At 36.4% G+C, this 288,358-nt stretch overlaps 3 protein-coding genes across 7 annotated transcripts; 2 read left to right on the top strand and 1 right to left on the bottom strand.

Annotated features, from left to right (window-relative positions):
• The first annotated feature begins 18,278 nt into the window (after positions 1-18,278).
• Positions 18,279-34,301, top strand: LOC131155223 (phytochrome-interacting ankyrin-repeat protein 2-like). 2 transcript variants are annotated; one of them, XM_058108210.1, is made up of 4 exons: positions 18,279-18,825; positions 18,907-19,071; positions 33,376-33,547; positions 33,742-34,301. In XM_058108210.1, the coding sequence occupies exons 2-4, from the start codon at positions 18,940-18,942 to the stop codon at positions 33,957-33,959; spliced, it is 522 nt and encodes a 173-aa protein (XP_057964193.1). In that variant the 5' UTR covers positions 18,279-18,825; positions 18,907-18,939; the 3' UTR covers positions 33,960-34,301. The 2 variants fall into 2 exon arrangements, with proteins under 2 accessions (XP_057964193.1, XP_057964192.1); XM_058108209.1 differs by having other exon boundaries at positions 18,279-19,071.
• A 17,330-nt stretch (positions 34,302-51,631) lies between these two features.
• LOC131155329 (F-box/kelch-repeat protein SKIP25) lies at positions 51,632-53,081 on the bottom strand. Its single transcript, XM_058108381.1, has one exon. It carries the CDS (start codon positions 52,944-52,946, stop codon positions 51,819-51,821), a length of 1,128 nt encoding a protein of 375 aa, XP_057964364.1. The 5' UTR covers positions 52,947-53,081; the 3' UTR covers positions 51,632-51,818.
• A 46,284-nt stretch (positions 53,082-99,365) lies between these two features.
• Positions 99,366-240,401, top strand: LOC131156322 (ATP-dependent DNA helicase Q-like 2). 4 transcript variants are annotated; one of them, XM_058109912.1, is made up of 20 exons: positions 99,366-99,690; positions 110,283-110,503; positions 117,118-117,264; positions 117,352-117,573; positions 136,500-136,604; positions 136,711-136,815; positions 136,904-137,026; positions 153,508-153,596; positions 174,498-174,534; positions 174,617-174,650; positions 179,699-179,751; positions 179,824-179,901; positions 179,986-180,051; positions 205,851-205,917; positions 206,021-206,074; positions 222,120-222,227; positions 223,664-223,728; positions 229,342-229,420; positions 238,763-238,989; positions 239,800-240,401. In XM_058109912.1, exons 1-20 carry the CDS (start codon positions 99,627-99,629, stop codon positions 239,995-239,997), a joined length of 2,142 nt encoding a protein of 713 aa, XP_057965895.1. In that variant the 5' UTR covers positions 99,366-99,626; the 3' UTR covers positions 239,998-240,401. The 4 variants fall into 4 exon arrangements, with proteins under 4 accessions (XP_057965895.1, XP_057965896.1, XP_057965898.1 ...); XM_058109913.1 differs by lacking the exon at positions 136,904-137,026 and having other exon boundaries at positions 99,369-99,690; XM_058109915.1 differs by lacking the exon at positions 238,763-238,989 and having other exon boundaries at positions 99,369-99,690.
• The last annotated feature ends 47,957 nt before the right edge of the window (positions 240,402-288,358 follow it).

The following is a 288,358-nucleotide window of genomic DNA, read 5'->3' as shown; positions in this document are numbered from 1 at the left end:
TTGTATTTTGGTTTGAGCTTACGTAATAATAAATCATGAATGTGATGTGTGTGAGCTTATTACAAACCAGAGCCCTAATTACTATTACAGACCAATTTTCACAAATGAAATATATTACAATACTAAATATAAATTGGTCTTCATTCATCATTTTGCTTTGTGCTCATCTCGATCTTGACAATGTTAGTTCCTACACAAAACTTCAAATACCCATTAGATACAACGAGTATTTGTCATAATCAAAACCGGGAGTAACCTATAAGGTCAACATATATATATATACTTACGCTTATATGTAGACCAAATATCAAATTATGAACAAATGTTCACTAATTTTGTCAACATTATCGAACTATCAACATCTACTACTCGTAAATTAAACTTTTAGATGATAAATTTTGAAACTTATAAAACCAATGTCTTGCTTCTCTACTAATTACAAAAAAGTTAACTTAATTGTTAATGATTACCAAATTTATTATTTCATTTATTAATAGAAATTATATATGAAAAATATTAAATCAATTATTATATTACCAACTTATGAAATAAATTATAAAATTATAAGAAGGTTTTATGAGACGATTTTACTAGAGAGGCATAGAGAAGAACCATTAACTTAAGCCTAACTTGTGAAAAATAATTGATTATAATACATGATTTTTTTAACTTAAGTGCATATATATATATATTTGAAAGTTCATGCATTTTGAATTATGCAAGTAATGCAAATTCTTATGAATTTTTAAAAATTACAAAATTTCTATTTTCAAATTATTGAAAACTTATTTTTAATAAATATCTTAAGCTTCGTTCTTGAATGTTATTTTTTAATTTTATTTTATTTTTTTAAAAATTATTTTCATGCATAGTACGGGTTGCCGCTAGTGTGATGTATTTTAAGACATTATTTTTTCGTTCCTAAAGCACATATTAATTAGACAAAAATAAATTTGTTCCTAAATAGTTAAGAATAGTCCTTAAAAGATTTCGCTTTAAATTTTAATGGCGGCATTTTTTGTGCCAAATTTTTTATTACAAAAATTTCAACATATTTTTTAAAAAAATTAAATGTTGCTAATAGTGTAGATTCAAGGACAATTTAAAATTTTATCCCTAATAGCAATAATTTTTTGGGGCGAAATTACATTTGTGCCCTAAATCAGACACCTAAAACTAAATTTGCTGTAGTGCAGGATCCCTATTGGAAGAAGAAACATGGAGTCCAACTCACTCGCCTGTCAGACCTGCAGCCCATTAACCAATCAATTGGGCCAAGTGCCTCTTGATTTTGAGACCTATTAGGAAAAGTCCATGGGCCCAAATTTGAAGCTCAATTGTTCTCCATTGATACTCACTCTCCCATTCGGTGTGCAGCTCTCCTCTATTTCCATACCAAATAATATCCTATTAAAACCTTCTTGCACTTTGCTCAACCATCATCCTTCTAAAAGATTCTCTTGGTAACATTCAAAACCAAGGTCTCATAGAAACAACTCAGGGAGATTATTTAAATGGTCTAGTTTTGCAAGGGAGGAACTTAATTCTCAATGCACTTGCAATTTGGAGGTGGATTTTAGAAGTTATAAATTGTTCAGGGTAGAGAATCATATTTTCGGTTAAGGAGTGGTCTAGTCTATTTTAAAGCATTAAAAATCACAGAAATCGGCCTATTTAATTGAAGGTCTCTAATGTTTTTCAAAATTTTATCCTAAAATGTTAAAGGCTTAAATGACCATAAGAAAGGAGCTCCCATTAAAGCCTTTGTCGGCCCTAGTGTGCGTCTGGAGGACAATTATGATTGTTACAAAATAAAAACTTTGGCAAGAAGCAAGTGAAAATTATCACAATAAAAAACGAAGCAAACAATCACAACAAATAACAAGATGAGGGAGAGAGAAGCACAACATAGCGATTAAACGTGATTCGACTCCAAGCATACGTCCACGCCTTAGCACCAAGCGAAGGATTCCCAAATCCACTAAAGAATCTCCTATGAAGTCGGAGAAGCCTTTACAACAAGGGTACACAACCCAGCTGCTCACCAAGAGTTATACCGAGGCGTTCACCAAGAAGCACCTTTCAATGGCTCACAAAGAACCTCCAAATACAACAATTTAAAAGCAAGTAGGTACAATATAGAATGCTCTTAGTTGAGCTAATGATACAAGTGTAAACCTTACACTACTCTCTATTACAAAAGATGTGTAACTAAGAATAAGTAACTCTCCATTGCAAAAGATGTGTAACTAAGAATAAGTAACAAGAGAGCTTTGAGCAAGTAGAAGAATAGAATGAATGCTTTACTAATTTTCTCAACAACCAAATGCCTCAATTAATGTACTAAATGAATGCTAAAGGGTTATATTTATGGCCAAGGAGACGAACTAGTTGTTGGCTAGCCGTTGGGTTATATTGAGGCAAGAAAAATCAAAGACTATCCGTTTTAGCGCATTTATTACCGTCTGCCTCAATACAAAACCGTCGACCATTTTTCTGGGCCTCTCCCAGACCGTTGACGGTTTTCTATAGGCAAAGCCCTTTTTAGAAAACCATCTAAGCACTTGATTTCTTCCATACCTTTAGGTACTTAACCATTGTTTAAACAAAATGGAGACCAAGTGTTGACCTTATAGGTCACATCCGGTTTTGATAATGACAAATACTGGTAATTGATGGGTATCAAGTTTGTGTGCAGGTCTATATTCGCAAATACTTTGATGGCATATGAAGAAGAGCATGAAAACCCTAAAGATCATTTTGTGTTGTAATTCATTATTATTCAATTTGGGTCTGTAATAGTAATTAGGGAAAATGGTCTGTAATAATCAATGTTTTACCTGCATGGTAGGATAAATAAGCTCGAGAAGACCTAGACAGACCTTAGGTTCCCCATGCATGCATAAATGAATGCCCTATCAAATTTAAGTTAATCATTATATGAATAGGGTTAATGTATAAGGGGATTAGAACCGAAATGCATTAAAAATGCATGTTCGGTCGACTGAGCCAGAATGTATAAGAACATTCAGTCAACTGAATTGGTTAGAGGTCAACGATTTGACCACAGTACGGTCGACCAAACTTTGCCAAGTTCATACAGTTTGGTCGACCGAACTCCCACCGGGTCAACGGTTTGACTCCTCGATCGACCGACCAAAAGTGTGAACCAACTACCTGGTTGACCGAACCCCCACGTGGGAAATGCCAACTTCCCGGTCGACCGAACCTCATAGTTCAAAAAGACTCGGTCGACCAAACCGCGCGAATTTGAAAAATCGCTCTTGAACCCTGCATGTCCGGTCGACCAACCTTCTAGTTTAAATTTCTCCTAGTCAAGCGAACCCAGCGACTTGGTCAACCGAACATTAAGTTCGGTCGACTAGTGCTCTTGGGTTGGAAATTTTTTTACCAAGGTTAAAAAAATATTTAAACAGGGTTGCCTCTGTTAAATTGTTTTAAAATAATTCTAATAATTCCCTATAGGTCCCAAACGGTCAAAAATTCAGGGGTGTCTATATATACCACCTCATTTGCAAAAATTAAAGGGTTATTAGCAAAAGAATTAAAAAAAATTTTCTGATTTTCAAAAGCTCTATTTCTCACATTCAATGTTCATTTCTTGATTCTTACTCATCCTCATTGCAAACCTTGCTAAATAAGAGTGTTATTGTGAGTTTCTAGTTAAGCTTACACTTTCGTTAGTTCTAATTGATTGAGATATATTTTTATCCGAGAAAAAGTTTGAGTTTTTCTAGGAGACTTCATTAATAAGTCTTCCGTAGGAAAACTTCGTAGAACTTGTGAGTTTTGCATCATCATTGCAATACTCAAGAGTTTGTACTGCCTTTTGTTTATGAAATAATTTTTTACGAACCGTTTTCAAATATCCCGTGTGCTTATTTTTTAGAAAAATACTTTTGGGATATTTGCTTGTAAAGATCTTTGTTATTGTACCTTTTGATTGATAATATCATTTCGACACAAAGATCAAATAATTTTTACAAACCGATTTTAAATATCTTGTGTGGTTTATTTTGAGAAAAATATTTGTTGAAGGTATTTGAAAGTGTGCTTGAAGATAAACACTATTTTACAAATCATTTTTAAATATCTCTTGTGGTTTATATTGAGAAAAATATTTGTTGAGATATTTAAAGTATACTTGTGATCTTTGCTGGTGCATTGTGATTGAGAATATTATTTTGAAACAAAGATCCTATCACTTACACTCTCACGTACTAATTGCATTATTGGCATTAATCTTTAGAGTAGACACTAAGGCTATACTGAGTTTATCTTATCATATCATTCAGTAGTGTATTGATTACATTGATACATTATCTGCTTAGTTGAGAAGCATATTTGTTGTACGCAAATTTTATTGAGAAATCTATTGTATTCTAGGCGTGGCCTAAGGGGGCGATAATCCAACCCGGTAAGGATTGGTTATTAAAGGTTGAGGTCAACCCTGTGTTAATTTGATCTGGTTGTAAAGGTTGAGGTCAACCCTATGCTAATTGACCTGATTGTTTAGGTATCGCTCCACCCGTTAAGTGAGCTTATAGTGGTTATCCTTGTGCTTGTTAGCCAAGGCGGGGACGTAAGCAGTTTGCCAAACCTCGATAACATTTCTAGTGTCGTCTCCTTTACTGCTTTATTGTACATGCTTAGTTAAATTTCTATTGCAGTTTAAATTTCATTGTATATTTACATTGATTTATTTTACATGCATTAGATTGACCTTAGGCTTGTGTAATACTGTTGTTAGTGGATTGACCTAGGGGATAAAATTGTTTAAATATCAATTTACCCCCCTCTTGGGATTGCCCCAAAGCTAACACCAAGTTTGTGAGATATTAAAATATTAATCTTGTTTAAAAACTTGTCCTTATAAAAGTTTGTTTAAGCATAGGATATCTTGTAAAAGTATATTTGAAAACTTTTAAGTGTGTTAATGATATCCTATAAACTATCATGCAGATGCAATTGCTTAACTCTTGCTAAGTATTCTTACCAACATTATACCACAAGAGTTACTGGAATATTCTACCTCACTCACAACCCATTATACATATAAAACTTTATGTGGACTTCGGTTGGTTGTGCCTTGAGTATTCTTGGTGAATGCTTTTGCTCATTGCTTCATTAGAGTTCGTGTTATCCTTATGTTTGCTTTGGTATTGTCGTGTTTATCTAAACTAAACTTGAGGAAAAATATTAGCAAACTTAAGAACCACTAATAGGTTGTTATCATCAAAATAAGCTGGAATGAAGAACCTTAGCCACTAGGGCTAACATTCTCCCCCTTTTTGATGATGGCAAACCATTGGTGTTCTTTTGAAAGATTTTTCTTTAAAAAAAAAAATCCCTCTCAAAATATGCATACATGTTTGAAAAAAGTAATGTAACAAATCCCCCCCTTTAATGTATGCACTATATAACCATATATCATACTTTATTTTTGAAAAGTCTAACGAAATTTCAGCAGCACGTCGTATGTAAATAGAGTATTTTCCCATAAAAATCATACATACAAACCTGATTGATTTGAGCAGTTCAATATTCACAACATTTCAGTAGTATTCCTAATGTCAATTAATAGATCCAACACAAGCAGTTCAGTATGTCCAATACTTAAGTTATTCAGTATAACTTAACTAATTAGGCAATTAAGTATATTCAACAGTTCAGTAATATTTTCTAACAGCCAGTATTTTCAACAACCAAGCAAAATGAATATAACCAGTATATCTCAATAGCAAAAGAACTTCATCAAAAGTTAAACAGTTCAAAACAGTGCATCAAATCAACCAATGATGCAAACAACATGTTCTAATACAAAAAGAAACAAATAAGTGTCAATCACAAGACAATAGATTGAGTTAAATATCAGTAAGCGCGACAAAACACCAAACTTTCTATCCAAAAACACCAACCTTTTCTCCCCCTTTGCCATCATTAAAAAAAAAAAAAGATGATGGGATCCTACGTGGTGCGGCGGAGATGCTCAAGAAGGGCTGTGAGACTAGAGTCAACATGAACCATATAAGCCTCTTGAGCTTGTTGTAGGGAGTTAAGACGAGCATGGTGTTCTTGCCCACGGCTGCTAAAATGGAGTCCAGTGAGTCAAACCGAGCAAGATTTTCGAGTTCCATCCTGTTAAGATGCTGCATAATGGACTCATGTGCTGGGTCAAGATCCTCGGGTATGTCCATGAAAGCATTAGGGATCTCGACGGCTGCATCCTCCTCTGCCATGTCCTCTTCTTCCTTAATAAAAAACATTGTCTTGAATATTAAATCAATCAAAATCACAAAGTTTTCTTTCAAATATTCAATCACAACATGACCTTTGCAATATGCAAATATATATATGTATGTATGCCAAAGGTTAAAAATCAATGTGATATATTTCAGAAAATATCCTTCAACATTATATGTATTTAAGAACTCCAAGGATATCTAATCAAGTGGATTTGTACTATTAAAAGTATCGAGTCTTTGAATGGAAAAAGTTCACTTGAACCCAAAATATTTAATCAATAGCTAAAGCTCTTTTCAAGTGGTAATCTTATCAAAGTGATTTAATATATATATACATATATGCACACTCAAGATCAACCTCTCAATACTTAATCAAAAATAGATTTTGCAATGATAAGCTCTATGATATATATACACTCTTGAATCAAAAACCAATCAACCAATAGCAAAAAAAAAAAAAACTTTCTCAAGTAATGATCTTTTCAAAAGCAATTTTTATATGTATGTGCACACTCAAGATCAAACTTTTCTAACGATATTCAATAACAAGTGATGGGATGAGAAACTCTTGAAAATATTAACTTGAATAATTAAACCTCAATACTAGAATGAAAAACAAGATGAGTAAATAAGCTCCCTTCAAGATTCTGAGTTGATTTGCCGAAGGTTGATGAGTAGAAGTTAAAGTATAGGCAATCGTATAGCAATAAGAGCAAGTTTCTCAATATTTTTTCAATAAGATGTGTTCTTCTCTTCTTATATGTCTTAGCTATGTTCTAGGGTTTAGATATTTAGTATTTATACTGTCTTACCCTTAGGATTGATTTCAACCGTTGGATCAAAGAAAAAGCTCCCGAGTTCTATTAATAAAAATCTAATTTTTAAACTTTCCCGTGACTTCAAGCTACTAAAGTTGAAGTTCAGGCTCTTAAAGTGACTTTAGGCGACTAAAGTTCCAATTCAGGAAACCGAAGTACCTCGGCCAGATTCTGTTTTTTCCATTAATTCTTCAGGCTACCGAACTTAATCTTTAGGCTACTGAAGAAATTTTTCAGGCGACTGAAGTTGAGCTCAAGCTACCGAAGTACCCTTTTTCTCAATTTTTCTTTTCTAATTTAAAAATCTACTTTGCTCTCTTTCTTGGGTCTTTTATAAAACATATTTTTTCATGATTTTAAAAGTATTTCTAAGTCCATGAAAGTCCCCTAATGATATACATGAAATGCATGAATCCTGAAATCATTATAAGTTATGTTGAGCCTCAAATTAAATCATATGAAAATATAAGCACATGAGTTCTAAATACTCATTCCCAAGATGTTCTTGAACTTTGCTGCTTGCATCTTGATTCTCGTACTCTTTGAGTTCCATGGATTTTGCCAAGATTTGTAAGCTTTACTTGAAGGCTTCCATGACTCGTTATCTTTCCATGCATGCTTAATATAAATCATGTTCACAAACTCAATGCACAAATCAAATACCAAGTCATTTGTCATTATCAAAACCAGATTAGACTCATAGAGTCAACAATCTCCCCTTTTTTGATGATGACAAATACATGAGCAAAAAATATATATAATAGGTTATGCCTAACAAGGCTCCCCCTCAATTAATGCATCAAATGTTCAATGAATGACAATATGCTCATGTTCATACACAAAGTGTTTAGCCTAAATCCAAATGAAGTATGAAATATGCTAATGATGTTTCAATCCATGACATCAACAACAGTTTCTCCCCCTTTGTATATCTCACCCTTTGCATAACTTCAATAACAATTTTTGCTCCTGATTTTTCTTTGCTTCCGATTTTTGTGTGTTATTATTTTTGCTCCCGATTTTTCTCCCCCTTTTGACATCAACAAAAAGTTGTATAATAATAAAACATGAATGGACATACCTTTATGTTCTTCTCCCCTTTGAAATCTTAAGGTTTTAATCTTGTTCAACCATTAGATTTTTAATAGACTTTACTTCTCACCTTTTTACATCAACCATCCCCCTTGCTAATGCATAAGTTTCAATAATTATGTGAGGATACCAAATATTGATTGATGTGATACCAAATGTGGACTAATGTTATATCAAATGAGAACAAATGTTGATTGATTTGATACCAAGTGATTACATCTTAAGTGACGTTACTCCCCCTGAATTATGTCATCTAATATAATTCTAGGCAACTATATTCATTTTAGCTCAGAAACACTCTCCCCTGCTTTACTTATTTAAACTTATACACATTATAGATTATGCAATTTTAAAAAAATTTCTCCCCTTTTAGTTCTCATCATAAATTTACTCTGGTATATATCTCTCACCTTTTGGATCTTCAAAGCAAGTTTTGCTATAGATATTTGCTTTAAGTACATTCCAAAAGAATTGTAACCAGAAAGACTAACCATACAGATCCTCATTATATCAATGCATTTCAAAACAAGATCATATGGTTAACTCAGGCAATTTTGGCAAATCAATATATTTTTCATTTTGCATGTACAATAGAATCATCATAATTGAGTGCATGCCACAGAAAATTCACTGCACATTTAAGCACAAGACATATTGGTAAGCATAATAAGATAGGAAATCATTTTGAGATGCTCCCCCTACGAATTTTAATACTTGCGTAGATGAAATGAAATGCTTATGCTTATTGAAGATTTATGTCACTACTAGTTCAAAGCCATATAAGCAGTCATTGTAAAATATTTTGACCAACTATAGTGATCCTATGATGCACATGTTTTCTTTATGCTCTTTCTCTAGGAATGGAGCTCAGCTCCCCTAAATATTTTCAAGCAAACAACAAGCTTAGTTCAGTATAATTTTAACGCAACACTCATTTGGCTAACATGTTGTATCAAATATGCACACAAGAATTTTCATATACCTTTCATGATTTGATACCTGATGTAAACCCAAAATATGATACTAAATGTGCTTATGCTGATGTTTCAGAGCCATAGTATTTTCAAGTTAATTTGCTCCCCTTCAGTTATACTAGCATTATATACTTATGTTTTTTCCTTGTAATCATTCTTCATCAGTTTAGCTGAGTGTTCTAAGATTTTGAATGATTTATACTTGACTTTACCTACTTTAGCTTAGAAAACCAAAAAGTCATAAACCATTTCACTTTAGAGTCATAAGCCTATACTACTTCTTTTCTTATGAATCTCAATGCACAGGATTGCTAGTCATTTACATTATCATATAAATTAAAACCTAGAGCATATAGCTTAGCCACTTGACACATTCAAACTCTTTTAATAGATTTGAATTGAAGTTTGAGAGCTTGTGAAGTGAGATTTTGCAAATACTCTTAACAGTTTAATTATCATTAAGTTTAGAAAAATATTCATTGTGTGTGGACAATACTCAAAATATTTTTGTGGAAGTGAATATATCCAACTACATAGGACAAAGAGCAATTTGGAGAAAATTCATTCTTGAATATTGCTCTTTAGGTATTTTTAATTATCCAATTATTGGATCGTATCTTATAAGTATGTCTTCAATTTTAAGCAAGGGTACTTCCCTATAATGGATGAATCTTTATCGGATATGACCATGGTATGGTAAAGATTTCTTGTGGAGGATACTGCTTAACTTAGGATTTTAATATTTAAGCATGGGTTGAGCAATAAGAATTATTCATTGAACACCAATGCTTTAATCCATTTTTGGAAATGGATTTATTTTTCAATGTTATGATTTTTGTTGCTCATTGCAAGGATATTAGGTTCGTGATAGTCTAACAGTTAATCTCTCGACCTTCACCTTAAATACATCTAGATTTGCCTACTATTCAATGCTTTAACATTTCACCCAATCATTACGATATAAAAGCATTAGGTAATTAGATTGGATATCTTGCTTAAAGAATCATATTGATTTAACTTTCTTGTAGGATTCTTAGTATAATAGTAATGCATGAGATACACATACTAAGATTTACTTTCTAAGCATATACTAATCCCAAGCCTATTAGTCATCACAACCGTATAACTAGTCCTAAGAGCAAGGAAAGAATTAAATGGTCATGTGATTCCAATTTGAACTTTTCTTGATTACTCAAGTCATTTTCTTGTCTCTGTCTCGAACACCTCTAAGTGGACACTTATATCGGGTATGCCTTTTTATTTTACTAAACAAGCAAGCTTTGTATATTTGTGGGAAAGTATGCTTATTTCTTTTCTTCTTACTTAATGTGGCATAGCTATGGAATTTTTGAGATGCATCGGAACCCATTTTGGAAATATACTTTCTTTTAACTTCTAGGGGTTTATTTGAACTATCTTTAGCATGTTCATCTATTTTTCTATCTAAACATGTGATCTTCAGAATCTTCATGATTTTCTTCTTTTCTAGAATAGCATGATAATATTTTAATTCCTCTAATTGTTCAGCTATCCTTCCATTTTCATTTGTTAACCACATTTTCTCCTCAGATATCCTAGCTAGAAGCTTATGCATTTTGACTAAAGCATTTTCTAGATTTCCATATGAAGACATGCTTTCATTACATGATTCAAAACGTGATTCAACCCAAAATTTATCACAATAAACATCATATGACTCAGTCCATACTTTATAAACGGAATTATCAACAGACAATTCCACACATGTTTCATTGCAAGTATTGTCATAATGTCCATCATTTGAATTGTGGCATGCATCACTAGCAATATTGTCACAAGGGACACTGCAAGAATCATTATTAGAATTATCTGCATATGATTTAACACATGATTCATTGCATAATATAACGCAGGATTCATCGCATGATTTTTCATAAGATTTATAGCAAGATTTATCACAAAAATCATCACATAAATCAATAAATGAATCATTATATGAACTAGGTTGAGTTACATATACCTCCTCCTTGACTAACTCATTTTGTTTACAATTTGCCACCTCTTGATCATTTGAACTTGGCATTTCTAGAGTGGTGGTTTCTTTCTCCTAGATTTCTCCATACTTCCTATCAAGTTCTCCCTCCATATCTCTTGCATATGTACATGCCGTAAATTCATGAAGAATGTTAGAATCTAAAGCACGATAAAGCATATCCATGGCATTTGAATTTACATGCATTAAACTAGTATCATTTTCATTTATAGACACACAAATTCCTTTAACTATTACCAGTCAGGCCTTCCAGTCCATTGATTTTATAAAAACACTCATTTTTATTTTCCAAGCTGAAAAATTTTCACCGCAAAACATATCCATAGCTCGGCTCGTATGCCGGCAAATCATATACATAGCTCGCCCTGTACGCCGGCAAAACAAATCCATAGCTCGGCTCGTACGCCAGCAAAACATATCCATAGTTTGGCCCGTACGCCGGCAATACATATACATAATATTATCATGTTCCCAGAAAACAGTAATTTATCATAATTTCTACTCATGCCACACAAAATGGGTATTATATATGTCCAAAACATATTATCATTTTTAATAGTATTTTCCAACATAATGTATAATCATATATATATAAATCAAATACTATAAAATTATACTTATTTTTCATAAAACATCTAGCTTAATTTATCCCCTTACCTGATTCCTGAAAAGCCCCTAAAAAAATAGTTCTGCACCCGCAGGGTTCCCCGTTTAACACCCTGAAAATGATATTCCCCATAACCAAGCTTCAGTATTTCTACGCGTACTATGCTTTTTACATCTGTCAAGAAATCAAATACTGAGTAGAAAGCCTTACTCTGAATTTGGGATGAATTCTGAACTAGCCCCGCCAACAATCTATTCCGGCAGATATGCAGAGAACTTCCCTAGGAGTGTTATGGTGGCTTTAGATCATCGAACCGGCAGAAGATCGACCCGAAATCTTAGAGTGAAGTAAGGGAAAACAAAATGAGGAGAGAGAGAGACATTCCCACAGGTTTTTCGGCCATAAAATGAAGGTTAAACCTATTTATACACTTGCCTTCGTCGACGAGCCACGTCACCTCATCGACGAGGTCATGAAGACAACTTGTCGACGAACTCTTATCTCGTTAAAGAAATTCAGAATCACCCAAAACCCCCTCTTGGTATTTTCTTATTGACGAAGAGCACACTCATCGACGAGCCTAATATGCCACGTCATCGATGAACTCTTCGTGTTCGTCGAAGAGGACCTGCTGTGTCTCCCTTTTTAAATTTCATTTTCCTCCCTCTTTATTATTTAAATATTATAATTTCTCTAGGTCATTACATTATCTGTATGGTGAACAGTGCGAAATCTTCTCCGACCACAAGAGTTTAAAGTATTTTTTCACTTAGAAGGAACTGAATATGAGACAAAGAAGATGATTGGAGCTTATTAAAGATTTTGACTGCACTATCAGTTACCACCTAGGGAAGGCGAACGTGGTGGCTGATGCGTTGAGTAGGAAGTCTGTGGGACCAGCGTTGGCAGATATGGAGATTCAGTATCCGATTATAATGGATCTAAAGAAACTCGTCATAGAGTTGGTCGAGACTGGTTCTTAGGCTCGTATTGCTAGTCTAGTGGTGCAGCCTACGCTACAGGAAATGATTAAAGCTGCTCAGAAAGATGATCCAAAATTAGCAGAGGTATTAGTTAGAGTGCAGAATGGTTAAGGGGAGGAATTCTGTATTGCAAATGACGGAGCGTTACGATTCCGTTCCAAATTATGTGTTCCTATCGATGCTGACATTAGGAAGACCATCTTAGAGGAGGCTCACAGATCTTTGTATACAGTTAATCTCGGTAGTATGAAAATGTATAGAGATCTGCGAGAGTCTTATTGGTGAAGTGGTATGAAGAAAGAGATCGTTGAATATGTAGCACAGTATCTGAAGTGTCAACAAATAAAAGCTGAACACCAGAGGCTAGATGGTCAGTTGCAACCGCTATTTATTCCAGAGTGGAAGTGAGATCATATATCTATGGATTTTATTTCAAGGCTGCCGTCAGCATTGCGTGACCAAAACACAATTTGGGTGATTGTGGATCGTTTGACCAAGACCGCTTATTTTCTTCCCATCAAGATCAGCTACTCCATGGATAGACTGGTAGAGATATATATTCAAGAGATAGTTCATTCTCACGGTGTGCCAGTGTCTATAGTGTCAGACAGAGATGCACGTTTCACGTCATGATTTTGAAGGAGCTTGTAGGAGGCTCTAGGGTCTCAGTTATCTTTTAACATGGCGTTCCATCCTCAGTTAGACGGGTAGACTGAGAGGACAATTTAGATATTAGAAGATATGCTTCGAGCATGCATGCTAGATTTTGGGGGTAGTTGGACTCAGTTCATGCCGCTGGTGGAATTTGCATACAATAACAATTATCAAGCCAGCATTGGCATGACACCTTTTGAGGCGCTTTACGGTAGGAGATGTCGTTCTCCTTTTATTTTGGGATGAAGTGGGTGAGCGGCGAGTTGTGGGACTAAAGCTTGTTCAGCAAGTGCGTGATAAGGTTCAGCTCATCAGAGATAGAATCAGTGCAGCTCAGAGCCAACAGAAGAGTTATGCCGATAACTGCCGCAGGGAATTGGAGTTTGATGTCGGCAATCATGTATATTTGAAAATAGCTCCATTAAAAGGGGTTATGCGATTGGGGAAGAAAGGTAAACTCAGCCCTAGGTTCATTGGTCCGTTTGAGATTCTAGAGAAAGTGGGGCCGATTGCCTACATGCTAACTTTGCCACTTGTGTTGTCCAGGATCCACAACGTATTCCACGTTTCCATGTTCAGGAAATACATCCCAGACCCTTCTCACGTAATCAGTTATGGTGAATTAGAGTTCAGTGATTCATTAGTTTATGAGGAAGTACCAATACAAATTCTAAATAGGAAGGAACAAGAATTATGTAACTAGTCCTCTCGTGAAAGTCTTGTGGAAAAATCATGCAATAGAAGAAGCTTCTTGGGGGCTTGAGGAACTGATAAGGCAGAGATATCCACAGTTATTCAGGGAAGTGTAATAATAGGTAATGTTTCTTTTACGGGTACATGTAGTGGTTTAGTTAATAAGTAGTCTTTTAGTTTTGGGAGAATTTTATTTTATATATGTAATCTCCCAGAACTTTGTATATAACCACGGTATTCCTCCGCCATAAGTGAGGGTAAGTAATAAAATAAGTAGACTGTTTGCTTTAAGGGATGATGAATCGTATGGATAGCAAATTTCGAGGACGAAATTTTTATAAGGAGAGGAGAATGTAGTGACTCGAAGAATTATGGTATTTAAATAATAAATAGGGAGAAAAAGGAAATTAAAAGGGGGGCACATCAGTTCGCGTTCGTCGACGACGTGACATATTGGGCTCGTCGACGAGGGTGCGCTTCGTCGACGAGAAGATACCGAGATGCTATTTTTTTTCATCTCTGAATTTCGTCAACGAGAAACAAATGTTTGTCGACGAAAGACCTTCTTGACGTCGTTGACGAGGTGACGTGACTCGTTGACGAATGCCAGTGTATAAATATGCCTAAACTTCATTTTTGGCCAAAAATTTACGCGCAGACTTTCCTTTCTCTCTCCTCTTCAGTTTCCTACCCTTCTTTCTTAATTTATGGGTTCGTTCTTCGCCGGATTGACGATCTGAAGCCCCCACGACACTCCTAGGGAAGTTCTCTACAAATCTGCTGGAGTAGATCGATGGTGGGGCTAGTTTGATTTCCATCCCAAATTTAGGGTAAGACTTTGATTCAGTATTTGGCATTCCCTATAGTTGTAGAAAACCTAGTACACATAGAAATATTGAAATTCTGTTATGGGAAATGTTGTTTTCAAGGTGTTGAACGGGGAACCCTGCGGGTGCAGGACTGATATATTTTAGAGGTTTTTCAGGAATCAGGTAAGGGGATGAACTAAACTAGTTACTTTATGAAAATATATGTATAGTTTTACAGTATTTAATTTCAGAAAAATAAATATTTATATATTAACATTATGATTGGGAAAATACTGCTGTAAATGATGATATGTTTAAATATGTGAAATACCCATTTTGTGTGACATAAGTAGAATTTATTATGAATTTCTATTTTCTGAGAAAATGTTAAATGATACAAAGTTTTAAATGATATACCGGCGTACGGGCCGAGAGTTTTTATATGATATATCGGCGTATGGGCCGAGGATGTTTTAATATAATATGCTGGCGTACTAGCCGAGGATGTTCTCAAATGATATGCCGGCGTACGGGCCAAGTCATTTATATGATATGCCGGTGTACGAGCCGAGCCTCTTATTTGACATGTGATACGGCGTACGGGCTGTGATTGATAAAATACGAAATGTCGGTATAAAGGTCGATGATTTTCACGTTATATATGAAATGTGATATGATGATGTTGAATTGACAATTATTAATATGAAATAACAATATATCACAATTTGAAAATATGTTATATGTTATCAGAACCTAGTTGACTTGGTTTAGGCTTGCACGAGTACGATACCGTAGCTATGTGTTCATGATCATCATGATATTGTGTTATCGCTGTCGTACGGGGTAGCGTGAGGATGGATAGTCGATGTGGTTTATTGAAGTGTTGGTGCCCCTGGTGTACGGACCAGGTTTGGCAGACCCATCGTACTTACAAACATTTACTTTGACTTGGTAGTGGTTGGCCAGCCATTGTCAGGTCCCACCTTTGAGTCACACAACCCAGTCATGTGGAGATAAGACATGACACCAACCAACTAACCTTCCAGGGTTGTTTTTGTATTATTATCATCATATGAGATGAATTATGTTTATGGAAATCCATTATGTTCTGCCATACTATGAGTATATATGTTTTTCCCAGATATGATATAGATAGATTCATTAAATATGTTTATTTATGGTATTATGTATAACATAGAAATACTCATGTTGCCACATACTGGTATTAGTTTATTTCCCTTATTGAGAGGTGTCTCATCCCAAATTATATGAACATTTTAAGAGCCCCAGGTAGGAGAGCGGATAAAGTTCCGCAGCATTAGAGTTCCGTCGTTTTACCCTGTCTGAAGGGTAAGTCTTTCGCTAGGGTCAGATGAATTTTTGGGTGACAACCCTAGGGCTGGTTTTGATTATTTTGGGATATATACAATGAATGTAGTAAACTCTAGTATTTCGTTGAATGGTAATATGAGATGTATATGATTTTATGTTTCCTACTGTTTAGGCTCCTGTGTTGTAATTCTGATGTATCGTTGGTACCCACGGGTTCAGGCTGATTATAACCTGTTGGGTTTATTTTATTGGTTTTTATTATCATGGAAAAAAATGATAAAATAAGCAGGTCATTATACATAGTCCCATACAAGTTTCAATTTACTCACGTCACACTATTTAGTAGTAAAATTCATATATATGTATTCTCCCTAAAATAAGCCAACCTGCATTTACATTCATATACTCAAAATATACCTTTCTTATCTTACATAATTATTCTGAAAATATCTTCACTTTCATCAGTTCATTTTCGCATATACGTATCTAATAAACAACCCTAAACTCGGAAAACATAATTTAAATGGTTGGTATTTTAAACTCATACCGAAACATATACACGTATATATAATACAATATATTTTCCATTAAATTCATAAAAAATTTTGGTTTAATATATATTTTTCCCCATACCTGGATTCTTAAACTACGCCAATAGGGACTCCGAAAAGATACTTGCGGCGCTCACCCAAGTCCTGAAATAAAAATTATAGTTTAATTAAATCAACCCTAAATAAAATACTATTTTAATATTTCCTAAACCCATAAATTTCAAATAAATAATTATACCCTCAAATATAACCAATTTACTTAATTCTCCAAATCTCACTCTCGCTTTAGAGTGGAGTTTAGGAAATCCAAATTGGAAATTTACTCCGACTAAAATGACGACAATCGCGACTAGGACCCGATGGTGATGTCCAATTGTTGATTTAACGGTAGATTTACGAAAAAATTGAGAAAATAAGGAAATATTGTCTTATCCCAAGAATGGTGCTTACACCGCTTTTACGATAAATTCGCTCTAATAGAAATGTCAGTGATAGAGTTAAGAACCCAACGGTACCTTTCGTTTTCCGATCAATCGAATATCCACCGAGAAATTGAGAAGAGAAAGGAGAGAGAAGGAGGAGAGGACGTGAGAGAGTTACAGCGAGACGAATTCTTTCTTAAATCCATTCCTAAGGAAGATAAAGAAGATAACTTTTACTTTTAAATATATTATATTAATATTATATATATTTATATATATATCTACCTTACTTTATTCATATATATATATATATATCTATATATCCAATATTTATTTAATAAATTCAATTTAATAAAATTTATTTAATTTATTATATTATTTATTTAATTTTTTTAGGATCATTCCATTAATCTTATATAACTATTTTTGGGGTCGTTACAATATTAATATATTAATTCTTTATATTATATTATTTAATTAATAATAATTAATTACTTAATTAATTTAATTTTAATTTTATTTATTTATTTATTTTTTGAAACCACTACATATATATTTATATTTATCTGTATATAATATTAGTTTATTTTATTTTTTAACTAAATTAATTTTTTTTGAAAAGAATTCTAGACATTCTAAATATAATTTCATCTAATTTTAATTGAATTATTCTACAATATAGAAATTTATTTCTTTTAGAAATATATAGTCTTACTTTAAAATATGAAAATTTTTCCGCTGACAAAAAATTTAAGTAATTTTCATTTGTTTATATAGTATGAAAATTTATTTTTTTAAAAAATATTTAGCCTTTTTTTGTTAGTTGTAGGAGTTTTTATTCTTAATTTAAAAAAATAAGGGTGTTTTTGTCAATAAAATAATTTGTAGTATTCCCACTCGTATGCATAGTATATTTCTAAAATTCTAAAATATTCATTCAATTCTTTTGCCATTAAAAACAAAAAAAGAACAGAAATAAAATTTGAAAGATATGGAGGGCCCACGGCTAGTATAGTATTAATAAAAAAACAAAACCACTGAAAACACTGCTTTAAGGAGAGGAGCCCAATGCCTACGAGGATTCTTTCTCGAACCTTACTGTACCGTCTCATCCGTAAGACCTTCCTCGACAATTTTCCTGCAATCCAGGCCTAGGGTTTTTCCTTGCCCATCTCTCTCTCTCTCTCTCTCCGTGGCTTAAACCCTCCTCTATGGTCCCTCCAAACCCTTCCCAGTTCAAGCGAGGATTCGTCTAACCCATCTCATCGCAAATCCCCTTGTTTTCCTCTCGCTTCAAATCCAGGTGTTCCGAGTTCTTTCTCATCAATTATGAACATCTCATCCCCCTTACTCCGATTCTCGATCATTCACAACCTCCGCGTCTACGGCCCCGGCTTGAATCCCTTCGCACCCCACAACATGGCCAATCATTCCTCCTTCGGTTCTCGCTAATTCTTCTCTCCCCTCTGCTTTGATTTTTCGTCAAGGTTTTAGCATAATCATGTAAAAAAGACAACGGAGGGTCTTTATTTGTCTTCTTCGATCTTGTTTTTGCAACTTAAGGTCGCTGCGATTGCCTATTCGCGGGAAAGGTCAATCTTCCTGGCTTCATCATTTTTATTGTCGTCGAAATTTTTAGGGTTTTTTGGGTAATTATTGTTTTGGAATTTTAGTTCTTTGGTTGGGCGTAATAAGAGGAAGGAAGTATGACCCAAGAACAGTTGGGTTCGTACAAGCGGAGATTGTTGAGAAAACGTTCGTTTAGGTCGGTTGGCGATAGGGATGATAGAGGATGGACTCTGCTTCATATTGGTGCTCGGAAAGGTGACCTCAGAGAGGTAGGCTTTAATGTCATGATGTTGCCGTATTTGATCATTTGTTTTATTTGGTGACATTGATTGAAATTTTCTGTTCTCCAAGGCACTGGCATGGGGCTTCTTTACAAAGATGTCTCTTATTTATTTATTTTTAAAATTTTCTGGTTATTAAAGTACTAGAAAACAAGTCACAATTGCTTTCTGAAGTATGATCAGTAGTGGAAATCAATTATAATCTCAAGGGCATTCAGTCCATACCCTCCCACTTCTATTCTGTTTTTGGTAAGTATTTTCTTTTGATTGTTTTTATTCCCAAGAATGCAAGCAGGAATTTATATATTTAAATTTTAAAAAGCCTCAGAATACTGTGATAGGTTGGGAGTCTTGGGACTACAATCACTGATCATGGGTTTGAGTGTGCATTAAAGCATTATTTGAACTGTATGGAGTCCCAGGATTGTACATTCATGTCACTAAATACTTAGCATTCTCCCTCTGACTTATGGTGATTTTGGTCTACTGGAGCTGCAAAATTAATTAAGCCATACTTTGTTTAAGAATTAGAATATGTGTTTGTGTGTCTATACCTCAAATTATTGAAGGTGTAATCTTAACCAATTTTACATTAACCCTATATTTGAGAGCTTGGAGTTTGGACCTTGGATTTAGATTTGTATGGGTTTGAACAAAGTGTTATACAAAATTATATTTAGTTTCATCAAAATCCAAGGTCAAAAATCCCCTTCCAAATGCAGCCTAAGAGTAAACTGGATCCTACCTCATATGTGTGCACATACGCAGCATATGCATGTGCACATATGGGGCAGGATCAATTTACACCCAGTATAGAACTTCTTTTGATTACCCCTTTAAATATTTGGAACTGAAAAATTCATGACACTATTTTTTGTCTATATATGTGTTTTTCTTAGGTGGTTTTTGATGTTTGGTTCCATTCTTGTATGAAAACTCCATAATGTGGTATATTGATTTTTGACAATTAATACATTGTACTCCAACTTGGGAACAAAGTGTGGCCATACTGTCCTAGAGCTTTTCTATTATGGAATGTTGGGCGTGCAAAGTATGCTCTAGGATTTGGGTTTTAAGATTCACTCAGTCTATATGTATTGCTTGGTCTGCCTATTGTGACCATTTTATTAGAGAGAGAGAGAGAGAGAGAGAGAGAGAGAGATAGGGTAAAATGTAAACTTCCAAATTCAAATCCTTAAAAGCTGCTAAAAAAATTACCACTTATTAATACATAGGGGGGACTAAAATTAAGAACATTATAGACCAACTCCTAATTTAACATATTAAAAAAAAATCTCCACATGAGTGCAAGCTTGCTTATTAATTAAACCTAACACTTTGGGGTATAGAACCCAACAAACCCTTGACCCAATTATCTGGTCTTTGCAATTGCTTTTGAAACCTTACTCTTTTCCAAAATTTTTGGTCTAGAAGTTTTTTCAGTTAAACTTCAAAGTAACAAAGGAAGCATTAATGAATAAAAATTTACACTGTTGTTTCTTTGCTAGCATGGAAAGTAGATAGTTGGTGATAATATGGTTTTCCAAGTGATTTATGATCAAATTTTTATGGTTAAAAGTGAATTGTGATTGTAATTTTAGCTTTGGTTATTAAGAGAAGTTTGTATTTTTTGTAATGCAGCATTAGCAATATGAGTTAGTATTTGTTGATGCTCCAGCAAAATAAATTCAGCGTCATTTGAATAAACACAAGTGACGCAATATAAAGAAATTAGAGGATGGCCCTATTCGTCTCTATCTCTCTCTCCCCCCTCTCATGTGTTTGTTGTGATGAAGGTTGGTTTAGGTTATGATGAGCCAAGTGACTCAAGTCGAAGGAAAATTCTTCAATTGACTTTTGGACAAGGGTAAGGGGAGTTCATCTCTGCTTGTGGTTGAGAAGAACGTGACTTGCAATAGGTGGGTGAGGTTATTGGAAGGGGCTGTTTCGTGGTTTATCAAAGGGTTGTTGGTTTGTGGTTATATGGTGAGGGGTTTTTGAAGTTTCTGCAAGGGTATTGCAAAACTATTGGCTGTGTTGGGCTGGAACCATAGGAGGTTTTTTTTGTTCGTTCCTAGCGGCGCAAAAGTTAAGGGATGGCGAAGTTTCCTGAGTGTTTTCTGTGACCCGACGAAGGAGATATTGAAAGACTTGGGTGAAATAGTTGTAGAAGATCAGCCATATTTTATATAATGGAGGTAGTCTGTGTTGGAATTCGCGATCATCAAGCCCTCTCTGGAGCTCGAGTTATGGTGGTCGATAAGGAAGATAAGGTGCTGTAGGTGTGGCGTGTGGTTCAAATGGACAAAGTTGAGCTTCCGAAGTTAGTAGTAGTTGTTAATCAACTAGAAATCACAACTATTTGATCAGAGAAAAATGTCCACATAGTCTAGGTATCTAGGGTTTTGAAAGGAGCGTGGAAGCTATGAGAGGTGGCTATGGTTGTGCTTGGAGAAGACGAGACAAGGAATATTGGGCTGGGAGAAGGTTAGTTTTTGTCTTGGACCTATTCTAAAGGAGCAATTTTTTTTTTCCAAACTAAGTTGGGCCAACTTATTGAACAGGCTCTGTTCATAGTATCTGTAAAAACAAATTTGGCCATCCTTTGGAAACAAAAGACGTTTCTTTTGTGTTGGGTCGTTCTCAGATAGACCATTCATTTAAACATGCTCACTTTCTGAATAATGTAGACCAAGCCCAAGAGGCGGGTGTTAATGTTCAAGGAACTGTTCAGTTCTCAATTAGCGTCCAATGGAGTTTCTAAAGACCAAGGATGTTTGGGTGGGAGTGATGGATAAAAAAGAGAGCACTTGCATGTAGCGCGTACAGAAGGATCCTCTCAGCTAAAGCAGCAGTTATGATAAGAAGTTTCCTATAGGTCAAATCCAGAATTATTCCATTAATTGGTGTAGGTAGACAAGGGACGTAACAGGTATGCTGTCTTCCAAGCAGATTCCGAGTACAAACCATACCTTGCAATGTTCATTTTCAAAGAAGATTCTTGATGGCCAAGGGGGTTTGCCATATTCATAAAAATAGCAGCAATACTAAAAGTGTTAAAAGAGAAAGAAGCAATGGAGGAAAGTCTTGTTTCAAACAATTTTGGAGTTTTGGTTGATGATTTTGTTCTAGAGCAAGAGGATGCTGCAGCAAAGATTTTCAATGGAGGTGGTGTTTTGGGTAGGTTATTTGATGCCTCGAACCTTAAGGCGAAGGGATCTAAGGGTCCCAAGGTTTATAATCATTAGAAGATTGCATAGATGGGTGCGAATATGAAAAAAATTGTTCGAAGGAAAAAGGGAGCACTTTGCTGAACTAGTGCCAAAGATTTTAAAAAGGAATTTAGAAGGAGAGTTAGTTATTGTGGAAGACATAAATGCTAAGAAAAGGACAGGCTACTCTTGTGATGGGTTAACAAAGGAAAGGAAGCAATTAAGTGGGGGGATTTATCAGATAATTAAAGTGATCGTCTATGTGAGTTTGATTGTGGTGGGGGTTTACTATTGGATGAAATTAGGGAACAATATGGATATGTTTCAGACTCCAGTGACAATGTAGGAGACTTATCATATGTACACCCATCTCCTTTGAAAGGATTGGAGGGGTCCCTATATTTGAAAATGACTTGGTTAATGAGCTCCAATGCAAGGGTCAAAGGTACTTAGCTAACTTGAAGAGTTTGGTGAACTATGAAGGAAAAGGATTGAAGAGGGGTTCCTTGTTTAATTGTTAACTTTTTTTGTTTTTACTTTTTCATTTTATTTTATTTTTTTGGGATGGACTTCTTGTCCTTTTTCTTTGTAATTTCCCTTTCTCTATCTAATACCTTATTTTATTATAAAAATAAAAATAAAAATAAGTGACTCGATAAATGTTTAAAACGTTAACTAGAATAATGATGTGAATGAAAGATGCTGTTTTTGGAGGAGGTATTTAAGGGTAAATATGGACAGGAACATAATGGATGGATTGCTGAAGGATCTAACTGTGCTTACGGTGCAGAGGCATTGAAGAATATGAGGAAGACTGAGAATTCTTCGAACAAATAAATTTTTTAGTGGGAAGGGAAAACAGTTCTTGCAGGATTGCTGGTGTGAGAATTAAGGAAATACCTTTGATGAGGCAGCATCCTGCCCTTTCAATCTGGCCAGCAGCAAACGAGGTTTAGTTGTCTGTAATTTCACCCTTTCAGATGGTGGATTTGTTTGGAAATTATTTTGTGGATTCTGGTTGGTTTGGGAGAAGTGGAGAGAAGGAAGAGAAGAAATAGTTTCTCTTCACTTATTGTTTTTGGTTCACATATTGAGGGAAAAAAAGAGAAGTGGAAGAATGGGTAGAAAATGGCACTTTTTTCCTTCCCAAATTGGAGAGATCTGGAGAGAGAAAAAGCAAAACTAACTTATAATCTTGTAAAATGACAATTATGTCCCTTAAATAAAAAAATTCATAAAATCACAATATGATATATGCATTTTACATTTTACATGGTTTACTTATTTCTAAAAATAATATGACCAATGAAAACATTATGATCTTGGAGTTCATTGTGTGTATATGTTTGTTCTGCATTTAACGGAGTTTTGTGCAATTGGATTAGTCTAAAAAAGTTTGTATTTCAGTTTTCGAAGGTAAAAAAAAAAAAAAAAAACTTTTGAGGCCATTTGGTATCATTGTAAAAAATTATCAAAATGAAAACTAGAAACTAAAATTGAAACCAGAAACAAAAACTAAAACCCAAAAACCAGCATCATGTTTGGTTGATATTTCTAGAACTAAAACAAATTAAAAACTTGATTAAACAAATGATCATTTTTGTCATTGAAATAAATAAAAATTACAAAATATGTTTAAAATAATAAAAGTACAAAGTAATAAAATTTTTTAAAAAATACCATAATAAAAATAAAAATTATTATGAATATTTTGCTTAATTATTACATTTCAAAGTTCACTTTACAAGAACAATGTAATGATTTGTATTATATACGACAATTGAAGTATAATAAAAATATTTTGAAAATGGCTTTTTAATTATTTTTAATTTTTTAGAAAATTTATGGTTTTTTGTAATTTTAATTATATTTTAAATTCATATGATCATTTTGTTTTAATTTTAATTAAAAAGTGTGGATAAAATGAATGATTTGATCCAAAAAAATCAATTTTGGATACTAAATTATTCTAACGACAGGTTGCCAAAATAATTGAAGACCATAAAATTTTGTTTTCAGTTTTTTCGCAAACAGCTGAAAACCACCAATAGAATAAGAAAACAGGCAATGTAGACAAATGCATTTTCATGATCTGTTTATTCACTGTGCAGAAATGAAAGCAAAAAATGATACTGAACAGGCATTTTATTTTTTATATTATCATTCCCTATTATACTGCACTTTTCTTACGATGATAATATTGTCAAATGACCATTTAAAATTTCCTTTCCTTTTCCCTCCCAATAGTTGCAAGGAAAAAGTAGATTTCTTCTGGTTTCTCTCCTGTTGAATAAGAGATGCATACAGAAGAGAAAGTAGCCTTTGGCATTTATAATCATCTGAATTCAATGACTTCATATTTCTCTCCTTCATTATTTTTTTGATGGGTCTAGCTATATTGTTGGACTCTAATTGCCTAATCTAGTGGTAGATCCAGGTTGGTTAATTTCATTGGCCATGGAATAGCAACCAAAGATCATGGGCAGCACCAATTGGGTTCTACGTGCTATTTTCTAAACATATTTGTTTTTTTATTTTAGAGTTTTTGAATTTGATGTTGAAAAAAAGGAGGATTTTGTTGATTTGTTATGCATTTCGGATTTTCGGGACCAGTAATGTTAAAAGAAGAAAGTATCGAATGGTATTTTTGGGATGAGTAGTAGTTACTGTGTTGATGACAAATGAGAAATTGAGAATTAGCCACTTGTCCTAGTTTACCCCAGAAGTTTTCTTCGCCCTCCTTCGACAATTTCAAGCTCTTGACACTTGCTAGATATTCTATTTTTTTTCTTTTGTTTTACAAGCTTTAATTTACAGGAATTGAATGCGGTAAACTGAGAAAAAGGAATCAAGATTTTGGATCTTTATGGTAGATTTTCATTAATGAAGAAATCGAAAGAAAAATTTTTTATGTACAGGAAATGAATGAGCTAACTGGGATAAGGGTTAGAAAGGGAAAATTCACAAATTCAGATGTTTAGACAACTCAATGACCAAATATTATAAATGATTTAAAAGTGAATTAGTTTCTAAAGAATCTAAACTGGTTCATCAATTAATAACTGAATCAGTATTCAGTACTTAACACTTGATTTTATCAAAAAGCCCCTTTTAGCATATCCTTGTACTTTATGCCTTTTGTTTTTTTTTTTTGGGTTGGTGATGCTGAAGGCTTTGTACTTCAATTGAATTATTTCTTATTGCACACCATAGAATAACTTGTAGTAAATGGGGTAAAGAAATATTGTGTGTTGATAACGAATTCTGTATTTATTATGTTTAGATAGACTTCAAATTTGTTTTGAATCATTGATGCTTCGTGTATTTTCTTATAAAACCCTTTTCTATTTTATGTGTAGTGGACTCTGGATGATTATTTCCTCTTGTTCTTTTATTTGGGAAGATAGAATCTCTACAAATATAAGGGCTTGTGTGTGGTTCTAAATAAGACTAACACTAATTGTTTTTTGCAGATGAGATGGCCAAATAAGCCTCATCTCTAATGTTTGTGTCCTTTGTTTCCAAAACTTTGAGACTAATATTTGTAGTTTCATGCATTGTTCTTTCTCTAGGTCCATGTGTAGAAGGTTGTTTGACTTTTTTTTTTTTAATTTTAATTTTTCAGTTTTTATTTTTATGAGAGTTGAGTGTCTGTTCTCCTTCGAAGGGGTTCTTTTCTTCAGAAATGTGTGGATTTTTGTTGGAGTGAGGCTTTGGACGTGTGCTTTGTTGGTGGCAGTTATTTATTTGGCTAGAGCAGAATCTTAGGATTTTTGAAGGACAAAAGAATTCTCCTGAAATGGTCTGGGGCAGTATTGTTTTCTTGTTTCGTTTTGTTAATGGGTTTTAAGGAGTGTCTTTCAGATGATACCTGAAGAGATTGGAGGGCTTTGCTTCACTAATAAATAGCTTGATGCTCGTTGTTGATTGACGTTCTCTTACTCTCTTTCTTCATTAATAAATTTCTTCGTTTATCCCAAAAATATCACAGAAAACACCAAACCAGGGCACCAAGTACAATGGGATTGACATAAATTTTCAACTTGTATTTTTTACCAAAGCAAACCGCAATCTGAACCTATTCTACATGAAAACAACCCATGTGCCCTTCCACAGAAGCAAAACCTCTATCAATTGGCCTTAATCTTCGAACTTTAACAATGATATCATATATGTTAAATTTTACAGAGATGGAGAGAGAAGAGAGAGAGACATCATGTCCGAGTGATGAGGAGCATCTTCCTGTTTGTGAAAGACGAACTTTGTTTTCTTTAAATTTTTGAGCCTAGATTTGCACCTACTAGCTTTGTTGAAAAAGGGGAAAATGGCTTAGGCTAGATCGATCTCTATCCAAATGATAAGAGCTAGAGTGGAAGCCATGCTGAGAAGCAAAAAAAGAAAGTTGGAAATGGTGGTAGGAAACATGTTGATCATTTGAGATAGAATTGGGGATGAGGACAAGAAAGGGAAGAAGGAGATGAGCATTTTGGAGGCCAAAGAAAATTGTGTTTCCTACCATTTCATCCTATCTCTACTATTAGGAAGGAGATTCCCCTTTGTCTGGTTTTTAACATCTCCAAAATGTCCCTATAACTATCCATAAAAATTTCAAAAAAGTTCTTATAATCATCCATTAATATTTTAAAAATATTCCTATAACTACTCATAAATATTTAAAAATACTCCTAATCACCTCTAACTTTCCTAATTTTAAAAATATATTTATTAATTATTTTTTTAAAATTTATTTTGTTATAATTATCACTCAAAAGCCACGGAGCATGGGAGCATGCGCATCGTGCGTGCCCGCAGTTAGTTTTTCAGTAAGAATTATATGTTTATTTCAGTTTTTAAAATTATTAATTTACAAAACCTAACCACTGATAAACAATTTTTTTTTAGTGACTGGGCATAATTTCTTATGTTAACTAAACAGTATCATCAAGAACCCCTGCTTTGCTCAGTTTACTTGGTTTTACCAAATGCACACCCCTATTAGCAGATTATGGATTTATGTAGTCATTTTTAGAGAAAAATACTCATAAATTATTTGTTGCTCTCTATCTTTGCTATTGATTTTGTATATAATTATCTTTCTTGCTTCTGCATGTCTTTTCGTTTAAGTGCTTTAAAGGAATTTGTTTCTTGGACTTCAGCGGGATTAGGTTGCTAGCTTGATCTTCTTCTTGGATCGTTTTTATTGCATGTCTTATTTCTTCCCATTTTTCTTCTGTTTCCTAATAGAAGGATACCCTATTCTTCTTTTTGTAACTCTGTTGTTCTTGTCAATGATTTTTTTTATTCAACCTAGAAAACCAGAAACTACTCTAGTTGGTTAGTTTGGCAGTACTTCTAATGAGACTGTAGTGAATGATATTTCAAATATTGTAGCTGCTACTGTTCACACTATTCAGTAAATTAGCAGAGGTATTTTTCTCTTTTTTTATTTATTTTTATTTTTTATTTGTATGGAAGTCGTTCAGGTCTCTTTTGTTTATGTTTTGATCTACCGTGAGATTAGCTTTGTCCAATGCATAGTGATGGAGAACAACTAATGGAGAATGTTAGTTCTATTGTAACTATAGCTTTAGAAATTAGGATATTTGTTTTAGACTCTGAAAATTCAAGTTATTGTGGAAGTTCAGTTAATTTAGGTCTATTTTGTGTATCTTAAGTACTTTAGGGTTCTTCTTCTTCTTCTTCTTCTAGACTCTGAAAATTCAAGTTATTGTAGAAATTCAGTTAATTTAGGTGTATTTTGTGTATCTTAAGTACTTTAGGGTTCTTCTTCTTCTTCTTCTTCTATCTGTTAATTCTTTCTCTCTGTTCTTTACTACCATACATCCCTGTGACTGCTACTAAAACTCAGGAGCTGTCGCCCTGCAACAGTTTCTCTGTTAGTCTCTTCTTCCTTCCTTCATCTTCTCTTTTTCTATCTGTTAATTCTTTCATTCTGTTCTTTACTAGCATACATCCCTGTGACTGCTACTAAAACTCAGGAGCTATTCAAAATGTTGTCTATAAAAGATAACTGTTAGAAGATCCTTCATACTTCCACAAATTAGCACACCTTCATACTTCCACAAATTAGCACATGAGATCTACATGAAGGCACCTGCCATCCTGCATTGGACACTGCAAGATGACTGCATTCACTCCCCATTCTGGAATTAGATCTGAGTTCCTTCCGAGCAGGGTCAGAGTTACTCCTGATAATGACCAAATTTGATCCAGATCTTTGGCTAGGCCACCTGTTTGGAGGCCCAGCTGAAGTGTTATCATGAATTGCCGGGATCCAGACACATGCTTTTACTCGGTGTGTTGTATTAGACAATTATCACATTTTGAATTCAGAACTGATTTCTGTCCGTCTCTCTCAACCCTCTGCCTCTTCTTCTTATCTTCCTCATTTTCCTCTTTTTTTCTTCATTCTCTTTCTGTTCATCTCTGTTGTCTCTAGCTTCCTGTTCTGCCCTGCAAAAGTTTCTTTCTTCTTCACCGTCTTGTCTGTTTTTCCTCCTCCTGTTTCTATATCGCTCTGTTAGTTTCTCTCTTTCTTGTTCTTCGCTTTTCTACATCCCTGTGACTGCTACTAAAACTCATTCAAAACTTTGTCTATAAAAAAAAAACTGTTAGAAATCCTTTCATACTTCCACATATTAGCACTTGAGATCTACATGAAGTTGCCTGCCATCCTACACTGGACCCTGCCACCCTGTTGATATGTTCCCCCTGAATTTTTGGGCTATTCTGTCGTTTTCTTTCTTCTCAATAGTCAAAAAGATAAATAAGATGAACAGCATTAATAAAAGGAAAAACAATTTGTTACCTTCTTTATTATTATTATTATTATTTTCTTCTTTCCTTCAAATGTGTGTTCTTTCTTTGCAGTCTTCCTTTTTTTGTTTTGGGTACTTAGAATATACTATTTTGACATTTTTCTCCTTCTTTTCTATTATGCTCTAAATATTTTCAACTTAAACTATGATATAATTCAGTTCAAAGATGTGCCCTTCACCTCCTGCAGGAAGTGGAACTAGCATCTTTAGAGTGAGGAGGACCAAACTATAGAAGGGGGGAAGTAATTGGACATTAATTATGTGCCAACCATAAACTATTTCCAAGTTGTTATATTAAGAAGGATGGGATTGTTTTATTAAAGAAGTTTTAGGGATCCCCAACTCTAAAAAGTTTTCAAATTCTACATAGTTGTCTAAATAAAGAAGGGATTGTATTATTTACAATGTTTGAGGGGTCCCCAATAATAAAAATTTTCGAACTCTGATAAAGCTATGAGGGCCAGGATTATAATTTTCACAAATTTTGGTGGGGCATGGACACCATAGCTTACATGGAGCTCTACCCTTGCTTTGTGCATGCCTACTCTTGCATTTTGTGCCTTGCAGTAGGCGGCTACAAGGGCCTTGGCTTCTAACTACACCTGGTGCTTTCCAAAATACTGCTGCTCTGAGATAATAGAATGAAAGAGAGAAAGGAAGTGATAATATTATTATCGATTAACAAATAAAAATAAATTTTTTTTTAGTATTGCTAGCCTTGGGTATAGGATAATATTTTATTATTGCTATGAGGGTTATTGTTGTCATTAATAAAAAATATAAATAGCGGTGCAGCTGGTCTGTCCAGAGATGATTTCCCTTCTGGCTTAAAGTTCTCTCTTCTTTGTCTCTTTCTCTATTTCTTGCTGTAAGCCTGTAATGCTAATCTGCATATACTCTTTGGCTATCAATTCAGATTTCTCAGGTTTACAGCATAGTATCTATGTCTCTTTGACCTAAATGTAAGAATTCAAATCTTTGCTGTTATTCTTAAATTATGTTTTAGTACAAAATAAATTGATAGTTCTTTGCTTTATCCATGTTTTCAAGCACAATGCACTTAAAGGGGCATGATAGATACGAAAACCTATTTCTAGGGGCCTTCACCTGGGAGCTTAAGATTTTAGGTTTGAGTGGTTCTCTCTGTCCATGGTGAATCTGTTGTTAGTGGTACTCTGCATAGAACCTCTTATTATACTTTTGCATGATATATGGTTCAAATTACGTCATTTGTTACTGCTTAGGGGAAACAATTATTGGTCTATAAGCATTTGTAAGAAGGGAAATGACACCATGAGTTATCCAACCCTCTTTTGAGCCCAATATTGTGTTGGATTCTGGTGTGGGAGATCAGTTGATTAGAGCTGGATCTTACTGCCACTAACTGTAAAGGTGCATGACCTTGTCTTAAGTACTTGGTCACTTTCTGTTGTCAATTATGTTTCATTAATTCGTCTGCCTCCTGTCCTTTGATCATTTCCCTTACCTATTTCTTCATTTTTTATTCCTTTTTTACTGTTGAGCCCCTTGCTAGTTCTGACTGAGAGTATACCATGAATGTTAAAATGGAAGCCTCAACTTGAGGGAAATGGTAGCTGGTGGATCTTCCTCTTAGCTATCTGCAGCTATATATATATATATATATATATATATATATATATATCACACCTTGATAGTACCATTGAAAGATTGAAAACCTCATTGGTGGGCACGGGGTATGATCAAACATTTGAGTTGGATTATTTTGAAACATTCTCTCCTGTAGCTTGGTTGAACTGAATTTAGATGGGGTTTTTTTTTTTTTTTTTTTTTGGGGGGGGGGGGGGGGGTAACCAATTAGATGCTAAAAATGCATTATTTTACAGGTCCTTGCAGTGGAGGTCTACACTCGACATAGGGCAACCTCTAGGGTATGCAGCTCAGGGATAGTGGCAAGGTTTTTAAGTTGTGCATGGTCATTGATGGATATAAGGAGGGCCTAGCTTGACAAGTTTAGAAAGGTTGTCTCTCAAACTTGGTTTACAATGTTATTTTGGTGCCCTTTTTGTTAGGATGAAGGAGACAGGTGTGGGTTATTGATAATAACTTGTAAATACTAGATAGTGCCTCTTGAAGACTTTCAGATGCACACTGTTGGCTCCAGAGGCAGTTCCTAATCAAGAGTCAGAGCTCTTCAATATCCATGGGTGGGTGGTAATCTTGTCACCTGGTACTGCAGGAAACAAACTACTACTGCAAGAGCTAGTGTTTTTGTGAAGGGAGTTAATGTGGCCGATGGCTCTTAATTTTGTTTAATTTTTTGCAAAGCATAGGCATAAGATGAGGCATTTTTACCCTCAAGAGGTGAATCAGGTGATGCGTAAGCCTTGAGGCATTGAGGTGTAAAACTTTTGAGAATTTTTTTTAATATAAAAATACGTAAATTAAGTAGATGTATTTTTCAAATTAAGAAAATTGCAAAGCATATGTAAAAGGAAAAGATTGGAAATGTTGAGGTTCAAGAGTTATAGAAATCAACTCATATTATTGTATTCCATTCATATAAACATGTAGTTATATTTTTCTAGCAAAATCTAATGTGTGATTCAAACACTCAAAATATGTAAAGATTCAACTAAAAAGGTATGAATAAGCTCAGTTTGTAATGGCTGGGTCTTTTTAGGATTTAATTTTTTAGACTGAGTGGTTTGCTTTGATTTAGCCTTTCAAGATATTGATGAAAAAGCTGGAGATATTACTGTGATAAGAGTGCCATTGCAAGTGCAATTTTTCATGGGAGAACAAAGATTGCCATTTTGTGAGAAATGCTGTGCAAAGAAGATTGTGGGTACTCCATTTTATAGTTAAAGATAAAATATCACAAAGGCTCTGGCCTAGCAAAGAAAGAAAGGATTTACAAAGGCACTGATTAGATTTGCTTTGTATCATTATTGTAACAAATTGGGATTGGTAATATTTTTACCTATCCATAATAAAAGATTTACAGAGGCACAGGCCTAGCCAAAAAAAAAAAAAAGGATTTACAAAAGCACTGCTAGATTTGCTTTGTGTCATTATATTGTACCAAGTTGGGATTGGTAATATTTTTACCTATCCAGAGCTTGGGGGAAAAGTTCTAGTGACTTGCAGTGGACTAGTGACTTTTTATCAAGGATATTTTTGTCATGAGAAAAATTTAAATAGAGGTGCAGCTGGGTCAGTGGGGGAGATGATTCCCTTTTGGCTGAAATTTTTATATTTTCTCCCCTCCTATTTCTTGTCTAACCCTATTTCTGTTGTTCTTTGGCAAGTGATTCCGATCTCTCAGGTTCACTGTGCCTTACAAAGCAATTTCTGGATTTCCTTTTCTTTTCCCTTGGTTTTTTTCAGGATTCAAAAATGGGCATAGAGCTGTTACTTTTTGGGATTATATTGAGAGGCTTCAAAAGTGATGCAAATCAAGGTTTTACTAGTGGAGCTGGTTGCAAGATGGGTATTAGAAATTTCCCCCTTCCATAATCCCTGGTGGGTTCTACCACTGCTTTCTTAGTCCATGGCATCTGCTTAATTTCATCTCTTAAGATATTCCTTTTGAGACTCTGTTTTAGCTTAAATCTGATCTTTTAGAAAATAAAACCTTCGTGACTTCCCTTTCCTTCCTTTCTTCTTTTATCTTATTTTCCTCTTCCTTGTCTGCATAGGCCTTAATATAGCGAGAGTTGAGTTTTGACTGTGTAGTACCTCTGCTGGAGGAGTGCTTGCTTTAACAGGACTTCAATAGGTTAGCATCTATGCTTCTGTCGGAAGAAGGAAAGCAGCAAACTAAGCTAATCAGGCATCAAATTTGGATCTTCTCACTTGATAGAAGAGATGCAAAGACGTACATAAAGAATGACTCTCATTTGCCTTAGTGTGCGAACTCAATTAAGGGTTCCATTCTTTTTGAGTTTATACCCAGCAAGGGGGATATTCTTTCATTTAGGAGAGATCCCAGTCCAGTGGTATTAATTCAAGGTTATTGGGTAATGGCTGATCTGTGTTGCTTGTGCATTCACATGTTTTTCCTCTTCGCATTACTTGTGCGTATCTTTTTTTGTTGGCCATTGGTTGGTTTTTAGGCCACAAATCGTGTGCGCATTTTGCATGTGATAGTTGTTTGTTATGTGCATGCACGTATGCATACCTTAATCATCAAAAGTGCACATCATGTAATAATGATTGATCTGTGTTGCTGGGCAAATTCCAAATCTTCCTGTTGGCAGGTGAAGCGACTTCTTGATGAAGGAATGGATGTGAATGTTGCTGCATGGGGTCCCAAATCAAAAGGGGAGACTCCTCTCCATCTTGCTGCAGAAGGTGGGCACCTTAGAGTTATGGATGAATTGCTTGAGCGTGGTGCTAACATTGATGCACGTACCAAGGGTGCCTGTGGCTGTAAGTATATATTCCACCAGAGAGAGAGACCCATTTCCTAAACCCGCACGCTGCACATATTGTCAATGCTAGACACACTGAGCTGCATATACACATTGTACACATTCAATGCTAAACAGAGTTCCTGTCATTTATTCCCTATTCAGTTTTGGTATTTGATTTATTCCTTGTGTTTTTTTCCCTGTAAAATGCAGGGACTCCACTTCACAGTGCTGCCAAAGAACGGAGGAAGGAAGCTCTGAAATTCTTGATAGAGAATGGTGCTTTTTTGGCAGCTGATATAAATGATTGCAGATTTAACCCCCCGCTGCATTACTGCCCTGGTCTTGAATGGGCATATGAAGAGATGAAGCGTCTCCAACTGGAGGACTTCTCAGCAGGCGAGACTTGTTCTTGTAGCTCTGAAAGCTGATGATTCTCTCTGGTCCTCGCCACTACTCCCACTATATGTATGTTTGGGCTCGTGTGCGTTGCTTCTACATATTCAACAGTAGAAATAAGAACTATGTTCGGGCTCTTGTGTGCTTTGCTTCTACATATTCAACGGTCGAAATAAGAACATATGCTACATGTATTGGTTCATCGCCGCTCGAAGTCTCGCATAGTCATGTTCTGGATGTTGTGGCGTGAGAATTGTTTTTTTTTTGGTTTTGGGAACCTTTGTTAATATGTTTTATGCCAAGTACTAATAACTGTAATTTGAAGTTGGTATCCGCCAGTTTCATTTTTCTGAAGCCTCCTTTTCTTTTTAAAATTCTCATCTTCCTGAAGCCTTATTATGGTTTTGTTGTCCGCTTGCATTGGGAGAGGGAGAGATGGCGTGGATGAGACCAATGCGGATTATTGATTTTGACATGGATCTCATGACAGTCGAGCTCTATTTGTGGTTTTGTACCACAATAATAGTAATAATAATAGTGACCAATCTCCCTGGTATGCCCAACTGTGGTCACACGAGGAAAACCATATTTCTCTAAACCACTCTTAACTACCCTATGGGTTGTGTATTTACGATAATAATTCATTTTAAAGCTTAGTCATAGCTAGAAAGGATTTAATATTCATAAATTTGTCAAAAGGAATAGTTTATGATAGCATTAATTGACGAAAAATGATTTATATAGTCGATCACTGCGACTTAAAGTTTGGTTTTGTTGTTATCAAATATAAAAAATAATAAAAAAGGATATTCTTCAAAATGTCTACAAAAAATGGGAAATAATCTTTGGTAATTTTACATTGTTTGGAGCTAATTACTTTTCCTTGAAAAGTTGCTTTCTGCTACTATAAAAAATATCAATGTGAATTTGGGCATATGGATCCATGTGAATTTGGCTCAGAGAAAATCTGGATAGAAGGAACAAAGACTTGGTTGTGATGAACGTCATCATCAATGCCAATGGCTCTTAACTCTCGCCCACAATGCTGGAACAACATTTTCCATTTCTTCTTGAGTCGCAACTCCTCTGAACTTGACTTGTAAGGTCAATTCCTTGTTGGGCCGTGGACAAATTTTCTACCTTCTTTCATCGAATTTCATTTATGCATTCCCGGGGAGGCTGGAAACTGGAACATGGCCCCACACGGTTTACACCACAAACTACTTTTTTGTGTGGTGGTGAAGGGCTGAATCAGATTTGGTGTGTTTTTGACTTTGGGGAATTCTCAAATACTTGCAGCACTTTGGATTGGTGGTTGGATTTGATGGCTTTCGTGTTGTCCCTGTTCAAGCTCAACCTCTGTTCTTCAACAAAATTAAGTTGTTTGATTGTGAAAGTAGAATTGCTAGTTATGTTGAAGATTGCATTTGGACCTACTGCGGTTCATGTTTGAGTCAGCTATTTAATTGTTTATTGGGAGAGCATCATTATCGCGAGCTCCAAAAAATTTAAGAAAATAAGAAGAGTTCTACTTCTTTATGTTTGGATATGGAAGAAAGCGAAGAAAAAAATAAAAAATATGTCCCCAAATTAATAAAAAAATTTAATTTTATATATCCTTAACATTTAATTTTTCTTAATTTTTAATTATCTTACAACAATTCTTTACTGTAAATGGTATTTGATATAGAGAAAATGAATTTCCTCTTTATTTTCCTTCTCTTTCCTTTCTCTAGTAAAATTCTTAATCCAAAAATGGAATTTAAAGGAGTAGAATCACTTTATTTCTTTGTATTCCTTGTTTAAATTTTTGTTTTTCATTTCCTCTCCAGCCATTCCATTTCCCAAGCCAATTTGATGCAAAGGAATTTTATTTGCTTGCTTGTTTTTGGGCAAATGATAGCCTTTGCTGTGCAAGTGCAAGGCAGATTTTGAGGACTTCAAAAAAATGAAGAGGTCTTAGAGGCATTGAGGAGATCTATTGGACTAGGGTTTTATAAATTAATTTCAGTGCAAATTATGGGCCTATTCACTGAAAATGATTTCGAGGTGTTTTCAGATGCCACAAGAACACTAATATGGGGTATAAATTCATATTTTAGTAATAATGCAAAAAATGATTACTAATAACTATCATTATTTTATTAACAAATTATCACTTGAATCAACTTTAATAATAAAAAAGAATTTAACTTCTATGTTTTTGAGAACAATTTTGACAATAACTAAGGGGCCGTTTGGTATCATCGACAAAAAATAGAAAAATGAAAATTGAAAAGAAAAACCAAAAATCAAAAACAGGAACTAAAAACTAGAAACCAGCCAATTACTTGGTTAACATTTATAAAACTAATACAAATTAAAAAATGCTCATTTTCATCTTTTAATCAAATAATACTATAAAATTATGATTAAAATAATAAATTTTAAAATAATACACATTAAAAAATGTACTATAAGAAAAATAAAATTTATTAGAATTATTTTACTTTAATTGTTCAACTTTCAAACTTTACTTTACAATAAAAATGTTATTGAACATGACAATTGAAAAATAGTAAAAATATTTTGTAATTAACTTTATTACTTTTTTTTTTTGAAATTTATATATATATTTATTTTAATTTAAAAGTGTATAAGGTGAATAATTTAACCCCAAAAAAACTATTTTGGAATATTAAAATTTATGGTGACAGGTTGCCAAAACAACTAAAAAGTATAAAATCTGGTTTTTAGTTTTTTGGCAAACAGTTGAAAACCGACAATAGAAATAGAAAATTAACAACATAAATAGACACATTTTTATAACATGTTTCTTTACTATGGAGAAACAGAAATGGAAAACAAAAAACAACAACGATACTAAGTAGATATATTTTTTAGTGTAAATAATACATGATACAATTCCTTTTTTTGTTTTTTTTTTTTCATTTTCAACAACATTAGTACTCAGGAACTCCTTTCTTAATCCTTTTAACCTTGAAATTTATATTGGAGAAGAAGCATTTTTGAAAATTTGAGTTGGGTGAAGATTGATTGCACAGTGCAAATTGGTAATGGTCAAGAAAATGGGATGCCGGTGGTCCATGGATGCCATGCTCATATAAAGTCTGAGGTCCAACATTCATCCAAAACCTAATTACTACAAGTTTGGGCTTTACATAAAGTCTGAGGTCTAACATTCATCCAAAACCTAATTTCTACAAATTTGGTATGCAATAAATTAATGATGGAACCTAATCCAATTTATCATTTGATTTCGTCATGTTTCCATTCAAATTTTCATTTTATTCTTTTCCTATACCCATTCTATTCATCAACCAACCATGACATTACAGATGAAAGGTAGAAGAGTTGCCAATACCAGCAGTCCACTTGTGTATGTTTAGGAATATGACATTTTCAATCTTGAAAAAACTCTTGAAGGTAACTTAATGTTTGGGGACTTTGGGCACAAAGGGATTTTGTCATAGAGTGGCCCTTAGGTTTACTGTTGTGTAGGGACAAAAAAAAAAAAAAAACTTGAACTGGGTGTTCTTCAGAAAACAGTAAATTACAAATTTTGAATAACAATGGCATGATTATTATTCACTCTGCTTAAGCCATTTGAAGAAAAGGTAGTAAAAAAAGAGAGGGGAAAGTTTTAAAAAACACACAAAACAAAAAGAAGAACTCACTCCCACTGCATCTGTGCAGACTTCTTTTCTGAAAGGCTCTTACTGTTATCCTTCTCGTGCTGTAAGGAGACAGGAAGGCTGGTCCCCTAGGCCTAGCACAAACAATTTGAAACTACTGTGGCTTCCTCTCATATTGATTTTTAAGCATGTGACAAGGGCGTCCCCCCCACACCATTGATGGATGGATGAATCTACCCAGTGATTTCATAGTCAAGATTAAACCCAATTCGCAATAAATGAATCCAATTGACGTTGAACATGATGGGTCTTGTTAAAACAAATTCATAATAAATGAATTCAATTGTCTGTTTTCTATCTCTATGGACATCTCTCATTTATTAGTCTTTTGACCTATTTAGTTTTTAAAGTGAAAAGGGATACATAATAGGAGACTGTATAATGAAAATCAAAGTGCGCATCATTAAAATAATACTCATATTAGAGATTATCCTAAATAGCTAGAAATTGAGAAACATTTATAATGATGTTTTATGATAGGAATCAACATGCTTTAATTATTTCCTTTGCAGATATGTTGACACGTGAACGACCTCTGATGTCCACTATTGATCATAACTATTTTGTAGGTATACATGTGATTATTTGAAGACCACCTACTCTTTCGATGGAAGACTTTTGTTGAAGACTTTATAATTATGTTAATTTTATATTTTGCTTGGCTATGTTATTTCAAGTCTATTAGGTGCTTGATGGCCCAAAAGAAGTCTCCTTGAGCCTAAAATTGATAAAAAAGACAAGAAAGACAAGAAAAAGAAAGACTTGAAAGGGAAAGAGAAGGTTGGAAATTCACTGCACATTTTGGATAAATATCAATTTGAGAAAGAAAGCAAAGAAACACAAGTTGTCTATGTCGTGGTGGCTAAAGAGAATGAGTCCTCTATTCATGAACATGAGACGCCACCTGAGGTGTCACCCATACTTTATGAGTTTAAGGATTTTATTTCCGATCCTCTAAATGAATTGCCTCTTATGAGAGACATTCAGCATGTCATAGACCATGTTCTAGGAACATCTTTACCTAGTTTGCCTCATTATAAGATGAATCCTAAAGAACATAAAGAATTGAAAAGTGTTGACTTTATGAGTCCGATCCCATTTTGATAATGACAAATTACCTTGTATCTTACCTGTGCTCTAAGCTTTTGAACAAAATTATTCATAGCATGCATGGTTGATAAGGATACAGTGGATGCCATAAGGAATCAAATGCTCACATCACAGGATGACATTTGAAGAGCAAAAGGAATGAAGACCAAGTTTCTCACTTGTAATTGCAATTAAATCTTTGGGTCTATAATAATTCAATTGGCCTGTAATAATTGCATTACATGCGAGATAGAAATTAATGCTCAAAGATCATAAACTGACTTAAGGAACCCAAACATTTCATGAAAAATCCCTCAAGGTTAAATGCCTTTCTTATACAAATAGGGTTAAAGCTTACTAGGTCAAAGATAGGAAATACCTTGACTTTTCAAGAGCCTTGGTAGAGCATTCACTTGGCGTAATAAACTCCTTAGTCGACCGAACAGTCAGGAAATCAAATGTTTGACTTAGCTTAGCCGACTGAACACCTTTTGAACTAAACTTCCACAGTCGACCAACATTTAAAATTGACCTTTTCTACCTTCCCGGCTGACCAAACTTTTAGTTTAAAAACACTTTAGGCAACCAAACCTACGAAGGTTTGGAAAATCGCCTTGACTCGACCGACCAGCACCAGCCACAGCCAACTGAACCCTTAAATTAAAATAAAAAATCTCTGTGTGTTCGGTCGACAGATGGTATACCTCAGCCAATCGAACCTCTCAGGTTCAACCATTTTTAACCGTGTTAATCAGGGTTAATTTTTCAATTAAGCTTTTTCAAAATATTGGTCGTGTCCCTCACGGTAATATTTTTGGGAAAAATTATATGTGGTTTCATTTCCCTGATTAAATAGAGATTAGCAATTTGATTAATACAAAATCCTCTGAAAAATTCTTGAGCATCACTTTTCTTACTCATTCTCTTGCAAGCATATAATTGCTTTTATTCATATTCTCTTGTCAAAATCGTTTGAGAGAGCTCTTATTCTTAATCTCCACTTGCAAATTATTGCATTTGGTAGATTGATTGGCTGTTATTGTGAGCACTCACACTTGTTTTTTAAAAACTCCTAACTCTAACATACTCATTTGATTTTAATATCTTTTGAGAGCAAACCTTAAAGTTCTTCCCATTTTTCAATTGATACATATATTTTTCTTGGTAAAAAATTTACATAGCTTGGGTGTTTTTGCATATTGATTGCGGGACTCAAAGGCTTCATTTACGTTTATTGAAAAAAAAATTGTGGAAGCTAATCTTCATTGCTACCTATATTTCATTGTTGAAAATATTTGTGGTAGATATTATATTGTGCTTTGACATCCTTGATATTTACTTGAAGTACTTTATATTTTTTGAATCATGGATCCTTTTCATAAGTATCTCTCACATTGTTCCTGTAAGAACCCGTCCCAAGAAATGTGAATTAAATAAATAAGAAAGGAGAAGGGAATTAAAATGGAAAAAGCAACGGGGCTCGTCGATGAGGCTCATTTTCTCGTTGACGAAGTCTCTTTAGTGGATCGGCGACAAAATTTAGAGCTTGTCTGTAACACCCCAAACCCTTAAACCCAAGTCCGATGCGTTATACTTGATATTATCCTGATAATCCATAATCCATAATATACATATGCAGCGGAAAACATAAACATAATCTACATATAACATAATACCATAAAACCTCAATATAACAGAGTTTTCTATTTTTTATTTATAAATCCATAAAATCCAACCATCACCTGCATTTCCATAAATATATATCCCCTAAAACATTTCAGTATGTCCACAAACATTCTTTTCTCCACAAACTTAAAACATAAAGACTTATAACATAACATATACATCCCCAAAATATTATCAATATATACCCTATTTCTTTATATAGTCCTCCAAAAATGTTAAAAATACCCTCGAGCTCCTAAGCCCAAACCCGAGGATGTCCTGAAAAAGAAACATTCATATTCAGGTGAGACACATCTCAGTTAGGAAAAAAACATACATATTAAAACAGCATGTGGCCAACACGAGGTAAATAGACATCATTTTAATTTTATTTGCAAATCATTAACAAAACTCTGAAATCATTTTCTAAACCTACACAAACACATGCAAATATTTAACCCATGATATTACCTAAGGATAGAGGTGATTACCCGCCCATACAAGTAGCACCCCTTTACTCTGATACATAGGTAACCCTTAGGTCACAACTAAAGCATATCAGGGCACTTACCTTACTCAGTAGACCCTCAAGTGTTAGATTAATCTCGTACTTACGCATTCAACAATAGTTTACCGGCAAAGGCTCTAAGGATAGAGAAATCTACCCGCCCATACAAATAGGTTCCCTCTGCCCTAGTACGTTATGCAGCTACTACCACACCTGAAGCTACTAGTGCACTTGCCTTTCTTAGCAAGCCCTCAGGTAAAGAGTTCGTCTTACCCAATCGTAACATGTTCTACGTACATATATACTTCTAATATCATAATACATCATTCTTTTCTGTCATTATGCATTCATATACATTCATTCATGTTTATAACTTAACTTTGCATTTCGTTTCACATTAAGTGACTCTTTCCCATTTGTATCGTTCATGTTTCACATTTCATTTCATTGCATTGTCATTCCATTGTCATTTCATTGCATAACATTTCATTTCATTACTTCATACTATAGCTGGTCTTTAGCCATCATTTGTTAGTTTCCACATAGAAATGCGCTAGAATCTGCTACAACTAGTTTCCACATAGAAATGCACTAGAATCTACTAACATGGCTGTCTTTCAGTTGTCTTAAATTTACATGGTTGCATTTAAAATACACAAGCAACATTGTCCATATCATTTTTATTCATAAAGTTTTACTTACTTAACCTGCATCTCATATATCTAACATATATTTGCACAGAATCCATGCCACATAGTTTTAGCAGTAAAATTCATATACATCTTTTACAAAATAAGCCAACCCATAATTAACATTGATATAGCAAAAATACATTTCATTTCTTACTTAATTTCTTAAAAAATTTCTTCACTTTCATTCATTTACTTTCACATATATATAACTATATAAACAATCATAGGCTCAGAAAAACATAAATTTCATGGCTGACACTTTAAACCCACATATAAACATATATACAAAAATAACACATAATTCATTTTAATTCATGAAAAACCTGATTTAATATATAAATTTCCCCCTTACCTAAATTCAAACTACGCTTGTAGGATCCCCGAACTAATACCCACAACGTTCACTTGGACCCTGAATCCAAAAATCTTAACTTAATTAAAATAAATTCCAATTAACTTAAATATTAAGGAAAATACTTATTTACTACTTCCTAGGCTCCAAATAACAACATTCCCTAAGACAATCCCAAAATAACTAACTTACCGTGATTTTGTGATGTTTCCTAAACCTTACAACTCAACGATTAGCTCCTACAGCCTTGAAGAAAATGATCCCACGAACCTCATGGCGGTTTCGGATGGTCAAATCGGGTCAAAATCGGCCCGAAATCGAAGAGAGAAGGCTGGGGATCGTTTTAGAGAGAGAGAGTTTGCGAGATTTCACGTTGAAAATGAAGAACAACCTATTTATAGGCAGAACTTCGTCGACGAGACACGTCGATTTATCAACGAGGCACTATAGAGTCTTCACCGACGAGAAAATACCTTCGTCGACAAAATTCAGGGTTTCCAAAATTCTTTCTTGGGATTCCTTCATCGACGAGAAGCAGACTTCGTCGATGATCTTAGAAGGACATTCGTCGACAAATACAAGACATTCGTCGACGAGGTCTGTTATTTCCTTAAAAATTCTTCCTTTCTTCCCCTCATTATCCATTAATCCATTTATTCATTATATTTTCTAATTATTTTAATTTCAGGTCATTACATTCTCCTCTCCTTAAGAAATTTCGTCCTCAAAATTTTACTATCTAATCATCGTTTTACATTACTTTACATTCATTTGTTAACTACCATCATAAGAACTCAACATGCATATCATCATATAAATCATTTAATCATCATTCATTAAATTAAATCATCTCATACCTGTTTCTCTAATGACATCCTCCTCAGCTCGAAGAGTGTACGGTCGAGGCAGACCACCTCTTCTAAGTGGTATCTGCTGCTTTCCCTTGTCCTAATTCTGAACAGCTACCATAGGCAAGGGTTCTCGACAATCTTTCCTGTGGTGCCCTAGCTTACCACACCTGTAGCAATTCGGAGTGTCATACCAGCATTCGCCCCTATGCCTATTATCACACTTCAGGCATACAAAGCCCATTGCTTCTTTCCCTTTCTTCGCTGATCCCTGACTGGCCTCAGACTGAAAGCCAGATGGTGCAGGTCTCTTCTTCTGCTCTGAAGGCTTAGTGCTGCCCTGGATACTCTTTTCCAACATTGAGGCCTTGTCAACTAATTCTGAAAAACTTTGGACCTGAAACCTGACCACCAGCTCGTAAATCCTGCGCTTCAGGCCTTTCTCAAATTTCCTAACCTTCATTGCTTCATTTGGGACCAGAAATGGAGTGAATCGCGACAATTCTATAAATCTAGCTGCATAGTCCGCAACTGTCATGTCTTCCTGGGTCAGATTCATGAACTCTTCAATCTTCTCCTTTCTGATAGATGAAGGAAAATACCTGTCAAAGAAAAGCTCCTTGAATCTCTCCCAGGTAAGAGCTATCCTTTCGACCCTCTGATCCCCCAGCAGCTTCGCAGAAAGACACCAGCGCTTCGCTCCTCCTGTCATCTTGAATGCAGCATAACGAACCTTCTACTCGTCCGTGCAGTCGAGTACAACCATGATTTCCTCTATCTCCTGTACCCAATTCTCTGCTGCCATAGGATCAGGTCCTCCTATAAAGGCTGGAGGGTTCATCCTCATAAATTCCTTGATACTACAGCCCTGTCCTGCAGGTGGACAGTTATGTTCCTTAGGTTCCTTCTTCATTTCTGCTTTAACTTGATGAACGATACCCCACAATACCTTAGAGGTATCTATTTCCTCCTCGCTAGAGGTCACTAAATCCTCCCTTCCTTCAGCCTCTATATTCTCATCTCTAGAATCCATCCTGAAAAATAAGACAGAGAAGAGATAAGAATTTCATATTAAAACTCCAAATAACACAATCATTAAATTAAATCCAATATCTCCACATAAGGATCAGTCTCACAATTCAGAAACAAAAACATCTAAGGTTTATCGTGGCTTTTCTGAGACCATCGACTGCTTCAGAAAAATTACAAGAAATCGTCGACGTATTTTCACCTCTAAATCACAAAACAAAATCCTATGCTTTCCTACACCAAACCTATTTCTCAATACCTAACCTATGCATCTCCTATTTTCATCCTAACTGATTCCTATATTTTGGTATAAATCATTTCCTAAATCCTCAAAATCCCAAAATCATTGCTCTAATACCATAATTTAACACCTCGAACCCTTAAACCTGGGTCTGGTGCGTTATACCTGATATTATCCTGATAATCCATAATCCATAATATACATACGCGGCGGAAAACATAAACATAATCTCCATATAATATAATACCATAAAACCGTAATATACCAAAGTTTTCTATTTCCTATCTATAAATCCATAAAATCCAACCATCGCCTGCATTTCCATAAATACATATCCCCTAAAACATTTCAGTATGTCCACAAACATTCTTTTCCCCACAGACTTAAAACATAAAGAATTATAACATAACATAACATATACATCCCCAAAATATTATCAATATATACCCTATTTCTTTATATAGTCCTCCAAAAATGTTAAAAATACCCTCGAGCTCCTAAGCCCAAACCCGAGGATGTCCTGAAAAAGAAACATTCATATTCAGGTGAGACACATCTCAGCTAGGGAAAAAACATACATATTAAAACAACGTGTGGCCAACACGAGGTAAATAGACATCATTTTAATTTTATTTGCAAATCATTAACAAAACTCTGAAATCATTTTCTAAACCTACACAAACACATGCAAATATTTAACTCACGATATTACCCAAGGATAGAGGTAATTACCCGCTCATACAAGTAGTACCCCTCTGCTCTGATACATAGGTAACCCTCAGGTCACAACTAAAGCATACTAGGGCACTTACCTTACTTAGTAGGCCCTCAAGTGTTAGATTAATCTCGTACTCACGTATTTAACAAAAGTTTACCAGCAAAGGCCCTAAGGATAGAGAAATCTACCCGCTCATACCAATAGGTTCCCTCTGCCCTAGTACGTTATGCAACTACTACCACACCTAAAGCTACTAGTGCACTTGCTTTTCTCAACAAGCCCTCAGGCTAAGAGTTCGCCTTGCCCAATCATAACATGTTCTACGTACATACATACTTCTAATATCATAATACATCATTATTTTCTTTCATTATACATTCATACACATTCATTCATGTTCATAACTTAACTTTGCATTTCGTTTCACTTTAAGTGACTTTTTCCCATTTGTATCGTTCACGTTTCATATTCATTTCATTGTATTGTCATTCCATTGTCATTTCATTACATAACATTTCATTTCATTACTTAGCACTACAGCTGGTCTTTAGCCATCATTTGTTAGTTTCCACATAGAAATGCGCTAGAATCTGCTAACATGACTGTCTTTCAGCTATCTTACATTTACATGGTTGCATTTAACATATACAAGCAGCACCATTGTCCATATCATTTTTATTTATAAAGCTTTACTTACTTAACTTGCATCTCATATATCTAACATATATTTGCATAGAATCTCATGCCATACAATTTTAGTAGTAAAATTCATATACATCTCTTACAAAATAAGCTAACCCATAATTAACATTGATATACCGAAAATACATTTCATTTCTTACTTAATTTCTCAAAAAATTTCTTTCACTTTCATTCATTTACTTTCACATATACATAACTATATAAACAATCATAAGCTTAGAAAAACATAAATTTCATGGTTGACACTTTAAACCCATATATAAATATATATACAACACATAATTCATTTTAATTCATGAAAAACCTGATTTAATATATAAATTTCCCCCTTACCTGACTTCAAACTATGCTTGTAGGATCCCCAGAACTGATACCCACAACATTCACTTGGACCCTGAATCCAAAAATCCTAGCTTAATTAAAATAAATTTCAATAAACTTAAATCTTAAAGAAAATACTTATTTACTACTTCCTAAGCTCCAAATAACAACATTCCTTAAGACAAACCTCATAACTCAACGATCCGCTCCTACAGTCTTGAAGAGAATGATCCTACGAACCTCGTGGCGGTTTTGGATCGTCAAATTGGGTCAAAATTGGCCCAAAATCAAAGAGATAAGACTAGGGGATTGTTTTAGAGAGAGAGAGAGAGAGGAGAGAATTCGCGAGATTTCACGCTGAAAATGAAGAACAACCTATTTATAGGCAGGGCTTCATCAACGAGACACGTCGATTCATCGACGAGGCCCTATAGAGTCTTTGTCGACGTGAAGATACCTTCGTCAACGAAATTCAGGATTTCCAAAATTCTCTCTCGAGATTCCTTCGTCGATGAGAAGCAGACTTCGTTTACGATCTTAGAAGGAAACTCGTTGACGAGGTATGTTATTTCCTTAAAAATTCTTCCTTTCTTCCCCTTATTATCCATTAATCTATTTATTCATTAAATTTTCTAATTATTTTAATTCTGGGTCATTACATCGTCGACGAAGAGATACCGAGGGATTTTAAGAAATTCTCAAATCCCATGCTCGTCAACGTGGCAACTCCGTCGTCGACAAACACCCTTCTTCTACTCGTCAATGAAGGCACCGTCTCGTCAACGAGGTTGGCCAAGTCAACCAAGTTATAAATATTCTATTCATTGCTTGGTTGCTAAGAAATCAAAGATTCTCTCTCTCTATCTCTCTCTCTAAGGTTTCAGGCCATTTGTTACCCGAAGCAACGATCCTATGTTACCACATGGATCAGGAGGAGAATTTCTATATTTATAGTGGATCGGATCTTTGTTTCGAGGATTTTCGGGTTTTGTTCCAAAATTGAGGTAAGAGTATGATTTCGTTTTTAGTTCGGTAGGTCTGTTGTAGAGACCTGAAGAATTATAGAAATTAAGTAAATAAAATAAAGGAGAGAAAATGAATTTTCAAAAGGGGATTTTGTAGGTTCTCGTTGAGGAGTGCAGAGTGCTCATTGACGAATAGACTTCTTGGGCTCGTCAACGTGGACACGTGTCTCATCGACGAGAACTTACTGAGATGGGGTTTGGCAGAGCCTAAAATTTGTAGACGAGGGTTATTAATTCGTCAACGAACTCCCTTCATGGACTTGTTGACGAGGTGATGTGTCTCGTCGACGAATTCGTATTTAATAAATACACCAACCATAGGATTTCAGCAAAATTTTCATGCAGAAAACTTCTCTCTTTCTCTCTCTCTCTCTCTCTCTCTCTCTCTCTCTCTCTCTCTAAAATTGTCTCCTCTACCTTCTCTCTAGAGTTTCGGTTCGTTCTTTGCCGATTCGACGATCGGAAGTCGTCGCGCTACTTTTGGGAAGATTCTCTTCAAGTCTGCTAGAGTAGTTCGTAGGTTAGGCTAACTTGGACACCATCTCAAAATCTAGGTAAGTTGGTTATTTTAAGTTTTATAAGGTATTTGGTGTTTCTGGACTGAGAAAAATGCTTTAAATAAAATAATACTGAAATTTTGTTGGGAAAAATATAATTTTAGGGTGTTGAGCTGGGAACACCACAGGAGTAGGTTTGGTTAAGTTTGTAGGCTTCTCATTAAATCAGATAAGGGGATAAATTAAGTCAGCATTTTGCATGAAATTATTATTATTATATAACATTTATTTTCAGAAAAGTATGTATGTTATAGAACTATGTTTGGGAATATTGTTGTTGAACAGGGAAATGATTTTAACACATTTTATAAGAAAATATGATTTCAGAACAAATTATGAGTTTAGAAGGTTACTTACATTTATGTGGCATGAGTATAATATTTTCATGAAAATTATGTAATATTGAAATATTATGATTTTTTCAAGATAAACATGTTATAGCAGTTTTCAGGAAAACCATAAAAACAGTACAAGAACTATGGTTTTAAGAAATATTATGTTAAACAATGCAAGAATTTCATATACATGTACGTCATGTTATGCCAGCATCGGCGTCATGATTTTTACGTTATGATATGACGGCATAAATGTCGTAATTATGCATGTTATGTTTAGATTCGAGAAAATATTATCATGTCATGTTTTACTCTGGAATATAAAACTGTTATGTTCAATATCATGAAATGTATTATATGTTATCAGAACCCAAATAGCTTAATTTAGTTTCACGAAGTACGATACCGTAGCTATATGTTCACGTTTATCTTTATGCTAGTGCTACCACAGATCTTATGTAGAGTGTGGGAGATGGCAGTTGATGTGACTTTGTGAGAGTGTCATACTTCCCCTGGTAGTCTAGCACAAGTGGAACAGGCCCATCGTACTTACACACCTATGTTTGACTTAGCATGGTCGGCCAGCCATTGCTAGGTCCCGCCTTCGAGCAGCACAACCCTGTCATGTGAGGGTAAGACATGACAACAACTAACTATCTATCTATCCTGGGTAGTAATTCAAGTATGATATGGTTATATAAGATGATTTTTCAGTACAGAAATTTACTACATTAAACTATGTTATGTTAAATCATGTTTTATTCAAATACGATACAACTGTTTAAACCAAATATGAATTATGTATTATTTATATGTATATCACGAAAAATACTCATGTTGTCACACACTGATATTAGTTTATCTCTCTTACTGAGAGGTGTCACCCCAACATTACAAACATTTCAAGAAATCCAAGTAGGAGGGCAGATGGAGCCCCGCAGCAGTAGAAGTTGACCGTGCTACCATGTTAGTAGGGTAAGTGGTTGAGCTAGGGTCAGATGGGTTTTTGAATTGAAACCCTAGGATACTTTTTGGGTTTTTTGTGGATGACTGTACATATATGGCAGATTTTATGTACGGACATGGCGATGAAAGATCACGAAAATTCCTCGATGACAACTCTTAGGGACATGGACTTCGGTGGGAACATATATGACAGAGTGTTCAGGAAGTGAGGATGGTGCTTCTAGATCCCCTATCTTGGCTCTGACTAGGCTGGTGTCGCCAAGCTCGATTGAAAAGAGATAAATAGGAGAAAATGAGACCACTATACGCATATAAGACTGTGACACTCATGGTTATGCTTTTGCTCGTCGTCACTATCAAGTTTAAAGCGACGACAGTTTCTAGAGAAGGAGGGCAAAGTGGTAGCGGTGGTGGCCTTAGTGGAGCCAAAGGCTACGATGGTGGTGGCCATGGAAGAGCTATAGGTCATGGCCACAGGATTAGAATGTGGATGCAGACATGGCAATGACAGTAGACACGGTATTCATAGGTAGACATGAATGCGATGGCAGTGGTGGACGTCGTGAAGCCACGACAATGGTAATAGGTGGAGCCATGGGCTACAACAATAGTGGTTGTGGTAGAGTTATAGGTCATGGTGGTGACAAAAGTGACATCAGCCGTGCGAAGGGGTGGGGGGCGGCTAGAATTTGCAGCAAAAGTTGCTATGGCAAAAGTAGTGGTGTCGTCACTAATGGGCATCACAAGAGCGACTTTATCGCTTCCACTTATGTGAGGAGTTGTTTGAGTATGTGCAATTTCAAGTGGAGGTACAAGCCTAAAAGCTCCAAAGGAGTGAATACTCACCAAGGTGGATATTGTTAAGTTATGGCTCATATTCAGAGGGAATATTTTGAAGGCTCTAAAGGGATGATGAATATTCATCAAGATAAAGATTGTTGAGTTATGATTCATATTCAGAGAGTATAGTCTGAAAACTTAAAATAAGTAAATATTCGCCAAGGTAGAGATTTTTGAGTCGTGGCTCATATTTAGAGGGTATAGTTTGAAAATTCCAAAGGGTGAATATTCATCAAGGCAGAGATTGTTGAATTGTGACTCATATTCAGAGGGTATAAACTTGAAGACTATTACAAATTAGAGTCATGGTACAATACAACTATATATCATATGAGCGGGTACAGTATGTTAGAGTCATGGTGCAATACAACTTCATATCATATAAGAGTATATGACGTTAGGTCATGGTACAATACAATTATATATCATATGAGGGGGTATAGTATGTTAGAGTCATGGTGCAATACAACTATGTATCAAATCTAAGGCCAGAAATCTATGTTTGTTAAGAAATTATGCCCTAAAATTATGTGCGCGCACACACAACAAATATGAATTTTAGAGGAAAACTAAAGAGAGAAGAAAAACGTGAATTTACATGGTTCAGAAATATGCCTACATCCACGGAATTCTTGCACATTTTATGGCTCATATTTAGAGAGTATAGTCTGAAAGCTTCAAATAAGTGAATATTCGCCAAGGTGAAGATTGTTGAGTTGTGGCTCATATTTAGAGAGTATAATCTAAAAACTCCAAAAGGTGAATATTCATCAAGGTAAAGATTATTGAGTTGTGGTTCATATTTAGAGAGTATTGTCTAAAAACCCAAAAGGTGAATATTCATCAAGGTAAAGATTATTGAGTTGTGACCCATATTCAAAGGGTATACAATTGGAGGCTACTACAAATTAGAGTCATGGTGCAATACAACTATATATCATATGAGGGGGTACATTAAGTTAGAGTCATGGTGCAATACATATCATATGAGAATACATTATGCTAGGTCATGGTTCAATACAACTATATATCATATGAGGGGGTACAATTTGTTAGAGTCATGGTGCAATATAACTATATATCATATGAGAGAATTTTGAGATTTCATGGCGGGCTATAATATACATATTGTAGTCGAGGGCTAAACCCAACCCAAAAGGTAGTTTTTCATTGATAGTAAAAATGTGCAGGGATTTCGTAGAAGTAGGCATATTATCGAATCATGTAAATTCATGTTCTTTTTCTCTCTTTAGTTTTTCTCTAATCTTGATATATGTTGTATGTGTGCGCACATAATCTTAAGACATAATGTCTCAACAAACATAGATTTCAAGTCTTGAATTTGAGTTTTGATAAATTTAGATAAAATTTAATATTATTATGTATGATATTTTGTTCAAATCTGTTCCAATTTAAATTCAAAATTTTTCACCAATATTTAAAAAATTATGTAAAGAAAAATCATGGATGTAGCCAGTTGGATGTAGTACTCAACTTACACGACCCATTTTTCTGGATAGACTTCACATGAATTGGTGTGAAGAAGTACGCAAAATACTTTACACATTCAATATGCATTTAAATACAAATGCTAAAGCACATAATGTGTTGCTATGCCCTAGATGCTTCCTCCATTCAATGCAACTAAATTCAATCATTAAAAAATTTATTTTAAATACATGCCCATACTAAGATCGTGATGGCCATAATTAATCGAATGGGAGTAACAAGAAATAAAAGATAAAAGATGGATCATTTTTTACATGTACCATGGGCTGTGCATTAATTAAAAAATAAATATGATATATAGATATATATATATATATATATATATCTACATCTATTTGAGGTTTACCTAGATTAATCTTAGGAAAGCTCAAATTCAAAATCTTAAAGTTAAAAGTTTCGAACTCTAATCATTTAAATATTTCTTACTATAATATGGTAAGACAGGTGGATCAGCCATCATAATTAACAACAATAACAAAGAAAAAACAGTTGGTAACATTTTCCTCAATCAAAATGCCATGCCAAACTCTCTGTCTCTCTCTCTCTCTCTCTCTCTCTCTCTCTCTACAGATAATGAAATTTCAAAAGGTCGTTATCAGGACAAGTGGGTGGTAAGGAAAAATATCAATGTGAATTGTATCATTCAACGTGTGGCTCCAAGTTATCAGACAAATTTTCACTTTCAGAGCGTATCCAACATATGATAATAAAAAATAAAAATATATCTATGGACAAAATTTGTGCTATTTATGAAACATTTTTATTTAAAAAAAAGAAACCATTTTGGATGGAACAGCGGCTACTGAACAGTCGTCATCCTCGGCAACACATGAACGGCGACGGCCTCATACCCCGACGGCGGATCCACCACCCACATCCTCGCCGGCGTCTCCACCACATCCACCACCACTATCATCCTCCCTCCGCTGCACACGATGCACACCCTCCCGCCTCTGGCGGCCATCTGCTCCGCTCCTCTCAGCCTCTCCGACCGCACCACCTCCTCCCACCCGTCCCTCCCCGGGTCGTACTTCATCAACGCACCTCTGGCTTCATCCACCGAGTAAAGGACCTCCTCCTCCATGGCCGCCGTAGGCCCTCTCCAGCCAGCGACCATGCCCTCAGGCATATCCCCCCACTCGTCCCTCTCCACGTTGTAAACCGCACCCTCTTTCGCCTCATTCACCATACACAGCTTCCCCCTCCACCCAACAGCATCAATGGCTTCTCTACTGAACTTACTCCCATCTTTATGATCTCTCATCTTTGCCCATTCTTCCTTTTCACTCTTCATCTCCCATTTCTCTACAGATCGAGCCATGTCGATGGTGTAGTGGGATCCGATCCCGCTCGCCGCGAAGACTGCTCCGGCTGCGGTTCCCGCCACGCACCAGCGGCGGGGAGCCTCGAGGGAGGGCCCGAAATCCCATGACTGAGAATTTGGGCGGAAGACGAGGGGGTGGTGAAGGGCGGGGAGAAAGCCGGGGCCGGTGGCGGCGAGGAGGAGGAGGTTGTCGGAGACGGCGAGGGATTGGACTGAGAAGTTGCGGGAGAGAAAGGAGGGGTGGCGGAGGAGGGGGCGGAGCGGGGGAGGGGGGATCCGGTGCCAGCGGGAGAAGATGGGGTCGAAGGAGAAGAAGTGGAGGGAGGAGGAGGAGGAGGAAGAGGAGAGGAGGTAGAGAGAGAGGTAGGGGGGAAAGGAAGGGGAGGAGAGGAGGTGGCGCCATGAGCGGCAGACGGAGAAGAGGAGGGAAGGGGGGAGGAGGGAGAGGCAGAGTTCTGCGATGTGGTCGGGGAGGCCAGGGAGGAGAGGGGGAAGGTGGGGGCGGTTGCGGCAGCGATGATGGGTTTGGTCGGCCAGTTTTCTGCGTTTGGTGGAGGTGGCATTGGCGGTGGCGGTGGTGATGGCGGTGGCGGTGTTGGCCATAGGAAACCAGCTTAGGTAGCGGGGACAAGTGGGGTGTTGGGGGCTTAAAAAGGGTATGGAGGGAGTAAACCTCCGGGCTTAAAAAGTTGTGATTGGAGAACACGCGCAGCTCTACAAGTGGCAGGCATATCACTCCAAAAAGGAGACCAAGGAAAAGGGGTTGTAGCTTTTGTTTATTATTGTTTTCATTATGTTTTTATTTTCTTATCCTTTTTGTCATAATAATGGTGTCCTAGTTCTTTCCAGAGTTAACTAATTGGGGGATTTTTTTTCTTCTATTTTATCTTTATTTTAAAATAATATATTAAATAATACCCTATGAAAAATATTTTCTAAAATAATTTTGACGTAATCTTGTTACTTGATGCAACGAGATTTGTCTGATAATCAGAGTGTGGATGGGAAGGACTGTACACTGTACATCGTGCAAGGGCACAGACAACAGTGACATAAAACTTAAAAACTCACAATAAAATATTGACTTTACCTTTCTTTTTCATCTTTTCCATTTGCGTTTTGCGTGGGGATGGCAGGCAGGTTTTCTAGGGACAAAAAACTCTTTTTATATTTGAAATTACTTGAAAAGGCACATGCATGTATTCTTACATGTATGCGTACCAGTTTTACAATTTGAGTGCCAAAAATAAAATAATTTTTTACAATTTATAACTTATAATTTTCCTAAAAAAAATATTAATCATTTTGTGGAAGAATACACACATGCACACAAATATATACATATATAACACTTTCAAATTAATGTTTTTGACTAGTTAGCAATTTGGCATTTTCTTTTAAAAGTTATTTTTGTTTTTTCATGATTTTTCAAAATTAAATGACAAATGATGGCATTTTTTCCTTGTATTTTTCATATTAGGGGGAAATGGAGATTTGTAAAATTAATATTGTGAAAATAAATAAAATGAAAGAAACAAAGTAATTGGAGGATTTTAGAATTAAAATTAACAAAAAAGTAAAAAAATTAGAGAACTGATGATATATAAATATGTGTGTGTGTATATATATATATAATTAATAAGTAGTGTGACATCATATTAATTCCTAGATTAAAGTGATCCAATTAATCAAATTGATTTATGTCAACTGTATCAATATGATGACACAATTTTATATGAAAAAAAAAATGAGCATATAGATAAAAAAATACTATTAAATTACAAGAAAATGCTCCTGTGCTTAAAATATAATTATTTACTTTCAGTAAGTAAAAATTACTTTTTATAACAAAAGTATTACTTTCACTCTCAAATTTATGTTATTGGCAGAATTTTGGAATTAGATTTTTATTTTAAATTATTTTTTCTACATAAAAAGATACATGTAGTCTTGAAAATCTATTTTAAATTTTAAGAAATAAAATTCTTAATTTTTAAGAGTCTTCCAAATTAAATGATAAATATTGACATTAAAGACTTTTGTCCCTCAAAAACCCGTTTGTTATCCCCACACAAAACGCAAATGGAAAAGTTGAAAAAGAAAAGTAAAGTCAATACTTTATTGTGAGTTTTCAAGCTTTATGTCACAACCCTCTCTACCCTCTGCATGGTGCACAGTGCACAATCCTCGTCATTAACGCTCTGATTTTCAGGCAAATATAACTGGATGGTCCAACGAGATTTGCTTGCCACGTGTCGACCTCTCAACTATCCCAACCCTTTAAATCTCGCCGGATCAAGCAGCGAGATTACATCAGAGTCATTCTGGAAAATATTTTCCCAAATAGGATATTATTTAATATATTATTTTAAAATAAAGATAAAATAGGAAAAAAGTCAAACTAATTGGTGGGATGGTTAATTACCTACCTACAACCTATTTAATTTGTCCTATTACTTTAAGCACTAATAGAGATTCAAGCCTTGACCAACAATAAACACTATTCAAGCTTAAGAAAATGAAAAAAGTTATTTTGATACACTGAAAAATATATTAAAAAAAAGTATGACATAGAATAGTTCACTCTTTTTTCACATTAATTTTATTATGTTACTTTTTTAATTGTTATAGTTTATTAAGATTTATTAAATATATGCATATACATAATTTCTAAATGAAAGTTTAAGTATCTATTTTAACTATATATATAAATTACAAAATAAAAAAAAAACCAAAATATACCTATATTTATTTATTTATATTGAGTAGGATTACATTAAAATGTACCTAATAATTGCTACACATAAACCAGAGGAGATTGAAGATGAAGAGGAGGTGAGAGAGAGAGTGGGAGGCTTAATAAATGACGACTAATATGTGAAGGGACTTCTTTGGAAAACCTACTAACTACGTTTCACAATAACATAATTAATCAACAAAATTATCCCTACCAATGCCATCCTTTAATTTACATAACTACTTTTATGTCGCTTATCTTTATCAAGTTAAGCCTATGGTTGGCATTTACCAAATATAATATATGAGGTCTATCATTTAAATAAATGATATTTTAATAATTTTAAAGAAAACTAATTCATCTAAATTGTAAATTATGTAAATCTCTTTTGTAACTCATTTTTCGATAAAAAAAAAAAAAAATCTTATAGGCATTGAAAGACTATACACAAATTGAAGCCTCGCCGAGTAATCATGAAGATCACACACGCTATTACTATTTGCATTGAAAGACTTTCTGTATAGGCATGATATCGGTTTTAAGGACTGTGGTTCTACCATGCCTTAGCTCCTCTATAATAATTATTGATTAATTCAATTTAGTTATTATATAATTACATCTTCATTTTTTATAATCTTAAAACCAATTTGGCCATCTTCAATCCTACACTGGAGAAACTACTAGTTGATCTCACCGACCAAAAAAAAAAATAGTCTTGAAAAAGCTGTCAATGGTCTATCTTTTAGGGTCTGACCAGCCTTTACCAGAAGAAAATAATAATAATATCATCCTAATGAGAGGTACAAGGAAGATAATGAGAAGTGCAAGAAATACATTCTCATTGTTTTGTAGAATGAGTTCTACAACGTTTACTATAAGTATGACACTGTCACGGACATATGGAAAATATTTAACAAGACCTACATCACAGAAGATGTTAGAACCAATAAATTTGCTTGCATCAAATTACTACACCACAAGATGATTGAGGAAAAAAATAGTAGATCTCCAAATTCAAGAATTTCAAAAAAAATTGCATGATGTGTTGGCAAAGGGACTAAAAATTTGAGTTTTTTTTTTTAATCGATTTAGCATTCATATTTTACACAATAAAGAACTAATATTCCATTTTATAATTCTAATTTATAAACAATAATTTTTTTTATTTTTTATTTTTTTTACACTACGTTTGATAAGTTCTTGAATTTAAAAATAATAAACTTTATTTATTTGTTTTATGATTTGTTTGGTCATTAAATTTTTATGGAAATTTCATCTAATAAACATTTTGCAGCATTGTAATTACTAGGTATTTTTATGATTTATCAGTCATTTTTATTTTTTAATATTTTTTAAAAAATATAAAATAATAATTTGTATTTTTTTTTTCGTTATGATAATGTCAATTGGTTAATATAAAGCGAATGAACTTGACATACCAGTCAATTTGAGAATCAATTAAATCTTCCAATCATTTAGTTAGTTTTCAAAATATTATCTTGACTAGTTTTTTCAATTTAATTTATTAAATATGTGTTATTTTAAAAATATCACTTTATTACAGTTAAAATTAATTTTTTTTTTCATATATACATAATGATTGACTAATCAATCAACTAATCAAATGTTCATTTTGTCAATAATAATAAATCTCAGGGGATTCTTTGATAGTTTATGAAAAGATAGGAGATGGAGTGACATTTTTAGAAAACTCAGGGGGTGTTGTTGGATTTTATCCTATTTAAAGGCATAAGTATTTCAAAATTCAAATGTCAAGAGAGATTTGTGAAATGTTTGAAAATTCTAAAAAAGTTCGTAAACTATTTTTGAAATTTCAGGACAAATTCTTATCTTCTTGTCAAACTTTAACCCTCTGTTTGGAGAAAACTTAGATTTGAAGTTATTTTATATTAAAAATAAGATATAGTGTTGCTGGATAAAATCAGTGGGACTACTCATTCGACTTCTATTAACCTGAAAAAGGGAAAGGAAGAAAGGCTTGGAGGACCTGAGGTGTCCTCCGAGGGATCGCTCCAATGCCTAAGTAAGGGAAATGCTTTAGAGTGTTCAAATACAATAGTAAAATGGGTGTCAAATGACTTACCTTCTTATAGTGGTTAGGGTTGACCCTTGAGTTGATTTGTCTTTATGGGGCGGGGGTGTGAATCGCTCCCGGATCATAAAGTATCCGTGTGTTAATACTCTGCCCATTTAAGGTGCCGACGTGGATCTCTCTTCCTCTTTATTGGGTTGGAGTTGATTGCTTTTGTCAAAAGGTTTGACTTAGGGGGTGATGACTAGGTGTTGACTTCCTCTTATTAGCTGATATATTTTGGACGCATCATATAGTATAAAATTATATTAAAATTTGTCAAAATTTATCCAAATCTAAATTTAAGGTCCGAAATTCATGCCCTCAAACACAACATTAGGATAGTTTTATTTAAAGTGTCTTTAGAATCATAAATTTCTAATATTAAATCTATAATTACATCAGTTTTGAGAAGGTTGAATATAACTTTCAGTTGTATTTAATTTAAATCTATATAAGTCTAGACAAAAGGTCCGAATTCCAAACTCCCAAACATGTGATGAGAAAAAAACTAGCGAGGTGACGAGACACGTATACTTGTAGGAAGCAATTTTTTCACATGAAATTTGAAACCCACAAATCAAAGAACGTTATTAGAATGCACATTTCTCACTTGCATAGATATAAATATTAATGTAATATATATAATTGATGGGTCTTAAATTCAAGTGAAGAAATGAAATGGTTGCTTGCAAGTATTTTGATTGTCCACAAGACATGGGGCATAAATTGCGGATGATAAAGGATGGCAAGTTTGACGGTAAGCCACCAAGCAATGTGTTTAGGGTGTTGCAGTGGTGGGATCTCCAAGTTCATCCCAAGATCAGCCAATTTTTAGAAATCGTTCCATTTTGAAGCAAAAATTGTAATACTTCTTAGAAGCACAGTTGAGCAAATTAAATGCTTCAAAATAAGTCCATTCAATGCAAAAATTATATCATTTCTTCAAAAATGAAAAATGTGATGAACAGCTGACCATCTCTCTCTCTCTCTCTCTCCCTCTCTCATGGCTGTCAATGGAACAATTTATGGAAATCTCTTATTCGAAAGTCCCTTCAAAGATTGGATTTGACCAAAAGAGAGAAACAAAGATTTGGACTTTTGAACTCGAAATCATTTGCATCGAGGAAAGTCGTTCAAATTTTGGTACATTTAAATTCATGGGGAATGAGAAGAATTCACGTGAATCACTTAGAATGCATTTAGTGACCAAATTAAAGTTTGGACATGATTTTCATGTTGAATGTTTTAAGTTTGAATTGTGTGAACGAAAGAAATTATTAAGTATGAAATGGGTAAATAAATATATAAAACTTGAATAACTCAAGAGTACCATATATGCTCAATTGAAATCTCAATACAAAATAGGGAGGTGATGATCATTTGAGGATCGATTTATGTTTTTACTGGCTTGATTATTATTATTATTATTATTATTATTATTCATAAGACTTCTAATAAGTGAGTCAAAATTAAAATTTTCTTTTTCTATAAAAAAATTTGAATCAATTAAATTGCATTTGGATCAACGCCTGAAGAAAAGAATTGACGTGATAAAGCGAAAGATAAGATTACTACATACAACAAATATTGAAATGAAATGAGATAAAAATGAGTTCCATTCTAAAATAACTAGTGATCTTAATCTTCAACTAAATTCCCTTGCTTAAAATGCTAAGGAATTAAATGTAATTTAATTTTTAAAATTTAAATTATAAAATAAAATTATTGGAATTAGTGTGATCCCAAGAGGGATGGTGAATTGAACATTTAAAACTTTTTTACTAATTTAAACAATTACGCCAATTCACCACATCTCATATCCTGTTCGAAATAAAACATATATGTAAAGTAAGTGAGTAATGTGTGCATACATACACTGTACTGCATATCTCATTTAAATTAATTCTTTGTGCATGCAAGATGATTATAAAAAAACATGAACAAATATACACATACTGAAATTAAAGTACAAAAAATAAATGAGATAAGGAGAGAGAGAAACATACGATTCATTTTCTGAGTTATGTAATTTGCACTACTTTTTGTATTTTCTCTTGATACAAGCTTATCCAATATTGGTACATTAGCTTTGCCCAAATGACTGGTGTCCAATCAACTTTAGGATTCTCGCCTCTAATAGAATTATAAGCAGAGGATGAAGAGAAATTTTCATATTAAATTTGAGGACTATAGTGATTGATAGTGGTTAAAGATTTGCCAATTATCATAAAGAAAGCAAATGGTATCACCAAAATCAACAGAACATTTTATGCATAGATAAGATGAAAATATTTCTCCCAATATTTTTTTCCACTTGCAAAAAATTGTCTACTAATATTGAATTTTTTTAGTAATACTCTAACGTTATATCTAGATTTTAAAAATTATAATAACTTATGATTATAAATAATAATTATAAAATCTATATTATAAAATATATTTTTTATAATATTGAGGGAAAATAAATAATTTATGCATATATGTATATAATATATATAGAAATAAAATTACATAATATAATATAAAATCTTATTGAATTGCTCACATATCAATACAAATATAAATTTTTCAACTCGGACTTTCCTTCTTTCTTTTTTTTTTTTTTTCTTTTTTTTTTCACGTTGGGTTCCTCTCATCACTATCGCCACTCGTGGACACTTCCCCTCGAGGTACACAACTTAACACACAATCTGATGGAATTAGTGAGAGAGACTAATTTCACGACTGCAGGCACGATGCCCTTTAGACGTGCATGAGTAAATCGTGAATGTTCACTCGGAATGGCCGGGTTCAAACTCTCGAGAAAAGCGGACTTTTCATATTTTTTATTGGTCGTTGGAGGGGTTATTGGGATGTGCATGCACAAAGCGTCCCTCGCCTGGCCTTTTTTTTTTTGGAATACGCACCGGGTATCCACACGTCCGTTTTTACGGTCCACGTAACTAATCCTGCGTCCCTTGAAGTTGATCCCATAACTCCAAAGGAAGGGTAAATTCAGGAGTTCAGAGGCGAAAACGAATTCAGGAGAATTTGAACACTTGACCTCGTAAAAGGCACTCCTACAACCCGTACTATCACATGAATCACACCCTGGGGGTGCCTGGCCTTCTTAAATATAGCTGGCGTTGGACATGCATGGCACGCGGCACGCGGCACGCGTCAGGATAAGAATAAGCATAAGCATAAGCATCGGCCTACTCAAGCATCACACACAGGCCACCTATAATATAACAGTGACTACTCGGCCCCATCAATAAACGAGAAAGCGAAAGTGAATTAAATAAGAAAAGGTGGCGTCGGTGACACTGCGTCTGAAAAGTAGCTTTTTGGCTACGCATGCTCTGTATCTCTTCTGCCCAAAGATTCTTCCCCACTCTGCCAGCCCAGGCCCCAGCTACTTTATTTTGGTAGCTGCCCAATCTCCATCCATATTTTTCAAGCGGAGCTATCAAGTAAAAAAAATCTACTAAAATTATTAATGACTATTACTTGGCTATACGTGCAAATCTATTTGTTTAATTATCACAATTAAAATTTATTTTTTCTTCATTATAGTTTATTTTATTCTTTAATATAGGTATAATATACGATTCATGCAATGTATAAAATATTTGATTATTTATATTATGAATATGATCCGTTTGTTATCTTTTGATTTACATATTTGTTTATTTACTTAGTTGTATAGAATATTTTAATTGGTTGTTATGATTATTGTAACGATCTCGACCTGTCACGTGGGTCCGGGGTGCTACTTTAGTGACGTTTGTATACCTAATATCTTGTTCAACATATATAAAACACATATATGCAGTGGAAATAAAATACGAAATTCTCAAAATTACATTACCAGAGTTTTAACTATCTTTATACATAAATATATCCATTTTCACATAATTACAACCCACAAAATTTCACAAAAATAAACTTTCTGTCCATACACACTACCTATATAAAGTTACACTACTAGTCCGACACCTCTAGCCTACTAGACCCAATCTCTAGGATTTCTTGAAAAGACAGTTTGTAAAGTAAGGGTGAGACACAGTTCAGTAAGGGAAAAACTAAATTAATGTTAGTGTATAGCCAGCATACATTTAGTGTACAGAAAATAATCAGTTCACTAAGTAGATAAACACATTTATGAAAACATTCTTATTTTACACTCACACACACAATTAGCCGAGAATAGAGAAGATTACCCACCCATAAAAGTAGTTTCCCTCTACTTTAATACCATTACTGCTATTAGGACACTCGCCTTTCTCAGTAAGTTCTCAAAATTATTTTATTAATTATTCGTATTCACATAAGTTAACAGATATGCATATAAGACACTCCATGTAACAAACAAGCCTATTTTTTTTTGGTAAAAGAGGGCGGCACCTCCATTTATTTATTAATAAACTTTCACTTTTGGCGAAAGAATATCGTGGTTACAAGTTAACACCAACCAACCAAATTAGGACAAACAAAATTAAGCATAACTAACAAAGGAGAAAAAAACATAAAAACAACCAAAAATAAAACGAAATACACCAAATGAAACTCTAGAGAAAAACTAACGACGAACGGAAACAAGACCCCACCTATCAATCCGAAGGATACTCTTCAGATAACGTGGTAGAAGGTGTTGTTCTTCGTAGATTACATTGTTTTCCATTTCTCCTTCTTTAGCAAGAAAATCAGCAGCACTATTGTCTTCCCTATATTGATACATCACCATGACATTCACTCCTTCTAACTCTGCCACGAGCTCCTCCCAAAATTCCCAAAGATACCACAAAGTACATCTACCTTTCTGAAGCCAATCAACTACAATTTGCGAGTCACTTTCAATAATCACATTAACATAATGCAAACATTTACACAAACGAATTATTTCCCTAATTGCTTTTAATTCCGTACTATTATTTGTACCATTGCCAAAATAACTTGAAAAACCCGCTTTTATCATGCCATGGCAATCCCGAATAATTCCTCCACCTCCTGAAGTACCCAGATTGCCCCTACAACTCCCATCACAATTAAGTTTTATCTCTCTATTGGAGGCTTAACCAATGAAATAATTTTTTTAGACCTATCGCAAACTCCTTGATGTTTAATTTGAAACTCATTCAAAATCTTAATGTCCGACTTCTTCAATTTTTGAAAAGAAATGGTGCTCTCAGTAATAAAACTAACCCAGAATCGAACATTTCTCCACATATGATCTGCACTTTGATAAACTCCCTCCATTCTCGCTTTACATCTTTGATTCTAGAGGCATCACGTAATCAAACATGGAATCAGCCTGATTAAAATACCTTTAATAGACGATTTTTTTGCATAGTGGAACCAATTTGCCATTTTATTTTTCCAAGGAAGAGATCGTTGAAAAGGAATCCCCAAAGCCACACTAGCCCGACGCCAAACCTCTGAAGCCACCTATCCTAAAGAAAGAATATGATCAATGTTTTTATGGCTTCTCTGAATGCAGCAATCATAAGCCGAAGCCATCGATATTCTTTTGGTCTGAATTCTATAATCTATAGCCAAACATCTAAACCAGGCTCTCCATAAACACATTGAGATTCTTCTGGGCAATAAAGAATGCCAAAACCAGTCATTCCACAAAAAATTATCACTTATGCTCCTCACTGCATCCCAAGCCGTTTTTGTAGAAAAATTACCATCCGGGGCAGGCTTCTAGACAAAAATGTCCTGCCCACTTTTACCCGCCGGCACCTGTTGCAAAATTTCCCTTGTTTTATCAGCACTAACCAATTCCCGTACTAAATCAGAGTTTCAATTATTATTTAGCCAGCAATCCTTAATACAAAGTTTCTTGTTCAAAATATTCTCAGTGCTCACAGATAATGGGTCTGATGACAGCCACCTGTCGAATCAAAAAGAAGAGTTCCCACCTCTTACCAAAATTTTAACATTATTCATAACTTCTGGAATAGTGACCATAATTGATTTCCAAAACCAAGAGTCATTTGGTCTCCCCTTCCTTATTAGTAAATGATCATTTCTACAATATTTAGCTCTGAAAAAATCTGCCCACAAATTGTTAGAAGAGAGCAATCTGAAGGCAAATTTAATGAGAAGAGATTTCTAAACTTCCTTAAGATCTCTCCGGCCCAGACCCCCTTCTGAGTTAGGTTTACAAATTTTCCCCCAAGAGCACCAATGTATCTTCCTTCTATCTTTCACCTCTCCTCATAAAAAAATTGAAAGAAGAGAGTTAATGCGAGAATATGTGACTTGCGAAATCTTAATAACAAACATCAAATGAATAGACATGCTAAATAATACATGTCTTAATAAAATCAATCTTCCACCTTGCGAGAGCAACTTAGATTTTCACCCTACAATTTTCTTTCTAATCTTCTCTACAAGAGGCTCCAATGTCATGGAAGACAATTTTCCAGACACCAAAGGCGCACCCAAATATGAAACAGGGAATTTACCTTCCATGAAACCCGTGATTCTCAATAAACCACGCTTCCTAGCGGGAGTGATGTATTTTGAAAGGAATAACGCTGACTTAGTCTTACTGATTTTTTTACCTGACCACTTCTCATACCTTTTTAGAGTGTAAACTAAATTTCTCATAGACCTCTTCCCGCCATTCACAAAAATAAAAATATCATCCGTATATAAAAAATACGAAACCAATGGGGTCCCAATTGAATGATTAAATTTACCAATCCGACCAGTCTCATAGTTTTTCCTAAGCAACCTTGTCAAAACCTCCTCCATTATGATGAATAAATAAGGAGATAGTGGATCCCCTTGCCGCAAGCCTCTCGTAGATTGAAAAACCCCCTTAAAGGTTCTGTTCATCAAAACAGAAAACCATGGAGACTCCACACAATTTTTTATGAGCTTACGAAACCTCTCAAAGAAGCCAAAAGCCTTAAGTACCTCCAAAAGAAAATTCCAATTCACTCTATTGTAAGCCTTAGCCATATCTAGTTTTATCATCACATTGCCGCTAACTATTTTTTTGTGCAAAGACTGAACCATATCTTGAGCCAGTGTAATATTTTCAAAAATACTTCGCCTAGGAATAAAAGCTCCTTGTTCATGCGAGACCAACTTATCAACAACCTCGGTTAGTCTAAAAACAAGAATCTTGGAAAAAATTTTATAAGCCACAGAGCATAAACTAATAGGCCGGAATTTATCAAGCTAGAAGGATTATCTACCTTCGGAATTAAAACAATAAATGAAGATGAAAAAAACTTGGAAAGAGTAGTTCCCTGAAAAAAATTCATTGTCGCATCCAAGAGATCCTTTTTTACAATATCCCAGTAAGATTTATAAAATTCAGATCCAAATCCATCCGGTCCCGGATTGCTTTCTTTGGGAATAGAGAACACTGCTTTTTTAACTTCTTCTTTTGTCGGATCAACACAGAGTAAATTATTATCAACATCTGAAATTTGTCTTTGAATTAACTTGAAGAGATCGCATGGTTCAACCGCTGAAGACTCTGAAAGAAAATTCTGAAAAAAAACAGTTGCCTCATTATGAATTGCTTCCGCAGCTTCCAATATCCTCCCATCATTCAGAACCATACGGTCTATACGACTCTTATTTCGCTTTTGATTGATAATTGAATGAAAGAATTTAGAGTTTTGATCCCCCTCAGTCAACCATTTTTTTTTTTCGCCATTTGTCCTAAGTGAGATGCTTCCCTCTTCTCCCACACCTGAATCTCCACCTTAGTAGTCAAGTAATCAGCTTCAACGTCCTTAGAAAAACCTTCTTGTAGTTGATTTTCTAGATATTCCATCCTTTCCTCAAGAGCTTTTAAATTTTCCTTCACTCTCCCAAAGACATTTTTATTCCATGCACGTAATGCAACTTTAGTTCTCTTAAGGCGAATAGCAAGTTTCAAAAGACCCGAGGCCGAGGCATTCCTGATCCAGACATCTTTAATGTATAACAAAAACATTTCATGCGAGCTCCATATATTTAAGAACTGAAATAGGGTAGGGCCATATCGGGAGAAAGATGTATTTGTAAACACCACCATAAGGCTATGATTTGATGATTTCCGACTTAGATATTTGAAATAAGCCGAACCATATAGGTTGGGAAAACCATTATTAATAAGAACACAATCAAGCTTAGCCCAACTAAGAGCCACCCCTTCATGGCCATTGCACCACGACATTCGTGAACCAGTGTTTGATAAATCAAAGAGACCATAATGATCTAAGCCGTCATTAAACTTCATCATAGGTAACAGTGGTCTTGGATTTCCACCAATTCTTTCAGTATCCATTTGAATCACATTAAAATCACCCATGACCAACCAAGGAAAATCTGATTGGCACATTTTCAGTTGCCGCCATAACTCTCTTTTTTCAACATAAGAACATTTGGCATAGACAAAACTCACCAAAATTCTTTGTCCGTCCTTAAAAAACCACCCAGAAATCTTCTGAGTCGTGATCCATTTACTTTCCCTATGACACGGGTTATGCGGCCCAAAGGTTGGACTATTGTCCTAAGGGATCCACCCAAACAATAGTCGTTTGTACTCTATACTAACATACTCCGCGGGTCTATGCAGCTCAAACTGTTGGTTTGATTGCCCTCACCCAGGGGGGAATATTCACCTCACATAGGCAAATCGGATAAGGCCACTCTACACCTCTCAACACAGGTGTGGGCGCACACGGCCACATAACAAATCCCTAACAACGGTACCGTGCTCACAATACACTGGTCCCTAGGGTTTTTAAAGCATATCATGCAATTTAGATAATAGAAAACACCATTTAAAACATCAATTCACATATATTTCCTGTTATTCCAAAAACCTGGCCCCCGGCCACAAAATACAACCCGGCGTATAGCCGTCAATTAAAACTCGGCCCTCGACTGTTATACCAAATTCCTGCTTTATTCACAAGCAGTTCTAGTATTTTTCGCAACAATTCCAGTATTTCACAAGCATTTCCAGTATTTCACAAACAGTCTCAAATCCAGTTAAACAATAAATCCTACCAAATAATCATCGGCCACACGATTTTAACATTTAAACATAACCATACAAACAACCAAGCTTTCCACCGTTCGTTTCCATTTGAAAATATCATACCATATATCCTAAGTTTGTAAAATCCATTTCGAACAGTTGGTTTTCAAAATAACCTTCAAATATATATATATATATATATATATATATATATATTAATTTAATCGGTTTAGATTAAATAAAATTCCTGACTTAACTTAATCCCTTTACCTGATTCCTGAAAATTCCAATAAAACCCGGACTACGCCCCACAGCGTTCAAAAGCTCTGAAATCCTGAAATTCAAACTTTACCACATTATTCATCACAACCCCCATAGTAACTTTTCCTAAAATTTTCCTAAATTCTGAATACCCTAAATAACCTATAAAAGCCTAAATTGTAAAACTTGTTGGCCTTACAAGACTTAATATCCTGTTTTGATGCTAACAAACAAGTGAAACTTAACATATTTGGTTAAGTAATGTCATTTCAGGACTCAACTATGAGAACGCAAGGTCAAGTGCTCACAAAGCCTGTATTTTGAAGAAAGAAAATCAAATGAAGCTTAGTGCATGGATTTCTTAAAGCATGAATTCAAAGATAAACCTTAAAGATTATGAGAGCATTGATATTAAAGACAAAGCTTCAAGAATGAAAGCTCAAAGGATCATTGAAGGTCAACAACAAAGAGAAATCAAAGAAATGAAACGAGTCAATTGGAGATGTATTGTAAATACTTCAAGTATATTTCGAGTATGAAATCATTTTGAAGCTCATTAGGCAAAAGAGACTTAGAGACCTTATTCTTAAATCTTGGAACATATTTTTCAAAGAAAACAAATTAACATTCTAAGAATAGATAAGAAAAAAGAGAGAAAATAACAATATTTTAAAAGTCGGAATTTTTACTTGATAGGCGCCTAATTGAACATGGTCAGTAGGCTGCCACTTTAAAAGTTTTTAAAATATATAGACAGAAGGACTTCAGGCTACTGTCTGGGTCTTGACAGACGCTTGACGATACAAAATGAAAATCCTTATGAGGTTTCATCAGGCTACTGTCACCCTTCTGTCTCTTTTTTAAAATTGGGTTATTCAGTGACAGGCGCCTGACCCCAAGGTGACAGGCCACTGCCACCCTACTACATGTGTATTTTAGCTGTGTAATTCATTGACAGGCAACTGATGAGAACCCCTCAGGCTACTGCCATGCGGTAGATTTGAATTTTCATAACAGACATATGTTAGACCTAGTGGTTAAGGGTCTTTCATTCCAACTGTGTTTTGATGACAACAACTCATTAGTAGTTCTTTAAGGTTACTAACATTTTCTTCTAGTCTAGCTCAGTTGCACAGAATGGCTCCAAGGCAAGCAAGTTTAAAAGCAACATACGACATGACCAGAACTTCCGCCACCCAACTAAAAGCCTTCATGGATCCTACATAGCAAGCGCAATATCTAGGTTGTGTATGTGAGATTAGAGAGATTGACATTGTAATCCTCTATGTACGGTGTGACTCAAAATAACAAGCAAGAAATGGGCAAATTACATACATATCACTAGAACATAGGTACAATCTCACATATATAACAAGTCAAATAAAAATGCACAAGATGTCTAAAACCCTAAAAAATATTTCATTAAACCTAAGACATCTTAAAATAGATCAGAGATCATTTCTAAAATAAAGTAAAGGACCTTTTTACTTCGACACAAACATAGTTGAAATGATTTTTAGAAAAGTAAAAGGGGCCTCATTGACGAACACAGAGTTTCGTCGACCAGAACAACATAGACCCTCATCGACGTACATAGGGTACTCGTCGACGAGAAGATACCAAGAACACCAAAAAGTTCAGAGTACCTTTTTTGACGAATACAGGGGCTTCGGCGATGAAATCTGCGCACATTTCGTCGACGTACACAGGATACTCGTTGGCGAAAAGAAACGAAGACCTACCAAAATTTAGAACCAGTGACTCGTCGATGAACATAGGGCTTTGTCAATGAATGAGCTAAAGGGCTCGTCGACGAAGGTGCGACTTCGTCGACGAACATCGGGCTGCAGGCTTCATTTATTGTGGCAAAACGACTAGTTTTCTTCTTGTCACATATCAATAAATGCCCAACGGCTCTTCAACGCTCAGCTAGCCCCTTTGGCCTTTAAAATAGGTCTTATGCATTGATTTCAAAGTAAGAAGCTTATTTGGTTGTTGAGAGCATTCATTCTAGGGTTTCATTGTGCATCCACTTGCCCTCTTGCTCTTGCTTTTGTTTACACTTCATTAACAAAGGGGAAATAGTGTGAGAATTGCATTGTGATATTCAGCTCAAGAGGAGCATTTAAGATTGTATCTACCTTTCTTCCAACTACTTGTATTGTAAGGCTCTTTGTGAGCCATTGTAAGGTATGTTTAGGTGAGCACCATTGTAAGAGCTCTTTGTGCTGCGTGTATGGGCTTCTCCGCGGGAAGGAGGATCAAATAGTGGATTTTGGGAATCCTTGAGTTGGTCTCAAGGCGTGGACGCAGGCGTAGTGTTGAACCATGTAAATATCGTTGCTTTAAGTTTTTCTTCTCTTCTCTCTCTCTTGAGTTGTTTTGCCATTGCATTTTTGCTTTATTTATACACTATGATATAATACTCTTGTTATTGTCAAGAAATTTGTGTGTTTGTAGAAAATATTGCATAGCTGCGAAAAATGTCTATTCACCCCCCCTCTAGACGCATATCTGGCCCAACAAGTGGTATTAGAGCGCCAGTCGCTAGATATTCAAAGTAACTTCCAGGCGCAAAGATCAATATGACGGATATGTTTGCCCAAGGTCAATCTGTGGACCGTCCTCCAAATTCTGCGGAGTTAACTACCCAGCATGGAAGGATCAAATGTCAATCTTCATCCAAGCTTATGATTACCAAACGTGGAACGTCATCATCGAAGGAGACTACATCTTTAAAAATGAGAAAGGAAATGACATACCGATTGGGAAACTTCCCGAGGCTGATGCAAAGTTAGCACAACTAAACTTCAAAAATAAAAACTTCCTTTATTGTGTTGTGAATGATGAAGAATACAACTGAATATGTGGATGCAATAGGGCAAAGGAAATTTGGGAAAAGCTTCAGGTAACGTATGAAGGAACAACCCACGTAAAGAAGTAAAAAATTTACATGTTAGTTAAGGAATACGATATGTTTAAAATGGAAGAGGGTGAAACAATTACTATTATGTTTACTCGTTTTACTCATAACACAAATGGACTAAAAGCTCTTGATAGAGAATACTCTATGGAAGATAATGCGTAGAAAGTCCTTCGCTCTCTACCGACATCTTGGCATGCAAAATCCACTGTAATTGAGGAGGCAAAGGACCTATCAAAGGTCACTTTTGACGAACTGATTGGGTCTCTCATGACCTATGTAATCAAAAAGAAAAACTCTGCCGCAGAAATAGAAGCATGAAGATTCTATTTATTTTTGGGTTGTAATAGTAAATAGGGGTCAATGTGCATACATGTTTTATATGATTTGAATTGAAGCAAGAATATGGCCTTAGATTAACCTTAGGGGCCTAAAACTTTCATGAAAACATTTTTCCAAAACAAGTATCTTTTAAAAAAAACTCTTTCATGTTTCTTCCATTGCATTAATGAGCACTTTTATTTACCAAAAACTTATTATCTTAAAAAGTGTCTAACATGAAAGTTATGAGATTTTCTCTTATCTTTCTATTGATATCATGAACGTTCAATTTGGAGTTGCATGGAAAAATTTATATCCAAAATACTGGAAGGTATCCGCAGTAGAAAATTCCTTTCATGCTGAAGACTTTCAGGAAAAAATAGTCGACGGTTTGGAAAGCCCAAAAAAACCATTGACAGTTTTGTACGGTGTTAGAATGCTCAAACGGGCATAAAACGGCTAGTTTTCAAAATAAAATCATTTCTTTATTCCCCAACGGCCATATAACGGCTAGTTTGAGTTTTTGCCTATAAATACATGCCTTAGAGACTTGAAAAATGTTAGAGAATCATATTAAACTTGTTTTTAATCTTTCTTTGATTCTCTCACATGTTTATACCCCATTTGAGCTTTAAATTTTGATTTTCTGCTACTCTTCTTTTATTTAAAAATCCTTTGTGGAGAAAATATTCTTGGGGGTTTTATTTGACGAGGCTTGGGCATATTCACATTGCTTGAAGGTCTTGTTCATTTTTCCATGCTTCTCAAAGGTAAACTTCTCCCACACTCTTTTATTTGAAAATATCCTTTGAGGGGAAAACTTTTTAAGAAAAACTTGGAGGACTTGAGCTTATATTCATGATCATAATATATAGCTTGAAAGCCTCCTCATTGTTTTGAAAATCAAGGTTCAAATTTCTCCTACCCATTTATTTTGAAAATCATTTTGGAGAAAAATATTTTAGGGGTTTTATTTAGAAAGGCTTAAGCATACACTCTCATTCATAGGTATATTGCTTGAGGACCTTTTATTGTTGTTCAAAGATTAAATTTCTCCCAAACTCTTTTTATTTGGAAAAATATATTTGGAGAAATTTCTTTTGAAAAATGTCTTGAAGGCTTGAGCTAATATTCTTGCTCTTATATTTTGCTTAAATGCCTTCTTGTGTTTATTTTTAACAAAGGTCAATCGTTTAAAAAAAAAAACCCTAATATTCTCCTACCCTCTTCTTGAAATATATTTGTTGGAGAATTTCTTTGGGTTATACAAGAGAGAGCCTTGAGCATATATCATTTTCATATATACTTGCTTGAGAGACATCTCCTTTTATAAGGTAAATCATTTTAAAGAAAATCTTAGTTTCTCCCATATTCTTTAATTGAAAATATTTTTTGGAGAAAATTTTTGGGGGTATTCAAGATAGCTTTGAGCACATATTCCTTGATATATATATATATATATTGGCTTGAAAAGCTTCTTAAGAAAAGGGTAGATCATGTATTCATTTTCATATACTTTGCTTGGAAGCCTCTTAATATTTGAATTTTAATTAAAAGTCATTTTAGAAAAGAAAAATTATTTTCTGTAAACTCTCATTGTGTTACTTAGAAAATATTTTGAGAGGAAAACCATACTCTACTGAGCTTCATTTTAACATCATATGAGAGTGCATATAGTATTTCAATGTGTACAACTAAACTTTTTCATAAGCATTTTTATTGTGCAAAAATTGTTTATGTATCAGTTTGGCTTAGTCTAGTGAATTGAGTTAGGGAGACACCGCCTTGTAAGGAGGAACCAATTTAGCTTAGCCTAGTAAATTGAGCTGGGGAGACTCCGCCCCGTAAGGAGAATCAGTTTGACTACACCCGGTAAGTGAGATAAGGAGACTCCGCCCTATAAGGAGGACTTGTAAACGGCATCACTCCACCTGCTTAAGTGAGCATTTAGTGGAATGCTCAAGCGGGTTGACTTGAGGCGGGGACGTAGGCATGATTGATCGAACATTGATAACAAATCTTCTCTCTCTCTCTCTCTCTCTCTCTCTCTCTCTCTCTTGTTTATATTTCCGCACTTTGTCTTCCATACGTGTATGCATGGTCATTTATTGCGTTAATTATTTAGCATAAACACATATAATTTAAATGGGATATGTTTTGAATGAGATATGATTTGTGGGAGATTGGCGTAATTAAATTGCCCGACCCATTTAGGGTAGTCGATTGTCTAAGCATTTTTGCCTGTTTTATTTTCAAAAAATTGGATGAGTCATCACTTTATTTTTTAAAATTTTTTTAAAATAATAAGAAAAAAGAAAAAATCTAAAAAATAATTTTGAGTTCAAGAGTACATTTATGCATAATGGAAGGGTTCAGCGCGTTATACGTGATAAAATCCCCGATAATCCATAATCCATGATATACGCAGCGGAAAACATAAACATAATCTTCATATAACATAATACCAGAGTTTACTAATTCTAACTATAATCCATAATAAATCATCCATCACCTATATTTCCATAAATCTACATAATTCCCAAAACATTTCAGTATTTTGATAATCATTCCTTACTCAAGAACCTTAAAACATAAAGACATAAAACGTAAATATTTATACACCCCAAGGTTAACATAGAAATATACCCTTTTCTTTTAATACTTCTTAAAAATTCTAAAAACCTTCGAGCTCTTTAAGCTCGATTTTGAGGAAATTCTGAAAAAGATAAATTCATATTCAGGTGAGACACATCTCAGTAAGGGAAGAAACAATATATTAAATACAGCGTGTGGCTAACATGAGGTATATAGGTATCATTTTAAATACATTTGCAAATCATTATCATAACATTAAAACCATTTTCTGAACTTAAACAATCATATGTAGAGATTTACCCACGAGATTACCCAAGGATAGAGGCGATTACCCGCCCATACAAGTAGCACCCCTCTGCTCTGATACTTAGGTAATCCTAAGGTCACAATCAAAATATACCAGAGCACTCACCTTACTCAGTAAGCCCTCAAGTGTAAGATTAATCTCGTACTCACACAATTCAACAATAGTTTACCGACAAAGGCCCTAAGGATAGGAAAATTTACCCACCTATACAAGTAGGTTCCCTCTGCCCTAGTACGTTATGCGGCTACTGCAACATCTGTAGCTACTAGTACACTCGCCTTATTTAGCATGCCCTCAGGCGAAAGGTACGCCTCGCCCAATCGTAACATTTTCTACGTACATACATACTTCTAATATCATAATACATGATTTTTTCTATCATTATTCAATCATACACATCTGTTCATATTCATAACTTAACATTGCATTGTGTCACGGTCCGCCTTTTTCACACCGTTGTGAAGGGCCGTGCGGCGCTAGCTAAAGCACTCTTGCTTAACTAGCCAGCCTATTGTTTACCAACATTCATCCACGAAGCACTTTCATTAACATTCAATTAGATAGCAGCGGAAATAATAATCAATTCATGAAATCCGTGGCAACCAAGCAGTAAATATTGAGGCAAACGTAATTCATTAACAAATCCTACGTTGACATGTTGTACTTAGCGAGGGAGGCAAGTAGGCTAAGCACGTTGACAATTGCTAGTGAGTTTTACAATGATTGATGAACACTCACCCTCCCCTAAAGAGGTTTTTATGTAATTATCATCCTGCCATATTTGGCTTATAAAGACTCTACTAGCAGAAAATAACCCTACACTAGTATTTACATGATGGAAACCCATCCTAAGCACACGAGATAAGCGGTCATAGGCAAGCATAATGCCCTGAACAAGCTTAGCCCATGACATTCTTCCCCACTTATGCGGTCGACGGCCTCGTAGACTTTTGGCTATAGGTACACTTCAACTTTGTCCACGAATGGCTTCGAATCTTCCACTGAAATCCAGCTGATTTCTTTGTCATTAAGGCATTTCCATTCCACTAGGAACTTCTGCCGCTTCTTCCTTGAGGATATGAACATTCTTTCTGCAAGGATCTCTTCAACATCATGTCTATCAGGTGGCACTGTCTTCAACTCTACGCTGTTTGACTGACTCCTGCTCAGGTTGTTGGTGTTGGCGTTGAATGGCTTGAGGAAGTTGACATGAAACTGCGGTCTTCTCTCCTGTTCTGCCCATTTCTTCATCTACATAGAAGCTTTCTCTAGATAGGCTTGGGCAAAGTCTGCATTCTGTCTCCCTTCACTGGTGAAGATGTACGCCTTAGGACTCTTTCGTCTGTACGACTCGCCCACTATGTGAGGTAAAAGCGGCAGCTGGCCTGTAACAAGCGCAAAAGGGCTCTTGTTGGTTGTTGAGCGCCTTTGGGCGTTGCCACAGAACGGAGCCACATCAAGTAGTTGCACGCCATTCTTCTGGTTGTCATTGACACAATGGCACAAGTACTCATCTAGTAGCTCTCTGAATCTCTTCATCCGTCCGTCTGTCCGTCGATGATAACTCGAAGAGATGTCAAGATGTAACCTGAATATCATGAAAAACTCTGTTAAGAAGTTGTCAGTGAACATTAAATCTTGGTCACAAATAATAACTTGGGGAACACCCCATTGTTTCACAATAGTCACAAGGAACAATTGTGTCGTCTCCTCTGTCGAACAGTACTTTGGTGCGGCCCTGAAAGTGCCATACTTCTTCCGCTCCCCCTTGTCTTGTTGGCAAATGAGACAAGTTTTGGTATAATCAACCACATCATCCCGCGTGTGCGGCCAATAATACCTCCCCAGTAGTCCTGTCATTGGAGTCATTCTCCGCGAATACCCCTTAACAAACTTCCTGCAGTAACTAGTAAGGCCAAGAAAGGAACGCAACTCCTTCACTGTCGTGATGATCTTCCGTTCTTGAATCATCCTTACCTTCTCCATACCCCTTTGGATACGACCTTGTTCAACGACTTGACCAAGGAATTTGTTGCTCCGCCGAGTGAAAGAGAAATTCTCCTTCTTCACATTCAGGCTGTTTCCCTTCAGCCTGTCGAACACCTTCCGTAGATGCTCTTCATGTTTCCTCTGAAACGACACCAATGCTCCCAACGGTGTTTTGGAAGGGTGAACACATCCCGCTTCCACTTCATCAAGTTGCTTCCCCAACTCTACTATCTCTCTAGGCGCAATCCAACATGGCCTTTTAGCAGGTGGTTTCACTCTTGATAACAACTCGATCTCTTGCTCCACAGTCCGTCGTGAAGGCAAATTGTGAGGCAGCTTATCCGGCAACACCTCCTTATCCTCATCCAACACCGCTTGGATGGTCGTAGGCTCTAGCTCTTGGCTTACTTCTTTGTCTACTACCACCGTGGCTAGACGTGTCTGCTCACCCTTACCCAATCCTTCATTGAGTTGTATGGCTGAAAGGGACTTTCCTTCGTCTCCTTTCATTGCAACGACTTGCACCATGCACGAGTGATCTCCCATCAGACACAGGGAACCAGCCGAAGGCATCAGCACTGCCCTCGTCCCCATTAGGAATTCCATTCCTAGAATGACTGGATAGTCATCCAATGGCACCGCTGTGAAATTCGCATGACCTTCTCACTGTCCAAGCTTTATAGCCACTTGCTTGGCTACTCCCAGAGTAGGCTGGGCTACAGAGTTAACTGCTTTCACGCGTCCTGTATCCTTCTCTAAGGATAAGTTGAGTCTCCTTGCTTCCAACTGCGAAACAAAATTATGAGTAGCTCTCGTATCCACCAAGGCACGAGTACTCTTCCCATTTATCCTCAAGTCCACAAACATTAACCCTTTTGCTCGTGTAACTTTCGGTATTTTTGCCTGCTTTTCCAATGTGTTCACCAACCGCACTGAACCCACCCTTGGGGCCTCATCCTCTTCCCCATCATCTTCCACTGCCTATTCTACAATGGAAGCCTGTAAGGCATTAAGTGATGCTTTGTGAGGGCACTCAAAAACTCTATGAGGACCTCGACACAAGAAACACTCAATTTTACTCTTCCCTTTTCCATTGGGTGTGTTGAACCCTTGAGACGACGAAGCTTCCGTTGAGGCTGATGATTTCGAGTCGGCTCCCCCACTCTTGGGTTTGCCATTCCTGAAAGACTTTCCACTGTTTCCCTCTCCGCCAAACCATTTGGACGAAGCGGTCTCATCACCAGCGTAGTCTGTCAAGCGTTCTGCAGCCGCTTGTGCAGTTGACAAGTCTTGAACCCTTTGCCTGTGAAGTTCAGTTCTTGCCCACGGTTTCATCCCCTCAAGAAAATAGAACAACTTGTCCTTCTCCGACATATCCCGAATATCCAACATTAAAGCAGAAAATTGTTTCACATATTCGCTGATTGACCCCGTATGCTTAAGATCTCTCAGTTTTCTCCTTGCATTATACTCAACATTCTCAGGAAAGAATTGGGCCTTGAGCTCTCTCCTCAAGTCTGCCCAACTATCAATCACACAGTTTCCATTTTCAATTTCTCTGTACTTGGTATGCTACCACAGTTTGGCATCACCAACCAAGTACATGGTTGCAGTATCCACCTTTGCCTGTTCTAAGGCCATCCTTACAACACGAAAGTACTGCTCCACATCAAACAAGAAGTTCTCTAACTCCTTGGCATCTCGGGCACCCCCATACGTTCTGGGCTCTGGCACCTGGGTCTTGCTAACTCCCGGAGTGTTGGAGTTCCCCATAACAAGAACCATCACATTTACCTTTGCATCCAGATCTGCCATCCGGGCTTGCAAAGTTTCAACAGTGTGGCGAAAGTCCTCTGACATGTCGCCTATCAAACCTGCTTGATGTTTTTGTGATCCCCTCACTTCATCAACAAGTTCTCTCATCTGGGCCACCTCCGCGGCCATAGTGTTGGTTGCTTCCTCAACCTGTGCTTCCAGTACGCTGATCCTCTCAGCATTTTTTGGTGCCATGGTCACTCACCAAAGCTTTCCAAATCCAACAACGAAGGCAATCGAATTCACATAGCAACTCAACCTTGGGCTCTCACCAAGTGTCACCGACTTGGGCTCTGATACCAAATGTCACGGTCCGCCTTTTTCACACCGTTGTGAAGGGCCGTGCGGCGCTAGCTAAAGCACTCTTGCTTAACTAGCCAGCTTATTGTTTACCAACATTCATCCACGAAACACTTTCATTAACATTCAATCAGATAGCAGCGGAAATAATAATCAATTCATGAAAGCCGTGGCAACCAAGCAGTAAATATTAAGGCAAACGTAATTCATTAAAAAATTCTCTGTTGACATGTTGTACTTAGCGAGGGAGGCAAGTAGGCTAAGCACGTTGACAATTGCTAGTGAGTTTTACAATGATTGATGAACACTCACCCTCCCCTAAAGAGGTTTTTATGTAATTATCATCCTGGCACTAGGAAATATCAAAGTGACCGAGGAGTCATACTGCCATATTTGGCTTACAAAGACTCTACTAGCAGAAAATAACCCTACACTAGTATTTACATGATGGAAACCCATCCTAAGCACACGAGATAAGCGGTCATAGGCAAGCATAATGCCCTGAACAAGCTTAGCTCGTGACACATTGCATTTCACTTTAAGTGGCTCTTTCCCATTTGTATCATTCATGTTTCACATTTCATTTCATTGCATTGTAATTCCGTTGTCATTTCATTTCATAACATTTTCATTTCATTCCTTTGTACTACAGCTGGTCTTTAGCCATCATCGGTTAGTCTACATAGAAATGTGCTAGAATCTGCTAACACAAGTCCTTTTAGCTGTCATCAGTTAGACCACATAGAAATAAGTTAGATCTGCTAACATGACTGTCTTTCAGCTGTTTTACATTTACATGGTTGCATTTAACATACACATGCAACATTGTTCATATCACATTTTATTCATAAAGTCTTACTTACTTGGCCTGCATCTCATACATTTAGCATATATTTGCATAAAATCTCATGCCACATAATTTAATGGTAAAAATTTCATACATATTCCTGTAAAATAAGTCAACCCACATTTAATATTTATATGCTGAAAATACATTTCATTCCTTACTTACTTCCTTAGAAAATTCCTTTTCACTTTCATTCGTTTACTTTCACATATACATAACTACATAAGCAATCCTAGGCTCAGGAAACATATTTTTACATGGTTGGCATTTTATAATTCACACCAAAACATACATATAATATAACATAATTTATTACCTTTAATTTCTTAAAATCTGATTTAATATATAATTTCCCTTACTTGATTTTTTGAACTACGCCAACAAGGACCCCAAAAAGATGCCTACGGCGCTCACTCGGACTCTAAAATTAAAAATTTTAGTTCCATGTAATTAATTCTGAATAAAATATTATTTTAATATTTTCTAAACCCATAAATAATAAATAAATAAACATACCCTTAAATATAGTCAAATTATCAAAATTTTTAAATCCGACTCTCGCTTTGGAGTGGAGCCTAAAAAATCTCAATTGGAACTTTATTTATGTCAAAATAACAATAATCATGACTAAGACCCCATGGTATGTCTGATCGTTGATTTAACAGCAGATTTAACGAGAAATTGAAAAATTAGAAAAAATATTACTTTTTCCAGGAGTGGTGCCTACGCCGCTCCCACGACAAATCCGCTCCAATAGAAATGTTCGTGGCGGAGTTAGAAATCCAACGACACCTTCCGTTTCTCGATCGGCGCTCATTAGGCCAACGAAATTAAGAGAAAGAGAGACGGAGACGAAAGAGAGTGACGAAGAGATGAGAGAGTGAGAGAGGCTGGGAGAGATGAACGCCAATCCATCTTATTACATTTAATATATATTATTTTAATATTATATATATATATCTATATAATCACCATTTTACTTAACTTAATTAATTCAATTTAATAATATTTAATTAACTAATTAATTAATTAATAATTACTCTTAATTTTTTTTATACTATTTCTTTTTATTTATTTATTTAATACATTAATTTAGTAGTGTTTAACCAATTAATTAATTATTTTAAAATTTTTTTTTGGGGTTATTACAAAAAAACTATTTTGTCACTGAAAGAGAACTTTACTGCCACAGAATAATATCGTTTGACTTGAAAAATGTAAGAACAACTTATTAGTGGCTGGTGAACAAGATTTTCATAGATCACCTACTGAAGTACTATAGAGGCTTACATGAATGACATATTGGTAATGAGTTTAAATGATCAATAATCATGAATTAAAAATCTTTTAAACTTTAAATTTTTAATTAATTTATCTTTTTTAAAAAAGAACTTGATCAGGAAGTCAAACCTGATAATTTGTTCGGCCACTGCCGTCTATTTTTAAATCTAATTTTTATAGAAGTGGAAGATTCCATAATTCCTTTAAAAAAAAAAAAAAAAATCTTTCCTTCATCCTACACTAATACCATAAATTTAAATTTATATGGTACAAAATTATATTAACTTTCTTACAAATTTATACAAATAAAAAAAATACAAAATCCACGTACCCAAAGCTACCTTGCTCATGTGCCCTTTTGGCCTGCCCTGTCCGTCAGAATCAAAGCTAGCCTCCTCTTTCTCTTTCTCTTTCTCCTTTTTTTTTTTTGGTTGAATAAGTCGGCAGCTAGCTTCCTTTGTTAATTACTCCACAGTGCAACTCTCTCTCCTGACGGTGTTTCCGAAGCCAGCACAGATTGTTAATTTCCTCCCTTGTACATGTAGCTAGCTAGCTACAGCTTTAGGGATTTGACTTTCCATGGAGAGCCCATGCATGCATTATGCATACTCTCTCCTACATGCATGCATGCACGCGGCCTATTAAATTTTGCTTGGGAGCTAGGAGGTGCGTGCATGTGCATGTACGTTGAGATTAGTCAAATTTTCACCTATGCGTCTTTTCATTCAAAAGTTGCTGCCCCTACCCCCCAGAGCCTGTGACCCACACCCAATTCAACCCCCTTTGAAGTTTGAACTGGTAAATTAACTCGGAGAGAGAGAGAGAGAGAGAGAGAGCCCTCCGAGTGCCAAACCCAATTCAACCCTTTGAAGTTTGAACTAGAAAATCACTCTCTCTCTCTCTCTCTCTCTGTTGGCTCTCACATCACATGCCGCCCATGAACGCCCTTTCAATCAGCTTAAAAGTTTTTGCCCCTTCGGGAGCAAAATAGGGTTCATGTATTGATTACCATTTGGTAGTATTGGTTGGTTGGTAGCCGGTTTTGTCACCTGCAGCTTCTTTGCTAACGTCAATTATTTGAATCTGTATTGTTGGGTCAACATTTATGCATGCCCAATTTGTACTACACCCAGGCCGGCCTAACCATTAGCCGTTGAGGTGTTTGCATGCCTTTGGGGTCTCCATTGTTTTTAATATAATAATATTAATATTATTTATGATACTCTCTTCTCAAACATTGACTTTCCAACTAACAAGTAAATGAAATTATATTTTAAAATATAAAATAAATATAATTTAATTTTTTTTTCTTAAGTCTCAATGTCTTATGACTGTTTGGCACAACTTTTCAAAGTTGAAATTGATTACATCTATTATATCTCTACCTCTTTATTACTCTCATCTCTTTCTTTCTGCCTCTCTCAAAATATCTCTCCATCTCTCACACTCACTCTCATCTCTCGGTCTCACTATGATTTTTGCTCCGACTCTTGTGTTTATCATTTTCGGACCTCCGACTCTCTGTAATTTTCATAAACCCTAATTTTGATTTCAGTGTTTGTGTATTGTTTTTCTATTATTTTTACTATGAATTTTTTCCCATTTTTTCTTAAATTTTGGAAGTTTTGAGGTTAGAGCGTTTTATCCGGCAAGAATCAGATATTAATGGTTTTGATTTATTTTCATAATTGAAAATTTTAAAAGAAAGTTTGGAAGAAACGAGTACACCAATTGAAACATTAAACTTTAAAAAAAGATAGATTATTTTCCAACTGCATTTATTACTTATAGAATTTTATTAACGATACATGTGACAGTAGTTCTTGCAGAAAGAAGTTTTTCAAAACTTAAACTTATAAAAAATTATTTGCGATCAACTATGTCACAAGAAAGATTAAATGAATTGACTATATTATCAATAGAAAAAGAAATACTTGAAAATCTTGAATATAAAACTTTAATTAGTGATTTTGCATCTCTAAAAGTTATAAAAATTATTTTTAAATAAAAAAAAATTAAACAAAATATTAAGGACCCCTGATTAAATCATTCGCCTAGGGCCCCATATTGTGAAGAGTCAACCCTGACTACACCCCCTCCCCTCAAATTTATAATTTTTAAGCACTGCATTTGAGAGCATATATTTCATATCTTGAATTTGAATTTGGATAGATTTAAATAAATTTTAATATAATTTTGCATTAATTTTATTCAAATTTAAGGTTAGATTACCCAAACTCCGATCTTGCATATGAAAATCAAAAGATAAACCACTAAACTAAAGCTTAGAAATTCAAAATATTTTTAATAATTATTTCACTCTTTAATTACCTTCGAAGCTCAATTTTCAAGACATCTATTCCATATAATAAACATCTTGAATAAGATATATGCTGATGTAGATTATAATATAATAAAAAAGATCAAAAGGTTTGTTATGGTTTTAAAATAATTTTTATTTTTATTTTTTTCAAAAAATATAAAGCAATACCTTATTTTTGTAATTTTATTTAAATCATTTAAGAATAATAATAGAAGTTGCTTGTTATAACTTCTCTATACAAATTCTGAAAATTGAAAAAATAAGATGAAAATTTTCTAATTAGTTAAAACCTTTAAAGTTAAAAATTAAATTTATTTTCTCAGGTGGCGCGTTTTGTTCGACGGAATAGTTATTTATTGAAATACGATTAAATATTGTTTAAATTTTGAGAATCAAGGGAATAGTTATTCTTTATATATTCCTAATTATTTCATTTAACATATAATAAGAAATGAATAAACATCCTATGATGAAATATGAAAATAATTATTTATTTTCTATTTCTTATTATGGGTTTATAAAATGTTTCACATTATTATTCATTTTATAACAATAATACAAAGTCTTATATAAGTAATTGAAACTAATATATTCTATTCCTAAGAATAACATTCCACAAACCAAATGGGCCATAGAATTAACCCTACCCATGGCCCATGATGAAATGGGCTATATAAGGTCCTGGATTGGCCCAGATGACCATCCCAAGAGCCCCTGCTAAAGCATGTGAATGCCTTCATGATATTGGGCCTTCCATCTTAAGGCCCATTTTCGCCTACTTCCATGTTTACTGTTAGGCCATTATTTGTTTACTAGTAATTTTTAATGCAGCATCAGTTTTGTGCACACTTTTTTGCAAATATAGTGCTTTTTTTTTTAAATAAAATTAAAATTCCTTTTCAATAAAAAGAATTATTATTGTTTTCTTCAATATCAAAAACTATTGAAAATAAAAATTATTTTAATATACAACAACAATAACAGTTCCACTAGGTGGAGTCGGTTATACGAATCTTTTTTCTGCAAATTTATGCGATCATGGATCATTTCTTTTGTTAGAAAAAATTATTTTAATATGACTAAAACAATTTAAAAAGCCTTAATCATGTGCAAAATTATTTTTTTTTTTTTTATCAATTTTTAACGCATTTTTTTTTTTTTACTTCCTTGATAATTAAATATGAAAAATAAAATCCTATATATATATATATATATATATATTTTGTCTCTATATTTTATTAGTTCCATACAAGACTTTATAATTTATAATTTTCTACAAATATATTTTTGGAAACTCAAAAAATATATCTAGTTTGGGCCATCTTGATTCTTGTGGGCACAGTAGCACAGCCCAACTTCAAGCCCAGGGCTGTAACCGAAGCTCATTTCCTCAGGCTTGGTTACATTAATTGGCTTACTTCACATGACTAGATGGAGTTTTTTCCCGTTTTAACTTTTTTTAAAAAAAATATATTAAATAATACCTCATTCTGGGAAGTATTTCCCAGAATGACTCTGACGTAATCTCACTACTCAAAGTAGCGATTTTTAATCAAATCTCGCTACTCCAAGTAGCGAGTTTTACTCTTTCATAAAGGGCTCGTAGTGACGCGTGGCAATTCTCGCTACTCCAAGTAGCGAGATTTAATTGGGAGAAGTAACACTCTGGCAGCCATGTTTCGACGGGTGTAACTCTCTGCGAACCACAATTTGACGCGTGGTAAATCTCGCTACTTGGAGTAGCGAGATTTTGTTGTGATAATTAATGCTCTGCCATCTCCTTTTGAATTACCTCCACCCGGATTTCGACGCGTGGCAAATCTCGCTACTCCAAGTAGCGAGATTTGCTTCAAAATAACCTCGCCAGTTCTTCCTCCTTTCTTGCACGAACAGAGTGCCTGTTGCAGAGCCGAGCAGGTGACCGTTGAAGGAAGACAGCCGAGCAGGTGACCGTTGCAGGCTTCATCACATTACAAGTTATATAAGAAGATAGGGTAAGTTATGTTTTCCATGTTCAGTGTTTAGATTTTTACATTATTTTTATTTCATCGAAAGCTTTGATAATCCGAGAGAGAGTTTGTGATTTGTGTTAAAAGATTCGTGGACAAACACTACTCTTAAGGTTTGTATTTCATTGTTTTGGTATTTAAATTTAATTTTTTGCTGATAATATTTTATTTTTTCCATTCAAATTGTTGTTCAATATTTATTTATTTATTTTGAATTGTTGTTTCATTGTAAAATGCATTATCTTTCCTGCCCTAGAAATTTTTGAAGTTTCATCCACTCACAAAATTTGTTAAATTTCCTTCTACTCTTTTGAATATAATTGTGCAATTATAATTAGATCATATGGTTTACTTTCAAAATGGGAATTTTGTTATTCAATTCTTAAATTTTCTTGTACTGTTTTTAATATAATTGGGCACATCCACTAAAGTTGTGAACATAACATGTAAATTGTATGATTTTAATTGATGCTTTCAGTTAATGTGAGTGCACATTATAATTATAAATTGTATTGTCATATGTATAAGATCTTAGGATCTTATACCTTATTTTCCGGGTTATTAATAATTATGCTGAAAATTTTAAAATAAAAAATTCCGACTCTTATATTAATGCTAAAGAACTAAAAAAAAAAAAAAATGTGATATTTTTATAATGTACAAAAAAGAATCTGAAAATTGAGAATTATTTTCTAAACATTGAGAATTATTTTCTAAACATTGAACACATCCTTAGGCTTTTCTCTTCCCTTTATTTTTTTCTTTTTTCCAGTTAATTTAGGGCTATTTGAAAAATTAAAATTTGACAATATGTTTGGTTAATATTTATGAAAATTAATATAACTTAAATTTTGTAATTAAAAAATATTTATGTATTATTTTTAAATCAATTGATATTTTAAATATATAATTAAAAAATAAAATTACAAAGAATATATAATAAAAATATTATAAAAATAAAAATACAATTTATTATAATTATTTTAATTAATTGTTGTACTATCCAAATTTATTTTATAATAAAATCTTTTTTTTACATGACAATTGAAAAATTGTGAAAAATATTATATTATTGCTTTTATAATTTTATATATATATCTTACTTTGAATTCTATTTAAATTTTTTTCATAAACAGTTAAAAATTGAAAATAAGAACTGAAAAATGACCACATAAAGAAACATATTTATATAATATGTTTTCTTTTTCACTTTTCTAATCTTTAACTAAATAATTTTATTTTATTTTTAGATTTATGAATTAGTTCTTCAAGAAACTAATAAAAAAAAAAAATTAGGGCCAGCACAGCACAATGATGCATATATATATTGTTGGATGCTACATCTTCTCAATTTCAAAAGTTAACTCATAGGATAAATCTTTCCAAATACTTAATAATTGATTATTAGGACCTTTCAGAATAATTCCAATAATCTCTCTCTCATACATGAGACTCCAATTTTAACCCATCTTGAGAAGAATGTTAAAACATGTTTTTGACACTAGTATTTGGGGTGAGATTTTTTCCATACTTATATATATATATATATATATATATATATATATATATATATATATATGTATGTGTGTGTGTAGGCTATGAAAAAAATGTTGCTTTGGGAATGTGTGTGTGTAGGCTATAAAAATGAAAGAAAATTTATTACCTCTTTGTCTGCCTACTCAAGAATCCAGCTATAATGTGACTTGCTGTCTGGACATCAATGAGTTCTCCCTCTCTTAGACTCAGATGATCATGTTTTGGTATTGTTTGACAAGTTCTATTTGAGTGAAGAGTTTTCTTAATTCTCCAAGCTCATAGCCTAAATTTCTTTTGTATTTTGTTCACCAATACTCACAAGCTTACTACTTGGTTTCCAACAATCTACTCAATTCTAACTCACCCAAAATCACATACACAGAGGCAATGTTCGCAGAATCACAGCTCTAGCTATGAAAGGTTATCTCACCCATCCTCTGTCATTAGTCCATCCTATGTAATAGAACAATGGCTTTAACCAATATATAAATAGAGGCAACTGCTACACTGCACAGAAACTGCCAAAAAGGAAAGGTGCTTGAATAGCTGACCATCATTAGAATCCTAAAGTAGCAGAAGACAATTAGTTGGATTACCCGAGTTATTTGGTAGGTGCAGCAGTTCTAAAAAATGCGGTTCCTTAGGGATCAAATTAAAATAAAAAATTCCATGAAAAAAGCCACATATGTATAAGATCCTAGGGTGGGGGGTGCCTAAGGAGGCCACAGTCGACAGAGCACCATTAAAGATCCAATGGTATGAGGGCAAAGCCGGCCTCGACTAGTCACCGTCGATGACGCTGACTGGGAACACTGTAGAGATGATAGCTAAAAGGTCACATTATTATAGAAGCGTACTAATGAGTTTTTTTCTCCCCGAATTTATGTATTTTTCACCAATATATCGATATAAATGTAGTGTTCACATTTTAAAGCACTTGCCATAAGACAATCCCATTCCCATTTCATGAATCGGGATGTTATGCGTCCTAAGTAACATTTTCCCAAAAGATCCGTTCAACTCCTTTGAGTATGGCTGTTTGGATTAGCAATGAATCCTCAAAAGGCTACTTAACAAAATTGAACTTCAAATTAAGTGGCAACCCAACACATAATGAGGCAGAGTACAAAGTACCATTTTGGAAAAATTACTCTTAAGAGCACCATTTCATAGTTCTTTGGATTCTAAGTTGAATTACAATTTTGGGAAAATTTGAAATATATGTCATATAGGGAAAATCAATACATATTCATGTTGTTTATTCATAGACGCTGAATTCATCTATTTATTTTCTTCGTGAGAAAGTTAGGTCCAAACTCTAAGTTCATTCATTCATTAGAATTTGTATACATCTATTTGGTTTATAGTTATTAGTTATTTCGTCTCATTTACACATCACTTATACATACAATTTTGTGTTGCGTAGGTTTGTTTTATTTCCCGATCGCATATCTAAATGGCAGGAAGCTCAAGCAGTGATCCAGTCATGGTATTTTTATATATACGGGGGAACATAATAACCGCATTAGATGGTGTTAGGTATAGTAGTCGGCCAGTTCAACTTATTCGAATTGGCCGTAGGTGTAAATTAAGTAAATTATATACGAAGATATATAAATATTTGCATATCGATCCAGATCAATATGCATTGCGGGTGACCGCAAGATACCCTGCGCGAGAGTTAAATAATACAGCGTTCTACGAGACTGTTCCGATATCAGATGATTATGGGTTGCGTATTGTATTGGACGCACACTGTGTCGGTGAGACATATTTAACGATGCAATTGTATGTCGAGACTATTCCTCAAATGGGTGTAATTGCAGTTAGGCAACCAGATAAGCCCGCGGAGCATTTGGGTGAAGTCGGTGAAGACACCGAACAAACACATCAGGTCGATGTTGGTGGGGAGGTTCGTGCTATGTCCACGGTCGATTTCAATGAATATCCGGGATCGTCATTCCAGCCGTCGGAGTACGAAGCACCTGTTCCTCACACGTTTCCGCAGGGAGGTTGCGAAGACGTCCCGAGTGCGGTACCAGCATCGTTGTTTGCCATTGCGAACGACGCATTGGACGAGGGCATGAACATTACGAATGATGTTCATATTGAAGACGAACACATGCACGAGCAGGAAATGGGTGAAGGGTTAAATGATGTTCCCGATTATGTGAACTTACCTCACCATGACACGGACGACACAACGTTTGACGCGCAATTCATCGGCGAGCTTCCGATGTACGGTCAATTTGACCTAGCTGCTGCAGATTTAACTACAGTTGATGAGCTTCCCATACGCGTCACTCGTTGGGAAGAATCCTCTGAGTTGAGTAAGGGGATGCTCTTCGGTTCGAAGGATCAGCTGATCGCCGCAGTGCGAATATATCACGCTCGCATGCACCATGACTTCCATGTGGTGCGATCTACTCCTGAGTTGTGGGTTGCTAAGTGTAAGGACCACGATTGCGCGTGGAGATTGCGTGCCATGTATCGGATGATACACCGTTTTTTCAAAATCACCCAATATAGTGGTCCGCATACGTGTCTGAATGAACTTATATCGCAGGACCGTAACCAAATCACGTCGTCCCTCATTGCTGGGGAGATAGTGAATATGATCAGGGGAGATTCGTCGACGTCAATCGCTACATTGAAGGAGTTCATTGATCGTCGATTCGGGTATTCAATAACTTATAAGAAGGTTTGGTTGGGCAAACAGAAGGCAATAGCCCAAGTCTTCGGTGATTGGGAGAAATCGTATAAAACGTTATCGAAGTGGATGGAAGCGATGCGCGCGTACAATCCTAGGACTACAGTCATGTGGAGGTCAACTCCGGTTCCAGGTAGCACTAACAGCGCAACCTTCGTATCTGTATTTTGGTCATTTGCAGCATCTATTCAGGGTTTTCGTCACTGTCCTCCCATTATATGTGTGGACGGGACACACTTGTTCGATAAGTACAAGGGCAAACTCCTTATTGCGACGTGCCCCAATACAAATAGGCAAATATTTTCCCTTGCATTCGCTATTGTGCAAGAGGAAAGCATCGACACATGGAATTGGTTTCTGTGTTCTCTGCTTTTGATTACCGACAAGGACGACATTTGCCTCATATCAGATCGACATCCAGGGATTATCGCTGCAGTGCAGCACAATCCTGATTGGCAACCACCACGTGCGCACCACCGATTTTGCCTTCGACATGTCGTCAGCAACTTTAATACAAAAGTGCGGAGTGTCAATATGAAGCGAATGGCTGAGAGAGCCGGAAGGGAGCATCAGGTGAGAAAATTTGACACCTGGATGGAGAGGATATACGACGAGGGTGGAGAGCCAGCCAAGTCGTTCTTCGATCAGATCCCTCCTCATATGTGGACTCAGTGCCACGACGGTGGAAAGAGGTATGGAAACATGACCACCAACCTGGTCGAATGTTTCAACGCCGTCCTAAAAGGCGCACGTAGCCTTCCCATAACGGCTCTCGTGCAACTAACATTTTATCGCGTTGCACATTACTTTAATAGCCGACGGGAGTCTACTTGTAATGCAATATATGGAGGAAATACGTTAACTCCGCATATATTGCTAGCGATGGAAAGAAGGAAGCTGAATGCGACCAGACAACGAGTCACAACGTTCAACCGGTCTAGGGGTACTTTTAGCATCACGACCGCGTAGCGGGGACCCCATAAAAGAAACAATGTCCAAACTTTGAGCATCTAGAGGCGCGAATGCTCCTACGGGAAGTGGCAATCTTTACACTATCCCTGCTCGCACCTTCTTGCAGCCTGTGCCGAGACACGACTAAATGCGAGCCAGTTTGTTGAGTCATATTGGAGCACTGCTGAGCACTATGCAACATATGCTGCAGAATTTTATCCAATCATGCATGAGGCATATTGGCCAACTTGCTCGTTGCCAAACTTGCAGGCGAATCCTGCATACGCTAGACATAAAGGTCGGCCTAGGAGCTCACGTATACATAACGAGATGGATGCTCGGGAAGGTCGGAAACATATCACGTGTAGCATATGCCGTCAAGAAGGACATAACCGCACAAGATGTCCGAGAAGGACCCAACCTGGGGATGCAGCTGGACCTTCGCACTGACCTATAACTTATAGGTGATCCGGGATTTGCGTACTCTTACTCCTCGCGTCATGACAAGTTTTCACCTGCTAATTCCTTATGAAAAATTTGTTTCCAAATGTTAAATCCTAAGACCGCTTTAATTTCTCGATGAACACGCGAATGCTCCATGCTCAATTTGTCTCTGAGCAATTGAGTCACTGTGTCCATCAATCGAGAATAGTGTATGTTCAAATGAAAACTTGGTGAGACATTTTCATTTGTACACATATAGGATAAACCTTGAGGTTTTTGTTCGTTTCCACCATACAAAGCACCGGGGACAGATACTCAATTCTTATGCTTTCTATGTTAATGCTTTCAATATTCTGGCTTGTTTGCAGGATCGATCCAGGGCCGTCCGATACTACTGTACTGTGTATGGGCGATCGGCACCGATCCAGTCGGGCGTGGACCGATTCGCATGCTGACGTCTTATATTGCCGAGGGGGCAGTCAGAGCGTACAGGATAGGATAGGCGCAGACCCTCGCATTATTGATTGGATACGTGACGCGGGTTTTTATGGGATATATCAGATTGGCCATATCTAGTTGGATTGGCATCTTGTGACCGCGTTGGTCGAGCGATAGAGGCCAGAGACACACACTTTCCACTTGCCGCACGGGGAGATGACTATCACATTACAGGATGTCGCGGTGTTGTTCGGGCTACCGATTGATGGGTTGCCCGTCACTAGTCGTACAGCTGGACCAGTACAGGATGGAGGCGTCGGTCAGGGGGGAGGACTTCGCCGCATGTGCGAGAGATTGTTAGGAGTGGTGCCCCCAGACAGTGAGCTTGTTGGTGCCCGCATTCGCATGCGGTTTCTAGAGGGGGAGATGTTTCGCCAGCTTCTGGCTGATGCTGATGATCAGACTATAGTGTGTCACGCACGTGCCCACATGCTGCGATTAATATGTGGGACGCTGTTCTGCGACCTATTGAGGAGTTACGCACACTTGATGTTCCTTCCACTACTCGGGGAAGGAGCAGAGATACGCCATTATAGTTGGGGTGCTGCGACGTTAGCCTGGTTGTACCGGGAGATGTGCCGTGCCGCTAACGTGTCGCACTCACAGATCGGAGGAGCACTCCGCTTATTGCAGGTTTGGGCGTGGGAGAGATTCACGTAGTTAGCTCCTACGCGTCGCGGTGTCCGACGTCTTATTCAGAGGGATGAGGACGGACGACCGATTGACCCAGCTCCACTCGCATGGAGGTTAGTAACTCAACTGAAAATAATTTGCTTCAGTTGTAGTACGTAGTAGTGGTTACACCTTGCTAACTTACGTTCTATTGTGTACAGGTGGAGGGATCAGTTGTTGGCGCCTAATGTTGCGCAACACACGCTGCCCTGGTACAGATTCGAGCTGGACATGCACCGGGAGCACGAGGTAGTCTCCGTTATGTGTATTTAGGGCTATTTCAAGATTTGCATATATTCCCGTCCCACCTCTGACATTTACTATATGTCTACGCGCAGTTCGTATGGGCGCCCTACACGGATGACATTGTTGCCGACCTACCACCTGGTTATGCAGTTCGGTCGGACCTCTGGGTTGCCCGAGTGCCACTCATATGTTTTCATATTGTCGAGTGGCATCTCCCAGACCGAGTGATGCGCCAGTTTGGCTTTCGACAGGGCATTCCCGGTCACTTCTGAACCTCAAGGTTTATGTACGTGGGGAGGACTTGCACGAGATTGATGGTCGCGGTCGGGGGAACACAGATTGGGCAGCGGAGCACGCCATGTACGTGAGTATGTGGGTACATAGGCGCGACTACATTGTCGAGGGAGTCCGGGCAGATGGCTCGATGCATCCGGAGGATCCATATTACGCGTGGTACAGGTCGATCACACGTCGCTTCGTAGATAGGACTACGGCGGTCTACATGAGCCTCGTACGCTTACTCAAACGTATACCTAATTTGTTACCGTGATGATTAGTAGTTAAATGTTTTAAACACTATTTTCGTATGCTGCAGGCTAACGTATTACACCAGGTCGACTCGCTATCATCAGACCCCGTTGTGAGCGATTTAGCGAGAGTTGGTTTGGGCATTGTCTACGAGGACGGGCGACGGATCCCTACCCCAAACTCGGACGCCGGCCCCACGAGGTGGTCGAGCAGCTCTAGTACGAGGGGGTCGAGCAGCTACCTCCAGCCGTCCATCGAGTCCGACCTTCTCACCGCCCATTGTACATGAGGAGTATGTGTTTGGGCCGTCCGCTGCTGATTTTGCGGGACCCTCCAGTAGACCGGCGGATTATCGATCTGACTCTGCCGCGACACCGTCGATGTCGTACTTACTAGACGACCCTCTCGATGCAGAGGAGGTGGACGCACCCGGCTTGACAGCTCGGACTCGTCTAGAGACTACATACGACATAGCTCCCCGTCTGCTTCACCTAGAGAGGGATTATCCAGTACGTATAGGTGGAGACGACAGACATGTAGCCCCTCGACGTGACCGGACGCCAGACGTGGAGGAGCAGCCAGGTGAGGGTAGACACAGACGGCAGCCACCCCGACACCGGAGACGACCTCCATGCGGTATCGAGTAGCCGATATATGTAGTTGTTAATTAGTTCATAATTTGATTTGTACATCAGATATATGTTTACAGCTTCATTTGTACATAATGTATTTATTTATGATTCATTTGGGCATAATGTATTTAGTAATGACTTCATTTGTACAGCATCTATTTGTATACAATATATCATTTCTCCTTTATTTCAACTTGTTTGGAGTATCATTTGTACATAATGTAATTGTTTGGAGTATCATTTGTACATAATGTAATTTACTTAATTCTGAATCTATAGAGCAGCAATAGGTAAAGTGACAAGCAGGTATCATTTAGTGTACTAATTTGATATGTTGAATGTATACGAATCTGATGAATGTAACGTTCTGAACATACTGGTATCAACTGTATTTCAAGAATGTTTTATTTGCGCAGGTGCGTGGATGGATATGCTCAATTTGTAAACAGGACTCTGCCGAAATTAGTATACTATTTTGATAGGTTTAATGTATACGATTCTCGTGAATGTAATGTTGTGAACATACTGGTATCAACTGTATTGCAAGAATGTTTTATTTGCACAAGTGCGTGGATGGATATGCTCAATTTTTAAACAGGACTCTGCCGAAATTAGTATACTATTTTGACAGGTTCAATGTATACGAGTCTCGTGAATGTAATGTTGTGAACATACTGGTATCAACTGTATTCGAATAATGTTTTATTTACACAGGTGCGTGGATGGATATACTCAATTTTTAAACAGGACTCTGTCGAAATTAGTATACTATTTTGACAGGTTCAATGTATACGAGTCTCGTGAATGTAACGTTGTGAACATACTGGTATCAACTGTATTCGAATAATGTTTTATTTTCACAGGTGCGTGGATGGATATACTCAATTTTTAAACAGGACTCTGCCGAAATTAGTATACTATTTTGATAGGTTTAATGTATACGATTCTCGTGAATGTAATGTTGTGAACATACTGGTATCAACTGTATTGGAAGAATGTTTTATTTGCACAGGTGCGTGGATGGATATGCTCAATTTTTAAACAGGACTCTGCCGAAATTAGTATACTATTTTGATAGGTTCAATGTATACAAATCTCGTGAATGTAATGTTGTGAACATACTGGTATCAACTGTATTGGAAGAATGTTTTATTTGCACAGGTGCGTGGATGGATATGCTCAATTTTTAAACAGGACTCTGCCGAAATTAGTATACTATTTTGACAGGTTCAAATGTATACGAGTCTCGTGAATGTAACGTTGTGAAATATAATTTAGTCTCTCTATGTATGTTTCTTAGGTTTTATTTCTACTTTTAATTTCACAATATTGAAAGTAACACCAAACGGGCCCCCGAGGAAAAAGGAAAGAAGTCAATTAGGTGCAATTCAACTTGAATAGGGTTGAAATGTATACTCAGTAAAAGAGCTGTATGATATGATGATTTATCTTTAGAACTACCAAATAAAATATAATCCTAAAAAGTGTATACCGAGCCATTTGTATTTCTACAACAGTTGGTTCGTGGCATCATTGTATCCTTCGACTTTCGGATGCTTCAGAATTGTGTTACGAAATATACAAAATTTTCATGAACATAAGAATTTTAATGTTTTGACCACAAACATATTGCTAAGAGATTCCTTCGCATGGAGCATTAATCTTTTGTTCATAATAAGATTGATATGGAAAGGAGGGTATGTCTTCTTATTTTACATATAAAGTAAGAGTTGTTGTTAATTAATACCAGGTTGCGAATTTAGATATGAATGAACAGCTTCGAAGAAATGGAATTCGAACTAAACGAGGGAAAACATTGGAATACTTTGGAATCATTGAATGCACAAACCAAATGCTAAGCAAAGGCACAATAGAACCAATCATTAAATCAGAAATGTAATGACAATCCAAAATGTAGAAAGTTAAACATAAGCCAGACGAAAATAATAACCTATGATCTGTAAAGGAGGAAGTTGTATTAACTCCTATCGATAATGGATACATATATGATGAAGAAGTAAAAGTTACAAAACATTAAATGTAGGACAGTGTTGTCTCAACTCTATATGCTAGAACATGTAAATTTAAATGTGGAATGTAAGAGCAGATCAATCTCAATAATTTAGCGCCATTAATCATCATGCATGGGACTGGTGCTTAAAAGCTGCAAGTCTTAGGGATTATAGGTTGCAGGCTTATTCTTGATTTTATCATGATATGTGATGGGGCTATCTCTGAAAGGCATGCATACAAGACTCTATGCCATTTATCCTTTTTATTATGTCATTGGTCTAGTCTAAAGTCTGAACTTTTAAAGATTTTAGGTTGACACTGAATGGTCTTCAATTCAACATTCTATATAGTTTAATATGTCCATGAACTCAAGTCTAACTTCATGCTTGTAAAGTAAGAGATAACTTCATGCTTGTACTATGGGGGGGATATAATACAAATTTGATATGAAAAATATTAAATTCAAAATTTTGAATAGTATATGAAACAATTTTGAAATGAGATACACTTCTTAATTTTGTTCTCCTTTGACAACCGAACCAGGGGGCAAGTCCATGTAAACTTCTTCATTCAAGTCACCATGTAAGAATGCATTGTTAATATCCAACTGGTGAAGATGCCAATTTTTAATAGCAGCTATAGCAAGTAATAACCGAATAGAAGTTATTTTTGCTACAGGAGAAAAGTGTCGAAGAAATCTAACCCTTCTTGTTGAGTGTAACCTTTAGCTACTAATCGAGCTTTGTACCTTTCAATAGTTCCATCTGCCTTATACTTAATTCGAAATACCCACTTACAACCAATAGTCTGTTTATGTTGAGGAAGAGTTACAAGTTCCCAAGTTTTATTTAATTCCAAGGCATTTAATTCATTTTGCATTGCAGCTTGCCATTCAGGTATTTGAGCAGCTAATTTGTAAGTTTTGGGTTTTTTAGAAGCTGAAATGGAGACTAGAAAAGCTTTATGAGAAGGAGATAATTGTTTTTCATAAAGATAATCAGAGATGGGATATAGAATACCTTTATTAGAAAAACAATTAGCAATATCAGATGAAGAAGTTGCAAGTGAAACCTTGGAAGCTGTACCACAGTAAAAATCCTGCAAATAGCTTGGCCGTCGTGTAATTCTTAAAGATTTTCTGAGTTGTGGTGAAATAATATCTGGGATGGGAACATTGTTCAAAGATGTTAGATGATTGTTGGTTGAATGTGAAGAGGATGGAGGAGTTTGATTAGAAGAATAAAAAAAAATCAGATGTAGAAGCTGATGGAGGGAATAAGAAAGAATGTGATTCAGGATTAGGTGAAAAAACCTTAAAAGGAAAAATATTTTCAGAAAAAACTACATTTCTTGAGATGAAAACTTTATTAGTATTAAGGTCCATTAATTTGTAACCTTTTATGTTAGAAGGATAACCCAAGAATAAACATTTGGTAGATCTTTGATCAAATTTATGTCTATGGGTTGTAAGTGTTGATGCAAAACAAAGGCAACCAAATACTTTAAGATGAGAAAGATTAGGAGGTTTATCAAAAAGCATTTCAGATGGTGTTTGGTTGTTAAGACTTGGAGTTGGAATTCTGTTTATAATGTGAGCTGCAGTTAATACACAGTCACTCCAGAAAGGTAAAGGCATATTTGCTTGAAATAGTAAGGCCCTGGCAGTGTTTAACAAATGTTGGTGTTTTCTTTCCACAACTCCATTTTGTTGTGGAGTTTCTACACAACATCTTTGATGTATAATGCCATGGTCATTATAGAATTGAGTTAAAAGAAATTCAGGACCATTATCTGATCTCACTATTTTAACAGGAACATTGAATTGGGTTACTACCATTGTGCAAAAATTTTTAACGATAGAAGAAACTTCAGATTTCATCTTGAGCATGTATACCCAAGTACAACGAGTATGATCATCAACTATAGTAAGAAAATACTTGAAACCAGAATAGGAAACAACATTGAATGGTCCCCATATATCACAATGGATCAAATCAAATTTGTTCTTTGAACTAGACTAAGATACAGGAAATGAGAGTTTTCTTTGTTTTGCTAAATGACGTACATCACAAACATGTGTGGTATTAAAAGATATGGATGACTCCAGCTGTTTAAGATAAGGTAACCTTGAGTTGGAAACATGACCAAGTCTGTAGTGCCAGGTATCTAATTGATTTTGGGTAATGGTTGAAGCCAAAGATGAAGAATGAAACTTGGCTTGATTGTGAGTAGCAGCCTTTGAAGGAACTTGAGATAAATGGTACAGTCCATGTTTCTCAAATGCAATCCCAATCATCTTCTTTGTTAATTGGTCCTGTAGAAGGCAATATGAGTTAAAGAAAGAAACACAAATGTTAGATTGTTTTGTTAGTTTAGAAACAGACAACAGATTGAATGAAAAACTGGGAACACACAACACATTATGTCAAGACAGTATATTTGAAATGCAAATACTGCCAATGTGTGAAGCTGGAAAAGAGTTTCCATTTGGCAAATTTATGGAAGTGTTGATTGGTGTAGGTGGAGAAGAATATAATGAAGGTGAACATATCATGTGATCTGTTGCATCTGTATCTAGAATCCATGAATGTACATTCTGCAGAGATGAAGAAACTAAATAACAAAAATTTGAAGGGTTACCAGAAAATTGAGAAGTAACAATGTTAACAGCCGGAGAAGATGTTTGATGAGATATTGGAGATGAAGTAGAATTTGCAAGTGCTAGCAATTTATTGAATTCCTCATAAGTAAAAGAAAACTTTAGATCCTCATTACTCTGTTGAAGAGAAAGCTCAGGAGTTGTCATGGCAGCATGTGCAGTAGGTGGCTTCCTTTTTCCTTTTGGTCCAGTCCAGCCAGGAGGAAAACCATGAAGATAAAAACATTTTTCTATTGTATGCCCATTGTATCCACAATGTGTACAGTATAGAGAAAATCTCTTCTGTTTATCCTTTGAGAATTTCAAAAAACCAGATGGCTGAATGTTTTGTTTGGCAATCAAAGCATGAGTTTCACTGCTGACAACATTATTTAGTTGTCTTTGACTTTCCTCTTGAAGTAGTAAAGAAAATACTTTGGCCATACTTGGTAATGGCGAAATCATAAGCAATTGACTTCGAATTGGAGCATAGAAATCATTTAGACCAATCAAAAATTTCAACACATAATCAGATTGCTGTCTAACCAACAAAAAATCAAACAGGTTGCAGGTACAAGTTGCCATTTTACCACAGCTACATGTAGGGAATGGTCGGTAGTTAATATGTTCATCCCATAATGATTTGAATGAATTAAAATACTTAGTAATTGATAAACAACCCTGAGTAATAGAACTAAGAGATTTTTCAAGATGAAAAACTCTGGGACCATCACTTTGTAAGTATCTTGTTTTCAGCTCATTCCAAAGATCAACAGTAGATGTAACATAGAGAAGACTATTTCTTATTTCCTTGGTAATGGAATTCATTAACCATGAAAGAACTAGATTATTTGCACGCAGCCATGCAGTATGGAGAGAACACTGATTTATAGAAGGAGCAAGAATCGAGCCATCAATGAATGCTACCTTATTTTTAACTGTTAGAGCAATGGTGATTGACCGACTCCATGCAATGTAATTATCACCACTAAAAATTTCAGAAACCAGTAATGCACCAGGATTATCACTTGGATGTAAGCAATATGGATTGGACGAATCATCAGAAAGATTGATCATACGATGACAATTTTGAGAACTGGTAGAATTATCAGCAGAAGTCATATCTGGAATCTCTCCAAGAAATATAAAAAATTTGCAGATCAAAGAATTTTTCTTTGTAAAGACCAGAGATAAAAGCAATTCACTTGAGGCTTTGCAATTTGATACCAGAATAATGCCGATACAGAATACTAATCTATCAGCTTCTCTTGATCAGCGTCAGAATTTTTCTGAATATTCGTACTGCTCAGAATTTGGAGGCGCAGTGTGGCTAAAAACAGAGCTTTCATGGTTTCTTGAAACTTAAAAAAAATTGCGGAAGGGAAGCAAGTGCTCTGATACCATGTGAAGTTTTTACATAAGCTGAAAAATTCTTCTCTATTATCTGCTTCAAATATAGAGTATATGTTTGTATTTATATAATACAAGAATCAAGAATAAAGAAAACTAACTAATCAGGCTAACTAATTAGCTAATCTTCTCTTCTTCTAATTTAACTTGCGTAGTTTTGGATTTCAGTTCCAACTGTTCAATTCTTGAAGCAATATTCCAACACTTATTTATCTTATTATTGATCTTATCATGAATGATGGAATCATTATATTCAATATAGTATGCACGGGCCAATCCGCATATTTTTTTTGTTTTACGCCTCGTAACTCTTCCTCAGCCAGGCTTGGGCTGAATAGCGGAGCAAGTACAAGTATTAGTATAAAAAATGCGTCTTTTGTCATTAATATTTACTCGCGGTAATTGCGGCCTCTCGGGAGAATCGATGACTGCATCTTTATTTATCATTTTTGGGGCTGTCCACCCGAAACAATCCATTCAACGAACCAAAAAACACCACAGCACAAGGAACCGAGTTTTTTCCTTTTTTATCATTTTTTAAAATATAGATATTAAATAATATTTTTTTACAACACATAATCAGATCTGTGTTTTACAACACGTGGTAAATCTCGCTACTCCAAGTAGCGAGATTTGGTTAAAAATCGCTACTCCAAGTAGCGAGATCTGTGTTTTACAAAAATAATCTCCAGTGACACGTGGTAAATCTCGCTACTCCAAGTAGCGAGATTTGGTTAAAAATCGCTACTCCAATTAGCGAGATCTGTGTTTTACAAAAATAATCTCCAGTACACGTGGTAAATCTTGCTACTCAAAGTAGCGAGATTTGGTTAAAAATCGCTACTTGGAGTAGCGAGATTACGTCAGAGTCATTCTGGGAAATACTTCCCAGAATGAGGTATTATTTAATATATTTAAAAAAAAAAAATTAAAATGGGAAAAAACTCTGACTAGATGGCTCCAAATCTAATTTATTACTCTTTATTTTTAATTTTGTAGCTAAAAATTTGCATTATGTACTACTTCTAACTTATTTTATTAATGTGGGCTGTATTAGTAAATTCAAATTAATTCTACTTGGTTGAAATTGAGTCATAGATTTAGAAATGTGTAAATTTAGATACAGCATAGGCTAAACTATGTTAAATCGTCATTTACTAAAACGCATATTGTGCAATATCCTTTTGAACTAAGACAACCGCCATATAACCCCTTCAAAGCATTTTATAATATGCACAATCCTCGTTTCGTCAAAAAACGTGCAATATTATTATTATTATTATTATTATTATTTAGCTAGTAACAACTAGGGTTTCTACTTTAAATGCTTGAACATTTAAAAGAAAAATAATTATTGCTTTAATTTTCATGTAATTCATTTGTTTTTATAATTATTTTCCTTATAATTAATGAAATTATTATTGATCGCATTCCAAAAGTTATAATATACTTTTACAGATATTATTAACAACGTAATCCCCTTGAATACATTAATCTCCTCATGATCTCACTCTTTTTCTATTTCCTTATCTTACATTGCTTACGAACCATTAGAATAAGTTTAGACTTTAACTCAATAATTTATATTCTTGAGATAAAAAAAAAGATCAAGATTTATTTTACATCAATATTTTTTATACAAAACTATAAAATTAAGCACAAGACTTACTTTTGAATCCTGAAATAAAGATATGATTCTTAACAGCATTTAAAGTTAAATACGAATTTATCATAACTCTGGTCCATCATCTTAAAAATTGAAGAGTAATCCCATCACAATCTCACATTCATAATGCAAGAAGATGTAAAATAAATACTATTTAAAAATCACTTGTCAAGCATTGTGATTTACAGCAAAACCATAAAGCCGCAGCAAGCAAACCAAAACATTGGTCAAAATTTAGTAGCTGAAACTAGTGCAAGTAATAATTAGTAGTTAAGAATGCTTTGAGACAAAACTCACCATGACGAATTCTCTCTTCGTCCAAAGGGAAAGACCGAAAGGCAAAGGGAACCAGCGCGACAAACTGATATTAGCTTTCACAGTAACGGGGCCTGGCAATCCTGCCTATTCCGCTGGCGACCTTCTCCTCCACCGCCGCTGCCGCCGTAAATTTTCTTTTCGAGGAGAAATCCGCACGGAGCAGCTTTCGGTCTCCAATCCTTCGTGGAGGCTGCTTTTATACGATAGTGTGCAAGCAATTCGCAACATTTCTCACTGAATGGAGACCGACGAGATATTGGCTGAGCTGCAGAACGTGGAGGTGGAGCTTCAAGATGTTCAAGGTTCGTCGCAACACAGGCTTCCTTTGAACCAATCTCTCTATTTAAGCCTAATTTGCTCTGCGTATGTTTCATTCGCGCAACCTATTGCTGCAATCTTTGTCATTTCTCTATGTATTCAAGCTTCATCTGCTCTGCCCAAAAGGATGTTCGGAGTTCGATAACATCAAAATTTCTGCCGTTGTTGACTGCTGCATTTTATCTTGCAGAGCATATCTTTAGTTGTAAATTATCCCGATGGAAAAATATTCTCTAATTTATTTTAAAATTTAATAAATTACGGCGTACACATATTGGTTAAAGGATATCTAAAGAAACCCTAGGTCAAAGGCCTAACGACCCACACACGTAAGGACTTGTTAGTTGCTTAAGAAGCAATACCATCCAATAGACAAGCAATTCTATTAGAGATATTCTCTAATTAATTTTAACATTAAAATATTACACAGAGTAGTTGATTCGTAAGAACCACATGCGTAAGGACTTGTGGTTGTTACTGAGAAGAAGCAACACATTCAATAGACTAGCACTGCTATCATCTCTAAATTGAAACAGCACTGCTCGTCCATCTTCAAATATAAGAACCCTTGCTCATACATACATATGTATATACACAAAATAACACAACAATATATATAAGACACAACAGATATCAGGATTCAGGAGTGAGGAGCGTGTGCTGTGCATTCTTGTATTCTCCATGCCGGGCCACTTGGTTTCATCCAGTCTTGAACAAGTTCCTATGCTCTTCACATTGGGCCATTTGCAATGCAAGCTTTGAACAAATTAAAGCATTAAAAAAAGAACATTTTGAAAATGCAATCATTCTTGATTCTTTGCCATATCATTGGAAGAATTTGATTTCAAGCATATCGATAAAGTATGGTTTGATGGAAAGAGTGAAAAGTTGAGTGTGACGATAGCCATCTACACAGATAGTAGGGCATGAGGTTATTGGTTTGTTTATTTGATGAGGGTGCAGAAGCAAATGGTGACATTTGTTGTGGAATTGTAGGCTTCATAGATGAGATGGCCTCAGGGTGGAGCCGCTGGGGATTAGAGGGCCTGTCTTTTTTTTTTGGTCAAAGAAGGAGTGGGGTGGAACCTAAATTGAACTATGGAGAACTGCTTTAGAGTCTAAAGGTTTTAGGATAAGTAAAAATAAGACAGAATATATGAAATGTAATTTTAGTAACATAAAGAGGAATATTGGAGATAGATTAAACTTGATAATCATGAAGTTAATAGCACTAGTAGATTTAGATATATTAGATCTATTACGGAAGCAAAAGGAGAATTTGAAGCAGATGTAATACATAAAGTTAAAGTAGGATGAGTAAAATGTAGGAGTGCTTCAGGCATACCGTGTTATTGTTGAATAACCTTAAAATTAATAGGAAAGCTCTATAAGGTGGATATAATGCCAATCGTGCTTTATGGATCAAATTGTTGGGTAACTAAGAAACAATATGTACAAAAAGTAAAAGTTGTCAAAATGCGAATGTTAAGGTGAATGAGTGGTATAATATAAAAGATAAATTAAGAAATGAGCATATTTATAATAATTTAGGAATAGCACCTGTTGAAGACAAGATAAAGGAAGGGGCGCCTTAAATGGTTTGTGCATTTAAAACACATGCCCAACAATGCACCTATGAGTAGGGGTGAATTAGTTATTGTTTCCAGTATTAAAAGGGGTAGGGGTAGACCTAAAATTATGTGGAATGAGATAGTAAGCATTGACTCTCTCTCTCTAGAAGCTTCTTCCTCTAGAAAATTCACTCTCTCTCCGCAATCCTTTCTCTCTCTCACTTTTTGGAATGTGTTCTGCCCTCCCTCCTTCATGGAAATTTCTCCCGCTGTCTTTCTAGGAAATTTCTTCTTTTCTTTTTCAGAAATTTCTTTGTCCAATGTCTCTTTGTATCTTTCTAAAATTGCCTTTTTTTGGAAACTTTAGGCAGCTGCACCTCCCCAAAAATTTCTAGTTAGCTAGCACCAACTTTCAACACCTATATAAGGAGCTCAAGGCTCTAGTGTTGGATAAGCAGCAAAAAATTGTGTGTGCTGTGTGCACAAGAAAGAATTGTGAGTGGGTGTTGTGTGGTAGCAAGGAAGTGCTCTGTAAGTGAAAGTGCTGAGTGTCATCTTGTATTGTGAGGTTAGAGTATGTATGGGTGTTTGTTGTTTGGTGTAAGTGTCTCATTGCCTGTCCAAGTGTAAGGTGCTGTGCGCCTATTTAATTTCCTCAAATCAATAAAATCTCATCTTTTGTGGTGGTCCACCACCTCCAATTCCCAACAATTAGTATTAGAGCGAACGGTTTGGGACTACTACAAAGATTGTGGCATGAGGAGATTCTATTGGTATGCAGTCTGAGATTGTGAAGTCAGTTGGTCTGGGACAAAGGTTACTTGGTTAAGTGGAGGGCATCACTAAGTAATGATGACGGATATTGCAACCTCGACAACCAACATAGTGAAGCTCAACAATTTCAATTATAAAAATTGGAGTATTCATATGCATTTTTACGTGCTTGCTTGGACAAGAGCTATAGGAGATTGATGGTGCTAGTCAAACTACACCACCAATTGATGCTGAAGAATTGAAGAAATGGAAAGTGAGAGCTGGCAAAGCTTGTATGTGTTGGCGGTAATAGTAGAATATGAGCCATTACAATGCATCAAGGGCACAAAAAATGCACAAGGAAGCATGAGGCACCTAGCAGCTCAGTTCGCTTAGACAAATGATGGAAAGCTCCAATAGTTGGAGAATGAGCTTCTATTAGTCTCGTAGCAAAACATGACTGCAAGTCAATATTTTATGAAAGTTAAATCTATTTGTGAAGAAATTTCAAAGTTAGGCTGAGGAAGTAAAATTTCAGAGATAAGAATGTGAAGAATTCACGGTCTTGGCTGAAATATAATAATCTCATCACTGCCACTCGTGGATGGGCCAAAGAACCAACTCTAACAAAGTTGGAAAATATATAAGCTAACTAAGAGGCTTTGGACAAACAAATGTTTGGAGTCTTAGTAAGGGTTGAGGAAAAGGCTCTCTTTAAGAAGAGAAGCTTTAAAGGAAATGATAAAGTAGCTGCGAGAACACATGTTGGGGAAATCGAATCTAGAAGGATGCATAAAGACAGGAGGAAGAAACCAGAAGGGAGGAGCTCTCAATGAGGGGGAGCTTAACAAAACCACGATAGAGAAGAAAATGACGATAAGAAATATTGGCTACAAAACAACCAACATTATAATTGCGGGAAGAAAGGAATGTCGTGACATCCATCTACAGTAAAATTGATAGTGAAGAAGAATGGGACCTTGAAGCCTTGTTCATAGTAATGGAGGATATGCTGAATGAAGAGCATGCACCTTCTGAACTAAAGGAAGAATCAACACTCATCACAGTATTTGATAAGCTAATTAATTATAGTAGTAATTGGATAGTGGCTTCTAGATGTTCCGATCGGATGACTGGAGACAAAGAAAAATTAGAAAGTATTTTTGAATATAAAGAAGGGCGAGTCGTGGTAAATAGGGGTGTACAAAATTTACCGAAAAATCGAAAATCCGACCGAAACCGAACCGAAACACATTTCGGTTTGGTTTTTCGGTTTGCGGTTTCGGTTTCGGTTTTGGACCAAAACCGAACCGAAAAACCGAAAACCGAAAACCGAAAACTGAATTAATAAATAATAATTGTATAATTTTATACAAGAGATGCTACGGTGCTACGGGCCTACGGCTGCTACGGTGCTACCTGTTGCCTTGGTGTTGGATCACCAGTCGTCGGCCAAAAACCACCTCCGAATCCACCTCTAGTCGGTCTGGATGGCGGAGATTTCTGGGACGAAGTCCATGCGAGTCTGCGACGCTCGCACTCCTCTTCTTGGAGCTTGAGACTTGAGAGAGATGCCTCGGAGTCTCGGACAGAAATAGAACCCTCGGACAGATGCCTTAGAGTCTCAGACAGTCACAGAACCGTTCTTGGAGCTTGGATGATCTTCTTGTTGGTGTGGAAATCCAGGGTCATGCGAATGCGAGAGTAGTACTTCTCGATCACCTGCTGAGAAGATTTCTTCACCGTCTTGGTGCGCACATGCCCCATTTGTGTGTGTGTGTGTTTGCGAGAGAGAGAGGCCACCGACGAACTGCAAAGAGGGCAACTGGGGAAGTACAGATTTGCCAAGGCATATGCAGGAAGCCTGGAACCACATGCTAGCCATCGGCCCATCCCACATCGGTTGGAAATGGGAAGAGAACTAGTATCCCACCCTATATATTTTATGTGGATCCTCCTTTCAACATGTCTTATGTTTTGGGCTTTGCTATTAAAGCCTTAGCCCAGGAATTTTATAATTTCACAATGGGCTGTGGCCTGTTGATGCAACCCAGCTCAAGTAATATTTTGTTTTGATAGTTCAAAATTCGGAAAACCGAAAATAACCGAACAGAACCGTAGAGTTCACGGTTTGGTTTGTTCATAAACCGACGGTAGATGGTTTGGTTTTGGTTCAGTCATTTTGAAAACCGAGGAGTTCGGTTCGGTTGGCGGTTTTGGTAAAAACCGAACCGAACCAAACCATGTACACCCCTAGTGGTAACCGACAACAACTTAAAAAAAAATTACCAATAACTCATATTGGCAAGACAGTGATAGTACCAAGATTTAGCCTACAATGAGTGCAACTGCAAAATGTATCGCATGTTCTTGGAATGAATAAAAAATTGATATTGGTGTGACAACTCATTATTTCAGGGTACTGCCTGTTGTTCGGCTCGAATGATGTCAATGTGTGCTAAAGTTTCGAGCTTGTGTGTGCATCAATCATGAAGGGGCGAAGATTGGAGTCTATCTACATAATGTCAACTCAAGAAGCATACTAGATAGGATAAAAAAAAAGAGATGACAGACTTGTGGCATACAAGACTTGGGCATTATCACAATTCACAAGCTCAAAATAATGATGAAAAAGTTGATGCTCAAAAGCCTTCTTGATGTTGGAGAAGACATCGTGTCTACTGGATGCTAGTATGGAAAAGCACATCAGTTACGATTTGAAGATTCAATGTTCAAAGCCAAGAAGTCGCTTGAATTTATCCACTCAGAGTATTTTGGAGAGTAAACAGAAGTTCATCAGCAACTTCTAGTACATGATAACCTTCATAGATGACTTCTCCCAAAATCAAACTTGCTCCTCATTACCCACAGTATATTGGACTTTAGGAAGGAAAGGATCATAAATATGAGATACAAACTTCCAAGGACTCAAATCCTTAAAGGTGTACTGAGAAGTGGCTTCTTGTATCAGGTTGGTGCTTCGTTAGATGTAAGGGAGTTGTGCAGTTATCATGAAAAAGAGAATTGGCTGGTTATCCTTGTTGATAGGTATTGCATATATATATATATGTGAATGATAATATTTGAAGTTATTTAGCTTATTAAAGTTTATCCTCAATTGGGGAGGAAATTTTTAAGAAGAATTTTGGATGGATTTCCAAGCAAGGTTTAATAATGAAGGGCAGTTTTGGAGGTAGGGGAAGGGAATTTAAAGATTGGCGTGAGATGTCTTATAATATGAGTGGATTTGATGGTGAATTTTCTTGTGATGGTGGATTACTATTGGATGAGTTTCAAGGGTTATGTTTCTGATTCTTTTGATATTGTTGGTGATTTTGGCATATGTCAGCGACTTTGTTTGATGGTTTAGAGGATATTCCTATTTTCGAGGTTAACAGCATCGTTAATAAGGACTGGGTTTGGGAGCATGTTGGGAATTGTCCATGGAGAAGATTAATAAAAAGGATGTAGAAAATTTCACAATTATTCAATGAAATGGGTTTGTGGTTGTCTAATCCCACAGGTCAAGAAGTTTGTTTGGATGATGGGAAGAGAAAGTTGAAAAAGGGACAGCTGGAGTTTGCAATCTTGTTTAGGTTTTTTCTTTTATTTTCTTTTTGGTCTTTGGCTCTTTTGAGGACAGTTTGTCCTCCTTTGCCTTGTAATTTCTCTTTTTCTCTCTTGATATATTTCTTTAGTTATCAAAAAAGAAACAGGCTATATTAACTTGTGGCCTAACAAAAATACTACTAGAAAATAATCATGAAATGGGAAAAAAATTAAAATTACAAAAATTAACTTAAAATGGAGAAGTTGATTCCAAATGCCTTAATGTGCTCAGATGTGACCTCTTGACACCATCTATCATTCTCCCAGGTTGGAGAAAATTTTACCTTGGATTTGTGAAGGATGAAGAATGCAAGAATCAAGCAAGCATGTAGATGAACTATATAATCTGCATGCTTCAAAATAAATAGGATGCAAGTTGGCAAAGTGATTGAAGATTTATTATAAATGATAAATACCATATATGCATCTCAGTCATGTCTTTAGCCTTGAACTCAATAGATGTATCCTCCGTGGATTAGCTTACACTTTGCAAGTTCCACCTCCCTAGGTTCTTTCATGAATTCTTTTATTTCTTTGGACTTAAAGGCTTCAATTTTGGCACAACCCTTATTATTATTATTATTATTATTATTATTATTATTATTATTTTTATTTTTTTTATTTTTTATCAGGTAATTAGCTGGTCATAGTTCGGGTTTTGACATGGGCTCATTAAAATGTCCGTGAACTTCTTTCTCTCTCTCTCTCTCTCTTTGATAGAATAAGAGGAGATTTTTTATAAAAGAAGAAAGAATGTACAAAAATGAGAACAATGAATCTTCCTAGGAAGATGAAAAAAAAAGAAAAGAAAAGATTGCACTCAGCATAAAACAGCCAACCAATCAGTTGTAAATCTGCAAAGCACACTCCCTTCATGCTGCCTTCTGCAAAAGCCCATAAGGATGCCATAAATTGAATCCTCTTCCATAGCTAATACTATGAAATCTTCTTCCCCTAAAAACGCAGGCATTCCTTTCCAACCAAATACCCCACAAAACAGCAAATAAGCCACACCTCCACAAGGATGATCCATCTTTACTCCTACCAAATCTTGTTAAAGAAATAGCCAGCATATCTTTACAGAATCTGGGTAAACCATTTTCTCTGAAAATGCCAAATGGCTTGTTCCATATCCACTATGTGAAAGAGCAATGCAAGAACATATCAGATGCAGATTCAGAACTATAGAAGTAAAAAGACACAAATATCTGGAGATAAAGCCTTAGAAAGCTTCCTGCTCTGCCACAAATTGTTTGCATTTACTCTATTAAGAACAAACAACTAAATATAAGCCTTTTTTTAGGCGGCAAGGGCGCTGTGGAATGATTTGTTTCCCTGCAGTGGTGAGGATTGGGTGGCTCTGAAGGCTACTTTTGATTTCAGATTGGTACAGTGTTGGGGCTTCGGAATGAAGAGAAAGAAGAAAAAGTTTTGGTTTTGTGTTATTTGCTATATTGTGGACTCTTTGGGTTGAAAGGAATGCCAGGATATTCAGAGATCAGAAGACTGCTACGCATGGGAGGAAACATCATTTTTAGCTGCAGTTTGGGCTTATTCTGTTGGGGGGTTTTTAGGGGTATATCTCTGTCTGACATCAATAGTGATTGGAAGACGGCATTGATGTAACTACTTTGTTTCTTTTTTCTTTTTAATTTTTCTGTGAAAGAGGATGGCTTGTCCTCTTTTTCCTGTAAATATTTTTTATTTTCTTGAATTAATTAAGTTTTTGTTATATAATATAACCCTTCATTTAAGAGGGAATTTTGCCGTCCAAATACTATGCTGAAGTGAAAAGGTCATGCTCTCACACATCAAATACTCAAAGAAAAATGATTTACAAGAATAATCACACAAATAATCTAGAGCCGACATCCGCACAGCCTTCCTGTTGGAAGGATGGCAGTCCTCCAATAAACACAACAAAGATGAGAGTTCGTCTACTTCCCTATCAAAGAACCTCTCATGTTTTTTTTCAATCCTTTCATGCTCTATTAGGCTATCCAAATGAACTATAATAATATTTAACTGATTATTTACTGGATGGGTTCCAATTGACCCTTGCTTACTTTTTTTGTGTTGCTTGTAGGCTTTTTTTTTTTCAATTAATTAATTTATTTTTTTAAAGTAATTTCTTAGGCAGTATTAGTGCTGGGCCAGTTGGACTGTTGGACTCTGTAATAAATTGGGCTGACGTTGGCCTGATCTGTAGTGGCTGGATATAGAAGCTTAACTGATGGATCATCCACAGAGTCGGGCTATCTACTGGTTCGGCTCAGTCTGATATTTGGATCAGGGAAATTGATGGCTTGGTTGGATCAGTTTCCTGGATATGGGTAATGGGTTGAATAAAACTCATCCTTTGATCAAATCCCAAACATGAAGTAGGCTTCCTGCAATTCTTTTTTCTTCTTGTCAGATCTCCAATGGTGGTGGCGTAAGAGCAATTTAGTGATGCTGTTCCAGCAAGATCAAGCAATGGTGACTATGAGTGAATGTCAGAGATGCTCCTCTTCTCTGGCTACAGTGTGTCATCACTTGCTGAGAGGACAATGGAAGCTTGTTGGTTGGAGGCGAAGCTCCAACTGAGATCAAAGGGGTGAGTCATTCAGTCACAATCTGCAAGGGCAGCAAACACCTCTCAGAGCTGCTTGTTGCTGATGAAGACTTAGATCTTGCAATGACTAGAGGCAGCAATGCACAAGAAGTACGCAAACCTCAAACCTTTGGCTATAAAGAAGAGCACAGCTTCAGATTTTGGGATGCAAGGTGGGGCTTCAATTTGCTGATGTTTAATGGTGGAGAGGATAAGCTTTTGAAGCCTTCAAGGAGAAAATCCCAATTGCTTTGACACTATTGCAGTTAGCACTTGGGTTTGACAACTGAAGCAATGCAAGGAGAAGGTGCTATGGGTTACTAGTGGCAATTAGTGCAGCAATAACAGTGCAATATGCTTCATAGTTGTGGTGGAGATGGTGGTATGACAGCCATTGATGGTCAGGGTGGAAACAGTGGTGTGATGCTGGCAATGGCAATGGCTATGGCTCTGATACCAAATGATGCAGTACCTATGTTCTTGCACACAAGAGACAAACTCTAATGACTCTAAACCCCATTTATAATATTCAAGTCCTGAATAAAATCACTTACAATCAAGCAAACAAAATAAGAAAGCCTAATAAAACTAAAATACTACTTTCTTGATAGCTGGATGCATAAAATCTGCTACTTATGACTGAGAAAAATACTATTAGAAAATATCACGAAAATAGAAAAAAATTACAAAAATAACTTAAAACTATGTAATTGACTCTAAATGTGTTTATCTAGCTCATACAGGACCTTGGTGTTCTTCATCACAAAATCTGAGCCAAACTCTGTCCATTTGCAACATGACCAATGGGAGCAATCTTACTTTTTCCTAGTTAACTTTCAAACTGGAAAGTTGGACACCGCTTTGAAAGGCGTGAGAACACAGTTAAAGGTTTGCTCCTCTTCACCTTTGCAGAAGATTATGGTATCATTTGCAAACAAGAGGTTTGTGATTCACAACTCTCCATTTCTGATTCCTCTCACTCGAAAGTCCTGGAACTGCTCTTGATCTATTTGAGCATTGCATCGGACATCTCAATCACAATAATAAACTACATGTTTGATACATAGGAATTGAATGGAACTGGGGAATGGAATCAATTGTATTACTTGATTTTGTCATCCTCTCCATTCAAATTTTCATTTCATTCCTTTTCTATTCCCATTCCATTCTGCAAACCAAACATGATGAAAGGGAAGTGGGAAAGAGGGGCCCCTTGTCTTAATCCTTTAGATGAAAAGGGTGGGGGGACAGCTGGACTCACTTTAACCAGCTCTGAAAATATGATAGTGGATATGCAAGACCAGACCCATCTCCATTTATCTATTAAAACCCATTCTATGGAGGGTATAGTATAAGAAACTATATTTTACATGGTTGTAGGCTTTCTCAACATCTAGTTTGCAAATGACTCCTGGCACATGCTCTTCCAATCTAGCATCAACAATTTCATTAGCCAGAAGGGCTGCATCAAGAATCAGCCTTCCCTTGACAAAAGCATGCTGAAAGACATCCACAACCTTCTCAATTACCTTCTTGAGATGATTGGCTAGAACTTTGGCAATGATTGTGTAAATGCTGTTCACCAGGAAAATATATTGTTTTCTATAATGCTTTTAGCTCCACTCTTCTTTGGGATGAGAGCCATGAATGAAGTATTCAAACTCTTCTCAAATCTTCCAGCCACAAGATATTCCGTCAAAACCTCCATCATATCTTCATTCGCTGTATCCAAATGCTTCTAGAAAAGGCCATGATGAACTGTTGGGTCTAGGGGTTTTGTCTCCCACACGCCAACCCACAACTTCATCAACGTCAGAAGGGCCTTCAAGCCAGTTTGCTGCCTTTTTTATTTTGTTCCTAGTTATTAGATTGCCACTTTACCAAAAAACTAAAGTTGTTAAGCTATGGGCCTTTAAAGTATGTCCGGCCCTAACATTTTCAAAAAATTATCTGCTTTATAGTTCTTACATATCTAACAAAAGACTGTTTCCTCGCATCTTACTATACCTAATTGTGCAATTTGTTATTGGATTTGTGTCTTGTTGTACAGACCAGATAAATATCTTGCTTGATCGACAAGAGAAATTGTATGAGAGACAATCTGAATTGAACACTCTGTTGGAAGAGGGCAAAGCATCGGGAAGCTCAGTGAACGATGGATCTTCAACTACTGCAGAGAATTGGTCAGGCCAATTTGAGTGGGATGATCGAGCTGATGATATTAGGTTTAATATTTTTGGCATATCCACATACCGTGCAAATCAGCAGGAGGTCAGTGCCTTCCCAATTGTTTTAGTTACTGTCACAGTTTCAGTCTATTTTAGCACTTCCACTTTAACTTTAAGAGAACTGCTTTTATTCACTGGCCATCAATTTGAGTCAATCCCTTTGCACTTTTGGGAGAGATTATGGCTACACAGGCAAGCTAACTTGAAAATTTTCATTATTTGTAGAGATTAAAACAAGAAAAAATAAGCCTGTCCTCTGTGGTGTAATCCAATAGTTTCATCTATAGTTGTTAAGAGTCGAACTGTTAATGATTTTTGTCTTATGGTTCATATCAATTCCACCCACAATTTATTCAAATAGAATTAAGAAAAAGAACCAAATCGTAGTTGAATCTATCGATTCACCTTTGAATCTAATGAATAGATCCAAATCAATCAATTCACATGATTCTGACCCCATCAGATCAGTTCAAACTTGACTGGTTTAAAGCCCAGAAAAAGCAGACTTTTTAAATTTTATTTTATTTTTGGCATGATTGCCTTTGATTCCTTTTCTACGTTAGTTCTGTGCTGAAAAAGAGGAGAAAACATAACTTTAGGTCTTTTGTTACCTCACAAAGCCATTCCTCACTCTTGAAGAGTTGAAGGAGTATAGATTGAGAAGGTCAGAACACTGGTCGGCTTAGGTGGTACTTTTTTCGCTGTGTTTTTAATATCCAAAAGTTGGTTTTAGCAGTTTTGTTTGAGTTACCTTTTTTTTTTTGTTTTACTTTTTAATTAGATTATGCATGAAATGCATTTTTTTTTTTTAAAGTTCTGATTGGTGGTAAACACCAAAGTTTTTTTTAAAATTTATTTTTCTTGATTTGTTTCCTTAAACAACATTAAAGTTTATTTTTCAATTTTTCTTGAATCCCACTTATGTTTTTTATTGTTTAGACTTTAGAGAAAGCATGCACAAAAAATATAATTTTTTATTGTTAAAATTTAAATGTATTTTACTATTTTGGTTGTTTGTATTTTAGTATATGAATCTCACTTAGAAGCGATTATGAAAATTTGCTCTGAATGTAATGACTTGATTCAATTAGATTCTCGATTCATGATTCTTCAAATTGGGATTTTGGTTTACAATCAATTTGACAACTGAAATTTCTTCCATGTTTTATCATATTTCTTTTTTGAAATTTCTTGGAAAAACTGTAGAAATGGAGAGTGGTGTTATACATGAGACCTCAGTTACAATTTCAAATTCCGTAATATTGGTGCAGTCCTTTGAAAAGCATCCTTTAAATTTTTACGATGGTTACCTTGTGAGTAGAGTTAGGGCTGCAAATGAGCCAAGTTGAGCCGAGCTTAGCCATTGTCAAGTTTGTTTATTAAATTTTTAACTGAGCTCAAGCTTGAGTCGAGCTCAAACGGAGCTTTAATATACTTGCTCAAAGCTTGTTTTTTATGCAAATGGACAAGCTAATGAGCCCTTACTGAGTTGAGCTATTGAGATGCTCACGTTTTGGTTTTCTAAAACATCTCTCTATGGGAGGCGAAAAAGCTCTTAGGGTTTTGTTAGGAAAAAGGTGAAAAAGGGCTCTACTAATATTGCCTTATAGATTTTTTTATCCTGATTAAGCCAGCCTATTTGTCTTGGGCACGGGTCCCATCATTAAATACAGGTTATGGAGTTCGAGCTAAACAAGCCAATGGCCATACAATCCCTACTTTTGAGCCCACCACAGTCTATGAAGCCTAACTTTCGTTATTAAACGAGCCCATAAATGAGCCTAATCAATGCCTATTAATGAGCCCAAACCAAGCTTGTAATCGAGTTGTTCATGAGTCAAAACAAGATGGGCCTGTTCAAGTTCGGGTTGAAAAAAGTTCATATTGAAGGCAAGTCCTTTGGTCTTAAGACTAGAGAAGGTTGGTTGCATGTGATGACTTCGTATTCTTATTGGAGTGAAATCCTTGTGTTAACTGTTGGATAAGTGTTTTGTCACTGGTTGCTCATTGGTTTGCTGAGTGCCTTTCATTGGTTTTTGTTTGTTTAGAGATATTTATTGTGGAAGAGATTTTATCATTGGTGTAGAGTTGTGCTTCAGTCATTCCATTGTTGTACCTTTAGGTTTGGAAGGTTTCTTGTGGAGAGATTTGTGGTGGCATTGAAGTCAATTGCTGAACCAGTGAAAGGCAGTGTTCAAGCATAGATGGTGTTTCGTCAGAGGAGGAGAAGAGACCTCGAATGGAACAAGGTGGTGTTCAGCCATCGGCATGAAAAATTGGGATTTTTGTGTTTATTGTGGCAAATTCTGTTGGAACAGGGAAAAAACCAGGTGTCTGGAGTGGTTGACGTGTGCTGGCTAAGGTTTCCTGGAGTTTCATCATTGGGAGAATGGGTTGGTTGATCCTGGGCTGGAAGCTAAGGTGTTTTGGAGTGAGCCAGTTATTTTATTTTTGTAATTTCAATTTGGCCAACTATTAAAGCTTTTACCGAGGCCCATATTCTAATAGGTACAAGGTTTAGAAGAGTCTTTTTTCACATTCTGGTGGGCTGGTCCATTTAAGGAAGGGGAATCATTAATGGGCAGGCCCTAAAATTATATTTGGGATCTGAGGGATCATTTGTCATTGTACTTTGCTAATAATCTGCTGTGCTAGTGGGAAAGAGGAGGAAATTTGTCTCTCAGATTTATCATCACTTTGTTCCCAAAGCCCAGTGTATAGTGGGCAATGGGAAGAGAAATCAATTTTGGAGGACCTTTGGGTTGGGGGAGACACCTTCAGCTCTTGCTTTTCCTCATCTCCTTTGGTTATAAAATCTTCATGGTACCCCGCTGCTTTTCTTCTTTTGCAAGCTGATGGGCATTCTTGAGATTTCCTTTTTGGGATAAATCTTAATGAGAGAGATATTAGTGAGTTGGCTTGTTTGACCAACTTGCTCAACTCTTTTCATTTGGGGAGTGAGAAAACGGTGTGGAGCTTATACCCTTGTGGGGAATTCTCTTGTACTTCCTTTTTTTCCTATCTAAGTTGTGATTCTAATATGGCTCATTTTGCCTTACACTCTTTGATTTGGGAAAGCTAAGTCCCTGCTTAGTTGTGGAAAACAATTTTCATTTTCCATTTTAGTTTTTCAAAAAATTACAAAAATGAAGCTAGTTTTCATTTTTATGACATTTGTATGAAATAAATGAACACCAATAAAAAGTTTTGGCACTTCGCTTGTGGAAATAATTGTATTTTTCATTCCTATATTTTTAATTAATTACAAAAATTCCACCTTGTTTTTCAATTTTCCAAATTAATATAGAAAAGCTGAGAAACATTTTTTTTTTTTTATTTTTTTCTAAACTTCTAATTCGTACTTTATGTATCGGAGCATGGAATTTGATCGTGGACTTTCATTTGTGTGGATTAGGTATTGAGTTTCTTTAAAATTCACACGAATCCACGATCCCGAATTTTCAGGCAGCAGCAGTTCTCTCTTTAAAAGGCATTCTTCAAAGCTTTATAAAAAGAGAAGGAAAGAATTCTTTGAACCATTTGGGGGGTTCATGTGGAGTCGGAGCCTAGCGATCTTTGGGAGACAAGCAACCTCCCAAGGCTGTCAAATTCTGCTTTGGCTAACAATTCTGAGTGAATAACTGAAGAGGGAAGTGATCATTCTGATCTTTCGGTGGTGGTTGTGGGAACTTAGTACTTAGTACAGAACAAGCAAGTCAGAATCATAATAACTAGTTTTGTGTACAAGATGTTGGCAAGGTAAGAAGTTATTATCTCTCTCTCTCTCTCCCCCCTCCCCCCCTTCCCATGCAAGGAGACGCTAAGAAGATGATTGTTGTCAAGAGGAAATCCTTCTACCTTGTGTTTGAGTGTGAGCATTTAGACTTTCTCAGAATTACTGAGTATCGAAGGGGAAGGAAAGATCTCCTTCTATCCTGGAGGTGGATGAAATCGCGTGGCTCCTTGCTGCCTGGGATAATTTTTATGGTTGCAGAAAGGAGAGGATTTTTATGGCTTTGCCACACAAGGAGTAAAGAGAAAATCTTGATGCTCCTGCTCAAGAAGAACAATTTTGATAGGTTCCTTGCCCTAATGGAGATTGAATAAAAAACCGAAGGATCAAGACTGCAAGTAAGCTTGAAGGAGAACAAGGCAATTCTGTCAACTTCAAAATGAGACAAGATTGTATGATGGAAAAGTCCGATGTACAGGTGGCAGGTTTACTCACAATGGGTCTATAATTTCAATAATCTCTTCTTCAACTACCTTTTCTGTAATGGCCGGAAAGGAACAGTTGTCTTCTAATTCACAATAATTAGGATCAATGATTGGCGTAAGAGAATGAAGTGAATCAAGTTTGCTAATCCTTGAATCAGACATTTCCAAGGCTAAGTCGAAGTTCATGTCCCCCACCCCCCCCTTTTTTATTTTTAATTAATTAATTTTTTAAAATCCTGCTGTCTGGCTGGTTCAGCCTGGTCTGTCCCGGATGAACCAGTTGGGATTGTGTTGGTTTCATATAGCCGTTTCAGAATGCCTGAAGCATACTGTTTTTAAAGTTACTTATTTGAATGGACTTAGGACTGGATTCTTTGATGCTTTGGTTGACCAGGGGAGGGTTGCATGTCTGTGAAGGCTGCAATGGCGAGCGAGTCTAGATCAAGATTGTCAGTGGCAGATGATGGAGATTGAGGACTGGACAATTGTGAAGACCTGTGATCCAGCAAGCCTTGTAGTCATGACAACTTCTCAGTGATGATAGAGGCAGAGCTGACAAAATTTTGCAGCTAACTTGGATTCAGGCCGATTTGGAGGGTAACCAAAAGGAAGACTGTAAGGATCAGAAAGTTGTGGGAGTCTTGGCTAGATGGGATACAGCCCTAGAGGCTAGGATTTCTAAGTTTAAGAGGGTTTGTAGGATTGGATTGACAATTTCTTTTAGTGATTCCTGCTGTTGTGACAGATTGAGTGGAGAGATGGCGGAGGTAGAGGTGGCATTATGCAAGGTGATTTAAGTTGAAATCATGAACCCTATGAGTTTTTATGCAAGGTGATTTAAGTTAAAATCATGAACCTAGACAAGCCTGCCAAACACTGACAACTGTGGCAATTTAAGTTGAAATTGCAAACCCTGTCAAATAACACTGACAGCGGTGTTAGATCAGAGTCTGCTTTGATACCATTTGATGCAGGACCAATATTCAGCAACTTCAATTCTCAATTACAGCCTCTCTTAAACGAATACATAAAGGCCTATTTATAGGTTTACATGCTTGGAAGATAAGCTAACTAATTTAAGAAACCTAAATAAAATAAAAGGTCAGGCTTCCAATATTATAATATCTTAGAGTCTTGAAAATATGACCCTAATAAAAATGCTCTAAATAAAACTAACGAAAATACGATAAAATTAGGAAATTAAAAATCACTTTCGTTGTGTTCTGAATTACATGGTTATTGTTAATAATTGCTGATTTTGTATTCTTTAGCATTCCGGTGTTCTTGTACTCAAGGTCTTAAATTTCGATTTCAACTAAAATTTTGAAGCTTCAATAGTATGGAAATTTCTATGTTTTGATGCCAGTTTCGATTTCAATTTGAAAAAAACAATGCAGATTAGTAGTAAAGCATGGAATTCTTTTTTGAAATTTTAGAAATGGTTAATAGGCACAATAATGTAAGTTGTAGGACTAATATATCTATACTACTATATAGGGGATTCCCCTATTTGTTGTTATCTTTCAAAAATTTCAAATTTATCCCTATAACTACCATTAATTATTTCAAAATACTCCTTTAACTACCCACAATTATCCAAAAACACCTAATTATGTCAAATTTATCTCTATAACTACTCATAATTTTTTCAAAAGACCCCTATAACTATCTACAACTATCTCAAAATGCCCTTATACTATTTAATTTTTTAAATTATTTTCTGCATAATTTTTTAAAGATTTAAAAAATAGAAAGCCGTAGAGCACACTATATGCGTGTCCATGGCTAGTTAAAAATTAAATAAATCTATTGTTGTGTATGATGTGCAATAGTTGTAACATAGAATGTGTATTAAACATATTCATAAATAAATGTGTGTTAAACATATTTGGTTAATATACACAAAATTCATAAATTAATTAAATATTATAAGTCAGACATGAATGGTTAAATAAAATGTTGTTGTAAGTTTAAATTTCATATAATTTAAAAGCCCTTGCAATAATCTTTTATATCAATAAAAGGAGATAAATTAAGAGAGAAATTTCACTTTGCATCTAAATCTGTTATTTGAATTCTAAGGAAATTTCATTCTATGGTCAAAATTTCAATGAGTTTTTCTAAAATTTTGAGATTTCGATAAATTTCAGATGATTTTTTGAAATTTCGACTGAAATTATGTAAGACGGAAATCTACTGCCATTTCAATTTCAAGGGTGATGGAAAGCGGAAATTTCGACAGAAATTTTGACAATTTTGTGGAAATTTAAGTCCATGCTTGCACTTGGTAGTATTTTAGGTTCTACACTATATGTTTAGGTAGAGATTATTGGTGCATCTAAGTGGAAGACTCTAGTTTGTTGACATGTCTTGATACTTTTAGAAAATCTGTTTTACATTATTTATATGGATTTACTAATAAATAGTTGTTTTCACCAGATAATAAATGCAGTTATGAGTTGCAGAGATGTCCTGGTTATTATGGCTGCAGGTGGTGGCAAGAGCCTCTGTTACCAGCTACCGGCCATACTTCTTTATGGAGTTGCTCTAGTTGTTAGTCCTCTGCTTTCTCTAATTCAGGATCAGGTATCCCTAATTAGATTTTCACGTGCCATATTCATTTTTTGGGGGTGGCAAATGAGGGATGTTTCATGATAACAACCATTGATTCAGGTGATGGGGTTGACGGCTTTAGGGATTCCTGCATATAAGCTGACATCAACAACCAATAAAGAAGATGAAAAATTCATATACAAGGCTCTTGAGAAGGGACTTGAAGAAGCAGAGCTTAAAATACTGTATGCAACACCAGAAAAGATCTCAAAGAGCAAGAGATTTATGTCAAAGCTTGAGAAATGCTATCATGCTGGTCGTCTCTCCCTAATTGCAATTGATGTGAGTATATGGTTTTCTCATGTAAATTTCACCTAGTTCATGAGACTGGATTTTTCGTTATTTTTTGGTTGTCAGTAATTAATACTTGCTTGTCTTTCCCATGGCTAGCAGTGAATTGTCCATCTTTCCTCCTGAATTGAGCCTGTTTTATTTATTTTTTTATTTTTTGACGACAAAAGAAGATGAATTCATTAGAATAGAAAGACTACACAAAGAGGATAATAAAGAACCCTCCTAAACAAAAAAAATAAAAAAGAAAATAAAACAGTGTTTTGAAAAGTGTTATCGGTGTGAGCCTTGAGGTGTGCCTCAGTGCTTCTTCTGCCCAAAATGCACCTAGGCAAGATCACAATGGGGAGGTGTTCTCCTTCTTGCACTGGGCGTACACCAATGAAAAAAGTACCCCTTTTACACCTTTATGGGAGCAGCATATGCATTATAGGTTACTTATTAGGGCAGCCTGGTGCACAAAGCTCCTGCGTATGCGGGGTTTGGGGAAGGGGCAGACCACAACGGGTCTATAGTATGCAGCCTTACCTTGCATTTTTGCAAGAGGCTGTTTCCACGCCTCGAACTCGTGACCTCCAGGTCACACGGCGACAACCTTACCGTTGTGCCTGAGCTCCCTTCTATAAGCTGCTTATAGAAGGAAAATTTTAGGGTTTGTGGTTGTTCGTTCATTGAGACTCATGAAGCCTCCATTTGATGAATGCTATCTCCCCATGACCAACAATGTTTCAGATGGTCAATCAGCTCCATATCTTCATATTATGGAATTTTTGTCTTCTTTGGTGACCTAGCTTCATGTCAAGGATCCGATTTAGATCCTCAACACTCAAACTACTTCAAATCTTCAGACTTTCTCCTCTCATCTCTGCGACCTCTCTTGCTTCTGCAAGCAGTGACAAATGATCAAGAATCTATCTTCCATTGCATGACCTTTCATTGCATTTGGAGATTGATTTGGCAGAGAGAGATGTGTAAACTGAGAGATGAGCAAGTTGAGAGATGGGAGAGAGGAGAGAGTCGGAGAGTGATAGAAGAGTCAAGAGATGTGGATTGTGGGTTAATGGATTTGATGCGGGGATTTTTTTTTTTTTAATATTTTGTTTGCAGAGAGTATGTTATTTTTGTAATTAGGCTGTGTGACTGGGGTTATTTTTCTCCTTAAGTCTTAATAATAATAATAGTAGTAATAATAATTACTATAATAACAGTCACTCATTCTTAGGATTAATTATTAGGCTATGTAAGTGGGGTTATTTTAATTACAAGCTGTTGTCCAGAAGCAACTATCATCATTCAACTTAGGCATTGAAATTTGAGCATCTATCATTGGTTTCCATTTTTTTTTGGTGGAGCTTTCTATTATTGGTTTCCATTTTTTTGTTGCAAAATTTCTGGATTTGTTCATTAACAATCATTTACTCAAATAGTTTATTTCAAGTACAAATTATTGTCCAAAGCTAATTATTATTATTTTTTTAATTGAACAGGAAGAGATTTTATTGAGGAGAAGATGAAGTACAATAAGGAGCATATGGTATCCTCCTTGAAAGATACAAGAAAAATAAAAATAAAAAATCAAAGCAGCACATTCTGCCAATCATGCAGTAAATCAGAAAAAGAAGCCCCTTCGAAGCATCCTGCTGCAAAAGTCCGCAAGGAGGCCAGATGCCAAATCCCAAAGCATAATCTGAGACATCCTTTACCAGTAAAAATACGAGCATCCTCTCCCATCAAATCCCCTACAAAACTGGGAAAAAAAAAAAAACACACGTCTGCAGTGCCAAACCATCTTTACCCCTTCCAAAACCTAGAAATGAAATAGCCAACCAGTCGTCCACCTGTGCTGGACACACCCAACTCTCTCCAAATAAGCCAAAAAGATTATTCCACACGCTCCATGAAATGGAGCAATAAAGGAACAGGTGAGAAGAAGATTCTGAATTTTGAAATCGAAATCTGAAGATAAAGCCTTGAAAGGCCTCCTACTCTGCAGCTGGTTGTTTGTGTTGACTCCATTAAAAAAAAACCAACCAAATAAAGGCCTTCATCTTAGGTTGGATTTTAGCCTTACGAAAATGGAAATCCCCAGAGAAGTCAGCCCCATTAGAAATGAAGAATGAAGAAATAAATCGATTGTGCAAAGAGGACAACCTATACAAATGGGGAAAGATGAGCAAAGTGAAGAAACCTCACCCAAATATCTTCTCAAAACTGAATATGATACCCATTTCCCACAATAAAATTTATGTAATGAATAAAAAGAGGATACTACAGTGAAATACCCTTCCAGCGGGGTATTTCAAGAACATCAAACCCAAATTAGCATCCCACCCATTATCCTGCGGGCCAAATTTACTTTTAATAATTTTGTGCCAAAGGGAAGACTCCTCTATGGGAAATCTCTACAACTGTTTTCCAATCAAAACAATGTTCATAGACACCAACTTACCAAGACCCAAAGCTCCCTCCTTTTAGGCCTATTGACAACCTCCTAACTAACCAGATGATCTTTGTTCTCCCCCACTCTGAACCAAAGAAAGTTTCTCATGATCTTCTCAATACTCCTGGCTACCCTCACAGGTTTAAAAGACAGACAAGAACTAAAGAGGAATGCTAGCAAGGCAAGCCTGAGAGCAATATGCCTGTCTAGAGAACATAAAGCACCCTTCCACCCATCCAACCTCTTAGACATCTTCTCCACTGTAGGATGCCAGAACCCAAATGATCTAGGATTACCACCTAGAGGCAAACCTAGATAATTCAGAGGCCAATCAAGAATACCACACCGAACTAAAGGGGACAATTCCAATGATCTAGAAATGTCTGAATAAATACAAACGAACAGTCTTCCCCAAAATTATTTTTAAGTCATAGACCCTCTTAAAAAATTGTGCAAAATAGTAAGCACATTTACAAGAGACTCCCTATGATCTTGTAAAAAGAAAATAGTATCATCAGCAAACTGAAGTGATAACCACAACATGCTTACCTCCCAGCCTAATCCCTCTCACAAAACCTGTATCTGCAGCTCTAAAAACCAATCTACTCAAAACATGTACTACAAGAACAAATAGAAAAGGAGAAAGAGCATTTTGACACTTCGAAATAGTATCCCCTCTCACAAAACTCAGCCTCTTAGATAAAACTTTAGCAATGATCTTATACACACTAATCACTAAACTAATAATTCTGCAACTTTAGCAGACTTACTCTTCTTAGGCATCCAAGTGATAAAAGTGGAATTAATGATATTACCCAAAATTCTATTTTTAAAAGAATTCATTGAACATCTTCATTAAATCCCCTCTAACAATATCCCATCAATCTTGGAAAAAAGCCATGCTGAACCCATCTAGACCTGAAGCCTTATCCCTCTGGATTTTAAACACAAGTGCTTTAACCTCATTTTCCTCAAAAGGCTGCTCCAAACACCTCATCTTATCACAAAAAATAGGTCTCCAATCTAGCCGCTCACACATAGGCCTACAAACATCCTACTTAGTAAAATTAGAAAAAGAAATGTGTATTCTCCCTTGTAATCAAAGGAGAATCAGTAGTAACCTCACCTCATCTTATCACAAAAAATAGGTCTCCAATCTAACCCCTCACACATAGGCCTACAAACATCCTACTTAGTAAAAAATTAGCAAAAGAAATGTGTAATCTCCCTTGTAATCAAAGAAGAGTCAGTAGTAACCTCTCCTCCCTTCAGTTCCAGTTCTGTAATCATATTCCTCCTCCTCCTACCAGTAGCCAAACTATGAAAAAAATTTAGAACTTCAAGCACCTTCCCTAAACCCACTTGAACTTCATCTTTTGCCTCCTACTCCTCAATTCCCTAAAAATCTGCTAACCTAAATCATTAATCTGCTTTAACCTTTTCACCTTATCACAGTACAAAGACTTCCCTCTTCTTCTTTTCTATCCAACAAATTAATCTCAGCTAAAATGTTGTCATGTTGTCTCTCTCCACCCTAAAATATCCAAAAACTTCAATATTCTAGACTCTCAACTCTTTGTAAGATCAGCCTTTAGATATTAGTTGTTGTACTTTGGGTTTTTTCTTTCTTGCTCTTTACAAGGCATTAATTTTTAGAATTGTTCATCCTAGCTATTGATTGTCTTAGTAGGATGCTTCTCCATGCTCAGGGTAGAGAGTTATCAATGGTTTGCGTGTGGGGATGGAGGAAGTGGAGATCTCTTTAGTTTGCTGATGACTTCCTACTCCTCCTTGAGGACAATTGTACTACATTTCGAAAAGTCTTTTGTTGGTAAAACATTTTAAACAAATCTCAGGCCTTAAGATTAACATGTCCAAGAGTTTGATAGCAGACATCAATATGGGGGAGAGAGCTCTTTAAAATTTCATTTATCTAGTGGGTTGTGAATCCTTTGAGTGGCCTTTAACCTATTTTGGCTTCCCTTTGAGATGGAACCCAAATTAAAGTATTCTTGGATCCTTTGGTGGATCAGGTGGCCAGGTGATTGGGGGGTTGGAAGAGGCTTATTGGTCCCTTGGGGGTTGAGCCACTTTACATTGTTGGCGCACAACAACTTAAGCTTTTAGGTAAAGTGGTAATCTAACATGGTATCGCAACTAGGTTAGCCGGCGGTCTTAAGTTCTAGTCTTGCTGTCTGCGTTTAATGTAAGTTTGTTAAAAAAAAATTATCTTGTTCCCAACATGGGTGTTTTTCATTCTGTGATATCTCCCCATGTGCTATCGGGCTGCACATGGGGGGCGGGGGCGGTATTAAGCCTTGATATACATTGTTGGCCCTTAGCCTAACAACTTAGCTTTTATGTAAAGTAGTAATCTGACAATTCCTATTTATCATCTCTCCTTATTTAGAATTCCCTTGAAAGTTACCAAATCGCTAAAGAGGTTGATGCGTGATTTCCTTTGGTCGGGTTCCATGGAGGGTAGGAGAGACCACCTATTTAGCTAGGAAAGCTTGGGATGTGGTTAGCAAACGTCTTCAGGGGGTTTGGGCATTGAGAATGTGGTATCCAGAAATGTCTCCTTTATACAAAAATGGCCTTGGAGGTTTCCTCTAGAAGTTGACTCCCTATGGCATAAGGTGATTAAGAGCAAGTATGGGATTAAATGGAATGGGTGGGAGACGAGAGGTAGTTGCATTACCTCTCATGTGTCCATTAAAATTAGTGTCCCAGGTAGCTTTTTTTTTTTTTTTTTTTTCCTTTTATTCAATTTAAAGTGAGTAATGGAACAAAAAAGTCCATTTTTGGGAGAACGTGTGGGTGGTGGAGTCTTCATTGGAGTTGAAGTTTCCTCCTTTATTCCAGCTTTATTTGCTTCATAATGCTCTTATTAGACCTTCCATTTCGTTTGAGGGGGAGTCTTTCTTGGGATTTCCATTTCTTTAGCAGTCTCAATGAAAGAGCGGTTGAAGAGTTCACTAGCCTTCTTTCTTTATTGGACTATCATGTTCCAACCATTCATGAAGACAGTAGAGTGAGTGTGTGTGTGTGTGTGTGGGGGGGGGGGGGGTGATCCCTCAGGTACATTGACTTCTAAATCATTTCTATCCCACCTTTTGATACCTCCGTCACCCAACATTTTTCCTTGAACCACTTTCTTTGGAGGGCTAAGGTCTCTAGGAAGATTTGAGCTTTTTGTTGAACTGTGATCCTAGAAAGGATACTGTGATCCTAGAAAGGATTAACACGTAGATGCTTCGGAAGAGAAGTCCCTATAAAGATCTCAATCCTAGCATGTGCTTCACGTGTCATGCAAGAAACGAATCAAATGGACATCTTTTTGTGCATTCCAGGGAAGTTATTAAATTTTAAAGCTCCAAAAGTATGAAAATTTCGATGGAAATTTTGATTCAATGTCAATTTATATTTTGATTTGAAGAATCGATAGAAATTAGTAGTGAAGCATGGAATTCTTTTATGAAACTTTAGAAATGGTTAATATACACAATCATGTAAGTTTTAGGACTAATAGATTATAAATTAAATACATCTATGTTGCGTATGAGGTGCAATAGTTGTAATATAATTTGTATTAAACATATTTGTAATATAACGTACGTGTTGAACATATTCGGTAGATATAAATGAAATTCATAAACTAATTAAATATTATTTATTATACAAATAAAGATAATTTAGACACGAGTGGTTAAATAAAGTGTTGTTGCAAATTTAATTTTTCATATAATTTCAAAAGTCCTTGTAACAATCTTTTGTTTCAATAAAAGATAAGATAAACTAAGAAGGAAATTTCACTTTGAGTATGATTCTCACATTTGAATTCCAAGGAAATTTCATTTTATAGTTTCAATTTCAACAAGTTTTGCAAAAATTTCAAGATTTTGATAAATTTCAGGTGATTTGTTGAAACTTTGATGGAAATTATGTAAAATTGACTGTTTTTTCAATTTTTGAGGGTGATGGAAAGTGGAAATTTTGACGATTTTGTGAAATTTAATAGCATGAGATTTTTAGGGCAGCATTGGAGCTTTGGAATGCCCTTTTCTCTCTTGTAGGAGAATAGCAGGTGGCCTTGAGAAAGGTAGGAGATTTGTTATTGGTCAACTTGGGGTAAGAATAGAAATGGAAGAGTTCTTTGGTTTGTGGCTGTCTTCACCATCCCTTGGACCTGTGGATTGAGAGGAGTGCTAGGATTTTTAAAGGTTGCTCAACCTGTTCATGGTTACTTTGGGATAGGGCGACTTTCCTTGCATCCCTGTGGGTGCACTCGCTTGTTTTTTAGGGGATTACTGCAGTCCAACCTCACGAGAGATTGGAGGGCAGCATTCTTGCAAGTAATACTTGTATTGTTATTCCTGGTTAGAAGAGGAACCTAGGCACAGCAGCAAAGTTGTTGCCGTTTGACCTAGAGATCACAGCTTCGAGGCATGGAAATAGCATCTTGCAAAATGCAAGGTAATGCTGCATACTATAGTCTCATCATGGTCTGCCCCTTTGCTGGACCCTGCATACGTGGGACCTTTGTGTATGTTAGAGATTATTTGTCTTTTAGTGTTACAATTATTAGATCTATATTCAAGTTAGGTAATTCATTTTAATCAAATATTAACATGGTATCAAATCGTGATCCCACCTAAACCCTATTCCCTTCAGCCGTCGCCGGAAAACACCACAAAACCCCATCACCAGTGGACTCCCCACGCGCTGGCCAAATGCTGGAGGACCCTCCACACGCCGGCACATGAGTGAAGTTCTGGCCACTTTTTCCTTTTTTCCTTTTCCTTTGCCATGCTCTAATTTCTTCTCTAGACTACATTATCAAGCTATAGTTTTTTGCTAAAAAATTCAACCTTTTTCGACTATGCACGTGCGACATTCAGTTAATTTCTGGTCAAGGTTTGTGAAGGCTTATTTGTGAGTTTTTTGGAGCTGTGGCAGTGTTCATATGTTCGGTTATGAGGCTCTGGCAGTGCTATATCCATTAGTAAGTTGTTCGCCTTGTCCGTGGTTGTGTCGGTGCTTCACATAGTTTGTGATTTTCTCCATTAGTTTTGATTGTTCTTGTTTTTTTTTTTGGTTTGGTTGCTGATTTGTGAGTGTTGGGATGGAATCTATGAATCCCAAAAATTTGTTTCCTACATTGCTGCCACAAATAACGACCCAGAAGTTGGATGGAAAGAACTATGTTTAATGCTCTAAGGCTGTTCGTATTTATTTAGCAGGATTAGGGAAATCTGACCACTTGCTCCAATGTAATCCTTTTGATGAGAAGAGAAAAGACGTGTGGGTTCAAGAAGATGCCTTGGTTGTTTCCCTTTTATGGAATTCGATGGAACCATAGATTGCACGAATGTGTATGCATCTAGATAAGTGTAGGGGGATTTGGGATTATGTCAAACTTCCAAACTCCATTAACATTACATGTATGCATGATTTATCATAGGAGTACTTTCAACTACAACAAGGAGATTGGAGTATTGCAGATTATTTTGGAGAGATGAAGCGTATTCATGAGGAGCTAAACAGCGTGCAATAACTGCCGACGTTTGTGAGATGCCGAAGCAGAGGGGGCAGATGATAGTTCTTTGTGTTCTAGTAGGCTTGAGACCGGGGTTTGAGGTAGTTCGGTCCCAGATACTCAGTAGTGCTGAGCTGCCATTATTTGCTGAAGTTTATTCTTGCATTCTTCATGCTTCCTCTAGCCCGATTTCTCCTGCTTTTGCATCTGGCTTTGAGAGGACAACCTTTGCTATATAGGGTGATTCTAGCCCTCTGTCAAACAACAACAAAAGTTATCACGGTGGTTTGAGTGGTCGTAGTGGTGGAGATGGACGAGGAAAAGATACTCCTCGCAAGTGCACTCATTGTGGACGAAGTAATACTGTTGAGCAGTGTTGGGATCTTCCCGGCAGACTTTCACGTGTTGCTAATGCAGCCACCACTGACTTCACACCTTTGGGGGCAGCCAATGCAGCCACCACTAACTCCTCACCTTTAGGGTTGAGTGGCGGGCAATGTACTATATCCATGTCAAAGGAAGAGTATTTCAAGTTCTAGTAGTATCAAACATCCCAACAAGCTTCACTTCCCATTGCATCTCTTGGCCAACTAGGTAATCACACAGTATGCCTGTCATCTAGTACTTCTTGTCCTAGTCCTTGGGTCATAAACTCTGCTGCCACTGATCATATGACATGTATACCTAGCTTTTTCTCCACTCTTCAATATCTAGCAAATTTGCCTTGTGTTACTCTTGCTGATGCATCCACTACTGCACTCAAGGGAATTGGGACTGTAAATCCCACTTCTTCTATTTCTCTTTCTTCGATTTTATATATATTCCCAAATTTCCTTTCAATCTTGTGTCCATTAGCATAATTACTAAATCCATGAATTGTTCAGTGAAATTCTTCCCTGATTCCGTGGTTATTCAGGATTTGAAGATGAGGAAGACGATTGGCGGAGGGCGTGAAGCTGGTGGACCTATTACTTTGAGCAGCTCTCTCCTTCTACCGCTTGCACTGCTGCTGCCACACCTTTCCAAATAAATTGTCTCCTGGGTCATCCTTCATTGGAAAAGTTAAAATGTCTTGTTCCTAGTTTAAGTTCTATGTCTAGTCTTAATTGCAAGTCTTGTTAGTTGGGAAAGCACCATTGTGTGTCTTTTGCTTCCCGAGTCAATAAACAGGCTGCAAGCCCTTTTATGTTAGTTCATTCTGGTGTCTGCGGTCTTAGTAAGGTTTTGTCCATGTTGGGTTTTTGGTACTTTGTAACCTTTGTGGATGATTACTCAAGAATGACTTGGTTTTATTTAATAAAAGATTGTTTTGAGTTATTTCATGTATTTTGTGCCTTTTGTTCTGGACTAAATACTTAATTTGGTTTGCTAGTTTGAATACTTTGAAGTGACAATGCTAAAGGCTTTTTCAGTGCACAACTCATTGCTTATATGACTTAGTTTGGTATTGTTCATCAATCATCTTGTGCCCACACTCCTCAACAAAATGGGGTTGCAGAGGAGAAAAATACACATGTTCTTGAAATCACTTGCACCTTACTTGATCAAATGTATCTACCTAAAGTGTTTCGGAGTGATGTTGTACTTATTGCTTGTTATTTGATAAAAAAAAATGCCATCCTCTGTTCTTAGTTTGTAAAATTCCCTACTCCATTTTCTTTCCTAATTCACCTTTATTTTCTCTTTGTCCTCGTATACATGGGTGTGTGTCCTTTGTTCATTAATTAACTCCTGGGGTGGATAAGTTGGATCCTCGTGTTATAAAATGTGTCTTTCTGGGCTTCTCATATACTCAGAAGGGGTATTGTTGTTATAGTCCTTGACTGCATCGCTTCTTTATTTCTGCTGATGTTACCTTCTTTGAGTGTATACCTTACTATACCCAGTCAATAAGCACTTTTGAGCTCAATGAGTCTCTTCCTTTGCCTAATCTTCTAGATTCTACATTGCTGTCCTAGCCAACCTGCCATCTGAGTCTCCATGTGGTTCAAGTCCTTCTCATTGTCTTGATCATCCTAATTTGCAGGTGTATTCACAATGGCGATTCCAAGGAAGAGAGTGCTCTCTAGCTTCTATTACCACGCCTTTGGTTTTCTTTTCTGATGATCATACTTCCCATGATGTTGATCCTCGTATTGCTGTTCGGAAAGGTAAACACACCTGTACCCAAGATCCCATTTCCAACTATGTTTTTTATGACTCCTTATCACCCTCCTATTATTGTTTTGTTATTGCGCTATCATCTACTACCCTTCCTAAATCTATTTTGGAAGCCTTTGCCCCATTTTGGGTGGAGGGATGCTATGGTTGAAGAGATGAACGCTTTACATGGCAATGGTATTTGGGACTTGATACCTCTTCCTATTGACAAGTCTGTGGTTGGTTGTCGCTAAGACTGTGAAAGTCAACCCTGATGGTTCTGTGGCTTGTTTAAAGGCACATTTTGTTGCTAAGGGATACACTGAGGTGTATGGTGTGGATTATTCTAATACTTTTTGTCTGGTTGTGAAACTTACATCAGTACGTTTATTCATCTCATTGGCTACTATTTATCACTAGCCTCTACATCAGTTAGATATGAAAAATGCCTTCTTGCATGGTGACCTTGAGGAGGAGGTTTATTTGGAGTTGCCACTTGGGTTTGTTGCTCAAGGGGAGTTAGGCTTAGTGTGTCAGCTCAAGAAGGCTTTATATGGTTTAAAACAATCTCTTAGAGTATGGTTTGGTCGTTTTAGTGCTATAGTACTTGAGTTTGGTCTTCCACGGTGTGCTGTGGATCATTCTGTGTTTTATCATCATACTTCATTAGGTAGGATCGTTCTTATTGTTTATATGGATGATATCGCTATTACAAGTGATGATGATAAAGGTATTTAGAGTCTCAAACTTTTTCTATAGACTAAGTTTCAGACCAATGATTTGTTACCGTTGAAATACATCTTGGGTATAGAAGTATCTAGATCTCGTATTGGAACTATTTTGTCATAGAGGAAGTAGGTTCTTGATTTGTTGGATGAAACTTGCTTACTGGATTCTAAACCGGTTGATATGCCCATGGATCCTAACAAGAAGTTAATGCCGGATATAGGTGATTTGTTGCCTAATCTTGGACAATACTGGAGACTTGTTGAAATAATGAATTATCTCACAGTCACTCGGCCGGTTATATCTTTTGCAACAAGTGTTGTGAGTCAATTTTTAGATTCTTCGAGGACAAGTCATTGGGATGTAGTAATTTGGATCTTAAGATCATAGTAGTCTAAGGCGCAAGGCACACCGAGGTGCAGAGGGTACTTAGAGCCGAGGCGTGAAGAGCGAGGCAAAGGTGCGTGTACAATGCCTATTTGGTGTGTAATTGATATCAAAACACATCAATAGTTTTATTAGAATTTAAAATGCCAAAATATTCAATAGTAATTATGACAACCAAGTATCAAGTTCCAAGTGAAACAAACATAGTTCAACATAAGTATTACGCATGCAAGATTTCAAGCTTCAAATTAGAAATGAAATAAAATTGTCAGGATGAAGGTCCAAAAGCATCTTCAATATCAAAAGAAAAGAGTACAATAGAACAACAACTAAATTCAGTAAAAAATGTTATATATTAATATATTTCAGAAAAATGTTGTGGGAAAACCGTGTATAATTAGTTAGCTATTTTAGGATATTCTTTTAATAATAGATTGTATCCTTAGAATTAGGCCTATACAGCTAAGTTTCCTATTTTGTTAGGGTGTCCCATAAATAATGGGATTTCCTATTCTGTTAGGGTGTCCCATAAATCATGGGATTTGATTTATTAATTTACTTTTTAGGAATGCTAGGATTGTTGTATATATTCACATGTAATGTTCAAATCAATACATAACTCTTTTCAATTTTCAACATGGTATTAGAGCCAACGGTTCATAATTCTGGGTGTGGGAGTGTGTGACTAAGGCTAAGAAGGATCATCTAAGCTGCCAAGATGGATCCATATTGGGTCAAGACGTGGGAGGTAGGATTGGTTTGGAAGCGCCATTTGGAATACAATCCTAGACCCGTAAGACAGCCCACTTGAGCAAATTGTTGGAGAATTTGTCCCGTAAGGGAGAAGATGGCTTCCGTTCAAGGGGGAACAGTTGGAACTTACATGTGGTGGAGCTTCTGTTCAAAAGGGATTGAGAATTCCACTTGTGAAGTTTGTCCTACATTGGAAAAAGTGAGTATTTGATGGGTGTTTATATACTCGTGCACCTCTGCTTCTGCCAAATAGGGCTTGTTTCGTCAAAGCCTTAAAAACTTCTATTTGCCTTCGTTGCCAATTTTTTCTCTTCTATCGGTTTCACTTTTGCTCAGTCGTCGTCATCATTTCTGCTTCCGGATGACATAATCATTGATTAGCTGATTGTTCAAGCCTTCAAGATGTCAGAAATCGTGGAGACTACTACTACAGCCCAATCAGAAGAGGTAATCCGACCCCAACAAGCAGGAGAATTGCAGAATATTCATGCCGCCTACAGGTTAGATGGAAAGAACTACCTTAAGTGGTCTCAACTCGTTCGCATAGTGTTGAAAGGCAAGGGAAAGAGTAGCCATCTCACGGGTACAGGTCCTAAACCAGGGGATCCTAAGTTTGAAGCATGGGATGAAGAAGACTCTTTGATCATGGCGTGGTTGTGGAATTCCATGATTCCAGAAATAAGTGACACATGCATGTTTTTGGCTACTGCAAAGGACATCTAGGATGCGATTCAGCAAACCAATTCCAAAGCTAATGATGCGGCACAAGTGTACAAGGTCAAGGTAAAAACTATGGCTGCAAAACAAGGGAATAAAACAGTCACTGAATATGCAAATCAACTGAAATCCTTGTAGTAGGAATTGGATCACTACCGGGTGATAAAAACAAAATGCTTTGATGATGCAGCGGTTTAAAAGGCTTTTATTGAACAAGATAAGGTGTATGATTTTCTGGTTGGACTTAATCCAGAATTTGATCTAGTGAGGATACAGATTCTTGGGAAGCTGGAGGTTCCAAGCTTTAACGAAGTAGTGGCTATAATCCGAAGTGAAGAAAGTAGAAGAGGGTTGATGCTTGAACCACCAATCACTGATAGTTTGGCTATGGTGGCTAGTGGTAACAATAAATTAGCCACAAACATGGAGAGAGGAGCAACACTTGAAGGAGAAAAAGGTGGCCAGCTGAAAACCCAAAATCGTGACGGATTATGGTGCACTTACTGCAGCCGTCACATCCGTGAAAAATTCTGGAAACTTCATGGAAAGCCTCCAAGCCGAGAATGGGGCCAAAAAGGAGGACAACCACAGAACAATGGACAAGTCCACATTGTTGCAGGACCACAAGGTCAATCAACATCGCAGGTGCTGAGTAGTTTCAACCAAGAAGAGATTGAGAGGCAGAGATCACTTATCAACAGTCTTGGAAAACCTGAAGGATCTCCAGGTACTTGTTCTTTGGCATATTTAGGTGAGCTTCCATCGTATATTGGATTAAATGTCTCAGATAAAACCTTTACCAACTCCTGGGTCATGGACTCAGGAGCAACCGATCATATGAGCCATTTATCCAATATTTTTTCAACCTATACTCCATGCCCAAGCAGTAGGAAAATAGCCACAGCAGATGGATCCTTGACCACTAAGCTGGTTTTGTGGATGTGAAAATAAGACCATCAATAACTTTGAAAAATGTCCATGTTCCTAAATTGTCCACAAATCTGACCTCTATACATAAACTCACTCAAGATTTATGTTGTAATGTGATTTTTGACAGTAGTAATTGTATATTTCAGGACAAGGATTCGGGGAAGATGATTGGATGTGCTAGGTAAAGGAATAGCCTCTACTATCTTGAAACACCAAGTCAGTTGCACATGAACAAGGGCAGATTATCTTCTTCCTTTATGTCGAGTTTTTCTTATCCAATAAAGAAATAATTTTACTTCATCATTGCCGACTTGGACATCCATCGTTTAGGTTTATTAAAGTTATGTTTCCTTCCTTGTTAAAGGATTTAGATGTTGAAAACTTTCAGTGTGAGGTATGTGAACTTGCTAAACACAAGCGTGTACCTTTTCCAATTAGTTACAAAAGAAGCTCAATTCCTTTCTATCTTATTCACAGTGATATTTGGGGTCCATTTACTATTTCTAATGTTTCCGGCGCAAGATGGTTTGTTTCTTTCATTGATGATTGCACTCGTGTTACCCGAACTTTCCTACTTAAACACAAGTTTGATGTTAGTATTGTGTTTCCAAATTTCTATTCCATGATCAAAAACCAATTTGGGGGTCAATATCAAAAGGTTTAGGTCAAATAATGCCAAGGACTATTTCAATCAAATTCTTACCCCATATTTTCAGACAGAAGGAATAGTACATGAGTCATCTTGTGTCAATACCCCACAGCAAAACGGGGTAGCAGAGAGGAAAAATGGCCATGTCCTTGAAAAAACTAGAGCTTTGTTGTTTCAAAAAAATGTGTCTAAGGTTTTGAGGGGAAGTAGTTCTGACAGCCACTCATCTTATAAATCGTTTGCCTTCAAGAGTCTTTGGTTTCAAGAGTCCTATGGACATACTTTCCACAGCTTACGCAGACCTAACCACTACAAACAACCTTGTTCCTAGGATTTTTGGGTGTGTGTCATTTGTCCATGTTCATAGTCACAACAGGGGGAAATTAGATTCGAGGGCTCTAAAATGTGTCTTTGTGGGCTATTCTTCGACTCAAAAAGGATATAAGTGTTACCACCCTCCATCAAAGAAATTCTATGTCTCGGTGGATGTTACGTTCAATGAACAAGAGTCTTATTTCACTAATCCTTATCTTCAGGGGGAGAATTCAACTAGGAAAGATAAGGAAGATTTTTTGCTTGATTTGTCATCAATTCCCATGTCTAAAACCTCGAATCCTATACCTGTACCTCCTTGTTCATCTTGTTTCAACCATGTACCTGAGAGTTCTTCTGAACCTGTGCCTGAAACACCAAATGAACCCAAAGAAAAGACCGATCTGCTCCTAGAAATACCATATTTGGAAAGGTGTTCACAAGAAGGAAGATGGCTGTTCCTGAACCAATGCAGGTCCAAGAGTCCAACTCAGATCGTTTGAATGAGGTAGCAAATTTTAACCATCCATTGCAAGATGAAACTGACTCTCATGTTGATAATGAGGACTAGGACCTTCCAATTGCCATCAGGAAAGGAATTCGAAAATGCACAAAGCAACCATTGTATCCTCTTGCACTTTTTTTGTCGTTTAAGAATTTTTCACCATCCCATAAAGCCTTTCTTGTAAACTTAAATACCATCACCATTCCTATCACATTATCTAAGGCTTTGTCCAATGGAAAATGGAGACAAGCTATGAATGTGGAGATGGAGGCGTTGGAAAAGAACAAGACTTGGGAGTTGGTGAAGTTACTGGCAGGAAAGAAACCGGTGGGCTATATACGGTGAAGTATAGGGCAGATGGGTCGATTGAGAGATACAAGGCGCGGTTGGTAGCTAAGGGGTATGCTCAAACCTATGGGATTGATTATTTAGAGACCTTTGCACTTGTTCCAAAGATGAACACGGTTAGAGTATTATGATCACTAGCAACTAATTGTGGTTGGGAGTTGCAAAAATTTGATGTCAAGAATGCTTTCTTACATGGGGAACTAGAGGAAGAGATTTATATGCAGGTTCCACCAGGATATGGGAAGAATTTGGTTGCTCACACTATGTGTAAATTGAAAAAGGCACTGTATGGCCTTAAGCAATCACCACGAGCATGGTTTGGGAGATTTGCAAGAGTTATGTTGGCTATGGGATACAAACGAAGTCAAGGGGATCTCACATTGTTCATTAAACACTCTCCTTTAGGTGGAGTTACAGTCCTCCTAGTGTATGTTGATGACATAATAGTGACAGGAGATGATGCTAAGGATAAACAGGTTTTGAGTCAATATTTGGCTAATAAGTTTGAGATTAAAGCGTTAGGGAGACTGAAGTATTTTCTCGGGATTGAGGTTGCTCACTCTAGGCAGGGAATTTTATCTCTCAACAGAAGTATGTCATAGATCTTCCCAAGGAAACTAGCAAGACAGCATGCAAACCCGCAAGTACTCCCATGGATTCTAATCTTAAACTCGGAATAGCTGAGGAGGATGTCGCAGTAGACAGAGAAATGTATCAACGCCACTCATTTATTTGTATCACACACGACTAGATATAGCATGTGCATTGAGTGTGATTAGTCAGTTTATGCATAGCCCGAAGGAAGTTCATTTACAAGTAGCCCATAGAGTACTACAATATCTCAAGGGAACACCAGGGAAAGGTATCATGTTCAGAAGAAATGGAGGATTCGTACTTGAGGCATACACTGATGCTGATTATGCTGGATCATTTGTTGATAGAAAATCAACCTCAGGATATTGCACCCTTCTCGGCAGGAATCTTGTGACATGGAGAAGTGAAAAACAAAGTGTGGTAGTTCAGTTGAGTGCAGAGGCTGAATTCCAGGCAATGGATCATGGTGTGTGTGAACTACTTTGGCTGAAGTTCATGCTTGAAGATTTGAAGATTAAGTGGTATGGCCCTATGAGACTTTATTGTGACAACAAATCTGCAATCAGCATAGCTCATAACCCAGTACAATATGACCGAACGAAGCACATTGAAGTTGACAAAGACTTTATCAAATAAAAATTGGAGAGTGGATTGTACACCTTGTACACCTTACGTGTCTACACATGGTCAACTTGCTGATGTCTGTACCAAAGGGTTGAATAGCTCCGTTTTCTAGACTATTGTTTCCAAGCTGGGAATGGAGAATACCTATTCACCAGCTTGAGGGGGAGTGTGGGAAAACCGTGTATAATTAGTTAGCTATTTTAGGATATTCTTTTTATAACAGATTGTATCCTTAGAATTAGGCCTATACAGCCAAGTTTCCTACTCTGTTAGGGTGTCCCATAAATCATGGGATTTGATTTATTAATTTACTCTTTAGGAATGCTAGGATTGTTGTATATATTCACATGTAATGTTCAGATCAATACATAACTCTTTTCAATTTTCGACAAATGTATTGTTTGTACCCTGCATTTCCAAACAAATTACAAAACAGCAGCAAAATTCTGTAAAAAATGTTATATATTAATTATAAAGTATAAACTTGCATTAAACTACATAATTAATTACAAATTATATAATATTAACTTAGAGGCTTACTGCAAGTTAATATTATAAGAAGAAGCATTCGGCAGGCGGCAGCATAATTGAGGAAGAACTGAAAAAGAAGAAGCAGAAGAAGAACTGAAAAAGAAAAAGAACTGAAGAAGAAGAAGAACTGAAAAAGAAGCAGAAGCAGAACAAGAACTGAAGAAGAAGAAGATGAAGAAGAAGAACTCAAAAGGGAGCAGAAGAAGAACTGAAGAGGAAGAAGAAGAACTGAAGAAGAAGAAGAAAACAAAGCAGAAGAGAAGAAGAAGAAGCTAGATGACTCATGAAAATCGAAAAAGAAGAAGCCTGACGATGACGACAACTTACTAATTTGAAAATCGAAGCAGCCTAATGACTCATGAAGGCTTGAACCTCGATGACGAAGGGCTCTTGCTTGTTTGAAGGCTCGAAGACGAAGAGCTCTTGTTGGTTCAAAGGGTTGAATATGAAAGCCTCGTGTTGGTTCGAAATTCGAAGGATCAAAGACAAAGGGCTCCTGCTGGTTACATACTACTTCGAAGGATCGATTGGTCGAAGACGAACTTCTCCTGCTGGTTTCGTGCTGCTTCGAAGGGTTGAAGGCGAAGGGCTAGTGCTGGGGCTGGTTTTGGCTAGGTTTTATTTCTTAATAGCTTAAAAAATTTCAAGGCGCGATTCACTGCGCCTGAAGAATTAGTGCGCTTCGGTGTGCCTACTTGCGCCTCTTGAAGGTCGCCTCGCCTGAAGAAGGATGAGGCGCTAGCTTGGTCGCCTCGCTGCCCCTCGCGCCTAGGGCGTGCTTTTAACTACTATGCTTGAGATATCTCAAAGGTGCACCTGGGAGAGGTCTTCTATATCATAATCAGAGGCAAACTTATATCCATGGATAAACAGTTGCAGATTGGGTTGGATCGCCTTCGAATTGGATATCCACCACCGGGTACTGTATCTTGGTTGGTGGTAATTTGGTTTCTTGGAAGAGTAAGAAACAAACTGTGGTGGCAAGGTCAAGTGTTGAATCAAAATATAGATCTATGGCTCACACTGCTTGTGAACTTGTCTTGTTGAAGAACATGTTGGAAGAATTGGGTTTTTTGCATTCTTAGCCTATGAAATTGATGTGTGACAATCAAGCTGCTCTTCTTATTGTCTCCAACCCGGTCTTTTATGAGTAGATGAAGCACATTGAAGTTGATTGTCACTTTGTTTAGGAGAAACTTGTGCAGAATCTTATGACGACCGCTTATGTGAAGTCGGATATGCAGCTTGCTGATTTGTTTACCAAAGCATTGGGGGGGTGCTCATGTTAAATTCATTTGTAACAAGCTAGGAGCATATAGCATATATGCTCCAGCTTGAGGGGGAGTGTTAAGAGGTTATTTATGTCTTTTAGTATTATTATTATTGAATGTGTTAGCATGTTAATTAGTGAGAGCTAGTAAGTCATTAGAATGTATTTAATTTGTATTATAAATAGAGGGAGAGACCTATCTTCAAGTTAGGTCATTCATTTTAATCAAATCTTAACAGCGTATTGGCCCCCCCCCCCTCTCCTTTTATTGTTGTTCTTGGTTCCTTTAGTAGCTTATAGTTTTTTTGCATCTTTTCTTACCCAGGGAGGACTTCTGTCCTCTATTTTGTACTTTGTTCATTGCTTTAATAAAATTTTCTTTTATCCAAAAAAAAAAGAAGAAAAAAGAATAGCATATTTGTCAAGTATTTTGATATTTTTGGCATTTTACAGGAAGCTCATTGCTGTAGTCAATGGGGCCATGACTTTCGCCCTGACTACAAGAACCTTGGTATCTTAAAGACTCAGTTTCCTAATGTTCCTATTGTTGCTTTGACTGTAAGTCTTCGCTTTTTCCCTTTACCTTTCGGGAAAAAATGGAGAAGATTTTTGACATAGAATTCTGATTAATCATTGCATTGATCTGAATTTGTTATGTGTTTAGGCAACTGCCACTAAGAAAGTCCAAACTGATCTGGTGGAGATGCTGCGTATTCCAAAATGCATTAAATTTTGCAGCACAGTGAACAGACCAAATCTTTTCTATATGGTGCAGTTATTTGCTTCTCATATTTCCTTCCAAATTGTTGCTTGGTGATTGTTTGGGGAGTTAGAACTGAATTGCTGTTTCATTTTAGGTGCTAGAAAAGTCATCTGTTGGAAAGGTTGTGGTTGATGAAATTGCTGAATTTATACAAGGTTCATATAGAAACAATGAATCTGGAATTGTTTACTGCTTCTCGAGAAAGGAATGTGAACAGGTATATGCGGTGTTCATATGCTTTGATCAATGTCACTGTGGGGGATTAAAGTATGTACTGCTTTTTTTTTTTGGCATCAAGTATGTGATTGTAATCACACGACACTATATGCCAGACTAGGAGGCTTTTGCATGTCGTTGGGATTGAGACTATTTTTCTGTTGGATGCTCAAGTCTCATCACCAGCAGGTTATCTTTAATTTCAAACCTCCAGCTCCGTATCATGTACCTCAGTAGGGCTGAAGGGTTTGGCCATGACCCGATTGCCTTGAGCATTTGTTGTTCCACAGTGAGCCCCAAATGAGGACCTGAGGATCCATTGTCCACATATTCTTGTCTATGCGCCTCATCCAATTGCTTCCCTAGTGGGTAGGCGCTCCTATTACCACTACCTAAGAAAGTTTCTTGAACTGTTTGCCTTTCTTGTACTTGTATCTCAACAAAAAGAAAAAAAAAACAGAGAACATTTCTCATCACCAGAATTGCTCAAATGATAAGAATGTTCATGCATGTCTCATGAAATTTTAACATGATATTATGGTGCAAGGGACAAGAAAAATAGAATTATATGTATGCTATAGAAACAATTGTTCTAGTTTCAAAAGCTATGGAAGATTGAACAGGAGCGAGGCCTTTCCCAGACTCCAGTTAGAGTTTTGTTGCTGCAATCTTATTTAATCAGTCTACTCTACGTACAGTAATATCTTCAGTTAAATTATTCATCATAACTGTAACACAGCATATTCGTTTAGACATTAACTGAACATCATTATATCCTATATTTATTTAAATTCAACTCATACATCAACTAAATATCAAATGTAACTTGTTTAGACATTAAAAATTGAATAAAATATTGTAGTAGGTACTAAAAGAATTTAGTAAATCTATATCCTACTCTTTCTAAAATCGTAAAGGCTTAAAACTGGCATTCCTATCCTTTCCTAGTGATAAATGACTAAACGTTAGAAGGCAATTCATATATAAAATCCATTTTCGTAACGCAGCATTCCTATCCCAATATCTAAACAATGTAGTAGGTTTATAGGCTTAAAGCTGGTATTCCTATCCTTTCCTAGTGATAACTGACTAATTGTCAGAAGTCAATTTTACCACTATCGCAGCATATAAATTTTGGTAGGAGTAAAGATGCCTCTGCATTCTAGTGACCAGCAGGTTTTGTAGTACTGTGGGGAATTTGGTTGGAATGAATTATACGCATTTATGGGGAAAAAGTTTACTTCTTCTTCTTTTGGATGGAAAAAGAAGATATATTCATTAAAGAGTATATAATGTACAAAAGAAGATGATCCTTGTGTAAAAAGAAGAAACCTAATAGACTATAAAACAATCAAAATAAATATCCTTACCAATCTCATTGAAGATCCTAGAAAGGCACCCTTTTAAAACTGGCAGCTGCAATAGACCAGAGAGAAGCTGAGTACTGAATCCTATACCAAAGCAAAGTACCAGAATTCCTCTTTCCAGAAAAGATACGAGCCGTCCTTTCCATCCAAATTCCCCATAAAACTGCATAAATTCTACAAAGTCCACAATACCAAACCATCACCACTCTTCCCCAAATCCTATAGAGTAGTAATTTTTCTAGTGAATCTGAGCGAAAAACCCAAATTTCCCCCAAAATAACGAGTAACTTATTCCAGATCCCTCAAGAGCTAGGGCAATGCAAAAATAGATGCAAAGCAGATTCTGAGATGTCGAAACACAAGGAACAAACATCTGGAGGGGGTTTTCATTGTTAGATCCTTCTACAGGAAGCTTTTCCTTTTAGAGTCAAGCAACTTTAATTTCCCTTGGACACTGATTTGGAAGACAGCTGTTCCCACAAAAGTTGCCTTCCTCGCATGGAGGGCAATTCATGGTAAGATTTTGACTCTGGATAATTCGCAAAGAAGGGGTCTGTTAGTCGCCAACAGATGTCCCCTTTGCATTGGTTGATCCAGAATCTGTAGAGCACATCCTACTTTATTGCACTTGGACCAGGAATCTCTGGAATATGGCTTTGTCTCTGATCGGACAATGGTGGGTTATTGCTAACTCTGTGGAAGGGGAACTCTGGGCTTGGAATTGGATTCAGGCAACAAAGGAGAAGATAAAGGGCTGTGTCCCTCATTTCCCTTGCAATTTTCTGGTGCAAGAGAAGAAAATAGGCGAGTGTTTAAAAATTCAACCTCAGCAATCCAGATCAGCAAATACCACTGGTTTACTGCAGTCAATAGCTGGCATTGTCGGACTGTTGTTAATGTCTATGATATAATCTTTGATTTGTGTGACAACCTGTACCACAGGCGGGCATCTCATTGATGCCTTTTCAATAAAGTTTACTCCAAAAGAAAAAAAAACATGTGGACGTAATGCCTTCAAAGGTAGGAATCCTACTCTGCTACAGATTGTTGGTGTTTATTTTATCAGGAACAATCAACCAAGAAAACACCTGAATCCTAGAGCAGACTAGCTTTTTCAGATGAGTTGACTTTTTCTTTATTGTTTCAAAGGAGTGAGTTTTCTAGATACTTGGAGGGATTGCAAGCATTTTGTTTTGATTGCCTTTTCTTTTCCTTTGTTTCATTTATGAATAGGGCATCATCTTATTCTCCTTATCAACATTGTTTCTTTTCAAATTAAATCATCTTCTTTTCTTATTCAAAAAAAAAAAAAAGAGATCAATTTCATACACTAAACCATTTAATAAACCAGGACGTTTGCAATTGACAACTGGAAATGTTTTGGAGCTAGGATGGAGTCTTAAAGGGAACAGGGCATTTTGTTTCCATTCCCAGGGGAGTTAACGGTTCTTTATGGAGAGGTTTTGTTGTGGCTTTGAATTCCATCATAGATCTGGTGAAAGTTAGGAGTCTGGTGAAGGTTTGGTGTTCGGTGAGATGTGAAGAAGGTAGTTGGGGGGAATGACGAAGTGAAGGGAGTGGTTTGTCCATCATCTACCAAGAATGGTGATCCTTGTACCAATTGTTGTCCTTTTGTTGCTGTTTTCTTGCAAGGATCAGGTCATCATAGAGCAAGATGGTTGGCAGCTAGGGTTTCTAGGTGGAGTTGCGATGAGAGAAGAAGACGTGGCCAGTTCTGGGCTATAGATGGGATTTATTGGAGTTGTCTGGATATTTTTATCTTATTCTTTTGATTTGGGGCAATTGGTGAATAAGGCTAACTCATTTTCTTCTAAGGCCCATCAAGTGCACAAAACATGTAATAGGGAGGAGGGTTCTACTTAGGCCAGTATAACTCAATTAAGGCTTATTTCAGAGGAGCTTTTTTATGAACCAATGATGATAGGGTTAATAAAGGACGATGCTCATAAAAATAGGTATTAAGAATGTTGGTGGGGGGGGGGGGGGTTCATATTCTGCTGGTAGTTTGTAATGTAGTTGGGGCAGCTGTGTTCTTGCTCATAGGTGAAAAAAAAAAAAATGCAGGCGGGTGTTGATTTGTCAATGAATCCACTTGATTCCGCTCTTTGGGTGAAATTTTTTTTTTAAAGTGATATGATGCTGGTAGCTTTTCTATTGCGGATGGGTAAAGTGTGATTAATCTGTTGAAGTAAGATCGGACAAAGTTTTATAACTATTATGTATGAAGATGTTAGAAGGATAGTCGATGATAAGCACAAACTCGCAATAAGATCTCAGAATGATGAAAATTGCTCTGGTAAGGGATTTTGGTCTTGTTGAGAGCTATCCATGAGGCTTTCAGTGATGAAATATGAAGATCCAAAGGCCGACAACTCCATATAGGTGATGCATTGCTGAAGTAGTCAAGTTGCAGTTGAAGATTTTAAGAAGTTAGTCCACTTCTTTGTATTTGTAGTTGCTAAAATATTTACTAATTATTGTTCGCTAGGTGTCCTTGTTATGTTTTAGGCAAAATGTCATTTCTTTAGCCCAACTTTATTACAAAGCTCATTTATGAGTCTAGTTCCAAAGAGTATATTTATGAGATCATTGAGTCTAGAGGAGTCAAGACAGCTGTAGTCAAGAATAGTCATTCTTCTAGGCACATTTAATGTGCAATCTTGTCATGTACTCGTATTAATGTTAACTAGATAATGAAGTAGCTCAAAATTTTCCCTTTTCACTTTTTTTTTTCTTATCAGTTCTGGTCTGCTCATAATTTTTATGAGATCTGGAAGACTGGTTTGAGGATTCACCAAGTGGCACTTTCCATTGCCTCAACTGGTGCATTTTCATGTGGGAGGATCTGTTGGTGCTATTGAATCTCAATGCAATTATCCTAATGTCAGATCTCTAATCTGATGCCTACTACACGCCATTTGCATAGTGTGTGCTGCATCAAATTGGTTCAGAGCAGGTTCTTTGGGTAGTTATAGATGGTGGGAATGTGTCACTGCCAAACACTTCACACCTTGTGAAGAGCTGTGCAGCACTGGCTAAAGCACTCTTGCTTAACTAGTCAACCAAAGATACTGCGTTTACCACATAAACGCATTCACATTAGTTGAATGAAAAGCGGAAGTAGTAAGTAAGTCATGAAAGCAAATGGCAAGCAAGCGGTAAACATTGACGCAACATATTTCATTAGCAACACCTTTGTAAGCAACACGTCTTTAGCGAGGGAGACAAGCAGACTGAACACGTATGACAAATGATAGTGAGTTTTACAAGGCTAATAAACACTCACCCTCCCTTAAAAAGTTTTATACGCTATTTTAGATTTGACACTTGGAAAATTCAAAATGTCTGAAGAGTCATACTTCCACTTTACACTAAGTCTTACACCTACTTAAAGCATAAAACCTATACTACTATTTACATGATGGTAACCCATCCCATGCACACAAGACAAGTGGTCACAAGCAAGCATAATGCCCTGAACAAGCTTGGCTCGTGACATTCTCCCCCACTTATGTTGTTGTCCTTGTAGACTTTGACACTAGGTACTTTTCAACTTTGTCCATAAACAGTTGCAAATCTTTCACTCAAATCTAGCTGATTTCTTCATCTCCAAGGCCTTTCTACTTAACTAAGAACTCGTGCCGCTTCTTCCTTGATGGTGTGAACTCTTTGTTTGCAAGGGTAACTTCAATTTCTCTTTTGTCAAGTTGAGTAGTCTTTAGTGGTGCTTTGGTTGACTGACTTCTTGGATATTCATTTTCGGCATGGAATGGCTTGAGGCAATTGACGTGAAACATAGGATGCACTTTCATCCAAGTTGGAGCCTTGGAGGATCAACCTTGTAAGAGGCCTTCTCGACTTAAGCCAAGATGGAGACTGGTCCTTCATATTTGAGAAGTAGTTTCCTATCTTGACCTCACAGTGATCTGATCTATTCAATATGGAGCTTACAAGCATCAAGTCACTCACAAAGTGTAATGGTCTTCTCGCCTAATTTGTTCACTTCTTCATTTGTTTGGAAGCTTTCTCCCAGTAAGCTCAGGCGATCTTTGCATTTTATCTCGATTCTTTCGTTAAGATGAATTCTTTTGGACTTTTCTTGGGGTAACAGTGGTTGTTGGCCTATAACAAGTTCAAAAGGATTTTCATTGATTGTTGAGTTGTTTTTGGCATTGAAACAAAATTGAGCCAAATAAAGTAGCTGCACTTAGTTCTTTTGATTGGGGGTGACAAAACAGCAGAAGTACTCCTCTAGTAGCTCGTTGAATCTCTCTATTTGTTCATTTGTTTGCGGGTGGTAACTCGAAGAGATGTCGAGTTGTGAATTGAGGGTTCTAAAAGGTTCCGTTCAAATGTTGCAAGTGAATCTTGAGTCTCAGTAACTAATAATTTCTTGGAGAACAACCAGTATTTCATGATATATTTAGAAAACAATTATGTTGTCTCGTCTGTCAAACAATTGTGTTGTCTCATCTGTCAAACATTACTTTGGTGTGGGTATGATTGTACTTTGAAAACTTGTTTTATAGCCACAAGTGTAGACCGTGCATCTTCTAGTCTAGGTAGACTGGTGATGAAGTCAAGTGAGACTTTCCCACAGGCTTGTTGTTACTTGAAGAGGTTCCAATAGTCTTGCAATCTTCTTCACTCCAGCTTGTTTTGGTAACATGTGAGGCAAATTTGGGTAAACTTGACCACCTTATCACACATGTGTGGCCAATAATACCTCTACTTCTGCAGTGCCAAAGTGTGATGCCATTTTGGATGACCTTCAAACGGCATCTCTCAGCAGTGTCTTCCTCAAATATCTAGCTTGAGGTACAAAGAGCCATTTATCATGTGTCATCAGCAACCTATCTTCTAAACATAATTGGCACTTTTTTCCCTCTTCTGCACTTTTCATAAGGTTTTGGGCAGCTGGATCTTTGGCTCCCATATTATCGTGGTAACCTTACTGTCAAGTGAGTAACCATCTGTAAGGTCGCAAGCTCGGCCTTCCTGCTTAGCTTATTTGCGACTTGGTTTATTCACCTCACCCTATGCTCAAATAAGAAATCAAACTTTTGCAAGAATTCTTGCCAATGGGTCTGCTTGAGTGATAACTTTAGTTGTGTAAAGAAGTGACTAACAACTGAGTTGTTTGTTTTCAGCACAAATTTCAACCTAGGTAGGTAATGCTGCCACAGATGAAGTCAATGTATCATTGCTACATCTCCTCCTTTTGAGCTGTGTACTTCTGCTTTGCTTCATAAGCTTATGATTATTGTGCGCAAAAGGATGCTCATTTTGTAAGAAGACTCCACCAAGGGCATGATCTGATCCATCTGCATATACCTCAAAGGGCTTCATGATAACATCATGGCTTCGTTAAAGTTGTTTGATGTTTCCTAAAACTTCTCTATCTAGTTTCACCTATGACCCTTCTTCAGTAGTTTTGTGAAAGGAGTGGTTTTCCTTGAGTTCCGCATCACAAACTTTCTATAATAGTTGGCAATTCTAAGAAAGGAATGCAATGTTTTCATTGTTGTCGGGATCTTCTAGTCCTGAATACTTCTCCATATCCATTTGGACATGACTGTGCTTGATCACATGACCAAGGAATTTGATGCTCCACTAAGCAAAAGAGAACTTATCTTTCTTCACATATAGGTTGTTCTCCTTTAGCCTATTGAACACCTTTTGTAGATGCTCTTTATGTTCCTCCATGGTGGAACTGTAGACAACAATGTCATCAAGGTATATCACGACAAACTTGTCGAGGTACTTATGCAATACCTGGTTAATCAAGGTGAAAAATTTCCCTAGCACATTCGTGAACTTGAAGGGCATCACAAGAATTCAAATGTCCCATATCATGTCACATGAGTTGCCTTTGGTACATACCCATCTGCTATCCTCACTTAATAGTAGCTTGCTCACAAGTCAAGTTTGGTGAAGTACTTTGCATGACTTAACTAATTAAACAAATCAACAATTAGTGGAATGGGACACTTGTTGCGCACAATCACCTTGTTGAGCGTGTGGTAGTTCACACACATTCGCATGCTCCCATCGTGTTTCATTTGAAACAACACCGGTGATTCAAATGATGCTTTGGAAAGATGTATATAGCTTGCTTTCATTAACTCATCATGTTGTTTCCTTAATTTTGCTAACTTTGGAGATGCCATTCGATATGACCCTTTAGCAGGTAGCTCTCCTAGTAACAACTTGATTCATGCTCCATACCTCATCATGGAGGCAAGTTATCCGGTAGTTTATTTGGCATCACAACTTCATACTCATCCAACATAGCTTTGATGGTTGTAGGCACTTTCTCTTGACCTATTTTTTCATCTACCACTAGTTGGGAAGATATGTCTGTTCTTCCCTTCTCAATCATTTCTTGAGCTACTTGGAAAATAGGAATTCCTCATCATCTCCTTTCTGCGCAATGACTTGCATTATGCAAGGTCCCATTAGAGAAAAGGAACTAGGAAATGAGGGCATGTTCTTAGTTTGCGTTAAGAATTCCATTCAAAGAATTACTTGGAAATCATCTAACAATACGATTGTGAAATTTGCACTTCACACCCTTTGTCCTAGATTTATAGTCACTTTCTTGGCTACTCTTAGAGTAGGCTGACCTAGTAGTTGTGTCCTAAGTCCTTTTCTAAGTTTAAGTTGAGTTTGCGTCTCTGTTTGTGAGACAGAACTATGGGTAGCCTCAGTATCAACCATAGCACGGGTGCTCTTCCCATTGATTTGTAGATCCACAAACATTAACCTTTAGCTTGGGTAACTTTTATCTCTTTTGTTTGCCTCTCCAACATGTTGAGTGACCGCATTGCACCCATCGTTGGGGCTTCGTCCTTATCCTCATCATCTTCTAGTGCCCTCTACGCAGTGGAAGGTTGTAGGCATTGAGTGATTACTTGTGAGGGAAATTTGCAACTTTGTGAGGGTCGCGACATAAGAAGCATGTCATCTTACCTTCACCATTGGGTGTGTTGAACAATGGAGACATTGGGTGTGTTGAACAATGGAGATGACAAAGCTTCTTTTGAAGTTGATGCTTTGTTGTCTGCTCCCCAACTTTTGGGTTTGCTTTTCTTGAAAGACTTTCAATTGTTTGTACCCATGCCACTCACTTTAGACATTGTGAAATTCTCTCCAGTGTAGTTAGTCAAGCGTTCTGCAGCAGTTTGTGTAGTAGGCAAGTCTTGAACTCTTTGTTAGTGAAGTTCTACCCTTGCCTACGATTTCAACCCCTCAAGAAAATAGAACAACTTGTCTTTCTTTAACATGTCCCGGATATCCAACATGAAAGTAGAGAGTTGTTTCACGAACTCCTTGATTAAACTAGTGTGCTTAAGATCTTGTAGTTTTCATAGAGCATTATACTCAACATTCTTAGGAAAGAATTGGGCCTTAAGCTCTCTCTTAAAGCTTGCCCATCTATCAACTATACAACATTCGTTCTCAGTTCAATTTTCATCATACTTGGTATGCCACCACAGCTTAGTGTCACCAACCAAGTACATCATTGCCATGGATACTTTTGCCCATTCCAAGTCAGTCCTTATTGCGCGAAAGTAATGCTCCATGTCAAATAAAAGTTTCCCAACTCCTTAGCATTATGGTCACCCTCATACATTCTAGGTTCTGGCACCTTTGTGCCTTTATACTTCATAGTATTGGAGTTTCCTATAGCAAGAACCATCAGGTTCATCTTTGCTGTTAGATCTACCATTTGATCCTGTGATGTTTCTACCATCCTGTGGAGGTCCTTTAACATTTCCACAATCGAACCCTTTTGATGCTTCTGTGATCCCTTTAATACGTTAACACGTTCAGCAAGTTTGGCCTTCTCCACAACCACATTGTTGGCTGTCTCAGCCTACACCTCTAGTGCTTTAATTCTATTGGTATTGGTGCCATTGTCTCTTACCAATCCTCACATAATCCCATTACGAATACAACCGAATTCCCGTGGCAATTAATCAAGCTTTGATACCAATTGTCACGGATGAACACTTTACACCTTGTGAAGGGCCGTGCGATATTAGCTGAAGCACTCTTGCTTAACTAGCAAACCAAAGATTACAATAGTTTATCACAAGATCACGTTAAATAGTAGTCGAATGAATAGTAAGCGAAAGCAGTAAGAAATTCATGAAAACAAATAGCAAGCAAATAATTCATTAACAACACTCTCTAAGCAACGTGTGTTTAGCGAGGGAGGAAAGTATGGTAAACATGTTTAACAAGTGCTAGTGAGTTTTAAAAAATTGATGAACAATCACCTGGATTGATGTAGGTACAGTTATTAGATTGATTTTTATTCCCTAAAGTGCTTTATATGTTATTTTAGCTGACACTTAGAAACATCAAAATGTTTGAGTCATATTCCCACTTTACACTGAGGCTTACTTCTACTCAAAGCATAAAGCCTATACTACTATTTACATGATGGTAACCAATCCCATGTACACAAGACAAGCAGCCACAGGCAAGCATAATACTTTGAGCAAGCATAGCTTGTGACTCTAGGGTGGAAGAATGACGACTTATGCTATTGTTGAGATGTTGCTTGAACTACAAGACCAAAATTGGAACCTTATGGAGTTGGTTTTCCACACAAATAATCAAGGAATGGAAGGAGCTGGGTCATGAACATGTAAGAGAAGCTCAAGATGAATCCAATCAGTTTTTAGAGGATGGAAGTGATAATTCCAGCAATGGAAGTAATCCTGGACTTAGATGACATGTTTAGCACAATGAAAGGTTGGGGATAATCAGACACTGCGAGCTCTTCAAAAGTCTAAAGAATATGGTGTTCAGGTCCATACTGCAGAACTGACGGTGACAAGGAACTTGAAAAATTCCTGGATTGGATGGACAACATAGAGAGCTACTTTGAGTACAAAGGAATTACAAATGATTGGAGAATCGAGCAGGCTGCTGTAGAAAAGAGAGTTGCTTATACTTGGTGGAAGCATTAACAAAATGATCATGAATTTGGAGGGAAAAGGGAGTCAGAAAGTGGAATAAAATGAAGGAAAAGATCAAGGAACAATTCTTACCTCAAGACTATGAGCAAAATTTGTTCAAGAAGTGCAAAATCTTAGGCAGCATGGGAAGAGTGTGAAAGAGTACACGCAGGAGTTTCATCAAACACGGAGGTGTAATCTCTCTGAAGCAGAACATCTGAAGGAAAGCTGATGCATCAATGATCTTTGGTTGGAAAATCAGGATCAAGTAAGCTGGCAGACCTTTCAAAGTAAATGATGCCCAACAGCTTGCTTTAAAGATTGAGCCCCATTGACACAGAGTACATCAAAGAAACTAGGTGATCCACGAGCGGGAGTTTGTCCACATGGCCTCAATTAGAAACATGAAGGCAACACCTGCAGTTTGTCCAGATAATACTGTTAGCATGGAAATCAGCTTTATAACCCACCACAAAAACCATTAAGTGCTACAGGTATTCAGAACAACCAAAATTGAATGTCTGAAAAGGAAGTCTACCGAACAAGTTTATTTTTCAGAAATCTCGGAAGAAGTACTAGATGGCAACGATGCAGTTAAAACTTGCTATGAGACTTGACATGAACCCAACTTGGAAGAATAAGGGATTGAAGGTGATGAGGCTTGTGAAATGCTGCTGGATGTTTGAAGGTCCATGTGTGCTCTAGTGAAAAATTGTGCAGTTTTGGTTGCGTAAGAACATTTTTCGCAGATGCAGAACATCTTTGGTGGGGGAGGACTTTGAAGTTTAATAGTTGATGGTGGCAGCAGGGAGAATCTGGTAGTGCAAGAAATAGTGGACAAGTTTAAATTCAGCACTAAGAAACACCTGTGACCCTATCGCATCCTTTGGTTCTGTAAAAGAAATGAGCTTCTTGTGTCTTCAAGATGTTTGGTAAGTTTTTCAATTGGCAATTCATTTAAAGATTCAGCTTGGTGTGATGTGGCACCAATGGATGCTAGCCACATCTTACTTGGTTGGCCATGGAAACATGATAAAAGAACTGTTCATCATGGTGATGTGAACACTTGTTCTTTCTGTTTTAATGGGAACACTATACTGCTAAGACCAATGAACGAAGGTGCTCTGGTCAAAAGGGAGGCCAGAGGTTCTTGTTTGCTTATTTTATTTTATTTATTTTATAGGAGAAAGCAAGTACTCTGCAGTTGTTTTTATGCTGCTTGCCGAATTTGTCCTATGAGATGGATATTTATTGAAAGGAAAAAGCTGTCTGTGCCAACTGGTTCTTTAGAAGAGTTTTTAATTGCTGAATTGCATGACATTGGAGATGTTGGTCGAGATAAGGTTTTTAATTTGGTTGATAGAGGTATTTGCAGCCTAATTTATGTCGAGATGTTTTCAAGTATGTGGAAAGACGTTAAATATCTATTTGCCAGAAGGCCAGCAGCAAAATATTGGTTTCTACACTTTTACTGGAGCCTACTGCACCCGGGTTGAGGAGAGTACGGATTTTTTTTGTGGGATTTCCAAAAACAAGAAGAGTTTATTGATTCTGTATCTCCGGTGTTCGATGATTTCATGAAAATGGTGTATTTCATGGCATGCAAAAAAGACATAGATGCAATATGTAGCACTTCTATTTTTTCTAAATGTTGTGAGGTTACATGGTTTGCACAAGAATTAACATTGAATAGAGATTTTGAATTCCTCCATCCACTCCTAAATAAGCACTTTTGATTTCCAGTCATGCGGAAAAGAAAGCCTGACATGGGGATATGCTAGATAAGAAAACAGGAGCTTATGCTGCGTGATGCCAAGATGCGTGAATCATTAAAATGGCAACTCGAGCTGAACCATCGAGTAGCAGTTAAAATTATTCACAAGTCAGTTCACCCTTTGCCTTGTCGGCTACCTGTCATTATTATGGTCTAGTCATCCCAAGCCCAACTTTATTTACAAAACTCATTTATGAGTCTAGTTCCAAAAGTGTATTTATGAGGTCTTTGAATCTAGAGAAGTCAAGACAGCTGTAGTCAAAGCCATTTTCCTAGCTGCATTTAGTATGCAATGCCGTCATGTACTTCTATTTATATTGGTCCATGTAATGAAGAAGCAGTGCAGAATTTTTCATATTTTTTGATCAATTATGATCATCTTAGAATTTTACTGAGATCTGGAAGAGTTGGTTGAGGATTCACCTAGTGGCACCTTCCATGTGTTGGGAAGTGATCTACGAGCAACAATCGCACAAGCAAAAATACGCAACCAATACAAGACCAGATTTACGTGGTTTGGTTCACTGTGACCTACGTCCATGGAAGCACTCACAATCTACTATAACCGGGAGAATTACGACGAGGAGGAGGCTACTGCCCTCAACTCCACTCTCTCTCTTTCTCTCTCTACAAAGATTCACTGCCTCACACAACACAGCCACGCCTCTTACAACACACACAGCGCTCAGCCCTCACACACAGCTCTCTGCGGCACACACACAGAGCTCTTTGCCGCACACACACAGCCACGCAACTCACACACTTTCCACACACAATTACACACATATATATACACATGTGGGAGGGGGATAGTCAAACACGGTGGCTGCAAATTCAACATGGTAGGTAGCTGTTTGGTGGCCGTCCGTCTCCAGTGTCAACGATTGTGGCTGGGTGGTGCGGCTGCCGACTCCAATATGAGCCACACCCTAACAATCTCCACCTTGGCGAGTATCAACTCCCAAGTTCACAGCTCCACCTTGATACGAACTAGATCAAGGAAAATCTTCATAGCTTGGTTCAAATGTCTGAACCATGCAAGGAGTACCGCCTTCTTCATCGGCAAATCAAACTCGTCTGTTCGTTTCTGACGACGTGCCGCTATCATCATTTGAGGTCAAGCCACCAACCTATGTGGTTCCCATCAACTGATATAGCCCACGAGACTCGTTCCCAGTAAATATCTTTGAGTCACATTGGGTCACCTTCATAGCTCCACCTGTGACAGAGATTTGGCAACCCTTAGAATCCAACCCACTAAGGGAGATCAAATTTCTTCGCATCCTTGGAACGAAGTTTATGTCATCCAAAATACAAACCGCTCCAACAGGCGTCTTCAGCTTCACAGATCCAATTCCTTTGACATCGTATGAAGACTCATCACTGAGTGATACCGTACCGCGAACTTCTTTGAAAGAATGGAAATTTTTTTTCTTAAAACAGACATGAATTGAACTACCAGAGTCCAAAACTCATCCATCATCATTTGGACGGAAGCGAGCATTCATGTTCTTTCTCATCAATTTCCGGCACTCCCTCTTCATATGACCATACTTCTTGCAGTATCGACACTGCACATTTCTTCGATTTTGTCGATGTAAGTTGCTCACCGTTATAAGGACCTCATCATTACCATGCCATGTGGCATGCTCTGATACATTGACACCATCCCATGTCTTCTTTTCTTCTTTGTATCGTTTTCGATCTTCACAGTCCCTCTTGAAGTGCCCCTTTTTATCACACTAGTAGCATACGACCTCGCTCGTATCTCGTCCTCTTGATTTCGAACGCCATTGTTTACCACCCGAGCTTTCGATCTTTGCTTCTTCCTTGTCTCTCACTATTAGCCACCAAAGCTTGCTCACGAGACATCACAATCGGCTTTCTTAACGTCTCACAATCTTGAAGTGATGCCATCACATCATCTAACTTCAAGGTATCCTTCCCCATGAGCAATGCAGTTACCAGACCATCAAATGAAGCTGATAGAGACGACAAAAGTAGAAGCACCTTATCCTCTTCATCAATTTTTACGCCGAGGCTCAACAACTGGGTCAAAATCTTGTTGTAATCATTTATGTGATCAAAAAAACTACTTCCCTCATTCATTTGAAGTTGATAAAGTTTCTTCTTCAGAAACAACTTATTGGTAAGGGACTTCGACATATACCTTTGCTCCAATTTCTTCCAGAGCTCCATCGGTGAGGTTTTGTCTAACACCGAATATTTGTCTTCATTTTCCAGACACAATCGGATTGTGTTGACAGTCTTCATCTCCAATTCGGTCCAATCATCATCTTTGAAATCATCTGGTTTCTTCCCGATCAACGACTTGATCAAGCCTTGATGAACCAAAATATCCTTCACCGTGCTCTACCATAAACTGAAGTTGTTTTGCCTATCAAACTTCTTCACCTCGAACTTTGAAGTGCCAACACCTGCCATTGTGCTCTGAATCTCACAAAATGGACGCCGCCAATGACTCTGGAACGGCCGAAAACCTTAGAAATGGTTCAAGCCGTTCAAAAAACCGACCCGAATTGTCTTCGAAAAGCCTAGTCAAACTTTCGGTTAAATTGGTAAAAGAGGGTCAACTCTCCGTTAACTTTAACGGAATATTCCTGACGGCATTAGCGGCCACTGATGCTGTTACTAACGCCGTCTGTTGATGTGGCGCCGCGGGGCCCACCTCCCATGAGGTCCACTTGTTGATGTGACACTGGGGCCCACCTGCTGATGTGTCTGTGGGTCCCAGCTGCTGACGTGGCGTAGGTCCCCCCGCTGACATAGTAGCTGACTGTGCAGCTGACTCAACGTTGACGTATTCGTGGACCCGCTGACATGGCTGCTGATGCGGATGCTGACGTCACGCCAACGTCAACTGTCTCCTTGCTTCAGCCTCCCCGTTCACAGGCCAGCGCGCGGGCGCGCGTGAGGACACCTTTTGATCACCAGTGGGTGCATCGGGGCGCATGGCAGTGTCGTCTCTCCATTGGTGGCGTGTGTGGGCGCGTGCGGCCTCTTCTGAGCTCCGTTTGAGCTCCGGTTACTGCCATTGGCTTTGTCTCAACGAGAGGAATGTTTTGGTGGTCTCAAAACCGAGTTTCTAGCTATTGGGCAGAGGCTCAAATCTTGGGATTTTGCTCCGATCCGGCGATTTTGCTCCAACCTCTCTCTGATACCATTTGTTGGGATGTGATCTACGAGTAACAATCGCACAAGCAAAAATACGCAACCAATACAAGACCAAATTTATGTGGTTCGGTCCACTGTGACCTATGTCCATGGAAACACTCACAATCTACTATAACCGGGAGAATTACAAGGAGGAGGAGGAGGCTACTGCCCTCAACTCCACTCTCTCTCTCTCTCTCTCTATAAAGATTCACTGCCTCACGCAACACAGCCACGCCTTTTACAACACACACAGCACTCAGCCCTCACACACAGCTCTCTGCTGCACACACACACAGCTCTCTGCTGCACACTTACAGCCACACAACTCACACACTTTCCACACACAATTACACACATATATATACACATATGGGAGGGGGATAATCAAACACAGTGGCTGCAAATTCAACATGGTAGGCAGCTGTTTGGTGGCCGTCCGTCTCCAGCATCAACGATTGTGGCTGGGTGGTGCGGCTGCCGACTCCAATACGAGCCACACTTTAACAACATGGCCTCCACTTTGTTTCCTGTGAGAGAGGATCTTTTGTTGACATAGAATATCATTGTGATTATCTTTTGATTTCTATTCTGACGAATCTGACATGTTATTTGCACTGCAAATGCTGCATCAATAGATTAGGGTTGTGTGGTTTTGAAGTCTGAAATTAATGAATTTGTCATGGATTTTGGTTGGTAGTGTATGTTTTCCCATGTTCACATAAATTATCATGCTTTTGAGGGTATTTCCTTGTGTGTCTTGCAACATGATTGGTGGCTGCTTTTATAGAAAATTTCCTTATCTATGGAGGATGTTTTGCCCTCCTTTCCTGTATTTCGCTTTTGGTCTTTTCTGCGCTATGACATATTTTTTCTAACATAAAAATAATAATCATGCTAGAATTTTTGAGGAGCAAACTGTTTGTTTTGGATTGTTATGGAGTTAGTGGTTTGCCTAATAATGTCATGGTCTTCTACATCTGGTGCTCCCAAAGGGTTTCTTTGACTTATGTTTAGAGTTATTATCTGCTCTATTAATTTCTTTAGTTTTTTCTCTTTTTAATAATCTTATTTTAGGAAGAAAACTTTCCTCCAAGTTAGATCCTTTTTAATCTTCTCTAAATAAATTCTTCTTCTTCTTTAATCAAATATGCTTGCCTTTCATGAAATCTAGGTTGCAAAGGAATTGCGTGAGAGAGGAATTTCAGCTGATTATTATCATGCAGATATGGATGTTAATGCTCGTGAGAAAGTTCATCTGCGGTAAACTCATTTTTCTTATTAGATCTTTTCTATGCCAAATTGATTTCATTTTTTATTTTCCTTTTGCTCGTGTCATTTTGGGATTGTCATCGCAATATGTGGTGCCTGTCTGCTGTCACATATGTCAATGTATTTTTACCATGTGTCGAGTACATTCTTAATGGCTTTTATTGTTAGTTGTAAGAATACTTATATTCTTGGATACAGCATGGAATAAATCTATATTAGGTCACCCTCATTCAGTATTCTCCTCTTTCTTGTCTAGTTTTTGGCATGAAATCATTAGAAGCATATTTGGCATGCAGTATAACAGGTGGGATGCTAATTGGGACTGAGATGTTCTTTTGAGAGTCTGTCGGAAGTGTATTTCGTATATTTATTCTCTTTTTTATTCCTTACAGTAAACTTATTGTGGATAAAGGGTATCGTGTTCAGTTTTGGGAAGATTTTTTTTTTTTTTTTGGGGGGGGGGGGGGGGGGGTGGGACATTCTGCACTTGGCACTTCTTTTCCTTGATTATATAAGCTGTTTGCCTTATGAGCCTATTTCTTAGAGAATTCGATGAAGGTGAGGCGATGCTTCCATCCTCTCAGCACCCTTCAGCTTCAAGCCCTTGAGCATGAGAACACAGTCGACAACTCCCTTCCAGAACCTCCCCCCTTTACCCTGTTACAGTAATCTTCCCTCTCGAAAACTCCCTTCCACAACCTCCCCCTTTTGCCCTGCTATAGTTGTTGTCCCTCCATGTCAACCCCATCCTCGAAACCATGTATGTACTTTGAAACCTTTGTTGGTAACATGCAGCTAGGTCATCCCAGCTGATCAGTGTTCTCCTTCATAATCTTTCGTTTGATCACCAAAACCACAACCCTATAACTGACGAGGGCCTCTTCTTATGCCATTCACCACTCTAGTATAACCGAACTTATGATCCCTTGTACTCCAGAAATTGGAACCTTTTTGCATTGCAACCCACTAAGCCTTCATCCATCTTGAAAGTCCTATAATAAGCTTTGAGAAATTGTTATGACCTTGCGCTGAACCTTTTTACCCTCTCCCTCTTATCGTCTTGTCTTATCACAAGTCTTGGTAGTGCTCGAAGTTAAAATGGGTGAACATGCCACACTTAAAACTGAGAGGAAAGTGATTACTATCATCTGAATGGATGCTTCGAATTTCCGTATCATTGAATACACAGGCAAGCTTGTGTTCTTTGTGCTGGAAAAGGAGGAACTCGTGTGGGTATTGAGGTTGACAGGGGTGTTAAGTGCAGCAAATGAAGGGGTTGCAGCAAACTGCAGTGGCATTATAATACCAAAAGGCATAAAGCAGTGTGTCGGTTAAGGATCTTGAAAATGTCAGGTGAAGGTTCTAATGCTTGAAGAAGGCCAATAGCAAGAATTTTTATGACACAAATTCCAGAATGGGACCGGAAAAAAGGGCGGAGGGACTTCCTTGCCGCCCTGTTGGAATTATCAGCACCATCTGTAGATATTTCCAAGCCTAACTGTTGCAGTTGGAGATGCTCTGACTGTGGGTCATTTAACATTCAGAGAGTTGAGGAGAAGGAGAGGAGTGAGGTTTAGCATGTTTTAAAGGATATCATGGAACTTCGATGCTGATGCGACCAGACGAGCTCGGGCAATGAGAATAGAGGCTGAATAGGAAATAGCCCACCACCAAAGGGACTGAAGAGGCCATGCAACTAATACAAATCCTTTTCCCTTAATATGTCGGGGATGGGGACACTAGGAAAGATCTCATTCATGCTGGGGGGTCTTCTGTGAGGCCAACAGGTTTGACTGCAGCTGGATGGCATTTCAATGGTTTAATTTATATTGGCAGAATAAAACCAAGGTGGTGTGGGTCATTAAAAGGAAGGGACCAAATTCAGAAAAAAAAAAAAGGGGGGGGGGGGGGGTTTGAAAAGGGTCCAAATCTGGAAATGCAAAAATCAGGGTCAGCAGCAGAGGCAGAGAAGGATAGCCTAGATCAAGTTAACTTGGATGTTTTTGGTGGGCAGACTGCTGAGGACAGCATGGATCCAGAAAAATCAGTGGCAGAGGGCTATATTGAAGAGGCTTCTATGAGCAGCAAGGAGCAAGATGATTTTGCAACCAAGATGCTGTGTCAGTTGCAGCTTCTTTAGAGAGGATGTTATCAATATCAGAAGTGGATATGGAGGATGACTTGGTGTATGATTCAGAAGAAGAGATGGGCAGTATGTGTGAATCTGAGAGGGAACTTTTGGAGGATTGGATGAGAGCTGATTTTGAAATGGAAAGGCAGGATCAGATGTTTGAAGGCTTTAGTGGGGATCTTGAAGAGGATGGGACAGATAAAGCCGATATTTCTGCAATGAGTTCTCAGTGTTTGTAGAGGGTTAGCCTTGATTTTCAGATTCAGATTTTACTCCAGCAGTTGACCAGATGAAAGCTGAGTCTGAACCTCCTGTAGATAACGGGTTATTCCATTTATTTAAGGAGCAAATGTAGATGAGGATCTGTATGGCCTGAGGCAGAATGCACTAGCTGGTGACACTAAAACCTCACTACAAATGGAGAATAATCACCAATATAGGGATCTGTGTGTACAGAGACAGGTAAGGACTCCATTAATTATTTTTCAGATCAATTGAATGCCTTGATTTGATGGGGGCTTACTCAAAAAATGATTTACAGGAATACATCCTTAAATAGTCCAAAGCCCAGGACCAAGTATTACTATGTGAAGAAATATGACAATTGTTTAATAACGACGAGGAAAGTTCCATCAGTTCTCTATCATTTAGAGATCTTCTCAAATGCAAGTTTCAATAACCAGAGGACTACCTGAATCAACCACGAAGAAGGGAATAGCTCCTTATATGTTTCTGCATTGCTCTTTTTCTTGGAAGATGGAATGAGATTTTTGATGTTTTATAAGAAAGTTGGAGTCCGTAGTTGGTGGTGGATCTGTTGATCATTTCATTTTCTGGTTTTGGTAGGAAGAGGATGCTGATGCTTTGTGGTGTTGTGCAGTTTTTGTAGTTCTGCAAGGTTTATGGCTGGAACAAAATGCTTGTATATTTATGATGAAAAATATGAACTCCTCTTTGTCATGGCATAAGGCTCATCATTTGGCCTCGCTTTGGTGTGCCGCTGCTGGTTGCTTTGAAGAAGTGAGGTTTCCTGATATTCAATGGGATTGGCTAGCTTTATTAGTCCATTGCTGTTTCTTGTGTTATTGTTTGTTTGTTTGTTTTTTTTTTCATCTTTTTCTTTACGAGGATTTCTTATTCTCCTTTTGCATATTTTTTCTTATCTAGTGACTTCATCTATTTTGTTAAAAAAAAAAAAAAGTTCCAAAGAGGGTGATACCACGTATATAAACTTGTTGTCATAGACAATGCAGATACTGACACAAAAAAGAAAACATTAATTTCACATCTTGAATAAATAAAAAATAAACTAATTTTTGGGCCAAAACTCACAACAGAGAGCCTCTAACAGGGTTAAAAAGAAATTGCAACACAAAAAATTCTCAAAATAAAGGAACTATGTCTGAGCTTTGAAGGGGAAATTATGAATCTATACCCAGTTGTGTTCTGGAAGTATCTCATACGTATCGCAGAGGTAATCCAAGCATATCCTCACATAATCTAGGTATAATGGTATATCTATGTGGCATCTGAAATTAAAATATTAATTACAAATTGCAGGTATGCATCTGATGCATTTCACTACTTGTCCCAGGTATATCTCTCTCCGAGTATATATATATATATATATATATATATATGCGGGGTGTTTTCCACTATCTGTGCTTCATAGGTGTGTATGTGATCATGATCTTGAATTTCAATGAAATTGTTGAAATTTCCATCGAAATTTCCACTTTCTGTCAGTTGAAATCAAAATAGCAGTCCATTTCCAGCTTACAAGATTTCCATTGAAATTTCAATAAATTTTTCGAAACTTATCAAAATCTTGAAATTTTTGCAAAACTTGTCAAAATTTCAACAATAGAATGAAAAATCTAAGATTTAAACCCAAAGAGAAATTTGTTTCTTAACTAATCTATTTTTTATTGAAACAAAAGATTATTACAAGGGATTTTGAAGCTGTATGAAAATTAAACTTGGATATGGCAACAACATTTTATTTAAACGTTCCTGTCTAAATTATCCTAGTATTTATTTATATAATAAATAATATTTAATTGATTAATGAATTTTAGTCATAGTAATCAAATATGTTTAATACACATTATAATATAACTATTGCACTTCATACACTAGATGTATTTAATTTATAATATACTTGTGCATGGGGAAATTTCACGGAGGTCTTGTTCTCTCTCTCTCTCTCTCTCGGGAACTATGCCTTTTTCCCTTTGTGCATTTAATGCTATGGAATTTCTTGCGGTAGCCATTGTTCTTGAAATGATAAATTCTTATTGAAGGTAAATCTTTTGATCTGCGATTAGATAAGGAGATTGTGTCCTTGCTTGTGGTCGAGAACAATGTCTCTCGTCACAGGTGGGTTAGATTTTCAGGAGAGGCTGTGTCTTGGTTTGCTGGTGGCATATCTACTTTTAGTCACATGCAAAGGAGGTTTCCATCTGTTTTATTAGGTATCATGAAGCCCTGACTGTTGATTAAATGGATGAAGATGGGTATCTATTTGGAGTTAGGGTTGGGGGAGGGGAAAGGAAGAAGTTCTGAATTTTTTTTCCTTGGGGTGAAAAAGGCGATGGGTGACAAAGCTGCATGGGTGTTTTCTGTGACATAACAAAGGATTTTTGTGAAGATCCTGGGAGTGTAGGTGCAGATGACTCTTCACGACATAGATCGTGGAGTTAGGTGGTATTGGAAGGAAAAAAATCATGAAGGTGATGGCGATGGTAGTCAAGTCCATTTTGTAAAGAAAGGTTTGAAGGTTGGGGAACAACAACTGGGTTGTTGGTGTGGAGACAAACTGCATTTGAATGGGCCCAGGGCCATTGCAAATTAGTCAGTTTTGATTGACAAGAGCGAGAAGGAAGCTATGGTTTCGGATGGAGCAAAGACAATTGGTTAGGCGACTAGGGTTGCGTTTGGGGAGGAGGTAGTGGAGAGAATTGGGCGGCTGCATGCTTCTCATTTGGACCTGGCCTAGGTAATTGAAAAAGGAGGTATTTCATTTTTGACTAAATTGAGCCAGTTGTTTGAAAAGGTCCAATGTTCAGGAAAGGTTGATACGGGCTTTAGTTGAACCTGTTAGAGGTTATATATGTCTTTTAGCATTATTATTATTGAGTGTGTTGTATGTTAATTAATGTGAGTTATTAAGGGTATTCTTTTCATTTGAATGTATTTAAATCAGTATTATAAATAGAGGGAGAGACCTATCTTCAAGTCAGGTCATTCATTTTTAATCAAATCTTAACATGGTATCAGAGCATGATCCCATATAAAGTCTATTTCCCTCAGCCGTTGCTGGAAAACACCATCCTTGCGGCTGTTCTTCCCTAATCCACCTCCATCTCATACTAAATCATAAAACCAACCATATACCCATAATCAACCCCCCCCCTCCCCAGGCCCCGATGACCCACCCCACAAAACGCCAAATGCTGGCAAGGCCGACCCCACGCGCCGGCGCGTGAGAGAAGTTCTAGTCACTTTTTTCTTTTCTTTTTTTTCTTCTGCCATGCTCTGATTCCTTCTTTAGACTATATTATCAAGCTGTTAGGCCAGTTTTTTGTTAAAAATTCAACCTTTTTCAACCATGCACTCGCGGTATTCTGTTAATTTCTGTTCAGGATATGTGAAAGTTTCCTTGTGACCTTTTTCGAGCTGTGGCAGCATTCATATGTTCAGTTGTGAGGCTGTGGCAGTGCCATATCTGTCGGTGAGTTGAGTTTTTTGAAGCTGTGGCAGCGTTCGTATGTTCAGTTGTGAGGTTGTGGTAGTGCTATATCTGTCAGTGAGTTGTTCACCTTGTCCGTGGTTGCGTTGGTACTTCACATGGTTTATGATTGTTCTGATTATTGATTGCTCTTCTTGTTTTTCACGTGGTTGCTGTTTGTTAGTGCTGTGGCAGTGCAATATGCATTGGTGAGTTGTTCACCTTATCCATCATTGTGTTGGTGCTTCACATAGTTTGTGATTGTCTTGATTAGTTTGGATTGTTATTCTTATTTTTGGTGTGATTGGTGATTTGTGAGTGTTGGGATGGAATCTGTGAATCCCAAAAATTTGTTTCCTACATTGCTGTCGCAAATAACGACCCCAAAGTTGGATGGAAAGAACCATGTTCAATGGTCTAAAGTTCTTCGGATATTTTTTGCAGGATTAGAGAAATCTGACCACTTGCTCCAATTTGAGTCTTCTGATGAGAATAGAAAAGACGTGTGGGTTCAAGAAGATGCCTTGAGTGTTTTCCTTTAATGGAATTCAATGGAACCATAGATTGCATAGATATGTGCAAGGAGATTTGGGACTATGTCAAACTTCTTTACTCCAGTAACATTGCACGTATGTATGATTTATCCTATGAGTACTTTCAGTTACAAGATGGGGATAGGAGCATTGCAGATTATTTTGGAGAGATGAAGTGTATTCATGAGAAGCTTAATGTTGTGCAAACTATATCTGCCGACGTTCATGAGGTGCCAAAGTAGAGGGAGCAGATGACAGTTCTTCATGTTCTAGCAAGCTTGAGACCTGGGTTTGAGGCAGTTTGGTCCCAGATAACGAGCTGCCATCATTTGCCAATGTTTATTCTTGCCTCCTTTGTGCTTCCTTTAGCATGCATTCTCTTGCTCTTGCATCTGACTTTGAAAGGACAACCTTTGCTACACAGGGTGATTCTAGTTCTCTACCAAACAACAACAAAAGTTATCATGGACGAGGTAGAGGTACTCCTCGCAAGTGCATTCATTGTGGACAAAATAATCATACTATTGAGCAGTGTTTGGATTTTCAGGGCAGACCTTCATGTGTTGCCAATGCAGCCACCATTGACTTCACACCTTTGGGGGCAACGTGCTGTATCCATGTCAGAGGAAGAGTATTTCAAGCTCTAGCAGTATCAAACGCAACTACAAGCTTCACTTCCCATTGCATCTCTTGCCCAAACAGGTAATCACACAGTATGCCTGTCATCCAGTACTTCTCGTCCTACTCCTTGGGTCATAAACTCCGCTGCCACTGATCATATCATACGTATAGCTAGCTATTTCTCCACTCTTCAATATCTTGAAAATTTACCTTGTGTTACTTTTGCTGATGCATCCAATACTGCAGTCAAGGGAATTGGGACTGTAAATCCCACTTCCCCACTTCTTCTATTTCTCTTCCTTCAGTTTTATATATATTCCCAAATATCCTTTCAACCTTATATCTGTCAGCAAAATTACTAGATCCATGACTTGACTCTAAAAACACCTTAGAGAATAACTCCCAAGTATAAGAGTGTCGGCAAGTAGTAATTAAAGAAGTTCACAAGTCATCTCCACAGGGAACGGTATGGTTGAATTCCAAATTTAACTATTATCCAAAAATGAAGGAAATTAAAATCTATGACTAACTAACATGTTATTTACGATGGAGCGGGGTTTCCGGACATAGTCCGAAGATGGTTCCTTTTCTTGCTTTGGTGTGAGATTGGTAAATTATCTACTCAATGGTCTAAATGAAATTAAAACACAGCATGTTTATAAACCTAAGTAAGATGCAAAACTTAGTTACGTAACAAGTTTAAAATTCACGTGCTGATATCCTTGTCACCAACACTATTCTTGTCCCTAAATTATAAGAAATTGAGGACGTGTGTTGAATGAATAATGATTATCCTTGCTTCGAGGAGCTAAACCACATTCAACAACATCATCTAATCACCTATTTCTAACAATAAACGGCCAAATATAAATCACCTATTTCTAATGAACGACCAAATATAATGTTTATGCTCTAAAGGACATTCTATCAAACACCTTGTGTGCAACCTTGTTACTTAACTAAATCTTAATCTCCTTGTGTTTTAAAATGCCCCATAAACACAAATCAAACTTAACAAACTATGCAGAACCAATGCAACAAAAATAACTCATTCAATGACTCATTCAATCAATAAAGTAAACGATAACAAAATTAAATGAACAAAATAACCCAACGTTTAAACATTCAAACAATGAACTAAACACAAGAACTTCATTAATCTAATAACCCATTCAACAATGAAACAACTCAATCCAACAATAACTTAATCAAAACAAGTTTAATCCAACAATAAATTAAACAAAACAAAGTATTGAAATAAGCATTAAAGTAGAGAACACGAAGAACAAAAGCTAGAAGAGTGAAAAGAGAGAGGAATCTATGGCCGAATGGAGAGGATTCCTCTCTAGGTTTGGCTGCTCCAAACTCTTCAATCCGCAGCTGTTCCGACTTTCAACACTTGCACTCCAAATAAACCTCAAGGTGAAGAACACAAAAGAACAAAAAAACAAGAAGAAAGAGAGGAGAGGAGGAGAGAAGAGTAGAGAAGAGGAGTCTAAGCCATGTGGATACGCAAGGCTGCTCAAAAACTCCCAGCTGCGCTGCCCTCTTGCTCACGTCCACCAAACCTCCTTCAACATGCGGCCACACCTAGCTTAAAACCCTCCTTTCCTTCCCCCGCAAGCTGCCCTAGCCATGTAGTGCTTCTCCTTGTAGTGCATGGGCTTATTTTGGATGGCCCATGTGACTTGTTTTTTCTTCAAGCACGGCTGCCCTTGCAGCCCACACACATGCATATCGCCAGCACTCTTTAAAACTCTAATTCAACAAAGGATGGCCGCATGGGCCTTCTTTCTTTGCATGACCCATGCTCTTGTTTCTCTTTAGTCTTCATGGTCCATGTTCTTGTTTCTTCATAGCCCATCACGTGTGCCCTCCTTGAGCATGCCACTTTCATTGCTTTAAAATGCTTGAGCCTTCACCTTTTATTCCCGAGAATTGCCTTGCAATAATTAAGCACGAAAGTTCGTAAATTTATGGGCAAAGATAGGATAATTAACTTAATATCATCAATTGAGTTCAATGTTAAAATACTACACATAACTAGGCAGTTAAGTAAAATTGAATTACTTAATGCATTTAAACGCCTAATTATGCAACTTTGACGCGTAATCAATTGGTAGAGGGCGTGAAGTTGGTGGACTTTATCACTATGAGTCGCTATCTCTTTCTACCGCTTGCACTTTTGCTGCCACACCTTTCCAAATTCATTGTCGCTTGGGTCATCCTTCATTGGAAAAGTTAAAATGACTTGTTCCTCGTTTAAGTTGTGTCTACTCTCGATTGTGAGTCTTGTTAGTTAGGAAAGCACCATCGTGTTTCTTTCGCTTCTCGGATCAATAAACAGGCTGCAAGCCCTTTCTTGTTAGTTTATTCGGATCTATGGGATCCTAGTAGGGTCGTGTCCAAGTTGGGTTTCTGATACTTTGTAACCTTTGTGGATGATTATTCAAGAATGACTTGGTTATATTTAATAAAAGATCATTCTAAGTTATTTCATTTATTTTCTTCCTTTTGTTATGAAATAAAGACTCAATTTGGTTTACCAGTTTGAATACTTCGAATTGATAATGTTAAAGAGTTTTTTAGTGCATAATTCACTACTTATATGACTCAGCTTGGTATTGTTCATTAATCATCTAGTGCCCATGCTCCTCAACGAAATGGGGTTGTAGAGCGAAAAAATAGACATCTTCTTGAAATCACTTGCACTTCACTTTGTCAAATGCATGTACCTAAAGTGTTTTGGAGTGATGCTGTACTTATTGCTTGTTATCTGATCAACAGAATGCCATCCTTTGTTCTTAATGATAAAATTCCCTACTCCTTTCTCTTTCCTAATTCACCATATTTTCTATTCCTCGTATATTTGAGTGTGTGTCCTTTGTTCATCAACTAACTCCTAGGATGGATAAGTTGGATTGTTGTGCTATAAAATGTGTCTTTCTAGGCTACTCATATACTCAAAAAGGGATATCGTTGTTATAGTCTGTGTTGTCTCGCTTCTTTGTTTCTGCTGATGTTACCTTATTTGAGTCTATACCTTGTACATCTAGTCACTGAGTGTTTTTAAGCTCAATGAATATCTTCATTTGCCTAATCTTATAGATTCTATGTTGCTGCATCTGAGCCTCTATATAGTTCGAGTCCTTCTCATCACCTTGATCATTCTAATTTGCAGGCGTATTCAAGACGGCAGGTCCAAGAGAGTCCGCTCAAGCTTCTACCACCACATCTTTGGTTTTCTCATGTGATGATCATACTTCCCATGATATTGATCCTTTTATTGCTGTTTGGAAAGGTAAACGCACATGTACTCAACACCCCATTTCCAACTATGTTTCTTATGACTCCTTATCATCCTTCTATTATTGTTTTGTCATAGCTCTGTCATCTACTACCCTTCCTAAATTTGTTTTGGAAGCCTTAGCCCATTTAGGGTGGAGGGATGCTATGGTTGAAGAGATGAATGCAATGCTTTACATGACATTGGTACTTGGGACTTGGTACCTCTTCTTCCTGACATGTTTGTGGTTGGTTGTCACTGAGTTTACACTATAAAAGTCAACCCTAATGGTTTTGTGGCTCAAGTGTATGGTCTAGATTATTCTGATACTTTTTTTTTCTAGTTGCCAAACTTTCATTAGTACGCCTGTTATCTCCTTGGCTACTACTTTTCACTGGCCTTTGCATCAGTTAGATGTAAAAAATCCCTTCTTGCATGATGACCTTGAGGTGGAGGTTTATATGGAGCTACCACTTGGATTTGTTGCTTAGTGGGAGTCATACTTAGTGTGTTAGCTCAAGAAAGTTTTATATGGTTCAAAACAGTCTTCCAGAGCATGGTTTGGTCGTTTTAGTGTTATAATACTTGAGTTTGGTCTTCGACAATGTGCTATGGATCATTCAGTGTTTTATCGTCATACTTCATCGGATAAGACCCTTCTTGTTGTTTATGTGGATGATATTGTTATTACATGTGGTGATGATATAGGTATTCAAAGTCTTAAACTTTTTTTATAGACTAAGTTTCAGACCAAAGATTTGGGACCGTTGAAATCATAGGTCGAAATCGCGGTTGCGGGTAACGTCGAGTAACTGTCGTAGGACATGGGAGACATAAGTGTTATAGGGGAAGAGTGCGTAACGGTCGTGGTTTTTTTTCACGCATGCACAACCATGCCAAAATTGAAAAATAAGCATGAAATCCATTAATGCACGATTTTTAATGAATTTTGATGGCTTTTAGTTAACCTACAAATGCTTTTTAATAGGTAATATGATTTTTATATTAATTTGAGTGCGCTGTTTACAAAAAAAAGCATATTTTTTTTATAGTTTGCATTACTTTAATAGGTAAAAAGATGTGGAAATGTAATTAAAATGAAGAATCGGACTCAATCAGTTAATTAAAGATAACGTTACTAAAAATGAGTCAATACTTAATATACACATACATGAATTTGAAAAATGATTGGTATCAAATATTAATAGTTGAATGCATGAATACAATTTTACAAATTTATAACATAGCACATGTCACCACCAAAATGAATGACGTGGTGAGTCTTCAGAATTTGCATCTCTATCTTGAGATTGGGATTGGGATTTATCTCCCCACCTTTGTGGAAATACATAACTGAATAAACCCATGTTTATGTGATTTTGTTGTTGCTCCTGAAAATGTATCAGTAGTGAAGAAGATCCAACTGATGTTGGAGCTGCATAATCTCCTCCTTGACCTTATCTTGAATAATATCCATAAGTTGGGGCTGGGGCTGGCTCCTAGTAGTGTGTAGAAGAAGACTCACTAGATCCTGAGATTTCTGATCCACTAGGATAAAAACGTGAGTCACGAGACGCATAATGTGGATATGCTGGATGAGATCCATATGATTGTGATGATGAATCATCTAAACCAAAGTCACCAAGACTACGAACTACACCATATGAATCTTCAGTAGAATCACTAGGGTCACCACTAGTTGCTCTCCTTCTCCTAGGTTGTGAAGATTGGTTCCTTGGAGGAATACTCAAGTCATAATTTTCAGGTATATCATGTAGTCCATAACGACTAGAAGGATATATATCCCGTACAAATGATGTCCCTGTGTCATATCCATATTCATATTCTACACTGCCACCGCCGCCGCCGCTGCCGCCACCACTACCAACCCCCCAACCGTAGATCCAGTACTAGTACCACTACCACTATCATCATCACTTGGTGGGCTCAAACTAAGATTGTCATCACTTTGTGTACGTTTAGGGCTTGAACTTGAATCATGCACGTTTATTGGTGGTTGATCTCCTCCTTCTACAATACCACCAACCTCTTCTTCTAACTAATTTGAATTGTCTTGACCGTCGAGTAGTGGTGTCTCTCTCTGTTCTAACCATTGACTCAAAGGATCATGTTCTTCGAAAATGTAGTCCAAATTGATAGGATTGAAACCATCTTCAATTTCCTATTGACTTCTTCTCATTGTATGTCTTAACTTTAACCTCATGTTGTAATGTACGAAAATAAGTTTTTGTAGTCTCATGTACTTTAATCTATTTCTTGTTTTCGTATGGATAAGGCTAAAGGTGCCCCAATTGCATGAATAATTAAAGAGAGTTTTATGTCGGTATAGCGTATTTTTCAAAAGTCAAATTTGAACATAAAGAGAGAAAATAGAGCCATTCATCCATTATTTAGCTATATTTACGAGGATTTGTTTGTTTCATTGCTCTTTGAGCCAACAGGGTTCCAAATGTCTCCTGCCTATCTCGGTATAACAACAATTAAAAAAGGATGATTGTGAAATATAATTAATTAATTAATTATATGTATTAATAATTATTCTAGAAAATATTACAGAATACTAAAACAATTCATTATTCAATTTAATGGAACCAATACTTACTTGATTAATAGCTTGAATTTGAGTGTCTATATCGGGTATCAACTTGGTTATCACTTTTTTAACCCCATCCATGACTTCTCTAACAACTTTTGGAAAGGGTGGGGCACCATAAAGAAATTGTGGGTTCAAAAATATACTAAAATTAAACTTAGAAATATATTAATCAATAGTTTTTTAGTGCAACTATGCATAATTTAAAAGTTAAAATAATAAAAAGTTGTATTTGATTTACACTTGCCAGCAGCTTGCAAATCTAGGTGCAATTGAAAAATTCCATCGGTTGTCAATAATTTTCCAATAGTCTTTGTAGAACCGGAAATTTTTTTGAATGACCATTTTCGCCCTATCAATTGCCTCGTATATGAAACCCATGGTTGGTTTTTCATCACCATCAACTAATTTAAGAACTTTCACTAAGAGTTCTTGCTCTTTAATTATATCAGAGGCCTTTTGCCAAAACTCTTTGCCTAAGATAATCTTCTTTGAATAATATGTTGGGCCTGATTTTGCTATCCCAAACCTTGAGTTTTTCCAAGCTTCAGATGTAAACATTTCCCTTAATGCTTTTTTAAGCCTAACAATAGTCTCCAAAGCAATGAAGTTGGTGGCAAATCGAGTAATGGCAGGACGAAGTAACTCTCTATTTGTGAATTTCATGTTCATGTGTGGTTGTAAATAAAGGAGGTTATTGTTCTTGCATCTTTTAAGACATTCTTCACGTTACTTTTCTTACCAATATCTCCAAGAATAAGGTCTATGTAATGCGCTGCACATGATGTCCAATAGCGATTGAGCCTCTTCTGCATTAATAATTTCCCTTCTGCCTTCATTGCAGCTTCATTATCAGTCACTACTTGGACAACATTCTCCTCTCCAATTTCTTCAACCACCACGTCTATTAATCTGAAATGAAATTAAAGATCTAATAATTACTACTACTTAATTAAAAACATATATACAAGTCCATGATATTATTTGCATATACAATTAAAATTAGAAAATTACTTGAAATAATATTCAACTATTCTACTTGGCACATCAGAGGCATCAACTGACTTATGAAACACGGTGCCTCTATTGCAGTAAACTAAAAAGTTTATTATGTGTTTTCTAATTAATCTTGACCAACCATCACGCATAAGGGTTACACTTCTCTTCTTCCAAATGCCAGCAAAAGAAGATATATAATCTTCCATTTCTAGATACTCTTTCTCCAAATAAATTACAAATACCTCATAGGGTGATGGAAACTTCACCCCCTTTCCAACCTTTGCTGCAACATCAAGCATAAATTACATAAATGGAGAGTCAGCTACATTTGCTGGAATCTGATTATAAATTAAGAATTTTCCAACTGCTTTTCCTAATTTACTTCTTAAACCTTTCAGTAACTTAGTGTTGATTTTTGGTTGTTTTGCACTATTGCTTCTTTCTAAAATAGGATCCATTGACCTTAGTCTAGCTTCAGGGGCATCGGGATTGATCCATTGTCGTCCACTACCTCTAGCTTCTCGACCACTATAAGATCGAACTCCTACTCTACTGAAACCACTGGCAGCACCATTGCCAGAGCCGCCTCCCTTTTCATAAATATTACCCCCTCCAGTTATTCTTGCTCAAATCTTTGTCTCTCTTCCCATTGTTGTTGTGATTGTATGCTTTCTTGTCGAACAAATCTCATTCTTTCTTTTTCCGAGTCTTCTTCATTGCTCAAATTCTCAAAATCTCCTCTAATTTGGGCTTTTGCTTTATCTTGCCTTTTTTGTTTGTCTCTTTTCTTCTCAGTATACTGTTATAGATGTTTCATCATTTGTTCTCTTACTTGTGTGGTCACATTTGAGCATCTAGCCACTTGACCCTTTTTATGTGCCAAGTGTTGTTTCAAGCGTGTAATGTCTCCTTTAATTATCCTTCCACACAATTTACACATAATAACATGTCTGTTACCGTCCACCGGACTGCTAAAATGCCATCCAGTGTCCTCACTAGGTATGTTCTCATTTCCTTTCTCATGTGGCATCTTGATAGACTTGATTTGATGATCTCTACACAAAACACATAGAAAATACAAAGTAACAACCTTTATAAAAAAATGAAAGGTATAATATAATAAGTAAATATTAAATAGTAAGTACTAAATAATCCTTCTAATTTTAAATATTTATTATGTAAAAATAAAATAAAATATTTTATTGAAAATAATATGTAATGTTTATTTAAAATATTTAAATAAATAAAATTATAAAATATTAGATATTTTATTTATTAGTAAAATAAGAGTGTTTGTGCATATATTTAAGGGGTGTGCTCTCTTGTTGAAAGGATTTCAATAAATACATATCTTTAAAGTGTTTGGATAATTACAAAAAAAATATGTTCCTTTATTTAAAAAAAATATATTTTCATTATTTTTATAACTTGATTTTATTTTCATTTATAACTATAAGAAATTAACATTGCAATTTTAAAGGTGAAAAAGACTTTTGCTCTACTTTCATATACATCACTAATAGAGATTTATAAATACAAATAGACTATTTAACTTTTTAAGCATTTTCTCAGTATATGGAATACGGATTAAATTAAATTTTTTCTTGTAATTCTAGTAGTACAAGGACTAGTTTAGGATTTGTTTTTACAGGACAAAAGACATTCAATTAAAAAATGAAATAAAAAAATCTGAATTATTAATGTATTAAGTTAAAATTTTGTTTATTAATTTATCATATTTTACTTTATTTGATAACTAAAAACAAAAAATAGATCATGTATAGATTTTTTTACCTAATTTCAAATTTAAGGTCAAAGTGATGTTTTAAAACTTAAAAAATATCAAGAAAAAAGAAATATGTGATGGAGGTAGCCTTTCATAATTACTTTTCAAAAAATAAGGCAATTGAAATATACAAAAATTAAGAAAAAAATCATTTTACATGTCATTATTGTTGATTTCTAATTTTTTACTATATTAAATTACTTTTTTTATTCAATTTAACAAACAAGTAACAAGTTACAACAAAATATAATTTTTTGAAAAGAAGATATAATGAAAAGTTGAAGTGGCGAGTGGGTCTCATACACTATGTGCGTTGGAGAGTGGAGAGACGAGAGTGGAGTGCTGAGTTGAGAGAGGAGCGTTGAAGCGACGAACGAGACTCCAAAGTCGAAATCAAAGGGCTGGCCACTGGCGAGTCGCAATGATTGGTGCAGGGTGCTGCTGAAGGGCTATCGGCGACTTGCGGAGGCGGTGGAGCTGTTGCAAGGCTATCGCTGGTGATTCGCGAAGCTGCTACAACTCTTGCAAGGCCACGACGGCTGCTTGAGGGGGTAGATTTGAGGCTTCGAAGTTTGAAGAAGCCTTCTTATTTAGCTTCGTCCAACAACAAATCAAAGTTCAAATGTACGATTTTCATTTTCTTCTTTCCAATCTTTTCTTTTGAACAGCAGATTGAATCGCAGATGCAGACTCGCCAAGGATGAGTGGTTGGGAGAGGGGGAAAGCAGGGATTCGGGGATTTAGGGAATTAATGAATCGTCCTTCGACTGGCAAGTTGTCGGCCAGTGTAACGGTCTGTGACGGGGCATTATGAAGTGTAACGTTTGTGTAATGGCCGTTACGGACCGTTATGGCCGTGCATTTCTTCCTCTTCGCAATATCGGCCCGTATCAATTTCGGCCACCCAATTTTCCATTACGTAATGGCCGTTGTTTAAAACCATGGTTGAAATACTTCTTTGGTATAGAAGGATCAAGATCTCATATTGGATTTGTTTTGTCACAATGGAAGTATGTTCTTGATATGTTAGCTAAGACTGACATGTTGGGATCTAAATCGGGTAATAGCAAGTTAATGTCGTATATGGGTAATTTGCTACCTAATCCTGGGCAATACTGGAGACATGTTAGAAAGTTTAATTATCTTACAATTATTCGGCAGAGTATATCTTTTGCAACAAATGTTGAGTCAATTTCTAGATTCTCCGAGGACAAGTCATTGGGACGCAGTAATTCGCATCTTGAGATATGTCAAAGGTGCACCTAGGAGAGGTCTTTTATTTCGTGATCATGGTCACACTTATATCCATAAATATACAGATGTAGATTGGGCTAGATCGCCTTCCGATTGGAGATCCACCACCGGGTACTGTATCTTGGTTGGTGGTAATTTGGTTTCTTGGAAAAATAAGAAACAAATTGTGGTGGCAAGGTCAAGTGTTGAATCAAAATATATTGCTATGGCTCACACTACCTATGAACTTGTTTGGTTGAAGAACATGTTGGAAGAATTGGGTTTTCTGCATTCTCAGCCTATCAAGTTGATGTGTGATAATCGAGTTGCTCTTCATATTGCCTCCAACCTAGTCTTTTATGAGCAGACAAAGCACATTGAAGTTGATTGCCACTTTGTTCAGGAGAAACTTCTGCAGAAGCTCATTACAACCGCTTATGTGAAGTCCGACATGTAGCTTGCTAATTTGTTTACCAAAGCGTTGGAGGATGCTCGTGTTAGATTCATTTGTAACAAGCTAGGAGCTTATGACATTTATGCTTCAGCTTTAGGGAGAGGGTTAGAGGTTATATATATATTTTAGTATTATTATTGAGTGTTACGTGCTAGTATGTTAATTAGTGAGAGTTAGTAAATGTATCATTGTCATTAGAATGTATTTAAATTTGTATTATAAATAGAGGGAGCGACCCATCTTCAAGTTTGGTCATTCATTTTTAAACAAATCTTAACGGGGTCCAAAGGGAGGCTCTCCTCGTATGGGCTTCCAACAAATGGGTCTACGTGATAAGCTGACTCATGATTCATAAATTAGGAACCCAAGTACTGCTATGTTGTTCAAGATAATGCATAGGCCCAAAATATTGCTCCTACATCTCAGAAAACAATTATTGGAAAGGAGGAAGATATACCCTCTAGTAACGGAATTTTTGTCTAGCCTCCAGTTAATAGAACTATTATTCAACCTCTATTTATTAAAGATATGAATCAAATTGACCAAAATCAGGAGGAAGCTTAGGATGCTAGAAGACTAGATTCATTTCAAGATTGTGGTGATATAGTTGCATTTAGTTCTAAAGATGTATTAGAAGGTGATGTGAGGAAAGAATAAAAAAACCAGGGTTAGGAGGGGGAAATCTAATCATTGTTATCTTTATACTAATAAATTTGAAGGAAATAAGGTTTACGCTCATCGAGAGACAACTTGTTTGGGTGCTTAAATGAAGAAGATGTTCAAAGATAAGAGAGAAAATTCTTGTGAGTCAACAAAAAAGTTGCTAAGGAGAGAGGGAGAGTTCAATATTGTGGAGGTTCCTTTCGTTGAGAAGAATTTCAAAGGTTCTAATAAGACAAGATAAGGTAAGGAGGTAAGAAAATGGGGGATTTTTCAGATTCATAAGGTTATGATAATAGCGATTTTGGTTGTTGAAAGTATGTATTAGATGAGAATGGGTGGGATACTAATTTGAGATTTAGATGTTCTTCAGAGAGTCCGTGGAAAGCTATCTCTCTGAGTTATCCCCTCTTCATTCCCTATATTAAATTCCTGGTGGGAAGAGCTTGTAATATTCGTTTTTGCAAAGATCCTTGGTTGGGGAATGTAGTTTTGTTTGCTTGTTTTTCATGCTTTCTTTTGCTTGAGGTCAGGGTAGGATGGGTACAATTCTTCTTTTGTTGTTGATCTAGGTGGTCCTTTTCCGTCTTGGGATTTCTACTTTTGTGGATCATTAAATGATAGGGAGATGGTAGAGCTATTTTGTTCAATAATTGTCATTTTTCTTTGGAGGATAGGCGATCTTGGTCTCTGTATCCTTCGGGGGTTCATTCATGCAAATCTTTTTGTGATTTTTTGAATAGTATAATTTATCTTTCCTTTTTATAGTTCCATTTGGTTGGTTGCGCTTGATAGAATTAATACCAATAACTCACAGCAGGTCAGGAGACCTTTGAAGGCTATATCTCCATAGATATGTGTTCCCTGCTTTAGAATCTTCATCGGGTGTTTTAGGCGAATGTTGAGTGAGTTCCAAGACATGGAGGATTTTTTTGGCAGTGTCTTTTGCTGGCTTTGCAGGAAAAAAATAAAGGGCAGCACTTTGGAAATGTCTTTTTTTTTTTTTTTTGCAGTTTTTTGTGGGATGTTGATGGAGCATAATGTGTGCATTTTTCTAGGGAAAAAGTCGTCTCAGTTGCTGGTTTGGGAAAAGAAACATTATTTAGCTTCTCTTTGGTGCTTGGGTCGAGGGAATTTTAAGAGGGTGAGCTTTTTTGATATTCAGCACAATTGGCATTATGTGTTGGAGTGTTAGTTCATGCTGGTCTTCCTCTCTTTTGTTTTTTTGTCTTTAGTTTGTTTCTTTGTGTTTCTTATCTGGATTTCCCAGACTTTGTTAAGGAGATGTCTTACTCTCCTAGCTGTATTTTCTTGTTCTATTGATGAAGTTCTTCTTTTATTATCAAAAAAAAAAAAAAAAATGATAATAGTGATTTTGATTGTGGTGGGGGGTTGTTGTTCAATGAGATTCTAGAGCAATGTGGTTACGTTTTTTACTCCTATGATGAAATAGAGGATTTATCTTATGTTCATCCACCCCTGTTGGAATGTCTATTTGGGGGGGCCGGGGGGGGGGGGGGGGTGTGGGGTGGGGTTGTGTTTATTTTTTGATAATGATTGGTTGGCAAATAAGTTTGAGTGTAGGGATGGAATTTTGCCCACACCATGGAGGAGATTCCAAAGGAGGAGTTAGAAGCTCAAATCTTATGGATAAATGGATTCAAAGTCGAGTGATATTGGAGGAAATGAAGTGCGTTTGGATGGTGACAAAAGTCGAAAGGTTAAGGGTCAAAGGGAATTAGTGAATTTGAAGGGTTTGGTATATTATGATGGAAATGTTTGAAAAGGGGTTTTCTTGGTTAATTTTGTTTAGCTCTATCTTGGGATCTTGTGTCTTTTTGTTTTCTATTTTTTGTTTTATATGGTGAACTCCTTGACCCTGCACGTGTACCTTCTCTTCTTTCTATCTAATATACTTTCTTTTGTTATCAGAAAAAAAAATTATAATATATTAGTCCTAAAACTTACATTCTTATGTCTATTAATCATTTCTATAGTTCCATGAAGAATTCCGTTATCTAATTAACTCCCCCCCCCCCCGTTTTTTTTTTTTTCAAATTGAAATGAAAGCTGACATTGAGATCAAAATTTCCATCAAAATTTCTGTACTTTTGGAGCTTTGAAATTTTAGCTGAAATCAAAATTGAAGACCTTCTGTGAATGTTTGTGTGTATGCATGCATCAATGGATGTGCATGTGTGTGTATATGTCAACATGAGTGTATGTATGCATGTCGGTCCTTCTGCATGCATAGAGGGATGTACGTGTTTTCATATATATTTTTGTGTGTATGGATTGTATTCTATGGCAGATAAAATTGGGTTTTAAATTTTTTTAATGATTCTGTCCTGAATTGGAATTTTATTCTCAGTGGAATTGAAATGTGTGCATCCAATTCCAGTATGTAATGGTATTCCCACAAACCAAACACTATGAATTATAATTTTCCAGGGTCAATTCCAGATTACCAAAGTTTTAAAAATTTGAAATTATGCGTAAATTTTGGAAGTTTCGAATAATTGTAGACAACTTTCAGTTTATGTGAGTATTTGGTTTTTCTAACTATGTAAATAGGCATTGGCATGAATGTTGGTTGAGAATTGTGTCCATCTGAAGTTGGCCTAACGTGAACACGCCTGCACCTGGGCAGCTGCCAGCTCATGCTGAACCACATTAAGTAATAACCTTGCTTGTCTAAGTTGAGATCAGCGGAGCTGGCTGTCTTCCTTTAATATAGTTGATAATCATACAATTGTGTGGCCCCTTAGAATACAAACTGCTGTCATAATGTAGTAAGTTGAGCACTTTGGCTTTGTGGAGTCTCTTATCCATCCTCATGATACAGGTGGAGCAGTAATAAGCTTCAGGTCATTGTGGGTACGGTATGTACAATCACAATTGTCATTTCAGAATCTTATGCAAAATTGTTAATAAGTAATTCAAATATATTTGCATCTTTTACAGGTAGCGTTTGGCATGGGAATCAACAAACCAGATGGTGAGTAGCATTCTTGTTTTACTTAAATAATTTATTCCTCCCTTCTTTGTCCTTAGTGATAATATTTTGTTTCACTCCAAGTGCTTGTGGGAGGAAGGCAGATTGTGGATGCTGTCTTGGTTGCGAATGAGGTAATGGAGGATCTAATTTATGGGATGAAGAATGATAAATCAGACTTTGAGAAGGCTTATTGCACATCCCTATTTTAGGTACATGACTCGCGTTGACTCCATCCCAAAATCAGATGGAGGCACTAGGCTTGGTAAAAAGGTAGTTTTTGAAAGTGGTAACTAACATGGTATCAGAGTCAGGCTGCCAGGAGGTCTTGGGTTCTAGTATTGTGGTTGCATTTAGGTTACATTTGATTTGTGAATGCCTATTCCCAGGAATAAATTAGTTTTAATAGGTTAGTTACATTTAGTTATACAAGAAATTGTGTTGTTATTATAAAGGAAATAACAATGTGAAATATTTTATGAATCCATAAAAAGGAATAAACAAGGAATAACTATTCCCAAATTTCATCATGGGGATGTCTATTCCTTTCTTGTTACATATTGAATGAAATAATTAAGAATATATATAAGGAATAACTATTCCCTTGATTCCAAAAATTTAAACTATACTTCATCTTATTCTAATGAATAGCTATACTGACAAACTAGACGAGCTGTTATTGTTTGTTTGTTGCCTCATTCCCTGTAATAGGTGTTATTTGTCGTTTGTTTCTTTCTCTGCATGCAATTGAGTTGCACATTTGGAGTGTTAAGATTTGATTTACAATGTTGGCCCACAACTAATCAGCTTAAGCTTTTTGGTAGAATGGTAGTCTAACACGGTCTTCTTGCCAACCTGTAGTGTATGTGAAAAAAAATAGCAGGCTTTTGGAAAACTTAGCGAGTATGGCTTTCCTTCAATCCTATTGAACCTAAAATTTTTAAGAAAATGGGTAAGCAACCACAAGCTCAGTAGACTTGTATGTTTTACCCCTAATCCCCACTTGTTAATATAAGGATTTCATCATTTTAAGATGTGATTTTTTTGCATGCATAATCCTATTGGCATGAACATAGTCCTTATTCCAAGCAATCTCTTTATCTAGAATTACCATCACATGAAAACCAAATATTACGCAATTCTTGTTGTAGCATAGCACTTCCCTCTCAAACAAGTGCCACTTTCCCGCTTTGCCAACCATTGCATAAGCGGAAACACCCTCAGGAGATTTAGGACCTTCCACCCATGGGAGACACAATCCTATTTGCTTAAATTTCTCAATGTCACAAGTACAAACAACACATGCCTGCTATTTCACACAATAGGAATATCCAGCTATTTCATATAATAGCAATTCAATAGATGCACACTTGGGTTGTGCCATAGCAAACAAACACTATCATCATCACAAAAATAATATCCATAACATTTAAATTTCTCAACTACAACAAAAATAAGCAGCTATGAAAACCCGACTGTAACTAAAACTGTGAAAACCCTACTGCAAGTCTGCAACAAAGATACACAGCCATGAAAACACCATAGGACATATGGGCTGCCATTTCTATTGATTAGAAAATAACAAGCTTATGTTTCGTTCCTAGTGTGTAATGGATTGGCCTTTTTAGAGATTTGGCATTTTATACAGAGCCTCAAGGCTTTTTAGTCATGCCATGTCTTGAGGTGAGCCTCTATTAAGCCTTTAAAACATTGATAAAATCAATACAAGCTTTGTGAATGCGTCTGTTTCTTATGTTTGCATGAAGGTTAATGTGCTCCAATTACACTTGAAACTTTAAGCTGATGTGGTTTGGTTGAGGAACGCTGACTGCTACTTGTCAAGTTTAAGAGTACAGGTAAGCATAGTGAATTCCTGATTCAGATGCAGTGCATGATACCCCTAGATGCCTTAGGGGGCATTTGTTTCGTCTGAATGGCCTCCGAACAGAGGCTATCTTTGAATTTGTTCACTTATTCAGTGAACCGGCAAGACATAAGAGTGTTTGGTGGCACTTTTGAATTTTCTTAAAATTCTTCTGATAGAACCAGACATGAAAACATGTCTGATTTGGATTCAGAGGTCTCTTTTTTACTTTTATCCCTTATAAAAAATGAAAATGACAAAAAATTCAATACCAAAGTGATTAAAATTAAGATAATAATTTTTATTTTTTGTACAACAATGAATTATATTTTTATTCATAATTATTAATTAAATATATAGCAGGAAATTATTATTTATGTTAAATTAAAATCTTTAGCTTATGCAATTGCTTATTAATTTTATCAACTATCTATGCTCCTAAGCTTTAAGAAGGTTAAAATTGAAAAGCAACACATATCAGATTTTAGATATCAAACAATTAAGATAATTCAGATTTTAGATTCAGTGACTGGTTTAAGTTCAATTCAGAATAGGTACACAAAATCAGATTTGAGTTCAATGTTCATCACTTTACACTTAATTTTAGCAAATGCCCTCTTAGTAATATTGTATAAATTCAGTGGGAATCTAATAATAGAAAATCTGCTTATTCAACCACATTATTTGAATCATCAACATGGTGTAGTAATTCCGTGGAATATGTAGAAATGTTAATGTTTGGGAAATAAAACATTATATTAACAAGTTTGTTACAGATACCAGGATTTGTCTCCTGGAGGATTGAAGTGTGTTTTGATGGGTGCAAAAACAGAGCTAAAAGGGGTTAGAGGGAGTTAGCTAACTTTAAATATGAGGTGAATTATGACGGAAAGGTGTTGAAGGGGGGATTCTTTGGTTGATTGTTAATATTTATTTATTTATTATTATTTTTACTTTTATTTTTCTATTTTTTTGGGGTGTATTTCTTGTCCCTTTTCATTGTATCTTCTCTCTCTATATCTAATATACCTTCTTTTATTATTAGAAAAAAAAAAAAAAGATACCAGGATTGGTCTTTGTGACTACTCTTAGCCAATGTGGTCCCAAAAGTCTCATTTTTCGCCGGATACGATAGCAACTCATCTTACTAAAATTGAAGAACTAATAAAAGTTACAGCATACTAAAAATATTTTATTCTTGTTCCAGTGACTAATTGATTGCGCCAGGTTTTAGCATCTAGATCTGGCTTTATTGTTAGTATGATTTCCTTTATGCATGCATTACTTGTCTAGATACTTCATGGGGGTGCAGTCAACCATGTAAAATGTATGGTTGAAGACATAAGATGAACCTAGCATAATAAATATCCTAATATGGCTTTGTCACTTGATGCATGTATTATGTGCAAGCATGGTAGTCTGACTCTCGCCCATCTTTTTCTGCATCAGTTCCCTTGATTGGAGGTTGTGGAATCTCCTTTTTCACATTGATGGGGAATATTGGATGTGCCCAAGTACTTTGTATGAGTTGTTTATTATGACATTTTGGGGTTTTGGGCATGAGAAGTATTGTAGGATTTTATTGGCTTTGGTGTGGTTCATTTGGCTAGAAAGAAAACTCCTTTAGGACAACGCTTCACTTGCTTTGGTATAGAGTTGTTTTGCACCACTTTGGGGGTCTGTGGCTGGTACTTTTCCACTTCTTGTGAGTCTAGTTCAGAGAGATTGGCCAACTTAGTTAAAAGAATTGTTCGTTTTTTTTTTCTCCTTATTTTGTTTATTCATGGATGGAATTCTTGTCCTTTCTGTAGTATATTTTATTATTCTCTTCTTTTTAATATAACTTTGTTTTCTTTTCAATAAATAATGTATCCAAGTTATTGTATAGTTGATTTTACAGAGAAGCATATTCTAGAATACTTACTAGCTGGCTGTGAATAATGATGTAGTTAGAAACACATCTGCATATAACTTATTTTCCAATAACTCTTATAAAGAGGAAGCATCTTTGGATTACGAGTTTCATTCTATCAATGTATATATAAACCCATGTGTTGGCTTCTTATCCCCATCAACCAATTTAAACACTCTCACAGTTGTTTCATATTCATAATAACACTGGAGCCCTGCATCTTCATAGATGTTATATTCCATAATAGCTGTAAATTTTTACTCAATTCACATTGTTTCAGCAACCTCATACTCTATTGTAGGGGGAACTTCATCATCCTTTTATTTTCACCATTGTCACGTGATCATTCCACACTCATAATCACCTGTCCCCTTATATGTGCCACTAAATCTTTTTTTTTTTGTTCCCCTGGGTCATCTCCCGCCCAATAAAGGGGGCAAAAACTGTTTCTATTATATGTTTCAGCATCCAGCATCCGTACCTTTAATTTCGTCTGTGACATTTTTGAAACTTGAATTCCTCTAAAGGGGTAAGACCCTGTAGCACTCCTGTCATAACCTTTGTGATGTACTGCATGCCTGCTACCTTTAGAGGTCCTAATTCCCAAAAAATGCGAGCAATTATGTGGCTAATTGTGTGTTTTACCCTTTCTTTTGTTGACTTTAGCTACTTCAAGTCCTTATGCATTTTTGTGGATTTTATTTGTGCTTATTTTGTTTGTCTTAAAGACGTCTTTATGTCTTTATTGATTTCTTTGCATTAATGTCTTTGTGCTTATTTTGTTTGTAATTTTGTCTGCTGGTACCCTATAATGCTGGTTGTACTTGGCCCACACACCTGGTATTTGCAGATACGTTGTGAGAAACTTAATACAATGAAAGAATTGTGCAAGATACATGACTCAGCTTGATATTTGCAATAAATAATAAATTAACATACAAATGCAGTGAAATATTGTTGTGAGAAACTTAATAATGCATACAGTGAAAGAATTGTGCAAGATACATGACTAAGCTTGATATTTACAATAAATAATAAATTAACATACAAATGCAGTGAAACATTTGTGCTATTTTTTTGGGTTGTCTTTTTTGGTTCTGTAGTGTTGACATCATGCAGCTGTTCTTGTTGAATAAAGAAATAATGTCTATGTTCATGCACTTGCATGCTTGTGTGTGCATGTACCTGCATGTGAGCATGGGCACAAATCCATGTATATATGCATTTAAGTTATCAATGTATGTGTATTTTCTCATAATCCTTTCTTACTTGTAGTCAGGTTCGTCATTCATCACAGCCTAAGTAAATCAATGGAGACATACTACCAGGTTTTTCCTTCTACTTATCCAATTTAATTTCATCTAGAGTATTTTTTCTTTCTGTAACCTTTCTCAATGCAGGAAAGTGGTCGAGCTGGTCGAGATGGACTCCCTTCTGAATGCCTGCTGTACTATAGACCTGGTGATGTTCCTAGACAGGTAAATCTTTCTTCTATTGACATTGTATGTTTATTATAATCATTCATGCTTTTGATAGTTCCTGAATGGCACTTACATGAGCAGAGTTCAATGGTCTTCTATGAGAATTCTGGATTGCAAAATCTCTACGACATAGCACGATATTGCCAGGTATAGTTTTTATTTTTATTATTGGAATGCAAATTACAAATTCCTTTTTGGCAGAGCGTTCATTCAACTATTCAATTTTATCAGCATTACCAGGAAATCTCAGCATCTAGAAGAATTGCAGAAATTTGTTACTTCCTTCAATTATTTGGGAAGGAAGGGTAGAAGAAGTGGGTTAGTAGAGATTATATACAGGTATTCTTGGCTGGAATGTTAAGGGGTTTAGGGATGCAAGTGCAGGGTGGTTAAGGAGGTCATCTTGAGAGCCTCTCCTGATGGTGCTGCAAGAAAAAAAGCTTCAATTGGTGGATAGGGTTTTGGTTAGTAGTATCTAGGATTCATGTTTTAAGAGTTGGTAGTTTCTGGTTGAACTGGGTACTTTTATATGGGCGCTAATGTTATTAGATACTCAACTGAGAAATGGCAAGGGGAAGGGTTATACAGGGGTTTTCTTAATTAGGATTTGTTTTGGTTTTTTTATTTTTTGTTTCTAGTTTTTTCTTAATTTATTTTTTATTCTTTATTTTTTGGGTCTCGATGATCCTTTGTCCTCCCCTAGCTTTGTAAATTTCTCTTTCCTCATTCTTAATATATTTCTTCTTTTTTTTTTCTATCCAAAAAAAATTATCCTAATCTCTTCAAGTCTCGTAGTGTTAGGTTGGGTCCTATTTTTTGTTTTGAAAAGGTGTGGCTTACTCATTATTCCTTTAAGTCTTCTTGAGGTGAGATGGATTCATGTGATACTGTGATATGATGACCTTTTTTAAGGAGGAGATTAGTGAAGGTGTTTGTTATGGATGGAATAAAATTCTGGGTGTGATGGTTCTAATTTGGTGTTAAGGTTGATCTTTTGATTTGAGGATTTTTATGTTATTGTGGTGATTGGTAAGAGCATGAATTCTATTTTCATTGTTTGTTCCTAAGAAGTATCAGTCCATAAAAGTGGAGGATTCTAAACCTATTAGCTTGACCACTAGTGTTTATGAGGGCATTGCTAAGGTTCTTCCCAATATAGGTTGAGTGAGGTGTCGGATGCTACCATTTCCAGTTCATGGATTTGTTGATGGTGACACATTCTGGATGCTACTTTTGTGGCAAATGAGGTTGGGGATGCTAAAAGGCCAAGTTGAGAACTGTTGTTTTTTGTTGTCATTTTCAAAAAGCTTGTGATGCGATGAATTGGAGATAGAAGGAGTTTTGGTTATAATGCAAAGGCTGGATCATGGGTTGTTTAACATCTACTTCCATTTCTGTGGTTATTATTGGAGAACTTAATATTTGATTCTTGGCTTCTAGGTATTGTATTAGGGGATTCATCTCCTTTTCTTTCTATTCCTGTTGGGAAAGATTTAAGGTTTATTAATGGGCTGAGATGATGATGTAGTTTCTATTTTGCAATTTGTTGATGATACAATGGTTTTTTAAATTTCCATGAAAATATCAAAGTCTGCTGTCAAAATTTGTTCTTTCCACTACCCTCAAAAAAATTGTAGTCAATTTCCATCTTATCGTTTTTTTTTTTTTAAATTTTTTTTCCTTTACCCTTATCCTTTATTGGCAATGGGGCACAATTCAAATCCTAAAGAAATGGAGTTTCCCTCTTCTTCTTCTTCTTCTTCTTCTTCTTCTTCTTCTTCTTCTTTTTCCTTTTTTTCTTTTTCTTTTTTTCTTCTTTTTTTTTCTTTTGCAGTGAATATGTGAGTTTTATCTTTTGATTGGAACGATCGGAGTTGAAATTTCTTCTTTCCATCGCCCTCAAAATCAAATTGGTAGTCAATTTCCATCTTATCTTTTTCTTTTCTTTTTTTCCCCTTCACATTTTTCATTCTTTCTTGGCATTGGGGCACAATTCAAATCTCAAAGAAATGGAGTTTCTCTTTCTTTTTTCCTAGTAAATATCAGAGTTTGTTGCTGTCGCTGCATGCCATCATTGCTGCCGTCGCCGTCACCGTATCTATCGTCGAACACAGCCGCTGAAACAGGACTGTCTTACGGTCCTAACTACAACAGCAGCAGCAACACGTCATTCTCTGCACCAAACGACGGTCGTTGGAGAGTTCTTGCATGCGACATAACTCCTGAGAAACGAAAGGGCTAGGGTTTGTCGCTGTCGCTGCACGCCGTCGTTGCCACCATCACCGTCTTTGTCGTCGAACACATCCGCTGAGGGGACTGTCTTACGCCGTAATAACAACAGCAGCAGCGGCACTTCATTCTCTGCACAGAACGACGGTCGTTGGAGGGTTCTTGCATGCAACACGAAGGAAGGGTTAGGGTTTTTCGCCATTGCTGCACGCCGTAGTTGTCGCCGTCGTCGTCACCATCTCTGTCGCCGAACACAGCTGCTGGGGGGGGGGGGGGGACTGTCATACAGCCGCAACAACAACAGCAGCATCAATTCACTCTCTGCACAGAACGACAGTCACACCGTGTCCGGCCACCAGCACCACCATCTCACAGCAGTAACTAACAAGAGCTGTAATCACCGTAAGCTAGCCACCATCTTCTCTTTCCACGAAAGGTTGGTTTTTTCTTTTTAGATTTTCAATATGAGAAATAGTATAACTGAAGGGCTTAAGCTGATGGAAAGCTAGGGTATGGAAAGGTTTTTGAATCTCGTAGTGGGGGTCTGCTAGGGTTCGGCCATGGAGGCCGCCCCTCTTTTGGCACCACCTTTGGTGGGGGTTTTCGATGCATGTTTTGTTAAAAAATCCTTTGGTCAGGCTATGGCTTCCACACCTAATACATCTTTGGGTTTTAAACTCCCTATGAGACAGCTGGTTGAGATTCATGGTGAACAAGGCTTTGTTTTTTCTGAATATGAGATGGTTAAGGTTGCTAATGATTTTAGGAATGCATTGGTGATTAAATTTACAAGATCAAGACCTTCTATTGATGTTGTACATCGAAACGTGGTGAAAACTTGGTGTTTGTTGGAGGTGCCGATTGTGAGTGTGATGGATGAATTGCATGTGCTGTTGCAGTTGAAAAGTGAACGTGATTTCATGCATGCATGGTCTCAAGAAGGAAGAATTTTGGTAGGGGCAGCATTTCGTCTATTTTGCTGGACAAAGGATTTTGATTTGCAAAAGGAAGTTCCTTTTGCAAATATCCCAATGGATTTTTCTTCCAAGTTTGCCTCTTCATTTGTACCGTTTAGACTACTTGCTAATCTTTGCAACTAGGTTTGGAAGGTATTTGGGTATCGATCATGTAACGTTGAATAAGACCAGGGTGTCAGGGGCTCGGATGTGCGTGGAGGTGGATATATCTGTGGAACTGGTGCAACAATTTCCCATTGTTGTTTCGCCTAATAGAATTATTTGGCAACAAGTCAAGTACGAAAAGCCTGGGTTCTATTGTTCTAAATGTCACAAGTAGGGACATACTTTGCCAGTTTGTAGGGTGGGAGTGCGCTATTTTGATGGGAAGATGGAGGAGAAAATGGATAAATCTGTATTGGCCCTTAAAAAATTATGGTTGGAGAAATAGAGCGTCGAAGGGAAAGAAGTGAGTCTTTCGGATCCGGTTCCGCATATAGAATCTCTTATGGCGAATACAGAGTACGAACCAGGAGGGGCTTCGGGTTCAAATGGAGTTCAACAAAGGCTAGCGGATCCTGTTGTTAAGGAGTTGCGGGAGGCGGTGAATCAAGAGCTTGACTCTAATGATTTGGAGGATGAGGAAATATGTGGGGAGATTGAATGTGAAGCTGATCCGCGGGGTGCTGTCGCTGCTTATCAAACTATCTCTTCAGAGAGTTGCTTGTGATACCATGAATGATTATCATGCCAAAAATACGATTGCTGATATGCTGAGTAAAGGCCCAGTTATGGAAGTGGAAGATGGTTGGTGTGATATTGTATCAGAAGTTTTGGCTCTTGAAGGTGAGGGAGTGATGGTTGATAAAGGAAAATTAAAGTTGAATGAATGTGATTATTCATCGGATAGAGAGGAAACAATAGAAGATAATTTGATGAAAATAAAAAATTATGAGACGGATGCTGGAGTTTTAAGGTCTTCAAAGAAAAAGAATTATGGGAAGATGGGGAGTTGTGCTTATTGAGACACATGGGTTGTAACCCCTTCCTTAAAAAAATTCCTTATGATTGACACCATTTTAGTGTGGAACATACGAGGGTTGGGTCATTCTCGAAGTCGTCTGAAAGCTATTATTCGGAAGTTTCATGTTGCAATGGTAGCTATTCTTGAACCTTTTCATAATTCTGTTGTTATGCCGAGGTTAGCTTCTTTTTTTAGGTTTTCAAAAATTCTGTTGCAATGAGGATTCAGGAGGGAAAGTCTAAATCTTGTGGAAGGAAAATTATCATGTGGAGATTATTCACTCTTCGGACCAAGCCTTGTTGGGTTGGGTCAATTTTCATGCCAGAAAAATTTTGGTTTCTTTTGTCTATGCTAAGGTTTTTCATTTGTAGCGACGTTTTCTTTGGGAGGATCTTCATAATTTATGTGATGGGGAGTCTCCATAGTTAGTGGTTGGAGATTTTAATGCCATCCGTAGTGATACTGAACGTATTGGGGGTAATCAATGTCCGTTGGTGGTGATGTCGGAATTTAATAATTTTCTGAATTATTTTGGTCTTCTTGAGATGAGATTTCAGGGTCGCAATATGTCTTGGTGCAATGGGCATAGAGGGAGGTCTCGTAGTTGGGCGAGACTTGATCGTGCTCTGGTTAATGTTGCTTTTGAGAGTTTATTTCATTCGGCATATAGAAAAAATATTTGCTTAGGAAGTCTTTTGATCATTGTCTGATGGTGGTTCATTTGTGGGTTCCTCGGGTACCATATGGTCCATCTCCTTTAAATTCTAAAATATGTGGGTTTCTCACAATTCTTTTATGGGCTGTGTGGAGGAGGTGTGGAAGCTGTCGGAAAATTCAAGTGGTTTATTTAAACTAGTGGCAAAGCTTAAAAAGCTGAAAAATGTGTTAATGACTTGGAATAAACAGACCTTCGGTTGGGTAAATCTTAATATTCAGGCTCTTGAAGAAAAGTTGGAGATTCTTGAGTTCCAACTATAGGCTTAGTTTGATCCACATGTTGAGGCTCAGTTTTTGAGTACCAAAATGGAGTTGGCGGAGTGGGAGGCTAGAGAAGAAGCTTGTTGAGCACAAAAAGCTAAGAAGAAGTGGCTTCTTGGAGGGGATCAAAACTCAAGGTTTTTTCATGCTTCTGTTAAACAGAGATGGAAGAAATCTATGGTGACTAGTATGCAATTGGCAGATGACTCTAATTTGTCTTATCTGGAGGAAATTCATCAAGGAGCTCTTAATTACTTCCATAATTTTCTGACGGAGGAGCAAGCGGTTATTCATGCGGATTTGGATCCTTTTATTTAGCCAATTTTAACTAGAGAGGAAAATCCCATGCTCAGTGTAGATCCTACGGTTGAGGAAGTTCGTATTGCGGTTTTCTCTATTCCGAAGTATGGTTCCCCTGGTCCTGATGGATTTGGGTCCGGTTTCTATATGGCTTGTTGGGATATTATAAAAGATGAAGTTGTTGAAGCGGCGACGGATTTTTTTAGGGGAACGGCACTTCCCAGGTTCTATTTGTCTTCTTTTATTGTGTTGATTCCTAAAGTGTTGGATCCAAAGAGTTTTCATAAGTTTAGACCTATAATTTTGTGTTTTGTGTATAAAATTTTTTCAAAGATTTGAGTGGCTCGGTTGACAAGGGTGTTGCATAAGATGATATCTCAGGAACAAGGAGCTTTTATTTCAGGGCGTAGTATTTTTGAAAATATTACTTTGGCATAGGGGATGGTGCATTCGATCTACAGGAAAAATCAGGGTGGCAATGTAATGCTCAAGATTGATATGGTCAAGGTTTATGATCGAGTTAATTGGCGTTTTTGCAAGACTGGAAATTGCAGAACAATGGAAGTTTCCCTGTTGCAGGTTGCTGGTGTGTGGGCACGTGGGCCACCAGCAAGGCACCTCTGGTGATGAAACTTTGGTTGAGGGGAAATCAAGGGATGAGGAGTTTAGTGGTGGTGGCAGTGTGTTAAAAAAATCACCAAAAGCAAGGGGATTCAAGGTGGCCGATGGCTGGGATTCTTTTGGCCAGCACCTGAGGCTGTTCCGGTGATCATAAGGCAATGAAATTTTAGGGCGTTGGGGTTTTCTGTGTTTGACGGTGTGAGTGGTGTTGCAGGATTGTTGCTGGAAGTGCTGTTCGAGATTTGAGGACACCACTGGAATTTATGAAAACGTTCAGATACTGCAGAACTGCTTTTCGGTTTTCTTTTTCTTTTTTTTACACTGAAATTTCAGAACAGAGATGATAAAATGAGATGAGAAACTAACAGAGAGGGAGAGTGATCAGTCGAGAGAATGGAAGAAGAACAGATGGCAGAACAGAGATGGGGAAGAAGGGAATAAGAAGGAAGAAGAAGATAGGAGGAGGAGGAGGAAGAAGAAAAGAGAAGAAGAATGAAGGGTAAATGGGGGATTGAAGTGGCAGAATAGAGATTGATATTGGGCTCGACAACAAATGATGCTGGGGGAGCAACAAGGTTCTGCAGCCATGGAGAAATTAGAAGAGATAGAAGAGAGGAAGGAAAGGGAAGGGTGGAGAGAGGAGATACCAGGGGGGAACTCACATTCAATTCCGATTCAAAGTCATCAATAATTAACAACATCATGGCTTTCACACACTATTTATAAGAAAGCCTCTAAACACATGAAATTACACACATAGCCCTAAAATTACATTGCATTACAAACATACCCCTACTTTATCGAAATATTACAAACAAGCCCCCAAAATACACATAATATCATACTACTTAAACTAAATACATAATAAACTACTAATTAAACCCAGCATTCCCTTAACCCAATTCTTCTTAATTATTCCCCAACATGGCTCTTCCCAAGGTCTTGCTTCTTGTCCTACATCACAACCTCTTTCCCATAAAACTCAAGCATTCTGCTCCAACCAAATTGCCACAAAACTGCAACAATCGCACCTCCATAGCCAAACTATCTTTACACCTCCCATAATTTGAAAATGATACAGGCAAAAAATCCTCCATCAACTCTGGATACACCCAACTCTCTCCAAATAAGCAAAAAATATTATTTCACATCATCCATGAGAAGGAGCAATGGACCAGTGAAAGACAGATTCTGAACTTTCAAAAACAAGGAGAGAAAACATCTGGAGGTAAAGCCTTGAAAAGTCCCTTACCCTGCAACAGACTGTTTGTGTTAACTCTATTAAAAACAACCACCCAAATAAAAGCCCTAATGTTTGAGGGGACTTTAACCTTCTTGGCAGAACTATGAAGTGGGGGGGGGGGGGGGGGGGGGGTTGCTTTTATTGGTGTGCTGCCCTGAAGAATCAAGAATCCACGAATGATTGCCCCTCCTATCGGAATGAAGACTACTCTCCAACAAACTTAATAACAAGCTGATCTCCAACCCCTTCCTATCATTAAGAGCCATACAAAAGAAATATCCTAGGAGAAATTTTCCCCATTTGAAACAAAGAATGAAGAATTAGATTCATTTTGTAAAGAGGATAGTTTATAGAAAGAAGGAAAAGATGTGCAAAGTGAACTCCCCATCCAGATGTCTTCCCAAAACTGAATGTTTTACTCATTTCCCAAAACAAAATTAGTCTAAGGAATAAAAAAGAAGATATAACTGTGAAACTCGGTTCTAAGGACATTCACAAGAACATCTCAGCCCAAAATTAGCATCCCACCCATTACCCTGCATACCAAATTTACTTTTGATAACTTTATGCCAATGGGTAGACTCCTGAAAGGGAAAAAGCCACAACCATATATTCATTAAAGCAATGTTCTCGGACCCTGACTTGCCAATACACAAGCCCCCCTCTTTTTTAGAACTACAAACAACCTCCCAACTATTTTTCTCCCCCACCCTTGACCAAAGAAAATCTCTCTTACTGGCTATCCTCATAAGAATTCTAAAAATAGACAAGAAATAAAAAGGAATACTAGCAACGCAAGCCTGAATGACGGTAATACGCCCCCCATTCCTCCCATGCAACCTCTTAGACACCTTCTCCCAAACATAGGATCCCAAAACCAAACCATCCTTGGTTGCTGCTTAGGGGAAGGGTCATAGTGTATGTAGGTTGCATAGGGCCATTTATGTTAAGCAGTCTCCTCGAGTCTTGTTTTACAAATTTATTATGATGGGCGCTGCATATGGTTTTATCTAGTGGTACTTTGATCTTTGGTCTTTGTCCTGAAAAAAGAGACAGGTGCAGTACTTATGGTAGTTTATATTGATGTTATTACCATAATATAGTGACCTAGGTGGTTGTAGATGTCAGCCATTAGCTTCACGCCAAATTTCAAATCATGGACTTGCATAGTTTCATTACTTTCTTGGGATTGAGATTGTATTATGTAAGAAAGGGTTGAACATGTAAAGAAAAAAAAAGGGGGGCAGCCCAGTGCACAAACCAATTGATACTCTTATGGATCCCAATGTGAAGTTCTCTAGAGGTGTTGGACCAATTTTGATTACAAATTTCAGTTCAAGCAGTTGGTTTACACGTAGAGCTACTTTACTATCTCTGGAGATGATGAGTCATGTTCTGTGGGGTTTGTGAGTCAATAAATAGAGAATCCCAAGCTGCCATACTAGGATGATTTGTGAAGGATTTTTTAGTATCTCAATAGCTCTTTCAGCAAAGTTTGCCGTGCAAATGTAATATCAAGTATTAGATTGTTGGATGCATGGTTACTTAGAGAGAGGTGCTTGACTGTGTTATGAATATGGGAATGGGGTATGCTACTTAAGAGCCATGAGATCGAGAGAGATTTTTTTTTTTTGGGGGGGGGACTAAGGCTTAGTTGGGTATGCCATTTTGGATCATTGTACACATGAACCACTTATTGGATATGCTATGTCAGATCCTGGTATGTTTTGATTTATTTACTTAAGATAAAGATAGAATACAGAAAAATATAATTGCGTCATGGTTTGTAGTTAAGCGAAGTATATTTTTATACAATATCACTTTTTATTTCAACTGTTTGAGGAGTAATTGAAGAGGATAAAATAGTATGTATAGAACTAACTGTCATAAAAAAACTTTGTTTACAATTTTTTTTCTCTTTTTTACAAAATTTCAATGAGAGAAATATAGCTGCACAGCCTGCACTACTATTATTGTTATTCTATGAAATTATATAAATTTTAAATGAAAATTGACAATTAAATAGTAAATTTATTTCTTTATTGTAAATTCGTGTGTTAAATTTTTTTTTTTTGATGAAGTGGGACTCTTTAAATATACAAAAAATTGAAATTCATAGTTAGCAGCTGAACTCAAATAAAATTTTCAGTCAGTCAAGCACTCTTCTCCCTCTTTCTGCAGGCTTCATAGCAGCAGTAAGCCCTCTTTTCTTTATTATCGCAGGCTTCACAGCAACAGGAAGCCATCATTTCTCTCTCATTACAGGCTTTGCAGCAGCCAGAAGTCCTCTTCTCTCTCTTATCACAGGCCTCAGGAGGCCTTCTCTTTCTCGATGGCTGGCTTCAGAACAGCTGTGAATTCTTTCATATGATTTTTGAAACTTCTGAATATTTTCGTATTATTTTTTTATGTGAAAATGATTAAGAGATCTGGGTCAGCACTTTTGGGATTCGCATCCCAACCTCCATCAATTGAGGATGCTATTAACTCATGAATTGGTGCAAGCAATCTGGATTGCAGTGCCCCGGGGGGAGCAGCAGCAACCCAGATAACCATGGTTGGATACTGTCAGCTGGCTTGAAGATTTAAGGTCTATTGAAACTGTACATTTTGTGGGAGTTTAGCAAGAAACCTACTGCAATAAAGAGATCTGAAATTGACACTCATTTTTGTTAGAGCTGCTGTGCTGAAGTAGTTTGTGAGGACCTTATTTGTTAAATATATGGATCGGCTACAAGATAACAACAACAACAAAACCAAGTCTTAGTCCCACTAGGTGGGGTTGGCTATATGAATCCTTTTCCGCCAATTTATGCGATCATGGACTATTTCTTTTGATAGATTCAAGGATATTAAATCCTTACTCAAGGATATTAAATCCTTACTCACTATCTCCTCCCAAGTTATTTTAGGTCTACCCCCACCCCTTCTATTGCCCCCCACAGTAACTAAATCACTCTTCCTCAAAGGTGCACTATGTGGCCGACATTGCAAGTGTCCATACCATCTGAATCGTCCCGCCCTTATCTTCTATAGGAGCTACACCTAACTTACCACGAATATATTCCTTCCTTAATTTATCTTTCAATGTTATACCACTTATCCATCTAAGCATTCTCATCTCGGTAACTTTTACGTTTTGGATATTATGTCTCTTCCTCGCCCAACATTCCGATCCATATAGCATTGTTGGTCTTATAGTTGTCCTATAAAACTTCCCTTTCAATTTTAAGGGTATTCTACGATCACAGAGCACACTTGAAGCACTTCTCCATTTTACCCAACCTGCTTTAACTCTATGCATTACATCATCTTCAATTTCTTCTTCAGCATGCATAATAGATCCAAGGTATCAAAATCTACAAGTGTTATTTATTTCTTCATCATCAAGTTTAACTTTGTCCCCAATATTCCTCCTATAATTACTAAAAATTACATTTCATATATTCTGTCTTATTTCTACTTATTCTAAAGCCTCTAGATTCCAAAACTTCTCTCCATAATTCTAACTCAGCCTCTACTCCATCCCTAGTTTCATCAATTAATACAATATCATCTGCAAACAACATACACCATGGAACCTCTTTTTGAATACTCTCGGTCAATTGGTCCATCACTAAAGCAAAAAGATAAGGACTCAAAGTAGATCCTTGATGCACACGTATGGTGATTGAAAATTCTCTAGTTTCTCCATCTATAGTCCTTACACTAGTCATTACTCCATCGTACATATCCTTAATGACATTGGTATACCTACTACATACACCTTTTTTTTTCTAAAACCCACCATAGAACTTCCCTAGGTATCCTATCATATGCTTTCTCAAGGTCAATAAAAATCATATGCAAGTCTCTCTTTTTTCCCCTATACTTTTCCATTAATCTTCTTAAAAGATAAATAACTTCTGTGGTAGATCTCTCAGGCATAAAACCAAATTGATTTTCTGAGAACTTCATTTCTAACCTTAACCTTTGTTTAACTACCCTTTCCCATAGTTTCATCGTATGACTTATAAGTTTAATTCTACGATAGTTATTACAATTTTGAATATCTCCTTTATTTTTGTATATATGTACTAAAGTGCTTTTCCTCCTTTCATCTGGCATTTTCTTAGTTTTTACAATTGCATTAAATAAATTAGTTAACCATATAATTCCGTTATCACCTAAGCATTTCCAAACTTCAATTGGGATGTTATTTGGTCCCATAGTTTTCCCATTTTTCATCTTTTTTAGTGCGAACTTAACTTCGTTAACTCTAATTTTGCGAATAAATCTCATATTTTTAGTCTTTTCCTTATTTGACAATTCTAAACAACTTACTAAAGTAACTTCGCCATCTTTCTTTAATGTCTTCGTCCTTAACCAAGACAATATCATCCTCACTTTTTATACATTTTACATTTCCTAATTCCTTACTCTTCCTTTCTCTAACTTTAGCAAGTTTAAATATATCTCTTTCCCCTTCTTTTGTACCTAATTTACCATACAAACCATTAAATGATCTATATTTAACTTCACTAACGGTCTTTTTTGCATCTCTTCTTGCCTCCTTATATTTTTCAAAGTTATCTCTGTTTCTACATTTTTGCCTCGTTTTATACCAAATTCTTTTTGTCTTTATGATTTTTCATACATCTTTATCCCACCATCAACTCTCTTTGTTATTCGAGAATCTTCCCTTTGATTCACCGAAAATATCTTTTGCTATCTTTTTAATAGAGTTAGCTAATCTATTCCAAAGAGTATTTGTATATATCCCATCCTCTATGGTCCAATCCCCATCTTTAATCATTTTATCTTTAAATTTTATTGTATTTTCTCCTTTTAGGTTCCACCATCTAGTTCTCTTACACTGATTTATTTTATCCTTCTTTTTCCATTTTTTAATACATATATCTAACACTAAGACTCTATGTTGTGTGGTTAGGCTTTCACCTGGAATAACTTTACAATCCTTGCATGATAAATGATCCATCCTCCTAGTTTAAAAAAAAAAGAAAATCTATTTGACTTCTTTTTTGTCCACTTTTAAAGGTTATTAAGTGTTCTTATCTCTTCTTAAAGCAAGTATTCATTATACTAAAATCGTATGACATAGAGAAATCTAAGATCATCTCCCCAGACTCTTTTTTGTCTCCATATCCATATCCTCTATATATCCTCTCATAATTTTTATTATCTTTTCCAATGTGTCCATTCAGATGTCCTCCTATAAATATTTTCTTAGTCCCTAGTATGTCTTGTATAATACTATCCATATCTTTCGAAAATTGTCTCTTAAGATTTTCTGCTAAGCCAACTTGAGGAGCATAAGTACTAATAATATTTATTATCTCGTCCTAATACGATTTTATTTTTATAATTCTATCCCCTACTCTAGTTACATCCACAACTCTATCTTTTAAGTTTTTTTCTATAATAATGCCTACACCATTCTTATGTTTTTTTTTTTTTTTTCTGGATTTATGAATTTTTCTAGCTTTTTCCCCCACTCACTTAGTTTCTTGAAGGCAACGTATATTAATTCTTCTTCTGATTATTGCATCCACAAGTTCCATGCTTTTACCCGTAAGTGTCCCTATATTCCAAGTTGCTAATCTAAGCCTAGTTTCCTGAACTAACATCTTTACCTGCCCACGTCTAGAATGATGCAGGAACCCTTGCATATTTGACACCGTACCCAAGCGCCAACACGGCGCGTTGCTTCGGGGCGACAACCTAGCCCACCCTCACACAATTTTCGCCACACCCGGGTGGTTCAAGTGCAACGCGTCGCTCGTAGGGGACGCCCTAACAAATATTCAGTAAGGATTCATATCATAGTGATCTGACAAATTTTGTGCTAGCTATCAGCTACCTAACGCAACCCTCCTCCTTTACCCGGGCTCTGGACCGGTTGTGTGTGAAAAAATTAGGACATTAAGTGCATCACAAGCAGAGTTATGGATCAGCTACTCGATGTTTGATAAAATATTACAATTCGTGCTGAATGCTGAATGCAATTCTGAATCTGTGAACTGGGTCCTGAATATAATTAGAGCCAGTTTCTCAATATGAATGCTGAATTATTTTAGTTGTTTGGTAATTAACCTTTGAGTATATGTATTTTTCCGGTTTTAATCCTTTAAACTATCGAGGGAAAATTTGTTTGTTAAAACTAGGAAACATTTTTTTAGATCATTTTTTTATATATATAAAAAATAATGTGTAACATAAAAACATTAATTGAAAATATTTTCTAACGTAAATGATTGAAAACATAAAACATTACTTATTCTGAAACGTAATGAGAAATTATTTTTTCTATATAACACTTCAACTAAATACTTGCTTTTCCTCCATTTTTTTTTTTCACCTTTCTTTTGCAAAAATCTCAATTTTCTAATTTCCGTCAATGGATTTAACATTTTGATCCTTTATATATACAAAGAAAAATCTTTGTAAATCCCCACAAAGGAAGTGGGAAAGTTAAAAATCTATTGCATTCATGTCCTCTTTCTGCTGTGGGCTTGGATTCACCGGAGAGCAGAGTTCATATTAATGTTCAAAAGAATATTTAAGTCTTTCCAAAATTGAAAACCACACTAGTCGGAGATAATTCAAGCAAGATAGGCCTTCTCAAACCATATTTTGAGATCTTGTGTAGCAGTAGATAAACCAAAGCATAACTAGCAAAAAAATAAAAAAGAAAAAATAATTAAACTAGAACGTAAATGAAAAGGATGGAAGAGAAGGACAAGAGGGGAAAGGACATGCCGATGTCAGAGGAGCAAGGAGAATTTTGAAAGAAGAGAGACAACACTAAAGGTGCTTGTTCAGCAATGGTGAGACCAGAGAGGTGAGAGCTTTGAGAGATAGGGCGTGAGTCGTTTGGGTGATCTTGGGAGGAGAGCTGAGGTTGTGTAATTTGTGTTATTCGTTAGGGGCAAAAAGGTCAAAAAAGCTTCTAATTTGTGCTCTTACTGAATTAGCACCAGGGTAAGAACTCAACCTCTATTTAGAGGCCATTAAGCGCAAAAAATGACCACTTAGTTAGGACATAGGAAATGCTTTCATGCAGGCTTTGTTTAAGCTAACTTTGTCAAGTTGTTGTAGCAAGCTGGGGTTAGGTGATATTTATACAGCCCTAGCTTGAGTGGGATTGTTTTAAAGGAATATATTTTTTATAGCAAAAGAAAATTATGTAAATGGAAAAGAATTTACAGGAGGGACAATGAGATATCTCCCCAAAGAAAACCTGGAGCAAATCAGAAGAAAAAAAACAACTAAAACCTATAGAAAAAGGGGGAAACTCAATAAGCCAGTGAATGTCTCCAATCTCTTTGAATCTCCTAGAAATTATTTCCTCTGAAAAAAAAAAAAAAAACAAAATCCAGCACACCACAATTATGCTAAATGCTGAATCTTATCCCAAACCTACTCCCAAAATATTTTTTTTCCCAAAGAATATTCGTGCATGCGTTCCATCCATATCCCCCACAAAGCTGTAAATAAACCACACCTCCATAAGGCTTCCCTATCCATCCTTCTGCCAAACCCTGTTAAAGAAAGTCCTCCACCAATAAGGGTTATGTTATTGTTGAGATTTTTGGTAAAGTGAAAGACCTAACCCAACACAATGGTTGGTCTCTCCCTCTATTTATGATACATATCAATTACATTCTAATGACCATAATACCCTTACCAACTCTCACTTATCAACATATCACTAACACACTAATAATGCTAATGACTGAAATAACCATTAACACTCTCTCTTAAGCCAGAGCATGGATATCATATGTTCCTTGCTTGTTATAAATAAATTTAACATGAGCACCCCCAAACCTTTGGTAAACAATTCAGTGAGCTACATATCAGACCTAACATAAGTGGTGTAATGAGATTCTGCACAAGTTTCTGACGAACAAAGTGACAATCAAATTCAATGTATTTTATTGGCTCATGGAAGACCGGGTTGGTGGCAATACGAAGAGCAGCTTGATTATCACTCATCAAATCCATAGATTGAGAATGTTGAAAACACAATTATTCCATCATGTTTTAAACCAAACAAGCTCACATGTAGTGTGAGCCATGACCCTATACTCTGATTCAGCACTTGATCTGGCCATTGCAGTTTGTTTTTTACTCATCCAAGAAACCAAATCACCACCAACAAAGATATAATATTTGATTTTGGATCTTTTATCTAAAGGTATCTAGCCCAATCTGCATCAATATATCCTTGAACATAAGTATGACCCATCTCAATATAAGAGACCTCTCCCAAGTGCACCTTTGAGATATCTCAAAATGCGAATTATTGCGTCCCAATGACATTCCCGAAGAATCTAGAAATTGACTTACAAACACTTTTGTGAAAGATATGTTGGACCGAGTGATTGTGAGATAGTTCGACTTTCCGACAAGTTCAACTTTCCAACAAGTCTCTAGTATCATCCTAGGTTAGGCAAATTATCCATATCTAACACTAACTTGCTGTTAGGATCCATGGGTGTTTCAACTAGTTTTGATCCCAACAACCCAGTCTCATCCCAAAGATCAAGAATTTGCTTCCTTTGTGAAAAAATAGTTCTCATAAGAGATATGAATACTTCTATACCCAAGAAGTATTTCAATGGACACAAATCTTTGGTTTGAAATTTTGTCTGTGGAAAATGTTTTAGGCATTGGTACCATGTTGAGATTTTTAGTAAAATGAAAGACCTAAGACAATGATATGTCTCTCCCTCTATTTATAGTACATACCCGAATCAACTCTTATGGCCATAAAACTCTTACTCTCACTTATTAACATAACACCAACATTATTAATAATATTAAATGACTAAATAACTGTGAACAATTATAAAGTAATATGTTATTTTAGTAATTAGTTGTGTGTTGGGATTATATGTGTCCTCTTAATCTTTTTATTTTTGATATAAAGAGGGCTGACCTTGAGATGTATGCATCCCCAAGGCTGCTGACTGCTGTTTTCTCCCTTTCGCCGCTTTGTTTTTCTCCTCCCTTGTTCCCTCCTTTCCTATCTCTATGTGTTGTATTTTCTTCATCAAATATTGAATTTATTTTTATATTGTAACAATATGCATATAGAAAATTTTATATGCATCTACATTTAACAATTTTAAATAAGTTTAAATAATTCAAAATATTTTTTAAATATAACTAGACAGGCTTGGGCATCTTACATTCTGGCATGACCCAAATATCATGTTATCCTTTCCTAGTGCAACTCTAATTGGCTAATGTTATGTCTAACATAGAGATATGCAAGTGCTTATGTTCATGCTTGCACAAGCTATGTGTTCATGCACAAAATAAATCATAAAATATGAGATTTCAAGTTAGAATTTTTCTATTTATTATCAAATAGGAATAAAAAGTGCAAAAAGACCTTTTAATATGAATACGCCGACAAATTTGATGGTTAACCAATAGCTGGGGGCTTTTGTCATTAATTTTATAAAGTGGTCTGTAAATACAGGATGTGTAGTGCCATTTTTTTAAAACTTAACAGTATGGGTGGATTTTACCCATAAATTTATTAGTGATAGAATGATGTCAGCTAAGACTAGGATTTGCAGAGTTTGTTCCTTTTAACTGATGGTATAGGCTAGGGTTTTAATGGAGGAAAATTTTGGAGTTAAACAAACTAGTTATCACATGAAGAAATCATAGTCTCTAAGAAGAGATTTTGAGGGGTGATTATTTATTTTGAAATCCTGGTTGCTAAGCAGAATGCTTCAGATGGGAATAAAAGTGAGAGATCTTGTTGTAAAGAAATGCAGAAATCAATGGAGATATGAAGAATTGGGGTTATGTGACTGAGAGGGAGAGTGCTGCTGATAATGCAGGAATCAATTGTGGAACGAGGGTATGTTACAGATTCATCCAATTTAACTTGGGATATTTCTTATGTGCCTCCAATACCTCTTGATGGTTGGAAGTTATTCTTATTTTTATTTTTTCCAAAAAAGAACTGTTATAAAGCTTGAGATTGAGCAGAGAAGAAAAGAAGAAAAGAAAAAGAAAGAAAAAGAAGAAGAAGTGGCAGTTTTCCTGGAGCCTTACATAATGGTCAAGGTCTGCATACACTTGCCTAACTGATCCACATATTTCACAGAAGGAGTACCTTCTTCAACACAGCATCCCTCTTAAAATAGTAGTCAAATTCAATGTGCTTTGTTCTCTCATGAAATACTAGATTGCTGGTGAAATAAATGGCAGCTTGATTAGCACAAACATATCCATTGGTTTCATCACCAAAAATCCCATCCCTAACATAAGAGACAGCCACAAAAGGTCACTCAAAATATGAGCCATAGCTCGTTATTCTGCCTCAACACTAGATCTTGCTACAGTAGTTTGTTTTACGCTACTCTAGGTGGCAAGATTACCTCCCACAAATGTACGAAAGCCGGTGGTCAATCATCACAAAGCCAGCCTAATTTGCATCAAAGCGTCCCATGCTCTCACATTTTTTAGCTATATTTCAAGCCTTTGTCAGGAAAGCCTTTGAGATACTTCAAAATCCTACTAACAACTTCCTAATGTGGTTATTTGGGATTTTCGATAAATTGACTCACCTACTCCATTGCCAAAGACTCGTCAAGTCTAGTGACGGTTAGGTAGGTCAACTTGCCAAGCAACTGCCAATATCAACGTTTGTCTTGAAAGTCCAGTCCAACATCCCTATACACCTTCATGTTAAGACCCATAGGAGTATCCACTTGTTTAGCATCCAACAAGCCAATCTCACTTAGCAAGTCCAAGGTATATTTTTGCTGAGATCTCCTTTCATACACTGTACAATCTCAATACCAAGAAAGTAAAAGGAGTAACCAACTACTTGATTTGAAATTTTGCTTGAAGCCACTACTCAACATTAACAATCCAGCTCTTGTCATTGTCAGAGATGATGATATCATCAACATAAACTACTAGAGGTACCACATTTGTCTCCTCTTTGTGGACTACCAAATGATAAGAATAACACCAGATGAAGCCAAATGTTGAGATGAACACATGAAATTTGTCAAACCAGGCTCAGAAGATTGCTTGAGACCATCACCTTATGAAACCTACATACTTTAACATCGTCTCCCCGAGTAACTTACGAGGTTGCTCGATGTATACCTCTTCCTGCAAATTTCCATACAAAAAGGCTTTCTTCACATTTAACTAATATAAAGGCCAATCAAAAGTAATTGCCAACGTAATGCAAAAATAGAATTTAGACGAACAACATGAGAGAAAATCTCAAAATAATCAATACCATCTGTTTGGATGTACTTTTGGCAACCAATCAAGCCTTAATTTTTGCAATAGAGCTGTTAAAAAGATATTTAGTGGTGTAGACCCAATGACACCTAACCAACTCCTTACTAGAAGGAAGATCCATCAAGTCTTAGATCCCTTGACATGTTAGGGCATCCATTTCTACATCCATTGCATGCTCCCATCTCGGGGTTAGCAAGAACTTCAACATGCGAGGAAGCAACAGCAATAAAGGAAATAGACAAGGCGAAAGAAAACATAGGACTAGGAAGGTGATGAACTGGAACATAATGAGCAATAAGATATGTAACTAAAGACTACTGAAAATAGAAGGAACTGAAGGATCAACACATGAGGGGGAATCAAAAATCATTGATGGATGAAAATAGATTCATCTAAGGAATACCCTCCCCTAGAGAAATAAAGTGTCCCCTAAGAAAAAGCAACATTCACATTAACATATTTGCTGTGAATATGAGATCATAACGTCTATGACCTTTTTGAGTTTTTGAGTACCCAATGAAGACACACTTAACAGCAAGAGGAGAGAACTTGTCTTGTCCAGTATGTGAAACATAAACAAAAAAAATGTGCAACCAAAGATGCGAGCCAAAACGAAGAACAAGAACATTTTTGGATGCACGACGTAGAAGGGAATTTCCTCCCTAGAACACTGGAAGGAAACCTATTAAGCAAAAAACATGTTGTACAAAGAGCATCAATTTGAAGGTTTTAGGAACATTCACATGAAGAAGAAGAAAAGACCGTGCTATGTCAAGTAAATGCCTATTTTTAAATTTAGCTGCTCCATTTTGTTGAGGTGCATGCATACATAATGTTTGATGAATAGTCCCTTCAGCCAAGCAAATTGATTGAAGCTCATTTTGTACAAATTCAAGTGTGTTACCAAATTTAGTCAAATTCTTGGCTCTACATGGACCCCAAATATGTGATCGAATGAGAGAAAACAATGATCGACTATGAAACCGATTCTAGACAAAAGAGATGTTCTAGCATGCTTTCCCAATTAACATGCAACACACTCAAATCAAAAAGTAGACTTGAACAAAAAAAAAAATTTGTTGTAGTTTTTTAGGAGATGGATGAGTGTGCCATTGATTAAGAGAAACACCATGAGTAGAAATTGAAGCAATGATATGAGAAGAATTGGATCAACCATCACCACCATTAAAATAGTACAAGCCGTTCTTCTCAAGCCCTCCAACAATCCTCTTTTTCATCAAAAGATCCGAAATGACGCAATGAGAAAGAAAGAAGATCATAGTGCATTTATCAAATTTTGTTAATTGACTAACTGATAATAGGCTCGAGGAAATTTAGGCACATATAACATAGAGGAAAGAGGCATGGAAGGAAATGAAAGAATATTGCCATTGCCATGACTAGAAACCTATGTAGTTGGACCATCAGCAAGTGTAACCTTAGAGTATAAAGAAGTGAGTTTCAAGGATTGAAATAAATTAGGAGGACATTTCTAATCGGAGGGGGCACTTCCTTGAAATAAATTAGGAGGACATGTCTTGTGGGAGGAGGCACCAGAGTCAATAACCTAGGGTGAAGAGGATATAGAGGCAAGAAGCTTGGTTGTACCTGAATGGCACAATAACATTAGATGTAGAAGAATGAGTTTGTAGTTGTTGAGCCATGTAGACATGATTGTTATACTCTTAGGACACTATAGATGTACTCAACTTCCTAGTGGAGTAGGTAGGACCACTTGAATTTTAAATAATGGAATCACCCTCAGCAAGAGAGTTATTGGCCTAAGTTGGGTTTTGGTGGAGATTTCAATAGCAATCAATGGTCTGGTTTTGCATGTCACAATGTGTGCAATTGATAGAATTTCCAAGATGGACTTCTCATCTTGATACACTACCTCTACCTTCCAAACCCCGGCCATGTCCTTCAACACTTCCTTTACCACGAGTGGAGGTAGTACTAAAGACAGTTAATTGTCACGGTCCTACATTGGATGCATATTAGGGAGATCTTGGGCTTATAAGGATGGTTTATGCTCCATCTAAGTGAGGCGTCTTTTATAAGACAAACCCGTGAGGCTAGTGGGCCAAAGCGGACAATACCTCTCTGGAGTTGGACCCAAGATCATTACACTTGGTATCGGAGCCACCCTAGGGGTACTATCATGTGAGTGGATCCTACACAGAGGTGTAAGCCACTTCAATGAGGACGTCATAGATCGAATGAGAGAGTGTCGTGGTCCAACATCTTATGTGTACTAGGGAGATCACTCTAGTGAAGATGTCAAAGATTGGATGGGAGAGTCTGTCTCGGTCCCACATCAGATGTGTATTAGGGAGACCTTGTGCTTATTGGGATGGTTTGGGTTCCAACTAAGTGATGTGCCTTTTATAGGACAAAATCGTGAGGCCAGTGGGCCAAAGCAGACAATACCTCGCCGGAGTAGGGCCCAAGATCGTTACACTAAACTATCACAGCAAGAAACTTGAGGAGATGATTGTGAGCCTTTTTTGGTGATCCATTAGATTCTAGCATATGCTTCATTCATGTATGGTATAGTTTCATTGGCAACAATTGATTGCAAACAAGTTGAAGCTTAGAACTCAACTCTAACAAAAATTTGGTAGCCAAAAATTATGCACACTGCCTCTTAATCATCTCAATGTCCGAACTAACTAGTTCATAGATTTTGAGTTCCTCCTTTATACCCTACAAAGTGCTATAATACTCACTAATGGATCTATCTTCTTGGTCATATTTGTAAAGCTTCTTGTATAGGTCAAAAAAGCAAGTTTGATTTATTTATTTATTTTAATCTCAAGAGAAGCTTTCAAGAAGATCATCTCATAAGGCCTTGGATGTTCTATGAAACATCACGGTGGCAGCAATTTGTGGCTCCATGCTATTCAAAAACCACACCGTCAATATGTCATTCTTTTTCGTCTAATCCTTCATAATCCCTGGAGTCTAGAGACAGAGGAGAAAGCAACAAATACTCAAACTTCCTTTTCGCATTAATATACATACGCACTGCCTTAGGCTACAGCAGATAGTTGGAGGATCCAACCAATTTGATGGATGTGATCTGTTCGTTAACTGTATTGGCCAAAGCTCTCTCTATAGAGGTATCAAAACCACCCCCTATATGCTACAATCAGCACAGACTAGTATCAGGAATGAATAAGATAGCAACTATGGAGAATCAGGCAGCACACACGAGCACAAAGCAGCATTCAGAACTTCAAGACGTAGCTCTCACCACAAAAACGAAGTTACAATCCTACGAGGAATCACTTAACTACACACTAGAAGGCAGATTACAACAAGGCACTTAATAAACAACATGGCAGCACAACAGCTGCAGGAATTATTGCTGTCAGCAACTAGAAGCGAGTGCAGAGTCATTGAATGCCAGTCGAAAGCAGAACATAACTGCTTTACATCAGCAGACCACCACAAACACACATCATCCTACCAAGGATGCTGCACACCCAAACCACAAAGAAAGAAGATACCTATATGACTCTCAAACCATCCAGAAAATCAGATTTGAGAACTAATTAGGGAAGAAATGGAAAAACGAAAAGCAGAGTGTCCAATGAAACAGCTCTGATAAATCAGAGTTAGAGTAGATTACTGCTCTGATACCATGTTGTCAAGCTAGAGATAGAGTAGAGAAAAAGAGAAGGAAAGAAGAAAAGAAAAAGAAAGCAGAAGAAGAAGAAGAAGAAGAGGCAGCAGCTTTCCTGGAGCCTTACATACAGCTCCAGGTCTTCCCTCTTATATATTAATAATTATAAATCTAAAAGGACAAAAGTACCCCCACTCACAGATCCTAATGCTGAAATAACATATTCTCTTCTCACAAGAACAAAGAGATCTTGGGCAGACTAGGTTGGCATTTCATCTACACTTGCTTCAATCTCGAAAGAGATAAATAGGTAGGAATTGGAAGCGCAAAAGATGGTGGACTAAATTGGATTGTAGTTGTCTAATCCTAGCGGCCAAGTCATTTATTTACATGCATTAAGAGTAAGTTGGACAAATGTTGGCTGGAGCTAGCTAACTGCACTATTAATTATGATGTAGAAAGTTTATAAAGGGAATAGGTAGTGTAATACATTCTTTTTCTTTTCTTTACTTTTTTGTTAGGACTTGTGGTCCTTCTCTCTCTCTCTCTCTCTCTCTCTTCCCCCCAGTTTATGTTCCATTAATTTGAGTTCTAAATTCTCACTTTTTGTTCTGCATCTATAGCAGGTTTTGGTTTCTTGGAGTGGCTATGGCTTATGTAGGTGTTTCTTTGGATGGTAACCCCTAGCCAGTTTCTAAGATCTTGTGGTTGCTAAGGTCTCCTTGGTGGTTCGAAAGGTCCTCTTTTTTCTTTGGATGGTTGGTTACTTCAATTTGGGTTTATCTTTTGTACATCATCTTTATTTTTCTTGTCTTTACTTTAGATTCCTACAAGATTGGCTGCCACGTTGGAAAGTGTGATAAAAATTCTTATTTGGTGTGATGTTTGGGTGAGGTGGGATCACTTAGAATTGGGAGGTGGTTTGTTGGACTAAGGCTAGAGGGAGACGGGTCTTTGGTAACTTGGTGTCTAAACATTGCTTGGGGAAGATCATGCCTTTTTCTCATAAAAGCATATTCTCACTGTCATAAGGTGATCAAGAGTAGATGACATTGTTTCCCATTTCACCTTCTCTAGCAAGAAAATCAGCCACACTATTGCCTTCTCTATATTGATGGATAGGTTAGGTCTCACTTCCTTTTGTCATTAGTTCATCCTCTTGATTATTGTTTGGTTGGTTTAGATTTTTTGATTTTAGTTTATTTTATTATTTTTGTTTTTGATAGGCCTGTTTAGATTTGTTTCTTGTTTAGTTTTGTTTGGATTTGTAGTCCTGTTTTGGTTGGTTGTTGGTGTTGTTTTTGGGAGGCCTTTAATCTTTTTTTTATCTGTAATCTCCCAATGCTGGAAAGAAAAAAAAAAAAAAAAAAAGAACAAAAAAAAAAGGAAGAGTAATTTAAATTGTAGGAAAATGGGTAGGATGCTAGTATTGGCATGTTTCACCATGAAAGCCCTTAGAGATTCATTTCACAGATTTCTTTGTTTTTCTTTTCATTTATCAAGTAGAAAGTGGGCCGTGGCAATTGGGTTCAATTTTTGGCGGAGTTATTTCCATAGGAATTTGTATTTCAATTATTTGTACTGCACCTATTTCCTCTTTGTTTGTTCTTGACGGGTGTTGTAATTTTTGAATTGTTTATTTTTGCAAAAAATATTAATGATGGAGAGCCTAGAGAACTCTATTTGTTACTCAGTTTATTAGACCCTTCTCAGCCTTTTTCCAGGAGGCTGTCTATGATCTAGTCGTTAGATCGGTCTGGGGTGTTTTCTTATAAATCCTTTAATTTGTAATTATTTGTTTCTCTACTCCTTTCCTCTTGTTAATCGCATTTTCAAAGCATAGATATCCTCTGAGATCAAGAGTCAAGACTTTTATGTGATTGGTTGACCATCGTCAATATAAGAGGAAATGCCAATGATCGGCTATAAATTAGGAGATCTTTTAAGGCTTTATCTCCATATAAGTTTGATGTGCTATGGTATTGATGTGTCCCATTCTCATCTATTCTTGCATAGGTTAGTGGCTTGGAGATTGTGGTATAAGTTTTTGGTTTTTGTTGGGTGTCATAGCTCTTTGGAGACTCTTTTTGTTGACTTCTTTCATAGGCTTTGGGCATTCTGGCAGGTTGCTGATCGCTGTACTTGTGGTTTTCTGTGGCATATAGCTGGAGGGGACTACTCAGATTTTTAGCTATTTCTCTATGCCTTTACTTTTGCTTTAGAGAAGAATTGTTTTCCTTGCTTCTCTATGAGCTTATTTCTCTAGTCACTTTAATGGATTTGCCTCAGGTTTTCAGTGGGATTGCATGGCTTTGCTAGCTTTATTTTTTGTTGCAGTTTTGCATTGTTTTCTATCTCCTTATCTTTTTTTTATTTCGTGTTCCATATTGGAGGATTTATTGTACTCTTCCATGGAGTTTGTCATTTTTCTCTTAAATTCTTAATAAAATTTCTTGCTTCTTTCACTTCTCAAGCAGAATCTTGTAACCCGCTTGCACTTAAATTTAAGATGTGTAATATGCTGTACTATCGGCCAGTTTACCCTTTAAATGTGTCATGCTTTAGGTAGAAGCGGGGAACATACTGGGTTGGAAAAGGACACCTTTTCTCATCTTCCTGGAGTTTTTATTGCCTCTTTTTTTTTTTTTCCTTTAGTTATTTCACTAATGCTCGTAATATCATAATCTGAGTTCCTTCCCAAGTATTGTAAATTGGTGTCAGAAAACTTGTTCTGCATTTCACCCTTTAAATGATGCTTGACTATCATCATGGAATTTGGTCTAATGATCAACTGAGGCATTTTCTTCTGATTGGCCATGCTTAGTGTTTTAAAGCCTGCATGAAATCATGAAACATTAAAGTGGGTGTGCAGTTAGATTAATATAGTGCAGTTAGATTAATATATTTGGTTGATAGTGATACTGTTTTTGACGATATTTATCATCATATGTACTCTATGTTTTACGCATGACATAAAGATCCATTAAGAAGCATGGACGCAGTCATGCAACATAGATACGTAATGATCCAACCTGGTGATACGGAAATTTTTAAAAAACTAGGATGCAACACTGCTGAGATACGTAGATTAATTTGAAAAATATTATTGGGCATATTTAACATTGGTTTTCCCTTGTAGAATTTTCAGGTAAAACGAATTAAACAAGAATCCTAGGCACTATGCTCACACACATTCTACAAATAAATTTCATCCACATGCATTGATTGCATTCATATTTCATAGTTTCACTTCACACATTCATAAAAGTACATTAAATTTATAACTTTTAACACAAATCTAGCAACAGGAAACATGAAAAACACAGTTCCAACAATGAATACAAATCCAAAAACAGAAGAAATGAAAGATTAGAAATACTGAGGAAGTCCCGAAAGTGTCCTGGATGCGTCTGGAACTGGAAGTACCTAAAAGTGTCTGGGATATCTTTTTTTTTTAAAATAACAATAAATTAATTTATTTTCTTAAACGTGTCAGATACTTCTAGCTATGTTGATGGAATGCTTTCTTACACACTTGAGGGTTTATGGAGTTTCAATGCTTCCTTGATTCATGGACAACTTTGTATTTAGTCATATTAATCATGAGGTTGACTAGTTAATGGATTTCTTCCTTGTTGATATGAAAAGGAGCAACTCTAATAGTTATGTTATTTTCAGTCTAAAAGAGAATGCCGTCGAAGAGCTTTTTTCCAGCATTTTGCTGAGGCACTGCAAGACTGCAATGGTATCATTTTTGTGGGTTTCTATTGCTAATAATTGTTTTTTTTTTCCTTGCCCATTGAATTTCTCTTCTCTTGTGTTGTCAATTTTATTTTATGTTATCTCAGAGATGTGTGATAACTGTGCATTTTCTAACGAGGTCAAGGAGGAAGATGTGTCTGGTATGTTACACAGTTTTCTACGGAACTGCTTGTTAATTTGTTTAGTCATCTTAAATTGGTTTTGCATTAAGATTCAAAATACAGTGCTTGTTTTATATTGGATTCTTTTCTGCAATGTTTTCCACTTGTTCAGTCCCATGCTTTTGAATTGGCTTTCTATAAAGCTGAGTATAGCACTGGAACATCTCTTTCTTGTGTATTGTGATCTTTAATTTCTTTTTTCCTGATCAGATACTGATATTCTTTGTTCTAAAGGTTGATCATCTGTTCTCTTGTTATTACCTCATTATTCACTTTAGATGCATAGACCATCATTGATTAAGAATCGCCATGCCCCTTTTTATTTATCTTAAAGAGTATTGTGTAAATTGGAAGTTCTAATCACAATGATTGGTCTATCCATCTATTTATAATATATGCGGAGTACATATTAGTAACCATATTATCCTTACACAATAACTCACACTTACTAAGATAGCAATAACAAAGCAATAATACTAAACAACTACAGTAGCCAGTAACACTCCCACTCCAGCTGGAGCATAATATATGATCCTAGCTTGTTAAAGATGGACTTAACATGAGCATCCCCCAAGGCTTTAGTGAATAAATCAGTTTGTTGGAATTCACACCCCATATGGATGTTGTAATAAGCTCTTGCACAAATTTCCCCCCAGAAAAGTGACAATCAGCTTTAATGTGTTTCATTTGCTCATGGAAGACTGGTTTGGAGGCAATAAGAAAAGTTTTTTGAGAAGCACACATCAACTTCATAGGCCGAGAATGTGGAAATCTAAGTTCTTTCAACATGTTCTTTAGCCAAACAAACTCACATGTAGTGGGCCATCGCCCAATACTCTGACTTGAAGTAGACCTTGCCACCACAGTTTGTTCATTACTCTCCTAGGACACAGAGTTACAACTTACAAAAACACAATACTTGTTATGGATCTTTGTTGGAAGGTGATCTAGCCCAATCTACATCTGTATATCCTTGAACGTGAGTGTGACTTCGATCCTGATCTAAGACACCTATTCCAGTTGCATCTTTGAGGTATCTAAAGTCACAAATAATTGCATCCCGTTTACTTCTTGGAGAATCAAGAAACTAGCTTACAACACTTGTTGTGAAGGATATATATGGTGTAGTTACTAATTGTTCAACTTTACAACAAGTCTTTGGTATTGTCTAGAGTCATCCAACAGATCACCCACATCTGGCACTAATTTAATGTAGGATCCATGGATCCAAATAGACCGGTCTCATATAATGGTCTAGAGCATTTTGCCCCTATGACAAAACGATACTAGTAAGAGATCTAGAACTTCTATACCCAAGAAGTATTTTCACAACCCTAAATCCTTGGTTTGAAATTTAGTGTGTAGAAAATGCTTTAGCATCTAGATAACTTGATCAAATAATCACAATATCATCCACATACACAACAAGAAAAATCCTACCTAAAGCAAAATGGCGATAAATTATAGAATGATCTATCACACACTGCTAAAGACAAAACTCAAGTTTAGCCATGGAACCATCAAGATTGACCTTCATCATATACATCTTGTGACATCCAACCATAGACTTGTTAGTAGAAGAGGTACGAGTGCCCAAGTGTCATTATCTGTAACACATGCTTCTCTTTGACCAACGCAGTCCTCCACCTATAAGGCTTGAGAGACATGCTTAGGAGGAGCAAGAGTAGATAGAGTTCTAATAGAACTATAACCTAAAGGTGGCAAGAAATCATAGCAAGAGAAATTAGAGATTGGACATTGGGTACAAGTGTGTTTACCTTTCCAAACAGCGATAGAAAGATCTACATCTTGGGAAATAGGATCATTAGGTAAGGGAACTAGAGGCTAGAAGTAGAAGCTGGAGGAGGCTCTCCTCTATTGAGTCGTTATTGTGTGTATGCCTGCAGATTAGGATGATCCGAGCGAAGGACGCAAATTGGATGAAGATGCAACAGGACTTGGCAGAGATAATATGTTTGGATGTTAAACTCTAGGTAGAGGAAGAGACACATCAAGTCCGGCACAACTCAAGAATTAGAATACCATGGTGTAGACTCCAAGAAGGTAACATATGTGAAGTAGGCCTATAACTTTGATATCCATTTTGAGTAGAAAAGTAGCCTAGAAAATTATATTTGACAGCACGAGTATCCATGTTTTTCTGTTCCAAGACAGCTGGACTTAATTGATGGGCAAATGGACAATGGATACAACAAAATGTGTAGGAAGGAAGTGGGAAGAAATTAGCATTTGGATAAAGAACTGAATAGGGTACTACCAGCGATTGCGACAAAGGACGACATTTTATTAAAGCGGTTAGCATGGCATAAGTTCAAAAATTTTGAGGACATTCATTTGACATAATAGGTTACGAGTGACTTTGAGAATATGCCTGTTTTTCTCTCCACTATATTTCGTGTGGTGTGTGGGCACAAGATGATTGATGGATTAGTCATATAACTCCTTAGCATCATCACTACAAAGTATCCTAAGTCCTTCTTTGAGAGCATGAGCAAAGAAAAAAAAAACATCTTATAACAGTCTTCCATTAAATAGAGCTAAGTCATCCTAGAATATTCATTGACAAACATAATATTGGAAGCTCAACTTTGACATGACGTGACTAGGACCCTAAACATCTGAATGAATTAACATGAAAGCAATGACTAGCACCACCCGCTTATGGACTCAAGAAGTAAAGGTAACATAATGATGCTCTCCAAGACTCACATTCAAGATTAGACACAAAACTTCAAAGTAGGAACTAGTTGTTTGAACTTGTCCATGGAAGGATGACCAGGGGATAGTGGATGTGAAGTGTTGTAGCAGCAGCACAACAGGCAATAGGAGGAGAGAGCGAATCAAAGCAATAAAGTCCACCATTCTCATGTCCTGCCAATTTTCTTTTTTATTTTCAGATTCTGAATAACAACATAATCAAGAAAGAAGGTTACTAACAATTTAGTGAATCATTTTGTTTGAAGCTCCTAACGAAGATCTTGAATAGGATGGGGCAAATAAGTAGGAAATTCTGGAATCGAGTTTGTGACAAATGGGGAGTGTAAGCCTTCACTCAGATTCAGATCTTGCACAAACAAATATAAATTCTTCAAAGCATAATTATGACCAAGTGAAAACTTTAAATAATGCGGGATCTTTGCCTTCTAACCTCGGCCATGGGATCAGTCCTTATCTTGTATCTAAGTAGTTTGATCCTTTTGTGGTGTCCGAGGGGGGGGGGGGGATCATATTGAGAATATTGATTTTCTTTCTTGGGATCCTTGCACATCTAGAGGTAATAAAGGCATTCTTCCCATCCCTATCCAACCTATCTGTGCCTTCTCTAGTATCTTTTTTCCATAGGGATGACTTTTCTAGGGGTGAGGGTTGGGATCCTAGCTCTAGGGAAGGTGAGAGAGACTGCCTAGACTCACAAAAACTCCTTGAAGAATGGGTTTGGAATTGGTAGACCCTATTGGGAACGTGGTTAGGTGGGTTTGAATCCTAGGAGGTGTGAGAGAAAGAAGATGAAAGTCTAGAAGGACCCAAAAACTCTGGTCTCGTCAATTAATAATGGGAGCGATAAAGGTTTCGGGAAGGGTGGTTAATGCATTAGATTATGAAGATAGTCGGTTGAAATATGAGAGGTTTAGGTAGCTTGAGGAAGAGGAGTTTAATTAAGCGAGTTTTGGATCAGAATTCCCCTAATAAGGAAACTAAATTGGTATCGATAGATGGGGGCATAGTGAAGACTATGTGGGGTGGGTGTTGTAGGGATTGGGAATTTTTGCCTTCGCATGACACTTTCAATGGGTATTCTTGTCTTATAGAATACACGCTCTATTTCAAAAGTTGATCCTTTAATGGGGTTCTTTTCTATCGATTCTATTCAAAGTGAGAGGGAGGGGGCAGTGGTGGGTCTCTTCAATTTATGGACCTTCTAGACCTACTTGAAGTCATTTTGGGAAGATCTTGCTCTATCTTTGGCTTTTGTTTCCTTAGGTGGATTGTGGGAGGTGGTTTTAATGTGGTTAGATTACATAGAGAGAAGAAAGTGGGGGTGGTACTATGGTAGACCTACCACAAGTATGCTCAAGTTTGATTCATTTATTAGGGATTGAGGGCTAAGAGATCTCCCTTTGAGGAATGCTTCTTTCACTTGGTTTGTGGTGTGTTTTTTTTTTTTCGAGGGGGGGAGGGTGAGGGAGTTGGGCACCAAGAGCGGTAGCTAGTATATTGGATTGTTTTTCATTTTGTACTGAGTGGAGGATGATTTTCCCACCTTTCTCATATCACACTTCCTAGGACTACATCCAATCACTTCCCAATTTTCTTGGAGTCTAGTAAGGTGTCGTGGGGTCCTACCCTTTTAGGTTTGAGAACATATGGTTGAACCATGCGATGTTTAAGCTTTTGGTTAAGGATTCCTAGGCGAGGAAGTGGATTCCTATGCAAGTGTAACAAGTTTGTAGTTTTATAGGGTTTATGGTTGGAAGATGACATGCAAATTTTTTCTGGGAAGAAGTTGAATTCATCATTCATGTGGGAAAAGATTTAGTATTCAACTTGATTATGGTGTGTCGGGTTTGGAATTTTTAGGGATGCTAGTTTTCAAGACATAAATAGAGATTGGAGGAACTAGTGGGCACTGTGGGCTTGATTTTTGTTTTTTTTAGTTTTTTTCTGGTTCGAACCATATTTTTCTGGTAGTTTTCTTGTTCTCCCTCCTTGTAAATTATTTCCCTTTTAATGGAATTTCTTTTGCTATAAAAAAAAATTAGTAATCTCGTAATCTTACTAACAAACATTGACTGAATAGGGAATTAGGTATATACAGAATAGAAGAAAGAGAGACTGAGGTAGTAAGGTTTTACTATACCTATCCCCCAAATAGTAGTAGTTCACTAGTGATAGAAATTATGACCCATTCCCATTAACCCACTCATATGCACCCTAAGAGAATGGGTTAGGGTACACCCATATAGTTATATGGGTTATAAATGAGTGACCTACTTAGATCCAAAAACTAAATGGGTATACCTGCTTAACCCATCTACCTATTTAAATTTCTAGCTTAGCTAATTGTAATGTTAATCAATTTAATACACCTCATTTAAAACTATACTATAATTATGTAATTAATATTATAATTTGGATATCTATGTACATAATTACATAGTTATGGCGGTTCGAATATTTACGTAAATAATATTTATTTTTTTATACAATTGGTTTGCTTTGTTATTCCAAACCAATTAATAAGCATTCATATAATTGGTTCGATTTAGATATGCCCGTAATTGTGTAGGTATGTAATTATATTATTGACTACACCCATTATTTGAAATCAAACTACATAATTACATAATTAATATTGTAATTCAGAAATCTAGGTCCATAATTTTGTAATTATGGACAATTCAATTCGATTGTGTATGTAAATTATGCAACTATGCATGTACAATCGGTTTGATTCAGTTATTGGATAAGTACATAATTAGCACTAATTCAGAATCTATCTACATAATTTTGTAATCATTGGTCAATTCGATTCAAATATGTGCATAATTATGCACTTACATATGTAAGTAATTGATTTGGTTCAGCTATACAAACCAATTAATATACATGCTTGTACATAATTATGTCATTGGGATATTTCTATAATTATATAGGTATGTAATTATATTGACTACACCTATTATTAGAAACTAAACTACACAACTACGTAATTAATACTATAACTCGGAAATCTATGTATATAATTTTGCAACAATGGTCAATTTGATTTAAATATGTATGTAATTAAACAGTATCATATGTAGTACTTAATTGGCTTGATTTGGTTACCTAAACTAATTAATATGCATGCGTGTATGTAATTAAGTGATTGGTTCGATTTAGATATGTCTATAATCATGTAGATTTGTAGTTATTGTATTATTATACCTCTTATTTTAAGCTAAACCACATAATTATGTAATTAGTGCTATATTCAGAAATTTATGTACGTAATTTTGTAATTATGGACAATTGATTAGGATATGTATATGTAATTATGCAATTGCGTATGTACGTAATTGGTATGGTTTGGTTATCCAAACCAGTTAATATGCATTTATGTACATTATAATGTGATTGGTTTGATTCAGATATGTTTGTAATCATGTACATATGTAATTATAGTATTGAATACACATATCGTTTTAAATTAAACTACATTAATACTATATATCGAAAATCTATTTCCATAATTGGAAATTATGGACAATTCAATTTGAATATGTATATAATTACGCAATTATGATATGTATGTGTAATTGGTTCAGTTTGGTTGTACAAAACCAATAAATATGCATGCATGTTCATAATTATGTAATTAGTTCGGTTTAGAAATTCCGGTGATTATGTAGGTGTGCAATTATAGCATTGGATACTCATGTCATTTGAAATTAAACTATATGATTACATAATTAATACTTTAATTCAGAATCTATGTACATAATTGTGCAATTATGGACAATTCAGTCCCAAACATGTAAATAATTATACAATTATGTATGTACATAATTGGTATCTTTCTGTTATTTGAGCCAATTAACATGCATTTATGCAATTATGTAACCAAGCCAAACCAGTAGGTGTTGACTACACCTATCATTACAACCTAAAATATATAATTATGCAATTATGTGATTAATATTATAATTCTATATCTATATATGTACATAATTTTATATTTATGGATAGTTCAATTTAAATATGTACATAATTACGTAATTATGTATATACATAATTGGTTTGGTTTGGTTATCCAAACCAATTAATGTGCATGTACGCAATTACGTAATTGGCTTGGTTTAGATATGTATGTAATTATATACGTAGTCATAATATTGACTACACTTATCATATAGAAATTAAATTATGTAATTGCCTTATTACTAGTATAATTTGGATATTTTTCAATTCGATCAACAAAATAACCCTCAACATTGAAGGGAAAATGTGGCAAACATAATCTCTAAAACTATTTTCATCTTCTATCTAACAATTATTTCGCATGCTTTAAAAGTGAAATGGGTAAATAGGATGACTTGTGTATAAATGGGTAAGTTCATAAATGGGTATTCTATATAGATGGATCAATGGGTCACTAATGACCAACCCATTTTAACCTGACCCGCCTTGACCCTTAGCAATCATTTAACATGTATATTCAGTGGACCCATAAGCAAATGGTAACTAGAGGTATGCTTTTTAGAGTACATGAGAAAAGCAGCAAAGTTGGTTACACCTGTCATATGGTTAGTGGCTGCAAAATCTAAGACCTAAGGACTAGTGGGAGAGATATCGGATGACATGCAGGCTGTAGGGTTACCTTTATGAGCAAAAGATGCAATGTGATGAGATGCTTGTTGGGATGTGTGATACTGCAGCTCTTCTGAGATAGTTATTGTTGCTGTTCACCAGTGGCTGAACAAGTGACTAATGAGGGAAACATACTCATGGGATTTATGAACTCCATCCCGACATACTCAACCATGACCACTAGAGCAAATCATAAACACCACTATCAACATACTTTTGGGATTCATGGACTGCATTCCACACAACCTTGACCACCAAAGCAAATTACATACATACAACGAGCAAGGTGAGCAACCGGAACAAATCATAAACTCGGCAATATATGCTGTTTCAGGTCCTTTAAACTCATTAAACGCCAATAATTCCCTAAGTGCCAATAATTCCCCAAGTGCCGCACACGAACAATCAAAAGGTGAGATCTTTTGTCAAAAATTCATCATCAAGACCACCTCAGTCTATGGTTTATAGAGGAATTTTTACAATAGAGGATCAATTTAGGCCAAAACATGGCTGCCAGCCTTCAACCGGAGCATGAGAGCAGCTCTGGTGATGGAATTTTAAGGGTTGGCAGATCGGAAGTGTCTGTGGTTGGCTATGGTGTTGGTTTTGCAAAATCTAAAGGGTTTTTGGTGTTCCTGAACTCCCAATGTCATCCTGGGAATTTTCAGTATTCTTTGTGTCTTCTGTTAGCTGCTGGATGGTTTACAGGCCTATTGAGTTGCTAGCAATTCTCCTACAACGATGGAAATGGGGAGGATTTAATGTTTGGGGCTTCGGTTTGACATTGGCTGTGGCATATCAGTTTTAGGTCTCAATACCATGCTTTGATGCCATGGTAAGAGTTTGTAAATTGGAAGACCAAATCACTATGGTAGGTCTCTCCCTTTATTTATAATATATGCCCAAGTACATAACAATGGCCATGGTACCCTTACCAATTTACAAACTAGTGCACACTTAAGTACTAGTATAGCAATAAACTGCAATAATACTAGATCTAAAGCAACCAATAACAATTTACTTACCTATTTTGTTGATTACCCTATCGATCCCTTCATTGCAGGTTTGAATTTTGTTCTGCCATTTCAATCCTTAATAGCTATCTTATGTTTTCTCGGAAACTTCGAAAATTTTCCTAGGGAACTCTTCTTTTCCCTCTGGGCTTGTCATCTTCTCACAGTTTGACTTGCTTAATTGACTTCTTCTAATGTGATTTATCATCATCCATCTTCGGGATGCTCTTTTCCTCCTGCTTTGATGAAGCTTGCGTGGCTCTGCAAAATGTGTGTTAGTTCTTACTAGTAAGATGTTGAGGTTTTGGGAGGATTAGAAGCGGGAGAGCTTTATAAATTTGAGTTGTGTATGCTATCTTTTGTATGCTATGGCTTGAGAAGAATGCAAGGATGTTCAAAGCCCAGTTGACTTCTACTCTACTCTGGGATAGACCTAACATTTTTCGCTTCTTCATGAGCACATTCTTTTTTGGAATTTTTTGTGGGATATTGCTGTCTAATCTTCAAAGGAATTGGAAGGGAGTGTTGTGATTAGCTGATTTGTGGATGATGTATTGTCCTTGTCTGCTATACTTTTGCTAGTTGTTAATGGATATTTTTTATGTTAAACGGTGTTGAATAATTGGGTAAAATGGAAGACGTAAACTCAACGATTGGTCTCTCGCTCTATTTATAATATATGTCAAGTACAATTGGAATGACCATAATACCCTTACTAACTTACACTTATTACGAACCAAACTCTAACAATTAATAATAAAGCTAAATGACTAAATAACCATTAACACTTCTCCTCAAGCTAGAGCATATATATCATATGCTCCTAGCTTGTTACAAATGAATTTCACACAAGCACCTCCCAAGGCTTTAGTGAACAAATCAGCAAGATGAAACTTGGACTTCATATGAGTGTTTGTAATGAGCTTTTGTTCAAGTTTTCCTTGAATAAAATGGCAGTCAACTTCAATGTGCTTTGTCTGCTCATGGAAGATAGGGTTCGAGGCAATATGAATAGCAACTCGATTATCACACATCAACTCCATAAGTTAAGAATACGGAAAACCTAGTTCTTTCAATATGTTCTTTAGTCAAACAAGTTCACGTGTATTGTGCACCATAGCTTTGTATTTTGACTCAGCACTTAACCTCGCCACCACAGTTTGTTTCTTACTTTTCCAAGATGCCAAATTACCACTAACAAAGATACAATACGCGGTTGTGATCTTCGGTCAGAAGGTAACCTAGCCCAATCTGCATCTGTATATCCGTGAATATGAGTGTGACCTTGATCCTAATATAAGAGACCTCTCTGTCGTGCACCTTTAAGATATCTCAAAATGTGAATTTTTGAATCCCAAAGACTTGTTCTCGGGGAATCAAGAAACTGACTCACAATACTTGTTGCGAAGGATATATTTGTTCAGGTGACTGTGAGATAATTCAACTTTCCAACAAGTCTCTTGTACCGACCTGGGTTAGGCAACAATCACCCATATCTAGCACTAACTTACTATTGGGATCCATGGGTGTATCAACATGTTTGGATCCTAACTGCTCTGTCTCATCTAAAAGATCAAGAACATACTTTCTTTCTGTGACAACACAGTTCTCGTACGAGATCTTGATACTTCTCTATCCAAGAAATACTTCAATGGTCCCAAATCCTTGGTCTAAAACTTACTCTATAGGAAAAGCTTTAGGTCTTGGATGCCTCGATCATCATCACCAGTGATCACAATGTCATCCACATACACAATAAGCAAAATCTTGCCAGATGGAGTATGACGAGAAAAAATAGAGTGATCTACTGCACACCGATGAAGGCCAAACGCAAGTACTATAGCACTAAACAGTCAAACCATGCCCTTGGAGATTGTTTTAATCCATACAATAATTTCTTAAATCAACATACTGAACCTGGACCCCCCTAAGCAACAAACCGAAGTGGTTGCTCTATATATACCTCCTCATGAATATCATCATATAGGAAAGCATTCTTCACATCTAACAAATGTAGAGGTCAATGACAAGTGGTGGCTAAAGAAATGAACAAGCATACTGAGGCAAGTTTAGCAACCGACGAGAATGTGTGTGAATAATCCAAACCATAGACTTGAGTATACCCCTTAGCAACAAGGCATGCCTTCAAACGAACCACTTAACCATCTGGATTAACTTTCATAGTGTACACCCAGCAACAACTAACCACAGACTTATCAGGAGGAAGAGGTACAGTGCACACATCTTTTCAACCATTGTAGCCCTCCACCTAGAATGGGATAGGGCTTCAGAAATAGTTTTTGGAAAAGCAACGGAAGACAGAGTACTAACAAAACAGTAATAAGAGGGTGACAAGAAATCATAACAATCAAAATTAGAGATCGGATGTTATGTACAAGTGCGTTTACCTTTTTGAACAGCAATAGGAGGATCAACATCATGGGAAATAAGATCATCAAACGGGTGAACTAGAGGCATAGTAGTTGAAGCTGGATGGGGCATTTCCCCCTTGAGTCGTCGTGTGTATACCAGCAAATTGGGATGATCCAAGTAATGAGAAGAACTCAAACTAGATGAAGATGTAGGAGGATTGAGCGCAGATATTATGTTTGGATCTAGAAGGCAAGGCAAAGGAAGAGACTCATTAAGGTCAGCAGAACTCAAGGAATCAGAGTAGTATGGTATAGACTCAAAGAAAGTGACATCAGCAAAGACAAAAAAATCAATGTAAAGTAGGACTATAACATCGATATCCTTTTTGAATATAGGAATAGCCCAAAAAGATACATTTGATAGCATGAGGATCCAACTTATCCATTCTTGGAGTTAACTAATGGACAAAGGATGCAACTGAATATACAAGGAGGAAGGGAGAACAGAGGAGCCTTAGGGAAGATAACTGAATATGGGATTTTACCGCCAAGGACAAAGGATGGTATTTTATTAATAAGGGAGCAAGTTGTGAGCACAACTTCACTTCAAAAAACTATGGGGACATTCATTTGATACAATAGGGTACGTGTGACTTTAAGAATATGTCTGTTTTTGGCTCTACAATCCCATTTTGTTGTGGAGTGTGGGCACAAGAGAATTGATGGATCATACCAGAGCTAGTTATATAAGTACTGAATTGGGTACTGAAGCACTCCTTAGCATTATCACTACAAAGTATCCAAACTAGCATATCAAATTGAGTCCTTATTTGGGAACCGAAGGCACAAAAGATATCAAACAACTCGGAACGATCTTTCATTAAATATAACCAAGTCATCAGAGTAGTCATCAACAAATGTAACAAAGTACCGAAACCCCAACTTTGGTGGGACATGACTAAGACCCCAAATATTGGAATGGACTAGCATGAAAAGACTAACCACTCATTTGTGACTTGGGAAGCAAAGCAAACACGATGATGCTTGCCCAATTGACCAGACTCACATTCAAGATTAGACATAGAACTCAATGTAGGAACTAGCTATTTCAACTTGTCCAAGGATGGATGACCTAGGTGACAATGGATTTGAAGTGGTGTAGCTGCAACTGTGCAGGCAATGGGTGGAGAAGGCGACTCGAAGTAGTAAAGTCCACGAGCTTCACAACTTGTGCCAATTGTCTTTCTTGTCTTCAGATCCTAAATAACCACAAAATCAGGAAAGAATGTGACAAATAATTTAGTGACTTTGTAAGCTTACTAACATAAGATTGAAAGGTATTTAGGAATGCATAAAGCAAAAGAAAGAGAAATGGAAGGAGTTGGATTTACTGTTCCTATCCCCTTAACAGCAATAGTGGACCATCAACAAGGGTAACTTGAGGTAGATTTTTGGATACTGGAGATCAGAAAAGAATTTAGTTGCACCTGTTATATAGTCAATGGCAGCAAAATCAATAACCCAAGGACTAGTAGGAAGGATACCTGATGACATACAGACAGTAGGATTTCCTTTCTGGGCAAAAGACGCAATGTGATAAGATGCTTGTTGAGACAATTGACACTGTAGAAAGCTTGAATACTCCTCAAATATAGTCATAGTATGCGGTTCACTCAAACAAGTGATTAACGAAGGAACCATACTTTTGGGATTTGCAAACTCCATCCCAACATTCACAAACTCATACCAATGACCGTAAGATTAATTTCTGGAACAATTGGAAATTTGGAACAACCATGAACAAGGTGACCAACCATGAACAAGTCACAAATAAATTAGTACAAGACTGCGACAGCACCAAGAAACTCAGACACAACCCCAAGAAAGCAACTCACTGCGCTGGAACAATTGGAGAAGTGAACCACTGAAATAACAATGGAAAAATCACCAACTAATTTATATAATACTGCTACAGCCTCACAAAAAAGGCTTATGAGCACTGCCACTGCTCCAAGAGAGTTACCAATGACTCTTACTAACACTGGACAACAACTAACAAATTACCATCAGTGCATGGTCACAACAAAGATTGGATCTCTGAGCAAAACACATGTCCAACAGCTTGTATTTTGATATATGGAAGGAATTAGAACTTAAATCATAAAACACAGAAAATCCCACTGTTTTGGACCCAATAAACTTAATAACCATTGATAAACTGCTTCGCAAAGCATCAAACAACCATTCTTTGGGTCCCGCACAAGAGCAATTAAAAAAGTTTAGGTCTTTGGGCAAAAAATCATGAAAAACTCCAATGACATGTTGATAGAGGGATTGGATCACTGCCGGATCATTTCAGGTCAAAACCATGCCTGAAAGCGGCTTCACATGCCAACGCGTGAGGGCGCGTAGGACACTGCCTGGAGGTGGGATTTCAGTGGGGGGCAGATCGGCTGTGTCTGTAGGTGACTGGTGTTGGTTTTGACAAATCTATAGTGGATTTGATGTTCTCCAACTGACAGTGTCGCCCAGAAAATTCCAGCAACTGGTCTGACTTCGTGCTGCTGCTGGCTGTTTTCTAGGGTTATAATATCACTGAAAAATTTTCTATGCTGATTGACATGCAGCGGATTTTGGGTTTTAGGCTTCGGTTTTGATGGTGGTGGTAACACTTAGTGTTTAGGTTTCAGAAACATGCTCTGATACCATGTTGAATGATTGGGTAAAATGGAAGACCTAAACTCAACAATAGGTCTTTCCCTCTATAATATATGTCAAGTACAATTGGAATGACCATAATACCCTTACTAATGTACACTTATTACGAACCAAACTCTAAAAATTAATAATAATGCTAAATGACTAAATAACCATTAACAAACAGAATACTACATAAGATCTCCCTAACTAGCCCCCTCCTCCTTATGGTCCTAAACTTTTAAAAATTGCGACTATTGATCATCATAATTTAATAACTTTACTAGAGGCTTACCTATTCAACAGGTACTCTGATCAGGCCTAGGTGTAACTGTGACTGTTATCTCCTGCCCTAAAGGACTGACTAAGTTGATACCCTTTCACTCCAAAGGGTCTTAGTTATCACTCACAAAACCTCCTCCTCCCCTCTCGGAAAATGGAGTAGGCATGACCCTTCCCTCAATTAGCTTCATCCCACTGGCATAAAGATAAAAATCAGTAGATTTAGCCAAGTTTACTTGAATGGGTGAAATATCTTTATGAATATCGGAATTCTCAGAGCATTCTTTGCTGATTCAGAAACAGTATATTGGTCATGCTATCAGGAAGGAGATCTGCAACTATCACATTAAAGTGGCAATTATGAAAGAGAATTGTCACATCTCCATTCCTGGTCTGTGACCAGCCATGACCGCACCAAAAATTCAGTGGAGGCACCAGCCTTTGGGAAGAATGAGTTAGCAGAAACCATCATTTGAATACAAGTGAGAAGCCAATTAAGAGAGAGTACTAGTTAAAACACAAGACACAAATAAATTTCATTATACAACCAAACCAAAAAGGTTTTGCTTCCACCAATAGGCTCATTACATTGGGCTTTACTTAATATGCAACATTCTTCACACCTCCTTTACCATGTTCATTGACAAGGTAGCAATTTCTTAGGGAAAAAACTCAGCAAGTTGTGCTTTCCTTTAGTCCAATTGAACCTAGAATTGTTATAGAAGTAGGGTGAGTAAGACATTGTTTATTTCCCATGATTCATGTAAGGATTTCATCATTTTAAGATGTGATTCCTTTGTGTGCTTATATAATCATACTGTCATGAAGATGTTCCTTGTTCTAAGTAATCTTCTTATCTGACATTGCCATCACATGACATTCAAATAGCACACTATTGAACAACATTTCAGCATAGTAGCGCTATCTCAAACAAGTACCAATTTTCATCTCAAACAAGCACTAATCTCCACCTTGGCCAACCACCGCTAAATGCATAGAGACACAATCCTTGCTCAAATTTGATTCACATAATAGCAATTCAATAGATGCACATGCAAGCTATGCCATAGCAAGTAGAAGTGTTGAAATATCGTCCTTACAAGATCAATATGGGGGAGCCCAAAATCTAGCATCTTATGGAAATTGCTTGCTTGGGGAATTTATTTATTTATGATTTTCTTAATAATTTGTCCAGCAAACAACTAAAGTTCTAAAATTTTATTCGAGTGTTGATTTTCTTCTCCAAATTTCCAGGTAACAAATGGTTTTGTTAGTTTACCACTTTACCTAAAAGCTTAAGATAATATTAGATTGTGACTCAACAATGTATATAAACCTTTGACACTACCCCACACATGCAGTCCTACAGCACGTGAAGAGATAAACACACAGTAAATAGCACACATTACATGGAATACAATAAATTTTTTAAACACCACACAATAAATGCGGGCAACAAGATTAGAACCCAAGACCCCCTAGTAACCGGCTCTAATACCATGTTAGATTACCACTTTACCTAAAAGCTTAAAATGTTAGGTTGTGGCCTAACAATGTATATCAAGCTTTAACAGGTTTTGTATATGAATCATTCGAGCACCATAATCTTGATTGAATATGCATTTTGAGTTGGTTACACTTTCCCTATTAAATTCATGACATATAAATACACTTTTTGGTGTTGGAACCAAGAGTGGCATCCATTTCATTATTTTTTTATTTTTTTTATTTTTCCTTCGGTGAAGGGGGTGAGAGCTGCAAGAGGATAATGGAGAGCAGTATTAGAAATTTGGTGGGTTGAGGGTGTATTTTACACTCCTGGGGGCGATAGGGGTGGGATTGAGATGGTTGATGTTGCAGATTTACCTCTCATTCAATCAAGGAAATGTAAAGCCATTTTCAACTTTTTTTCTTGGTTTCATTTTGCACCAGGGCTGTGCCATAAGCTAGAAAAGGGAAAGCTGTTTTCCTGTTTTGGCCCCGGGGTGTTGTGTGTTGTTACCACATTACTTTTTTTTTTTTTTTCTTTTAATGTTTTGTTGCTAAACTGTTTAGTACTCAAATCTTTTAACTGTTTTCCTGCCTCAATGCACTTTTCATCTCAATAACATACTTTTATTGATAGTTTGGGTTGTTTATGCTACTGTCTTTTTTATTTTTAAATATATATTCTACTTCCAAATTGTGTAATGCAGCATATGGAGAACTTTATGTTATTCGCAGTTTCAACTATATACGTATTTAGTATAATTAACTGACTAGAGTTGGCATGCTGGACATGCTTTGCAGGTCAAGCAAAAGTTATTGTTTCTTTTCTGCAAGAATATCAGGAGAATGATCAGAGATTGACAATGTTGCAGTTGGTAGATAAGTTGAAGGTTAAGTACAAGGAATCAGGTTGGTTTGATGGATATATCCTTTTGGCTAACTTTAACATGATTATGAGCAATTTAGGATCCAAGATATTGTTTGCCTGGACAGAGGCACCAACACATGTTTGTCCATATTTCTACTATCAATTAAGTGGCTTGAACCTTTTTAGTTTTAGTTGAATTTGCAACTTGTGAATGCACACTGATTTGTTTTGCAATGTCATCTATCTACCTAAAAGCTTTCCCAAGCTTTATTTAAAATCTCCCACCCCTTAGAAGTGGTGGGCCAAGAACCATCCAATTCTTCTAGATTTTTACCATGACTTTCTTTTGAGGATTAAGAATCCCCTAATTATTGGATCTTTTTTGGATGGTATATGAAGGATATCGTTCTTACTATGATCTGAACTCATGTCTGGATGTATGAAATGAAAATATGTCTTCCGCTATTTTTAATAAATTATGATATTTTGCATACCACAATATTTCATTTATCATGTTGTTCCCTGACAGTGCTAAGAAACCTACGCAACATTTCAAACTAAGATTCTTGAGCTGATATGAGAACTATTAACTCAGTGACAGCATCTAATACTGTCCATATGAGGTGGATTTGCAAATCGAGGTTAATCTTGTATCGAATTACACTTTAGTCCATAATACTTTATCCATATGATGTTTCGTGGATTGTTCAAGCATTGCTTTCCCATCTGGATTGGGTTCTCTAGGCTTCCAGCTTTTTGAAGCAATTCTTATGAATCAATAATCCGAGAATCTGTCTTGTTGTATTAATTCATGTAATGTTTTTAATCATTCGTACACTGAACATATTCATAAAGTATACAAAAGCTTGTGTTTAGGCTTAAATTATCTTTATATGATTGGAGGGTTTAACTTTTTCTTAGTGGACAGAGAGTCGATGATCCTCTTTTCATGTTTTCTTGACATAAAGCCCTAAAATTTATAAAGATGAAATTGCTGTTGTTTCATATGCTTTTAATTTTTGCATATTGTAATGTCATAGGATAAAGTCAAACTGTGTCTATTAGTTTACTGCTTTACCTAAAAGCTTAAGCTGTTAGGTTGTGAGCCTGATAACACGTGGAGAGATAACACACAATAATAACACACATTACAAGGAGTACAATTATTTTTTTAAATGCCACCCAATAAATGCAGGCAACAATACTAGAACCGAGGACCTTCTGGACACCAGCTCTTATGTTAGTTTACCACTTCACCTAAAAGCTTAAACTATTAGGTTGGCCAACAAAGTATATCAAGCTTTAAGAGTGTCCTTTTTATCTTTGTAATTGTAAAATTTGTAGCTGAATTTTGTTAGTAATCATAAATTGACATTTTCAAATAGAATTTACTATATAATTTCTTTTCTTTATTCATTCAACACTTTTGAAGTTTAGGCAAGAACATTTTGAATATGAGAATTTATTTTTGTTGTAGGTTTCAACTTAAGGAGAGAGGAAACCGAGCAGCTTGTGATTCAGCTTATATTAGATCGTGTTTTGGTAAGAAACGAAGACTTCTAACTTTATGTTGCACAACCATGTGGATTTATTTAAATACCTGTTTGGACACAGATCATGGATTAAGTATGAGTATGTGTCCAACAGTCCTTTTTTCTGCATTGGTACTCAAAAGCACTGTCCAACAAAGAAAGGGAGGAATAAACTCCAAGTTCACTCTTAGCTGCATTATACTTTGTCAGTTTGTAAATATGTTTCAATGAGAATGGAGTTCTCTCATTGGATGGAATGAAGGTTTGGATACTTGGATACTCTGATATTCTAGGTTTACTAGTAGTCCTTTTTTTGTATATCCATATCCTAATCAACATGCAGTAAGGTAAAAACAATAGATATTATTTTTTACTATTAATCAAAACCAATGTTTTAAAAGACGAAGGCGTAAGGCGAGGCATTTTAACCCTTAAGAGGCAAGGTAAGCCTTAAGGTGTTAGGGCATAAGCCTTCTGAGAGTTTTATTTTTAGTTAAAATATGTAAATACATTTTGTATATTTTTAAAATAAATAGAAAATGAAGGAAATCACAAATATAATGTAAAAAAATCAAATATAAGTTGCAAACTACTTGTTGGCCATACAAAAATTGCTAACTTGAATTCATTGTGAAAATCATGGCAAGAGATAGTTATAAGATCACAAAGTTCAAATTATTTTCAAGATCTGAGATGCAACTCTCAATTATTTTTGAAAGGTTGTGGTTCGAAAGTTTTAGACATTAACTCATATTATGACATTCGTTTCATATAAACATGGAGTTAAAATTTTCTAGCAAAATCTTACTTGAGAATCACACACCCAAAATGTGTAAGCCTCAACTAAAAAGGCGCAAAAGTGGTGCTTTTTGTACAGAGTGTGAGCCTAAGTGTGTAATGTGTTGGCTTATTTGGATTTGGTATTTTAGATTCAGCCTCAAGGCATTTTAAACGTGCCTTGCCTTAAGGCGAGCCTCAACTAAGCCTTTTAAAACACTGATTAGAACAACAGTAGCAGCAGCATCCAAACCTCAAGTCTTTTCTTTTTTTGATAACAAAAGAAGGGATTTCATTGATTAGAGGAGACTTTACAAAAACGAGAAAAAGACTTATCCCATAAAAATTCTAGAAAAATATGTTGGCCTAACATGGCTTTTCAATCTTGTTTTGATGATAACAAATAAATGATGATTTAATATATGTTGGTTAAGCGTTGGTGTTTCAGGAAAGACAAAGTTGAAAAGAAAAGCAATGGAAAGCTTAAGGACTCAAAAAGCCACATTCATATGAAGAGTGATCCAAAAGAAGTTCAAGCAACACCAACATGAGTAAAGTGCATGTGAAAGCTTAAAGCTAACTCAAGCTCAAGTCAAAAGGGACGTAAGGCAAAATACCATGGAAGACTTGAAGAATAGAGTTGTAGGCTTTAAAAACAATATTGTAAGTACTTCATGTTTAAATATCTCAAGAAATATTTTGAAGCTCTTTAGGGGTAATTATGGACTTAGAGACCTTATTTCGAACCTCGGAAAATGTTTTATAAATAATGAAAGCAAGAGAGCAAAGAATTTTTGAAAACTAAAATGAAAAGCCAGAAAATTGTTTGCCTAGACGACTGAGGTACACTGTCAGAAGACTGAAGAGTTGCCTCAGAAGATTGAAGTTTCACTTCAGTCTATTGAAGAATTTCTTCTGAAGACTGAAGAATTAGTTCAATCTACTAAAGATTTTTCTGTTGGAATATAAAACATGTAGTATACCCTCTGAAGACTGAACCCTCACTTCAATTGTCTGACCCTGCGTCTAGACTAAAATTTTTAGTGTTTTAAGGTACTTTAGAAGACTGAACCCGACACTTCAGTCTACTGAACACTGTTAACGGCTAATTTTTTTAAATGTTTTAAAATTCAAAGAATGGTTTCTTGTGCCCCAAAATTTATGAAAATTTAGGTAATACTAAGTAATCTTGGGCAACATGAAATTACTTTTGAAAGCCTATAAATACATGGTTTTAGCAAATTAAATTCACCAAGCAATTGAAAAATCTGTGTCAAAGCTAAAAGCATACTTGCTCTCTTAAAGTTTTCTCTTGCTGAAAAACTAAAGTGCTGATCATCATACAACTGAGTTCCAATTGCTGATTCTCATTTGGAGAAGGAACTTGGTGAAATCTTACTTGAGCTTCATTCTATTTCAGTCTGATATTTGAATATTGAAGTATCTTAGTGCTTTTAAATTGTACTAATTAGCTCTGTTGTGAGAGTGTCTTTGTACAGCGTATTGTTTCTTGCTTCTTGTAGTTCTTTGACGATTCCAGGTTGTTGAATCGTTGGACCAAGCGTGGGGTATCGCTTGGAGAGGGATCTTTACCTTTAAAGAGGGGATTGTAATGGTTTGCTCCGTCCGGAAAGGAGTGCTCTAGTGGAATCCTTGGGTGGTATTGGCCCAAACGAGGACATAAGCTGGGGATAAGCCGAACCTCGTAAAAATCTCAGTGTCTCTCTTTCCCTACACTTTATTTTCAGCATCTGTATACATTGTACTGTGTGTATGCTAAGTGTAGGTAGTTGAGATCATAATTGAGATTAAAAGTAGACTCTTAATAAAAGAAAGTATGTTTTGATCAAACTTTTGCGGAAACCTAGAAAGGGAGTACGTTGTTTAATCGTTTGCAGAAATCTTTATTAAGAGAAGTGCAATCAATTTCATTTAATACAGGGCTTGAAACAAACTCATGCATTCACAGGGTTGCAAAAGCTGAAAGTGCTAAAGAGCTGCATACTTTATCCTGGTTTGGTATCTTTGGTTGTTTACTTTAAAGTTGTTGATTGGTTTTTAGTTGATTGAGTTTTGATTACTTGTATTGTGTTTTGGTTTGTGGATTGAATAAGTAAATAAGTCTATGTTGTATGATTGTTAAATTAACAAAAGAGTTAAGAATTTATAAAAGGTATTAAAAGAAAATTTTAATAACCCAATTCACCCCCCCCTCTTGGGACTATACCTCAACTTTCAATTGGTATCAGAGAAGGTTTATAGAAAATCTTAATCAGTAGCTATATAAAGATCTAGATGGCACACGTAGGAGTAGCTCCCTTTGGAGAGGGTCAATCTTCATCTAGACCACCCATCTTTTGTGGACTCAACTATACATTTTAGAAACAAAGAATGAGGATCTATCTTCAAACCATCCATTGGAAAGCATGGAAGGTTGTCACACATGGTGACTTAATTCCCACAAAGCTAGTAGATGGAAAAGAAGTACCTAAGGAAGAAAAAGACATGATTGACATTGATCACAAGATGTTACAAGTAAACTCTAGTGCTATTAATGTCTTATATTATGCCCTTGACATAAATGAGTTCAGTAGAATCATGGCTTGCAAAATAGCAAAAGAAATATGGGAAAAACTAGAAGTAACTTATGAAGGTACCATTGATGTAAGAGATAATAGAATTGACATGCTTACTAGTGAATATGAAGCTTTTAGAATGAATCTAGATGAATCTATCACAAGTATGAATACTAGGTTCACTCATATCATAAACTCCTTTAATGCCTTAGGAAAGAATTACACAACTTATGTAATGATTCGAAAAATCCTTAGAGGTCTTCCACCCATTTGGGAACATTCAGATTGTACCTTATTTTAAAAAATAAGAAATACTATTTCAATTCTTCTTCACTTCTAGAAAGACTAACGTTTCTAAGAACCTCCCTGCTAATGAATCTATCCACGGTTACCCCCCCCCACCAGAATCCCTTACCCTACCTTCCTCTACCTTGCAATCATGTCTACAAAAACTACCTTTCTAAACCAATCTCCTCTACCAGCAATACTTAACTCAAAATAACCTTTGGTTTTTTTAGTCCACTAAAAAAACGAAAAACATGTTCTACACCTTCTATTAAGGATTCATTTTGATCTCTTTAATCAACAAGAAATGATTTCCTCTTGAGGAAAAGGAGAGATTCCTCGTCATTGCCAAGAGGTCCAAATGTAGTTTCTTCTCCATCTCCCTTTCAGAGGACAGACAATGGGTTTCAAGGGAGTTAAGGCTCCTCTTCTTCTAAGAAACAGCAAGCCCTTGGGTGAAAACATTTTGGGCTCCAGATCATTTCATCGTGCTTGGACTGAGAGTTAACGCTTTTGGTCGCTTTCATATTGTTGGACAAGATCCCAGACAATGGTGCAATACAAATTGTTTATGTGCCAAATAAAAAAGAGGCAATGGGGTGGAAGAAATTCTGGAAGGCAATTATGGGTAAATCAACAACTCAAAGCACTGTTAGTTTGGACCAGATCATGTGCTATCGATTACGGCTCTTCTAATGAACAAGCGGCAGCAACAGCTCACTTTGGGACCAAAACCTTCTGTCTTCAGGAGATTGGAAGCTCTGATTTGCTGGAAATGGAGGAACTTTGGTGAAATGGATCTTGGAAGGAAAGGTGATGGGAGAGGAAAGGTTGAACAGAGCATTTTCATGGAATTACCAAAAGAAAATTCCTTCCTAGATCAGGCGAAGGAAATGTAAGTGAAGTGGTACCTAACCAGCTGCTTGAAGCCCAGCCCCTTAGGCCAATGTTGGAGCAAGCCACGGAGCATTTGGCATTTTGACCATCTAGCCCAACCAAATGACCTGCCTTTTAAGAAAGGAAGGGGGAGAAATTATGGGCTTATGGAAGCCCAGCTTACCAATAAAGAGGTCTCATTGCTGAACTTATCAAAGGGTCATGCTGCAGGGAAGAACCAGGGCACCTAGACCAGGCTTTGGGAGTTGAGAATTCTGACTTAGAGAATAAAGGAAAACAAGTGGTTGAGTTTGATGGCAGTGATAGCACTTCTACAGATCTTGATGACAATGAGAATGCTTCTCACTCCTCATTTGGCTTCTACAAATCGAGCACCTGCAGAAAACAGAAGGCTTCACAATTTCTCAGGGAACACAGGATGATTCTTCTGTCAAGATGTCAGTGAGTCTCAATTTGAGGAGAATATGCGCGATGAATGCTGACAGACTACAAAGAGACAAGGAAGGGAAATAGATGAACTTATGGGCTCCAACACTGGACATTCAGGGTAGGGAGCTCAGAATTCAGAAGAGGTTCTGCTTTTGGAGGAACCTAGCCAGAACAAATGAGATTTTTCTCCTAGAATTCACCTTCAGATGTTCCAAGCTTGATCTTTGATTCCATTCCAGATAATCTTGTTTGTAACCCTGCAAATAAATCTCTTGGGAGTTCTTTGAAAGGTGTAGCTAGTTAAAGTATTTTCTTATTCCCAGGCATTCCATTTCTACACCAATTACACTTGTGCCAAAGGGGGATAACCAAAATAGGGGACATCCATGCTGTGGGCCTCCTTGGAAATGTGAGGGACAGGGAAGTTCTTTACCAGAGGATAGAACTTCTTAATAAGGGAAATGATTACTTGTGCCATAATTTGGAGCCGATTTAGTGCTCATATTAACAATATATTTAATTTAATCTCTTTGAATGATTTCCGCTGGTAATAATTGTCACCTCATATAATTTGTATTTTCAATTGAATCTCATGTTATTGATTGGCTGCATTATCTTATATTCTTATCTAATTTAGAACTATTCAATTTTTTATGTAGAAGGAAGAGTTTCAGCACACAGCTTATGCTACAAATGCTTATGTAACTGTAGGAGCATTGTGGAAGCAAGTCATGCAAGGTAAGGGTGCTTTCCTTTCAAAAGAAAAAGTGAAATATGACTAACTATTGGAAAAGTTGATAGCAGATCTTTCTTTTCTTTTTTTTTCCATTTCATATTATGTTCTTGAATAGAAAGAAAGAGGGAAAAAAATTGTATTTTGGGTGATCGCTAATTCTGCATCTGCCTGCACCCATTTATTTTGAGTATGTTACAGCTTAGTCACAGAGATTTATCCAAGCGACTTTCCTTTATTACACAAGCCCATTTTTTGTAATAAACCAATTCAATAAGGCCATTGCACAGTGCTGCTTCTGCGAGGCACCATCCTGGGTCGATATGACAAACTTTCAGCAGTGTTACATCCAGTGACTGCTGAATCACTGAAACCTGACCAATTGCTTTTAACATTCATTGACCTCGTAGATTCCACATGCTTGTAACTTTTGTCCATGCACTTTCATGATGGATTCTTTATGTTTTACGTTAGGAGATCAAAGCAAACTTGCCCAAAGCTAACTTGTTTTCTGATCCATTATAATTCTATAGATCAACATGGTGCATCGCAAAATTGTTTTCCAAGCATCATTGTCCTGTAAAGCATTCATCTTTTCAGCCATTGAATTCCTCTACCCAGAGTGGGCTAAGGCTTTAGAAACATACTTAGGAAGGGCAGCAAATGATAGAGAGAGTAACAAAACAATAATAGGAGGGTGATAAGAAGTCATAGCAAACAAAGTTGGAGATGGGATGTTGTGTACATATGCATTTACCTTTCCGAACAGCAATGGGAGGATCAGCATCGTTGGAAATATGATCACAAATGAGGAAACCATAGGCGTTGGTTGAAGTCAGAGGGAACTCTCTTCCTTGGAGCCACTGTTGTGTATAGACCTGCAAACTAGGACGATTGAGACAATGTGAAGGACTCAAACTACATGAAGACACAAGTGGATGATTGGCTAAGGACAATAAACTAGAATTTGGAAGATTAGGCAGAGGAAAACTCATTGATATTGAAAACACATAAGAGGTTGAGTATAGTATTGTGTAGACTCAAAGAAGGTAACATCGACAAAAACAATGAAGCGATGTAGAGTAGGACTATAACAACATTATCCTTTTTGAGTGCATGAATAGCCCAGAAAGACACATTTTATAGTACAAGGATCCAACTTATCTACCCCGAGAGTTAGCTGATGAACAAAGAACGCTCCTAAATATACGAGGAGGTAAAGAGAATAGAGGTGAATTAGGAAAGAGAATGGAGTAGGGAATTTTACCACTAGGAACAGAGGATGGCATCCTATTGATAAGATAGCAAGCAGTAAGTGCAACATCACTTCAAAACACTTTAGGTATGTGCATTTGATAAAGTAAGGTGCAAGTGATTTCAAGGATTTCTATTTGTCCACTTTGCAACCCCATTTTGTTGAGTAGTGTGGATACAGGATAATTGATGAATAATACCAAACTGAGTAATTTAAGTAATGAATTGAGTACTACTGAAATACTCTTTAGCATTATGACTCTGAAGTATTTGAACTAGCGAACCAAATTGAGTCTTTGTTTCAAAACAAAAGGCACAAAATATATCTAATAACTCAAAACGATCTTTTATGAATATAGCCAGGTTCATCCTTGAATAATCATCCACAAAGGTTACAAATTATTGGAAACCCAACTTAGACACAACTTGACTAGGACCCCAAATATCAAAATGGGCTAACTTGAAAGGGCTTGCTACCCATTTATTGAATTGGGAAGCAAAAGGAATACGTTGATGCTTTCGTAACTAACAAGACTCACAATCAAGACTAGACATGGAACTCAAATCAAAAACTAGACTTTTCAACTTTTCTAACAAAGGATAACCAACGTGACAATGAATCTGGAGAGGTGTGGCTGCAGTAGTAGACTAGTAGTGCAAGCAATAGAAGGAGATAGCAGCTCAAAATAAAATCCAACTTCACACCCTTTGCTAATTGCCTTCCTCATCTTCAAATCCTAAATAACCACAGAATCAGCTAGAATGTTAGTGAACAATTCATGGATTTGGTAAGTTTTCAGCAGTGGTGGATACATCAACAAGAACAACACAAGGTAAGTTTTTAGGATATTGGAGAGTATGGAAGAAATTAGGTATACCTGTGATATGATCATTGGCAGCGGAGTCTATAGCCCAAGGACTAGGAGGAGAGGTATTGGATGACAGGCAAGTTGTGGGGTTACTTGTTTAGGCAAGCGATGCAATGGGAAGAGAAGCTCGCTGTGACACTTGATACTCCTTGAACTTGGAATACCCTCCTATGGCATAGATATAGTACGTTGCTCCCCACTTGGCCCAAAGGTGTGGAATCGGTGGTGGCTGCATTGGTAACACATGAAGGTTTACCATAAAGATCCCAACATTGCTCAATAGTTTGACCACCTTATCCAAATGAATGCACTTGCGAGGAGTGCCTCTTCCTCATCCATCTCTTCCACCACAGCTTCTCAAACCATCTCGATAACTTCTACAGCTGCTTGGCTGAAAACTAGAATTACTGTGCATGGCAAAGGTTGTCCTCTTAGAGCCAAATGCAAGAGCAGGAGAATATGTGCTGAAGGAAGCATGAAGGACGCTAGAATATACATGAGCAAGTGATGGAAATTCTGCACTACTAAGTATATGAGACCTAACTGCCTCAAATTCGGGTTTCAAACCCACTAGAGCCCAAAGTGTTGTCATCTACTCCCTCTGCTTTTCCATCTCACGAACATCAGCAATTTTAAGTTACACAATATTATCTCATGAATACGTTTCATCTCCATCTCTCCAAAATACTTTGAAACGCTCTCCCTGCTCTAATTGAAAGTACTCCTGGGATAAATCATACATACGTGTAGTCTTACTAGATTACAAAAGCTTGGCATAATCCCAAATCTCCTTGCATGTGTCTAGATGCATGTGCATCCGTGTAATCTGAGGTTCCATCGAGTTCCACAAGAGTAAAACAGTCAAAGTATCTTCCTGAGTCCACACTTCTTTTCTCTTCTTTTCAAAAGGACCAAATTGGAACAAGTGGTCAAATTTTCCTAATCCTGCTAAATAAACCCTAACGGGTAACAGCCTTAGGCAAGTAAACGTAATTCTTTTGATCCATTTTTTCAATTGTTATCTGTGGCATCACATTGTCTCATCATTCAAGATTCTAAGAGTCTAAATCTAAATCAACAAAGTTCAAAGGGAACTATCAAGGTCTCCATCAAAGTCCTCATCTTCATCAAACTCATCTATAGTAGGAGTTCTTCCACTTATAAATTCCCCCTCTCCCACTTCAACATCATCGTCTTCCTCAATTGTAACCAATGTTGGCCTCTTGCCTTTGTCTTAAGTGCCTAGATATTCAATAAAGCTATAGGTTAGGAGTTAGGAGAAATGGAGAATTATAAATTGGCAGATCCAAAAATGACTATTGATATGTATGTACTTAAGTTCTCACAATAATCACTAATCTTCCTTTTTCTAGGAATTATAGAATGCGAGCTACCAGAAGCTTGTGTTGCTTGAGCATCATCTCCTTCAAAAGCTACCACGGGCAAAGCTCTAATAGCATCAACTTCTAGGAGATTTTCATCATCAAACCAAGAAGTATCTTTTGGGAGGATAGGTTCTTCCTTCTCAAAGATCCATTCATCATCTGAAGCTACTTCTGCCACCAATATTGGATCATAATTTTGTCTTTTTCTCAAAGCTCTCTCCCTTAGTTTGGTGTTGTACTTCACATAAACTAGAGCATTCAATCTCTTGTGCTCTAATCTATTCCTTTTTTTCGTATGAATCTACAATTGAGTTTAAGCCATTTAAATTTTTAGATATTAAAAAATATTTTCATATTTGAGTGAAACGATAATAACATGGCATTTGTAAGAACTAAGAATGTGCTCAAATGTGCTCCAATTCCTCTCACATCCACTAGCACTACATGTCAAGCTAAGAACACAAATAGCAAACTTCGTCAATTATGGGGTCTTTGTCCCAAAACGCTTCCACCAATCAGCTACAAAATAAAAACACATATTTAAGTTCCAAGTTATAAGAAAAAACAAGGATAGAGTACTACTAATCAACTAATTTTTACTGAAGTATTATTTTTACCTGGGCTTCTCAACATTCTAGAGACAATAGCCACTCGAGTCCCAAAATCCCCTCATGCATTATCAAACAAATCGAATTGGATGTCTGCAGCTAGCCTCTCCTTATATCTCAACATTCCATCAATGCATTCAAATAGTCCTTTCTTCACTTCTTCACAATTAGAGACTTTCTCCTTATAATACAATTGGGGATTTAGATAATATCCCGCACCATGTAAAGGGTGATGAAGTTGTGGAGTCCATCTATCATCTATTTTTCTCCAAATGGGTCGATACTTTTTGGCATTTCTAGAAAAATTGGCAGCATTTTTTTCCTTCGCTGAATACATCAACTCATAGAGATTTCCCATGGCTGGTCTTTCCTCATAATCAACTTCCCTTAGAACACACACAAAAGGGACAACACTCTTGATAACATAAGCGCCATGTGAGGCCAAAAATGTTGGTCAAATAAAACTATTGACCGAGTCCTTATACCTTTATGCATTTTTGCATATGTAGAAGTGCACCACATCTCCAAAAAGAACATAGATTGAAGGCCTCACTTTTGTTTGTAAAGGCTTTGAAGTGTCAAAAATGCAGTAGCAAAGCGCGTCACTGTAGGGCGGATGAGTTCTTTGTTGGTGGTGAAATGTTTCCTCATCATTGCAAGTACATAGGAATGATTATAAATAAATTTCACAACTTGCTTAGCCTTTAGGATTGTGGTTGCATGGATCTTCAATTTTGCAATATCCTCCAATATGAGATCCAAACAATGTACAGCACATGGAGTCCAATAGAGCTTCTCCCTCTTTTCCATAAGCTTCTTTCCACCATTTATCATTTTCTTCGCATTATCAGTAATCACCTGCACAACATTCTCCTCACCAACTTCCTCAACCACCTCATCCATATACTTGAACATTAAATCACCATATTTTTATAGAATCAGAAGCATCAATGGATTTTAAAAACCATGTACCAGTAGGACTATTCACAACTAAATTAACAAAGACCCTTGAACACCTATCAGTCCATCCATCGACCATGATAGAACATCTATATTCCTTCCAAGATTTTTTGTGCTCTTTCAATATGTCATCGATGTCTTTCACTTCATTTTAAGGATCCATGTCCTCATCTCTTGCATAGATGGAGGCTTGAAACCTAGCTTGTAATTAGTAATACCATCCACTATAACACACCAATATGCATCATCCATCAAACTAAATAGTAGATCATCGTTGAACACACAACAACCAACTTTCCTACACACTTCATTTCTTTCTTCCTTCTTCCATTTTGAGTTTAGAGTGGATTGTTTGGTCAATGAAGATGAAAACTTATCCATTGGACCTCTAGCCCTAGGATTAAGGCCAGTCCCACTATTCTGCTGCTCAAGATCTCCAACTAATGGAGAAGTAGCACTTTGTGTCCCTTCTCTTGGACCCGTCCCAATCTCTTCAAGAAGATCATTTCTTTTACACTTCTCTCCTTGGGATTTTTCAAGAGCAATCTTGCACTCATCTCTCACGTTTTGAGGAGCTTTTGGGCAAGGTTTCATTCCCTTCCTTGTACCTTCCAAATGATGTTTAAATCTTATGATAGTCCCACTGCAAGTTTGATCGCAAAATTTGCATCTAAAATATTTTTCTCCATCAACTTCTTTTATGTATTTCCAAACAAAATCTTTTTTCTGCTCCTTTGGCTCACCTTTTAGACATGTTTTTTTTTTATTGAACAGGAACAATCAGGAGCTGCAGCAAGAAATTAAAACTGAAAATTGAAAAATGAAAAGTGAAAACTGAAACAAATCAAAAGCAGCTACGACTTACCTTGAGTTTTAGAGACACTGGAAGAAAGTCTCATGGGAGTCTGCTACGGACAACACTGGAGAGAGCGAGAGTTGAATACTTGAATTAGTTTGAGCAGAGACCTCAGACTGAGAAGAGATCTCGAAGCAAAGAGGTTGTAGGGTGTCGCGGAGAGAGACGAGAGGCTATAGAGGGTCGTTGGAGAGAGACGAGAGGTCCAAATGGGTTGTTGGAGAGAGATGAGATGTTGGAAGGGGTCATCAACTCGTCAGAGAGAGACGAGAAGTTGGAGGAGTCTTCGAAGCCAGATGCAAGCTTGTAAAGAGACGAGAGCTTCGAAGGGGTCGTTGGAGAGAGACAATACATCAGAAGAAGTCGTCAACTCGTCAGAAAGAGACAAGAAGCTATAGGAGTCGTCGGAGAGATATGGAAGCTTGGAAGAAAGAAGCTTCATTGAGCGAGGGCAGTTTTGACGCTCATCAAAGCTCTATCAGGCTGTTACTTACATATATATATATATATATATATATATATTTAAATCAGACTGCTCCCAAAAGGTGTATGCCTTCCCATATAAGGCGTAAAAGGTGCAACTTTTTGCCTAAGGTGTATGCCTTCTCCCTTGAGGCGCACGCATTTTAGGATTTACACCTTTCAAGTTACGCCCTAGGGCTTTTATGCTCAAAATGCCTCAAGGCGCGCCTCACAAACACCCTATAAAATGTTGGCAAATTCTATCGTAAGCATAGCAAAAGAGGGTTTAAGTGAGTCCAAAGGAAGATATTCAGATAGTAAAGAAAGGTGGTGGTAGGATCAAGAAGTCCAAAAAGCCTTTTAGACAAAAAGAAATTAGTATAAAATATGGTAAAGTTGTAGAAATTTAGAAAATCTTGACAAATATAAAGAAGTAAGAAAAAATGCAAAAAAAAAAGGCTCTTAGTGAAGCTAAACATGGAGTTGATGATACTTTATATACTAAACTAGATAAAAAAGGAGAAAAAAACATTTATAAAGAAAATGCAAAGATTTAGGTGATGTAAAATGTGTAAAGGGTGTGAATGATAATGTCTTAATTTAATAAGAAGACATTAAAGAGAGGTGGCGGTGATACTTTGATGAAAACCAAAATGAATGGAGTTTATAGTAGATATAAGGAGGTCATTAAGGATATGTATGATAGAGTAGTGAATAGCATTAAGATTGTACGAGGTGAATCTAGAGATTTTTCAATCACAGTAGATGTACATCAAGGTTCTACTTTGAGTCCTTATCTTTTTACTTTAGTAATTGATGAACTAACTAAGAATATCCAAAATGATATCTCTTGGTATATGTTGTTTGTAGATGATGTCATGTTGGTTAATGATAGTATGAGCATAATGGAATCTAAGCTAGAACTTTGGAGGGCCACATTAGAGTCTAAAGGGTTCAGGGTAAGTAGGAATAAGGCAAAGTATATGAAGTGTAATTTCAATAATGTAAGGAGTAGTAATAAAGAGAAGATTAAACTTGATAATCAAGAGATTAATTGCGCTAATAGATTTAGATATCTTGGATCTATTATGCAAGCTGAAAGGGAAATTGAAGAAGATGTAGCACATAGAATTAAAACAGGTTGAGTAAAACGGAGGAGTGTGATTATAGAATACCCTTAAAATTAAAAAGGAAAGTTTTATCAGACAACTACAAGGCCAACTATGCTTTATGGTTCAAAATGTTGGGCAACTAAGAAACATGGACAAAAAATAAAAGTTGCTGAGATGCAAATGTTAAGGCGGATGAGTGGTTTAACATTAAAAGATAAAGTGAGAAATGAACATATAAGTAATAATTTAGGCATAGCAGCGGTCGAAAACAAGATAAGAGAGGGGCGGCTTAGATGATTTGGGCATTTGAAATGGAGGTCTAGTAGAACACCTGTAAGGAGAAGTTAGTTATTGTGTCTAGCATGAAAAAGGGTAGGGGTAGGTTTAAAATAACTTGGAATGAGGTAGTGAGTAAGGATTTAATGACCCTTAATCTAATAAAGGAAAACACTCTTGATCAAGTGAATTGGTAGAAAAGGATTCATGTAGTCGATCCCATCTAGTGAGACTTAAGGCTTGTTCTTGTTGTTGTTTATTTGGGTGTGCAAGCATATGGGACTATATTGAGCCTTTGTGGGCACCATGTTATTTTTGGGATCACACATGTTGCTGCTGCCGCTGCTCTCACCACACCCCAACCACCTCCCAACAACCCCCCCCCCCTGTTGGGAATTAAGAACAAATTCTCGAAACCTGTGAGAAACAAAACGGAGAAAGAATACACACCAAAGAAAAATCAATCACACGCATAAGACAGTATTTACGTGGTTCGGCAATTTTGCCTACGTCCATGAAGTTGCAGGAATTTCACTATTATCAGGAAGAAAACACAGAGAGTGCGGCGATACAATGCTCTCCCTCTCGCTCTGCTCTCCCTCTCGCTCTCTCGCAAGTGCGACCACTTAACCCTAATCACCCGAAAGTAATGATTTTATATGTTGCAGACAGGGTTCCGAACGGGCTACAAAACGGGCCCAAAAAATTTTCCCGGGGACGTTGCCCCCGGACCTTTACGAGTACGGCTTACAGCCCAAGCCTTTGCTCCATGGATTAAGCCTTAGGATAGAAATCTCTCATTAAAGAAAGGTTGGGTCATCATCTGAATTTAACGTAACTAGGCTCCACAAAAGCCCAACAGGCCCCCGCCCACCCCCCAAGGCAGCACATTTGGCTACGCCAATTATGATTGTCTTATTTGTCAACCATCAATCATCAGGAGCGTCCATCACTTAATGGATGTTCTTTGCAACTTCAATCTGGCATTTGTTGTTAGTTTAGCTAGAATGCTTTAGATAACAATTAGCATCAACATGCATGTTTGCACTTGCTAGACTCCTGATATTTCCATCGTTGAATAAGAAAACAAAAAAGAAAGGTATCCGTGCAATGTCATAGTAGACCATTGAAAGAACTCTTCCCCTTGTTGAGCATAGTAGCTAGTGATGTATCACAGTATTCAAATGAAACATGAAATGAAAATTTTTCAGCTCCATTTATATATGTTCTACATGCAAGGTTGTGGGCATGTTCCATGTGCGGAAGGTTCTTTTGTTTTTTCTTTAAAGTTTTTATTTTTTTTATTTTTCATTTTTTGGACGTGGTGGTCTTTTTTAGGTTTGGGCTCGTTTTTGGTTAGTATGGGGTGTCATTGTTATCTAATATTGTTTGGGATTATCTGGTCATATGATATTACCCATTGAGTTAAAGTTCTCTCCACCACTACTTTTGGACACCTTGCTGTAGTAGTTATTGCTGCAATCTCTCTCTCTCTATCTCTATCTCTCTCTCTCTCTCTCTCTCACACACACACACACACATCTTTTATTTTCTGTTGCATGCAGGGAAAAAGATTGTCAAGCTTGACATTTCCAGTGGACAGAGGACGAAGGATGGCAACACCAAATTAGCCAGACACAAACGCAGCCTCACATCTTCATTTTTGGAGTCGAAGCTTGATGAGCTGCGAAAAGAACTCTCTTCCATTCATGGGGGACTCTTGCCTCACTCTGTCTTGTCCTACCAACAGATTAGTATGCTAAGTGCAAAGAAGCCAAATTCTACTGAACAGGCAAGAAATCAACACTGTGACCCTCCATTTGAAGAGACATGCTGCTTCCAATGCTCGTCCTTTTAGCAGAACTTTTTTATTGTTAAGGATTTCTGCATCTAATCAAGCTACACTTGAGGAGAGAGGTGTTGAATAGCACAGTGGTTGAACCCCAACCTGACTCCCACCCTTACCCCCCGAGGAGCTCACAGTCAGGGGTTCAACTCGCCTCATTCCCTTCAGTCAGGGGTTCAACTCGCCTCATTCCCTTCTCATGAGATTCCTTGAACTGGGAAAAAAATATTAGAAACAAAGAGTAGGAGTCCAGCAACTCTAAAATATAATTGTCTAAAATCATTTCCCAGTTACTACCATTTTTTTTCCATGTCGCGAACAAATGAAATGAGGACATATTCTGTATTGGTCTCAAGTCTGTGTGCTGGTGTGACGCCTTTCTGTGTGCACTTGCTAAAATAATGGCAGCTACAGGTCTCCCATGCTTTCGGTTTTAAAATGGCAAAAATATGAGATACTTAAAAGGATTATTTAGATTATTGTATTGAAGGGGAACTTTGGGTCCAACATTTCCTTCTTGTGGACAAAGTGTTGCCATACATGCTTGTGTATGCACATGCACATAATGTTTACATAAGCAAGCACAAACGCACACACTGAAAGAGCGAGGCACAGAGAGTGGATTGATTGTGTGATTTTCAGTTCTAGGTTAGCTCGGGGTGATCAATAGGACATTGTGGTTAATGGTTCATATTGCTGCTTTGGCTCTTTCTTGTTCACTGTGGCAGTAAACTACGAATTATGTTGTCTGTGCAGTTGGAAAAGGTAATTGGAAAGTTGAAGACCGCAAAATATGGGAGTAGAATTCTCGAAGAAATTCAAAGGCACTGTGAGTCCGAGCAGCTTGATAATGACTTTTTGAACAAAGGCCATGACAGTGCAAACAGAGTGACTAAGAGGCCGAAGACGAAGAAAGCGCTTGTTCTCATTGAGAGTAGTGGAGATGAGGCATGATGGGATCCGAATTTTGAACAGACGTAACAGAATTTGGATACTGCATTCCCTCCAGCTGGCAGATAACATTGTCCAACAAAGTATTATTTTGGAGGAAGAATGTCTTTTTGTGACATTTTATTTAAACATCTTCTTCTCTCCCTTTGATTAAGCACTCTTAGTGTTTCCTTCTGGATGGCAGACTTGCACTTGTCTAGAAAATATGAGCGGCCTTTCATATCCCAAAACCGTAGCCCTGGGTGTATAGAATTGTTCTTCAATGGTTACTTTCCAGCGGCCCTTTTAAACCTTCGTTTCGAGATGTACCCGCTACCTAGAACCATAGCAGCTGAATTATATGCAGTTCAATTCCAGTATTTATTCTATAATATAATATATGGACTTGGTAATTTTGTAAACAAAAATATGATGCTAGCACAAACTTTTGGATGAATGTCTTTTTTAAGGTATTTTCCAATTTTAGATGATGTTAGCACAAACTTTTGGATGAATGTCTTTTTTTTTTTAAATTATTATATCTCATTATTTTATTTTATTTTATTCTTAAGAACAAACATTTGTGGATCAAATTTAGGTTGTGTTTAGGGAAGTAAATAGATTTAATAATGAAGGAAGAATGTACAAAAGCTTGAAATTTTGTTGGATTGCACTTTGCTCCTTGAAGTATTTACTTTATTAGTTTTTTTTTAATTTCATCAAAGTTGAAATTAAAATTTAAGATCAAATTGTTACATTTAAAATTTAAGGGAGTTAAGTGGAGGTCAGTGAAATTTTGAGAATTAATATTGTAATTTACTCTTGCAAAATCCAAGAGAATGCAGGAAATGCATTTAATTTATATTGACTTCTCTTTAATGATGTAACAAATTATGAAGATGCCAGTTTCTTATGTGTATTTTTTTGAGGGGTAATATAATTTGAATTATATTAAATGAAATACACTAATTTTTAAAAATAATAATAATAATAATAATAATAATAATAATAATAATAATAATAATAATAAAATTGTTTAGTTAAAGGTTGAAATTGTCTAATAAATAGTTTTGTTTTGTAAGTAATTATAAAATTATTTTTGAATTGTGCAATAAAATTGGAGGGAAAGAGCCAAGGCTTACGAAATTAAAGAAGGCAAGGATTGTGAGTTTTTTTCCAGTTTATTATTAATTTATATTAATATATTAAATAATACCTTATTCGGAAAAATTATTCCTAGAATGATGCTCACGTAATCTTGTTGCTTGATCCAGTAAGATTTGTTTATCACTCATCAATACTCGATTGGACTACCATTTAAATCTCAGTGGACCAAGCAGCGAGATTGACTGTGCATTTAATTTTTTTTATTAATAATCTTGTTTTCCATTTTCAAAAATCTTTTTAATTGTAATTTGTAACAAGGACTGATTTCCCAAGCAAATCTCGCTGGACCAAGTAGCGAGATTTGCTTGTTACGCTTCAACACTCAATTGGGCTACCATTTAAATCTCGTTGGAGATTTACTGTGCATTCAATTTTTTTTTTCTTAATAATCATGTATTTTATTTTTAAAAGTCTTTTTAACTGTAATTTGTAACATGAACTGTTTCAATTTTTTGTATTTTCCTTTTTATTTATTTATTATAATAATAATAATGAGGACGACGACTTGCCACACTAGAAAATAGTCCAATTGATGAAATATGCAGATGGCTTGCCACACTGGGAAATAATCTCAATTGATGAAATCTGCGGTCTTTATCTTCTGTCATTTACCACATATGATAGCTTGAAAGGTAAGCTTTTATGACAGTACTGAACTTAACACTAAGGTTACAATTAGAAGGGCTACTGGGATGTCAATCTTAAAAGTGCAGATGACAAAATATTTGATTTATTTTTTACTATTATAGTGTTGTATCTTCCAGGGTCACTTTTGGAAGTCTATAATGTCGGTGTTGATTCAAATTTTGAAACGTACCCAACACACCTTGATATATATTGAACACATATAAAAATTGTATTAATTTATTTTTATTTATGAACACGACTAAGACACTTTCGATACGGCAAGGACACCTCCAGGACCCTTATTTTACTGAAACACTGTACTTATGTTTCATTTAATTCTATTAACAAAATTAAAAAAAGAAAATAGGGATAGGTTAAGAGATCGAAAGTGAGGTTCTTTGACATTGAAGTGGTTGGACTTTGGAACCCTAATGTCACTACACTAGTCTTGTAGACCATGTTAGACCTCCCAGCCCCCAAAATTCCCCCCTCTTTATAAGGTCATCACAATTTTGTCGCTTTTCATTAAAAAAATGTTTATTTTAATAAATTTGTTAACTAGTGACTCCCCAGTCATGCACTTTGAGTTGTTTATTTATTGTTGAACCAATATTCTATAATATGAATAATATCAAGTATTGGAGCTCAAAATTTTATATACATATCCACCTTACAACTTACAAGCTTGGTTAACTAATTCTTAAAATATAAATAATTTAATTAATGTACAAAAATTAAATTATAAATTTATCATTGGTTGTTATAAAACTTAAATTATAATTTTTATTTGTTGTTGAATCAATATTCTATAATATGAATAATATCATTTAGCGTAGTGTATGCATCCAATTATATAAAGAACCATTATTGTAAAAATTTCGAAAGAGTCTCCTTTTAAAAAATGACCATATCTCATCCATGCACCTGTTCAAAGAAAACATTTTTTCTAAACAATCGATACCAGTACATTCACAAATTTCATTTACAACTTTTATACACATTCAAAATATCAAATTAATGTAAAAATTTCAATAGAGTCTCCTTTTAAAAAATGACCATATCTCATCCATGCACCTATTCAAAGAATACATTTTTCCTAGACAATCAATACTAGTATGTTCACAAATTTCATTCATAACTTTTATACACATTCAAAGTATCAAATTAATGTAAAAATTTCGGCAGAGTCTCCTTTTAAAAATGATTATATCCATCCATGCACCTGTTTAAAGAAAACATTGTTTCTCGACAATCGATACCAGTATGTTCACAAATTTCATTCAAAAGTTTCATGTATAAGTCTATGAGAAACAATACATAAGAGCACATATTCAAATCCATGCAACTATTAAAGGAAAATAACTTTAATCAAGAAGGTGGGAATGGTCACAACATTCATTTACAACTTTCATTCACACCTATCATACACAACTTTCTTTCACATATATATGTTGTGGAAAATGAATAAATATTCCTAATTATACATAAATAATGCAACGATGTTATACAAATGAAGAAAAAAATAGATGTTGTACAAATGAAATAAAAATAATCAATCCTACTACTCCGTGCCGCATGGAGGTCGTCTCCGATTTTGGAGTGCTGCTGTTTGCGTCTGCCCTCTCATGGCTGCTCATCTGCGTCTAATGTCCTGTCTCGTGGACCTGCTGTATGTCTAGCATCTCCGCCAATAGGTACTGCATCATCTACATCCATGCGAAGCGGACGGGGAGATAATGCATATGAAGGCTCTGGACGAGACCGAGGTGGCATAGCGGGTGCATCCACCTCCTCTGCATCGAGTAGGTCGTCTAATAGGTATGACATCAATGGGGTGGCACCAAAGTTAGACGGGGCATTTGCCTGTCTACTAGACGGACCCGCAATATTGGCCCCTGTCGAAGGCGCATACAGTGCGAACAGGCCGAACACATACTCCGCCTGTATAACGGGCGGCAAGATGGTCGGACTCAATGGACAACTATAGGAAGCTGCTTGACCTCCTTGTATTGGAGTTGGTCGACCTCCTTGTGGAGGCGGGGCCTATCAAGGTATATGAATCCGTCGGTCATCCTCGTGGACAAGGTCCAATCTAGCTCTTACTAAACTCGGAATAGCGGGATCTGGAGAGAGTAGATCAACCTCGTGTAATACGTCATCCTGCAGTATACGAAAAAAATTTGTTAGTCGTTTGAATGGTTTAACATGCCTATCAAGTGTAAGTGATGCAGTGTGAATGAATTAATGATAATCCCAAATTACCTCCCTTGGAATCACGAGGTTGTGACCCCTCCTGTCGTTTGCGAAGGGCGGAGGCTGGAGAATGGAAAGGCCACTGAACACTTACATTATGTCATTAAACTTGAGCAAGATCCAAACGCACCTTTGATTCTGAAATTTTATATGACTAATAATATTTTTTTAGATTATAAATTTAACAAAAATAGTCTTCCATCGCATACATAAGTACAGATAAGCTATTCTACTTTATAAAAATCATTTTATAAGATATTTTTTATAAAAATAAAAAATTTTAAAAATACATTGTCATATTCAAAAATATATATACAATTTTTTTAAAATTTACCAAACTTAAATTTATCAGCATGATTATAATTTTCTGACACTGTCTTAAAACTCATTAAATTAACTTAAGCAAGAGACAGAAAAGTAACATTTAACTCAAAATCGTTGGTTGGTTGCGGACCAAACACAAATATTCAGTTATTAAACTTGAGGTACATTTTCAATGTTTGAATTTTTAATTTTAGATTTGAAATTATATGTATTGAAAAAAATTTAATATAATTTTATTTAAATTCATACATATCTAAATTCAAGACTATACCTTAAATATAAGAAAGATAAATTTTAAACAACAATAACAATAATAATAATAACAACAACAAAGCATTAAGTCCTATCAAGTGAGATTGATTATATAAAATTTTTTTCGTTAATTCATCCCATTTGAATTACATAGACAGTCTACATATGCATGAAATAAATGGCAAGTAATACACATGAAATAAATGGCAGGAAATACACATGAAATACATGGTAAGAAATACACATAAAATTAATGGCAGGAAATACAATATCAAATTCAAGTAAATTAACCACAAAATCATAATAAACCTAACCTCAAGATTGAGGGTTTTTAGCAAATACTTGCAATTAACCACGAATGTATTAAACACTTGAATCAAACTATTATATTGTTCAAAAAATCGACAACGTGAGCAAGAGTTTAGGAAGTTACATATCTCATCTCCCCCTTTTATACCTTCTCCCTAACGTTCGACGAGCAATGGTCGATGAATCCTCTCCAACGGTCACCTACTCTCTCGTCCAATCGTCTGGCCAGCTCTGCCCTCGTCTGTGCCTCTGCTCTACAAAGCCCCTCTTGGTCTCTCAGCAATTCGTTCGCGGGCAAAGGAAGGAGGAAAGTCAATATTGAAGCAAAACTCATTGGATTGTCCAGCGAGTTTTGGGATGCGTCCAACAACGGATGGACCAGTGAAACCCATTTCCCAAGCAAATCTCGCTGGATGGACTAGTGAGATTTGCCACGCATCCAACGCTACAACCCTTTCCCAAGAAAATCTTGCTGAACCAAGCAGAGAGATTTAAATGGCAGCCTAATCAAGTGTTGACGTGTGGCAAGCAAATCTCGCTACTTGGTCCAGTGAGATTTTCCTGGGAAATAAGTTGGTCCTGATGTGTGGCAAATCCCGTTGCTTGGTCTAACGAGATTTGTTTAAATCTTACTAGACCAAGTAGCGAGATTACATGAGAGTCATTCTGGAAATAATTTTCCCAAATAGGGTATTATTTAATATATTATTATAAATTAATAATAAACTGGGAAAAAACTCCAGGGATTGTGGTTGGAATGCAATCATTACAATCCTTTTCACTCTAATAGCTAAAACTAAATGAAAATAACATTTTTCCCAATTACTCATAATGTAGAATTATTTAATTTGCTAATCTTTTAGGCATGTGACTTTAATCTAACTTTATAGATAATAAACTTTTATTAAGATTTGGTAAAGGACACAAACTCCATTAATGTTTTAAAAATAAAAAATCTCATCAACCTTTCCTCAAATTTGACAAAAAGACATGAATCTCTTCTACAATTTTCATAACTCCTTTTGACATTCCGTGACATTTGATTTTGGAAATATCAGCCCTTCCTTTACTGGGAAAGAAGTATTGGACCATAACAAGAAATAAACTTTTATCAATTGGAGGAAACAAAATAGGTGTCCAACACCTTACACTTGGATTTACAATGAAATAACCAAACCCAAACTAATAAACACTCACATAGACCTAAAATACACCCTCGAATGCAAAATAACTGAAAACTTTTACCCACACACCCTTAGACACGCTCACTTGATTTTATGTTCACTCGCCCTCATGCTCACTTCTTCAACAACACAAATTTTTGTGCTTGCACAACAATGGAGCCTTGGGATCTTTTTATAGTTGCATATAATGGTCGCAATGCAGGAAAATTTTCCTAAAAATTTCCTATAGCAAGATACCCAAGACGCTTGTTAGATGTTTATGGAGGCATAGAATTCTAGAGAGGAAAAAAAAAAGATTTTCTAGAGAGTAAAGGGGAAGGAACATTCTAAAGAGATTATGTGACAAATGGAGAGAAATTTTCAAGAAGCTTCCTAAAGAGATAGTTGGTGCTCTGCGTGCACTCCCCCCTAAATGACTACTCTTTCTCAATGTCGCTCTTGAAGACCGACCAAGTAACCTTCTAAACCCTTTGAACTTGGCACCACTAAGTCCTTTAGTAAGCAGGTTTGCAACTTGATCTTCAATTTTAATGTGTTTCGTCTCAATATCTCCTTTCAATACTTTCTCTCTAATGAAGTGATAATGCAGCTCCACATGGATTTTCTGCCAAACATAATTTTTGAATGATTATCTTAACATAGTTGTACTAAATAATCAATTGGTTGTTGAAGATCCTCCATAAGTTGCATTAGCCACATACTTTCTTATATTACCATTATTATCACCCTATACTATATCTCAATAGTTGATAGTGAAATTGTGAATTGTATTTTACTACACCAAAAGACTACTCTAGACTCAAGATTGAACACATACCTAGTAGTCAAAGTGTCATGATCACTACCGTAATCTGCATCATAATACACATTAATTTCACATGTTCTAAGAGCCCAAAGTCAATAGTTCCTTTCACATACCTTAGGATTTTTCGTATTGCATTTAGATGAGCCTTCTTTGGCTTTTGCATCGGACGAGAAATCACTATTAGATCGTCAAGATCAAGCTGACTAAGTAGACACCCTCAATCCTAAAATTTCAGCAAACTATTCTCTTCTCTCCCTCACTTTTTCTTGGCTATCCCAATGATGCATGAAGCTCTCTTTTTTACACAGCGATAGCTTCCTAAAAAAGTGTTTATTTACTACTCAAAAGATGACCCACCATCTCTAAAGAAAGTCACACTCAACTAACAAAGAAACACTCCATTCCAAGACAACAAGTGGGATACTACTAAGCACAAAGGTTCTTCACTTCCACTTGGACACTGACCCAAACTTCCAAGAGAATCATTTATACATGTAGGCCATCCTCCGCATAGGAGGGAAATCCAACATAAAGTTGAGTATTGGATTGAATAAATGCACCCAAATTAGCACTTTGAATTTATTAAGAAAAGGTTTAAACAAATTAAGGGCATTAACAATAATATCATAGATTGCATTACATAAGATAATAAGCTTAAAATGATTCACATTATTAAAATTATTTGTATTTGTTATGAAAAGTATAAAAATTAACGGTTGTCACCTCTTTATTTTTCACCGCCATAAATTATGTGTTATCCTTATTGCCCTATAAAAGGGTTTTCTTTCCCTCTCATTTTGACAAACACACAAAAAGCTTGAAGTGTGTTATGGGTGTTAAAAAATTAAGTTACAATTTTAAATAAAAATAAGAGTGTAGTGGAAGTTGCCCCCAGGGCGTAGCTCAGGTGGTCGAGCGAATTCCGGGTGTGCCTCTCATGAGGTCAGCAATGTGCCTCCCGGGTTCGATTCGTCCCCTGGGCTCCTGGTTTACCCTCCTCGTGGTGATGTGGGGCCGGATCCACGGGTCGTGGGATTAGTCACTGGCCGGTGGGACGGATTGTAAAACGGACGTCGTTGACGGTAGGTGGATACCCGGACGTACCAAAAAAAAAAAGTGTGTAGTGGAAGTTGGTGGAGTGTGCAACGTGTGAAAGCATGCAATTATGTTGTGCAGTGTGTGAAAGCATGCTTTGATGTGGAAGCTTTGAAAGTCAAGGCATGCATGCATCATACAGCTGGCCACATTATTGCAAGTCGGTTGTATGATTGCTCCTTGAAGTATTAATTTTATTAGTTTTTTTTTTATTTCACCAAAGTTGAAATTAAAATTTAAGATCAAATTGATACAATTAAAATTTAAGGGACTTAAGTGGAGATCAGTGAAATTTTGAGAATTAATATTGTAATTTACCCTTAGGAAATGTATTTAATTTATATTAACTTCTCTTTAATGGTGTAACAAATTATGAAGATGCCTGTTTCTTACGAGGGGTAATATAACTTGAATTATATTAAATGAAATACACTAATTTTTTTAAAAAAAATAATAAAATTGTTTAGTTTAAGGTTGAAATTGTCTAATAAATAGTTTTGCTCTGTAAGTAATTATAAAATTATTTTTGAATTGTGCAATAAAATTGGAGGAAAAGAGCCAAGGCTTATGAAATTAAAGAAGGAAAGGATTGTGAGTTTTTTCCTAGTTTATTATTAATTTATACTAATATATTAAATAATACCCTATTCAGGAAAATTATTCATAGAATGATGCTCATGTAATCTCGGTCGACCAAGCAGCGAGATTTGCCACTCGTCAGGACCAGTTAATTTTCCAGGCAAATCTCACTAGACCAAGTAGTAAGATTTGCTTGTCACGCGTCAACACTCAATCGATTGGGCTATTATTTAAATCTCGCTGGACCAAGCAGCAAGATGTACTGTGCATTCAATTATTATTTTTTATTAATAGTCATGTATTCCATTTTCAAAATCTTTTTAACTATAATTTGTAAAATGGACTGTTTCAATTTTTTGTGTTTTCCTTTTTATTTATTTATTTATTTATAATAATAATAATAATAATAATAATAATAATAATAATAATAATAATGAGGACGACGACTAGTCACACTAGAAAATAACCCAATTGATGAAATATGCAGATGGCTTACCACACTAGGAAATAATCTCAATTGATGAAATTTGCGGTCCTTGTCTTCTGCCATTTACCACATATGATAGCTTAAAAGACGAGCTTTTATGACAATACTAAACTTAACACTGAGATTACAAATAGAAAGGCTACTGGGTTGTCAATCTTAAATGTGCAGGTGACAAAATATTTAATTTATTTTTTACTGTTGTAGTGTTGTATCTTCCAGAGCCACTTTTGGAAGTCCAAAATGTCGTTGTTGATTCAGATATGGAAATGTACCCAACACACCCTGATATATATTGAACACGTATAAAAATTGTATTAATTTATTTTTACTTATGACCACAACTGAGGCACTTTCAATATGGCAAGGACACCTCTAGGACACTTATTGTACTGAAACACTATACTTATATTTCTTTTAATTCTATTGACAAATTTTTTTAAAAAAAAAATAGGGATAGGTCAAGAGATCGAGAGTGAGGTTCTTTGACATTGAAGTGGTTGGACTTTGGAACCCTAACGTTACTACACTAGCCTTGTAGACCATGTTAGACCTCCCAGCCCCCAAAATTCCCCCCTCTCTATGAGGGCCGACTCTTCACAATATGGGGCCCTAGGCGAGATTTAATCAGGGGCCCTTAATACTTTGTTTAATATTTTTTCTTTCTTTCTTCGTTTTTCATATCTGGATTCATATTTTCTCGTTGACATAATTAAATTTCAAAATTAACACTAACTATAAATTGACAAATTATGTAAACAAATAAAAATAAAATTAATAAATCTATAGAAATAATAGATTAAAACAATATAATATGATTATTATTATTGCAAATCGATCGGCGAGCGAGACTTTAGAGATATCGGATTCTTACCGGATACAACGCTCTAACCTCAAAGCTTCTAAAATTTAAGAAAAAATAGAAAAAAAAAATTTATAGTGAAAATAATAGAAAAATAATACGCAAACATTGAAATCAAAATTAGGGTTGATGAAAATTATAGAGAATCGGAGGCCTAAAGATGATGAACACAAGAGCCGAAATAAAAATCATAGAGAGACTGAGAGATGAGAGTGAGAAAGTGTGAGAGATGGAAAGATTTTTTTAAAGAGGCTAAGAGAGAGATGAGAGTAATAGATAGATAGAAATATAATAAAGTTGTTAGTTGGGAAGTCAATGAGACTTGAAAAAAAAAAGAATTAAATTGTATTTATTTTACATTTTAAAATACAAGTTCATTTATTTGTTAGTTGAGAAGTCAATGTATGGGAAGAGAGTATAATAAATAATGTTAACATTATTTAATTAAAAAAACATTTCGGTCCTCAAAAATATATTATTATATTAAAAAAAAATTAGGGGCCCCAAAATTTTTAGGGCTCTAAGTGAGCACCTCAGCTGCCTAAAGGAAGAGCCAGCCTTGCTCTCTATAAGGTCATCACGATTTTGTCACTCTTCATTAAAAAATATTTATTTTAATAAATTTGTGACCAGTGACTCCCATTACCCATATTCAGTCATGTACTTTGAGTTGTTCATTTGTTGTTGAACCAACATTCTATAATATGAATAATATCAAATAAATATTGGAGTTCAAAATTTAATATACATATCCACCTTACAACTTACAAGCTCATGTTCTGGTTAACTAATTCTTAAAATATAATTAATTTATCATTAATGTACAAAAATTAAATTATAAATTTATTATTGGTTGTTACAAAACTTAAATTATAATTTTTATTTGTTGTTGAACCAATATTCTATAATATGAATAATATCATTTAGCATAGTGTGGGAGTCCAATTATATAAAGAATCATTATTATAAAAATTTCAGCAGAGTCTCCTTTTAAAAAATGACCATATCTCATCCATACATCTGTTCAGAGAAAACATTTTTCCTAGACAATCGATACCAGTATGTTCACAAATTTCATTCACAACTTTCATACACATTCAAAGTATCAAATTAATGTAAAAATTTTTGCAGAGTCTCATTTTAAAAATGATCATATTCATCCATGCACCTGTTAAAAAAAAACATTTATTCTCGGCAATTGATACCAGTATGTTTACAAATTTCATTCAAAAGTTTCATGTATAAGTCCGTGGGAGACAATACATAAGAGCACCTGTTCAAATCCATACAATTATTAAAAGAAAATAATTTTAATCGTAAAAATGGGAATGGTCACAACATTCATTTATAATTTTCATTTAAACCTGTCATACACAACTTTCATTCACATATACATGTTGTGGAAAATGAATAAATATTCCTAATTATACATAAATAATGCAATGATGCTATACAAAAAAAAAAAAAAAAAATAGATGTTGTACAAATGAAATAAAAATAATCAATCCCACTACTCCATGCTACATGGAGGTCGTCTCCGGTTTCGGGGTAGCTGTCATCTGCGTCTGCTCTCTCCTGACTATTCATATGCATCTGGTGTCCTGTCCCGTGGACGTGCTGTATGTCCAGCATCTTTGATTACGCGTCCAAGTTGCGTAATTAAGCGTTTAAATTCATTCATTAAAGATTATAATTTTAATTAAATGTCTAATTATGTTCAATATTTTAACATTGCACTCAATTTATAATATTTTTGTTTTAATTCAATAATTTATGAATTTTTGGTATTTTATTATTACAGAATAATTTATGAACATTAAAGTCGACATTACTTCGAAATCTGAGCATAACTCTCTCATTCGGCTTCCGATTGAGATGATTCAAAGTGTTGTAGAAAGCTAAGAAAACGTTCTACAACTTTCGTGTTTTGAGTTTTGAGAAATATCGGCTGAAGTAAAGTCAAAATTGGGCTTGAAAGTGAAGAGCAGCTAGAGTCGAATTGAGATGAAAAAAAAAAAAAAAGACCCATGTACGCTTGATTAGACCCGCCCATGCAACAAAAAGAGGCGCTGGGTCTTTGCATATACTGGGTCTTCAATTTAAAAGGGCTTTGGCAGGAGGTTTCAAGAAGTTTTTCTTTTAGGTAGCGGCAGCAGAGGGCAAAAGGAGTAGCTCTCTTCTTCATCCCCTATACTCTCACGGCTTGCTTCTCCTCTCTCTCTCTCTCTCTCTCTCTCTCTCCCTCCCTCTTTCTTGGACTTAAACACTTATTTAAATTATTATTAAACTCAGTTATGTTTCATTTAAAGTATTGGAAGTTTTAATTTCTGTTGGATTATCGTATTAAATTTAGTTTTGTTCGGTTCTTTTTCTTTAATATCGTTGTTTTAATCTCTCTCTATCTTACATTTAAATTTTTGTTTGAACTTTATTATTGTTAATTTTAGTTGTCTTTTTCTTATTTAAAGTTTTTGTAGCATTTAAATATTTTCTTTGCGTATTTTTATTATTAAAGTTAGTGTTTTTATTTAGTTAGACTCTATTTTTTTTGGGTTTATGTTTAAAGTTAGTATTTTTATTTAGTTAAATAATTGCAAGATTAATTCTTTCATTATTCTGGACTTGAGTCTGGCATTTATTCAACTATTTTATGTGTATTAAATTTTTAATTAAAGTTTAAGTTTCATTGCAAAAATCTCAAACATCTCAGGAACTGAATCTGAACTATATTAGTAAAATCTTCTTATTCTTATTTTCTTTAGGGATTACACAAAATTTGGAATTAAACTGCATTTCCTAAGGAGACGATCTGATCCTTAGACTAATTATTACACGACTGAACTTCTATACTTGGGATAGTTTCCGAACTGCTCATTTTTCAAGTGAGTCAGGTTTTTGGCGCCCTTACCAGGAAATGTCAATTTTAGTTTCAAACTAGTGTTTTTCCTGTTATTTTAATTTTTCTCATGAAAATGAAAAAGAAAAAGAAAAGAATTTAAAAAAAAAAAGAGAAAAAAAAATGAGTTTTGAAGAAAATATGGTTGCACTTGCACTACACACGCTTATGGATTTTTTGTAGCCTACACGAACCATACAACCAACTTGCATCATATTGCCTGAAAATGCACAGAACTTTAACATTAAGTTTGTGATGATATTTGTGATACCTCAATTTTATGGGATGGAGTGTGAACATTCGTATTAGCATTTAACTGATTTTGAGTTTGCATGTGTTACATTCATAGATGGGGCTGCTACTAATCAGGTAATTAGATTGCATCTATTTCCTTTTTCATTGAAAGAGAAGGTTAAGACGTGATTTAATTCTCTCAGACCTAATTCTTTCTCTAGTTGGGCTAATATGCAAAATGAATTTCTGTATAAATTTTTTCCTTTATAGAGAACTCAATTTTTGTAGGAATAGATCAGTCGATTTATGCAAGGAGTTGATGAAACATTTCATGAAAGTTGGGAGAGATTTAGAGATCTGGTTAACATGTGTCCCCACCATGGATTTGAATCATGGCATTTGGTCAACTATTTCTTCACTACATTGACTCCTGAATCGAAACAGTTTGTTCATACTATGTGTTTAGGATATTTCTTCAATAAGGAGCCTGATGAGGTGTTAGATTTTCTGGATTATTTAGCTGACTATGCTTAGCAGTAGAACACTAAGATTGACAGAATACCAATTGCAGCTCAACCATTGAGAGCAATACATAGTGGAGAGTGGTATGAACTAAAAGATGATTTTTATGTTGAGGCATGTATGGTTGAACTCACCAGAAGAGTGGAGGCTATGGATATGGAAAAGGAGAATAGTATAGATTAACTTTGGAATCAACCTTCCCAATCCTATGCACCCCCTTATCAGCTCTCATATCATCACGCTACCTTTCAGCATCAGTATCAGCCACAACAGATCTCTTTGAGCTATGCACATTTAGGATTTCAATCTAATGCAGCACTTGATCCATCGAAGAAGTCTCTTGAGGATGCTCAATCAGTACACTCAGGCCATAAATGAATTATGGGACACTATTAATGAGATGAGCAAGTAGTTGAATATCTTAGAAAAAGGAAAATTTTTGGTAGAACCTCAGCCTAATCCTCAAGAATACCAGTAGCAACAGCAACAAATACACAATGTTTCTCTTGAGACAGGGGAGGTCGTTATTACTTCGAGAAGTGGAAAAGAAGTTTCCCAACCTAAAATACCCATCGACATACCAATAGTTATCCCAACACCTGAAGTTACAATTGAGATAGATGAGGTCAAAGAAAAATTAGAGGAAGTGAACCCAGAATTGAAGAAGTCAGTTAACGTGGATACCGAGACCAGTAAGGAGTACCAACCTATGGTACCTTACCCTCAGAGATTGATAGTCATGAAGCCATCATTCCCTATTGGAGTAAATGTCAAGGAGTGCAATGCCGAAGCAAATCCCCACAATGGTACAGTGATGGGTACACCCGATAAAGAGGATGGGCAGAATGGTGAACGTTTAATTTTCAAGGAACCAGATAAAAATTTTATTGTTAATGCTTCTGAAGAACCAAAGGTATCTGTTCTAACAACTTTGCCTTAAAGACCGGTTCTTAAAGAAGTGAATTTCCTAAAAAATATAATGAATAAAGATCTTTTCTTATTAAAACAAGGAAGGCAGTCTGCACATGTTTTGTCTAGTACCGTAGAATGTATTGATTTATTTGAAGCTAACTTTTGTCTAAGTAACAAGACTGATTCATTGTGGCAACTCAAATTTGGAGACTCACCGGTTCAATTTATAGACCTACACCCACCAGATGAAATTCCTCTAGCGCTTCCTCCAGACATACTGTGTTATTTTTCTTTTCTTTATTTTCATTTTGTTTTAATTTGTTTTATTTTTAGTTTATTTTTTAAGGTACATTTATACTTAATTTCAGTTTTTATTTTCCCTTACTTCTCCACCCAGGCATGTCTCTACTTCCCTCCCAATGCTTTCACCTTGAGGACAATGTTTCATTTTAGTTTTTTTTGTGGGAGGGGGGGGGGGGTGAGAGAGAGAGAGAGAATTTGCATGTGCAATTGGGTGCTACTCATTTGATGATATAATTAAACCAAAAAAAACCAAAAAAAAAAATATGAATATGGATGATTAGGCCATGATTAACATTGACTTATACTCTTTACATACTTGCATATAACCTAAGAGTTACACACTTAAGCTGTATAGTGGGTTATTTATGTGTAGTTTCCCTTTAATTATATGGCTAATCTAGGAATTATAACTCTATGTAGGTTGACTAGTAGTTCATTCATGTTAATCTAACTATATAAACTCTTGTACTTACATGGTATCTCATGAGACTGAAAATACACGTTCACATGACTTGTAGCACTTAGGGTTCCTTGTGAGCACTGAAAGAGCGCCTACGACGACTTTGACACCTTGTGAGGAGTTGTTGTAATGCCCCGGGACATGCCACGTGAGGCCCAGTGTGTTAAGAGACCGACATGAGTCTCTGATACCATTCACATAGCCGAAATAATAAATAACCTCAAAAGAAAATACCAGAGTGCTAAAGTTACATACATTGATCCATAATAATTACAACCAAATCCTTCATATTATAAATCCAAAATTAATACATATTAAACATAAATAAACATATATCCGATCTGCTATATTTAACTCACAAAACTACCCCGCCCTGGAGCTATCTAAGCTCGATCACCTGGATAACCTGAAAAGATTTAACATATGTCGGGGTGAGACACCTCTCAGTAAGGAAAAAATAGTTTATAATAGTGTGTGGCTGAAGCGTTTACAATACAATTAAAATATCCTTCTAAAATGTACACACAGTCCACAAGTAACCCAGATGTGATGCCCATAATCTCACAAAATCAACGTCATTATCGTCCTTTCGCATATTCACAACCATCAGTATTTTATTGTTAATTTTTCGAGAATAGGGAAATCTACCCACCCATACAAGTAGGTTCCCTCTGCTCTAGTGCTAACACCAGGGCACTCACCTTTCTCAGTAAGCCATCAGGTTATGTATTCAGGTAAAGACACCGAGAATAGGGAAGATCACCCGCCCATACAAGTGGCTTCCCTCTGCCCTAGTATCCATAAATAACTACCAGAGTACTCGCCTTCCTCAGCAAGTTCTCGGGTGGAATAATCTACTTTACCCAAAATACTTAATTTATTCACATTCGTACAAAGCCAACACAATCGCTTCACAAAATTTCATGCATACTCTCATATCCTAATCAATCCACACAGGATCCAATCACACAGCATCAGTGTCCACACAGGACTAATCAACACGCAGCATCAGTGTCCACATAGGACTAAACATCACATAGCATCAATGTCCACACAGGACTAACTAACCAACCTATTCATGGTAAATAGGTAAACAACCTCCTCATACCACTATTAATGTTTACCTCCTAGTATAAACGCCTATATAACGACCTCCTCATACCACTGCCAACGTTATATGAAGGTTATACCAGGTATGATATAACAACCTCCTCATACCACTGCCAATGTTATATCGTCATTTACATGAACCACACCACAGATCAATAACACACCTGACTAATCAACCATGTCCACGCAATTACCATAGTATACTCAACCATCTAGTATTTTCAGCCAATCAAAGTTCACAATCTAACCAGTATATTCAACCAAACAAGATTTATAGCCAAATAACATTCACAATGTCAATGAATTCATCATTCCACTATGCTCATATTCATTTAATTGTCAAAATGGTCTCAACCACACAATTTTTGCCAATTTAATATATATATATATATATATATATATAATTAAAACAGTATTTTCAATATCAGTTTGGTTCAAAAAAATTATACCTGTATATGTAGGATTTTTACCCAAAATTAGTCATTTTAACAATTAATAAAAGCTACTATAGAATATTTCCCCTTACCTAATTCTCGAAAAGTCCCTTAAAATGATCAGTCCTGCACCTGCAGGGTTCCCCATTCAATGTCCTGAAAACCACATCTCCCAGAACTAAACTTTAGTATTTCTTCGCATATAATATTTCCTACAACTAGGGTAAAGCCAAATATTACATAAAAAACCTTACCTTAAATCTGGGATGAATTCCCAACTAGTTCCATCGACAATCCACTCCAGTAGATTTGTAGAAAACTCTTCCAGGAGCGTCGTGGTAACTTCAGATTGTCGAACCGGTGAAAATCCGGCCCGAAATCGAAGAGAGAGGGGAGGATGGCCGAATTTCTAGAGAGAGAGAAGACATGCAGAAGAATTCGTGCAAAAATGAAAGAATTCCACTTTATATACATAGGGATTCGTCGACGAGACACGTCGATTCGTCGACGAGACACATCGATTCGTCGACGAGTCTTGTACACAATTCGTCGACGAGATAGCCAACTTGTCGAAGAATTTCATTCTATAAAAACCCCTCTTGGTAATTCCTCGTCGATGAGACACGTAACCTCGTCGATGAGCTATGTAGAACATTCGTCGACGAGACCAATCCATTCGTTCACGAATGCTTGCTGCCACATTCTTTTTCCAACTTTTTCCTCCTTCCCTTTTATCTTCTTATAATTTCAAATTATTTAAAATTTTCCGGGTTGTTACATTCTCCCCCTCTTAAAAGAATTTCGCCCCCGAAATTCGTTAGTCATCCATTTACACACCATTAAAATTAATCAACCAAATCCACAAATTCCAACAATTCAAACATATACAACAACAAATTATGCCAAACCAAACAATATTAATACACATACTAATATAAACACATAACTCATAAGCATATTACTTGGGCCCTTAGTTTTTCCCTCCTCAGGTGTACCCAACATGTAGACACGCGTCGGGCCTCCACCGCCGCGAGGCGCCAAGTTGTTCCTTTGGTTCTGATTTTGGTTCAAGGCTGAAGCATTACTCGGCGGTTCCCGACATTCCCGAGCAATGTGACCCTGTTTTCCGCACTTGTAGCATATAACACTCTTGCCTCGGCATTCCCCCTAATGCCACTGATTACACCTAAGGCAGTGGGGACGTGACAAATCACCCTGTCGTTCCTGATCCTTCCTCTCTAACCCCTAGCCCAAAACATCTCTATCTCCCCTCCATGACCCTTGCTTGACATTTGATTGGGATCGTGGAGACGCGGGCCTTTTCCTTCATTCTGATGTCTCCGTACCCCTCTGCAGACTTGACTCTGCCACCGTCGCTTTCTCTACCAACTCCATGAAATTCTGAATCTGCAAACACGTCATATGCTCATGGATCCTCTGATTCAGGCCCCTCTCAAACCACCTTGCCTTCTAATATTCATCTGGAACCACAGAAGGTGCAAAATGGGATAACTCCAGGAATCTAGCAGCATACTACTGAATAGTGAGGCATCCCTGAGTCAGGCTGAAAAATTCTTTCGCCTTTGCATATCTTGTGGTGGAGGGAAAATATAAATTGTAAAAGACTTGCTTGAAGCGATCCCATGTCATCGCTATTGGTACCACCCGCTGTTCCTCTAACAATTTCATTGCATGCCACCACCGTTCAGCTTCTCCAGCCAGTTTGAAAGTGGCGAAAAGGACCTTCTACTCCTTGGTAATATTCAACACATCAAGAATTTTATCCATTTCTTGCATCCACATCTCAGCCTTAATTGGATCAGTGCCACCCTCAAAAGACGAGGGTTTCAAACGTGTAAACTAATCAATAGTGCAACCCTGGTACACTGGTGGATAGCTTGTTTCCCCAAAATCTCGTCTCATTTCTTCCCTAACCTGACAAGCTATTCCTCGTAACAGCCGAGAGGTTTCAATCTCGTCCCCGCTAGAAGCTCCTATTTCGCTTCCTCCTCCTTCATCCACTCCCTTGCCTCTAGGATCCATCCCTGAATATAAATGTACAACAAAGGCAATTTAGAATCTTCACATCTTTATATATATTTGACATACACACCATAATGGAAAACCAAATTAATATCCATATCCTCAATTAAATATCCAAGACCCATTTATCCATAATCATCTGAACTTCCAATATTTAAATTCCAAATCTCTGTTTCACAACTTGGAAACATCACTGTCAATGGATTTACCATAGTTTTCTAAAACCATCGACTCATTCAGAAAATCACATAAGTCCGCCAAGGTATTTCTACCTCCGAATTACAAAATAACCTCAAACACCTGCCAATACTCTATTTTACCCATTCCTACCCTTATTCAATTCAAACCTATACTCTGGTATTAATCCTCCTAAATTCCGCAAGACCGTTACGCTCTGATACCAACTGTAACACCCCAAGACTCGCCACGCAAGGCCCGGTGCATTAAAAGACTGACATGAGTCTCTGATACCATTCATACAGCGAAAATAATAAATAACCTCAAAAGAAAATACCAGAGTGCTAGATTTACATACATTGATCCATAATAATTATAACCTAATCCTTCATATTATAAATCCAGAATTAATACATATTAAACATAAACTAAATACATATTCGATCTGCTATATTTAACTCACAAAACTACCCCGCCCTAGAGCTATCTAAGCTTGATCACCTGGATAACCTAAAAAAATTTAACATATGTTGGGGTGAGATACCTCTCGGTAAGGAAAAAATAGTTTATAATAGTGTGCGGCTGAAGCGTTTATAATACAATTAAAATATCCTTCTAAAATGTACACACGGTCCACAAGTAACCCAGATGTGATGCCCATAATCTCACAAAATCAACTTCATTATCGTCCTTTCGCATATTCACAACCATCAGTATTTTATTGTTAATTTTTCGAGAATAGGGAAATCTACCCGCACATACAAGTAGGTTCCCTTTGCTCTAGTGCTAACACCGGGGCACTTACCTTTCTCAGTAAGCCATCAGATTATGTATTTAGGTAAAGACACCAAGAATAGGGAAGATCACCCGCCCATACAAGTGGCTTCCCTCTACCCTAGTATCCATAAATAACTACCAGAGTACTCGCCTTCCTCAGCAAGCTCTCGGATGGAATAATCTACTTTACCCAAAATACTTAATTTATTCACATTCTTACAAAGCCAACACAATCGCTTCACAAAATTTCATGCATACTCTCATATCATAATCAATCCACACAGGATCCAATCACACAGCATCAGTGTCCACACAGGACTAATCAACACACAGCATCAGTGTCCACACAGCATCAATGTCCTCACAGGACTAACTAACCAACCTGTTCATGGTAAATAGGTAAACAACCTCCTCATACCACTATCAATGTTTACCTCCTAGTATAAACGCCTATATAACGACCTCCTCATACCACTGCCAACGTTATATGACGGTTATACCAGGTACGATATAACGACCTCCTCATACCACTGCCAATGTTATATCGTCATTTACATGAACCACACTACAGATCAATAACACACCTGACTAATCAACCATGTCCACGCAATTACCACAGTATACTCAACCATCTAGTATTTTCAGCCAAACAAAGTTCACAATCCAACCAGTATATTCAACCAAACAAGATTTATAGCCAAATAACATTCAAAATCTCAATGAATTCATCATTCCACTATGCTCATATTCATTTAATTGTCAAAATGGTCTCAACCACACAATTTTTGCCAATTTAATACATATATAATTAAAATAGTATTTTCAATATCAGTTTGGTTCAAAAAAATTATACCTGTATGTGTAGGATTTTTACCCAAAATTAGTCATTTAATAATTAAGAAAAGCTACTATAAAATATTTCCCCTTACCTAATTCCCGAAAAGTCCCTTAAAATGATCAGTCCTGCACTTGCAGGGTTCCCCGTTCAATGTCCTGAAAACCATATCTCCCAGAACTAAACTTTGGTATTTCTTCGCATATAATATTTCCTACAACTAGGGTAAAGCCAAATTTTACATAAAAAGTCTTACCTTAAATCTGGGATGAATTCCCAACTAGTTCCACTGATGATCTACTCTAGTAGATTTGTAGAGAACTCTTCTAGGAGCTTCGTGGTAGTTTTAGATTGTCGAACTGGTGGAAATCTAGACCGAAATCGAAGAGAGAAGGGAGGATGGCCAAATTTATAGAGAGAGAGAGAGAGAGAGAGAGAGAGAGAGAGAGAGAGAGTGAGAGAGAGAGAAGACATGTAGAAGAATTCGTGCAAAAATGAAAGAATTCCACTTTATATACACAGGGATTCGTCGACGAGACAGCCAACTTGTCGACGAATTTTAGTCTATAAAAACCCTCTTGGTAATTCCTTGTCGACGAGACACGTAACCTCTTCGACAAGCTATGTAGAACATTCGTCGATGAGACTAATCCATTCATCGACGAATGCTTGCTACCACATTCTTTTTCCATTTTATTCCTCCTTCCCTTTTATCTTCTTATAATTTCAAATTATTTAAAATTTTTCGGGTTGTTACAACTGTTGAGTCATTTATCATTCTTTTGAGTTTTAATGTCAGCTCAGAGTTTATGAAACTCTACTTTCCCTTTTTTTCTCGATACTCTTTGTACACTAATCTCAGTTTTTGATTTGTTAGCCTAGAGGTGACATCCAGTGAGGAAATAAAAACCTAGGTCTTGTAGCCTACTCAAGATGTGATGGCTGAGCCACTCCTAGAAATAGACTTAGTTCATAGACTACTATTCAAGCTCAATTCACATGGGTGGTATGAAGATAATAAAAGAAATGTAATGATTGTCCTAATTGACCATGAAAAGAAAGAAATTGAAGAATGAGCAGAAGAAAGAAAAAGAAAAATAGAAATGCACTAGAATGAGGTGAAAGATTAATACCTGCTCACACAACTACCTCAAAAAATCAAGGACACGACACATGTTCTCCACATATGAAGACTCTTCAATCACTTAATGCCTCAGAAATATTCATGTCTGGTTTGTGAATAAGTTGATCTAGGATGGTCATGGTTGGATATGGCGAGTAGGTGAAAAGATGTTAGGGTAAAGGACTCATAACTTCACAAATAGGCTAGATCCTTTTCATACTAGTCCACTTTATTTAGTGTTTGTTTCTTGAAATATGTTGTAACACCCCAACCTAGGTCTGCCAGGGAGCACTGCATCTCTCCTCCTCCACCTAAACCAAACAACAAGGGGGCGAGCCTTATCGGACTAATGACTGGCCCCACAGATGAACATGTGTCATTTTCAGTGTGTTTTGTCCTCACTCACACACTTTCTAAGAAAACTTCCCAGGAGGTCACCCATCCCAATATTGCTCCAAGGCAAGCACGCTTAACCGTGGAGTTCTTATGGGAAAGCTCCCGAAAAGAAAGGTGCACCTTGTTGATATAGGTAGTAATATCTAATCTTTTTAAGTCTTTTCATCCCTGGGGTATCACATTAACTGTAATGACCTGCTTAATTTAACATAAATGAAACATAAATAATAACAATCTTAACTCGAACCCATGGGTAGCGGGGACACTTTGTCAATCACAGCAGAAACCTAAGCAGCAACAAGTATAAAATTTCAATCATCCAACCATAAAACATAATATTAGAGTTATTTACATTTCCAAAATACTGTATTTATTTACATTCTTCCAAAATATTTCAAAATACATCTAGGATCCTATAACCAAAATAATTCTGATCTTAGTACATTACTTACCCTCATAACGGGGTAGCTTAGTAAGCTCAACGGCGGCCTCGACCCGCCGGTCACTCAGGTTTTCCTAAAAAATTAATTAATGTTGGGGGTGAGACACATCTCAGTAAGGGGAAAATAAACTAAATATAGTTGTGTGGCAATAGGAATATTTTATGCAATTATACATATACATTACATTTCATATTTTCATAAACGTTCATCATATCATACTGAATAATCGCATGCCTTCATATTTTCTAATAAGTCATATCGTACATAAAACATATGTTATAACTGATAATACTGAAAACATGACCAAGATGAATAGCTAGCTAATGTCATGTATTACCCCCCATGACGGGTTGTACAACCCGAAGGCAGGACCCAACAATTGCTGGCTGACCACTGCCGAGTCAAAAATATCTATAAGTACGATGGGCCCGCCGCACCCTGGTCCAAACTGCCAGGTGGACGTCTACAACTCTACACTGAAAGTCACATCGACTATCCATCTCCCACCCCCTTGTGAGGTGGTTAGCACAAGTCTAAACATAGATATCTAATCTATAAATAGCTATGGTACCGAGCTCCTGAAATGAACTAAACTAACATCTGGGTTCTGATAACATATATTACATAATCATATAGCATCTTTCATAATTACATAAATATGGCCTTGCGCCAAATATTTCATATATCACAGCCTTGCGCTGAACATTTCATAAATTACGGCCTTGCGCCGAACATTTCATAAATTATGGCCTTGCGCCGAACATATCATAGTATTATTCAGAAAATAAATCATTTATCATGTATTTCAACATTGTAATGTACTATACTTTTTCATAATTTCTCAAAACATATTCCCTTCGTATATTTATCATATCATGATATTCTTCCATGTAAAATAATATTCATGCCACACATTTGCTATATAAAACCATGCATTGTATTCTAAAATCGTAGTTTCTGGCATCTCATACATATATATGCATTTCAACATATTAACAGTATTTTTTTCAAACGTACATTTCCTTCATAATATACAGATATAATATATGTTTTTCCTGAAAATAACTTTTCTCATAATTAACAATAATTTGCAAGAAAGTAATTGCTTTAGTTTATTTCCTTGCCTAACTACTGAGAAAGCCCCTAAAATATCCTAGCCTAACACCCGTAGGATTTTTTTATCAAGACCTTGAAACTGAAAACTCCTAGTATTAAATTTCAGTGTTTTCACGTGTATATCATTTCCTATACCTACCACAAGACCAAATTTGACTTAAAAATCCTGACCTGCACTCAAGGATGATTTCCAACTTACTTTCACCAACGATCCGTTTCGGCGGATTTGGAGAAAACTTCCCCAAGAACATCGTGGTGACTTCGGATTGTCGATCCGGCGTAAATCTGACCCAAAATCAATAAAAGAGAGGGAGGGAGAGAGAGAGAGAGAGAGGAGAGAGAGAGAGAGAGAGAGAGAGAGAGAGAGAGAGAGAGAAGAGAGTTTGCTTAATTATGAAGTAAAATCCAGATTTTTCTATATTTATATAACTGGATTCGTCGACGAGCTATGTCATTCTTCAACGAATCCTTTAATAATTTCGTCGACAAAATTTAGTCCTCGTCGACGAAATTCAGTCGGCTCAAAACCTCTCTTGATATTTCTTCGTCGACGAAATTCAATCTTCGTCAATGAATTCTCTTAAACCCTCGTCGACAAATCCCCTGTATTCATCGACGAAGCCCTAATGTTTCCCCTCGGTTATTCCTTCCAAAGTACAATGTCATCGACGAACGCGGTCGACTTCCTCCTTCTGTTATTGTTTTCATTTCCCTTCCTCTTTATAATTTAAATTTTATTTTTATTCGGGTTGTCACATATGTGGGATATTTGATCGTGACACTCCTTCTCACATATGACGAGTGAACCTATATTTTTTGAGTGTTTTTTAGGGTATACCAGTGAGGTCGAGTCAAAACGATTGTTCTGTAAGTATCCATGGATATCCTGGGTGTAACGAGTCATAAACATTACACATACCTAGGGATTTTGCCTATTTATACTCGAATTCATATGGCTACATTAACTCTGAATTGTAATTGCTAGTTAACTTTATAGGAGTCTACTGTTCTTAATGGTTATATAATGATGAAACTTGCATGAGTGATTTGTTTTAGAGTTGCGTGAATTATGTATAAATGAGCTGGTGTGTAATCTGGTTATTTTTCTGTATATGAAATAGTATGATTGTGTTGCATGTGCATTTGTTGGAATTGGTATCTATGGGTATTGCCCTGAATTACATTCATGTTATTTGCTAGAGACTAGGTAAACGTTAGTTGGGGTGTGTGACTACGTGTCAAAGTTGTGTAATTAGGTGTTTAAATTCATTCATTAAAGATAATTTTAATTAAATGCCTAATTGTTGACTTTTTGAGTCTGATCTCTAGTTTTGATGCTGACAAAACACAAGGATCTTATGTGTGTATCTAGTTTGTGAGCAAGTTTACAATACAGCACACACATGAGAGTGGATTTATGGAAGTCTGAGGAACTTAAAGATCATACTCCTAGCATATTCGATGGGAAAATGAAGAGCAAAAGAAGAAGACTTGTTTGTGCTTCATTTGTAAATGCATTTATTATATTTGGGTCTGTAATAATTAATGCATGGCATGCATGGTAGGAATATAAGCTCAACATGATCGTAGATTGACCATAGGGAAACAAAAGACCATAAAAAGACTTCGGTTGACCGACGCCAGGTTTTTAGGCTTAATTAAAAAGCCTAAACCGTAGACTGACCCTAGGTCCTTACATAAGCACTTAGGAAAGTCCCCACTATCAACTATGCAATCAGAGGTAACTCATGATTTCAAATAGGACTTAGAACTTAAAATGAAAGGACTTTGGGCGACCAAATGTATGCATTGAAAAGGCCTCGCTAGACTGAACATTTGATAAGTCAAAATGTTGACCTAACTTTGAGCGACTGAACCGAAATGAATTGAATGTTTTCGATCGACCAAACATTTATTAAGGACTTTTCCACCGTCCCTGGGCACCCAAACTTCACGTTTATTTTGACCTTGGGCGATCGAATGTTGAAGTTTGGAAGACCGAACTTTTGACCAAGCAACCGAATATCGAGCAATTTGGAAAATCGCCTAGACCAGCCAATTGAACTTGTCACCGAGCACCCGAGCATAAAAAATACGCTTTTTCTCATGTGTCTATTCGGGCAACCGAAACTCTTGGGTTGAAATAATTTTAACCGCGATAACACGGGGTTATTTGGGTTAAATGAGTTTAAAATATTTTAAATAATTCCCACTATATCCCAACGGTAAAAATTTTAAGTGAAGCTATATATATGTGCTCATTTGCAAAAATTAACAGAAGATTAGTGATTTGATCAAGAAAATATCCTCTAAATTTTTCAGAGCCTTTTTTTCACATACAAGCCAAAACTCACATCCTTTGCTCATTCCTTTGAAAAATCTTATTAAGTGAGAGCATATTGAGATTACCTATATTCCCTATACAAGCTTATACTCTCTTGGTTTTGATTGCGTGTTGATTTTTTTGTGAGACTAAGCCAAAAAAATTTCCCATTGATTTAATCCATAAATTCATTTGTGGGGGAAATTTTGTGAGCTTGTGAGTCTTTGCACTATTATTGCAAGACTCAAGCTTGTATTGTGTTCTTGGAGAAAACAATTTTTGACAAGCTTGCTTTGCAAAATCTCTTGTGCTTAGACTTATGAATATCATTTTGAGAGATTTGATCAAACTCTTGAAAATCTTTGAAACTGAAAACTAAGGTGTAGTCCCAAGAGAGGGGTGAATTGGATTTAAAAATTTTCTTTTAATTCTTTTCAAGAATCCTTAACTTCTTTTCCTTCTTTTAATAAATTCTTTAATTCTTGTTGATTTATTCAAATAATAAATACTCAAAAACAAAATTCAATCCATAACCAACAAAGTACTTAACCAATCAATCAACCAATCAATTTTAAATGCTGGTTGTGGATATAGATATTTGGATGTTGTAGTGTTGGTTTTTGGTTGTTATATAGAACTCTAGTATTTATTTGAGGTTATTTATTCATGTTCCGCTACGTGCATGATAATTATGGTATCAGATGCAGGTGATTGGAACACGTGGCACCCAGGCCCCACTTGGCGGGTTTAGGGCATCACATTGTGGTATCAGAGCATTGGGTTATAGATTCTGCAGACTTTAAGATTGATTGATACCAGAGTATAGGTACGAATAAGGATAGGAATAGGAATGGGTAGATTAGGATGTTGATAGGAGATTTTGAGTTTTGTTTCGTAGCTTAGAGGCAGAAATCCCTTGATGGACTTCTGTGAGTTTCTGAATCCGGCCAGTTTCAGAAAACCACGGTAAATCCATTGACAGTGATGTTTCTGAGCAGAGAGATTGGAACTCAGAATCAGAACTTGAGAGTTAGGTTGATTTGGGGATAAGCTAGTTGTTTGATGTTTTAATTGAGGATATAAATGTCAAATTGATTCGTTGTTCTATAATTGATTAGCGAATTTCGAGGACGAAATTCTTTTAAGGAGGGGAGAATGTAACGACCCAAAATAAATAAATAATTAATAAAAATTATTAATTTAAAAAATTATTATTATTATTAATTAATTATTATTAAGAAAATTAATTAAATTAAGAATATGAGGATTGTGGATATATATATATATATATATATGTATATTTAATTTTATATATATATATATATATAAGTATATATGTAAGTAATATGTATAAGTATATGATAAGGTTAAAGAAAGGATAAAGGAAAGAAAAAAAAAAGAAAAGAAAAGGAAACTTAAAGGTTAAGTCTTCGGAGAAACAGGAAGAGAAGAAGGAAAGAAAAAAAAAAAAACAGATTCACGCGCTCTGAACAGAAGGAAAGAGAAAGAAAAATTAAATATATTCTCTCACTCTCTACTCCTCTTCTTTCTACGCTTTCGCGGTCGATTCTCGTCCAATTGAAAATCCGAAGATACCACCGAACTCCATTCTTCGCCACCGACATATCTACCGAAGTGGATTTATCGTAGGAGTAACGTGGACATATCTCGTGGGGTAAGCCAAATTCTCATTCTTATCTCAATTTTTCCTAAATTTTAAGTCAAATGGACGATCGGACACCACCACGAGAATCTAGGGATGATTCTCCACAAGTCTAGGGGAGTGAAATTCTCATGGGGTTATTGTAGGAATAGTCCAAAATTAGGATAAATGTGTTATTTAGAAATTAATTATTATTTAATTATTATAAATTAGGAAATATTAAAATAATATTTTATTGGGGTTGATTTGATTGAATCAGGGTTCGGGTGAGCGTCGCGGGTATAAGTTTGGGAGCCCTGCAAGCGTAATTCGGGGAATCAGGTAAGGGGAAATAAAATTATATCAGTATTTTTTTTAAGGTAAACTGGTTATTTACGAGCATATGAAATTTATTATTTATCTATATGATTTTCAAAATAGCCTGATTATTGGAAAATTGATGATTTGGTTTACGGTTATATTTGGGATAATTGTTTATGATATTAAATTCATGTGACATGGGAGTAATTTTCCTAATAAATTGAATATGAATTACTGTGGTATTTGGGTTTGCATGTGGGGGTGTTTGAAATGATTATGGTAAGATGAATGAGTTGTTATGTTTGACTCCTGTGTGGAAATGTATTGATCTATGGGGATACTGTGTGGAAATGTATTGATCTTTTGGATTACTGTGTGAGAATGTATTAATCTGTTGGATTCCTGTGTGGAAATGATTTAATGCGTTTGTGTGAATTAACTGTGTGGTTACTCGTATGCATCTCAATATAACGTTGGCATGAGGAGGTTGTTATATTGCCTAGATGTAAATGATGATGTGACGTTGGAAGGTCGAGGAGCTCGTCGTATTGTTATTTATATGGGGTAGGACATTGGCAGGTCAAGGAGCTTGTTCTACTGATGTATGACGGGTAGGTCATGGGGATTGGATACTGGTGAATAATGGCGTCTGTGTGGACCATGTTATATACCCTGTGTGGGTAGTGGTGCCTGTGTGGGCCACATTATGTCCTATGTAGATAATAGCGTCTGTGTGAGTCATGTTATATACCCTGTGTGGGTAGTGGTGCCTGTGTGGGCCACGTTATATCTTGTGTAGATAATGGCGCCTGTGTGGGCCATGTTATGTACCCTGTGTGGTTAGTGGTACCTGTGTGGGCCACGTGTAGATAAGAAGTACGTAGGTGCCTGTGTGGGCCACGTACTAACATGTACGCAGTTGCTCTGTGTGGGCCACGTACTAAGGATATTGGAAGATGAAGTATGAGATGCATGATTCCTGTGTGGATGTGTTGTGCGCATGTGAATTTAATTATAGCATAAAAATAATTGTATAGCATATTGTGAATGTATGTGTGCATGCGGCGAGGTAAACATACCACCGAGGGCTTGCTAAGAAAGGCGAGTGCTCTGTTAGGTAATTTCTTGGTATCAGTGTAAAGGGATGCTACTTGTATGGGCGGGTAGACATCCCGATCCTCGGAAACCTTCGCCTTTAAACTAATAAAGATGTGTATACTGGCGGCGAGGTAATACTTCACCTAAGGGCCTACTGAGTAAGGTGAGTGCTCTGGTAGGTAGTTTTTAGTACCAGAGCAAAGGAAAGCTACTTGTATGGGCAGGTAATCTTCCCTATCCTTGGGGACTTTCGCCTGCATAAAAATTATGTATTTGTGCATATTGGATGTGTGTATGATATTAGATGTTGGGGATGTTATTAATGGTTTATTTTCTTAGTTGTTATTGATATTATATGAGAAGTAGTTTATTTTGATATGTAAATATTAAAACTCAATTGTCACACACTGTTATAATTTATTCCACCCTTACTGAGAAGTGTCTCACCCTAGTGGATTAACAATTTTTTAGGTTCTTCTGGAGACCGGGTTTGAAGGCCTAGGCTGGGATTGTTTGTGATAGTTTCTTTTTGGGGTATTGTGAGATACTGATATATGTATAGATATATTTGTACAGAATTGCATTTTAAATGCTAGTTGTGGATACAGATATTTGGATGTTGTAGTGTTGGTTTTTGGTTGTTATATAGAACTCTGGTATTTATTTGAGGTTATTTATTCATGTTCCGCTGCGTGCATGATAATTATGGTATCAGATGCAGGTGATTGGAACACATGGCACCTGGGCCCCACTTGGCGGGTTCAGGGCGTCACAACCATAATCTGCATCATAATACGCATTAATTTCACATATTCCTCTTTTACTATATAAGAGTCCAAAGCCAATAGTTCCTTTCACATACCTTAGGATTCTTCATATTGCGTTTAGATGAGTCTTCTTTAGTTTTTGCATTGGACGAGAAATCACTATCGAATCGTCAAGATCAAGCTGACTAAGCGGATACCTTCAATCCTAAAATTTCAGCAAACTAATTTCTTCTCTCTCTCACTTCTTCTTGGTTATCCCAAGGATGCATGAAGCTCTCTATTTTACACAGCGATATCTTCCTAAAAATGTGTTTATTTACTAATCAAAAGATGGCCCACCATGTCTAAAGAAAGTCACACTCAACTAACAAAGAAACACTCCATTCCAAGACAACAAGTGGGATACTACTAGGCACAAAGACTCTTCACTTCCACACCGACATTGACCCAGACTTCCAAGAGAATCATTTATACATGTAGGCCATCCTCCACATAGGAGGGAAACCCGACATTAAGTTGAGTATTGGATTGAATAAATGCACCCTAATTAGCACTTTGAACTTATTAAGAAAAGGTTTAAACAAATTAAGGGCATTAACAACAATATCATAGATTGCATTACATAAAATAACAAGCTTGTTGACTTTTTGAGTCTGATCCCTATTTTGATTATGACAAACCACCACATCTCATTTGTGCGTTTAGTCTTTGAACAGATTTATGATGTAGAAGGCGCAAATGAGGGATGCAAAATGGAAGCCAAGGAGTACCTAATCGAGCACAAATTTTGGCGTATTGCATGGAGTATTAAGGAGCGGAAACATGAAAATTTTATTTATTCTTTAAGTTGTAATAGTAATTAGGTTTCAATTTGTGCATGCATAATCATATGATTTGAATTGAAGCTCTCACAAAATGACCAAAACCTTAGATTGACCTTAGGGGCGTAAACTTCTCATGAAAACATTTTTTCCAAAATAAGTTTTTTTTTTTTTTTAAAAAAAACCCTTTCATGTTTCTTCTGTCACATTGAGGAGCACATTTCTCTATCAATAACTCCTTATCATAAAAAGTGTCCAACATAAACATTGTGAAATTTTCCCTTATCTTTCTATTGATACCAAGTACGTTCAATTTGGAGTTATACAGCAAAGGTTATGTGCAAAATACTGAAGGGTGTCCGTAGCATAAAAATTTCATTCATGTTTCTTCCGTCTCATTGATGAGCGATTTTTTCAATCAAAAACTCCATATCTTAAAAGGTATTAAACATTAAAGTTGTGATATTTTCTCTTAAATTTCTTTTAATACTAAGAACTCCCAATTTGGAGTTGTATAGAAAAAGTTATGCCGAAAAACTGAAGAGTATCCGCAAAAAAAAAAAGCGCCCCAATGGTCGAAAAACGGCTAGTTTTCAAATTAATTCATATTTTAATACCCCAACGACCATAAAATGGCTATATCTCCAATTTGCCTATAAATACTAAGTTTATACACATGGAAAATACAAGAGAGAAACTTGGAAAATCTTGTTGAAAATTCTCATTCTTATTCATCTTTATACTCTTTTTGAAGATCAAAATCTATTTTTTCATATCTTTCTTTTTGAAAATCTTTTTGGGGAAATTCTTTTGGGTTATACAAGAAAAGCTTGAGCATATATTCTCTTCCATATATTTTGCTTGAGAGCCTTCTTGCTATTTGTTTTTAAAGGTCAATCTTGAAGAAATATTCTTCTCCTACTCTTCATTTTGAAAAATCCTTTGGAGAAAATATTTTGAATTTTACAAGGTAACTTTGAGCAAAATCATTCCACTCTCTCATTTTTATTTAAAAAATATTTTTGAGAGGAATATTCTTACTCTACCAAGCTTCAAATATTATAAATCATTTGAGAGTGCATTAAGGTTTTTACATTATACAATTCATCTTATTTAGAAGCATTTCATTGTACGAAAAATTCATTTCTTATATCATTTGCATTTACAGTTTGGATTGTGAACCTTGGTGAGGTAGTTATGCCTCGTGTGGAAGCAGCGGATTGTAAAGAGATAGCTACACTTCGTGTAAGTAGCAGATTGTAAAGAGGTAGCTCTGCCTCGTGTAAGCAACGGATTGTAAAGGGAAGCTTCGCCCTGGTAAGAAGTGGATTGTAACAGGGAAGCTCCGTCTTAGTTTTAAGGAGAGGATAGTGGAATCCTTGGATGGTTTTTCTAAGGCGAGAACGTAGGCGGGAGTTGCCGAACCTCATTAAAAATTTCATGTTTGCACTTTCTCTCCTTTCTCTCTTTGTTTAAGGAACAGATAGTGGAATCCTTGGGTGGTTTGCGCAAGATGAGGACGTAGGAGGGAGTTGTCGAACCTCGTTAAAAATTTCGTGTTTGCGCTTTCTCTCTCTCTTCTCTCTTTATTTTTGATTACTTGTATGTTTATATTTAAATTTTTGTGATCATTGTATTTATTTTAAATATTTGCATACATTGATATTTGTGGTATTTGAAATGCCTTAGAAAGACCTTAGGTTTGTGAAATACCGGTTGTGATTATAATTGGACATGCCCGACCTAGGAATATTTTTTTAAATACCTAATTCACCCACCCCCCTCTCTCTCGGAATACACCATAACTCTCAATTGGTATTAGAGCCTTGTTACAAAAAACTTAAATGCATTTGTTAAAGATCACGATGACTTACATTGGTGTATCCCTATTTTGTGAGGGACAATCTTGTTCTAGGCCTTCATTTTTTTGTGGTGAAAATTTTACTATTTGAAAATTAAAAATGAGTGTTTTTATCAAATCTATGGATTGGAGGGCTTGGAGAATAATAACTTAAGGGAATTTCGTGCCTATGAAAATTGTTGATAATATTGAAATTCCCAAATTAGAGAATGAGTTAACTGAGCATGATATGAATTTATTGCAAATTAATTCACGTGCTTTGAACATGATTTATTGTGCTTTAAATGCTAACATCTTTAACGAAATCATGGCATGCTCAAGTGCAAAGGAGATATGGGATGAACTCAATAGGATAGATGGAGAGACCAAGGAGAACGTAACTACCACTCCGGGTGCTTTAAGCTCAAAAGATCAAGAAGGAGAAAATGCTTGCTTTATTGCTTTAACCAATGAAGAGGTACATTCCTCTCCTTTTATTTCTTTAAATAATTCATGCACTAATTCTTGCGATTTATCTTGTGAAAATTCTAGTGAATCATGTGATGAATATGGTCATGATGATAGAATGTCATCTTATGAGGAATTACAAAAAAGATTTATTAAGGCTCATAAGATTCTAATAAAGTTGTCTAAAAAGAAAATATTTTTGAAAAATGAAAATAAAATTTTAGCAAAACAAATAGTTGATTTAAAAGAATCTTATATTATCGTAGAGAAGGAAAATGAAGTAGAAATTAAGGAATTAGAAAATAAGAATAAGGCATCATTGAAAGAACTAAAATCTAAAATTCTTGTTAATAAGGAAAAATATTTGAAAATCGTGAGATTAGAAAACAAGAATGAAAAATTGACAAAAAAAAGAAAAAGAAAAAAAGCTAAAAGTCTTAAGATCCCAAATTTATAGTGATAATACAAGGGATCTTCTTATTTCTGAACTTGAGTGTAAAGCAAACACCATGACCAAGAGTTCGTAAAATTACAAGCAGTTTGCAAAGGTTTAAAAGATTTAAAAATGATAAGCCTAGAAAGAAAAGTAGAGGACCAATCTAAGATTATTCACACATTTACTAAGGGCAAAGAAAATTTTGACAAGCTCTTAGGTTCTCAAAAGATGACCTTAGATAAGGAAGGTATAGGTTTTAATGGCATTGAAAATAGGAAGAAAAATAACCTATACATGGGGTACTTTGTAAGAGCATCTAAAAATTAGTACCTCATCTGGTCCATATGCTCACATTACGTGCTTTTTATGCAAAAAGAATGGTAATATCAAATTCGATTCCCCTTTCAAAAGAAAAGGTATGAAATCCAAACAAATCTGGATAGTCAAAGAAACGCTGGGTTTTAACCCGCCAAGACTCAAAGAAGAAGGGGTTATTAAGAAAATCAACTCCTTAGAAACCAAGGAAAAATGGGTTCCAAAAGGAATTATATAAATTTTCTTTTCCTTAGTTTTTAGAATTTGTCTAAAAGGGGTAGTGATAATTAATTAGTGAATAGTGCTTAAATGTCTAGTCTTAGTATACACATTCACTGTTATACTAAGAACCATTGAAAAGCAAGCCAATATGAAAAATTTGTGTGATGAGTCCAATCTATTCGTTTAACGTTAACATATCATAATGCTTGGACAAAATATGATAATATTGGTTATAGCTTGCTCAAATAAATCCACTTCCAATTGGACAAACATGTCTTCATTTGTTAAATGCGTTTAATGCTATATAAATGCTTAAATGTTATTATCTTAATTATAGCATATTTTGTCCATTACAAAAGCTTGAGCTTTAGGGAATTGATCATAGTACTGTTTATCTTTTATCCCTAAAATTATCCAGGAGCTTTTAAGAAAGATAATAATACTAGAGTTGCTAGATTTTCACATTTTTTTTAATAAATCTTTAGTGGAAAGTTTGGATGATGTTATCAAAGATCAATTCTATGAAGATAAATTCTAATACTAATCCAAGAACCCTCACTCAACCTTGAACCTCAAAGTATTTGTGAAATGCAATATGATTTTTACTATTCACACCATACAGTTGAGTTAAATAGAAAGAAAAGTTCATCTGAATACTCTTCTAAATTCATAATTGATTTATCTTGTGTAAGAGTATTTATGCATTCTCCACTCATAAGCTCTCAACCTTAAATCAAATTAATTAAAGCTTTTGAATAATGTTGAATGGCTAGGATGGCTACACTATGTTTCAATCTAAAAGAAGGTTAAAATGTCTAAGAAACCTATGCACAAGTAGTCAAAATGGAAGGCCATTCGCACTAGTGCCCCTCACATGCTGCAAAAAATATGAAAATAGGCTTAATTCACTAAATGAATATTGATTGTGACATTTTGGTTCGCTAATCAAGGTTAAATCTAAAATTATGGAAAATTAAGGCCATAAGATGATAAAGAGTTGGTTGCATTATTGAGGGGGATCAACAGCAATTTTGAAATTCATCAGATAAACACTATAAGGTATTGTGCTTATTTTAGGAATATCTTTATACTTTATGCCTTTGTGAGAACTACATATCACTATCCATATCTTGCTAAATGTTTAAATATATTTGATGGATAGTTTATATTGTTTACATCGCGAACTATTATTGAGATATACTGAATTGCATACTATAGAGGTACTTAGGGTACTTCCATGCTTGAGCTGAATGCCATCTGCATGGCTAATGCAGATGCTTGTGAATTACATGTAGGTAGTTAACTAGGATCTTGCATGTGGTCTTGAATGATCATATATAGTCATATATGCCAACTAGTTGACCAAGGATATAACTCTATAAGTCTGATTTTAAATACAAAATTATTTTACAAGTCTTATGAAGTATCATAGTTGTGACAATGTTGAACTTATTGTTTTAACCTTAAGTGGTCACTTAAACTATTGCATACGGGTTGGACATTAGGACTACATTTATTGAAAACGGCATGCAAAATCAATGGGATAAGTTGGTACATGTTGGATCCTATATGCTTTGCGCTTAATTGAAATACATGTACAAATTTTCAAATTCTATGAATTTTCTTTGAGTGCCCTAAAAACTTATGCAAATTCTCTAAGTCTAGGAAAATCTAGTTCATGGACACCACTTGGTCCAAATCTTTGGATTCTAAACTTCACTCAGGACCTAAGTGGTAAAACATCATTCTTTTAATTAAACATTTCATGGTTTGATGATGGTCCTTAAACTAGGACAAATGCATGACATAGGGGGGAGTTTTCATGTCTTACACACTCATTGAGTATTTTGAATTGTGTTATCTTCGTAATTGAACCCCCATAGCATAGTTATTGCGTAAATTCTTAATATAAGCCTTGATTGGTTATCATACGATGACTAAAATGTAATATGTCATGTTTGTGTACAGAATGCGTAATATTTGTTTCATGTTGAAAATCCTTTGAAGGTTGAATATATGATGAATGCGTGAAAATTGAACATCATCCTTGTCTGAAAATGCATTCATGTGTGCATACAAATATACAGGGGAGCTAAGCCCCACATTAGAAAATACAATAGAGTTTTATTTTAGCATTCCTTTGGATTCATATGCATCATTGTTTTTGTTTTTGAGTCCTAAGCTTTTATAAAAACCATGAACATCATATCCCGCTTTTATGGATCTATAATTTGATATGGATTGTTCTTGGGATGTATGAACATCATTGTAGGACTTAATTTTAAATTTTCTAATGCATGTGTATTTTATAGGGATTTTACTAGTTGATAAAATGGCTTAATCTTTATCTAGTAATTTTTTTTAAAATTTGTTGCTTATACTGTTTAAACTCTCAATGAATTTTCACAATTAGTATCAGTATAAGTAGTTAACAACATCTAAGTTAGGATTCAAATCGAAAGGGGGAGCTTTTGAACATAATGTTATATTTTGGTGCTTGCCAAATTTTTTTTTTTTTGGCTTAGATAAGTTTTGAACTGTATTGTGGCATGTGCATTAAAGTATGATGATTTTTCTTGAAAATCTTGAATTAAACATATATTGCTAGCCAAAATGTTTTCAAATTTGCCATATGATCCCTATTTTAAATTTTATGATATTTTTTGGATCTATATGGATGTATTTTTCTGGTTAGAATATTTTGTTCTTAAACGTCTACCAGAAAAATAAAGCTTGCATGATCTTTAAAGTTTCTTTTTCAGCAAACATAATCCCCAATACTTATTGATAATATCCAAATGGAAAATTTTTTAATCTTTATGGCAAGAAATGAACCTTTAATAGATAATATTTTATTCTCTTGCTTTAAAATTTGTAAGCTTAAATGCATCATGGCATGTGCTTTTGTAATGTTTTTAAAATCAATTGTGTCATGAAATTTTAAAATTCAAGGGCTTTATTTTTAAATGGTCTTCTTGTCATGGAAGAAATTTGTTAGCCCTTTTACTGATGAAAAAAGGGGGGAGAAGTATTTGGAGCAAAACAATCATATAAATTGCATCCTCTTGCCCTTTTGTTAATTACAAAATGGAAAATGATAAATGTACTTAACTAAATATTTTTTAAATCAGCTCCAACAAAAATTGCACATTAAACTAAACTGATCTCAAATGCTCAACTTAGAAATTTCTAAAGTTTTTGTGTGTGAATATGAACTTTATTAAATATCATTTTAAATTATACATTTTGTAAGAGGGAGCCTTGTCAAGCAATCCCAATTTTGCTCCCATGTTTGTTATCATCAAAAAGGGAGAGATTGTTGACTTTTTGAGTCTGATCCCTATTTTGATTATGACAAACCATGACATCTCATTTGTGCGTTTAGTATTTGAACAGATTTATGATGCAAAAGGTGCAAATGAGGGATGCAAAATGGAAGCCAAGGAGTACCTAATCGAACACAAATTTTGGTGTATTCCATGGAGTATTAAGGAGTAGAAGCATGGAGATTTTATTTATTCTTTAAGTTGTAATAGTAATTAGGTTTCAATTTGTGCATGCATAATCATATGATTTGAATTGAAGCTCTCACAAAATGACCAAGACCTTAGATTGACCTTAAAGGCATAAACTTCTTATGAAAACATTTTTTCCAAAACAAGTTTTTTTTTTTTTAAAAAAAAAAACCTTTAGGTTTCTTTTGTCACATTTGATGAGTACATTTCTCTATCAATAACTCCTTATCGTAAAATGTGTCCAACATAAAAGTTGTGGTATTTTCCCTTAGCTTTCTGTTGATACCAAGTACGTTCAATTTGGAGTTATACATCAAAAGTTATGTGCAAAATACTGAAGGGTGTCCGTAGCATAAAAATTTCCTTCATGTTTCTTCCGTCTCATTGATGAGCAATTTTATCAATCAAAAACTCCTTATCTTAAAAAGTGTTTAACATGAAAATTGTGAGATTTTCTTTAACTTTCTAATGCTACTAAGAAGGTCCAATGTGGAATTGTATAGAAAAAGTTATGTCTGAAAAACTGAAGGGTGTCTGCGCAGAAAGCACCCCAACAGTAAAAAAACGGCTTGTTTTCAAATTAATTCATATTTTAATACCCCAACAGTCATAAAACGGCTATATCTCCAATTTACCTATAAATAACAAGTCTATACACTTAGAGAAGACATGAGAGACACTTGGAAAGCCTTGTTGAAAATTCTTTCATTTTTATTCATCTTTATACTCTTTTTGAAGATCAAAATCTATTTTTTCCTACTCTTTCTTTTTGAAAATCTTTTTAAGGAAATTCTTTTGGGTTATACAAGTAAGGCTTGAGCATATATTCTCTTCCATATATTTTGCTTGAGATTCTTCTTGTTATTTGTTTTTAAAGGTCAATCTTGAAGAAATATTCTTCTCCTACTCTTCATTTTGAAAAATCCTTTAGAGAAAATATTTTGAGTTTTACAAGCTAACTTTGAGTAAATCATTCCACTCTCTCATTTTTACTTGAAAAATATTTTTGAAAGGAATATCCTTACTCTACCAAGCTTCAAATATTATAAATCATTTGAAAGTGCATTAATGTTTTTACATTGTACAACTCAGCTTATTGAGAAACATTTCATTGTACGAAAAATTCATTTCTTATATCATTTGTATTTACAGTTTGGATTGTGAACCATGGTGAGGTAGCTACACATCGTGTGGAAGCAGCGGATTGTAAAGAGGTAGCTACGCTTCGTGTAAGCGCTGGATTATGAAAGGAAGCTTCACCTTGATAAGAAGCGTTGTAACGGCTTCAAAATTATATCATTATATATATATATATATATATATATATATATAATTCTCTGATATCCCTGCTATGGAAACTTAGGCCTCAAGGGCGCTTGGGTATTATTGTATATAATATCATACCTATGCAGCGGAAACATAAACCACACAACCATATATACCATACAATATCATAACTCACTGTTTCCCTCACATATTCATAAAATACATCTCTATCCAAAAAATACAAAACTCTACACCATCTTACCCTATAACTAGGGTAACCAAGAAATCTTTATCCGCGAGCCTGATCTGCTCACTTAACTAGTTCACTTGAAAAATGTTAAAATAATAGGGGTGAGTCGATGCTCAGTAAGTGGAAATATGCTATTACTAGTGTGTGACAATTATGTTATATATATACTTTAAATAACATCTAAGTTGTAATAAAATGATAAATCTGTAAAGCATATCTTGCATTTTTCGCAGTTTAAAACATAACTGTATCATCTGAGTTTTCTACTTTTCATACTGCTAATATCACACTATATTTATCAAATACTGCAAAATTGTATACATATACATAACTATGCTCTATTCCTGGAACTATGTATGTTATGATTTGACCCCTCATGACAGAGTTGTGCAGCTCGTAGGCGGGACTTAGTCTGGTCGGCCCTCCAGATAAGTCACTAAACTCTACTCTACTTCAGTCCGGCCAAATTGCATCCACTCCTAGGCTTGGGACTGGCTGCTACCTCGTCAAAATGGCCCCCTCAACCCAGCGAATTCGGGAGCTGCATCCTCTCCGAGCACAGTATGACGGTACCCACACACTATCTGTGATATGTGGTTGCACTCTATTTATATTAGCAACGGTACCGTGTTTTGTATTTTGTATCTGTAATTTGTATCTGTATTTGTCTATAATCTTTTCACAGGGACCTGATACTATATATATATATATATATATACATATATACTTTTTTACTATTTTCATCATGTTTCCAAAATAATCATAACACTATAATTCTATACTGTAAATACTGTATATCTAAATATCTATAGCATCTTGATGCAATACTGTATAATCTATCTGTATACTTTGTCTCTATAATTTTTCTATATACTTTGAGTGTTATGGCATTAAGGAAAACATGGCATACTATAAATACTGTACAAACTGATCTGTATAAAAACTTTAATGTACTAATTCTAAATAAACTGTAATATACTAATATGAATAAACTTCTGTATATGTATACTGATCCGAATAAGTATCTGTAATAAGTTGTTCTGAAATATACTCTGATATACATCATTCTTTATATGTAAATATTGTATAGTATGATATGCTGTAAAAAGCTATATAAGTTCTATATCAAGAAAATATCTACTCAGGCCACACAAGCGTTGAAAACTCTTATTCTGTAAAAGCTGGATAATAAACTGGTATATATAAAATCTCTACTAATATTGTAAAACTCTTAGCATAGCATATTTCCCTTACCTAGTTTCTGAAACGCCCCTACAATAATTTGGCCCTACACCCACAGGGTTCTCCACTCGACACCCTGAAAACAACATCCCCCAGAACAAAACATCAGTATTTCCTTACATACAACATTTCTTATAACTACAGGGAAAACCTATTCTGATTAAAACACCTTATCCTGAATTTGGGATGAATTTCAAACCAACTCCACCAATGACTAGCTCCAGCAGACTTACAGAGAACTTCTTCAGGAGCGTTATGGTGGCCTCAGATCTTCAATCCGGAGAGAAACGGACTCGGAATCAAAGAGAGAAGGAGTGGGAGGCGTTTAGAGAGAGAGAGAGGAACTTTTGCGCTAGTTTTCTGCTGAAAAATCCGAGTTTTCTCTATTTATAGCCCTAGATTCATCGATGAGACACATTATCTCGTCAACGAGTCCTTAAGAAGTTCGTCAACGAACCTTCTCTCCTTGTCGTCAAGCTCCTCTTATATCCTCGTCGACGAATCCCTTGTGTTCGTCAACGAGGACCCTTCTAATTCTTTTGGTTATTACATTCTCCCCTCCTTATAAAATTTCATCCTCGAAATTTACTATATGTATCATCATCTATCATCCCATAAAGGCAAATGGTCTAATTATTTTATTACTTACCCTCACTTATGGCAGAGGAATACCATGGTTACAATCTGAGTTTTAGGGGATTACATATATAAAACTAAAAACTACCTACTAACTAATTTAATACATGTACCTGCAAAAGAAACTTTATCCAATTACTTATACTTTACTTGCTATCACTAACCTCTTGAAATAATTGTGAATATTTCCGTCTGATCTGTTCCTCGAGTTCCCAAAAAGCTTCCTCTATATCATGATTCCTCCATAAAATTTTTACTAGTTGAATTACTTTATTGCATAGTGCTTGTGTCTTTCTATCTAAAATTTGTACTAGTACTTCTTCATAAGCTAATGAATCCTTAAGCTATATTTCTGAATAGCTGATTATGTGGGATGGGTCTGAGACGTATTTCCTTAACATAATAACATGAAACATGTCATGAATTCTAGCCAGAGCTGGTGGCAAAGCTAGCCTATAGGCAACTGACCCTATTATTTCTAGTATCTCAAAAGGGCCAATATACCTAGGGCTCAACTTGCTCTTCTTTCCAAATCTCATAATTCCTTTTAAAGGAGCTACTTTCAAAAATACCTAGTCCCCTACTTTAAATTCCAATTCCCGTTGACGTGTGTCTGCATAACTTTTCTACCAACTCTGCGCAGTATTAATTCTTTCTCTAATTAGTCGGACTTTATCATAGGCCTGCTACACTATCTCTCGGCCCAAAACTTGCCTCTCACCTACCTCATCCCAGAAAAGAGGAGAACGACATTTTCTACCATGCAATGTTTCATACGGAGCCATGTCGATACTAGCCTGGTAGCTATTATTATAAGCAAATTCAACTAGTGGTAGAAACTGAGTCCAGTTACCCCCAAAATCTAGTATGCAAGCACGAAGCATATCTTCTAATGTCTGGATCGTTCTCTCAGTCTATCCATTTGTCTAAGGGTGAAAAGCAGTGCTGAAAGCTAACTGTGTACCTATAGCTTCCTAGAAATTTTTCCAAAATCATGAAGTAAATCGAGAATCTCAGTTTGAAACTATGGATACCGGCACACCATGGACGTGAACTATCTCCTGAACATATATTTCTGTCAATCTGTCCATGGAATAATCCATTTTAATCGGGATGAAATAAGTGGTCTTCGTCAAACTGTCAATAACCACCCAAATTGTATTCAACCCTTGTCGCATCGGTAGTAATCCCGTAAAGAAATCCATCGAAACGTGATCACATTTCCACTCTGGAATAAACAATGGCTGCAACTGCCCTACTGGTCTTTGGTGCTCAACTTTAACTCGCTGGCATGTCAAGCACTGCTATACAAATTTAGCTATCTCTCTCTTCATTCCACTCCACCAAAAGTACTCCCGTAGATCTCGATAAATTTTAGTACTACCTGGATGTACGGTGTATAAGGATCTGTGAGCCTCCTCCAATATAGTTCTCTTGATCTCGGTATCTGCAGGAACACAGAGCCTAGCATGGAACCGCAGGGCTCCGTCATCTAATATGCTAAATTCCTCACCCTGATCACCTTGTACCTTAGCCATTACCTCTGCCAACTCTACATTATCACCCTGAGCTGCTTTAATCCTCTCGTATAACATAGGCTGAACCACTGGACTAGCAATAATTTCTTGAGGACTCTCCTCTATTAACTCTATGCTGAGCCGCTCCAAATCCACCAAAATTGAATACGGGATCTCCATAGCTACCAGTACGGTTCCCATTAATTTCTTACTAAAAGCATTTGCCACCACATTCGCTTTCCCTAGGTGGTAACTAATGGTACAGTCATAATTTTTAATGAGTTCTAGCCACCTTCTTTGCCTCATATTTAGTTCTTTCTAGGTAAATAAATATTTCAGGCTCTTGTGATCCATGAAAAATCTTGCACTTTCCACCATATAGGTAATGCCTCCAAATCTTGAGAGCGTACACCACTGTGGCTAACTCTAAATCATGGACAAGATAATTCTTCTCATATTCTTTAAGCCATCTAGATGCATATGCGATAACCTTGCTGTGTTGCATCAATATGCACCCAAGACCCTTCAAGTAAGCATCACTGTATATCACAAAACCGTCCTCCCTTGATAGGATAGCTAGTACTAGAGCTGAAACTAACCGCTGCTTTAACTCTTGAAAACTCTGTTCACAGTCGTCGGTCCAATTAAACTTCACATTTTTCCTTGTGAGTTGAGTTAATGGACCTGATAGTCTGGAGAAGTCATCTATGAAGCGTCGGTAATAGCCTACCAATCCTAGAAAACTCCTGACTTTCTGAACTTTTCCCAGCCTTTCCCAATTCAGCACTGCCTCTATTTTACTCGGATCAACTGATACACCTGCTTCAGAGATCACATGATCGATAAAGGTAACCTGCCTTAACCAAAACTCACACTTCTTGAATTTTGCATACAATTTTCTTTCCCTTAATGCTTGCAACACTAGTCTCAAATGATGCTCGTGCTCCTCAAAACTTCTTAAATAGACCAGTATATCATCAATGAACACAACCACAAACTGATATAAGTATTGATGGAACACTCGATTCATTAAGTCCATAAATACTGTAGGTGCATTAGTCAACCCAAACGGTATCTCTAAGAACTCGTAATGCCAATATCTGGTACGAAATGCGGTCTTCGATATATCTTCTGCTCTAACTTTCACCTGATGGTAACCTGACCACAGGTTAATTTTAGATTAAACCCGGGTCCCCTAAAGTTGATCAAATAAATCGTCGATCCTAGGGAGAGGATATTTATTCTTAACTGTCAATTTGTTTATCTCACTGTAATCGATGCACAATCTCATGGTTCCATCTTTCTTTTTCACGAACAAAACTGGCGCTCCCTAGGGTGATACACTGGGCCTGATGAAACATTTATCCAGCAACTCCTGTAACTGATCTTTTAATTCTTTCAGTTCAATCAGAGCCATACGATATGCTGCTTTAGGTACTGGTGCTGACCCCGGTAACAGATCTACAGTAAACTCAATTTCTCGGTCTGGTGGCAAACCATGCAATTCCTCCAAAAAAACGTCTGGGAATTCTCTCACTACTGGTATGTCAGCTTGTTTTAATTCTTCTTTTGGAAACTCTTATATATATGCGACATACCCCTGGCAACCATCCCGTAGCAATCTCCTCACCTGAATAGCCGACACTAGTTGTGGTGAGGAATGTACACGGGAACCCACAAATCTGAATTCTTGCTCACCCATGGGTCTGAAAATTACTTCTTTCTGATGGCAATCAATGCTAGCATGATAAGTAGCTAGCCAGTCCATGCCCAGTATCACATCAAACCCCTGTATATGTAGTACCACGAGATCAGCTGGTAATGCTCTCTTCTGAATACTTACTAGAAAGTTCCGAAGCACCTTTCTGCATCTTACCACAGATCCCATCGGCGTACCCACAGACAGTTCTACATCTAATGACTGTGTTTCTACCCAAATCATTCTGACATACCCCACTGACACAAAGGAGTGGGTGTCACCTGTATCAAATAAAACAACAACTTTATATGGTAAAGCAATAAGAGTACTTGTAACCACATCTCTGACCGTCTCAGCGTCACCCGACGTCAATGCATAGACCCTCGCTGGTGCAGTGTTCCTCTACTAACCATCACGAGGCGCCTGGTATCCACCTCAAAACGGTCTAGGAGCTGGTGCATAATTCGAAGGCATCTGACATGATCAAGCCATATGACCGGGCCTCCCACAGAGATAACAAACATTCTCCCTCAGTCGGCACTCACCAGGATGTCTCCGTCTGCATCTAGGACAAATGGCAGGAAGTTGTCCGCTTTGAAACCCACCATACTCTACCATCTATCTTTGGCCTCCGCCAGATCTACCTCCTCTCCAAGGGCCTCGGTTGGGACCCACCTTAAAACTTGAGGGTGCGGTTCTCTTCTTCAAACTCTAAATCTCAGTCTCTTTCGGTAGACTCTCCTCTGCTATAATAGCCCTATCAACCAATTCTACAAAATCCTAGATCATCAATACTGCCACCTGCCTGAGAATATCTCGCCTCTGATTTCTCTCAAACATTCTGGCCTTCTTCACTTAATCGGGGACAATATATGGGTAGAAATACGAGAGCTCGATAAATCTCGCAGCGTACTGCTGGATGGTCAATAATCCCTAGGACAAACTCAAAAACTCTTGTACTCAAGCATCTCTAACTGAAGCGGGATAATATCTATCAAAGAACACGTCCCTAAATCAAGCCTAGGTCATCAACACGGGAATTGCCCTCTGCTCCTCCAATAGCCTAGTAGTTGTCTACCATCTCTTGGCCTCCCCTACCAGTCTATAGGTAGCGTATAGAACTCTCTGCTCATCAGTGTAGTGAAGTGCTATCAGGATCTTCTCTACCTCCTACACACAGTTCTCCACAACTACAGGGTTAGCTGCCTTAGAAAAGGCTGGTGGATTCATCTTCTTGAATTTCTCTATGGTGTATCCTTGAACTAAAGATGAGCCTCTCTACTCTCTAGAGCTCCACACTATCTCAGCTATAACTTGCTCAACCACACTACGTAGCACGGCATCTGAATCTCCACCTCCTGCGCTAGAAGGGTCTGCTCCATCATCACCACTAACATAAGTGCTACTACCTCCTGGGTCCATCTGGCAATTATATAGAACACCATTTCAAAATCTTATTTCCCATGCATACCCAACTTATTCCATTTAACTAAAACTTCAAATCCTTTACTAACCATCCCACCTGATCCTAACCCCAAAATCCAATCCTGCAACCAAAACACATGACTCATTGATGGTTTACTATGGATTTCCTAAAATCATCACCCCAGGAAAAATACAGAAACCACAATGAAAATCCTATGTCTAGACCATGAGACAAACCTCAAATCCTTTTCCTATATTCTGGTATTGTTTTCTGCTGCACTCTAGAGTTAGCAGAACCTAACAACCTAGGCTATGATACCAAAATGTAACAACCTCAAAATTATATCATTTTTTTTATTAAAAAAATATAAATTTCTCTGATATCCTTGCTATGGAAACTCAGGCCTCAAGGGCACTGGGGTACTACTGTATATAATATCATACCTATACAGCGGAAACATAAACCACACAACCACATATATCATACAATACCAGAACTCAGTATTTCCATCACATAGTCATAAAATACATCTTTGTCCTAAAAATACAAAACTCTACACCATCTTACCCTATAACTAGGGTAACCAAGAAATCTTTATCCGCGAGCCTGATCTGCTCGCCTAACTGGCTCACCTGAAAAATGTTAGAATAATAGGGTGAGTCGATGCTCAGTAAATGGAAATATGCTATTACTAGTGTGTGGCGACTAAGTTATATATATACTTTAAATAACATCTAAGTTGTAATAAAATGATAAATCTGTAAAGCATATCTTACATTTTTCATAGTTTAAAACATAACTGTATCATCTGACTTTTTTACTTTTCATACTGCTAATATCAAACTATATTTATCAAATACTGTAAAACTGTATACATATACACAACTGTGCTCTATCCCTAGAACTATGTATGTCATGACAGGGTTGTGCGGTCCATAGGCGGGACTTAATCTGGTCAGCCGTCCAGATAAGTCACTATACTCTACTCTACCTCAGTCCGACTAGACTACATCCACTCCTAGGCGCGGGACTGGTTGCTACCTCATCAAACTAGCCCCCTCAACCCAACAAACTGGGGAGCTGCATATTCTGTATTTGTATTCTGCATCTGTATCTATCTGTAATCTTTTCACAGGGATCTGATACTATATAAATACACACACACACACACACACACACACACACACACACATATATATATATATATATATATATATATATATATATACTTTTTTACTGTTTTCATCATATTTCAAAAATAACCATAACACTATAATTCTGTACTATAAATACTGTATATCTAAATATCATCTTGATGCTATACTGTATAATCTGTCTATATACTCTGTCTATATAATCTGTTTGTATACTTTGAGTGTTATGGCATTTAGCAAAACATGAAAAACTATAAATACTGTATAAATTGATCTGTATAAAAACTTTAATGTATTGATTCAAAATAAATTGTAATATACTAATCTGAATAAACTTCTGTATATGTATATTGATATGGATAAGTATATATAATAAGTTGTTCTGAAATATACTATGATATACATCATTCCTTATCTGTAAATACTGTATAGTATGATATGTTGTAAAAAGTTATATAAGTTCTATATCAAGAAAATATCTACTCAGGCCACACAAGCGTTGAAAACTCTTATTCTGGAAAAGCTGGATAATAAACTGGTATATATAAAATCTTTGTTAACATTGTAAAACTCCTAGCATAGCATATTTCCTTCACCTGGTTTCTAAAAAGCCCCTACAATAATCTGGCCCTACACCCGCAGGGTTCTTCACTTGACACCCTGAAAATAACATCCCCCAGAACAAAACATCAGTATTTCCTTGCATACAACATTTCTTATAACTGCAGGGAAAGCATATTTTGAATAAAACACTTTACCCTGAATTTGGGATGAATTTCAAACCAACTCCACCAATGATAAGCTCCAGCAAACTTGCAAAGAACTTTGTCAGGAGCGTCGTGCTGGCCTCAGATCTTCAATCCAGCGAGAAACGGACCCGGAATCAAAGAGAGAAGGAGTGGGAGGCATTTAGAGAGAGAGAGAGAGAGAGAGAGGAAGTTTTGCGCCAGTTTTCTATTGAAAAATCCGGGTTTTCTTTATTTATAGCCCCAGATTCATCAACAAGACACGTCATCTCGTCGACGAGTCCTTTAAGAATTTCGTCGACGAACCTTCTCTCCTTGTCGATGAATTTCAGACCTCCATAAACCCCATCTCGGTATTTCCTCGTCGATGAAACCTGTCCTCGTCGATGGGCTCCTCTTATATCCTCGTCGACGAATCCCCTGTGTTCGTCAACGAGGACCCTTCTAATTATTTGGGTTATTGCAAGCGTATTGTAACAGGAAGCTCCATCCTAATTTTAAAGAGCGGATAGCGGAATCCTTGGGTGGTTTGCCCAAGGCAAGGACGTAGGCGGAGTTGCTGAACCTCGTTAAAAATTTCGTGTTTGCACTCTCTCTCCTTTCTCTCTTTATTTTCAAGTACTTGTATGCTTATATTTAAATTGTTGTGATTGTTGTATTTATTTTAAATATTTGCATACATTGATATTTGTGGTATTTGAAATTCCTTAGAAAGACCCTTGGTTTGTGAAATACTGGTTGTGATTATAATTGGACATGTTCGACTTGAGAATATTTTTTAAAGTACCCAATTCATCCCCCCCCCCCCCCCCTTTTTCTTGGGAATACACCATAACTCTCAAAGCTTAAAATGATTTACATTATAAAAATTATTTGTATTTGTTATGAAAAGTATAATAGTTGTCCCCCCTTCATTTTTCACCACCATAAATTATGTGTTATCCTTATTGCCCTATAAA

This window comes from Malania oleifera, chromosome 5 (assembly GCF_029873635.1).
Source record: "Malania oleifera isolate guangnan ecotype guangnan chromosome 5, ASM2987363v1, whole genome shotgun sequence".
Taxonomy (NCBI): Eukaryota; Viridiplantae; Streptophyta; class Magnoliopsida; order Santalales; family Ximeniaceae; genus Malania; species Malania oleifera.
Note: the sequence above shows the minus strand (reverse complement) of the source record. Positions and strands in the feature narration are given on the sequence as shown.

Bases quoted from the DNA above. Each gene is read 5' to 3' on its own strand.
- LOC131155223 (XM_058108210.1), top strand. From the start codon at position 18,940: ATGACCCAAGAACAGTTGGGTTCGTACAAGCGGAGATTGTTGAGAAAA. The intron at 19,072-33,375 runs GTAGGCTTTAAT...TCCTGTTGGCAG, and splicing joins GGAAAGGTGACCTCAGAGAG to GTGAAGCGACTTCTTGATGA. The intron at 33,548-33,741 runs GTAAGTATATAT...TGTAAAATGCAG, and splicing joins TACCAAGGGTGCCTGTGGCT to GGACTCCACTTCACAGTGCT.
- LOC131155329 (XM_058108381.1), bottom strand. From the start codon at position 52,946: ATGGCCAACACCGCCACCGCCATCACCACCGCCACCGCCAATGCCACC.
- LOC131156322 (XM_058109912.1), top strand. From the start codon at position 99,627: ATGGAGACCGACGAGATATTGGCTGAGCTGCAGAACGTGGAGGTGGAG. The intron at 137,027-153,507 runs GTATATGCGGTG...CATGAAATCTAG, and splicing joins CGAGAAAGGAATGTGAACAG to GTTGCAAAGGAATTGCGTGA. The intron at 180,052-205,850 runs GTATAGTTTTTA...TGTTATTTTCAG, and splicing joins ACATAGCACGATATTGCCAG to TCTAAAAGAGAATGCCGTCG.